We start from the raw sequence: 288358 nt of genomic DNA, 5'->3' as shown, positions 1-288358 counted from the left end.
AGACGCCCATTTACAGACCCATCGAGCCACTTATACATACCCACTCACAGACCCATACAGCCACTCAAACATCATCTCACAGACCCACACAGGTACTCACACACCCACTCACAGACCCATTCAGCCACTCACTTACTGACCCAAAAAAACACTCACACACCTTCAAAACTCAGGACATGGTCAGGACATCACCAATGACGTCACTGATGACATCATCCAGCAAAGTAAAGTTCAACATACTTCATGAAATACGATTTTGATTTTTTTTTTTAAAGTAAGAAGACGACACAGGTGAGAGACGTACAGCACAAAGGTTACTGTTGTCCCTTCAACTACGACAGTCTCTAATCAACTAATAGAAGTTTCTCAGTGGATAGTCCTATCTCTTCTGAACCACTTCTCTAAACACTAATGATCAAAGTAATACGTCTAACCGTGTAGGCTAGTCTATCGCAAACCACAACATCACCATTCGTGAACTTGGAAAGAAGTTTTACTGCAAATGTCCGATTTACACAAACCACTACAACGTACAACCAGTAGAGAAGTCTCAGCGGGCAGGCCACTGTGTCACAACCCACTAGTCAAATTTTTCTTCTTCTTCCTGGACAAAGGTGTGAGCATTGAGGCGAGTCTGTTGTAAATGCCTGCTACACTGAGCTATCACCCTATAGAAAGGTCTTAGTAAACAGATTAATGTATTGTAATCTAATGCTACAGTTATTGATCACAGAGGAGAGAGGTCTAAGGAAAGTGATCAGTATGTCATAAAAGAGAACTATAGTCGGCCATCACTGTGGAGTCAATTCTCAATGAACAGATCAGACTGTGAGAAAGTACTACCATACACATACATCTATAGGGGACCTCTGTCAGTGTAGAGGCTAATTTAATGATAAATGTATTTATTTATTTATTTTTGGTATTTGTAACGCGCGGCATTTACCCTCAGGCGTCTTGGCGCTATAAATAGTATACCCGCTTTAAAAATTGGAATATAGATCAGATGACATACGTTAGAAATAGTATCACTAATTAGCAGTACAGAAAGAATACTAACTTAACATTTGAAGTAGCCTACTATATATCTTTAAGTTTCAAAATGTTTACGAAACAGCCTCACTGGAAGATGTCATGAGTGATGTCACTGACCATGTCATGAGTGATGTAATAAGTGAGGTCATAAGCAGTGCATTGCAGGGGGGCACAAGTTATAGTTAGCTCAGATAACTATAGCTGCTTCATTTAAATGGTTTTGGGTGCATAAAATCTGAACCGACCTATAACGTTCCTGTAACCTTTGTTTTTTGTGTGAATTTCTAAGGTTTTTTAAATTCTATTTCTGAACTATGCCGTCCCTGTAACCTTTATTTGTTTCAGTATATATCAATCACAAACATATCCCCAGTTTGAGGACGCACTCGAAAAGCAGATGAATTCCAATGATTCTTAATTTAAAAGAAACCAGCATTTTCATTCAGATGCATTTCATTGCCGTACATGTTTCAGAGCAGCAGCTCCTTGGTCACAGGTTTCATGATACTGCGCAGGATAGGTGGAAAGGCTCTGTCCTCTGCATGTCCTTTATTTAATTAGCCCTCAGTGGGCCTCACATTTGAGTTCAAGTTAGTGTTGCATGCTGGGATCAGTAGTGCACTTTCATGAATTCCTTTCCCTCTAATGGGTTTCTGCACCATAGCACTAATTTCAAAGCCCTTCAGAGGGTCCAACTACTGTTCTGTAACTTGGGTTTGATTGTAGCGAAGAGGGATGTAGCCAAACACTGGGGTGACCAGGAGGTCCCCACTCTGAGTAAATGGAAGAAGGGCATGACATGTACTTGGCAGCTGAAGGAGTCACATTTCAGAGCAGGGGGTGTCCAACCTTTTTCGTAAAATATGGGGACCCAGGATGCGCTATTATGCCACAGGGCCTGCGCCTTATGAAACTGGCAGTCTGGGACCTAGAGATATGGCTTCTGAGTCCGACCTTCCAGGATAGTCTGATGCTTATGGTGAACTAGCCTGGGGTAGCTGAATTGCCTGGTTGTGGGGCTGTGTTTTGGTCATTGATGGGACCCTCGTTGAGGTAAAAAATGTTGATACTACTGTATTGGACATTGTGCGCATACTTATTTATATCATGTCTTTGTCGATTTCATGGTATTGGATGCTCCATATTGGTTGTTTATTTTGTTTTTTTCGAAAATGCTAATATAGATATTTTTTTTAAAGAAAAAGCTCTTGCGCCAGAAGTGGATAGCTCTATCTAAACTGTAACAAATGGGAAACAAATACAAGCGGATGTTGACAGATTTTATCCTAATTGCACTATTTGAGAAACTGCTAACAACAAACTCCATTTTTACCAAAAACTTGAAAAAATAATCAGAATACTTGTTTAGCTATAATGCATTTTTCAGCTGCTATGATATGAAAATATTATTTGCACCACAAGGATTGGTTCCTATTAACTGGAGCCTATTTCGACCCATTTATCGTGACTGAAGAATTTGGCTTTGGTCACAGGCCCAGACTGCAAAGACCAGTCCTTTCCCTTTCCTAACATTGAACTGCAATCTTTCAATTCCTAGAGCATGAGATGTGAGAATTACTGGTGCAGCTGAAAGAGGTTGTGGTGTAAAAGAGCTTAGTATGTTGACAGTGTGTAACCTGCAGGTCTCACCTTTGCACAGTGTGTGCAAGGAGTTTTCTAAATTAACTTTTGGCACCTCTCACTGATGGTACTGCAGTGCGTTGTCACCTTTTTCTTGACCTTAAAACGAGCCTGCTAATTTGAACGCTAGTGGGGGTGATCTCAGTTTTTAATCCTTAAGATGTCAGTAAAGAAGGGAGGCGTAGTCAGACGTTGAAGATGACTGATGCAAACTAAAATTGCTCCTCACTCAGCCAGCTCATACGACATCATCCGTGCTAGCAGCTGCAGCAACTGCCTCTGTGCCCTGACAAGAGCACCTCTGCTCGCTTAGTGGACACAGTGACGGTCTGCTGGGCTGAACCCATCTGCGGACGGCGGTGTAGAGAGTGGCGGGCCTGCAATGTGGTGGCGGAGTGACCCCTCTGAGACCTTCCTGATCGGTTGTGCACTCGGGCTGAACAGCAGTGACAGACCCCGTTGACCCTCCGGGGCCAACACAGAGAGTGCAGACACAACCTTGGGGTTGCCTTATGCCATGAGGTGACTTGGTCTTGGTGACGGACTGACTTGAACCACCACCTGAAGTGAGACCTGCACTGACTTCCATGGAAGCACCCCCCTTTTCTGGATGGGGGTGCTGATGAGCCTGGGGACCCCATTTCTCCAGCCTGAGGGTAGTACATGGATCTCATATGACCTACTGTGGGATAGCTCAACCACTCCTACATAGGCATGAGTGGTTACTTTCATGAGAATGGAGCACATGAGTTTGAATGCCCTTTACAATCCTGATATTCTGGCCTGCTGGGGCCTAGTAAGCCCCGGCCCTACAACTGTATTCGATACCAGAACTCATTGTCACGTCTACTTTATTGCTCGGCAATCCCATCCACTATTTGTTTTCACCACCAGCTGCACGTGCCAGCTCGCCTTGTTGGGGGCGTCCGGCAGGCAGAGCTTTGGAGCGACTGAAGACACCTCCCTGTACTGCTGTGTAACTCCATCAGCATCAATGTCTCCCTCATTAGACTCTGACACCCTCATCGCCCTGCACCCGTGTGCCAACTACGCTCCTTGACCGCGCTGATGGGAACCTTTGATTTGCAAAGAAAATTCTATTACAGCCCAGCCTTGCAGCTTGTGGTTAACCTAGATCAACTCCAGTCACCCCTTGCCAGTTGTCCCTGTCAAACTGGATCTGATCCTTGCAGTGTTTCAGGATACACGAGCAATGATTGAAGTAAAAATTGATGCCCTATCCATTGATATTAACCTACTGAAAGATAGTCATTGAAAAACTAAAAACAGTGTGATTACAGTGCAGGCCCGCAGGATATTCTCCCACAGAATGATATGTCTGCTCGCTTATTGGAGCACACACAATAAGTCTGAAGTCAGGAAGACCACACCGAAGATGACGAACGCCGAATGCGCCGCAATAATCTTCGGATCATTGGCATGCCAGAGACCATGGCGGGCTCCAATTCCATGCTTTATATTGAACGCTGGCTTCAAACCACTGTCAGCTCTGTGGGCCTTTCCTCAACGTACACCGGGTCCCGGACAGATCACCTTCCCCTGTACCCGATTATGGTTAAACTCCTGAATTACTGCCACTGGGATCATACCTTGCATCAGGTCAGGGATCAAGCATCCCATAGTGATGGGGACATCAAGGGTCCCGATCGTCCCAGAGTTTAAACTCGTGGTACAGCAGCACCTAGTCTCCTTCCTGGCAGTTAAGAAAACAATGAGGGATCTATCCCCTTAAAATACACATACTTGGTCCCCTCCCGTTTGAAAATCATAATTGATGACCACACTCACGGAGCCAAAAGACACCCAGACCTGAATTGCTGAAACTTGCAGCACTGACGTCCCCTCCTCTAGTCAAGACACTCGAGTGAACGGGCAGAAACAACGGGGACATCATCAGAGATCTGTACCCCAGCCAAGAATTCAGTGGATAACCTACCTCTGCAGGCCCAGATACAGGAGGATCGCCGGCCAAATATCGAAACTGCAGCTACTCTCCATGACTCACAAAGACACATCCTGGACACATATCTGGTAGACGACTCTATAGACTTGTCATCCACTCTGGGCCCAACCGTTGTCCTCAGGGTCATCCCACAGACAGTGGATGACCTGATCTGAGGGAGAGTCCCCACTCCTCAGTCAACTTGATTTCTACCCCTCCCACTGCCTGCTCACTTGAACACAGCTTTGATCGTAACTCAACAAACACATTCATCCTACCAGATTCCCAGTCTCTCTCTCCCACCCCTTGCTGATCCGTGAACGTTCCATTACTGGCCGGAAAGTTCTTGCTGAGAATAGGTCACAGCCATGCAAATAGTCGCCCCAGTCCCAAATTCATCCCTACCTACACTGGGCGCCCATATATGCTTAGACTCTAATTGTCCAACTTAACAATATGACCACCAGGGCATGGAATAAATACACGCTCCTTACATGGAACGTTTGGGGGATTGGCAGTGCCAAAACACGGTACTGCATTCGACTACACTTGGCCCAACAAGAGGCAAATCTAACCTTTCTCATAGAAACCCACTTAAACAATATTGAAGTCCTGGCACTTTGTCGCAAATGGTGAGTGCAAATCTTTATCACAAAATACTCCTGCTTTGCTTGGGTTGTGTCCGCATTGAACCCCCTTTCCAATTAGAAGACACCTGGGTTGATCCATAGGGCAGATATGTGCTGTCTCTAGAGCACCTGGACGGCCAACCTGTAATGCTGGGATTGATTTACTCTATTAACACAGAGCACAGTATTGGGGTTCACTCTCTCCATGGATGAATCTTCCCTGGATCCTAGGTGGTAACTTCAATGCTGTCCTAGATGTCACATTAGTCTGATCAAACCATTCCCTCCAGTGCACACCCTGCCGTCCCCAACTCAGCGACTCTTGCCAACTGGCTTCATCATTGGGACCTTGTCAATGTCTGGGGTGCACGACACCCTCAGGCGATAGAGTACTCCTTCGTTTCCCTTGACCATGCCCTCCCTGTTCACCTTGATCATCTGGTTTGCCTGCATCTCTCCTAACGCAGTTCCTTACAGCTGGTTACCTCAGTAAAACCCGATCAGATCACAACCCATTAAAGGGGCACCTTGCCTGGGGATGGGAGCCTACACCGGTACCTACCTGGCGGATGCAATTGCTGTGGTTGGAAGATTAAGTTTTTTTTTTAAATGCTACTCCAGGCCATTGTACAATAGTTTGAAGAAAATAATGTCTTGGCCTCGACCAGAGCAATCAATTCAGGAGTGTACAAGATGGTAATTCATGGTGTTAAACTATGCACCATGATCAGTGCCTGCGTGTTCCTGGATCCAGATTTATAACTGGATGAGGCAGCGATGCAAGATCTCAACAAAATACTAGCCACTGCCCCTGACCAGCTTGCACGCAAGCAAGAAGAGCATGTCAAACTTATGGAACGGCTGCGATGCCTGGACACAGTGGCCTTTGCAACTAGAAGCCATGCTGAGGCTGATAGACCAGGCTGATTGTTAGCATGCCTTATCTGCCCCAGTGACATATTGTCCCCTATATACTCCGTCACTTGTCCAGCACTACAAGTACTTATGCAAGGCAGGCCCTTCACTGAGCCCGCCAAATTACATCAGGTCCTAGAGGGCTTAACAATTTCTCGAATCCCCCTGATGTTATTCTAGTGCTTGAATCTTCAATTGATGTACAAGAAATAAATCGGGCGATACGGGCCCTGGCATGCAATAAGTTCCCTGGCCTAGATATCCTTCTGATCGTTTTATGCTTCATCTGAGTCCCTTCGCGCACCACATCTAGAAACTTTGCTGAAGCATGACAATTGGATTGCCTATAAGGGTGGGTGGAATGTTTTAATTCCGCTGGCGGAATTGGAGGAATTTAGTATTTCTGCACTACTCATGTAACGCGGAATTACTAATAAATTCTGCTGCTCCCCCACTGGAATTAATCAGCACTGCAATTGGTTTTTGAACAGGGCTGTAAGAGAGGGCAGTCCCTCTATGTTTAAAAGCCACTACCGATTAAACTTGAATCTGCAGTGATTTAGGCAGAAAGGGACAGCTCCCTCTTCCAGCCCTGTTTAAACCACTGCAGTGCAGTGCATACCCCTCGGTGCCCTTACATAATTATTTTAGGGTGCTGAGGGGTATGCACTGGAGTGGAGACCCCTCAGTGCTCTTACATACTTGTGTAAGTGCAACGAGGGGTATGCAGGGCACAAAAATGGGGGCTTGTCGGGTCCCGATCGTGGACCTCTGGGACGCCTGCCTACACACACAAAGTAATGATTCCTAATGACGATCTCCTGCCCTGAAAGGACACACGCATCTGCTGAGGGTTGTTGGATAATGTGCTTGCTTTCCTCCCCTCCCTTCTCCTCTCTCCTGTACAACCTGTACTTGGTCCTGGTTTCTAACTCTTTCCACTCACCCCACCTCCATTTGACCACTATAAATCCATATGATATCATATTAAAGCCCCCCTTGTACGAAAGTGGGGTTGACTTTGATGCAACGTTGACTGAATGTGCAGTGGGTTCCTGCTAACCAGGTTCCCAGTTCCTGTGTTCTTTCCCAAAATTGTACCTTTATTTCCACAATTGGCACACCTCTAGCCCACATATCATTTCCCTTGTAAAAGGTACCACTAGTACCAAGGGCCTTGTGACAAGACATGGTCTCTAAGGGCTGCAGCATGTATTGTGCCACGCTCCAAGACCCTTCACCTAACACATACACTGCCATTACAGGCTGTGTTTTGGTGCAGATAAAACTTAAGAGTGACGTGGCACACATCCCTGTGTGCAATGCCCACCAACACTGCCCGTAGCATAGGTCAGTCACTCCTCTAGCAGGCCTCACAGCCCTCAGGCAAGGTGCACTATACCACAGGTGAGGGCATAGCTGCATGAGACACTCTAAGTCCATTCTTGGGACATTGATAGTGCATTGACGCCATATGGGGAACATGGGCTTGGACTTTGTCATTACGAACTCCACAGCTCTATGAGGTGGGTCAGGTACAAAGCCTGCTTGAGGTGGAGGTGCTTCTCACCTACCCCCAAGCAGGAACAACATTCAGAGCGGTGAGCCTCAAAGGCTTCCTGCACTTTAGTATGCTAGCCAGGGCCTCTCCAGCCAGTGGAGATGTCCGCCCCCTGACCAAGCCCCACTTACGACAGAAAGGTCGGCGGGAAAATTAGTAGTAAGGAGAGGTGTGTCCCCTCTCAGCCAGGACACCCATAAGGTGCCCTGAGCTGAAGTGACCCCCCTATAAAAATCTCCATATTGGATGGAAGGATGTTAGCCAATCATGTTAGGGGATGCCCCTGCCCTAAAGGGAGGGGGCATGCGAAGGGTATAGTTAGCCTAAAAGTAAGTAACCCATTAGCTACTCCCTGCCAGTACCTGTAATGCGCCTAAATTCAGTATATAGGGGCACCCCTGAACCTTGATCCTCAGATTCCTGCAACATACAAAGAAGGACAGAGAAGATGACATGCAGCAAAGCTGCAAGACGACTTCCAGCTTGGCCCTAGCGCTACCAGCCTGTCTCCTGCTTAAAGACCCTGCAAAGAATATGACACCTATCCTGCAGCCAGTGACTTCCAGACACCTGAGGAAAACTGTCTGCTCTTCAACAAAGACCAGATCTCCCAAGGACAGTGGCCCTGTCCAGAAGAATCCACCTACAAGGACTCCGGATCTACCTGGAACCGCGACGCCTGCCCACCCTGCACCCAGCGCCCACGGTCTGAGTCTGAGTGCTCACATATCCAGTAAAGTCTCCCCAGCAGACCTGACCTCGAATCCAGCTTTGGCTGACCTCTCCTGGACTCCACGAAGACGCCTGCAGCCTCATCACGAAGGGTCCCCCTGACTGCGACCGCCTCTGGTAATAAAAATCCAACACCTAACGGCACCCCTGTATCCTCAGCCCCCTGACTTTGGGGAGCCCAGCTGATGGTGCCCAGGCTTCCATCAATATCCCAACTTACCTACCTAGCTGGTGGTCACTCAATTAAAAAAAGATAGGAGTAAAGCAGTATCAATGAATTTAGTAACAATTACTATTTTAGAGACAACAAAGCAGTTGAGTTACCACTTCTGCTGTATAAGCAGTCAACAATACAAACGACCTAATTAAGGAATAAGTGTACTTGTAAATATGCGTGTGTCAGGGGTGGCCTGACGCACACTACCCGTCCTGCTCGTGATCTTGGTTGACTCAACTCGTATTGATAATGCTCGCGACAGTATTTGTGAACTTGAGCCTCGGGGAGGGCTTGCAGCACTCCAGGAGCGGGGGGGGGGGGGCGGTGTGTGCATTATTCATCCAGACGTCTTCAATGAAGTCCCCCGGAAAGGCCGCCCCCTGGGCCTTGGGAGCCAATCACCGCGGCCCGGGCGCTGCCGGCCCCGCCCCGCTGCCTGGATCTCCTCAGCCTGACGTCAGGAGCTGTCCGCCGGCCTCAGTGCTGAGACAAAATGGCTGGCAGGCAGCAGCAGCAGCAGCGGCAGGGCTGAGCAGCATGCCAGAGAGAGCGGCGCGCAGGCAGCAGCAGGCTCCCAGCTAAGCGCCCGCAGGGCTCCGCGCCAGGGGGACCCGGGCCAGGACCATGTCCTTGCTCTGCGTCGGAGGTAAGGAACAAAAAAAATAACCCTGCCTGGGGTTGTTTTATTTGAACTCTATTTACTGATTTCAATCTGGGGTTGGGAAGTGTGTGGGGCTGTGAATAGGTTGCAATCACTGCTTCTTCAATCCAAGCATTCTACACCCTCTTCAACCCATGCACACCCGTGTGTGGGGACCGTGTGCACTCCCTGCACTCTAATGCATCATTAACCCGCCCCCACGCCCGTAAATGTCTCACACACGCCTGCCTTCCCCCAGATGTTGCTTTCCACGCATCACCCCCGCTCAGCAGGTATGCTCCGTTGAATGTACCCTCGGTGCAGTGCTCCTGTGTGGGTGAAGTCTACACACACCACAAGCGGTGTCCCCACCCTGCCCCTGCACGGAGCCCGGGTGCACGCCCCCAGCCCGAGTGCACCCGGCTTCCCTTCCGCTCCTCGTAGCCTCCTACTACGGGGAATAAACAGATTTTCCGGAGAGCTGGCCTGCTAATGCGGTATCGATCGCACATGGCGATGCACGGTGTGAGGGGTGAGCGCTGCCCCCGTGCACCCCGGGGTGCTGCTCTGGGGCTCCGGGCAGGTGTGTCGTGTAAGGAGGCTGTGTGTCGTGTAAGGAGCGTCACGGTGCCCGCGTCAGGGGCGGGGACGTGGGGGGCATGGTGAACGGAAAGTGGGGCTGCTGTGATTTTCTCAATATTTTGGGGGGTTTTACTAAGCATCAATCACCACCTTATATGGGTGGTGATTTATATAGCGCAGAGCAAACGGTCTCTTGGCGCTTACCGTATGGATGTTACTATCGACCATGTTACTGGTGGCAATTTAATCAAACGCATGAGAATAAAAGACCGAGTATGCCCGGCAGGGTTTGAACCCCGTGGCCTGCAGGCGCACAACCCGCTGAGCAACTTCTGCCCGGTTAAATGACTTACACACGCATCGGATGCATATAAGGAGCCTTTATAGAATACATGCATGTGTGATCTCCTATGCTGAGGGAGGGGTTTCTATGGAATGGGTGAGCTTGACGGGGCACAGGGGGTGGTAGCCCAGAGCATGTGTTCAGCGTGTGTGGGGGTGCGCGTGTACAGAGGGGCGTGGTGCGTGCTGTGTGGGGGTTTGCAGCCGTGCGGGGGCGTGGGGTTTCTCTGTGGAGACGAGCGAGGCAATGTCTGTGTGCGCTGGGGAGAGGTGGGGGCGCTGTCTTTCCTGGAGGGCTGGTGTGTGTGTCTGGGTGCAGGTGTGTGAAAGACGTGTAGAGGGAGGAGTGATTTATGTGTTTTTCTATAAGTTAGTCGTGCGGGAGGGCGGTTGTGCGTGTTTCTGGGGGGGTATGCGAGAAGGATAGCTGTTGGGTGGAAGCGAGGGTCAGGCTGTGTGTGTATTTTTGTGCGAGTGCCCGTGTTTGTGCGAACGACAATGACTATATGTGATATGTGTTATTGTGCACGAGTAGTGGGGGCCGTGGGGCGGGTATGTTTCTGTGGGGCTGGATAAGAGGTGTGTTGGATTGCAGATGTGGGCTGTGTGTGGGGTAAAGGAAGGTCTGTGCGCGTGTGTGTAGCACTCGCCCCCACCGTCTGCTACTCTGCTGAGTTGCTCTCAGGATTGCCTGGAGAATATATATTTTTTCTCAGAAAAGGCGCTGTGCATTTGTGGAGCGCATGGCCCCGCGATGCCACGTCTATTTTTGGAGCACGCGTTGTTTGCACCTCAGCCAAGAACGACGGGTGAATCGCTGCTTATTTCCATCTCTTCATATGCAGGGGGAAAAACAGCCAGGAAAGCGAATTTGGTGAAAAGAGGCCGCAGCTGTGCCTCTCGGAGTGCGCGAGTGTGATTTAAACACCTGCGCCCTCTCGCCTGCACGTCACACATAGTGCACAGCTTGCCTGGGGTGGGAGGGTGGCGACTCCCCTGCACAGCCCCAGATGGGGCCATGTGTATGTGTGTGCAAGGCTCGCCTGTCTGTGACCTTCAGGGAGGGTAGCTGGAGCGAACCCTCAGACCACACGTGGTCTGTGAGTGGAGGGCGCTTGGGCACACTGGGTGGGCCTGGTGGCCTCTACTCTGCGACCCAGCGCACCGAAACTGTCTTATTCCGACATGTGGCGCTTTACAAAACTCCATAGCCGAAGAGATGCACGGAAGAACACGCGTGCATGTATGTGCCAGCCCTTGAGTCTGTGAACACATTGCCCTGTGGTTTCCATGTTTTGGGTACCTAGGGGCACATCTTAAGTGGGGGACTCCCCAGGCGTCGTGCGCTGTGACCCCGGGCTGCTGCCTGCCTTCGCGGTGCTGGCGGAGTGGTCCGAAGTAACGTGGAACCCCCGGAACGCGCCCTCATACTCCTCCATTCACAAAACCCTGGGCTCGCGGCTCTGCTGCTCATTCACAGCAGCAGGTACAGGGGAGGGGAGGAGGGCCGCGCGCTGCTGGTCAGGAGATATGGGGGCGAGGCCACGGCAGATGCCTGCTCCTGGAGGGGCAGAGGGCTTCCGCTGGAGGGGCAGGGGTGGAGGCTGGCGTGCAGGGGGTGAGACTGGAGGTGCAGGGGGTGAGGCTGGAGGGGCAGGGGTGAGACTGGCGTGCAGGGGGTGAGGCTGGAGGGGCAGGGGTGAGACTGGCGTGCAGGGGGTGAGGCTGGAGGTGCAGGGGGTGAGGCTGGAGGTGCAGGGGGTGAGGCTGGAGGTGCAGGGGGTGAGGCTGGAGGTGCAGGGGGTGAGGCTGGAGGTGCAGGGGGTGAGGCTGGAGGTGCAGGGGGTGAGGCTGGAGGTGCAGGGGGTGAGGCTGGAGGTGCAGGGGTGAGACTGGCGTGCAGGGGGTGAGGCTGGAGGGGCAGGGGTGAGACTGGCGTGCAGGGGGTGAGGCTGGAGGTGCAGGGGGTGAGGCTGGAGGTGCAGGGGGTGAGGCGGGCGTGCAGGGGGCTTCGGCGGGCGTGCAGGGGGCTGAGGGTGGAGGTGCAGGGGGTGAGGGTGGAGGTGCAGGGGGTGAGGGTGGAGGTGCAGGGGGTGAGGCTGGCGTGCAGGGGGGTGAGGCTAGAGGTGCAGGGGGTGAGGCTGGAGGTGCAGGGGGTGAGGCTGGAGGTGCAGGGGGTGAGGCTGGAGGTGCAGGGGGTGAGGCTGGAGGTGCAGGGGGTGAGGCTGGAGGTGCAGGGGGTGAGGCGGGCGTGCAGGGGGCTGAGGGTGGAGGTGCAGGGGGTGAGGGTGGAGGTGCAGGGGGTGAGGGTGGAGGTGCAGGGGGTGAGGCTGGCGTGCAGGGGGGTGAGGCTAGAGGTGCAGGGGGTGAGGCTGGAGGTGCAGGGGGTGAGGCTGGCCGTGCAGGGGGGTGAGGCTGGCGGTGCAGGGGGGTGAGGCTGGCCGTGCAGGGGGGTGAGGCTGGCCATGCATGGGGGTGAGGCTGGCGGGCAGGGGGGTGAGGCTGGCGGGCAGGGGGGTGAGGCTGGCGGGCAGGGGGGTGAGGCTGGAGGTGCAGGGGGTGAGGCTGGAGGTGCAGGGGGTGAGGCTGGAGGTGCAGGGGGGTGAGGCTGGAGGTGCAGGGGGGTGAGGCTGGAGGTGCATGGGGTGAGGCTGGAGGTGCAGGGGGGGTGAGGCTGGGTGCAGGGGGTGAGGCTGGAGGTGCAGGGGGTGAGGCTGGAGGTGCAGGGGGTGAGGCTGGAGGTGCAGGGGTGAGCCTGGAGGGGCAGGGGGTGAGCCTGGAGGGGCAGGGGGTGAGGCTGGCGGGCAGGGGGTGAGGCTGGAGGTGCAGGGGGTGAGACTGGCGTGCTGGGGGTGAGGCTGGAGGTGCAGGGGGTGAGGCTGGAGGGGCAGGGGGTGAGGCTGGAGGGGCAGGGGGTGAGCCTGGAGGGGCAGGGGGTGAGCCTGGAGGGGCAGGGGGTGAGGCTGGCGGGCAGGGGGTGAGGCTGGAGGTGCAGGGGTGAGGCTGGAGGTGCAGGGGGTGAGGCTGGAGGTGCAGGGGGTGAGGCGGGCGTGCAGGGGGCTTCGGCGGGCGTGCAGGGGGCTTCGGCTGGAGGTGCAGGGGGTGAGGATGGAGGTGCAGGGGGGTGAGGATGGAGGTGCAGGGGGGTGAGGCTGGCGTGCAGGGGGTGAGGCTGGAGGTGCAGGGGGTTGAGGCTGGCGGTGCAGGGGGTTGAGGCTGGCGTGCAGGGGGTTGAGGCTGGCGTGCAGGGGGTTGAGGCTGGCGTGCAGGGGGGTGAGGCTGGAGGTGCAAGGGGTGAGGCTGGAGGTGCAAGGGGTGAGGCTGGAGGTGCAAGGGGTGAGGCTGGAGGTGCAGGGGGGTGAGGCTGGCGTGCAGGGGTGAGGCTGGAGGTGCAGGGGGGTGAGGCTGGCGTGCAGGGGGTGAGGCTGGCGTGCAGGGGGTGAGGCTGGCGTGCAGGGGGTGAGGCTGGCGTGCAGGGGGTGGGACGCGTGCAGGAGGTGAGGCTGGAGGTGCAGGGGGGTGAGGCTGGAGGTGCAGGGGGGTGAGGCTGGAGGTGCAGGGGGTGAGGCTGGAGGTGCAGGGGGTGAGGCTGGAGGTGCAGGGGGTGAGGCTGGAGGTGCAGGGGGCTTCGGCGGGGGTGCAGGGGGTGAGAGTGGAGGTGCAGGGGGTGAGGCTGGAGGTGCATGGGGTGAGGCTGGAGGTGCATGGGGTGAGGCTGGAGGTGCAGGGGGGTGAGGCTGGAGGTGCAGGGGGGTGAGACTGGAGGTGCAGGGGGTGAGACTGGCGTGCAGGGGGTGATACTGGCGTGCAGGGGGTGAGGCTGGAGGTGCAGGGGGTGAGGCTGGAGGTGCAGGGGGTGAGGCTGGAGGTGCAGGGGGTGAGGCTGGAGGTGCAGGGGGTGAGCCTGGAGGGGCAGGGGGTGAGGCTGGAGGTGCAGGGGGTGAGGCTGGAGGTGCAGGGGGTGAGGCTGGAGGTGCAGGGGGTGAGGCTGGCGTGCAGGGGGGTGAGGCTGGGAGCATGGACAGAGACTGCCCCTGAAAGGTCGGTACGGCCAGGGCGGGGTAACCCACTTGGCAGCCGCAGAAATCTTATATTTCCCGACAGGGGGCCCGGTTCTGAAGGAGCAGCGGGCTGGGTCGGAGTCGCGGGTATCTTTAACCCGCCGTGGAGTTGACTCTGTCCTTCCTCGGGCACCGCCCTGATGGGGACTGCCCTGGGGTCTCTAGGATCCAACGGGCGGGGGAGGGAGATCTGGAAAGGGTGCTGCTTCTCGTTACGTCAGCGCTGCCCCCCACTTCCGGTGTTGCACACATACCCCGATACCATGTACCAGGCTGAGGCTTGTGCTGGGAAGAAACCGTAGGGAGGGGGTGGATGGAGTGGGAAGACCGGGAGAGGGGTTCACTGGATGGAAGATAGGGAAGCTGGGGAGAGGGGTTCACTGGATGGATGATGGGGAAGCTGGGGAGAGGGGTTCACTGGATGGATGATGGGGAAGCTGGGGAGAGGGGTTCACTGGATGGAAGATGGGGAAGCTGGGTAGAGGGGTTCACTGGATGGATGATGGGGAACCTGGGGAGAGGGGTTCACTGGATGGATGATGGGGAAGCTGGGGAGAGGGGTTCACTGGATGGAAGATGGGGAACCTGGGGAGAGGGGTTCACTGGATGGAAGATGGGGATGCTGGGGAGAGGGGTTCACTGGATGGATGATGGGGATGCTGGGGAGAGGGGTTCACTGGATGGATGATGGGGATGCTGGGGAGAGGGGTTCACTGGATGGATGATGGGGATGCTGGGGAGAGGGGTTCACTGGATGGAAGATGGGGAAGCTGGGGAGAGGGGTTCACTGGATGGAAGATGGGGATGCTGGGGAGAGGGGTTCACTGGATGGATGATGGGGATGCTGGGGAGAGGGGTTCACTGGATGGATGATGGGGATGCTGGGGTTCACTGGATGGATGATGGGGATGCTGGGGAGAGGGGTTCACTGGATGGAAGATGGGGAACCTGGGGAGAGGGGTTCACTGGATGGAAGATGGGGATGCTGGGGAGAGAGGTTCACTGGATGGATGATGGGGATGCTGGGGAGAGGGGTTCACTGGATGGAAGATGGGGATGCTGGGGAGAGGGGTTCACTGGATGGATGATGGGGATGCTGGGGAGAGGGGTTCACTGGATGGATGATGGGGATGCTGGGGAGAGGGGTTCACTGGATGGATGATGGGGATGCTGGGGAGAGGGGTTCACTGGATGGATGATGGGGATGCTGGGGAGAGGGGTTCACTGGATGGAAGATGGGGAAGCTGGGGAGAGGGGTTCACTGGATGGAAGATGGGGAAGCTGGGGAGAGGGGTTCAATGGATGGATGATGGGGATGCTGGGGAGAGGGGTTCAATAGATGGATGATGGGGATGCTGGGGAGAGGGGTTCAATAGATGGATGATGGGGATGCTGGGGAGAGGGGTTCGATGGATGATGGGGAAGCTGGGGAGAGGGGTTCACTGGATGGAAGATGGGGAACCTGGGGAGAGGGGTTCACTGGATGGAAGATGGGGATGCTGGGGAGAGGGGTTCACTGGATGGATGATGGGGATGCTGGGGAGAGGGGTTCACTGGATGGATGATGGGGATGCTGGGGAGAGGGGTTCACTGGATGGATGATGGGGATGCTGGGGAGAGGGGTTCACTGGATGGAAGATGGGGAAGCTGGGGAGAGGGGTTCACTGGATGGAAGATGGGGATGCTGGGGAGAGGGGTTCACTGGATGGATGATGGGGATGCTGGGGAGAGGGGTTCACTGGATGGATGATGGGGATGCTGGGGTTCACTGGATGGATGATGGGGATGCTGGGGAGAGGGGTTCACTGGATGGAAGATGGGGAACCTGGGGAGAGGGGTTCACTGGATGGAAGATGGGGATGCTGGGGAGAGAGGTTCACTGGATGGATGATGGGGATGCTGGGGAGAGGGGTTCACTGGATGGAAGATGGGGATGCTGGGGAGAGGGGTTCACTGGATGGATGATGGGGATGCTGGGGAGAGGGGTTCACTGGATGGATGATGGGGATGCTGGGGAGAGGGGTTCACTGGATGGATGATGGGGATGCTGGGGAGAGGGGTTCACTGGATGGATGATGGGGATGCTGGGGAGAGGGGTTCACTGGATGGAAGATGGGGAAGCTGGGGAGAGGGGTTCACTGGATGGAAGATGGGGAAGCTGGGGAGAGGGGTTCAATGGATGGATGATGGGGATGCTGGGGAGAGGGGTTCAATAGATGGATGATGGGGATGCTGGGGAGAGGGGTTCAATAGATGGATGATGGGGATGCTGGGGAGAGGGGTTCGATGGATGATGGGGAAGCTGGGGAGAGGGGTTCACTGGATGGATGATGGGGAAGCTGGAGGGGTGATAAGGTGGTCACACTGGGAAGGAAATTAGGAAGGATAGAAGGTGAAAATAGACTGTTGTAGAAGGGGGCTGGACTGGCCACACTGGGAGCGGGGGAAGAATAGATGGGGTTCCCGGAATTAAAGTTTGTTTATCTTTCACTGAATAGATGACAGAGCTGGAAATTGATTTATAAAGGAGCAAGGGTCCCTCTAACACAGGCTTCTGCGAGTAGCTCGTGAGTTACTGGTAACTCTCTGGCTGCATGTAAGTAGCTCCCCTGTGTAGCCCAGACTACTAAATTAGATGCTTTTTCATGGTTGAATTATTATCTTTATATCAACATTTAGAGTGTATAGTTGAGGTGAAGATGTGTTTATTTTCCGAAGTCATAAGCTGATATATGGAAAAAAAATGGCTGAGTGGCTGAGTTTTCAAATGAGATTGAAGGCTGATGTTTGAGCTATAAACCATGCATTGGCAAAATGTTTAACACATGTTCCCTCCTTGGTGCCAGAGTCATTGCAGCTATGGCTATTATTTATTGCCCATCTAGAGATGTTCCATATAACGTTTTTATACGTTACTGCCTGCAACCATGTCTGATGGACTGAGGTGCTCGCTGGTAGTAATCTATGTGAATGGCTACTAATGTAATCTTGTCTGATGGGGTCTCTATAACCACGCTAATATTAGTTGCTCTTAATGAGCTTCATTGAACATAAGTAGCTCTTATTACAGAAAAGGTTGAACACCCCTGCTCAAACTCAATAATAAAGTCTGAATAGGCATGCAATGAAACCTGTATCTGTTGTCTAGTGGACAATTCTTAAATGTTTATTATTGTAATGTAATTGTATTTATAAAGAGCTAACCACCCCAGACGAGACGTCAAATCGCTTTTTGGTGAGTAGCATGGTACTCCAGAACCCAGAGGATTGGTTGTGAATTAGTATAAGGAGATATGGATATAATTTGAGTGGTGGACATGTGAGTTTGTTATCTGGATTGAAAAAGGATAGTGGGGGGATAGAAGAGGGAAGGGTTTGCATTTATATAGTGCTTGCTACCCGTGATGAGGTGTCGAAGTACTTTTTGACGGGTAGCACACTACTCCGGAACCCTAACAGAATTAGTGGGGAATTTCTATAAGAGAGTATGAAATTAATTTTAGCGGCGTATGTACAAGATCAATTAAAACAATAGCGTTGGAAGAAAAAAACACACAAACAGAAATAATAGTCAATTTTGACTTTCAAAACTCAGGCATATGGGTGTGACAATGTAAGACACAATGGTTATAGTCACAATAAAAGAGTACCAATGCTCAAGTGTACAACAGTATCAACATTAAGGAACAGTCTAGGTACTGTAGTCGACAACGTTTCGATCCCAAAACAACCATGGGAAAATCATCAGGACATGAATCAATGTGCCTGAGAACAAGTGCCAATATCAACAGAAGCATGGAAAGATTGGTCCTTGTATGGTTCTGGAATTGGGGGTGAAGCCTGAAGTTGATAACAGCAAGATATACTGCGTAAGCCAGATGGTAAATGAACCGCCACTTGAAGAGAAGGGTTAGATAGGAAGCCCTAATACAAGGGAAACAACCCGCAATGTGGAAACGCCCCGAAGGAGAATGCAGTGAGAAAGAGTTCTTGGAGCACCAAGCGTGACCCAGTAGAACAACCGGTCTTAGTGCAGCCGGAATACCCCCACTATAATCTCACATGGGGTTTGTGATGATGTACAAGGTGGGAGTCAGCAAAACACATACAGGAGCCAGTACAGCGATAGCAATGCCGCAGGAGAGTGCAAGGATGGAGTGGAGGGGAGCAGGGGACAGGTCACTCTGGAGGGAAGATATGGACGGACCACAACTGAGCGAAAAGGGTGTGTCCCCACTAGTCAGAAGATTGTGAAGGGCTGTACTAGGGTGCATGTAGGGTGGCTTTACTGGAGGGAAAATGGGGACAGGCCACATGGGCGATGGAGGTGGCCCCACTAGCGGGAAGATGAGGAAGGGCTGTATTGGAGTGCAGGTGGGAGGCATGTACTGGAAGGAAGATGGGGCAGTCCAAATGGGAGTAAGATGGGGACCAGGCCACACTTGATGTAAGATGGGCACAGGCCACACAGGTTGGTATGTGGCAGGGCCACACCAGAGATGAAAGAGTACTATAGCTGCCCTATTGAGTAGTTAGGGTGAGAAGGACTGCGGATTACAGCAGGGTGGCACTGGGAAGGGACTGTGCAGGAGGAAGAGTGGTGGAAATGAAGTTGGGTGAAAAGGTAGCTTGGTGGCTATATAGGGAGTGTCTGCATTGGGCAGAGGTGGGAAGGGAGGACTGAAGGGTACCGGTCCAGGTGACTGTTGGTGATAGGTTTGCACCAGGGGAAGGTGAGGTGTTAGGAAGGTGGGCAAAAGCTTCACTGGAGGAGATGCTTGGGCAGGAGTTTCCTGAAAGAGAGACGGTAAAGTACTTCACTGGAGAGGGAAGAGATGACGAGGAATCTATCCAGGGTAGGTGGTCGGGAGAGGTCTGAACCATAGCTGATGGTGAGGTAGGGTGACCAAATTATGAGAAGCAAAAACCGGGACAGGCCAGACATAAAAGTAGGACTAAAGCCTAGTCTTACTTCTATATCTGTCCTGTTTTTTGCATAGCCTTGTAAATATGTGCACAAACATACAAATAAACACACACACTAGGCTTATAAATGTTTGTATGTATATATATATATATATATATATGTATATATATATATATATATATATATATATATATATACACACACACGTTTGTATGTAAATGTGTATATGTATCTCTATGGCAGGACCCCCACCATGAGCTCCTCTGGCCCTTACGCCCTATGTCTCTGCTGGAAGCAAACAGCCACCCCCCTCCTGTGCTGCCTGACAGAAACAGATATATTACTTAAAATATTTCATTCTTCAGAGGCACCTGTGAATGGATCTTATATCGGCTTTACAGAATGACCTGGCCTTTGACTTAAAAACCGGGACATTTACTTAAAATTAAGAAAAGTGTCGGGACACACCTCTTAAAACCAGGACTGTCCAGGGAAATCCGGGACATCTGCTCACACTATGGCGAGGTGGAAAGACAGTGGTACATGGCTTAACTGGAGCACCTGCATGGAAAAAAATTTGGGGGGAGGGGATCCTGAGAGCGGGGTGTTAAGTACTGCACTGGAGAGGGAGGAGACGAAGATGGGTCTGTGCTGGAAGGGTGGCAAGTAGAAAGAAGAGGGTGTGGCATAACAGCCAGAGCTGCCAAATTTGAAGCACAGGAGCTAGGTTTGAATCTTGGCATCGGCTCAACAACCTGTAATTCTGGGCAAATCACTTCACTCCGGTGCCCCCAAAAAATGTAATTGAAAGTGTCCTTGTGTAATGTGACTGATGCTTGCGTAACGCGCTCAGTTAACTTTGGGTCAAGTTTATGCTACATAAAACTGCAAGAACAAAAAAATCCTGCTTATGCAATGATGAAGGGCTGAAGCTTTCAGCTGTGGCCATTGATTATTCTCCATGGCGTTTCATAGGCAATAAACCATGCTGTGATATGAAAGGCTGACACACATTCTTATATTATGACGAATACACCCCCCCACCTTTGCACGCACATGCACTCATTTTCATACATACACCTATGCAGGCAAATAATACACAAAGATAGCAGATACACACCATGTAATCACACACGCACTTAAGCAATATAGAGCTACGCGTGCATACTTCTACACCCACACACCATCATTGTATACATGATCATATACACTATCCAGGTGCATCCGTTCAAAACAGTTATTCACACCCATTTATACATGCACCATTACAAAAACGGACAGACCTACACGCGAACAGACATTCACAGAAACCCATACACACGTACAGCAATGCAGACACAGTATACATCCACCCCTGGTCCTGTAATCGTACATGCATGAGCAGAAGCACACACGCCATGTTCATGAACTTTAACGAGGTCACTCAATATCATAGGCACTGGAACAGGAATAAACACGAACACACCCCCTCGTGAACACACGGACACGTACTCATATAGCCACATACACACTCCCGTGACATATGTACATACACACTCAAGCACAAACAAAACTCATGCGTATATTCACTCACTCGAGGGAAGATTCACGCATCCCATGCACACAAGCACCTGTTCTTAGACGTGTCTAATCATGTAAAACCATAAACACAGAAACCTACGACCCGCTTGCATGCACACGTGTGTATGTCTGTTACACACACACACACACACACACACCCACGTTTGACCAGTGGCTGGCTCTACCCCGGCTCTCCTGGCCTGTCAAGAAGTCTCTCACATACATTTCCTGTATGCTATTGTGCTTCGGTGGCGGGAGAGGTATATAAATGGCGCCCCTCATCTGTTCTATAGGCCGCCGGCTTGTGGTCTATGTCAGCCCCAGGGATCCATCCGACAGGAGATGCTCGGGTGAGGCCGCCCGATGCGGAGCCTCGCCCCAGACAGTCGGAGTGGAGATGAGTAGAGACCTTTCTCATTCTTAACCTGAGAAATGGGTCTGAAGCAGGCAGTCCCAGCCCCGCTGCCCGGAGGTGGAGCCGCGGCCTACCCTACCGCCGCGGCCTACCCTACCACCGCCGCCGCCTCAGGCTACCGAGCCACGGCCTACCACTAACGCCTGCCGAGCCACGGCCTACCACCAACGCCTGCCGAGCCACGGCCTACCTCCAACGCCTGCCGAGCCACGGCCTACCACCAACGCCTGCCGAGCCACGGCCTACCACCAACGCCTGCCGAGCCACGGCCTACCACCAACGCCTGCCGAGCCACGGCCTACCACCAACGCCTGCCGAGCCACGGCCTGCAGCCGCCTCAGACTACCGAGCGGGGAGTCAGCCATGTGCCTTTTACCATCACTGCATGAAGCCTTCTCAAGGAGGTGGGAAAATGTCCACCGCGCATGCGTGCATGCGTCGACACGCTCACGCAGTCACGCACTCCAACGCATACGTCACCAGAAACGTAAAAACACCGATCCAGCCGCATGTTCACCGTGTGAACCCGCGTCACTACCCATCAGGCGCGGACACACCAAGGCAACAACCGAGAAGTGTTGGAGATGTAACACCTAACGAACCATGTATACTCAAACTTATACCAATACATGGTCACAAACACTGCCATTATTCACACCCCACACATAATGAATGCATTCTTTATTTGTGTGGTTAATAAAAACAAATACAACCAATATATAAATATAATAAATAATTAAAATGGATAAATATATGTACACAACATGAACATAAAACCTCCTTTGCTGTTATTAATTTTAAAACAATGTGAATAATAACAGTCTTTTAGGTGCCACAAATCCCAATGTACACTACGTATTCATAAAACCTCCTTTGCTGTTATTAACTTAAAACAATGGAAATAATAGTCTTTTAGGTGCAACAAGTCAGTCTTTCAAATGGTTGCCAAGCTGGGTAGGGCTCTCACCCGGATCATTACCACAGACAACCAATATAGACTTATCCATAAGGGCTGTGCGGGTGTGGTAAATAAATGTAGCAACATTGGCCCTGTGCTTTACAGTGTCCAATAGATATAAACATTTATAAAATAATGCCTAGTGTGTGTGTGTGTGTACCATTGTGTTTGTGGACATGCTCGCCATTCTCCTATTTGTCTAACCTGAGTGTGGTTTCCTGTCTCTCCCTGTTCCCTGTATGAGTGAGCTGGGGTATGGCGAGGGTGAAAAACTCAAACGTGATGGTTGCAATGTTTGGAAAAGTCTCTGTCACTGCCAATTCTTCCTAGCCACATTCCAGTCCGTAGTTTTATTTTTGGCCGGAGTGTCACTGCACAAAGGGACCTGCCTTCTTGAAATCAGACTTGGTCTTGCTTCAATAGTTACGCTTCAGCGCAAACTGAGAGGCCAGGATCCCCCTCAACTGGAGCACAAGCTACCGGCGCATGCCTTTATGGGCCTTAATAGTGCGGTGCAGCTTGAGTCCAAGGCGCAGAGAGCACAAACCTCCAACCCCAGACCTCAACATCCTTCGTGTACAAGTGTGCCAGCCCAAGTGTAACATTTTCACCCATGCATAGAGGTTTAAGGCGGGAACCCTTGCCCTAACCAAGGGACAGCCATGAACATAAGAATTGTTCAACCACAGCCAGCAGTTCAGAAGATTCAGCCATTGTTAGATTTTGGGACCCTAACTCTTATGGAAGCGAATCTCTGGAACCACAACAATCTGGGCCATTGGGATTCTACAACCATGCCATACAGGTACAAGATATCCAGCATGGGGAGAGGAGTTGGCCTAACTGCTAGGGTGCTCGACCTCGGACCTGGGGATCTGGGTTCAAATCTTGGTACCAACGCCAAAACCTCCTGTGATTCTGGGTAAATCACTTAATCTCCCCGTGCCTAAAATGAATGCGTGTCCTCATGTAACGTAACTGGTGCTATGTAAAGCGCTCTGATACCTGATTCAGTTCGGGTCTAGTTCGCGCTATATAAAACTCTGCAACAACAAAAAAATATGACAATCTGTGGTGACTCCCTGTCCCCAACCTCAAAGTGCCAGGGCACCAAAGCCTCCCTAGGGGATACAATATTTACTCGCCAAGCTGTATTACCTTGGAATATTGGATTTTTATTTCACATTCATATGAGTTTACTTCTCAAAATAACCAGAAAGAGGTCTAAAACCATTGGGAGGTCAAACGCTGATTGTGCTATCAGAATTTACCACCCTTTAACTTTAGATAACTAGATCCCTGGACCACCTCTGCAGACTCCCAAATTAAAAACACTTTCAGCACACTGGACAGTCCTAGAGTTACCAATGGTGCTGAGCTCTCCTAGGATAGCACTGGTTTATTACTTTCTATTAGAGGGAGGTCTCGCTTAAATGAGCCAGTAAATCAGGTCATCCCTGTTGTCTGTAAAATGCTGAGTTCAGTTAGACGGTTTCTTAGCTCTGTACAATAATTCACACCTGCTACTCTACAAAGAGCTTGTTTGTCGTGCAAGGAGGACAGATGTCTGTCAGATCATATGTATACCTTCTGTAGACTCTGATGAAAGGACTGTGCGCATTCTCACATTTTTAGAGACGTTGAAATCTAAAAGCAGCTTTTATGAGATGACAAGGGCAGCCCTGCCTTCTTTAGAGCGCTTCCTTCTGGAGTGGGGACTTCTTGCTAAAAAGACCCGGACTGCCTTTGGTTCCAAACGTGAGTGTGCTGAGGCATGCCTCCGTTGTGAAGGTTATGAGGAATGACCCCTACTTGGTCTCCTAATGGGCTTTGATCTTCGACCAGGGAGGCTGCACAGAATCCCCTTAGAGTCTTTGTGGGTACCCACCATTGATGGGCATCAAACAACAAGACTCTCTTCAAGAAGATGACATAAGAGTAATATCACTGGAGGTGATATGGAAACCTGGAGTGGATGAGGTTGTGTACAATATGTCGCCATGCTAGTGTGATGAATACATCTTCACCTGGGAAGCCCCCGCACCTATTCCATCCTAAGTTCTGTGTACTCATCATCCTTCATTGCAGTGGGTCAGGACTTCCTACTGACTCTCAAAGAAAGCAATTTATTGAGATTATTTTGGATTCGTCCACTCGTAGCTACTCATAATAATAATAATAATAATCCACATTTGTAAAGCGCACAATTACCCGTAAGGGTCTCTAGGTGCTGGGGGCCGTCGGGAAGATTAAGCGAGCTATTGCCCAGAGTCACATGGTGCTGGGCTAACCTGCCGCCGGAGCCGGGGATCGAACCCTGATCCCCAGATTCCAGCGTCAGTCGCCCTGGCCGCGGCGCCACACCTCTCCCACAAGTGTATTTTGACGCACAGTGTCCCAATTTTATTATGAAATGGGGAAAAATTCATAATATGGACCCCTCTACTCACATATTGAGTCAGGCTGGGTTGTTTTTTATTTAGCTAAATTGTAAGAGTTTGGACATTACTATACATTATTGATGATGCACCCTCAACAAAAGGATATTGGAATATTTTTATGCAGTTGCTGGAGTGCAAACGTTTGGGCAAGGAGCAGCACTTTGCTTTACAGAGCACATTTTCATTGAGCTGGAGTGTCTCATAACTGGTGCGCTACAAATGAAGTAGTGAGGAACATGGAATCTGGTTGAGGACACATTACAGAACTCAGGATGTGTGTGAAGCAAGGACAGAACATGTTAGTAGGACGTTTCGCTCGTCATCTGTTTTTACGTAAATGTACCTATAAGTTTCCAAGATGGTGGGCAGGGACATCGTGGGATTTTCCCAGAATCACACAATGTTGTATCAAAAGTCTACATCGGCACTACAATGAGGTGCTCCAGGTTAATAGCTGTGGGCACCTGGCTTCTGCTCTTCCCCATTAGTGGGGCAACCAAATGCAATATAGCTACAGTCTGGGGCACGTGCAAGAAGAAACATGCAACTTAAAAGTCCAAAAGGCTTTTTCTTGTGTGTTCACTCCAGAACTGTGACTGCCACGAACTGTGCTTCGAGAGGAGCTTTGATACTTTGCTTCTGGCAACAGAGAGCAACCAACAGTACTGTTCTGTACCCCAAGAATGATGCGAGTGCCTCAATCCAGCTAATAGCGTATCAGGGTACTCTAATAAAATGCAGGGTCAAGGCTCAGCTGAAAAACAAACACTGAAGGGCAAGTAGCAACTTATACTGCCCCTCTAGCACAATGATCCCCACCTACAGGAAGAGCAGCAACTTGCCCTTACAGCATGGGCTTCAGTGAGGACCCAACAATGGGTTATAGTGGATTTGGGTCTCGGGTGTTGGCCAAAAACCTGCATCTACTCTGAGACACACCCCGCTGAGACAACCACGTATGTAACAACTCCATGCAGGTCTCAAGGCCCACCCTCCTACAGTCTCTTCTACAGGGAATGTCCTTCTCTCATCCCACAACACCCTTACTCTTTGAACCATGGCCTCCATGGATATTCCCCATGGATAGGATGACCAGACTTCCCGGATGTGCAGGTCAGGGGGAACGGACAGACAAGACAAATAAAAAAAACACTTACTTGCCGCATCACTGCATTGCCGCTTCGCGCCCCTCTCTTCTCCAGACACAGGCTCCCAGAGTGTCCTGCGGCCAATCCAGACGCTGCTTTCATGCTGCTGAAAGCAGCGTCAGGATTGGCCTGAGCGCCAACGATTTGCTCTCCCAGTTAGACTGGGATCCTGTGCCTGCTCTCTCCAACCCGGCAATGCAGCTCGGGCTGGAGAGAGCTTCAGTGCGCACAACTGTTTGGCTGGCCTGAGACAGACGGCCCGACCATCATGCGCACTGAATAGCAGTGCAGCCACTCCTCCTCCAGCCTGTCATCGCCTTGGCCCCTCCCCTAAGCCTTGGCTCGAGAGAAAAAATAAAACGATAATAAAGAAACGTTTATTATTGTTTTATTTTTTGGGTTGCTGGCAGGTCGGGCGATGCACTGGACAAAGGTCAAGTCATCATATAAAGCAGAAGTGAAAGGTATGCTCTCCTTTTACAGGGGCCTCAGAAGTCCAAAATAATGGAAGTAATGTATCTCTTTCTATCAGGTATAAAATCTGGTCGCCCTACCAATGGAGCCTTCTCCCACAATGGAGCCTTCTCCCATGTGGGAAACAAACAGTCGCAGACAAGCTCTGAACCAATGAGGCCGAGTAAATGGCAAACACTTGCAGCACTGATTCTGTCAATTCAAAGTCTTGTGTTTACCAAGTCCCCAGATATTTAAAAATACAAACAATAGTCCTTCATTTGCATCAACATAGTCTTTCACCCCCCCCAAAAAAAGATCCATTCCCCACTACAGTATTCCTGCCTGGTTTCTCTCTATGTTCCCCTTTTCAATCCTCGCTGTTCCATCCCTTTAGCACTTTGAAGCTACATGAGGGGGCTATAAGGCTCTATACATATTAATTGACATAACAAATGGGTGGGGTCAATCAGATGTTGTTTGAAATGCATTTAGACTTTCTCTTCCTAAAACCCTCCTAGCGGGATTGCCTGGCAATCCTTTTTCACGAGCACAATCTACTCTGCACTGGGCGGGTTCAAGTGGGTTTAGGATCGTTAGATCTTTTCCAGAATATCCAGCCAAAAAAAAAGGAATTGATATTAAATCTAAGAAGGACTCATATACACAGTCAGAGGTTATCCTGAAAATGTGGCATGGATCCATCTACCCCTCCTGCAAACTCTTGAAGTATACAGCACATGCTGGAAGAATAACCTACATAATATTCTACATTTCATCACCTCAGATAGATGAAAAATTGAGTAAGTCTTACCAGCCATGAGATTGTGGCTTGCACTTTACTCACAGATCTCGACAGCAGGCATGCAACCCGCTGAACTATCTGCATGCTAAATAGGGTGTAATAAGTTGTCTTGATAACACAGGGAAGACTTCCCTACGGATGAAAACATGGGTATTGGAGCTGGGAGGGACTGAGGACATCCATCATGCATTTCTGTGCCACTCACATCTTTGCAAAGGAAATCAGGTTTTGTGTTTTGTTTGCGTCAGCAAAAAAATGCCTGTGACACCCACACTCATGTCATGCAGTAGTATTCCTGCAGGGTAGGCCTACAGGCTCCTGGAAGCCCGCATGATTTCTGTGTCATTCCCTATAAACATTAGCCTTCTTCGAGCACAGATGAGGCGGCTTACTGCCATCACATGGCTGGCAAGACACTGAGTACGAGAACCCGCTGCAACGATCCTGTGTCCTCTCAAAGTCACAGGCGTAAAATCCTGGTGAGTGACAAAGACTTTAGTCTTTCGGAAGGCACTAATAGGATCACTGCTGAGAGTAGTAGTAAATGTCATCATGTTTGGAATGAGCAGACTGGCTCAGCCAATCACAATGCTTAGAATGGTGGAGCAAACTATTCTTGTCGTGAGAGTGGGTTGAGGGACCCAGGTTAGACAATGACATTTGGGTCTGACTTTGGGGGGAGTAAAAGGAGTGAGTGCCGACAGCTTTATCCCACCATGCTCTTGGGCGTTGATGTAATCTGGTGCTCATGTAAAGCGCTCTAGTGCCCTTGGGCAAAGTTGGTGCTATATGAACCTGCAAAAACGAGAGCTGTTAATTTTTTCTTTCCTCCATTCCCACTCTCAACTTTTTAGTGGACTTCAATGTTTTTTTGTACTTCCAAGAGGACAAGTTTGCATTATGAATTTAACTGGATAAGTCAACTTTTGGAAAATTCCTACCCCTCTGATTATGTGTGTTACCCATTGGCCAAGCCTTAAAAAACACAACAGAGTCTGTGTTTCTGACTACAAATATGGTTGAAATGCTTGGTCTATAGAAACGTGTTTTTTCTGCTAACCCTGTTTGTCAAAACTAGGCTGCAACTTGCCTCACCCACCAACAGTTCATTGTTTATAATTGCAGGTATTATGAGTGAGGCGGCTAAAAGCTATGTTTGAAGATGGTTGGATCCAAAAGATTAGTTGCATATTTTTTTACTGCCATAGGATTTTTTGCTCTCTGCTGCATCAGAGGTGGCCAAATTGGTTCCACCAAACTTGGCGTTACAAGTTAGAACTTTACTCCCAAACAATCCTTTCATTGGTCTGTGGAAATCCATTCAGTAGAAAGAGCACCGCTGCAGGCCGCGTCAGAAGATATGTCCAGCAAGGGTCAAAGTCCAGATTAACAAAAACAAATCTGTGAAAAAACTTAGCGATTGGGACGTTATAGTCGCAACGTTACAAAAAATATATATAAATTCTCCTAAAAAAAGATGTTGATTAGATGCTCTAGTTTCAGTGCATTTCTTATCCATCTCATAGATGAGTAACCTGCTTGTCACCCAACAAAAAGTGGACAGTTTTAAGGCTCACAATGTGGTCTTTCTGAGCTGCGAGTGGACGTGCATGATGTTTGGTCTAATGTGTTCTTTGTGGTTGTGTTTCGAATATCTATTTAACGGTTATTACTGGTGGCGTGTCCTTGTATAGTGAAGGGATGTAGGTGGGATATTCAGACCGTGGCTCTCATTACGAGTGTCTTGATAACGTCCGATCTGTCAGTCAAACCTGCTGATATTTACCAGGGAACAAACTGGAAGTAGATTCTCCCAGATATTCCCATTTTAAGTAAACAACTTGTAATAGGCGATAATTATCACACCCGATAAATTCAAAATCCATTGGTCAGGTTTTTCCAGGTACAACAATAATCTCACCCCACACTGGGCCACTGCTAACCAGGGGTTGTGTGCTTGTGCGTTGTATTTGCTAGAGGATATGAAGTAAATCGCAACGAGATAGTCCACTTTTTTCACTTTAATTAGTCTTTATTCGATATATTTCAATCATAAAAGACATTTTCCAAATAAAAATAAAATGCGTTGTTTTTTATCCCACCCCATCCCCCCACCCCACAGAAATACAGAATCCACATAAGTTAATACAATAAATAAGCAGAAAAAAGCAAAATAATAAAAATCTTCCTATCTCATACTATTTACACTACTACTATGTATTCTACTTACATCTTTACACAATCTTACAACATCCTATTTACATTTTTACATAATCTTAAAATATCCAGCTAAGTTCATTAGAATCCAATCAAATAAGGATAGAGAACAACAACTATATATTGAAAATTACATATTTTATCACGTAAAATGTAACTTAAAAGAAACTTAAATAAATACAAACTGTACGGCATTGAATAGCAATCCTAACTTATTCCAAACAGGTTTTGCGTGCCCGAATTATCCACATCCAGTGAAGGAACTTTGCCATAGCTATAACAACAGGCTGGGAGGAATCTGTTCTTAAAATCCTGACAGCCTCATTTGACGTCTTTATACCTAACTGGATGCAAATTGGTTTGAGCCATGATTGTCTCGGTATTCTATATTCAGGGCAGGCAAATAACACATGACCAATGTTTTCATTATGGTCCGGACAGAAAGGGCACCTTGGAGTTTGTGCTTTATACCATTTCACTGTTAGGGCATTCAGCGGGAGTGTCCCCACCCTCATCTGATGGTACCTCTTCCGGTCCCCTGGGACCGTAATCCAATCCCAGTATAATTCTAGGGCCGGTGAGTGCTTGAGCTCCAAATAATCATATGTAAAAGAACGGTCAATATGATTCCTAAAGCACTTAATCTCCACCATACTCCAGTAGAGTTCACGAAGTATCTTTTTTGGTGGAAAAACACTATTTAGTGGATCATCCCACATTTGGGATAGACCCAATGCCCTATATAGAAGCTTAGCCTCTTTCAACCAGACTATCTTATTAGCAGTATCTAGGGATCTCACCTCCAGGAAGCCTTGGGCATACTGGGAGAGCTCCGGAGTTGTCCATAACCTTCTCCAGTAGGCCACAATTCTATACTTGGCTATGTCACTAAAGCTATAGATTCCCAGATCATACTTTAAAGGTATCAATGGGGTTGACATTGGTAGCCCAGTAATGTTGCGGAGAAATTTATTCTGTGCAACCGTCAACTTATTCAGATTACTGGACCCCCATAGTTCTGCTCCATAAAGAACAGCTGCTCCGACCTTAGCATTGTAGATTTTTAAGACAGGTCTAATTGGTTTAGTGTGAGATGAAAAAAGCTCCTTTGTGAGAACTCCTGCAAGTTGAGCATGCTTTGTGTCTAGTTCGTTTATATGGTGTTTCCAATCTAGATTGTAAGACAGATTGATGCCAAGATAATTAAAGACCTGGGTCTGCTCAAGCTGAACCCCATCCATAATAACTCTGCCTCTAATGTGTTTTCGTTTGTGCATAACCATAAATTTGGTTTTGCTGGTGTTAATTACAAGGCCATGATCCTTGCAGGAACCTTCAAACACCCTAATGGCCTTTTGTAGTCCCTGCTGCGTCTTTGATATCAGCAAGGTGTCGTCCGCAAACATCAACAGGGGGATCGGCCTTCCTGCCAACCTAGGGGCATCCGTGGGCTTTTGTTCAAAATAACCGATCACCCTGTTGATGTATAGCGAGAAGAGTGTTGGTGCCAACACGCACCCTTGACGTACACCCCTCGCTATGGGGAACTTCTCAGTAGTACTACCCCGCTGATTCCATCGGACTTGTGCAAAACTATTTTCATGCATCCTAATCAATAAAGACAGGATTTCTATTGGAATGCCCTGATCGTGTAGGATATTCCACAGTTTGTGGCGGGGAACTAAATCAAAAGCTGATTTTAAATCAACGAAAGCTGCAAAAAGCATCCCGCCTTCTAATAAAACTGTGCGCCAATATAATAAAACAAATCTAAAAATTTGATCAATAGTGCTGGTATGACTACGAAAACCAGCCTGCAGGGGAGATAATATATCATTGTCATCTATCCACCCATGAATTCGCTGTAATAATAGTCTTGCCACAACTTTTTGCATACATGCAATCAGGCTAATAGGCCTGTAATTGCCTGGATCCGAGCATGCCCCCTTTTTAAAGATGGGGATAATCTCGGCTCCCTTCCAGGTCTCAGGGATAGGCGAGCCCTTTGCAATAGCGTTGGCTAACAGCTGAATATAGGTGGCCCATAGATCCTTGTCATGCATAAACAAATCTGCAGGGATAAAATCTAGGCCCGGAGCTCTGGCTTTAGGTATACAGCTCAGAGTCTTTAGGATATCATCTTTTGAAAAGACTAAAGGGCTCTCGAGGATATCTACAAAAGCTAGACATTCCTCTTCGACTTCATCCTCAGCAGAAAAGTGGGTAGAAAAATGGGATACCCAGGCTTCTGGTAACACATGGTTAATGGGTTCTCCTCTACTAGACCCCCTTCCCCATTTAACGATGTTCCAGAAGGGTGTCATGGATCTTTCCCTACTGGCATCAAGTAGGTCCCTCCAGTAGCCTTCCTCCCAATCCCTTTTTGCACTAAGTTGCACTTTTTTGTACATAACTCGGGCCTCCCTTATTTTAGTTTTGTCTCGAGTTTTTACCGCATCTGACAGTAGTCTATAGGCAGTCCTGCAGGACTTGTCATACCACTGATCCTCCTTTCTAATTGGTCTACGTGGCTTTTTCTTAGCTTTCTTTACAAAAAATGATTTTAAATTGTTAAAAAATTTATCGTGGATCCTGCTAATTTCAGCTATCGGGGTATTATTTTCAAGTGTATCCTGGACTTCTTGAATGGCCAAAGTTGTTAAATCCCTTATGGCTACCATGCTTTCCTCATTAGCTGCACAAATTGCCCATCTAATGTGTCTTTGATCGTTAGAAAGGTTTATCTGGACAGTTTCCCTCTCCTCCTCATTTACCATCAGATCGAACAATTTAAAGGTTAGAATCAGTGGGTCGTGGTCGCTTTCCACCCTAGTCTCAACCCTCATATCAAGAACTTTCCCCCAATTCTCTTTATTAGTTAATATATAATCAATACGGCTTTGCGTAGTTCCATTAGAGAAAGTAGGGGCGCCCTGCTTGTCCGATGGCGTTCTTCCATTAATGGCCCTCAACCCAGACTCAACACATAATACTTTTAACTGTAATGCAGCCTCAGTCCATCTTTTGATGGGTATCAGGGAAAGCTGTGGAATTTCCCAAATGAAGTCCTCTTCAGTAGTGAGGTCAACATCCTGGTTGTCAAGTGGTTCAAAACAACAATTAAAATCACCACCAATAATAATATCAGCATTCAAACAGTGTTGATTTAATAGTATATCCAATAGCTCAACCGCCTTGGTGGATTTGCCACCCGGTAGGCCCCTTGAGTAAATGTTAAAAATAAAGATGTCCCTACTTGGCGGTCGCTGTAGTTTGACCAATAATATATCAGGACTATTGGTATCTATTTGTAACACTGTGTAGTCATTCCTCTGCTTAATCCATGTAACCAAGCCACCTTTTGCCCCTCCCCTTGAACTCGGGGTGGCTGGAATAAAATAATGTAGATATCCCTGGATTGGATCCGGTTCTAACTGCCAAGTCTCCTGCAAAAGGACTATATCCTTAGAATCCAGGAAATTTAGCAGATCCTGTGATAAAATCTTGTTTTTTAACCCTGCCACATTCCAGGACAACAAGGTACTTTGTATGTCAACATTGTCACTGATAGGTTTTGTACTATTGGTTAAACCTTTACCATGTCGCTGAGTAAAAATATATTCACATGCATTACCTTCTATAGTACCCAGTTCAGGGGAGAGAATCTCATATAACTCAAGTATATCATTATTTGTAGTGAGTTTGGGACATTCAGTACACTGTTCGACATTAATCACATTGCCAGATTCGACCTGAGTGCTACTTTCATTGCTCAGAACATCAGCTAGTCCAGTATTTAAACGGGTGCCCATTTCCCTAGCCTCATAAGTGACAACAGGAGTTAAAAAATTTTCAAGACTATTACCCAGTCAATCACAGTCATTTAGCCCTAATAAGGCATCATATCTATTACCTAGAACCATACCCCAGTCTTTTTGGGGAACACCTTGGCCTCTGTTGTTTCTCACAGTGTTCCACATAGGTCCGGGGGTCCTAGGAAAAGTCACATTCTCTTGCTCTCCATAGAAGAATTTTAACGTAAGGGGAACGACAGATCCTGCTCTTCTTTGGGGGGGATTGATATGTTTTAGGAGATTTGGCAGAACACCTGGATGGAAAAAAGTCACTAAAACACAATCTCCCTTGAATACTTTCGGTCGATTTCCAATCCACGCCACCCTCTTAGTGGATTTAATCTCAGACGCAAGTTGATGTTTACCTCCTGGTGCCATTTGCATATTGTTTGTTAACCAATGGAGGGCTTTGCTGGACAAAGATTCCGAGGTTTCGGGTTGTGCATCTGCTGGCGAGGGAACATTTGCCAGAACCAGGACCACAGGAGACGCTTCCTCAATAAATTGGAGGGGATCTGTTTCCTGACAGTTTAATGGCAAGTTTTTGGGTCCTGATACCCCGGCAATGTTTGGAGGTCGAGTAATAGGATGAGTTTCATTCCCGACTGTACTTTCTGGGAGCATAGGACTGTTCTCCTTTTCTATAGAGCTCTTTGCCTTAGATTCAATTGATTTTACCATTTGTGTCACTAAAGTATTGACCGTCTCAGCCCCTTCCACAGCTTTGACTTGAAGAATAGTCATCTTTTTTACCTCCGCATTCAATTTATCAATCTTGGCGATCAAAGGCTTAATGATAGTTTGGATTTTGGAATCAATAATGTCTGCTATTTTCTGAAGCAAATCATCTTCGTTATAGCTTTTTTCATGATTGCTTTTATCAAGGACATTAATATCACCATCATCTAAAGTTTTTGACTTGTTTTGCCCTGTTGGAGAAACATTTTTCCTCCTATTACTGGAACGTAACCCCATCCGTTTTAGATGAGTTCTCCTATTTTTTCTCGTAGGTCGAGTTTCCTGCTCAGGAGAAGGTAAGTCATCAACATTATGCACCAGAATCTCATGGTCATGTTCAATGTTTACTCCTTGGTCTAGTAGCATAGCATTAGCGGCATCATCCAGATTAAGACTAATCTGATCATCCAAATTTGGAGTAGGATGAACCGTGATGTCTATTAGGTTTGGGGTATCATCCAGTACTAGAGAACCTGAATGTTGAGGACTTTGAATTGGGCTTAGTAACTGTAAGTCAGGCGACTGACTTAATCCCAATGATTCTCTTCTGTCTTTATTTATTTTAGTTATAACTTGAAGCATGTAGTTTTCAATGGGCTTAGAGTTGACTGTAGGCTTAGAGCTAGCAGGAGGCTGTTTTTTAGAATTCTTTTTAGACATATTAAGATTATGTAGTCGATTGTCCAGGGATTATATAAGCTTTACCAATACACACCGGATACTTGGATAGAGCCTTACGTGATGACACTATATAGGAAAGTCAGTAAAAAAAGAAAATTTCTTACTTGCTTGGGTTGCAGACGTTAGAGGGGTTGCCCAGTCCAGTCCAGTCCCGGCCAGTCTAGGACTGTCTAAGACTGTCCCGCCCTTGTCCCGGGCTTCTCCCGCGCGCGACTCGCGTGTGCGAGAGGCGTTCCCTGCTGATAAGGCGCCTCCTGGCGCGTAGGCGTCGTCACCCCCGCCGCGTCCACCCCCGGGGCAGCTGGGTGATGTAGTTCCCCAGCTGCTGCTGCACCGGGTGGATAGCGGAGGATGGCGGTCTGGGCGCTGCGCTTCTGGCCGTTTCCCTCACGGCGCGGTTTGTCAAGATTTCGGGCTGTGGGCTGCAGCAACAGGTAACGAGATGGCCGTTTCCCTCACGGCAAGTACTTCGGCGTTCCGAGTGTCCCAGGAGCGCTTCGGCGCTCCCTGCTGATAAGGCGCCTCCTGGCGCGTAGGCGTCGTCACCCCCGCCGCGTCCACCCCCGGGGCAGCTGGGTGATGTAGTTCCCCAGCTGCTGCTGCACCGGGTGGATAGCGGAGGATGGCGGTCTGGGCGCTGCGCTTCTGGCCGTTTCCCTCACGGCGCGGTTTGTCAAGATTTCGGGCTGTGGGCTGCAGCAACAGGTAACGAGATGGCCGTTTCCCTCACGGCAAGTACTTCGGCGTTCCGAGATAGTCCTCTATCAATACATCTAAGCTCTCTTCTGTGTATGTATTTTCCCTGTTCTGTGTCACATGTTTGGCAGCATTTAGTGATCAAATAATATGCTTTGTTCTGTGTGGCTTACTTTGTTTGACGAGTGAGGGTCACGAAAGACGTTGACCCCATATAGGTTGAAAATGAGTTTCAGTAGAAACAGTGGTTTGATAGAGCTGTGGACTGCATATCAGAGATCACTAGGCAAGGGCGGGTGGGGGTAGGAGTGTGGTACGAGTGAACTGACAGTGATAAATTACAGTCCCTCTGCAGTGGTAATTCTGAGCACAAGGTCATGACACTAGCAAGATGCAAAGTTAGTGTGTGTCTGCAAACATCCTTCAGGCAAATGTTTCATAATTGGGGCTCTGTTGATGGTTGACGATGGGCCTCTGTTATTTCATCACGTCACCAGAATCCTTTGGTGCATCAGGCCAGTATTATATGGGATAAAGTACCCCCTGCTGTACTTTATAAGAATATTGCAAGTCACCAAGGAGCTCCACAACTATATAGAGGAATGAGGCCGAAGGCCGAATTCCTTGATAAGATTATGGAACCCCAGGGTGACCTGCAATATCCTTATTTTGTACGCCAGGGATACATTATCCTATGTAATACATGATCACACCATCACCTTACCCTCAAACCTCCTAAAACCTTGGCAGTTTCTTACAAAAGAGTGTGCATGTTATATATTTGTGGCAAAGAGATATTCGAAACAGTTCATTACAAGTCCTAAAAAAAGGTGCAGTAGTTCGGAATGTGTAGAAACATGCAGAAAGATTTTCGTTTTTCTCTATCTAAGGAGTGCTATTATTTCTGCTTGTCATTGTAAACTATCAAAGTAGAACTAAAGAAAGAAAAGCAATGTTCCGTTTTCGTTGCTTTCGACAGCTGTTCCAATTATGCCCTGCAACCTGACCTGCATTTCACCTCGCTGCTGGCAGCAGGCATCGTGACATCAGAACTCAACTGTAATAACTTCTAATAATTGAGTTCTGAGGTCTTTTCTTTATAATTGGCGATAAAGTGCGTCACAAGTAGCCGTTTATAAAGAAATCAGAGACTATAGTTTATACAGGGATTACAGAATCCCATGTATTATAAGGGTATTGTACGTCACTGAGTAGTTCCATGACCATGTATTGGAATGAGGCCGAAAGCAGGATTCCTTTATGAAGTTATAGAACTCCGAGGTGACTTGCAATATCCTTAACATGTACTGCAGAGGGTGCTTTACTCCTCAAAAAACATGGTCTCATCATTGTCTTACCCACAGCCACCTAAATCCTTGGTGCATAGCTCTTTCATAGAAAAGAGAGAGAATGTTTGCAAGGATGAAAAATAAAAATAGATTCTCTCGTGCAAAATTAAACACATCAAAAAACGGTTAGATATTTGTTGCAAAAATATACTGGAATCAGTTTAATACAAGGCGTTTTTTTTTTTTTAAAGGAGCAGTAGCTCGGAATTTGTGGAAGCACGTAGAAAGATTCTAATTTTTCTATAATTACCTAAGGAGTATAAAAAATAAACATGCTGCAATAAACATCTCCTTTCTGCTTGTCACTGTGCAGCTAGAAAAAAAACTGCAAAAGATAGCAAAGCAATGTCTCGTTTTTGTTCTTCAAACAACTGCTTTAATTGTGCTTCATGACCTGTCTTGCCTTTCCCCTTGACTGCTGGCTCTGACAGCAGTCATTGTGATGTCAGTACTCCACTGTAATAAGTTATTACAGTTGAGCGGCAACATCATTTCTTTATAACAAAAGGCAACTGGATGCATCACAAATCTATTATAAAGAAATTAGCAATGGGTTTTTATAAAGCGGTAGCAGAATCCCATCTATTATCCCCTTGTGTGTTTCTGTCGGCCAACGGCCGTCGTGCGCATTATCTTCGTAGTGCTGCGCACGTCCCTTGGCCGCCGTGGTCCCGCCCACTCCGCTGAACAAAAGCACCGCGGCGGAATTGCCGCCACGGTTAATCGGTTAAACATGGTTACCTGTTTTGTATAATTTAATATGGGGCGGATCCCTGCCTTTGGGGCAGCGCTGAGGCACTCTTCAAAATCAGGGTCTATCGTTAGCGTACACACTCAGTGGCGTATCAGGGCCTGGCATAAGTGTACACACTCAGTGGCGTATCAGGGCCTGGCATAAGTGTACACACTCAGTGGCGTATCAGGGCCTGGCATAAGCGTACACACTCAGTGGCGTATCAGGGCCTGGCATAAGCGTACACACTCAGTGGCGTATCAGGGCCTGGCATAAGTGTACACACTCAGTGGCGTATCAGGGCCTGGCATAAGCGTACACACTCAGTGGCGTATCAGGGCCTGGCATAAGCGTACACACTCAGTGGCGTATCAGGGCCTGGCATAAGTGTACACACTCAGTGGCGTATCAGGGCCTGGCATAAGCGTACACACTCAGTGGCGTATCAGGGCCTGGCATAAGTGTACACACTCAGTGGCGTATCAGGGCCTGGCATAAGCGTACACACTCAGTGGCGTATCAGGGCCTGGCATAAGCGTACACACTCAGTGGCGTATCAGGGCCTGGCATAAGCGTACACACTCAGTGGCGTATCAGGGCCTGGCATAAGCGTACACACTCAGTGGCGTATCAGGGCCTGGCATAAGTGTACACACTCAGTGGCGTATCAGGGCCTGGCATAAGTGTACACACTCAGTGGCGTATCAGGGCCTGGCATAAGCGTACACACTCAGTGGCGTATCAGGGCCTGGCATAAGTGTACACACTCAGTGGCGTATCAGGGCCTGGCATAAGTGTACACACTCAGTGGCGTATCAGGGCCTGGCATAAGCGTACACACTCAGTGGCGTATCAGGGCCTGGCATAAGCGTACACACTCAGTGGCGTATCAGGGCCTGGCATAAGCGTACACACTCAGTGGCGTATCAGGGCCTGGCATAAGTGTACACACTCAGTGGCGTATCAGGGCCTGGCATAAGTGTACACACTCAGTGGCGTATCAGGGCCTGGCATAAGCGTACACACTCAGTGGCGTATCAGGGCCTGGCATAAGCGTACACACTCAGTGGCGTATCAGGGCCTGGCATAAGCGTACACACTCAGTGGCGTATCAGGGCCTGGCATAAGTGTACACACTCAGTGGCGTATCAGGGCCTGGCATAAGTGTACACACTCAGTGGCGTAGCAAGGGTGCTATAATCCATCATGGAACATGGGCTCCTTACACAGCTGCACGCGCCAGACATTTTCCTACAACATAAGGCCAGCTATGTTTCCCATGTGCTTGTGTGTCTGGATACTCCAGCCAATTCCATTCTAGGACTTGTAGTCTTGTTTAATGAATTATGAAACCAGGGGTACAGGAACCAGAAAGCAACAAACATTGGCAAAGTCAGTAGGTCTAACCCATGCAAGCCGTTTGATTTGTCAATGTTTATAGGCATGTTGCACAGCAGCGCAGAGGGCAAGCAATAGGAAGAGATTGGAGAGGCAAGCAAGGGGTGGAGCAGGGTTGGAGAGGGCAAGGAGGGAGGGACGGGGACACAACAACACAGAGGAATGGAAGGATGCAAGAAGAAGCGTGGAGATGGGTGGTAGGGGCAAGCGACAACACTGTCAAGAGTGGGAGGAGGGAACAGGACGGAGGGGTTTGGGATGAGGGAAGTAACAACACAGTTAAGGGTGAGGGGGCGGGCAACAATATAGTTGGGGAAGAAGGGTGGGAGGAGGCAAGCAACACAACACGGAAAGGGATGGCTGGGGGCAAGCAACAACACGGAGTGGGACAAGAGGGTGGAGGGGCACGCTGTATTTTTTTCTGCAAACAGCAAGTAGCTTACTAAGTCGTGTAGTTTCACTTTTTCTTACAAAATGGGCATGCAAGTCACAGAATGCCTGCTGAAAAACAAAAGCGACCTCACAACAACAGCTTTGCTTCTGACCCTGGAGCCCGAGCAAGTGGTCAGTTACCAACGCTGTGGTATTCCAGTCCGGAGTGTTCTTTTTTCAAACTAATGCATTCTGGGAGTTGTAGTCCTGGGTCACTTTAGTCGCTCCAGACGTAAATGGTTTGGAAAGGGAAAGCCCAGAGGAGAAGCACCGAGTCGTGAATTCTTCCGAGGCCTCTGTATCCAGACCGCTTCTATGGTGACTATAATTGGAACCTGCTATGAATGAATGATTGCTTCACTAGAGCGCTCTGGGGAATCAGCCTCGAAGCGCTGGGTGGCGTGAACGCGCACCGCGTCGTGCACAGTGGAGCTCTGGTCTTCAGAGACCGAAGGCGTCAGGAACCCGAGAGCGGGGCGCCGGGAGGGGGGCGGGGAGGGCTGCAGATGGCCCTAATTATATGATTAAAGACAGGAATTCTCAAGGCGCCGAAATCAGTGCTGGGAAAATCAGGACGCCAGGCAGCTCTGGAGAGGAGGCGTGCAGCGCCTGAGAGTTACTGGAACAAGCAGCCTGAGGCTGGGCAAATGCCAAATTATGCTAATGAAGCGCCTGCAACCCCCAAATTATGCTTATGAGGCGCTTGCAAACCCCAGAACCGCCAGTGGGGCCCTTGTAAGAGGTGACCACTTCACGAGGGACACCCTTTCCCTGACTTTCTATTTCCAAAAAACGATTGCATTCTGGGAGTTGTAGTCTTGGTTTGCTTCTACTGCATCAAATGGGCTAATTAATACACCTGAACACGATGACGTGAGAGAGGACATGGAGCGATGCAGCGGGCTGGTCCTACTTCTATGTCAATGGAATGTACCTGGTTTCAGACAGGTGACAAACACCAAGGTTTCCTTGCTAAGCGGAAGTGCGGCCATGTTTTCGAGGAGCACCGGTTGCCTCGGAGCAGCCGTGGGAAGGTGGACCAGGAGAACCTTGGTTCCTGCCAGACTATCTAAGAGTTGCCATGTTTGCTACTTAGTGCCTAGAGGACTGGAGAAGCTTCAAGCAGAGCTATGACGTCTCCCAGGTCCAGGCTCCGTTGGTAGGGAATACCTTTTTGTTTACACGACTCCTTTTATTTGCGGTTCTGCCGACAAAATGCTCCTAAATCACACTGTTATCAAATAACAGAAAAGGGGGTGTGAGGCTGGGAGTGGCATGCAGTACGAAGGAAGTGGCGAGAGAGAAATAAGTAAAATAGTGGAAACTGTGAGGAATAAATAGAAAAAACAATGAGAGGGAGTGAAGGGGATGAAAGAAGAAATATGGATGAGAGGGAAAAAAGAGGGGTTTATAGAAAATGAAATGGGGAAATGTGAAAAAAGAACAGGAAGAAAGTGGAAGGGTGACCGGATGGAAAGGTGAAGCAAAAAAAGCAGAATGGATGTGTGAGAGAATGGATGGGAGAGTGAAAGGAGAGCTAGGTGTATGGTTGAAAGGCTGGATGGATGAATGAAAAGATCAACAAGTGAAGGCGTGGAAGGACAGAAGAATTGACTGGATGGGCAGGTGTAAGAATAAGTACTTGAATATACTGATAGGTCAATTTGTGAAAGGATGTGTATATATATATATATATATATATATATATATATGTATGTATATTTGGATGGAAGGAAAAATGTATGGATGCAGCAATGGGTGGGTGGATGGAAAGGTGAAGCAATGGATGGATGAATGAATAGATGGAAGGGGGATGCATAGATGGATGGGAGGTGTGTTTAAGGATCTCTACTAAGGAGGGTCCGGTTTGCTCACATCTTGCCTCTCTCACACCTCTCCTGCCCAACCTTCACGTGTACGTATAGCTCACATACCTCACCGCTCAGCCCGCCAATCTCGACACACTCCTATCCAACTTCCATGTAGATATTCTCAGCTCACCTCTCTTACCCTTCTCCTGTCACTCCCTCAGAGTATGCTGGCAGCTCCCCCCCCCTGTTCACAGACCCCAGTCATAACTCCCCCATCCCACCCCTTTACCCCTCTCCCATGCCCTCCTGCCTCTTGCCTCCCTCTCCACGTCTTCCTCCCCCTGCTCCCTTCCATGCAGCTCCCTGCACCACCACACCTTGTTCTATTTCCTGCCCTCTGGATCATTTATCTCTGTCCCATTCTTCCACTGTTTATTCCCAGAGGTCTCAGCAGCTTGGTGTAAAAATAGAACCAATTTATGCCCCAGGAATTCAAAACCACTGAGAAGCAACACAGACCCCTCAGGAGCCAGGTGTGTTTCCCTCTCTGTCACCCGTGCCAGGCCTTGCACAAAATCTCAGCTCCTCTTAACTTGATCCGGTTTAATAGAAACCTTAAACTGGTGTTAGGAGAATATTTGGCTTAGTACCATGGAAAGGTTTGATCTAGTGTCATTTGGAGCTTTTAAGTGGTTTATTATGAACCTTTAAACTGGTATTAGACGAAGTTGATCTAATATCACGGAAACATTTGGCTTAGTCTCATATAAAAGTGGTTTAATATGAGGGATTGAAGTGATTTAATTTGAACTTTTAAACGAGTGGTTAACGAAGCATTGATGTATTATCGTATATATGTTACAAGCGGGGTCATACGAAGTTTTGATGTGGTTTAATGTGAAGGTTTGAACTGGTGGTATAGTAAGATTTCAACTTGTCGAACCTGAATATGATATAAATCTGAATTAGGAATTCTCACTGTTGAAGTGAATGAAGCTAGTCAGGATAATGGTACGAAATTAAATTTTGTCACCGAGTGGAGCTTAAAAACCATTGGGCCAATGCAATTTTTTTTTTGTATGACCAGAATGTATCAACAACCATCTACGCGATGCAGAAATATGGAGTTCTTCCAACCGTTCCCCACTTTAGGTCACTGCAAATAGTTTTCCCCGACTACTATCTATGGGGTCTTCCACAATCAAGTTGATATTTCAAGTTGCAAAAGAGACTAGCCTGACCCCATGTTGAAGACCATATTATAATACCACCCTTTATTTTACAGCCCCGTATATAGTAAAAAAATAAATCCCATTGTTGGAGATGTGTTTTTCTGCAAGTCTTAGAAAATTCATTCAATAAGACGTATATAAAGTATCTGCATGTATTCTTGGGACGGCCAAATCCTTTGAAATACCAAGTCTCAATTACTCACAAAATTAAATTTGGGCGGGAGATACTTTCCTAGACATTAGAAATGCACAGCATGAGACTGGTGAACCAAATATTTCCTAAGATCCTACTTATCTTTAATTAAAAACATCATTGGATTCCAAATGTACTCCATCTTGGTTTGGAATGATTATTCCTGGCTGGAAAATGTTGATAAGATTCAGAATGAGGTTATTGATATATTGAATTTTCTTGGGGAAGCCCATCTGAATGCCAGCACTCCAAGACTTAGTGACTTTTCCTCCTTACAAAAACCCAGCACCTTGCTTTTTTGTGTCTATTTCAGAGATGCAGTAGAGAGGAGTGTTTATTGACTATTTTAAAATGTATTGGTAGCTCCTGATGTAGGCTGGCCAGAATGACTTTTTTCACTGTTGATATCCTTCTGAATGTGTTGCAGTCACTAAAATGTATTTGGTCTGCCTTTATTGTAACCTTTTCAATTAATCAGATATTTATAGACATTTGTGGCTTTGCACATAGGAAGATATTCTCTTTCTCACTCAGATTAAAAAGTGTAGTATTGCGAGTTACATTTTGGATCTTATTCTTATGTGAACTGATTAAAATTTGATGCAGTGCAAATGTTTTCCTTCTTACAGCGGCCATTTTGTATGTTGTTATAATATTTTATACCAAGTATATTTTTGTTTTTAAATGGGCTTCAGAAAATGATTTGTTTGGTCTTATTAAGAGTCTTGTACTGATCCTGATCAACAATGTAAACTGTCTGTGTATAAAAAATACCTAGTATAGTATTAGGATGCATGTAGGTTTAGGATACAAATGGGATATAACCGGTGTTAAACAAGCATCTCAACTGGTATATTAGAGATTCCTGTTGGCCTCATATTAACAAAATAGTATTTGAATCCATGTTTTCACCTGTTTCACCTAATTTGGATCAACTGATCTGATCTAAAAACTTTTTAATAAGTCAGTGAGTGAATTCATTTTTCGACGTACCCCACAAAACAAAGTAAACCTTTTGACAATGCTGTGAAAGGGCCTCCTATAAACGTTTGAACTAATCTCTTGAATTTATTTGAATTTTTTTTGTGAAGGTTTGATGCTTATCTAAATTTGTGAACTTGTGTCCCTTACAGGTTTGACCTGACCTGTAGAGAGTTGAACTTGTCTTCTTTAAAGACCCTTGTATGGAAATTTGTAGAAGTCCTTCATTAATATTTGAACTGATTTTTGTATCAAAATTGTAACTCGTCTTTCACACACATTCTGATTAGTCTGATATAAAGATTTACTCTGCTATTAATCATCTCATGTTGTAAAATGCAATACTAATTGTTAATTGGCTTCTCACCAAGTTGCAGGTCACAGAAACATTTAGGAACTTGGATATATAGAGAGAGCTTTTGACATCTGTTAAAATCATTGACAAAAGGGCTATAATGCTATTGTTTTTAAACATTTGTATAGACATAAAATCCAACTATATTGAACAGCCAGAGTAGCATGAGATCATTCATATTTACAACTATATGGCAATTTGCTTTACTACCCAGTGCATTAGGACTTGGACTGGAAGATTGACCAGAGCAGCCCACCATGAGCAGCTTCCCCCAGTTTAAAATCTCCTTTGGGTATTGAGTTACATGCTACATGCCATGGTCAGGCATCATAACACGCTCCAAAACTTTTAGCTGTACTAATGCCCAGGGTGGCCATCACTTTATGGCCTCCCAAGTCGGGTGGGGATAATGTGTATTTCAGTGCCTAGTAACCCATCCCCACATTTACCACCCTCATGTGGCGGCATTTTGTGACTTGAAGATCCTGTCATACATGTTGTAATTGAGGAACCCCGTAGTAGGGCACCATAATGAAACCTGCCATGGTAAATGTTGCATTACTCATTTAATCTCTGGGGTTGTAGCGACCCACATATAATATGACATCCTAATATTTACAGGCACTCTTTGAATTATGAGTTTATATCACCACCTGGGCAGTTCCACCATGTTCAAGACATTAGTCCTTCTCATAGCTGCGAATGGCAGTATGTCCGCCTCTCCAGTTTATTGGGAACATCTAATGTAATAACACACACGTTCTCATCTTTAGCTCCTCCATCTGTAAATTAATTCGCCGTAACCAGATATCTAGACATTGGAGTTCCACTAATATTGGCTCCTCCAATCCACCTCAGCAGAGTTACAGACGACTGGAAAACAATTTCTGACGTGTTATAATTCACCTGAAAATCCGTGTTCAGCAAGAACTGCTGAAGCCGATGTAAAATTGTAGGAAGAAGTGCGGCGGGTAGTCTCTGACTTAAAATAACACGTGTACTGTTTGTAACTTAATGACATATGTCATGCCCCTCCTCCTCGTACCCTACATTCTCAAACAACACATGACCAATAGGGGCTCAGTCCCCAGAGCAAATGGTATTGAGAAGGAACACCCCTTCCAGGTTTCACAATGTAGTGGGAAGGCGGAAGACAAATAGTTGTTAGGGGGCACAGTAGCAACAGGGACATTCTACCACAATATCGAGTTTTAAATATCAACCAATAAAAATCTGTAGTCAGATCATAGACTACCACAATATTGGCAAGATAAGTATATGTGGGTAAGAATAGATTTGCTATTATTAAGTACATGTGTAATACCTTGATATATATATGCTACTCGTGTAGTTATGAGTAGTAAATCTGTACTTAGCTACTAGTACTTAACTTTGTGACACTTGATACTGTGAAAGTCTATATTCTGGTGTCTATATTTTGGTAATATGATATTTAAGACCGAATATTCTGACATATAACCAGTACTGGGACATACTGGGTAGCTACTACGGACTGCACACACATTCATTTAGTCTAAGTACCTTGCGTAACTACTCCCAAATCAGGGAGTCCAAGGTTTCTTCTTCTCCACAGAGAGAGTCCCAACCTCATGGTCGTTCATCACAATGTAGCCATCGCAGAACAAGGATTGTAGTTGCTGTATCGCTCTGTGAACTACAATTACCACCAGACTGAGTATCGTTTTAGACATGATTTCCATGCACATCTCTACCGTAAAGGAGGTCAGAACTACGAGCTCTATCGGGTCTTTACTGGGTTTAGGTTGAACTGTGCGGAGAACCCACTTTAGGACAGAGGACACTGCTGCAGTAGAAAGTGTCAAAAGGTGTTTGAGAGAAGAGGGGATGAAATTCACTTTGACATTTGACTCCAACCCATCCTCCAAACTCCTCCTCCTCACCCAGAACCCACTTGAAGACCACCAAAAACTCAGTGTCCCCGAGTCCCCCAGCGGCTCCAAGGCACGCCACGCGTATTCAGCTAGCAGCCTTTCCGTAAGCAAGGTACCATATTCAGGCATCACCGCATGAATGTTGTGGTAGCAGCCGCAGGACACTTTATCGAACAACACTGTGTCAGAAACCACGTCACTTCGGGGGTGGGGAATTGCCACATTCCTCTTCCTCTCTCGCTACCTGTCCTCTAAGTCCTTTTTCTGTCCCTGTCCAAGTGCGTCTTATGTTTATATATCACAGGCTACAAAGCCATTAGAACAATCTACACACTGGGGGCAGACTGTCCTAAATTAACAGGTGGGACAGAAATAGAAACATAGGGATGCCTTCAAACAGACGCAATTGGCCATTATTCTCTCTCAGCAACACTATTATCTTCGATGAAGCTCACATTTCAGTATTCTAAGTATAGCCATGAACCACTATTCTAAAAATATTGCATTGGCCTACATAAATATTCTCGTTGTCATTTATAAAGTTCTTAACTGGTTTTGTTCAAAAGAAATTAGTTGTACACACCACAGTCCACGATATCATGTGAGTTTGAGTATTTAAGCGCTTAGAGATACTTGTCTGCTATCCAAAAAGGGCTTGTGTTAAACTTTCGGCCATCTCTACGGAAATTATTCAACTTTGATGAGGGCCTGTCCACTACAGTTCATTGCTCTGCAATCCTGAACGGGCTCCTTTCTTCATCTGGGTGCCGTGGAAAAGTACAGTCCAAGCAGAAATCCAGTCTAGGCTCTCTATCCAATCCCAAAATCCAAGAGTGTAGATTTCTTTGAGAAAAAGTGTTGTACAGAAATCCTAGGGCCAAATCAGCCCATGTTTGGTCTATCTGAGAAAGGATGCAATAGAAGAGTAATGCAATGGTGGAAGAAAGCGAAGTACGGAGGATGACATAGAGGAACAGTAGAGTGGAAGAAGAGTGAAGAGGTGGAAGGATGCAATGGAGGACGGGTGTAAAGGTGGAAGGGTGCAGAGGAGTAAGGATGACCTCGCGGAACAGTAGAGTGTAGGAAGAGTGAATTACAGGAAGGATGACATGAAGCCAGAATCTATCTGAGGAAGGATGCCATGGAAGAAGGGTACAGAGCAGGAAGGGTGCTGAGCAGGGCACCACACACTTATCAAGAGGCTTCACCACGTTGGAATCCAAGGAGATGCCTTCAAATGGATCGCCTCCCAGAGATTCCGCCTTCCACCTTTCACCTCGGAACCTAAGAACATCATCTGTGGCATCCCTCAAGGCTCGTCCATCAGCCCTACACTGCTCCACACCTTCATGACCACCTTGGCCGACATAATCCGAAACCAGGACAAAACATCATATTCTATGCCAACAACTCCCTGCTCTTCCTCTCATTGTCAGAAGACTCCTTCACCACAATGGCCAACTTCCACAGGTGCATGACGAGCATCTCCAACTGGATGAAAGATAAGTGCCTTAAACTCAACACAGACAAAACGGAAGTGCTTGTCTTAAGGCATAACACCTCCCTGTGGAGCGACGCCTGGTGGCCTTCCGAACTAGTACCCTCACCCACTCCAACAAGAAACACAAAAATTCCCCTGCACACGCCTGTAGTTTACAAACAAATTAATGACAATGTAAAGACACTCTTCATCCACTGTTCAATTTGTATCCAGGGTTTATTGTTCCTCTTGTGAGCACCTTCATTCAAAGTCTTAGGCTAGCCAACCCATGTTTCGTTGTGTCCAAAAAAGTAAACAGCAACTTTTTCAGGGCTAAACTCCTGTGATTCTGATTCTTGGTTTCGGTTGTAATTTCGTACCGAGGGGTTTCTAAGTGCTGTTGTCTCCACGTGTAGAGACCAATCTTATATTCCTAATGTCTTGTTAGTAACAATCTCTGTCCACGTATGGAGCTCAGTGCCAATTGCTGCCATGTAAAGGTTCTCTATCCGATGCAATTGTTATCTTAAGTGAGCGTGTATGTTTCTTCAATAACAACTGTTCCCCTTAAGTGTTGTGGCAGTAGGCCAAAAACAATACTGCAGCCGCCAGTCACCCGATCCGTTAACCTGCTTCATGAGTGCTCCCGCGTGTGAGTGGAATGGCCTCACTCACTCCAACAGACCATGTCTGCAACCTTTACATCATCCTGGACTGCAACCGTGCCATGAAAAATCAGCCCAACGCAGTCTCCACCACCTGCTTCCTGACTCTTCACATGATTCATAAGATCTTCGAATGGCTCCATGTCAATACCAGATGAACTGTCACTCAGGCCTCGTCACCAGCTGACTGGACTATGGCAACACACTCTACATAGGAATCACCTCGCACCTCCTGAAGAGACTGCAAACCATACAAAACTCAGCAGCCAGACTCATCCTCGACCTCCCAAAGAGAACCCACATCACCCCCCACCTCAAGAAGCTTCACTGGCTCCCCAGTCAGAAGAGATGTCAATTCAAGATGCTGATCTACACAACCAAGGACCAGCAAACATCAACCACTGCCTGAACTTCCACCAACCCTCCAGACACCTGCGCTCCACCTTCCTCTCCCTCGCTCACACTCCCTGCATCCGCCGAACAGCGGAGGATGCTTTTTCTCCTATCTCGCTGCAAAGTCATGGAACAGCCTCCTACTTCGCCTCCAGACTTCATCCTCTCTGTTGGATTTCAGGAAGGGACTCAAGATGTGGCTGGTCAACGGAACCCTCACCGACCAGCAGGTTCTCAGCTCCTGGGTACACTCACTGGTGATTAGCCGTGCTTTATAAGTCCTGTTTGATTGCAAAGCAGGAAGGATGCAAAGCAGGATAGGTACATCAGAAGATAAGTGCAAGAGAGTACTGGTGCATTGGAGGATGTGCGCTGGAGCGCATGGGCGAATTAGAGAAATGACCCAATCAAGTTTTGCATAAGGGATTTTCGATGTGAAGTAACAAAACACATCACCCGTGTGTCTATTTGACACAGTAAGGATCTATTTTATGTACTCTTATTTGCCTTAGCTTCACTGTCTGGGGGGTGATTAACAGTGTGTCGTGCTCTGTCTGGTGCTTTACATTCCTGTGAAGTTTGCATTACACCCAGTGATAAGGGAGCCGAACAGCATCACGATGCTCATTCCCGTCCTTGGGCGCCAGGCACATCCTTTTGCAAGGGTATTTACGTCACACCACAGGAGTATCTGAAAAGAATTTCTCTGGCCTTTTTAGTGGTCACAGTGTTGGCGTTGCTTAGCAACAGAAGACATTACTGCAGCATCCTCTCAGTAAGAACTGGTCCTTCCATCCCCCATGCTTACAAATCCTTGCTATAGAATTAATACAAATGTGCCCTGAAAAGACCAGCGAGATATCGTACGTGCCTGAGGTATGAGCGTGGGCGAGCGGTGCACCCCGAAGGGTAGCTTTGCTGTCTGGGGAGCGACACGAAAACCTCAACAGATTGATGTAAAGCTCTTTTGTCAGAGGCGAACCAAATATATCAGTAGCCTGAGGGAAAGCTGGCTGTCTTGGGATGTGACCCCTGGAACTCCACAGAAACACTAATAGCTGTACGAACCTGGCGACAGGTCTGTTGTATCAACAGAGATGTGACACTAAGAGCTTTACTGCATGAGGGATAGCTCTGCTATCTGATGTGTGACACTAAGATATTTGTAACCATAGATGAAGATCGATATATAAACTCTGTCCAATAGATATATATATATATATATATATCTGTCCAACACCTGCTACTGAGCTCTGTACGACTCTGTGAGTTTGTACGTCTTATACTGCACTAGACCCCAAGATGTACTGTTGTATTTTCCCTTAGACACAGAATGGGTAGAAAGCTTATGCCCCCTGTCCCTAGGAGGCATTTGCCTATAGTCCATGATGTAGCTGTGCAGACGGTGGTGTAAGAGGCAGATCACAGATGGTGTACATATTTCCATCTCGGCCAGGCACGTGGAGATCTCTGTGCCTTCAGCAAAACCACCCCCCACTTCCCCATAGTGGCTCGTCGGAAGGCACTGAAGCTTTGCTGCACACTTAAATTATCACATTCTCCAGAGCACCCACCCAACCGTCGTGATTTTTGATGAAGATACACATTTGGAAATAAGACCGAGAAAACTATAAATAATTTCATTTCCCTTGTACTTTTTTAATGTATTTATTTGTGCAATTTTTTATAGCGCAGACATGGCCTGAAGGCATCAGAGTGCTTTACAACAGTAGTAGGATACATGGGTTACAGCGAGTTACAGTAATGAAACTCAAATGTTTACATTGGAGGATGCATGCAGGTGTTACCACATGAGACAATTACAGTAGTTGGTCAAAGGCCGTACACAGTTAAGGCATCAATTTTAGATGGTGGGGTCACATAACGAAGGTAGTACTTCAGTATGGTCGAGAGTGAGTGTAGGAAAGTAGGATCTTCCTTCACGGTTACCTCCACTTTTTGCTGGTGTTATTCTGTTTTCTGACTAGTCTGACTGAGATCCTGCAAATCAGGGCCCCAGTCACTGTGCTTCCACCCTAAATTTCACTGTGATAACTACTTTGGTACCTTCCCAAATGGCAACTGGTGTAACCATGTAAGTCCCTAGTATATGGTACTAAGGACCCCAGGGCATAGGTACACCAGGGGTCTCCCATGGGCTGCAGCATGTATTGTGCCACCCATGAGATACCACTCAAATGATACCACTCAAATTATGACTACAGGCCTGCCATTGCAGCCTGTGTAAGCTGGTGCTAGCACCACTTACGATAGATGTACCTTTTCTTATAAGTCGCCACTAAAGCAGGCCTTTCAATCCTGAAGGAAGGGTGCTAGGTGTAAGGGTGCCTTCAATGAGCAGGGCATCCCCTACAAACCCGGAGTCGATTCTCCAGGCTTTGTAAGTGCGGTCAGCCATTTTCATACATATAGTGCCCATGTGTCATTACGCGATGGATAACTATAGATTGGCTTTGCCGAACCTGGGCATGTTGGAATCATACCCCAACACCACACCATTACCGGTGTTGGAAGTATGATTCCATGCACCGGGGGCTCCTCCCGGGAGCCCCCAGTGCGACCAGTAACAGCCTTCCAGGCTCTGCCAGCAAGCTAGTGCTGCTGCTGACCCCAGACATGATTCTTCCCTCCTGAGTTGAGCTCAGGCAGGGGAAGGTAGAACAATAGGTTTCCTGTCACAGGGAGGGAGGTGTGAACACCTCCCAGACAGGACTTAATGTATTGGGCTATGGTGGGAGCACTTGCCAGTGCCACCAGAAGGCTTTGAAGGGCACGTTTGGTGCCCTCCTTGCATACTCCAGTTTGAGCCAGTTCATGGAGCCCTTGGCTCCAGCTGTAGCATGAAAATGGACAAAGGACAGAGGAGTATTCTCCACTCTGTCCAGTCCTCCTCTGGGAGGGACCCTTGAATCGTCCCAACGCTTTCCCTAGCCTATTTAAGGGCTTACCTGTGGGTGGCTCTTCAGATTCGTCTTGGGCCAAGATTCAAACTCGAAACCACTTCAACTTTAACCGTCTGGGCACCGCGGACTTCGACGGACTTCGCGTGGAACCAAGACTGCACCAAGGAAGGCTCCTGCTGCTCTTGGTCTTGCTATTCTGCAAGTCTTGTTGTCTGTGCCTGTGCTTCATCTAGGTTTCTCTCCAGGCCTGTGGGCAACTAAGGCACCCGAAGGAATCTCCCTTGGTGTGAAGGAGTCACTCCCATACATCTGCAGGCACCGCATCTGCTGCTCCTTTTGTGCCACAGACTCCGAAAGGTACAGCCACACAGGTGGTGGTTCTGCAACTCCCTTGAGGCCTGATCCGTCCTCTCAGCAAGTTTGAGGCCTGTATCCCTTGTTGGAACTGCTGGAACAGAACCCCTGTGCACTGCGTTGACTTGCCGTTGCCAAAGCTTGTTGACTCTGTTCTCCAGAGATCTTCGGGCTACAAGAAGGTCCAGTCTCCAGCAGCTCTTTCTGCCAACATCTTCGCCCTCACAGTATCATCTGCACTGTGTGCCTGCATCTTTGGTGAGCTGCTCGAGGTCCTGACTTAACTCCTGTGCCTTCAGCCTGTGGATCCTCTTGAGGGTCTTCTTTGGCTTCAGTGGGCTCCCCTGCCTACTTGGGTCCTGCACTTGGTGAGTTCCTTGGACCTTGCTGGTCTCAACCCTGCACCTTTTTCATTTACCACATCTGTTGTTGCTGCCAAGGCTTGTTGATGCTCCCGCCGGACACCGACCCCCTAGCTCTCGACTTCCAAAGTCAGACAGCTCATGAATGGCTCCTGGTCTTCCACAGCATCGTCTGGTCCTCACAGCTGCAACGACAAGGTCACCGTCATCACTCCTGCATCTTTCGTCATCGGTGGTCATTGGTCTTCCATGCCTCCTGGTCACTTCCAAGTGGCAAAACTTTGTCCCCCTCTGCTTGTAGGTACTTCTCTTCAAGAATCCATCCTTGGATTCCACCGGACTCTTTTGGCTTCTTTGCCAGTGGCATCTTTTCTGATGTCCTCCATTGTGGTCTTAGGTGGTTTCCAACGTCACTTCGCACCTGTGCACCCGGCTTCCCTGGTGTAGGCATCCTGGTTCCTGGGGTATCCATGGGTGGGGTGACTCTTCCCATTGACATGCATTGAGTATGTGGCTGTGTTTCCACTCTGCACACAGCCTCTGGTGGTTCCTGGGTGGTTCCTTGTGTCCCCAGCTCTTCTGAGTTATCTGGTCCAAGTCCCAACTTCAGTCGCAGTTCACATTCCACTTCTTTAGTATATGATTTAGTCTCCCCCTGAAGACCACTGTGTATTTATGCTTACTTACCTGTTTTACATTTTTAATATTGTGTGCATTGTGTTGATAACTCCGGGTAGGAGATATACCAATGTCTTAGTGAGTGTGTATAATAAATATACCTATTTTTATAACTACACTGTGTGGTTATTTTTCGTTTAACCTACACTGTATGATTAGTTCTGGTAAAACAAACTGCTTAACACGCCTTCTGGACTAAGCCTGAAGGCTGCTCTCCACAGCTACCACTTAGATAGTTTTATAAGGCTGTCTAAGACCACTAACATCGCCATAAGGATTGTCTGGATTAGTGCAAGGTGCTTCACTTAAATAAGTGTGCACCATATACTAAGCTAGCCTCCTACAGGTATTAACCCCGGTGTCTGTCAAAGAGGAGGAGCCTGAGGTCCTCTTTGAAGGTGACAAGGCCAGTGATGAGGCAGAGGGAGGGAAGGAGGAAAAGAGTTCCAGATTCTTGTGGCAGTACCAGGGAATGACTGGCTTATGTATCGTTCTCGGCTGAAGGTGGTTGGGGGTTGTTCCAGGAGCGGGGATTGGGGTTTTCTGTAACCCTTATTCGCTCCAGAGGTGTTCAGTTTCTCCTTTAGATAGGAGGGTGAAGGGGAGTGCAGTAGCCAATGTGTAATGCAGGTAGTTTTGAATTGGGTCTGCACTTCAGTTGGAAGCCATTGGAGGGTTAGCAGGGGAAATGTGTTCTAGTTTCTTGAGACCTAAAATGAAGCTTGGCTGAATGTAGCGTTGCTCGCACTGGGCCTAGGTGAACTTTAGGAATGCCTGGCAGAAGGGCAATTTCATAATCTAGTCTGGAGAGAACGAGAAACTGCACCACTGTTATGAGGTCTTGTTCCGGGATCAATTTTCTGATGCCCCAAAGCTGCCCAAGTTGGTGTTGTGTGCTTTTGACCTAGGCTGTGATGTGGCTATGAAGGTTTAGATGATTGCCAAGGGTGATACCAAGTTATCTGGCACTCTGGACAATGGCAGGGCAGCCACCCCAGGCAGGAAAATTAGCCCTCTATTCCTGTGCTGGAGATTTTGCTTTCTGAGGTGAAATCAAAACAAATTCTGTTTTGCCTGAGCTGAGTTTTAAATGGTCTGGTTAGACATCCAGTTATGAATTTTTAAGAGCATGATTGAAAGCAGGGCAACTACTCTGGGAATATGATTTTCATGTATATTTGGGTGTCCCTTGTGTAGAGGTCGAAGAGAATCACAGAGTGTCTGAGAATCACACATAGTGGTTCCAGGTTAAGGTTAAAGCGGGTTGACTTTGAGGGACACCTTAATGTACGCTGACAATTGAGAATTTGGGGTAAAAAAACGATCCACCGAAGTCTTCTAAATTAATTGTGTCAATTGCCATTCACAGTCAGTCCTTTAAGGATATTGATGACTGATGGGCCATGTCAATGGATCTGGAGTTGAGTTGTAAGAATGGTTGAGGGGAAGTTACTTACTGAGCGATTATATAAAAGCATAGTATTAGCGTTGCACTTTGCTTTTAGATAACTATCCAGACAGGACAGATCTTGCTATGACCAACGGTGCTCTTGTGGTTTCTCCACCACTATACACATATCATCTTTTTACCTTATTAATACACTTTGGTAAAAGTGTAGCTGTGATGTGTTAAATATGCTACAGCTGGAATGATAGTTAAGGACACTTTTTCAGCTCATGGTTTGTGTCTGTCAATGGGCTTATGTTAAAATTGTAACCTTTTATATATTTTATTATACTTGGGGATTGTGTTTTTTTACACCTTACAGCCTAAAAATGTCCAGTTTAATGGATGCGCCATGTGTTGGCTGCGTTTTCTATGGTGGTTTCTGAACTGTACCTTTCTTAACCAAAATAACATTATCCATCCGTACCAAAGAACAACAAATTAAACCTCAATCCATGACTACTTTGACTATTGTAATCTATACTACTATATTGTATTATACTAGTCAGTTTCACTGGACCGATAATTGGTGTGCCACTAACATACGTTTATATTGGCAGGAAATATCCCTTGGTGTAGTTGATTTTGTTGCCCATTTTGGTGGCAAGGTGAATTGTTAGTGAGCACCCACATGCATTGTGCCAAGAATCACTTTGACTTAATATTTCTGTATGTGCGGACCCGATTGTACCTACTGCTACCATTGTAGTTGTCATTCTGAGTGTTAGTTTGCACATATTGACCTGGTTAGACTATTGGACATGATAATTAGAAGTAAGGTGGTCAACCTGTGTGCTGCGCATTCGCCATTTTCTATCTGCATCTCCGAAGACCATTGTTTATTATCCACCAGGTACTTGATGGTGCCCTGGAATTCCTAGCATTACCTCAGTCTATGTCCTTGGACTTTATACATTCACTGACCAGTTTTCATCATTCTGAAATCTTTCCTGGGATCACACTATACATTCCAGTATCAAATCATGATTGCCGAGGCATTGCTGGCATGCGGCTGACTCTGCCCCAGCACACCATACCTCCCAAAAGAGCAGTGCATGACATCCAATCTCTTTACCGCAGGACAGCCTTCCCTCTCATAGTCAACAGAGGTGGTCTTCGACCTTCCAAGTCCATGTGGTGGTTGGGTAGGTGGCTTAAATCCATCTGCAGCGATAACTTTTCGTGCCCAGTGCTCTGTTTATTCACATTATTTGTGGAAGGAATACAAGTGTTGGGGAGACCGGAAGAGTCTTGTGAGCAAAAACTTGAAAATGACTCTTAGAGATAGTTCTTAAATATTGGAATGTGCTCAAATCTTCTTTAAGGAAGAACATTGAGCATCTGGCTTCCTAACTAAGAAGAAAAACAAGCTCATGTTCTAAAGAGGGGTTGGATTGCAGAATGAGTGCATATCACAACTGACAACAATCTGTGAAACCAGCTGACAAACGCATCTCATAATCTTTACAACCAAACGGAGCGACTCCTAACCCAACATGTGAGATCACTAGAGACAATGCAGAGACGCATGGTATAGGAACATTAGCAAAAGTATTGTCTGGTAGAAGCATTGTGTCCTAAATCTAATTTACAGACATCTAGCCCTATTGGAGTTTGTAATGTAAATTGTATACCCATAAGTATATCTCCCACTCCAGCCTGAGGGGAATTGGGTTCCGCTCCCTTCATCTGATAATGATGGAATGTCTGAGTCGGTGAACATAGCTCCTACCTGCAGCCACATTTAAAGGCGCTTATCAATGACCTGCCCACCCACATATTTGTTATTCACTGTTTTGGTCCCAGTACAATAGACACCGTCAATCAGTGCTTAATTTGTGCCAGTGTGTGCAGGGGCATTGTTTAGTTGGGGCCCATGACTTATTCTTCACCCTCAGACTTTGCTTTAGAGTAAGTAAGGGAAAGGCAGAAATTGAGATAGAAGGTGGAAAACAAACACAGAGAGGAAGATTGAGATGAAAAAGGTTTAGAACTTAAGGAATGAGATAAAGAGACGGGCGTGTATGAGGTGGAAGAAGAGGCAGGAGGTGAAATCGAGACCATACAGCCTTGGTATTCATGAGATAAAGAGACAGGAAGTGTCGGGGTGGAAGAAAGAGGCATGAGGTGGAATCAAGACCAGGCAGCCTCGGTATTCATGAGATAAAGAGACAGGAAGTGTAGGGGATGGAAGAAAGTGGCATGAGGTGGAATCAAGACTAGGCAGCCTCGGTATTCATGAGATAAAGAGACGGAAAGTGTAGGGTGGTGGAAGAAAGTGGCATGAGGTGGAATCAAGACTCAACAGTCTTGGTATTCATGAGATAAAGAGATGGGCAGTATTAGGTGGTTGAAGAAAGCGGCATGAGGTGAAATCAAGGCTAGGTACCATGCTATTTGATGTGCTGGAGGCAGGCTCCTAAGAAAATGTTTGGGACCCTGCCCTTACTTTTTTCCTACCAAGGATGCAATGCACCATTCATCCTGGACTATGGGATGGGGCATGCTATCTCAAATGACTCGCGTGTTGACGGCTTGGAGACTGTGAGATGCTTTCTGAAGCAGAACTTTAATTCCCCAGTAAAGGTGTGGGGGGGGGGGGCTAAGCTAGGGACTCGAGCAGCAGTCTATGGATTATGATGCGAACACTTCAGCTACTGAATCCATGTACTTGGCCAATCGGAAACATTTATCAAGCCCACTGACACACAAACACACCAAGGTTGCCTCAAGCTTGCCATCCCTCTCGTTATGAGACCCGGCTGTCTGTCTGCTTGCATTCTTGGTGGGAACTTAAAAACCTAACATGGACCTGTTCCTCTTAGACCAACAAAGGCCACTTGTGGCTTAGCACTTTAAAAAAAAAAAACCTTGGTACCTAGAGTGCAGTGCAAAGACCTCACTGTGTTCAAGTAGGGTCCTCGGCACTTACCATAGATGCAAGCAGGCGGAGCAGTAATGCTGCCGGACTACACAGTCCTCTAGGTCAGTTCTTGTTTACCTACACCTGAGATCACTGCTGTGTCTGTGCTACCTTGTCCACATGCCTATCCTTTCATTATAGTGCATTATGTCATTATCTGTTAGTCGATAGTTTCTCAAAGTTTCTTTTTTTAACTCATACGACCTAACTGTCCATTAGTGCCATGACCCCATTATGTCCATCTCCCACATCAATAAGTTGATCTTACTTTACAGGCAACCACTCCACAGCCCAAGGGTCCCAAACCAGGTTGAAGAAATGTTTCCTTTGTTTATTCAACACCTACAAACATTAGTGGTGGGTAAGCCTAGCACGGCTTGAGCCAAGCATCTGGCTCGGCTCCCATCCTAGGCAGGTTCCAAAACAGAATCAAACCAAAGCCCACAAGAAACACCCCTTTTCCTCTTGACGCAGTTTTTGAAACTCATAAACTATTAGATGCAGGACACCTAAGCAGATATGCAAAATCTGGTTTTCCGCTTAACCTAAATGCAGATAATGTAACTTAATTTATTTCAAGAGCCAGTTGCACTTAGCATGTCTCTCTAACCCAGAGTGCGGGACCATTGCCCGCCCAGAGGACCTGTAGTTTTAAAGGGAAGGTATCTCCATCCTGTAATCATCACACCTGTAGGGTTTGACAGACAATAATGTTGCTTCACTTGCAACAACATTAGCCTTGTATACAGTACACATGGTAAACTGATATACAGGCTGACTCGCAACAAATTCTTCTGAGAACAGAGGTGCCCATGACTGTCTTTGAAACAATTATCTTCAATGAATGTCTCTCAGTTAACTGGCATTACCTAATGTATTAATTTGGAAAACAAATTTACATTTTTTAATTTGAAATTGTTTAAAAAAACTTCTTTTACATGGTTTTTGTTGCATGATTCGCAGGCCAATTCTTGAGATTGCTCTGTTCCTGGTTTGCGATTTAGGACCAAGCCAAATCTCTTGGTGCGCTGGGGCTCAACTCTTTCTAATTCTGTGTGTTGTCCACTTCTAGTAAACATGTCTCAAAGCAGCAAATTTCAGTCATCAAACATTGAAACATGGATGAGAGAACCGGAAGCATGTGGTGGGTGGTTGAGATGCCATTCAGCAAGGAAAAAATCCCTGCAAATTAATTTTTTTTAAAACCTACTCATACCCATGGGTGTAGGCCTTACATTACTGAAAGTGCTTTGAGCCTGAAATGCAACATTTAATAGTACTCTTAAGGCGCCTGCTAGCACGCACCAGAGCTACCGCTCTCCCCCACCCCCCCAGCATCCGCCAAGATGTGAATGGACTTCTCACGCCAAAGCTTTCATGGGTCTCCCTCGTAGACTGTAACTAGGGATAACAGGAAGTCAGTCCTGGTACAAACTTCAATCGAGATGATGCATCATTAATGATTTCTTAGAAACCGCAGCGTGGGCCTACGCTGTCAGCATCAGCAAATTGATAGATCCGCTCAGCGCCAAGTCTCTGCCGGCTTCGTAATAGCAGTGACGGAAGGGGATTCATTGTGGGAGGGCGCCGGCATCATCACAAGGGGCCGGGTGAGCTGAGGCGGGAAGATGCTTTTTAGAACAACGGATGTCAACATCAACAAAAGTAACGCTCTGAAAGGGACCTGTGGGGGCTCATGAACTCTGGTCTTCATTAGAAGCACCATCAACATATCTTAGGATCTTATGGTCATATGTTCCAATATCAGATGCCACAAACAGCAGAAGAGCAAGAAGGTGTGACCAAAGTAGGAAAAGGGGAGAGGTCACCAAGGCGTGGCAGGACTGGCAATCCCTGTTAAAAGGTCAGAGGTCAATCCGCCACTATGCAAACCTTGGTTTGGTAGTGAGCGAGTCCTGAGCACGTACACATTGCATGATTCTAGAACTGATCGGATCATGGGGATTTGTTTCTCATAAAATCTCACCCAAGAGTGATGCTTTATAAAGAGAAAACAAAAAGAGATCTCAACGTTTGCGGTGCTCAGGTCCAAGAGAGATATTCGTGGTGTACTTTTTTGTTGTAGTTTTTATATAGCGTAACTTGACCAGAGGTATCAGAGCTCTCCCATTGAGCACCAGTTTCATTACAGATGGGAATATTCATTTTTGGTAGGCACGGGAGATTAAGTGTTTTACCCAGAATCACAGAATGTTTGAGACACCTGCCAGACTCCAACATGGCTCCCCAGCTTCAAAGTTGGCCGCCCTAGCGGTTATGCCGCTTTACTTTGGAATCTGAATGGACCGATTTGCCTCAAGACTGGACTGCTTCGGCCAGATTCATGAAATGAAAATCGGCTCGCAAAGGGCCAGATTCTGAGAATCTGGCCCTTTGCGAGCGCAATTATTGAATTTGGGATTCATCATCCCAAATGCAATAATCGCTATTATAGAATTCGCTATTGTGCGAGGAATTGAATTTAAGGAATCTCTATTTGAGATTCCTTAAATGCAATTCATCTACCAATTTTAAATTGCGAATTCGCAATATTTGGCCGCTATTTACCAATAAGTCTGACTTCGTGGTAAATAGCGAAAAAATAGATGAAAGCACTTTAGTGCATTTTTTTCTTTTGCATGTTACACACACACATGTCCTTTGGACATGTGTGTGCGCAACACCTGTGTAAATATTCATTTCAGGGGTGCTACAGGGTGTCCTTTGGACACCCATGGCACCCTTGAAATCGCATCCTTATTTGCGATTAGCAAATTGCTAATTGCAAATAAGGAATAACTCCCCATTCATTTCTATGGGCCTCTAGGCCCATAGGAATGAATGGGGAGTTATTCCTTATTTGCGATTAGCAATTTGCTAATCGCAAATAAGGAATGTGTAGGAATCGCAATTTATTTAGCAATTCCTACATGAATCCCGGTTTGCAAGTCCTTAAAAGCGATTCCTTATGAATCGCTATTAAAGACTCGCAAAATGGCCCTTTCATGAATCTAGCTGCTTGTTTCTAAGGTTCTGAAGAGTATGTTACCTGAGCATCAAAATATAATGTAATTAGATTTTGTGTCCTAAACTTTGTTTACAAATATAGTGACCATTTGGAGTTAATAGAAAATCCACAGCCATTGAAACAATGATTTTGTAGATCATATTAGCACACAAAAGTTTAGCCGGACAATATTTTTGCGAATATAGACGTTTAGATGGGGCTTGAAAACTCATTGATCACACACTGAGTATTCCTCAAACCGGGGTCAGGTCTATCTCCAGGCTATCCATGTGTCTCACCTCCAAATAACCATTACTTGTCCCAGCCTTGTATATGTTTACGTCCTTCCTCCTATAGGGTTGTCCATCATCGAAGACCCTCCGTGCGTGGCGGCATTGGTGGCACATGAGTATGCCACCTTCTTATCCTGAGAGAGAGAGACCAACTGATTTATCACACTTTTCTTTTTTTTATGCTATAAGTAAAGCAGGCTTTCTAAAAACTTACCAACATGTGCAACACAAATGGCAGTGCTAGATGGCCTTGGCACATGCAAATCTATGCGATCAGGTCCTGCTGTCTAAAAATTCAATTTTGTTGTCTGATTGTTTTGCGCAAACGTTTATAAACAGTTTGCGCTGTGTTAAGACTGCACTGGAGTCAAGTGATTATCATTAGGTGTAGCTTCTGAATTAAGGGGGTTACATTTAACAAAGGAATGCTGACGTCGTTAGCTGCTTGCTCAAACAGTAAGATCTTTCAGTTTGGAGCCATATATCACAGCAGTCTGCTGCTGTGAACGTCCGCTCTGTTCTAACTGCAAGTATGAGGAAGGGCTACCATGGACCCCAGGGTCTGCTCCCCCTCCTGCTCCGGAACCCCATCTTTGCATGCTGCCTCCATTGAGACACCCGGTCTATGTAAACCCACACACTCAGTTTTTAAGTCTTTCGCTTGCTGCTTGATTCGACTCTCAAAAGTTCGATGATCGCATACTGATCCCCTCAGACAAATCTTCCTAGAAGAGGTGACCATCTCATCTCTCCCCAGATCTCCTGCCATGAAGGCCTCCCGGTCACCGAACCCCTCCAAGTTAGTTGGCATGGCTCTTGTTCTTTCAAGCCTTCAATTTCATCGCTTGGAATGGCTGCCAGAGCTGCTTTGCAATTCTCTGCCCAGCCAGCATTTGCTACACCTCGTTCCCCCGGGAGCGACAATCCGCAGAGCGTCCTTCCTTTGACCTCCTCTTAATAGGATGTGCATGCGAGTGTTTGATAGAGTCTGTCTCAGAGGGCAATCAAGCATTTAACTTCATGCCTCGGCAGAAGGTTCATCACTGCACGGCTCCGCTTTCTAGGAATATGGGCCACGCTTCCGCTCCGGCTGCTACCGTGGGACCGACAGTCAGTGGGTTAGAACTACAAAGGCGATGTGGACTGACTTTTCTCATCTGGAAGAATGAGAGGAAGATTCCATTGAAATCGACCAATGATGCGTCTCATTTCATTCAAGCCTCCAGTTGTATGGCACAATGTCGAGGTCAAGGATATCAACCTGCAATTATACTGTCTACCACTACATCGTCGTGGTGGGTTATTTGTATTTTTAGGTCACTCCTATGCTCTGTCTCTTGTGAAACCTCTTGTTATCTTACAGGGGGCTAAGAGGCTTCCATTACTTAGCAGTGGTTGGATTCATGGTCACTCTCATGTGCTAGTGCTTGCTTTTTATTCGTCAGCGTCCGTAGGCTTCCTTCCTCTTTTTGTGTATGTGTCCCTCCCCCTGGGGCTCGGACGCATTACTTGTGTCATTCCACTGCTCATGTTTTCAGGCACTACTTTTTTCTTTCTGTTTAAGCACTCTATGGGAGTGCGTGTTTTTCAGCTGTCTCTAGCGTACTTCTCCCATGTACTGTCCGTGTGGTTTCCCTGCCCCTTCCACCCACTCTCTGTTGCCCACATGGTTGCCCCAAGTCTGGCCAGCTGACCTCTCATTCTCCCTCTCCTTGCCCACTCCCCGTTGTTTGTTTGCTTGCCACCCCATGACCATTTGTTGTCTGAGTTCTCCACCATCCCCTCTCATGAATGTATGACAGAATTCCGCATGCGTTTTTCATGCATGCTTTAGGAACCTCCGTTATTTGAACGAATGCGCCCTTAGCACAGATTTGTTCTGCACGCAAGTCATTTTAACGACTTGCCTTAGGGGGCGTTGGATATTGAAATAGTTTGATTTACTATTCCAACTCCAGTCTCTGCAACACTAGGGAAGGTGTTGGACTTTAATTCCAACATCACTCCACCATTGTGCCCCCCCCCCTACAAACGCATTCATTCTGTTGCCGGCACTGTGAAGAGACTGCGTGATTCCGGCTTCGTCCTAAAGGACATTTCCCCCTCCCACCTCTCCCTCCCTCCGTGTTGCCGTGGGAAGGCACATAACTTAAAAGCGCAGCTAGCTCTTGCCACGTCACAGCGCTGTTTTTGTTAATTACCTTTAGCCAGTGCTGCACAGCAGCCGCGCCGCTGTACCTCATGGCTACGAAACATTGACAATAGCACTCGTAGGCGAGACGCATTCGTTTTCCCAATGCTTAACAATTGCATTCATCTCTTAAACATATCTTGTGATGTAGCTGCAAAACTCTGCGGTGAATGCCATATAACTGGCATGCAATAAAAGGCATATGATCCAGTGTGGGTACCCCCACCTCCTAGTAGGCAGTGACGTGCCGGGCTGCCTACACCCATCACCTAGGATCTGCCTTGAACAAGAGAAGCTGTATTCCCTTGGCTAGTTACAGCCTTTGTAGCAATGTTTATCAAACTGTGGGCCCGGAGCTGATTTTTGGTGGGTTATGAAAGTCCAAACAGTAAAGAGGCTTTTAAATTCTGTATTTAGCTGCACTTCAAAGACAGGTTGTGCCTTCTGCTGGTAATGTTTTGTAAAATGGGGATTTGTGTTTACAAGCTACTCTCACTTTGTAAAGAAAGTAAAGGGAATTATGTGACAATCTTGCTGGGGTATCAAGCGTATAGGATGGCGTTTGTATGTACACACGACAAAAAGTAAATACTTGTAAATGAATTGCACAAATTCAGAAGTTAAGAAAGCAAAAATTAACCACATTCATTTTAGTAATTCTGAAGTGTGAAAAAAGCAAATATTTTAATAGGATTAAAACAAATCAAGACACTTTACATGGTGATGCACAGAAATAATAAATATTCACTGATACCCAATTTCCACACATGCTTTTTTGTGCAATATAGTTTTACCACTACAACTGTATGTCTGTGCAAATTTAGTTTCAAATTCAATGAAAATGTGCTGTCTGTAAATAACCGTGTGCTACCACATAATGCTTTAGTTTCATTACAAAAATAACCTGCCTCAAGTTCATTAAGGTGTTGGGTATGTCATGAAAGTTTGTCATTCTAAAAAGTGGGTCGTGGTTCTAAAAGGTTTGGGAAGCACTGCCTTAATGGGGGATTGGCTCTTTTTGAGTCCCTCCATTGGACAGGGCAGGGCTGGCTATTCAGCCATTTCTCAGTGGCCTAGGACTGGGCATAATATGATCAGTTCTAAAAGCAGTTAGCCAAAAATGCTTAGAAAAATTGTAGTGTGCTTATCACCGTCTGGACCTATTTGTTGTAGCATTTTCTCTCTTGTTGGGCTCGCTTTCTACGTTCATGGTGCAACGCGAGGCTAATTTGATTTTTTTTGTGCCAGGGCTGGTTTTAGGTCCCCGTACGGATTAGCGCGCCAACGATTTGGAACTCTCTTCTTGCAGAAGCTTGAAACAAAGGAGTCTGTCCCCTATAATTTTGCTTTGAGGAAAACCCTAGAGCAAAAACATTTAGCACTATATTTCTGTATTCATATCATAATGTCATAAAGCTTTGCACCGAAGCAATAATAATGCGAGCCAGACGATTTTTCATCAATTTGTTTGCATCCATTATAAATTTTACAAATTCATAGTTTTAAAAAGTGATAGAAAAGAGAAATTTTTGAATGCAGTCTATGGTTTTTTGTTACTCATTTCGTGAGCAACAGAAGAAAAGTACAAACTCCATGTGGCCCATTTGTTTTTGGTTTTTACCTGGCCACAAACGTAATGGAACATTGCTAAGCAGGAAGATCTGCTTGTGTCGTTTATTGCGATGCAAGAATCTAAATTTGCGTAAAACCTGTGCTTTTCGATTTTGCCCCCCGCCCGTCTATCTAGCACTCCAGATCCACCACCATATTTAGGACCTACTAAAGCGTTGTGCGGAGAATTCCTGAATGGACTTCCCCTCAGCAAAGTTGAGAGATGGCCAGTGTTTTCCACCTGGATTTACAAGTTGCTAGAGTACCGGGCCACATTTTAGTGGCCAGGAAAATTGGCCTGTAAAATCGTTTTGAGAGAGTTGAGTGTCAGCCGAGAACTGTTTCCTGGCTTGTTCTGGCCATCAGCAATAGCATGTGGGTAGCTAGTAATACTGCTCAATGGCATGAAATATCTTCACTTACCAAACCCCTCCCTCACCCGGTCGACACTGTCGCACAGAGGAGCCACTGCACACATTTACCACCTCGGAGTAGGTAGTAAATGTATGTGTTAACCTCCACGGAATTGGGGATTGCATCTGGACTACCGCCAACTCATAACAGGAGCACGCACGTATGTGCAGGGCTACTTTAGGGAAACCGCATTTCTGGCCATTTGGAATCTCCACACATATTTACTCCTAACTTGCAATCTGGAGCGCGGTGGAGTTATAACTGTTAAACACCTCCAGGAAAGGTTGGCAGATTTTCACAAAAATATGAGTATTGTTCCCCTAACTGGTAAATTGTATTATATATCGGGGGAACACAATACGTCGCCCTGAACAGCTTACCCAAATTTGGGGGCGTATTTTAAGTGTCCACATCAGGTAACATCAATTCCACCATAATTTACTCACAGACTTTTTACCAAAGTTCTGCGCCTTCCCACCATAAACGTGGTGGCTCAAAGGAGGAGGCAACCTCTTTGATAAAGGAAACTCTGCAACTGAGGGATGGCCTAGGGATCGGGATCCGCCTCAGCGCAGTGTTAAAATTCCTTCAGTGAAACTTCTAAATTAGTCAATAATACCACAGAGCTGGTTGAGCCATTTATGGGCAGGTAGTGCATCCTCAAGCGGACCAGAGGTACCACCGCTGCCACACTAACCGAGTAAGGCCAGACAGATTTCAAGAAGGCCATCACGGCAAAAGGATGTCTTTCCCTGCTCCACCGCCCACCCCTCTCGTACCTGCCAATGTGGCTTCCAGGAGAAAAACGTTGTGACAGTCATTCCACCTTGTCCTCTGCCAAAAAGTGTGTGTAGGAACTTCCCCATCAGAGGGTGGTACATTGATAAAAAAACACATTACAAGGGCGCTTGATATACTGAGACCCAGCTTCGTGCTATAGTTGCATAACATTCCATGAAAGACCGTAGTGATGAACGTGGCGGGCTTTCGCAGAATAGACATTGCCAAAATTGGCCAGCCTGTCAAAACCTTTCTTTGGCTGTATCTTCAGGGCCCCTATGAGAATCCCGATGGATGAGCAGGTCAAGACGCTGCCACCTGGAAAGCTGCCTTCCACTTACCTCATTAGGGTGGTATAATGCCAAACAAGGTGCACAGGGCTCTTATTCCTGCCTGCTCAAAATCATCTCCTTATTAGATTTGCTAGCATTTTTGTTAAGTGTTTTCCTCTTTGTGTTTTGAACTGTGGGATGATATTGTTGCAGGTTGGTTTGAGACTGTCTTTGTTAAGAACAGGATGTACAAGGCCCTGAAACAAAGTTTGATAATAAAGCACCGCAGCATCAACCTTAGACAGTAGCTTCCAAGACAACATCTGAGGCCCAAGCTTCAAAGAGCCAGATACTAGGAAGGGAACTTGACGGAGAGAAAAAGCAGCCAAATGTGAAAATCATTAGCTGGGATACGGACAATGCAACCGCGGGATGAGGATTTGAAGGGTCAGCAAGTTCTCTTCAAAACCTCAGTAGGATATCAAAGAACAGGGATTTGGATTCAACTGAATGACAAAGAGCAAGACAGAGTTTTGATATCAAACGTGAGGCCGCACATATCAAACCCCCACAATGCTTTGCTACAGATAACCATCACTGTACATGATCTGAAAGTACATGGTCTGTTTCCCACTGCTCGTCACTTGGAAATTAAACCCAGTAATCTTCAAATAGTAATAACCTCAGCTTTAAGGGTTCAAAGATCATAGAGGATGTCCATACTGCAAGAAGAGAAGGAAAATGTTATTTCCGACAGCGAACGGAATTTTGGAATCTCACCCTCCTATCGTGTTGAAAATGTGAGAAACCAGGGAATGTAAAGGTGTCCATGAACAAGAGACCCCTTTTATAAATACCTCCTAATACATACTCGCAAAGGGCATCATGGAAGAAGGCTTCTTTGTGGTCCGATGGGGTTGATCAATGGAGATTATTAAAATTGAATGCCCACTGCAAAGGGCTGTTTTATGAAACACACACACAAGGTGGTGGGATGAATGCTTGCAATAAGTGTAACCACTGGCCATCGCTTGGGGTAGCATTCCCACCCTTTGCTCGTGTGTTGTCTTTGTTATAAATTGTTATAATTAATTATAAATCACTCAATCAACAACATTTTCGTTATATTAAACAGAGAATGATCCATGTTACACTAACCTAGCAAAAAAAAAAAAAATCAAGTTTAATGGCCGAAAAGCCAAATTTAAGAGCTTTGCTACACCAAAACACGGAAGTTAAGGGAGAGCCCTTTCTTTAACCCCTTGGGCGCGGCCGCGATTCTGCACCTGTGCGGCACTTCTAAAGAGTGGGCGGGATCATGACGGCCTCCAGCCGTCATCAGCACACGCCCACCGTGTTGCATGACGGACGGGGGCCGTCATCAGCATGGAAGGGGTTAATATATAGGTCGTTGATCGAGGCCTACAATATTATCACATTCCCTAGATCCACCTACAACACCATTGACAGGCAAGTATATATTTATTATTCTTCACTCCACACATAAATAACAGGGGGGATAAATGTGAATGGAATTAAAAACAGTAATATTATACTTACCTTACAATGTTGTGGTAGGTCCTCGTAGTGGATATTATTGTGATGTAAAATGTCACATGCAGTATGATAACGACCACCCACCCCCACATCTTTAATACCGCTAGACACTAGAGGAAATTGTCAATGGACAAGAAACTAGTACTCGCCTTCGGTAATTTGATTATTCCACTTTACAAAAAGGAGAATCGGTACAGATCAATTTTGTGAGAACGGAGATGCTGGCAGTCAACCAGCTTTCTACAGCGAAGTCTCTCGACACGGATATCAGCTCAGCGTTGGACAGGAAGATGCAGACATTGTTTCCAGTGGATTTTACTGAAGCCCCCTTAAAGAACATTAACTGACTTTTTTCAGTTTTTGTGAACTTCTGTCTTAATTCTTCTACACAGATTTATTTTGAGTGTAGTCGTCTTAGGGTGACTTCCAGACTTTTATCATATGTATTGCAATTATTTTTCTTTTGACAAAAAAATAACCTGATTTAAGGATATTTTCCGGATCAAAAATGTCCTGGCAGCTAAGTACTGCTGATCTAGTAAACGTTTGGCAGCTGCAAAGATGGTAAAATGGTGTGGAATGAGATCCGCTCGTAGACTGAGTTAAGTTTGTATATGTATCTGCTTTACATTCATCCTCTTTTCATGCTCTGCTTTCAGAAAAGGAGCATATCGTTTACTGAGGATTAAAAATGGAAACAACTGGATGTTCTGCTGAGATGGCATTTCACATCTTTGATCTCAATGCGAGAGCGTCTAAACCATTAGATGGAGAGTAATGCAAATGGCCGCCATTGTGTCTTAATCGCTGGCAAGAAAGTAACATTTTGTGGGATATTTTTTTTTTCAACTGTATCCACTGTTGTATCGTTCACTGAAACGACACCTTCCAGTTAGACAGCTGCTTTCTTCCTCGACGTGGAAACGTCAAAGTTGGAGATAAGTCCAGGATGAACTTGGTCAGCTTTTGACTTACCGTTGTCCTATCATCATTGAGCACACTCCTTGTCCAAGCCTATTGGGTAATGTTGCTAAAGCCTGCGCTTCGCAATAGCTGCCTTGGCATCGATCACACAGATGCATAAAGCGGGCTTACGTTGCTTATTCTTTTCAGATAGCAAAAGGCTTATTTGAATTTCAATCGTAGAGTGGGTTGCCAGCATTTAGGATGTATTTCATAAGGTCTGTGCGTTCGAGTGATTCCCTGAGCTCCCGCAGTCAGAAGACGAACCTTCATAGGGTAATTTTTTTTTTTCTCAAATCTATTTATTTTGTTTGCTTTTTTGGTGCTTTAACATCCGATTCATTTACTTTAATTAGGTTCCTTTCTCATTTTCATCCCTTGATTTTTTTTTTTACCGCATTTCATTTACATTTCTTTTGCTTTTTGCTCTTTTAAATGTGATGTTATTGGGGAGAGACTCTTTCCCCATGCCTGTTCCCAATGTATTCCCCAGTTTTCAACCCTTAACTGTGCCTGCTGTCGCCATTTGTCATTTCAGTCTTTTTAATTTGTCTTTTTTTTTTTTTGGATCGATTAGTTTTTGTACATGCCCCAGGACCAGTTCCCTTTCAAAGCATTTTTAAGCCTCTCCGCTTGAAAATGAAACCAGAAAATCCCCCTGTGATGGCGTAGTGTGAGTTACTGTTATTTTAGAGATTTTTACTGTGCACGTGCCTTTAGCGCGAACTCTATAAAAAAATGTGAAAAGTGTTTTTAATCTTCTACGGGGGTTACAATAGAAAACATAAATATTCCCGTGATGATGCTTTTTTTTTAAATAAATTCCTTAATCCCTTCATTCTTGCCAATTTAGTAATTAATAAAACATCTGCAAGAGGGTGCTTCCTTGCTTGAAGTTTACTAAATAACCCAAATGTAAAACAGACACCACTACTTCAGGAGTTTTTAGTAGTTTGATGAGAAAGGAACCAGAGGGTGTGTTTATATCTATGTGCTATGCCAAAATGAGCTGCACAGATACTTCAACGGGGATCACATTCAAAATTTAACTTTGTAGGTTTGACTTAAGATTGTCAGAATAACAATCCGATGCAGATCAATTGACTAACGGCAATTATTTTGGCCATTTTGGCCGATTATTGAATAGGTCTTGAAGGGAAGTTGTTGCTTCTTTCTCCCAATCACTAGATATTTTTTAGCAGTTCTATATTGCACCACAGAGAATAGCACACAGTGGCTCCAAGCCAAGCAAAAATGTTCCGTGAAGCACTTGAAAATTGTTGCCTCTGCAGAAATGTTCATAAATTCCATTGTGATTAGCATAGTTCTATATTTCTAAACTACCTCTTGATGTCTGGTTCAAGTCTCACATTGTGCGAGGTCAAATGTAGACTAAAAGCCCAGGACAGCTTCAGTTTCGTAGGTCAAGATGATGCTAGCCTCACGACTACAAACCACGCTTCCGCTGGTTACCGAGGGGACATTTCATAGGCTCACCAGCTACCTGTCCACCAGAGGAGACACCTCTAGCTTCTATTCTCGATCCCAGCACTCTGGCTGCCTCTTTTTCTGCTGCCTTGTTCTGTTTTACTCCGTCATCCTTTATTTTATAGTTTTTGCTGTAAATGTCATCTTGTGTTGGAGGTCGGTGCTGGTCATCCTAATGTCCTCATTATGTCACTAAAGCTGCTTCTCCTTCCTCAGCTCTGCTAGCTGTCTGACCAAAATCAGGTAGTTGATCTTCTCAAAGGTCGTCAAGAGGAAACAAAGTGACTGACTTTTCCCATTACTGTCACTAACTAAGCTTGTTTGCCAGGCCCGTGGAGTGCAGACTGTGCCGCTGCCCGGCCCAATGCCCATTTGAGAGGGTTGGAGCAAATATGTTAATTCTCCTGTAAATCCTGAAGTTGTGTAGTAACAATCTACTCTCGCAATAAAGTGTAGACGTGTAGGGGTATATAGGCTTTATTGTACTTGGTTCACAGGCTCCAAAGAAGTATATTTTTAGTAAGGGGCTCCTATCTGCATTTTTGAAAACTTCCATGACTCCGCCTGAACACAGAGGTTTGTTATAAATTTGACTGAACATGAGACAGCTGTTTCTGGAATTTGTGTTATAACTTTTCCTGAACCCGGGGATGGGAATTGTTAGGCTGTCCCCTACCCAAAACTGCTCTCTCGCTGTCAATGGCAGTAGGGGGAAATCAGTAAATCCGCATTTGTAAAGCGCAAACTACTCACCCTTACGGGTCTCAAGGCGCTGGGGGCTGTCGTGGAAATTAAGTGAGCATTTGCCCAGAGTCACATGGTGCAGAGCTGAGCTGCCGCCAGAGCCGGGGATCGAACAGTGAACCCTGTGCTCTGAAGTCAGTTGCCCGGGCTGCTGCACCACACCTCTCCTATCTTTAGACATACCAGTGTATAGATTCTTTAGGTGTGACCAGCTGAAGAATTGCCCATCTAGTCATCTCTGTCCCTTCGTATTCATGTGCAGCACTCCATTTACCCTCCTCAGACACCTATGAAAAACCCAAGGGCGAAAAGTTGAAGACCGGATGGAAGTAGACCTGCCTAGTATCAGAAACGTGGCTTAATTAGAATAAAAGTTGCATGCTCTTGTTCAGTCACAGACGGCAGTCATACAGCTCTGAAACCTCCCTTTTTTTGGGGATTCCCTGACCGCAAACCAAACCCAGGCCGTGGCGGTTAAAGTGCTGAATCCTAGCCACTAGACCACCAGGGAGGAACACCTGCATTCAAGGGCACACGACTATGCCAAGGCGCAAGTCAGCAGTGGATGTTGGGTAGTTGACTTCACACTGGAGAAATGGAGGCTGGCAAACTGGTCCTTCAGGCCTCCCATGTTCACAGCTGCCAAGTGGCTATGTCATAACTTCCACCCCCAACAAGTCGTGCCTTTTTGGCTCACTGTGCTTTGCAAGCTGGACCTTGTAGTTTCACTTTCCAATCGAGATGTTGGCTGATAACACAGAGTATGGACTAGTGTTGGCTAAAAGCCAGGACAGATGAAAATGTCACACTTGACACCGGGCCCCATGGGAGGTATACATTTGGGTCCAGCAGCTAGCAACCACCATCTAAAAATGGTAAGCAAAGGTTGGAGCGCAGGGGTAGGTCTACTGTTTAAAAGACTATCTTTGAGGCCAAACTAGGTCTTCAGTTTTGTTACAGACAGCCCCCCCCCCCCATTCCCTACTGTTAACTGCACTGCACCCTGCTTTCAAAGAGATCTAACATGCACTGGGAAATTGGCAGGCACAATAAAATTAATCAACAACTGGTATATCATTGAAAAAACAAGCCAGCAGATGATACTTTCTACCGCCCCTCCCTTATTTTTTAACCTGCGAGTTAAAAAATACATTTCCTTAATTGCAAGGAAATTAGAGAAAAATAAATCGCAGCAATATATAACAAAAGGACGTAAATATGCAAATGCTGTCCATTAGAGTCTATTAATAAAATCTATGTATCCACTGGAAGCCTCAAATATAAAGGAATGCATTCATCACTATGAACCATACTTATTTAATTACATTAATTTCAAAAAGAATAGTGGACTGTTTCCCTATTAGCTGGCAGACTGCCAGAGTTATGGCAGAAATACCACTGTCAGCGATGATCAGGTCAAACCTTCCGCTGTGGGATACAAAGAACATTTGCTTCAATACATTGACAAGGTGCGAGTATTCACGGCAATATTTCTCAAACAGAAAGGTAAGTGTCAGTGATTAACAGTGTGACACTTTATGTACCATCTTGTATAGCAAGAGAGGAAGAGAGATTTGAAAACTTCGCAAATATGGTCAATTCATTCTCAAAATCCAAACATAATTTGAATTTACAGCCTTATTTAGCGATTGGTGGTCTGCCGGCAGTCCCTTCAAGGGTGGAGGAGCTCAAGACTTAGGCAGCCCTGGCTGATGATCGGCATCCTTATTCAAAGATATCCATCTCCCCAGCGCAGACCCCCATGTCTTCAGAGGAGCTGGCCCCGCAACAGCTGCTCTGAAGGGCTGTAACCCTGCGGAGCGGCTGCCATGTTTAATGCAGCCACTCAGCAAAGTTCTTTGTTTTGCAAAAACAAACTCCCTCATATGGTGGCTCCAAACAGGATACAATTATGTCAGAACATACACCCTGATTTGGCCGATCGTCTAAGGTACTTAGACCGATGGCCCAATGTCCATGAGACCGTCCGGCAGAGGTTTCTGCTGGCAAAAGCAGAGGGGACTCCGCTGCCAGAAACAGGAGGATGGTTGAGTATTGATTGTGCGAGGTTAAGGTAGAGTCGATTCCCAATACTTGATTGCTCTAAGGATACAGTAATTGCCACCCAACAATTACTGGAGATGTAGACAATGCTACACCATTAAGCACAAAAGTGAATTTTCTTATTTCTTCTTTATTTCTTTGTTTCTTCACAACAAAGAGAATGTCCTAGCCACCAACATGTGTTTTGTCTATTTGTGGTGTAAGCCACAGACTTTCTCAGGGCCAATGTCTCGCTGTAGTCCAAGGTAAGTTTCAATATTAAAATTTAAAGAAACCCAAATGTTGTTTCTAAACAATATTAGCGTCACGGTCCACACAATAGTAGTAAGGTAAATCCAGCTTCTATATCAATTCCTCTCATAACCGTAACACGCTGATTTTCTAATACGGTTATGAGAGGAACTGATATAGAAGCTGGATTTACCCTACTACTATCGTGTGGACCGTGACGCTAATAGTGTTTAGAAACGACATTTGAGTTTCTTTAAATTTGAATATTGATATACTTACCTTGGACTACAGTGAGACATTGGCCCTGAGGAAGTCTGTGTCTTACACCACATATAGACGAAACCTGTTGGCGGCTAGGACCTTCCCTTTTATGTGAAGAAACATAAAGAAATAAAGAAGAAATAAGAGGATTAATGGTATCAACATTTATTATGAACTGTACTTTGTGGAACATGCTCAGGATACAATCCCTCTTTTATGTATCATATCACTCCAAAATACTGTTAATATATCCTTAAAGGTAGGTTAAAGGCATATGCCAGGATTCCTGTGCCATAGAAATTAAACTCCTTAACAATTGCCATTGAGCTCACATTTTAGGCCAACCTGACCCATTTATTTCACAGCCTATTAGGAGCCAGGCAATGCCTGCTAATGACTTCTGTCCGAAAGAACTGCGTTACTTAAAGAATGAGCAGGAAAGGGCTGTGTGTCTAGTGGAATCCAAGTTAGGGCTGCTCGAAGGTCAAACTATTATTGTTAATTATGCATCTACTGATAGAACACACATAGAGAACAGCCAGACTCCTTAAAAGGCTCCTGTCCCACCCTTAACATAAAAAGTGACATCAATCTCGGCTAACTACACTTACAGGCTCCTGCAAACAACTATCACCACCTGCCCTCATCAGCGCATGTGTTGAATGCACCGGACTAAGGTGTAGTGTAGTAATCAGCACTCTGCACATGCTCTGCAAAATCACTAACGAAACAGGTCATATCATTTTAACAGCAATCTACCCACCTTCTCACCCCCACAGCACTTCTTGGCACACATTATAGGTCACAGCACTTAATAAAATACATAATGCATTAAATAAAAGTAAAATTAATGTTGAGATGCAGGACCACACTTTTCTGATGTTCCCAAGAGTCGACCACAAATAATCTGTGAAAGAGCAGGGATGTACTTGCATCACCACGGCTTCCTCTAAGCCGCTATATGATCTGGATATGATTTAAGGCAATATTTGAATCAAGACACCTGATAAAATGATTATACATATCTAACTAGCTGAGTTCAGACAGGGGTTTAAATGGTTAATGTTATACTGAAGTTATCTTTGTGTTGCAGAGTTAACTACATGCAGCTTCCATTACTGTCTGTAAGTTCCATAGCATGTCCTTCTGCATATAAATCGCAAACTGAATCGATTCCTGGTGCAAGTTATTCTGCAGCTGGAGAGAGAGGAAAAAGCAAAAACATTGGGAATGGGAGATCTTCGAAGTCTTGATTAAGGAGATGAGAAACCGTTGTTATAAGATATAAGAAGGAACATAGATAAAAAGGGTGTGAGCTTGAATAAACAATGTCTGCCACCACGTTATTCTCTTTGGGGATGATGTGTAGTGGGGTACGAAATGAACATTTTATCTACAATAATGTGCATATATGTTGATAAACTTCTCACTTTTTGAAGACTGCAATGTTTGTTAACTTCACAAAACTGGGATCTAAAAAATCTTAATTCGTCCACTAAAAGTGGATTTTTGCAATGATTTTCTTCACCAAAATCCTTTGAGGATATTTTTAATAAATACAACTTCTGCAATCTATTTTCCAAACCTTGTAGAAGTTTGAAATTAACTTCACACACAATGTAGATGAACTTTGTCATAACTATGAACATCGTTTGGCAATTTGGCTGAGCTTTGGTAATAGAAAAGCCTGTGCAATGCCTTGGACTGTTTTCCCTATCAAAATTATCGTGTAACCTATTGTGTATTGCTTTTTACCCCTTTTCGCTCTAGTACTGTACTGTTCATCTGTATTAATGTATGTTTTTAAGTCTGTATTTTTTTGTATTTATTTAATACTGAAACACCCAATAAAAACCTATTTGAATTGAAAAAAATATATATCTTTAGAAATCATTCACTTTTTCTTAAATTATATTATAATCTTACTTTAATTCATGAATTAATCCAGGCTTTTAGTCATTTCACGATTAACCTTTTAGACTGCTGTGAAATTATTTAGTGTACTATTTTGCTCCCTAAAGAAAAATCTCCTATTTCAGACATTTGGATTCTGAGTCCGTGTTTGACCCACATTCTACCCACAATGTAACCATATTGTCCTTTATATTCTGGCAGTGCACTGACAAACTTAGCAAATGGATGCTTGTATGCCTGTGGTCCCCAAGGAATCATCTGTTAATTTGAAATTGGTATTTCTCACCCTCCTCTCATATTGGACTGCCAGTCAATCCCTTTCTTTTTTTAATGAGTACTTTTCCACGCCTATTCATCTACTAAGTCATTTGACACCATTGATGACGTTGATTGGTTATATTCATCACCACAGCTGCCGCTTGATCTCTATTCCTTAATTTCACAACAGATTACCATCTGTTTTGCATCTGTGCTCCCTACATCATTTTATTACCAAGGAGGTCTATTCCTTTTGTGTTATTATAATTCCCTTAAACTTTTTAAAGGTTTTGCTGTATAATGTGACCGCAGTGCATTCATGTATGTGCAGTTTTTAGACTAGGTATTCATGTTTTTGTCATGGTCACCATGGAGACTATATAGCAATAAACCCAGCTCCCTCCAAATACCCACTAATTTCTTTCTTCCTAATAGATACTAATTTCTAGCATTAAGTTACCCCGGAAATATCTACATGTTTAAAATGGTTATCAAATATATATAGATATATATCTCTCTCTATCTATAGATATTTTTTTTCCATCTGTGCACTGTATGTTCATGTTCTTTATAAATCGCTTCTATGCACCATGGTGAAGAAGTGCTCCATAAAACTGGTAAATACAAAAATAATCTATGAATTTGAATTTTCTGACCATGGACATCATTCAGGGGTGGTAGCTGTGACCCATGGCTTGTCCTTTGCTACTCCAGCACTGCCTTTGTGCCCCCCTGGCCTCAGAGGTGGTAAATTTAGTGCCAGGAACACAGGGGCAGCTGGGGCTCCATTCTCTTGATTTTCTGTCAACCCTTTATTACACTGATAGCGAATAAATAAAATATATTATTCCCTAATGGTGTAATAAAAATGGAGTACAATAAGCTGGAATATGCCCTTCCATGGCAGCTGAGGTAAGTAAAACAAATTGCTTTTAAATGAGTGTTGTGTGCATGCTTGCGGGTGAGAGTGTGTTTGTGTGAGTGTATATGTGTATCCCTTCTCCCTGCATTAATGTGACTCTGTGCCTTCTTGGTACCTGCCTAACAGTTTGTCTTTGTGTTTTTATGGAGATAAGACGAGGCATCCTGAAGAGTGCACATAGAAAGGCAGACTTTAGACTGACTTGCCAATCTGCTGAGAGAGAAATTATAATTTCCAAATAACGTTGAATGGTAATCATTCCCAGAAGTCCATTGTGGGTCGGTTTGTGTTGCACATGAAATCCAGCTGGCGAAACTGCAACTCTTGGGAAACGTATGAGAATTCTTTTGTGTTAGTCTGTTTTACTCTCCAGACATTCTTCCTAGTCAGTGGAGTCAGCGCTTCCTGCCTTTAGGCTAACGCGTTGATTGCTGATGCTCATTGCGTCGCATTTGTAGGCACTAATGTGCCGATTTTACAGGAGGTGCCTGGCTCCTGGTGCCATTTTGGGAAGGCCGCGGCATCCATTTTTAATAATTTTATGTATTGAATTGTCCCCATGTACTTTAATTGGCCTTTCTTTTACCAGTACTGTTTGTTCTTCAGGGGAGCCTGTGATTAACAGAGGGGTTGCTGGACCCCAATTTTATTTTTATTTGTCCTTCCCTTTATCGTCATGTGCTGAGTAGCTTTGTTTCCGACGTAGCTCCCGACGATGAGCTATTTAAACAGCCACTCTACGCGTCCGCAACGCGGGAGCGACTAAGGAAGGCGAATTTTTAGCGGCACGTAAGCCAGATATTACTTTTGGTACCGAAGCTTCGGCGGATTCAGCATCTGGTCCTGACTTGGTTCAGGTGATCCCGGCAGGGTGTGTGATTTTTAGATCTGATTGAGTTGGTAAGCGAGTGAGTGAGCAAGCAATTGTCTTTCCCGATCACTTGTCCATATCCTGCTTCCCAGTGGTAAGTGGTTCAGACTGAAAAAGCCTTCTTTTACAAATAGATCTTACAAAAAACTGTACCTTTAGAGGTTTACTGATTTACCACCCTCCAAACATCAGAACTTCCTTTGTCTCAAACTTTAGGCCATTGCTTTAATTCAGCATTAATTAATTAGACTTCTCGGTGTTGGGTGATTTTAATTTCTATATTGAAAAAACTGAGGATAAAGATACTGTTTTTGTGATCGACGCAATGGCTAGCCTAGGAATACATCAGATGGTTAACCTTCCGGCCCACACTGCAAGCCGCACGTTAGATGGTATTTTCTCTAGCAATCCTTTTCTTCAGGTAACACTCTCTATCATTCCTGTGGTCGGATCACAAAGCTGTTAGGTTTAAAGTCAGCCTCCCTTGCCCACAACCTAGAAGTGATTTCAACCCCTAGGGCAACAGGGGTTGTGCCTGGCATAATATTGATCAGTCAGAATTGCACTTATTGCTTTCTGACGCAAAGCCCGGCCGCACGACTGATCTTAATTTAGCTCTACAGAACTATTCCTCTTGGATCAGAGCGGCGATCGATGTACTTGCACCTGAAAAAACTTTCAGCAATCGGAGAAAGCCCGCTCAGAACCCTCGTTTTCCGAAAAGCTCCGAGCCGGGAAACTGATTTGTATAAGGTAGGAGCAGAGGGGGCAGGGGCGTAACACAGACCCCTGCAGCCCGTTCGGTGTGGGGGGGCCCTCACCCTCCAAGGGGGCCCCGTCAGCACCGCACTTCTGCTGGGGAGCTCTAGATTGGATCTGGATGGGGGCCTTTCACTTACCCTGCAGGGGGGACCCCTCAAGGTTCGTTACGCCACTGAGAGGGGGAGATTAAATTATGGGCCACAGGATAGAGAGATCTACATGCAACCCATTGCAAATTATAAAAAGCTAATTTTGACGGAAAAAAACTGTTATTTCTCTAATACAGTTTTACATTCCAAGAACTCTGTCAAATAGTTATTTACTACAGTACAAAGCCTAGCAAAGATGCCTGAGTATCAATAATAATTGGATCCAAACGTTGTGCAATACACTTTCAAATGTTTTCCAGACAAAGATGAAGAATGTTTTCAATATCTTTGTAACCAACAAACATAATACTCCAGTCTATCAGATGGAAAGTGAAGCGTCTTTAATCTCTGCAGTTCTGGATACATTTTCTCCTCTCAGTACCGAGCAGGTTTTAGGCCTAATTAAGTCTACCAAATCAGACTCTCTCATAGACCCCTGTCCACCAACCTCTTCCCACAAATTGTAAGCATCCACCTGACAGATATTTAATGAGATAATTAAATCTGGATATTTTCCTTTAGAATGGAAGAAAGCTTCAGTTTCTCCCTTATTACAAAATACCGAGTCTCAAGCCACAAGAGCCTAGTAGCTATAGGCCCATCTCTCGGCTACCATTTCCTTCCATAATCTTAGAAAAGGCTCTGTTGATGTCAATTAAAACTTAAGTTCCATATTAATTCCACTGGATTCAACACAATTCGGATTCAGAAGTGTACATAGCACGGAGGCTGCTCTAATTGTTGCATTGGAAGAGTTAAGGTCAATTCTAGATGGAGATGGTAAGGCCACATTGATATTACTGGACCTCTCTGTGGCCTTCGATAGGTCAATCATGACATTCTGATTGACAGGCTCTCCAAGCTTGGAATAAGCGGTTTCACTCTTACCTTACTGAAATCGTTCCTCTTGAAGAGGGTGCAAAACGCTGCTATGGGGGAATTTACTTCACACCAATTCTGCCTGCCGTGTGGGGTGCCGCGGGGGTCCTCATTGAGCCCTACTCTTTTCAACCTATACGTCACCCCACTGGCAAGGCTTATTAAATCTTTCGGATTCTCTGTGGTATCATATGCCAGCGATACCCAAATAGTGGTATCGGTATCCAGCAATCCAGAAGACACAGCTTCAAGATTTAGCACCTGTATAGGACAGACAGACAACTGGATGAAGGTCAATTGCTTAACGCATTAATTTCGGTAAAAGTGGGGTCCTTCTCCTGGGAAATGACATCCCATTCTGCAAGCTGGTGGCCTCACGAAATGGGTTCACTGCCCCTGCGTGTGAGAAAAGTTAGGAATTTTGGGAATTGTCTTTGACAATAAACTAAGCTATGAAGATCCGGTCAATGCAATTGTTACTTCAGTATTCTTCATTCCTAGAATCATAAGGAAGATTTGCCCTTTAATTCCATAAGATCTTCAAAAAACTGTTGTGATGCACTGGCCTTATCCAGATTGGATTATGGTAATGCCTTATTTCTGAATATCCAAAAAATATCCTCTACAAACTCTAGATGTTGCGAAATGCATCAGAACAGCTTCTCTTGGGACTTCCTAAATATCAGTCTGTGTCCTGGGCCCCTGGTTAAGCTGCACTCGCTTCAGGTAGAAAAAAAGAAGTGAATTTAAAGCATCATTGGCCAGATGGACGACTGCAACATTTTGCCAGTCTCTAATTTCGACTCTTTGTGACTCACAATTAGGAATTCGCAAAAAGCGATGTACAACAGTGTCTCGGACACGGTTGATGATTCCAATTGGGCTGCTTTTGGCCTGCCTCATTAATGTTCATGAGGTAGGTTGCAATTTGAGACCTGTTGGGAATGGCTTGTAATCACAGGGATGGTGGCCTGCTGGGGTCAGCAGACCACCATGTCTGTGATTTGCTTTTTGAATAAAGCATTTTTTTTATTGAAATGCAGCACATTTTCCTTAATGGAAAATGGGATGCATTAAAAAAAAATTGAAAAGCTACTGCACCGTCTGTGGGACCACTGCCTGCTCTTAAGAAATGTTGGCACCCACATGCACAAAGAAGAAGGGTCCCTAGTGGACCCCTTCCGGTTTGCGAATGGGTTACCACCTCCTTCACGGAGTCGGTAAATTATGAATGTTTTACAAACACATTCCGGTTAGAAAACATTCATACATGCCACTGCGACTTGTTATTAGGAAGAAATGCCCTTGGCGCGTGCCTTCCTAATACTGACCCGCAAACCCTGTTTTGCAAGTTGGTAATAGGTTACTGACTCGCAAACTAGGATTAGTACATGCTAAAAGCTATTATAGCGGCCGCAAATGGCCAGATTCTCCATTTGCGACCGCTAAAAACAGTTGTACATGTGGCCTTATGCATAGCCTTTAAAGCATTACATAATGTTGGTCCAGTCTGTTTATGGGACAGATTTACTTGGTACACCCCATCAAGGAAACTTAAATCCTCCGCCGCCAAGTTTCTGGTGTTGCCCGAGATTAAACAAGCCTCATGGGGAGGTAGAAATGTTATTCTGAGAACGGTAACGTTATGGAACTCTCTTCCCATGACTCTGAAAAACAGCTCAGACCTTTTGTCCTTCAGGATATCTCTTAAAACCTGGCTTTTTAGTTACTAGGGGAACAGCCCCTCCTCCTAAAGTCTGAAGCAGCGCCAAAACGCCTCAGGGCATTTGTGTGCTTTACAAAAAAATCAACATTCCTTTACGATATTGTGAATTGTATTATGTGCATGCAAAAATATGGCTATATGCTCCTAAACTAGAAGTAAAACAACATTGGAGGCTTCAGTGAGTTGGAATGAATCTTGCATTGCAGAATACACGGACAATAATTAAAAGCAATAGCATTTATGTAATGAAATGTTGTGTCTAATGTTTACATTCCCTCCCTCTTCCAGTAGTTCCTTTTTGAATCCTCGCGTTCTTGGTGCAAGTAATATTCCTGATTTATACCTACCTAATAAATCTGAAATCTATACCAGGAACATAAACTTGCAAATATGTAATTTGTATCAAAGAACGATTTTAAGCACTTTGAAGACTTAGGCTGGCAGAGCTAGATTTGTGGTTGAAAATATGCAATACCACACTGACAAAATCTTGATCTCTATATTGAACTTCTGCAATACATTAAGTTATAATGGTATTGTAATCCCATATACCTCTAATTAGATATGATTCAGGGGAAAAAAGTTATAGAGTAAAGGATAAAGACATCTATTCAAAATTGTATTTGTGCTTGTCGAGCTGCTTTTTTTGCAGTGCCTGGTGGGTTTGGAAACAGGTATTATGAAATCCCAGCTCACGTGTAATAAATTGTTTTCGAGTTCTGATGCCATTTTCTTTTTACATGTGAGTAATAATCTCACAAAGAAAGTGTCATTTTGCAGTTGGATACGGCTCTTTACTCGGCTAGTATCAGCTTCCATGTATTATTCCTGCTTAATATACCGTATGTATAATGGCTTTTGGAGCCCAATAGCGAAGGTGTTAGTTGCTGGTTTTGGAAGGCAGGGCCTGTCAGTTTTTCGGGATATCCATATGTATAGGATCAGTTTGCATACAATTACATTTAATGGGAACTCTCTGTCTAACATTTGACAAACACTACCCTGTGTGATTCGTAGACAATGAAACTGTCACATTGAAGGCCTGTGATTGATGAAACATTGTCTGATGATTTGTCAAATGTTGTTCATCTCCCCATACGTGCTGAATCCCATTGCCAAAGGCCTTTTTTTAAGGAAGTTTTTTGGATGTCTATTTTGAGGGGAAACCCTGGTATGGCAGGGCCTTCATTTTGCCATGGGCAGCCCTCCCTTATAAGAATTTCCTCCAATATGCCAGCACGAGTAGGTGGCCATTAGTACCTCTATAAGTCCAGAATGACCTACTATGTCTTGACCAGTGGCAGACTTGTAAGAATAACACACATGCTTAATTTCTTTCTCTCACACACTCTTTTGCCTACTAACTGTCCCACACTTACTCCTTCTACCTCACTCATATTCAGGCTCCTTCTCCATTACTCTCTTATTCAAACTCATACCCAATCTCTCCCCCTCATAGAAATATACTGACACACTCACTCTTGCTATCTCTCACAAGCACTTTCACTCATTGATACTCAGTCGCTCACACGCAGAAAGACGCTCACACACTCACTGTCACACTCCTTTTTCCCACTCCCCCTCACTCACTTATACTCGTTCACATGACCACTCTCACTTGCTCACTCACTCACTCCCTCTCGCTCACCCCCACCTCTCCCTTTACTTATTCTCATTCAGTCACTATCAATCACTCTCTCTGTTTGTATATTATACTCACCCACAAACACTCAAACACAATCACACATACACTCTCTCTCAATCATTCTCACTGGTTCTGATAAACTCACTGATTCTCACTTACTCTCATTCATGCAGTCACACTCAAAACCGCACATGCTCACTCTCATTGAGAGAGAGAGAGAGAGAGAGATTCATTCATTTTCGCCTCACACGCACAGACTGCCATTCTCATTCTCTCCTCCTCTCACTCATTCTCACTCATTCTCACTCACAATCATAAAAATACAGATTCATTCCCACTCGCTCACACTTCCTCTCTCTCACTCACTCATGCTCACTCACCATCTGCCACTCACTCCCTTACTGATTCTCACCGACACTCACTTTCATTTTTCAGTCACAGGCCAAATGCAGGTTACCACCCCCAGATGAGACTCCATTAGATCTGAGGCTCTTGAAAGCCAGTAGACACAGTCCGCCTCATCAACAAAGCCTGGCATAGGACGACCCATCTCTAGATGGTTTTTCAGAGGGACTGGCCGGATAGTTATTCTCCTTCTTTCCATAGAGGCCGGCCATCTAATGACCACCAGGACGTTACCCTTAGGGAGAAGGATTGCACGAAAGCCCTTTCTTTATGTCTGCGGTACATCATGATCAGTCCTACTCTACTGCAATATCTTCATCAGCTGTGGAGGATTGTGTTAAAAAAAAACAGAGATTGGCGAATTGGTTGGTGGCAGATTTGGAAAGGGCGTAACTCTAGACAATTTATTCTGGCATTGTAATGCAAATGAGGGTTTAGCTTCAAGGGGGTCTCGCAGGACCCCCGCTCAGGTTCTGAGAAGTCCCAGAAGGAGGGCAGCGGCATTGTGAGGGACTGTCGGGTGTGGATTCAACCTCTGGCTGAGAGGAAGCTGAAGCGTTGATATCTTCTGAGGGGCGGCTCACAAGCCATGCTGTGCGATCCAGATAACTGGCGCTATTCACCGTCTGAAAGGAGGCCTTTACCCAGCATGCATTGCTGCTCGCTTAGGGGCGAGGCCCTTGTCATTCCTGTGCTGAGAACACTGACCTGAAGTTTTAGGAATAATGTCCTGGAATCTGCCTACAAGCTGAATCCAGGCTGCCTTCCTCACTGACCACCTCCACACAGACTGCATCTGTCCAGCTCCGCCACCCTCACAGATCAGCGCCAGGCAGGTTTTATCCCACACAGACCGGCCACAGCCTTGTTGCTTGCCTCACAGACCAGCTGCGATTAGACTTCCTTCATTACAAACCAGCTACACACAGACTGCATCGCTACAGCTCTGCCACCCACACAGACCAGCTGCAGTCAGGATTCATCTCTCACAGACCAGCCCTAGGCAGGCAGGCTGCCTCCCCCCTGGCCAGCCAAAGCCAGAGTGCCTCTCTCACAGCCACAGCCATGCTGCCTCCCTCACAGACCAGCTGCAGTCAGGTTCCATCTCTCACAGGCCAGCCCTATGCAGGCAGGCTGCCTCCCCCCCGGCCAGCCAAAGCCAGAGTGCCTCTCTCACAGCCACAGCCATGCTGCCTCCCTCACAGACCAGCTGCAGTCAGGTTCCATCTCTCACAGGCCAGCCCTATGCAGGCAGGCTGCCTCCCCCAGACCATCCACACACAGCCAGAGCCTCTCACAGACCAGCCATGCTGCCTCCCACACAGACCAGCTGCAGTCAGGATTCATCTCTCACAGACCAGCCCTAGGCAGGCAGGCTGCCTCCCCCAGACCATCCACACACAGCCAGAGCCTCTCTCACAGACCAGCCATGCTGCCTCCCACACAGACCAGCTGCAGTCAGGTTCCATCTCTCACAGACCAGCCCTAGGCAGGCAGGCTGCCTCCCCCAGACCATCCACACACAGCCAGAGCCTCTCTCACAGACCAGCCATGCTGCCTCCCACACAGACCAGCTGCAGTCAGGTTCCATCTCTCACAGACCAGCCCTAGGCAGGCAGGCTGCCTCCCCCAGACCATCCACACACAGCCAGAGCCTCTCTCACAGACCAGCCATGCTGCCTCCCACACAGACCAGCTGCAGTCAGGTTCCATCTCTCACAGACCAGCCCTAGGCAGGCAGGCTGCCTCCCCCAGACCATCCACACACAGCCAGAGCCTCTCTCACAGACCAGCCATGCTGCCTCCCACACAGACCAGCTGCAGTCAGGTTCCATCTCTCACAGGCCAGCCCTAGGCAGGCAGGCTGCCTCCCCCCTGGCCAGCCAAAGCCAGAGTGCCTCTCTCACAGCCACAGCCATGCTGCCTCCCTCACAGACCAACCTCAGGCAGGCAGAGAAGCTGGAACAATATTTTCTAGAGTGGGGTGGCCCTATCAGTTTTACATTGCTGAAGTCACAGGGATTGTGAAAAATCTAAGTGCCACACAAAGAAGTGTAGCAAATTAGCCGCACTCGTGCAGCAGGAGAGTGGTCAGGGTATGGTGTGTCGCCAGCAGTGCACTTTCAAGAACATTCTTGCAAATATGTTACTAAAGCACGGTTTGGTGGCACGCGGTCATTTGCAGACAGCACTTTTTCTTGTGACGTGCCCACAAATTTTGCACTGACATGCAGTTTTCCTGATAAAAGTGTATAGCTTAAATACAATAATGGGTGAAAAATGGTTTTCTGCAAATATGTACTTTTTGAACATCACCAAGAAAAGTGTCTTGATCAAAGCTCTGTTCCCATCACACTGCAGTATTACAATCTCCAAGATCACAGCGCATCCGTAATGCACATCTGTCCTAGGTCATCTCTTAAGGCATATATCTTTCCAGCTGCCCGTCATCACCAAGGACCAGGCGGACGAGCACACCTTTTCCACATGTAAACTAATATATATTTGCCTGTCCGCGTGCCAGGTATTATATTGTAATTGCATTTATATAGCGCTTACTACCTCTGACAAGCCGTCAACGCACTTTTTTGGCGAGTAGCACGCTACTCTGGAACCCATAACGGAATAGTGATGAATTAGTATAGTGAAATATGAAAGTGATTTAAGTGGTGGATATGCTAGTCTGTTATTTGGATTGAGAAGAATAGTGGAGGGAAAAAGGTTTGCATTTATATAGCGATTGCTACCCCTGATGAGGTGTTGGAGCGCATTTTCGGCGAGTCGTTATGTATGGAGCACATGAAAAACATTGCAGCCGACACTTACCCGACTGACGTCGTGGGCAGCGCGCATGCGCACCTCTGTGCGTCCCAGCCATTCCTGCCTCTTTGGCTTAGTGTCTTCAAGCTCTGGCGGGCTTTGCCTCTGCGCGGTGGGAATGTATGTGAAGCCAGAGTGCTGGGATAACGAGCTGCACTGCGGGCTGCTGTGCGCGAGCTCCCTGTAGGTTTGCTGTACATTCACTGCACATTTTTCATGTCAGCCTCGTTTTGGGCCTTTGACGTGAAAAGGACTTCTGCGCTACTCTGCATCCGTGTGTTTCCAAGCACCAGTAAATGGCGGTAACATCACCCGGTTTGCCTTGACAATTTGCTTATTTTTGTGAGGCCTAAATGAACCCTAAAAACAATGGTGTAATAATACACATACTCACTGCAGATGCACGAGTGCCAAGGGGCTGACTAAAAGGTGGCAAGCGATATTAAAAAAAAAAAAAAAAAAAAAAGCTGTAACATAATACCTGCTTAAACAGTTCAATAAAGTTAAAATTAAACGCTTAAACATGGCAACAGAAATTAAATTCATAAATTACCCTGCCGGGAAGCGTAAATAAATTCGATCCAGGGCCGGCTGTAGGGCATTGCGATCGGTGCCACTGCACCGGGCGCTGACTTGGGGTGGGGGCGCCATGTTCATCCTTTTAAAAGCCCATGATAAAGCAATTTTCAGGCATCAATACAAATGACAATTCCGGTGATTAATGTTATTCCTGGAGAGAGTCCAGAGCTTTGTTTAGTGAACATGAGACTCATCATAGTGCGGAGGGTTAAAAGAATGTGTCCCATTCACATCACAAAGTGCATATCATATAAATAGGTCAATGGGTTACTGCTTTTGTCAGAGATCCGTTTGATCCTTTTGATCCTAGCAGTTTATAAGTTAAAATCCTGATATAAAGCAGTGCGCTATGAAGTGCCATCAAAGAGCTGCATGCAAACTGCAAGGAACATATTAGAGCTATATATTTTTTTGCACAGTCTTTCCTTGTCCTAATCTTACAAAAGGGTTAATTAGGTAGAAATCAATTCTTATTATTAAAGAAAACCCCTAACAATAGTGTTGCATTTTAAATTCTGAATGTGTGCTTTTCCAGTCCAAGGACTCTTAAACTATATTGCCTACCAGTATGGATGAAATGTGACTCCTACTCTTTGTAGGCCTCTGTCTTATGTTAAATTTCCTATATACTGATTTACACAGGTACGATTGTCTCTGTGCAATGCGTGTGTGATGAAAAGTGTTCTAACATCTTAAACTGGTATGAGTGGCGCTATGAAACTAAATTAATCTAAGAGACAGTGGTTATGGAGGCTTGAAAGGCACTGTTAAAGGGTGGTAGTGAGGGAATCGTGGCAGGGGTGGTCATTGGGGTGGGCGCCAACAAACATTGTCGCGCAGGGCGCCACCAGTGCTAAAGCCGTGGTTTTTTTCTTTGATTGACACACAATAAACTCAGTGTAATGGGCAAACTAGTCCCCGAGCCAGGCTGGTGTGACAACACATCTGTGTGTGGGGAAAAAAAAACAAAACCTTTTGGTGCTGGAAAATGTACAAAAACAGTAAACCACTGCATGCCCTATGACCTTCGTGATGTCACTGGGCGTTCTGTTTCATGTGGGTTGTAGGGTCATCCCTAATGAATCCACTACAGTCCAACCCTTGGGCCCCTCCAGGTGCTACATGGCACAGGACGGAGGTAGTCCACCAAATTCAGAAGATTAAGCATCTTTTAGCTTAAAAAACAATTTGTAAGGAATAACAACAAATATATCATCAGCTCGCTAGAAAGCGTATGACATTTGCTTTTATTGTATTATGTACATGGACCGAACAATAGCCACGAAAAACCTTGTGTTTAGAATGACAATTAGTGCCCTTGTCTCCTTCGCAAAGAAGTTGGGTAGGAAGCCACCAGGAGAGTTCCTGCAAATTTATAAGACAAAATGTACATCAGTGGCAATGTACGGGGCAGTGGTGTGGGGTTTTGCTAAGACCCTCCCTCTACAACTTGTGGAAAATGCGTTTTTGCATTACATTCTGTCTGTCCCCCAAAGTAAAACCAAAGGTGGTGATGGACGGAGCGTTGACAATACAAACACTCACCCCCAGTCAACTGATCTGGGTTTAATCCATCACCGTTCTTTAGCTCACTCCGCCACCCCAGTTCAGACATGGCCATATGCAAATCAGTCTGACCCTGTGCCTCATGGGAACAGTCCAGCCCGAACTGCCAAACCATATCTTCCCTGGCCCGGAATCAAGCTTCCCAGGACCGGTTTCTGGCATTACAGCCGTCTTCAGCCGGGCTTGCTTGACTCCAGTGGCAAAGTGAGCAAGGGACTCACGTCTGAGCATACCCTGCCAACTTAGGGCGAACAAAGAAAAACCAAAGGTGGTGATGGACGGAGCATTGACAATACAAACACTCACCCCCAGTCAACTGATCTGGGTTTAATCCATCACCGTTCTTTAGCTCACTCCGCCACCCCAGTTCAGACATGGCCATATGCAAATCAGTCTGACCCTGTGCCTCATGGGAACAGTCCAGCCCGAACTGCCAAACCATGTCTTCCCTGGACCGGAATCAAGCTTCCCAGGACCGGTTTCTGGCATTACAGCCGTCTTCAGCCGGGCTTGCTTGACTCCAGTGGCAAAGTGAGCAAGGGACTCACGTCTGAGCATACCCTGCCAACTTAGGGCGAACAAAGAAAAACCAAAGGTGGAAAGTACACCTTCCTTTGCCTGTCTTGAGGAGTTGGGTCTTCCTTACTTATCGGAACTTATTAAACTTGAACCAATACTTCTCTGGCATAGGATATGGTCAAAGATACAGACTCCGTTAAATAGAGAGATCATGTTAGACACTCTGAGACTCAAAGGGGCCCTGCAGATTCCCTGGGTCAAGTATATGCAGAGCTTTATGACTGATCTAGGTCATCCGGAATACTTTACAAACCCAAGTTTCATGTTATCGACGTCTAGAAAGGGCTTAAAATCCGAGGGTCTCTTATTATTGGGAGAGATAAGAGCAGCAGATGAAACACCTAAACGCTGCGTGACGCAACACCAGTTAACACCTACTTGTTTAGGGATGGAGCCATACCTGACTTTTGTACCCAGTCGCTTTGAAATAATGCTTTTAACTAGATTTAGATTGGGCATTGTCCACAGATTATTGTCTATCCCTAAATTGAGTGATTGGTCACAAATTTTGTTGCCCTGCCACTGTGACTCGCAGTCTGCCCAGTCCACAATTCATGTCATGTTTTTTTGTAGATTTTGTGTGTCACTAAGGAAAGCCTGGATACTGCCTATCCAAAAAATCAAGGTTTTAGAAAGTGTCGCCCAGCGTTAATCCGACTCCATTTTTTGAAGAATTAACATATTGCCTGGAGGATAGCTCTGTATCGGAAAAAAGTGCTCCGCTAAGGAAAACTATGATATTTGAGGATGGTTAACAGCTGGGTTTTTATTGAATGAGGACTGTGGTTTTAAATGTATAATGTTTGCTAGTCTATCTGAAATTTGTGAAAAATGTCTGTTTTCAATTTTTTGCTATTTGTAATGTTTATAGTTTATAATGAATTTTAACTGTGTGTTTTATGTGCTGTTACGATTGTCCTACGAACAGTCAAATAAAGCTTTCCTTGGCTTGACTTGTATTATGTAAATGTGTATTGTATTTGCTCATAAACAATAACAACACAAAGGAAATATGTGTTAGCAAACATTAGTTGCATTGGCCTTCAGCCTTTTTGCTTTGCCAGTGCTTGTTTTAACATGTTTTGACAAAACTTTGTGTAATCTGAAAATCTAAACATTGGCTTAAAGCAAAACGACGTTTTTGTTTAAAGTAATGCACATTGTCATAGTAGTCCCAAGCACTTAAGGGAGCTACTTTGTGTGTGGAAATGCTCCTTGCAAAAGGGCAACATGTCTTATAGTGAAGTAATCCAATGGCTGAAGGGGGCTGATCCATTTCCCCACGTTGTATTCTGTAGTGGGCTGAATTCAAATGTGAATGACACAATAACAGACCAATAGATGAATAGGGCTGGCTGAAAGACCCTATAAGTATATTATACATATATTTTGGTGAAATCAAAAGGTCTTGGCTATCGCCAGACCTAAAACTGGCATTGTCTCTGGAGCGCCCTAACCAGCTCCCACAAACGTTGTTTGGTATGCGATGGTGTGTTCTACTTGTCTGCATTGCCGAATACGATGCTTTTGTTGTACGGGTGGAGGTAGGGGGCATCACCGTGGGCCCGATTTTGATTTTGGCAGACGGGTTACTCTGTCACAACGGTGACAGATAACCCAACAGATGAAATATAAATCCCATTATATCCTATGGATGTATATTTCGGCGAACAGGATATATGTCACCATTGTGACGGAGTAACCCATCCGCCAAAATCTAAATCAAACCCTATATCTTTGGTCACAGACAGCGAAAAGTTATCATCGGGGCAAGTTCCAGTTTATGGTTGGCCCATTAATCATTCTACGGGTTATAAACTATTGTAGACCAATGCTGGCTGCGGGCACTTTCACTCTTGTCAACCCATGGTTGCATTAGCACCAGCCGCCTCCAGACACTGCCGCCTAACTCAGGTCATGGAACATAGATTGAATTTGCTCTGTCTTGGGCCCTAGGGTGCGAGATGATGTCTCATTTCAAATCTCTGCAGGCGTGTTCGTCGGGCACTGTTGCTTTGGAGTTCCGCGCCTAGGTCCAGAGTTACAAGGAAAGGGGCGAATCTACACATTGTACCTTCTGCCTTGTCATCTGCTTATATTATTGCATTTTGAGGATTCGCAAAAATACAGAAGAACGCACGGAGTAATGTAGGCAAATCTTATTTGTCTAAACTTACTCCTGTGGATTGGCAAATCTTATTTGTGTAAACTTACTCCTGTGGATCGTCTGCAGGGCAGACAAACTACAAAACTATTAGTAAGTTTAAGTGAAATTCCCATTTTTTTATCCACACGTAAAACATTCTTGATGAAGAGAAAGGCCGTCCCCTGTGCTTTCTGAAATTGTTGTATTTTGGGGTCAGTTTTCCACTTTTTGGGGTGTTTACCATATTTCTATCCTGCATCACTTCCCAATCCATAGAAACATCCATGTTCCTTCCCTTAATCCTAAACTGACAACTATGGGAAGTCCGCAATGCCTGACATTTTCTGCAGCAATAAAAGAATGTGGCCATAAATGTCTTCAAATATTGATGCTGTGTTCCAGAAATCAAGAATTCTGACAGCTAAAAAAGCTGACCTGAAAATCAGACCCTAACTTGCGCTTTCAGTGGGATAAAAACAACAGTTCTCAGCTGTACTCAAACAACTAAAGTGTACATAGAGGAAAATGTGTTCAGAAATGTATTACACATTTCGCGTTTAATAGTGATAACTAAGGAACATTATTGAGCATGCTATTTTTAAAGTTATTCCATACCAATCTTTACTCACGCAGTCATGCAATTCGAAGCAGATAAACAAAAGTGGAATTAATGCGTTCGGTAGATGGATAGGGCCTTTCAGTATTACATTATAGACCCTGCCAAAGGCTATACCATTGTTAGATGCCCTAAACCCGAGTTAACGGGCTTATAAAGAGGGCCTTTAGCAACAAGTATAGCCGAGGCAGAAGGGCTATAAGGCTATTAGAACATTCCACCTCTGAGGGTAGAATGTTCTAAATGGAAAAAAATGAGAAACATGAAGACGAACATTGGAATGTTGGTGATCCGATCTTATACCAGCCATTAGAAGCCCGGAGCTACTCCATTGTCTTCAATAGAGCTCTTAACATTTCCATTTTCTACTATAGCCTTAGAGCCTCCGTAGCAGGCTCTACCGACCATTAAAGGCCCCTTCCAGTGTTGGAGGCCTGTGCCGAATGCAGGCCTTTTATGGCCGGTAGAGCCTGCTATAAAGAGCTCTAAGGCTATTACAACATTCCACCCGTAGAGGGTAAAATGCTCAAATTTGTAAAACAAAGGCCTCACAGAGCCAGAGGGTGTTGAAATCCTCTTGTGCTCCGTGAGGCCTTTGTTCACAGCAACAGCTGTGAATAAGCATTGGAGTGTTGGAGCTCTGGACTTCTACTGGCCATAATAAGCCCGAGAAACACTTTTTTTTTTTAAAGCATTTTTATTTGCATTTTGTGTAAAGCTCAACAGTACAGTCATAGAATTAGCAACATTCGTCCCTCTATTCCCGGTCCCACCTCCCCACAATCGCAAACTGTTGGTATGTGTCACATCATATAGTTGAGAGAGAATTCTGGTCGATGAATAAACTTCTCTCAATTCCCCTTCCCCGTCCCTCCCGCCGCCACCCGCGTGAACTAGTAAATTAAGAATGGGCTCAACAGTCCCCCCCAACCCTCCATCGAGTCCATGATAGTGTCTCCACCTGGACCAAATCTTTCGGAACTTCCTAGGGCACCCTCTGGATTTGTAGGTCACCCTCTCAGCCGCCATGTATAGGTCCAGCCCAGTTCTCCACTCCTCCAAGTCCGGGGGAATCGGAGACCCCCAGCGCCTCGCTATATCCCTTTTTGCCACCACCAAAGCTAGAACCAGGAAGATTATGAGAGGGCGCGGCAAATCTACATCATTGGACATCCCTAATAAAGCCGGCTTGGGCTCCTGTGTAAGTGGTACCTCCAGTATCTCCTGTAGTTCCGAGAAGATGCGGGTCCAGTAGGTTTGAATTACCCTACATGACCATAGTACATGATAAAAATCCCCGTCTGCCCTGTGACATCTAAGACATCTGTCGTTCTCTATTTTCCCCATCTTATAGAGTCGTACTCTGTCATAATAGGTTCTGTGTAGCACATTGTATTGAATGAGGCGGAGTCTGGATTTAATCGCCACCTCCCGGGGATGCATTAACACCATGTCCCAATCTAAGTCATCAAGTGTTCCTACCTCACTCTCCCAGATACTTCTAAGCTTTGCTAGGTCCCCCAGCATATTGTTGGTTAATGTTTTGTAGGTGAGTGAGACTGCTTTCCCCTGGATCTGTTTTTGCAAGAGCCTCCCCTCCAATGGTATATATTCTGATAGCCCCGACAGGTGTATATTTTGTGCCTTCCAAGCATGGCGGAACTGGGTATACTTGAAAATCTGTGAGTGCTGGAGTCCAAATTCAGCTCGCAGAGCCTGGGAGGATTTCAAATCCCCCTTGGCTATCACATCGCGGACAGTGGAGATTCCGATGTCATCCGCTTGAAACACACTATTGTCTTCAAAAGAGCGCCCAACATTCCAATGTTCTAATAATATTCAACACTATTAAACTGTATGAATTTGTTTAATTAGAATCTGGTAGATGTGGAGCCGTCAAACCTCTTAACTTGCAGGACTTACAAATTTAAACCAAATTTTAGCAATTCCTATGTGGTCAGGACTCCATTGCTAGGTCAATTAGGTGGGAGATGTGCTTCTGTAATGACCAGAGGCGAAATCAATTTCAGGGATCTTTACCTCATAAAAAGAAGGCGCTCTGCTTTAAAATCAATATTTTGCTTTTCATTGCAGGGCTTGTGCAGTTACAATTATTTGAGTTCCATAAATAAAAACCGAACTGAAAATGTAATTATTTTTCATTGTTCTGCACTATCTCATTTATTTTAATGTCTATGTGAATCCTGGTGTTGATTTTAAGAAGGCAACAGTTCTTCTAGAGTTTTAACCCTTACCTTAGTAGGGGCAGCATCCGAGCTGTTTGGGGGAAGTTCTTGCAGGAGGACGTCTCATATTGAGTCTCCAGCAGAGTTCGGACTCTATACATGGGGTCTTGTCCCTTCTTGCCGGGCGTAAACCCGGAGATTTCCTCGATGGCTGTGAAGGCCTCTTTAAACAGGCTAGTTGTTCAATTCTGTTTTTGAGTTGCCAGGTTACACACATTCTTCAGTTTTAGCTAGGATTGGGCGGACCTTGTGGCGTGTCACTGTGAAATTCTGCAGTTACACAAAAACTCTGCAAGATTCTACCGAGTTCCGTCATCGGGAAGAATTTGGGACGTGATGCTAATTTTTAGCACCAAGAGCTTGTTCCGCACTGTAAAATCAGCATGAATGGCACTATGTGGCGTGTAGGAGGGCGCTGCTTCTTTGTCGCTCGAGTAGATTTTCTCCTTGGGCGGCCGCTTTCTCCATGCGAATGGTCACTACCTGCCGCAACCGCCCGTGTTGAGAAATCTTGCCCGAAGGCATTCTAGTGCCCGAAAATAGCATTAGGGGTCGCAAATTCTGGCTCATGCTCACCAACTAAATGTTGCCGAGCTACACGTGAGTAAAACTCCGCCACGAGGCAATTGACTGAGTTTTGCCACAAGGAGTGACCAACTCTAGGGGCGGAGCTGAATTTTTGCCCACTTTTAGTTTTAGCCACAGAGAATTCCACAGTTTGGCTAACAATTGTTATGTGCACTCGGGGCCGGCTTGAGAGTTGGAGGCGCCTGGTGCAACAATCTTTTTTGCACCCCCCCCATGACCTCCTTCTCCACAGATTGTCTCACTACCACCTTTCAACAGTGCCCCCTCTCTCCACAGCCCCTCGCTCACATGCATTTCTTTTTTTTTTTTTAGTGCTACTCATTGCAACTCTAGGTGTCCGAGAACTTTACATCATAAACACAGCATACAAATTCAATGATTCGTGCATGTACAATCATCTATAGGAAATGTTACACACAACAATGAAGATTACCGTTCTGTGATCTGCATGTACACGTTCTTTGCAGCCGGCACATTAACCCTCTGCGCTACTTTATGATGAGTCAAAACTGCCACTAGACAAAACTTGAATTTTCTCCAGCGGGAACATTAATCACCTGCGTTATCTTGACATTTTTATTGTTGCCCACACACTGCTGGACGCACAAGGAAACAGCAGGTGCTTTTTAAAAGCAAAAGTTATTTATGAAAACAGCACCTTTCTCGAGGTGAGAGCCAGGTGCGGCTGCACTGGCCGCACCGCCCTAAAGTCGGCCTTGTGTACACTTATTCGTGAGGAAAATTGTACATTATGCAACTTGTTTGTAAATGCCTAAAACACTCCTTTTGCTCAAGAGTCTTGCCATGATTGAAGTGTGTTGTACCGTTGTTTGTGAAAGTCAATCTAAGTGTAACTCATCAGTGCAGATTTCTGTGCACTGACTGTTCTTGTGATGTACAATCTGGAGGTTTTAATAATTACCTTTATTGTTGGAAGAATGAATGTGTACTGACCTTACACCATGACATTCACTGGGCTTTGTAATACTTGCTCAGTCAAAATATTGAACAGGGATGCTTTGCCACTTATACTGCCTTTAAAAGAGCATTGTGCAACACATTAGTTTGACATTGTTTTATGAGGGGTTCAGTTCACCTATCATTGTTATATCAGTCAAAAGTTTCACAGGAAACTAATATTTCTACAAACTTACGTTAAGCCAAATAACAAAAATGTGTCCTTGCTGTAGGTTTGGAAATGTCCTTTGACTGTTTTGATTAAATCTCCCTTGATTAAAAAAAAGTATTAGTATAAAGAATGTGAGTCGAGGAATGCCACATTGGCCTGGCACCTATAATATACTGATTACTTTGTCCACTTTGGCAATAAAGTTAGATTAAAATATTTGGTGTTTTGTGGACTATTGGCACTTTAATTTTCTATTGTACCAAACCCATTTGGTTTTTCATAAAGTAATTCTTTATATCACCATAAAAGAAAAAAACATCTGTCTGTTGCCCCTAAGTCCACATGAGGCACCCTCTAAACCCACCTGCAGTCCCGCCTCCAAGAGTATGCAGAAGTAAATGAACAATTTCTCAGCTCAAGCGCTCAATGGGTCACTCGATAATTTGTCTTGGATAGCACTTTACAATGCTTCTGTCATGCTGCGATAAGTTCGATATTTGCGTCTGTGTCATGGAAGTTTGCAGTTCACGGTCAAGTGGTTAATGTACAATAAGGATTTTGTAATTTACGTATCTAGAATGTTATTAGACCAGTTTTAGTTTTTTAACCCCCCAGATGCTCATAATTTGCTGAGAAGGTGAACATATTTAGGGAAACAAGTTATTCCAACTCTAACACTCATAACACGCACCCTAAAGAACCGGGCATCAAATACTTAGGAATTCCAGTAACTTTCTTAATGTCAACAGTGTACAGAAAGAATGCAATTGGCTCATTCAGTGGAATGTTGAGAGCAGAACAGCTGATGGAATGGCTCAGAATGTGACCCATTACTACTGTTGTAGGATTGTTCTGGAATCTTCCAAACTACAGGATATAAGTGAAGGCATCCTTTGTGGAGAGGGGAGTAAAGAGTGGGACATAGGATACACATCTGGACTCGTGGCATGTTTTGCCCTGTGCTTGTGCAGGGCAAAGGCTGGTCCTGTTGGAGAGAGGGAATCCAGGAATCTCACCCACAATCATTCCACTGTCATCAGCAAGTTTCACAAAGGAAAATCCATGAGGTGTAATGAGGGTCACCTGTGGTGTCAGATTGTCATTAAAAATATGGACCATCAGGGTAAGGTTGAACCCTGTGGACAATGCGATTGATGACTATGTCTTCCGACTTCCTCCCTATCAATCATACGAAATAGTAATCAGTCGCAGTGTCCAGTATTTCGAAGCGTACGCTGCCTCTCGTCGAAAAGCGCACACCAAGGATGGCTTCATAAAAAGATGCAAAATGTGTTTAGGTCTTGCTCGCTTGAAACATCAGTTGGTTTCCTTCCTTTTGGGTAATGGAGGTGATGAGAAATACATTACATGTAAAGCACAGCTTCAAAGAGAACCCTCATGGCCAGCACTATAAGGAGACTGCCATAGAGAGTCATTTAAGAACAAAATGTCCTAATGCTGTGTCAAAGTTGTCGTACCGTCTCTCAATGGCAGAGGTGTCTTTTGCTTGTACGGTGAGCCGTCGATTGAGGAATACAAGCATTGCTCAGTGAACGGCAACATGTTACACTGTTATATATTTTTTCTGTCTGGCTTGATGACATGACCAATTGATTTCAATTCTGTAACATATTCACTGAGTGGGATTGGACTCACCCAGAGGAGTATCCCTCTCGCACTTCATGCTATTGGCCATTTAGTGCACCCTTCCGCCTCCTATGGACTGCTTGCTGCCATGACTAAGTGACTATTTTACAGCTAAAAAGTACACTGAATCGTTACGCGCTACATTATTTAATAGAAGCATTATATACAGAAAGCAATCATATTTTGTGGTGTTTTTTTCACTGAAGCAGGCTTTTTTGAATGTTTTAGTCAGGAATCAAAATGGGGGTCATACCTATTGGCTTCGCCAGTGTTTGTTGCTATTTTGTCTCAGAGATTTTTTTTTGATTTTTTTATATCTGAACGGAACGGAGATCTTCGTGCAACTGTTGGGGTGGTTGTACTCAATCATTAAGTTCCCTAAACTTATAGAATTAGATAATAACGTTGTCTTTATGTCTGGACATTTCTATATTCTCAGAGTGCATTAAACTTTATTAGCCGCCCCCATCTGGGAATCAAGATGGCACTGATGTTGAGCATGGTTGTCTCAGGATTTTTTATGAGTAGCTAACCTGCCATTTGCAGTGCATAAAATGAGTTATTTGCTTTTTAAAGAGAGGAAAACCAGGGAGAGGATTACATTTTGAACTGCACACCCTGGATTTCAAAATAGAAACGTCATGGGTCCATGATAGGGGTTGCCCAATATAGACTCAATTAGTAGATTCAACTTCCTTATGGAGCACAGTTAGTTAATAATGAGGAGGGAAGATAAAAATCTAGCTGTCGCCACAGATTCTTTTTCTTCAATTTTTCTCCGATTGGCTATGTGTGAGAATCTTTGTGTGTGCTCTGTTGTAAAGTATGCGGGTTACATACAACAAGATGTTTATGTGAGTCTGAGTAGGAAGGTACACTAGGCAGCTAAGCATCTAACGAAAAACAAAAAATAATGAATAACTTTTTGATATAATTAAAAATGTATTTTTGAGATAAACCTTAGTGTCTACAGGTGTACTTTTTGAATTGAATTGAAAAATTATGTGAAGTAATCCTCGAATGTAAATAATATGGTCGATGAGGGAAACTTTTGATACTATTGTATGTTCTTTCTCCTCTTTTTCCCTGACCACACGGTCTTATAGAGGGGGTCCCCAAACATTGCACAAGCATCTAACCTCCGCCAACAATTGTATTGTCCATGACAAGTTGTCATGACAGCCACAGACTGAATAATTCTAATATAGCTCCAACCTATGATTATTTATTATATGTGGAGTTCCTGAAAATTTGAAATTCATGTGGCTCATGCAGAATAAGGCTGGACACCCCCAGCCGAAGCACATTCCCATATTTACACCCGATAAACAATAACTTTTCTATAAATTTGTATATTGGTAAGATATTAAAAGGCTTTTAAAGTTGGAATCTTAGCCGTGCAATGGAAGCAGGAGAATTTCCCATGTCAATGAGGGGCTGATTGACAGATTCCAACACTGCAAAGCCTGACCCGCCTGGTGTTCGATAAAGAATTGATTTTTTTTATCTGCTCTTTTCTATCGATGAAAGACAGAGGCCGTGTAGAATGGGGGCAGACTAGACGTGACCACCTCTGATAAGTCTTAAAGCAAGCCTCAGGCGGAGGAGGGGGGATTAATGTTGCTGATGTAGCAGGAAGAGGAATTGACAAAAACTGCAAGAGAAATTCTTAGAAATTAGATCTACGAACGCTTCGCCCCACTTGCAGTTCATCTGTTTTTATAGCTTCAAATTCTCTACTTAGAAACCAATAGTTTTGATGTGGCTCACTTAAAAAAAATAATTATTTATATGTTGAATGATAATTTACATCTTTTTGATCATATATGGGGTCCTTTTATAAATGTAGGATGATTCTGACTGTATAATGCATATTTACTATTCATAGGTTCTCCATTGATTTTCATATATTGTATGCATCACACTTTTTGTTGTATGAAACACTACATCATCTTCCTGTTGTATTGATTTATCATATACGCGTGTAATCGAAGTATTTGTAAGATTTCTTACATTTTATTTTATTATTATTTTTTTTTGTTATTAATTCTTTTTGTGATCAATGTCTTTGCCCACATCTAATGTTGTTTAACTGGGGTTTCTTTTGTTGATCATTGTATGTTTGATTTTGAAAAAACATTAATAAAGAATTGAGAAAAAGAAAAAAAAGAAACCAATAGCTTCAGGGCAAGTTTCATAGTCTTGATAAAAATGACGACTTTGTATCAATAAAATTAACAATCTTTCGATTTTCAGAACAGTCATAAATATCGCTTTGTCAGGATCTTGCAGTGTTAATGATGGACACCATCTACTGTCATTATGTGTGCACAAAATTAAAACTTTGCCTGCATAATAGCGCGAAGTTCATTATGTTCCACTGTGCTAAAATGGTGATTTTTTTTATTGGACCAGTGGTGAAATTCCCCATTTTAGTGAGAAATTTCTCTAGCAAGGGGTGCATTTCCTAGGTTCTACAGCAAAAAAAATTCCTCAGAAAATCTTCAAAAAAGTGAATTTGCTCACTTTCCTTCTGCATAGACTGTTTACGGGCGTCTTCTCCCACAATTTAAAAGAAACTTTGCACATTTCATGAAAATCTTTAACGTTGTCCATGAGATTTCACGAAATTTGCAATGCAGCACACTCCTGACTTTTATACCCGGCTTCAGTTTTGCTTTATGTTTATGTTGTTACTTTTAATAATGTGTTAGATATTTGTACATCATTTCCCTTTTGGTACACAATTTTTACAATGCTTAAGTAAGATGCACAAATCAGTAAAACGACAGATTGCCTGGAGAACAATACACCCTCCTTCTGAAGCAAGGAAGTGGTCGCTGCCCCAGTGGGACAGGAGGTCTTGTCTCTGGAGAAATCGAGGGATTGCCTCAGAGTCCAGTGTCTCTGAACAGGGAATTAGCTTCCATTGGTGCAGCAGGTGCAGTGGCACCGGGCCCCAGAGGGTTGAGGAGCCCCATTGGACCCTGATTATTGCTGTATTTTCTCATTAACCCGTTGGCTGCGCCGCCCGTTTTGCGGAAGTGCGGCACTTCCGCAAAACGGGTGGAGCCGAAGCCAGCATGGATAGGGTTAAGACATAAGACAGAGGCATATTTTCTTCCCTGCAGTAGGGCCCATGATACACTGCTTACTGCACTATTGCCTCTGAAAGGCGAGTATGACTAGTAAGTGAGGCACCCACCAAACCTTATGGGCCTTATAGAAAGATCTCATCTGCCATTGTTAGCCATGCAAATTCCCAATTCTGAGCCCCACTTCCCAAACTCTAGTCAGAACTAGAACCACATGGCTGAACGTATAGCCAATAACAGACATTCTAATGTCACTGCAAGAACTTCTAATGTCACTGCAAGAACTTCTGATGTCACTGTAAGAATGTCTAACGACATTTCAAGAACTTCTGATGTCACTGTAAGAGCATCTAATGTTATTTCAAGAACCTCTGATGTGACTGTGTCTAATGTCATTTCAAGAAGTTCTGATGTCACTTTAAAAAAGTCTAATGTCATTTCAAGAGCCTCTGATGTCACTGCAATTTTTTTATGAATTGAGCCGCAGCCAGTGTTTGATATCCGTTCTCTCTGTTTCTCTCTTTGCAGTCAAGAAAGCAAAGTTTGACGGGCCCCAAGGTGAGGCATTCTTTGTGTGTTGGTCTCTGTGTTTGTCATTGCGTGGGCATGCTGGTGTCATTGCTTTTGTGTACATGTTATTGCAGTGCGAAGAATTGCTCCAGACTCATCTCCTTGCAGTGAGGAGTCTGGCTGCTGCTCAAATGTCTCCGAGCTGCCACGACGCCATGGGCCAGATCCAAAATGGCGTCCACGTAGTGTTGCGCTATCGTTGTCCACCAGTTGTTAGAAGGCTATCTTTGTTTCTTTCTGGAGGGACCTCCTAACCCCAGATGTGCTGCACTGAATAGAAAGGCATCGCCTTCCATTGGATCCACCCTCTTTAATGCAGATGTTTGAAAAATATATGATGATCTTCTGTTCTTTTCTATACAGTGTGTGATGTCCATGAGATCTGTTGACATCACACACGTGTGTTCTTGAAATGTGGACAGCAAATAAAATGGTGGAGAAATCTGTTTGAATCCGCTTCAACCACTGATAATTTTCTGGGCAGTGTTGCATTCCAACGGTATGTTATCAGAGAGAGGGGCCACACATAAGCAAGTTAGATTTGACCACATCCTATCTTGAGGAGAGTAAAGAGTTGAACTATCTGAGGATCTTGGGGGGCACTTTGGGGAAATGAAGTTCCCTGAGTAGAGCAGACTCCTCTCCAGGCAAAGCTAAACCAGCCCGGCTGCTTGCTCGCCAGATGTACTGGCACGTGCTGCCCCCTGCTTCAGGCTACCCAGAGGACAGCCGTTGTAATCCCTTCCGGGTGAGAGGAGGATGGAGAAAGGAAGTGGAGGGCGGGTCCTAGTGTGACGGTGCTGGTCACTGTGGTAACCAGGTTCGAGTCTCTGCGTCGGTTCAGCATCCTGTGATTCTGAGCAACTCGCTTTAGCTCCCGTGCTTACCAAAAATGTTTGTTGTGTCCTTGTGTAACGTTACTGGATCTCATGTAAAGCGCTCTGATACCTCCGGGTCGAATTGGCGCTATATAAATCTGCAAAAAAAGGCATAATTGTTGGAATTTTAATAGCACCCCCACGGAATAGGCAGCATTTCGTGACCTGCTCGTGGTGTTTTATGCCGTGCTTCATCGACTCTACCCCCTCCCCCATCCCCCCTCCGGCCCCGCCCTCCCCCATCGGACTTCCTCCTGCTCAGCTGGTGGCCGGTCTGGGAAAAGTAATTAAAGGGCGGTCAGGAGCCCAGAGCTGATTCATACTCTTGTTAGGGAGGTGTGGCGCCGCGGCCAGGGCGACTGACGCTGGAATCTGGCGACCACGGTTCGATTCCCGGCTCCGGCGGCAGGTCAGCCCAGCACCATGTGACTCTGGGCAATAGCTCGCTTAATCTTCCCGACGGCCCCCCAGCGCCTAGAGACCCTTACGGGTGATTGTGCGCTTTACAAATGTGGACTTTACTTTTACTTTACTTAGGGAGAGATCACTGCCACCGCGCTGATTTAAACACACCGGGGTTCTGACTAAGTGTGTGTGTGTGTATGTGTGTGGAGGGGGGGGGGGGTAGGAGGGGGTTGGGATGATGGCACCAGGATCACCGGGCGGCAAGAGGTGGCGCCATAACCTACCAGCACCAAACATGGCCCACCCGAACGCCTATTTTCAAAGATATGCTGTGGGGGCGAGGGGCTACCTCCTCCCTCCCCCCCCCCCCTCCCCCTCCCCCCACCCCCACGAATTAGCACGTCAGATTATTGAAACAATATGTGGCGGCGGTAACTGGCACACCAACGGAGTGGGCTGAAGCTGGTGTCCCTGAAGCATGCCTGTACCCCCACCCTGATGGACCCCCTCTGGCTCGCTTACCAGTCCACACCATCTTCAGAACTAACTGCATCTTCTAAAAGGCTTCACCACCACCAATGCCCTTGCCTATATGGCACACAAACTCACTGCCTTCTGTAGCACTCGGCACACCAGCAGCTTGGGCAACATCAGACTGGGGACAAAGAAGTGCAAAAAAGAAATAAGGCAACAGGCCTTCTCCATTGGTGCTCCCAGGATCTTTAACAACACCCCTCCATCCATCAGGACCACCCCATCCCTGCTCCATCTTAGGGAAGAGCTGAAGACAAACTTCTGTAAAGAACACTTCATCACGGCAAACTAACAATCCACTTTCACTTACAGATCCCAGCTACCCATTCAACCACTTGTTGCCTGTATCTCTGTCTTTGACCCTCTGCAGCATTCTGCGGACTTCTGGCTAGGATCAATCTATACAGGTATCGCATACATAATACACACCTGCAGGGCCGGCTGTAGCTGAAGGCCACTGATGCACATTTTTAAGGTCATTGGTGCAAATAAAGGAACCTATCACAACGACAGCCCTGCAGCCTTGTATGGCTGTAGGATACTAACCTGTACCTTGGTGATGGAGGAGGGATCAATTCACCCCCTGGGTGCAACAAAATTCCCATTGGCTGGGCAGCGGCGCGGCACGGTGTGCTTTTGCATTCCTCATGACTTTTAAGCGGGTGGGAGGTGCAGATTTCAGAACCAGGACAGGAGCCGACATCACCTAGTTTGTATCAACACAACCATTATGCCAGGGCTCCTGGTAAAACCTAGAAGGTTCATGTTCAGCTATAAAGGGTCAAAACTAGCAGGTAAGGTGTCACCTCAGGCCAGCCATGGTGCATGCCAAAGCTGGCAAAAGACATAGCGGAGGTGCCACCAGGTATTCAAAGCTCAAGACCAACCCGCTGACCTTCCGATGCCAGGAATACTCGAATAGGGGGACTGTCCCCCAATCTTCTGTCTTCCTTCTGTTGCTTCACTAATTATATGGACCATCACACCCTTTAAAATCAAAGCTAACTCCTAGGATGTTTATTATCTCATTCTGCTCCTTTTTCTTGCTCCTGATACCAGGTGCCGATTCTGTGGATATATCATATTTTGAGTTGGGGAGGGGCTTGAAGGGGGTCACCCACACTTTACTACAGAGTGAGACATTGAGATGATGGTAAAATGCCCAAATTATTTGTCTTCATTTTTCAGAAAAGTTTAACGCCTACGTGACCTTGAAGGTTCAGAATGTCAAAAGCACAACAGTCACGGTGCGGGGCAACCTCCCATGTTGGGAGCAGGATTTCATGTTGTGAGTATATCCGCTGCCTCTCGCAGGCAGTAGGTGTGGGGCTTTAAAATCTATTTTATTTTGTTTTCTTCTCCTCAATCCGTTCTTTTGCTTTTGCTTGCCTCCCTTGTCTTTATATCAACTTTTCCGCAACCTGTGTTCAGCTTGCTCTAACTTCTCCAACCAAGTTTCTTTCACTCACCTCCTCTTCATCACTCTCACTTCTTCCCTGTACTTCTTTTCTTAACATGCAGTTGTCACACCTAAACAAACCTGTTCCTACACTTCTCGCCATCTCCAACCTGCCCCCAGTCACCTTGTCCCCATCAAACTTTGCTAGTCTCCCTCAATGTTTACTCTCACTTGTTGCCCTTCACTTCTCCCTCATCCTCCGCTTCCCCCCCAAATCTTCCCTTTCTCATCACTTCTTCGGACACCACTTCATTTCTCCCCCTCAACCTCATTTCTTAAATCTCGCTCTCTGACCTCTTCCTACCACCCTGACTTCTCAAGCTCATATTCTCCTCTTTCCTTCTTCTCTTTATAATCATATTCCCTTCTTCACTTGTACCATTCTCACGTATTGCCCAAGTTCTCTCCTCCCAGCCTGATATCTCGGCATCACCCTTACCGCTTCCCTTCTCCCTGCATCTCCATCTCAGTGTCCATTCTCAGTCTTCAACCTCACTTCTTGCCCATGTGCCCCAACTCTATTTCCTCACCCCACTTATCATCTCACTTGTTCCTCCTCGCCTTACTCCCTCCACACTTTTCTCCGATTCCCTCACCCAGACTAGCAGTTCTCCTCACTTTTATTTCTTCCACTTCATACTCCATTTTCTCAACTTCTCACACTTCTTCTCCTTCAACATCAGATCTTTCTCTAAGCCCACACTTCATCTCTTTACTCTCACTTCTGTCTTCCACCACATTTTCTTTACTGACTCTGGGCTCATGAGGAAGGCACTGTTGTTGGGATGCAGATCCCGAAGGTGCCACAGCGGGGTATTTGTCGGTGGTGGCAACGGTGAGAGAATTGGTTTATTAATTCTGTTTCAGTGAAATTAATCGCCTGGACCTGGGGTTGACCGTGGAAGTGTGGAATAAAGGGCTGATTTGGGACACCATGGTGGGCACGGTGTGGATCCCCCTGCAGAACATCAGGCAGTCTAACGAGGTAAGATGAGGTATCCTCTGGTGATGCATGACTATTTTTACTCTCCGCACAGCGTGTTATTCAGATTGGTTTGTTGATGGTTCCCTCTTCATCTCCTTCTCTTTCTCACTCCCTCTTTCTTCTGCCTTCCTTTTTCTCTTTCCTTCTCCTATCTTTATCTTTGTATCTCGGACTTTCCATCTGCCTCTTTGCCTCCCTCTGTATCAATCTCCCTTCGAGTTTTTCTGTTTGATCTGTTGGTAAAGTTTGTTTACTTCCTCTACCTTTCCCTCCTATTATCTATTACCCTCTATCTCTCGAACTCTGCCTTTCTCGCTCACTCTTCTGTTATCTTATTGGGTGTATTGGTGGTTCTCTTTTTCCTGTCACTGGTGTTCTCACATTGCATCTGGTTGTGTCTCCCCTGTCTTTTATGTTATTATTCTGTTATTTCTATTTCTCAGTGGCCCTTACATTGTATTGTTATTTTCCACAGTCCATCACAATGCTGTAGGATTTCCAGTGCAATCTTTCTCTAATATTTCATCCATCCATCCACCTCCCTCTGTACTGCTGCTTGTTGACTTTTATTACACTGACTTCCAATATAACTTTCCTTCCTCTCTCTTCTCCCACCCTCACCCTGCCTCTTCTTTCTTCCTCTGACCCTTTCACTCCTTTGGGCTCTGTCAGGAGGGTCCCGGAGAATGGTTGACGTTGGACTCCCAAGTGATTATGACAGACAATGAGATCTGTGGCACAAAGGAACCCACCTTGCACTGCATTCTGCTGGACACCCGCTTCGAGCTTCCTCTTGGTAAGTGTCTCACTTCGGTCCATTCCAGCCCCTAACTGAAGCCGTTCACTCAAGAACTCAGCCTTGGATTCCCCTTCAGCCTCTTCTCCTAGTCATTTTATTATTGATCCAGTACTCACTAGCCCTTAATTTAGGGAGCACTGAATTCACCACAAAGCGCCATCGAGGGCCAGTACGGATGGGGTGCAGTTAGTGATATGTCACTGACAGCCTGTTACGTGATTGCCTTTGCTTTAGCCATATTTGCATTTCATAGGAAGTGGCCTGGTGGTAAATCTAGCTTTTTTCTTACAGGACCTCCCTTTGCACTCCTATGTCATTTCACATATGCATTGCTCTTTGTCCTTTTCAGATTGCAATGTCCACCCAAACAGTGCGGGAACTCAGTGTTTTTCTGCCACCCATTTTCCAACTTAATATCCACTCCCCGCACTGGAGGACTCAATCCAATCACACCTTCCCTGGCCCAATGTCTAATCCGCAACCCTAAAACCACTTCATCATTACTTTGTTATGCATGGCTTCCATAAGAGGACTCTATTTTTTGCCTCAGTTTCTGAATCTCATAACCCACTGCTGTGACATAGCAACAGTTTATAACAAAACTAGATACCTACTGTTGATATGTTATAAAGGTCTTCCAGGCATAGCTGATAGGGCTCTCTCAGAACCTGTAGGCGCAGGTCTGCTTCTCTGCTTTGAATGAAAACAGAAAGCACAGCTGCAGGAGAGAGAAGGAAGGCAGGGAAGGTGCTTGGGGCAGGTAAGGTATTTAAGATACAGCTGATGGGGTTTTTAGAGTACTCAGTGGGGAAGGCGCTCTGCCTTTTGTGGACGTTCAGTATTTGATAATGGCTAATATTGGCGTGGTGCGTAAGAGCGAGCGGAAATACCCCTTAACCGCTCAACAGAAAATCTGAAACAGACCTTCACAACAATAAAAACAGCAAAGCTCTCGCACACAACAAGCACGGTATTACAATGGTAGTAGTGTAACAGTCAATGTTATAAACATATAGCCAATGAATTGACAGATGCAATATCTTATGTATAATCCAAAAGAAGGGTAGTTTTAATGAGTTCACAACCAGCCGACACGTGTTTCGTCGTGTGGGAACAACTCACGACGACTCTTCAGGGCTTGTGGCACGACCTACACTTGTTTAGGTCTAGGCGAAAAATTCACAAGGAATCAGAATCCTAAATCAAAACGACACCGGTTTGGTTGTCTGTCTTTGTAGTCTTTCGCCGTCTTCCAGTAACGGTGTCCGTTACTGGAAGACGGCGACCGGGAAACGAAGGAGGAGGGATGCCACTAAGGTGATACTTCCATGAGTCCAGCCATACCCGCAGGACCTGGAACAGGACTGTGGATCCCCTCCCGGTGATGTACTTAATATATACACATATTAAGTGTGAATAAATAGCACTTGTTGACCCTATGTGCTCATGAATACCAGGAGAGAGACATATATCATTTGAAGGAAAATAGACTACAAAGACAGACAACCAAACCGGTGTCGTTTTGATTTAGGATTCTGATTCCTTGTGAATTTTTCGCCTAGACCTAAACAAGTGTAGGTCGTGCCACAAGCCCTGAAGAGTCGTCGTGAGTTGTTCCCACACGACGAAACACGTGTCGGCTGGTTGTGGACTCATTAAAACTACCCTTCTTTTGGATTATACATAAGATATTGCATCTGTCAATTCATTGGCTATATGTTTATAACATTGACTGTTACACTACTACCATTGTAATACCGTGCTTGTTGTGTGCGAGAGCTTTGCTGTTTTTTCAGGTAAGGTATTTATTTTTCACATTTGAGTCCAGTAGGAGAGGCCATGTTACGTATTGCTCTCCTGTTACACATCTGCCCTTCCACAGCAGTTGAAAGCAGGGGCAGATGAATCTGGAAGACATACATGACATAAAATTATAGATGGGTATAAAAGTGAATCACAGGGATATTTTTCATCTCTGGGTTCTGCGTGACATCATAGACAACGCGAGCTTCACTCTGTTGTCTATTTGACGGCACTCAGAACCCGTTGCTGAAAAACATTGCTGTAATTCACTGTTATCTTTCCTCAATTCTGTATACTTTGCCCAGCCCTGAAAGAACCCACCAGGCTTCACTCCAAGAGTTCGCTCTTCACACCCATCCTAATCTCGCTTCATCAATCACATCTCCTTCATTTTGGGGTCTGTCATCTTCCCAACTTCTCACTCTACCGACCATGATCCCCAACTTTTATGTGTGCATATCAAATGTTTGTGTGCTCGGGTACATAGAAACAGCGTGTGTAAGTGGATATGAGCATAAAATATGTGTGGGGTGTAAATCTAAAATGTGTGCTTATGTCTGAAAAATGTGTGAGGTGTGTTTAAAGTGCATGTGTCAGGTGTTTGTATGAAGGGAAAGTAAGTATAAACTATATGTGTGAGACAGAGAGACCGTATGTGTGAGTACAAGAGTGTGGGATTGTAGTTGTGAAAGTATTTGTGATGTGTTTACATATGAAGTGTGTGTTTGTGTGACAGACACTCTATCAAGTGGCGTCTGCATACCTCTTCGTGTGGCCCTGCACCAGTGGCGTAACACAAGATGATGGCGGTCCCCTCCAGAATGTGTTGAAGGGCCCCTGATACTCCCCTATCTCACAGATATTCATATGCCTTGGGCTGAATGAAGGGTGGGCCAGTCATGCTCCCCAGGGGCTGCAGATGCCTCTGGACTCACATCTCTCCCAGGACCCCTGGAGATGAGCGGGCTCTGAGCCGGCACCTGTCAGAGCGGACTCTTCTATCAGGCCTGGGCACCTGACAACCGACGCTCGTCTCATCTTCTCTCACTAATGAGCCTTAATTCTGTTCAGTTGTCTAATTAATGCCAATAATTAATGAAATTGCACCACCACAGTGGCCCAACGATTAATTACTGTGCTTGTCACCGCCAGTCGCTGGGAATGAAAGCATGTGGCGTGCAGTGCGCACTGTCTTTTCGTCTCTCCGCCCTGCCTGCTCTTCCCTCAGTATTTCCACAGCCCTCCATCTGCTTCATGTTCCCATCTGCACATAACCCGAAAATACTTTCTCTCTTCCATGAACAGAGGGAGAGAGGGAAAGAGAGATGGAGATAGAGATAGAGATAGAGATAGATATAGAGAGAGTTTTTGGTGGGAGTTCAGTGCGCTTGCATTAGGGAATCATTTATGAGCTGTCCAGCATGCGTTGGGCAGAGCCTGCGCCATGCCAGATTTTCAGTATATCCATGTAAGAGAAATGTACATACAGTGAATCTAAATGGAACTCATTTACATAGAGATAATCCTAAAAATACTGAATGGCTTGGAGACTTCTGGACTTGAACCAGCCACACCTGAGACAGGGTCCTTGTGACTTGTCACTCTGTACGTGAGATAGATTCTCATGAAATTGAAGAAGTATACCCTCATTGTAGAAACTGAGCTCTCAAGTTTCTCTAGCCCTTGCATGAGTGGCTCAGCATCCTGGGACTTGCAGTCCCATTTATCTAGTTATAAAATCCAGACTTCTAGTCCCAGAGGGCAAATCGAAACACCAAAACTCGATGAGCTGCTCCTGGGCAGACCTGGGAAACTAGAGTTCTGTAGATCAAGCCAACTAGGACTTTACCAGAAGTTAGAGGTTGCTAAATTGCAACTGTATCTGAATCTTTGAATTCATGGTTGAGGCGTAAAAGCGGGGAAAACTAGAGGCTGGTCCGTTTGCCAAGCTGTACCAGCCTCTAGTACTAGAGGACTGTTGAAAAATCACTCTGGTTTTTCTGTAGGCCTGAGCTCCTGTGGTCACAGGTTAGCTGTAACAGGCAGATGCACCTATGGTCCGCTGGTTGTACTTTTAGTAGGAGGATCCTGGGAGAAGCAGGTGTGTGGCCAGAAAGAAAGTTACGCTTCTGCCAGAAGCTATTTTGTGTAGGGAGGATATGGCGAATGCCATTTAGGAGTGGCCAGGCATGGTGGTGTTATCCTGCCTTGTTCATGAAGCCATTGCCTTTGCTGTCCCTTGTCTACAATGTCATGAAGGCTGCATCGCAACCAGAAAGTAAGAGGGTTCTGTGTACCTTCGCTAATTTCACTAGACCCTCACAGACAAGTAGGAGGCTATTGATGGGCTGTTGACGGGATGAAGGGTCAAACCTTTGTATTCCGGGTCACAGGATGTGCGATGTCACTTCCACTACCAGAGTCAGTTTGGTGATTCATCGTTCATGGAGTAAATGTGGCATCTGTGTCTTTTTCCTTGCGGCATCTTGGCAAATCATTCCAAATACTTTGTTGGAAAAAGAGTCCTATGAGCTACACAGACTGGATTATTTCTAGGTTGAACTGTACAGGAAGAATGTCATAGTCTGCTCTGTAATTAGTAAGGTCGTCTGGCTAGACTCGTTATTCTTCATTGGCTCTTACTCGCACTTAAACTTGTTAAGTCAAAGAAGAAATGTACTTGAGAATGAGCAACAAATCCAGAAACTAACAATCGCAGAAGCCGGTTTCTGCTAGAAAGCTCGCCTGCTTCTTGTGAGTCCATTTAGGCCATGTGGGCTACCAGGACAAGCATGGCTGCTCCTCTAATCAACTTCTGGAGAGTGGGCTACCACACATATTCAAGCTCTCTCTACATTTCCATATTTCTGTAAGGCTTGCAAATCTCTTGCCGAGTTACATAACTTGGTTAGTCCCCTGACTGTGTTTAGTAATAGAGGAATGTAGATGTATAGCCCCTGGTGCTGTTTTTTTTTTTTTAAAAAGGGGTGTTGGTGCATCCAGCATATTTGGTTGGGTTAGACATTTACTGTCGGAAAGTGTCATGTTGTTATGTTATTTTCGCATCCCTATGGCCTTGCGGCTGTTCTGTTTGCATGTGAAAGTGGTGCTGTTGTATCAAGTGTGTTCGGATGAGTTGTGTATTTGCTGTTTGAGAGTGGCAAGCTGCCATCTCTATGGCCCTGAACTGGTTGCACGAGAAAGTGGTGTTGGTCATCCAATATGTTCTAGTGAGTTAGGTATTTGGGGTTGACGAGCAGAACTTTGTCATCTGCTGGTTGCATGAGGATTATGATCCATGTCTAGTGAATTTTATTGTTTCTGCTTTTACATATCGAGCCTCCAACTAAGTAGGATAGCCATGCACGTGGCATATCACCCTCGAACGATGCCGCAGAGATCTTCGAAAGTGTTGTTCGTAAGTTGCAGCCATGGTTTTCTTCTGTCTAAGAGGGTCCGGTCGTATACAAGAGCAGCTGTGGTGTCACAAGTTGATATTTTGGGAGCACGTAGTCAAGGGTTACCAAGGATATCCGCACACGAAATATTTTTGGATACTAATGTTGGGCACCTCAATGACTATCATGAGACAGGGGTAAGAGGAAGTTACTACAATAAGCAGAACATTAATAGTTGAACATTGTTTGTTGCAGATATCCCCGAGGAGGAAGCACGGTACTGGGCCAAGAAACTGGAGCAGTTGAATGCCATGAGAGACCAGGATGATGTAAGTAATGAAACCCATGTACCTAGGGGATTTCCTTTACAGCAGGAAGCTGCCTATTGCTTGCAGAGTTTCTATCTCTACCAGTAATAAATTATTGTCTAGAATAGTCATTTTGCACTGACCGCTGTGTTTCATCAGAACAATTCAATATATGCCCTCCTTCTTTCCGATTGTCACCGTCCATGTCAATCCCAAATCCTGCTACAGCCCGCTATCTGAAGACTCACTATTCCACATTTCCAGAGGGGTGGGCTTGAATATTCTAGTTATTTCCTGGGACCCAGAGTTCGTTTAGGAATATGAAACTTTTCACCCTGAAAGTAAACTCCAGAGGTTCCTCTGCAATCCAGACAAACTCAACGGGCCTGAATCCGATCAGTCAATCTGCTGTACATATAACTGCTTCACATGACCCTTCCACTTGTTTAGTTTGGATTCAAAAAGAGTTAAATTACATGTTCCTATCAGATATACATATGTTGACCCATATCCACATAAGCCACCTCTCTTTGTCTTGACAGTGGCCCATCCCTATGGCCTAATGAGTAATCCGAATCCTGATTTGGTTTCAATCCCTTCTGGTTGCCCTGATCCCTTATAGAATATGGCCTGTATATATGAGTGGAGGATCTGTTGCCTCTGACATTTACACTCAGAGACCTGAAAAATATGTTCCAAAGACAGTATAGTGCCCCAGATGTAGTCTAAAATGTTTCTAGAACTTCCGTCTGGCTTGTGTTTTGAAAATTGGCCCTGGTCCAGCAGATCCCAACCATTCTTACTCCAATGCTAGTAACTAGCAGTGATGTATAAACAGGCACTAGTTCTGTATGTTATTCATGTCTATCCTAGAGGGGTTTAAGTCACCCTTGCTGGCCCCATCCCTAAGGTCAACATCTTCCTTTTCTAAGCTAAAACTGCAGTGTCAAAGGAGCCATAGACTAGCACGCAAAGCACTGTCTGTGATATTTTTTAGATACTGCACATACAGCTCATCTTCTAAGCTTCCAAGTTGGCATCTCTACACTCCTTCAAAGGTGTAGTGGTGAAGAGGGTCAAACAGATTGTAAACTTGTGTTGAATGTCCGAATGTAACATTATTATCACTCGGACTCTCTTCTGGGCTGTGCTTGAATCCCCACAAGATATGCTGGGTAAGAAGGATCAATACTTGCTAACACGCCAATGAATTTCTCAGTTTATCTCAATCTAGTCATAAGGTGTACTAGTTTTGAGTTCTACCTAGTTCTCAAATCTACATACTGTAAACATATTGGAAGCATAGTGGCTTAAGGCTTTGCTGAAAGAAAGCACAGTCATATCCTGTGTGCTTTGTTTGGATGTAATGTGGCTAGCATCACAGTGAAGCAGTTTCTTACCTGTAACACTAGTTTTCAAACATCTTGTTAAAGCCGTAGATGCCGCTTTCTAATATATCAATTTTACTCAGAGGACTGACATTTAGCACAACTTTGGTCTCTAAAAAGCTACAGACTTGGAGATATTTAAAAAAATCCCCACTTGTAAGATTATATCTTCCTTGTAAATAGGAAAATGGTACCAATTGCCCGTCCTGAAATAAGTCGCCAAATGAACACATTTTAAGATTATGCCATTTCTGCATAACAGAATCCCCCAAAATTTCAGGAAGCCGAGGGTTCCCCAAAAAGGCGTATAATAATTCCATTTTATACAAAAGCAGAATTTTTTATTAAATTGTTTTCAAATTTCCCAAGCCGTGATCAAAACTATAAACTTCGTTTTTTTATAGTAACTCGGTTCAATGAACCTGAGCAAGCATAGCCGAGCTTCAGCTCCGAGTAACATTTCATAGATTGAAGGTGCCATGGCTTCGTCCAGCTTAAAATCTGGGAATATTAAAATACCCATAGTTTTTAGAAAAGTTGCCCAATTGTATAAGCGAAAATTGGGGAACCCTAGCCCTCCTTTTTCCTTAGGCATTACACACCATTTGAGAGATCTTCTAGCTCTCCTAAAACCCCATAAGAACCTGGATACAGTTCTATCTATTTTATTAAAGAGAAGGGAACAAAAGCGGTTTAGTGCGAAATAAATACAAACATTTTGGAAATATAATCATTTTGACAGCGTTTGTACGGCCATATAAAGATAAGTGTAGATTGCCCCAGTATTGGAACTTTCATAGATTCCCATGCTTTGTATCATTCCCCGTCGTCGGAATGGGAGCCTCGGTAGTATAAAAACCATAGAAACAAAAGAGAAACCTAGGCCTAGGCCTCATCTCATTTTGTATTCTATCCACCTCCTTTTGTAAAAAGAGACCAAACTTTTGCCAGGACCAATCAGAGCAGCCTCACCCTCTAGAACCTTCCTGAGAGAGCTCAGAGCCTCAGATTTTTCTACCGCACGTTGTGCTAGGGAGTCTCCACTGAGCTCTGCTCAGTTTTCACTGTTTTTCTACTTATTTCTTCAAGTTTCTGCTTCAATTCGTCATGTCTGACAAGGAGAAGAAGGCCTTATTCAGGTCCTGTGCCTCTTGTGGCAAAAAACGTCTTTTTGTGGAGGACAAGCATGATAATTGCATTTATTGCTTATATCCTGACCACAAGGCCACAGACTGCAAGATCTGCAGGACTTTCTCGAACAAGACTCTTCGGGACAGAGAAGGCCGGCTACTTACCTGGCTTCAGAAGATGAAGACACGCAAGGAGGTGCTCTCTTCGGATGAGGAGGATTCCGTGTCTGCTGCTTCCTCGCAAAGATCAAAGAAGAGGGGTAGGTCTCCCCCTGGTTCTTCGACATCTGAGCCCCCTCTTAAAGCCCCTCACAAGATCTCTGACAGGTCTGAGAGGGCTGGTCCCCTTCAATCTCCTCACGAAAGTGTAAAGGAGAGGCAGGGACAGGCTACAGCAGTGGTGCCAGCCTTAAAGGACAAAAAGGAGGTGGTGGTCCTTTCTCCTCCGTCCAAAAAGATCAAGCCCAGTGATAAACACTCTACTGGCACTTCAGGATCTGGGCCGGAGAAAAAACAGCGTCCGTCGACGACGAGAACACCAGGTACGTCGACGACTGTGACTTTGGCTAAAGTTCCCGCTGTTTCTGTGGCTCCGTCGACGGGCTCGTCGACGGTAGCGGTGTCCACGACGGCGACTTCGTCGACGTTCAAGGTTCCGAGCTCGTCGACGATGATGACTTCCACGTCGACGACGACTAGCAGGCCGCTGTCGACGGCCGCAACGACGACGAAGACTACGTCGACGACGTCGACGACGACGGCTTCCACGTCGACGACGATGATAATGACGACGAGTTCGTCGACGAGACCGTCGACGGTGGTCCCATCGACGACGAAGATTGTGTCGACGAAGGCTGTGGAGCCGTCGACGGTTACATTAACTGATGCTCCGACGACGACGGCGTCGTCGACGAGACCGTCGACGGTACAAAAAGTGCATTTTCCAGTTCGGAGAATGAAAATCACGCCGGAGATGACGTCTCCGCGACGAGTCTCTTCCCATCTACCGACAATGCTGTTAGATGATGAGTCTGACGAGGATGAGTTTCAGGACAATTATGGACCTGCCTATAGTCCCTCGGACTTGAACGTAAAGTTGCAGGAGACGGACACGGAGGAGTATTTCGACCAGGCAGGTGGCCAACAACTACATCCTTATGTTGTGGAAGACCGACATCCGCCGAGTTTGGGACAAGGCATGGTAGCCATGCCCTCCTCTCTCATTTCGGATCTTCAGGACATGCTTCAGGATTATCGAAAAAGGTTTCCGTCAGACCCTTCTGGACAGACTACGTTTTTTCCACTTCCACCACAGCCGCAAGTGCAGCCGGCTACTAGTGTTCCGGTGGTACCCTCCACACCACCACCAGTGACACCTTTGGCCCGGGTTCCCACACCAGATCCCGTACCACTGCCCGATGCCCATCAGGATACCTCTTCGGATGAGGAGGTTGTTCCAGTGGATCCCTTGATGGATCCTTTACAGGACCCTGACCCGGATCAGGGGGACAATGACCCGCAAGACCCAAATGCTGCTGGTCGTGACACTTCCATCTCCCCTCCGGTGGATATAGGGGGTTTTCATCATCTGATGGAACGGGCTGCTAAGAGGTTTGGCCTACCTATTTCAAGAGAGGAATCGGAATGTTTCCTTTATGACTTTAAGGAACAACACCAACGCTCTGTCAAATCTATTCCCATTATAGAGCATGTATGGGAGGAGGGCATGAAGATCATGCAGAGTCCTGCCACGGTGATTCCAGTCCTCCCCAGGCTGGAGAAGAAATATAAAGCTCCTGAAGGCAGTCCAGCTTGCCTTATTGGTCAGCCAAAGCCTGACTCGGTGATTTCTCAGGCGGCACAAAGCAAGTCAAAGAATCCGTCCACACCATTGACCACTCCTCCGGACAAAGACGGCAGACGTCTGGATAATGTTGGAAAGCGGTTTTCCTCTATGGCCAGCTTACTGGTTCGAGCGGCGAATGCCCTTGCCATCTTAGGCCGTTACGACCGCCAGATGTGGTGCGACATGGAACCCTTCGTGGACCTATTACCTGAGCCCACTAAGGAGGACGCCAAGAAGGTGCTGGCGGAAGGAGAGAAATCGTCAGCAGAAGTGATTGACTGCGCAATGGACATTGCTTCCACGGCCTTCCGGGCCTTGGCCGGCTCCGCCGTCTTACGGCGTCAGGGTTGGCTGAAGGCCACCTGGTTTCGTCAGGAGGTCCAGAACAGAGTCCTAGACCTCCCTTTTGATGGGGAGATGCTGTTCGGGAAGCATGTGGATGATACCCTACAGAACATCAAGAAGGACACAGACACAGCAAAGTCCTTGGGCTCTCTCACATATCGCAAGGTCCCCTTTAGGGGCGCACGAGGGAGAGGATTTACATCTTACAGAGGAAACCAACAACGTTTTTCCTCGCAGTCTTCCCAGTCATATAAACCCCATTACTCGAATCAGCGACAAGGGCAATCAGCATCTTTCTCTCGCAACCCTCCGCGAGGCCGTCAACAGCGACAAGGCCGTGACAACACCAAACGACAATAGCGGCCTCCCGGCTCTACCTGCTGTTCCTCCCCTCCCGATCACATCAGGGGGGGGCAGGATATCCCTTTGTCTGGACAGTTGGATGTCAATAACATCGGACCAATGGGTCCTCAACATCGTGAAGAGTGGCCATACGTTGGAGTTTCACAACTTTCCTCCAACACGAGCTCCGGGCGCCATCCGCTCAGGACATCTAGGATTACTACATCTAGAAGCCCACCAGTTGTTCCTCAAAGGAGCAATAGAACCGGTCCCGCTCTCTCAGAGGGGCCGGGGGTTCTATTCAAGATTCTTCCTAGTGCGGAAGACGAAAGACACTTGGCGTCCCATCCTCGATCTTCGGGAGCTCAACACCTATCTCGTAAAGCTCTCCTTCAGGATGGTCACTCTCCAGGAAATTCTTCCTCTCTTAAATCCAGGCGACTACTTGGCGTCGCTGGATTTAGAAGACGCATATTTCCATATTCCAATACACCCAGCTCACAGACAATACCTTCGCTTTACAGTGGGAAAGAGCCATTTCCAGTTCAAAGTGCTTCCATTCGGCCTTCGATCGGCACCGAGAGTGTTCACCAAAGTATTGGCACCGGTGGCAGCTTTCCTTCGACGACAATCTCTCGAAGTTTTCCCTTACTTGGACGACTGGCTCGTCAAGGCACCATCTTTCCAGGACGCTTCGCAAGCCGTGTCTACTTGCCTCCATTTGTTCCGCTGCCTGGGCCTTCAGTTGAACGAACACAAGTCAGTCCTCCTGCCTTCCAAAACTGCCAGATTCCTGGGGTCCGTGCTGGACACCACGCATTTTACGGCTCGTCCCTCGGAAGAGCGACAACAAAAATTGATGGTTTCGGCTCAACTACTCTGCCGCAGCAAGGTCCTATCGGTCCGCCAATACAAATCCCTTCTCGGATCGATGTCCTCCTGCATACCATTAGTACCGCATTGCAGGCTAAGGATGCGTCCTCTACAGGAGGAGCTGGACAAGCAATGGCGCCAAGCAGAGGGGTCGTTCAACGACAGGGTTGTCGTAACATCAGCAATGAGAGCAGCGAGCGAATGGTGGCTTCAGAAAAGCAATCTCGCCCAAGGCCTCACGTTCAGGATTTCTCCTTCACCCATGGTGATGACCACGGACGCCTCGTTGGAAGGCTGGGGTGCAGTGCTCCGAGAGCTTCAAGTCAGTGGCCATTGGAGTCCAGGACAGCGGCAGTTCCATATCAATTTCCTGGAGCTGACAGCCATTCGGTTGGCCTTGCAAGCTTTTCTGCCCAGAGTGGGCAATCGCTCAGTGCTGGTCCGGACGGACAATACGACGGCCATGCACTATGTAAACAAACAAGGAGGCACCAAATCGCAGACTCTGTCCGCAGAAGCTCAACGGATTTGGGATTTCGCAATTCACAACAACATCACTCTGAGAGCCGAGCACTTGGCGGGAACTCTCAATGTCAAGGCGGACGCCTTGAGTCGCCAGACGGAAGTGACTCACGAGTGGGAGTTGAATCAATCCATTCTCGACGGAGTGTTCTCAGTTTGGGGGACGCCGACCATCGACCTCTTTGCTTCGCCGGAGAACGCCAAATGCCGGTTCTACGCAAGCAAGGTTCACCATCGGGGGTCCCTAGGGAACGCTCTTTCGATGGCCTGGTACAGCGCGTTCTTTTACGCTTTTCCTCCCATTCCCCTCATTCCTCGAGTTCTCAAGAAAATGAAGGCGGAACCCTGCAGGATGATTCTAATTGCTCCAGCGTGGCCCAGACAATTCTGGTACACAGAACTGCTGCGGCTCTCCCAAGCTCCTCCAATTCACTTGAGGCCCATTCCGTCCCTCTTGTCCAGGAGTCAGGGACAGGTTTTCCACCCGGATCCGAGATCCCTCCACTTGACGGCGTGGCTCCTGAACACAGAGAATTCAGTCATCTAGCTTTGTCTCAAGAATGCAGAGAGGTCTTGGCTCATGCCAGAGCACCAAGTACCAACAAGACGTACACGGCAAAATGGAAGAGATTCTGCTTGTGGTGTCAACGGGAAGGTCTCCATCCTTACACTTCCCAACCTCATCAGTTGCTGCCGTATTTGCTATCTCTGGCTAAGTCTGGTTTGGCACATTCATCAGTAAAGGTGCATCTAGCGGCCATATCAAGGTTTCGACGCAGTTCGGCAGGTCCTTCCTTATGGTCCTCTAGGGTGGTTAAACAATTCTTGAAGGGCCTATTCCGGATGTATCCGCCAGTTCGTCCTCCTCCACCAGTGTGGCAGCTCAACCTTGTCTTGGCTCAACTCATGAAAACTCCGTTCGAGCCGGTTCACAAGGCAGACTTAAAGTTCCTCTCCTGGAAACTAGCCCTCCTCTTAGCTCTAACATCGGCTAGACGAGTGAGTGAGCTTCAGGCACTCTCCATAGTGCATCCATTCCTGCAATTTACAAAACAAGGTCTGGTTCTTCGGACTAATCCCAAATTCATCCCGAAAGTGCCATCTGAGTTCCACTTGAATGAACCGGTGATTCTGAAAACCTTCTTTCCACATCCTTCTACACCTGCGGAGCGTACGCTCCATTCTTTGGACATTCAACGGTGCTTAAAGTTTTTCTTGCAGCGCACACGTCCCTTTCGGAAGTCTACTCAGTTGTTTGTGTCCTACAGTGCACCTCGTAAGGGGTTGCCTTTGGCAAAGACTGGCATTTCCCGCTGGATCTCCAGTGCGATTCAATTCTGTCATCAGGAAGCGGGCAAGCCGCTGGACGGCAGAGTCCGTGCACATTCCACGAGGTCGGTGGCTTCATCTGTGGCTCTCTTTTCGGGAGTTGCCATTAAGGACATCTGCAGGGCAGCAACGTGGAGCAGTACTCAGACCTTCACGAAACACTACTGCCTGGAATCTGCAGGACGAGATGATGCGGCTGTTGGTCAGGCAGTCCTGCGTAATCTGTTTCATTGAGAGGTGAGCTTTCCCTACGATCCCTCCATCCTGGTGAGCACATTTTGTTTGTTTTTACTGTACTTTATGTATTTTTCTATGGTTATGTGATGCCATGTATTTACAAAATGTGTTCATGGTGCTGTACTGCTAGCTATTCTGATACAAAGCATGGGAATCTATGAAAGTTCCAATACTGGGGCAAGAAAACAAGTTACTTACCTGTAACTTTGGTTCCCCAGTATTGGTAACTTTCATAGATTCCCATGCGCCCGCCCGCCTCCCCTGGGAAAGCTCAGTCTTTTTACAGAGTTTGTGGCGGTTTGCACAACGGCTACGAAAATCTGAGGCTCTGAGCTCTCTCAGGAAGGTTCTAGAGGGTGAGGCTGCTCTGATTGGTCCTGGCAAAAGTTTGGTCTCTTTTTACAAAAGGAGGTGGATAGAATACAAAATGAGATGAGGCCTAGGCCTAGGTTTCTCTTTTGTTTCTATGGTTTTTATACTACCGAGGCTCCCATTCCGACGACGGGGAATGATACAAAGCATGGGAATCTATGAAAGTTACCAATACTGGGGAACCAAAGTTACAGGTAAGTAACTTGTTTTCTTATTCAACCTCTCGAGAGTTTGATTGACAGAATACAATAGCGGATCTGTATTCAGCCTAACAATGTCTTCCACTTTAGCTGAAATTGTCACACCAAGATAGGAAGCAAATACTATACCATCAGGTCTGCCTACATCCGAATGAATTACCTGAGTTTTTGCGATGTTTAATTTATATCCGGATTGTTCTCCAAATTCTTGAGCAAGTTCTTTAATTTTTGGTAGGGCAGAAGCGATATCCTTAGTAATAATCGCAACATCATCCGCATAGGAGAATACCTTGTAGGCTATTTGATGTAATACTACCGGAGGAATCCCATTTTCTTTTATTAATTTATTTAGATAAGGTTCGATATATAGTGCGAACAACAAGGGGGAGCAAGGACATCCTTGCCTCGTCCCCCTTGTAATCTGAAAAGAGTCAGATATGGCATTAGCTATTCGAATAACTGCTTGTGGATTAGTGTACAATGCCTGCACAGCACAGATAAATTCTCTTGGGAGACCTTTCCAGGCCAAGACAGACCATAAGAATTTGTAAGAGAAAAAGTAGAATTGGTACGATTTATCAACTAATGCTTAACCGAATCGAGGATGATTTAGAGGCTCATTCTGCTAAATGGTCCAAACTCCTCGAAATAGAGCAAGTGGACATTTCAAGATCATTGAAAATGGCTAGTAACGTTTTGTTCAATGGATCATTCAAATGCCAACATTTCATGTCTGTTTTCGATTTATATTACACACCATCTAAATTAGCGAAATGGCAGGTATCAAAAGGCATTAATTGCAGTCGCTGTGGACACACGGCTGCCGATCTAGTCCATATGCTATTTCTATGCCCGAAGTTAGCTCAGTTTATATTAGAAGTGCAAAACTTTTTAAATAATATAATGGAGTCGTCACCAATACTATCACCTGAATTAGTGATATTAGGAGTTCAAGCTGAACAAATGGATACTATAACGATTGAAGAGGAAGGTTTCTTATTTATAGCTATGCCCGTTTATAGATATTGCATAACATCTCAATGGCTAGAAACTGATCCTCCAGCTTTTTTACATTGGCAATCCAAAATATTAAACATATATCAGCTAGAAACTGCGCTATACCGATTTAAGGACCGGAAAAAGAAGATGTTTGGACAAAAATTATGGGCACCCATCAGTAACTGGATATAACTACTTAGTCTGGAATTAATTTTATGTATCACAAATATTGTATATTTATATTGCTTCTTTTGCTGTATTATTTCGCTTGTATTTTCATTGTAATAATTATATAAAAAATGCTTTTTTTCTTTCTGTGATGAACTAGTCAATGTTGATATAATCCTAATTTTGTACCAGATAATCTTCCACTGCCATAATATTCAATAAAAATATTTTTAAAAAAAAAAAGCCGTAGATGCCGGCAGATTTCCTGAAGTCCCAGCAATGGCCCTACCAGGTGTTTGTCTTTAAATCAAGGGATATTCACAGCCCATGAATTGTTTTATAGAATTGTAGTTGCGAGTTCTTGCGTTACAGGTTATTAGCTTTTTTTCTTCTTGTTTGTGCCATAGATTAACATACTTTGAATAGCCTCAGGTATAAAGTTGGTATCTCCATTCAGGGATCAATATGGGGTTTTAAGTCGTCTACATTTTGGATAGTTACCAACTCTCAAGAACTAATGTTACAAGCAATCAACCAATCTTTGTCCAGCTTCTAATATTTCATAGATTCTTTTTTTTGTATAAATCTTTTTATTGAACAAACTCGACATCAGGTACAGTTCCACTATGGTGAAATAATAGGGTACAGTGGATTCAAAAAATGCACATGATTACAATAGGATAGTTCATTAGAAATCACGGAGAAGGGGGATCATCGCTGTCCAGGTCACGGGAAGGAGCACAGATGTCACCACGGTGGGCATTCCAGGGGGCCCATATCTTAAACCATTTCCGGGGGCAACCCCGGGCCATATACACAGTCTTTTCTCTCATCATACACCAGTCAAGGTCTTTTTCCAAATCTGCAATCGTAGGAGCAATTTCATAGATTCCTATTCTTTGAATATTACCCAACATTGAGACAAAGACCTTGTCAGGAAAGAATATTTAAAGCATGCCACCACTGGAAAACTTGTGTTGCAGATGAATTACTTTTTTTTGGAGACAGACGTGGCAAGTTTGTTAACTTGTCATACAGCGTTTATGAGCTATGGACAACGAGCCATCATTACATATTTCGAAAAGATATCTCTGTTCAATGGCATAATCAACTTTCTCTACTTAACTCCCCACAGTTCTCGTACCAGGAAGAACAGGAGAAACCATTAACTGTGCCCGGCTCTCAGTGTTGTAAGTACCACTCCTTGTTACCTTTACACACATTCTAGCAGTGTCAATACAACCAACATGAGTACGCTTTCTGATCCTACTCAGTTTAGAGTTGAAGGAGAGCTCAAAGCCTCAAAGACAGAAAACCTCTCAAACCGTTAATGGAATCACTGCATCTGCTCTTAATTCCATACGTACGCCATGTTAGGATCAGGCACCAAAGCTCACTTCCCGTTAAAGACTGTGGGGGCCAGGGAGGATGGGGTGGTATGGTGGTTCCGAAGCTCGAAGCAGACTATAAACGCCTGGAGGTACAGGATTGACTTGGGCGTATGTGATGCCACCTACGAAGTCATACCACATGCTGAAGAATTTTCTGAACATGTCCTAAATGTGAAGACCGTAAATGAATTGGCAAACTTTAATACCAGGAGCACATGGGTGCAAAATATTGGCTAAAAGACTGGCTGAAGGTGTCCGGTTTGGCATTTTGTCTCTTGGTGGCATAGAAGTTTCTCTTTGACAGTGGTTCCTATAAACCTACATGAGCTAATCACATCATTTATTAATGTAAAACAATGTCTCGAATTCAGAATGTTTGTTTTGCACTTGTAAATGCGTTTTGCACATGTACATTAATTTATGCAAACAAAAATGTCATGCAAGTCTATGAGTATGAGTGGGGAAGCGGGTTTGAACAGTAGGATTGCCCTGTGAGTTTGTGAACACCCACAAATGTCCCCTCTATGGAAATTTGTATGGGTTATATCCTTTTCCAGAGTGCCAATGAGATGGGAGCATGGCGAAAACATTGTTGGTGTAAATGGAAGGAAATTCAATGGGGGCAAACAGTTTCCATGTGGAGAAAAAAGTTAAGAAGTGCATAACCATGTTGATATTTTCTCATGCGCACATTAAATCAGGAATATTTCCCAGGAGTACGCATGGAAATTTGCAACTGTCTCAGGTCTTCACACCTGACTTGGAAAACTTGGTCAATTCCAAAAATCTACCCCGTGCAGTGTTAAATATCTGCAAGTGCAGGTTTCCAACTTTTTCTGGATGAGGTCCTTTGTATGTAAAGTTATCTTTTGTGGAGATCCTGAAAACCTGAAATTTTGTATGGACTCTTCATATAGCACAAACCAGCAAAGGGCAGCAGAGGGCAGTACATGGTCAAAGACCTAACATGTTATGGATCTGGTGTTCAAGGACCTAAGTGGAGACCCCCCACTGTTCATAAAGACACGTCAGGTAGAGAGATGATCCCTAATCTTACTTACTGATCCTTGTCACTACTTAACGTCTCTGACCCTTTTCTTTGTAGGTAACTGGAATACCTTTGGCTGGGGAGACCAACAAAGTAAGTACCTCAAGCCAATCCTTTCATTACCGTGGGCGCTCAATTTTCAGGGGAGTGTGGGTGGTGATTTACGGCTGTCAATCTGGCAGATGGACACTCCTCTCTTTCCGTCTAGAGGTGGGAATGAGGCATTCTGAGTGGTCAAATTTCCTGGAGGCTCAGCATGTCCTCTTTGTCTCAGAGGAAGCTCCCACCACACCATGTCATGTTGGAGTCTGTACTGGTCACTGTGTTGGTCACACTGTATGGAGCTGGAGATGACACTGACCACATTGCACCAGAGCACCCCATTTCCCCTTTAAATAAATGGTCAGGCAAAGTCTACTAAATGAACCAAGCAGTACATGCAACATGGAGAACAGCATTGAAAAAACTACAGTTCTGCATGTGGGAGGGCACGTTTCTCTATCTTTTTCCCCATTTATCAACATAATGCATTCTGGGAAGTGTGGTCTGAGTTCACTTCAATTTTACTAAATTGGCAAAAGTGTTGGATTGACAATATTTTGTTAAAATAAAGCTGAGGAATGGAACGCCTTCTGACTTGGTAGCGCAAGTACAACCTAAGTGTTGAGATGTCCTGGGAAGGGAACCTCAGTAATGGTGATCTCCTACAGATCATGGAGTCTACTGAGTGCATGTTCATTGTACTAAAGGGTAACATTGTTGGAGCTCAAGGATATATACTTCTGGTAGCAGAGCGCACATTCATTCAAGTAATAAAGCGGTCTTGGTTGGGTCGACGACAGACCACTTGGGCAGTGCAGGGCACAATGACGGGTTTTGGGCCCCCCTTGCAGAAGCAGAGAATGCATTCTTTGCAGGAATAATATTGCATTGTTTTAGCTCTGCACCAGGCCCCCAAGGTAGCAAAAGACATGTTTTGTTCCAGAAAGAAATCACATTCCAGTGCTAGGCAGACACAGACAGACGGACATATAGGAAGGGAGGTGCATTGGGTGAACCCAGTTTCATGCCCGAAGGGTAGCAGAGCGTAAATAGATTCCAGCAACAAGCGGGTATTGCCACAGCTTTCCGGGTCCGCAGAGGACAGGCTTGTGCTTGAATCTGTGGACTTTGTGGGTTGGGAGAGAGAGAAATGGGCAGCAGGGGATGCCTTTCTTCTAGATTTTAGGAGGGATTGTAGGAATTCTGCTGCAGGTCATGATGCTTGCAGAAAGAAAACACATTATCTGAATGAGGTACTGCTGGTTCAACCCATCTTACAACTACCATAGAAAGGAGCCTAGTTTAATTTGAGTACAGTCTCCCCTTTCCCCTGGGTAAAGAGATTGGTGGTAGAGCAGTAAATCTACAGAAGTATTCCCAGCACCTGCATTCTGTGGAGGTTCTGTCAGTAATATCTTGGCACTTTTGTTTTTTATAACAATTTCATGAGTGGGATCATATCTCCGCTTCTTGTCACTCACTCCTTGAGCAGATAACGATGACCCCGATAGTGCAGTGGATGACCGGGACAGCGACTACCGCAGCGAAAACAGTAACAGTAACCCACGGCCGTTCATCTCTACCTCCCAGCCCAACGCCTCTGTCCACCAGTATCCCATGAGGAGTCAGCAGGCAAGCTCTCGGGACTCCTACACGGATTCCATGCAGAGCTACGACATGGACTACTCCGACCAGCGGCCCATCAGGTACAGAAGCCTCCTGGGAGTGGGTGAACACACAACTACAACGCTCTATAGATCCACCCTCTGAAAGCTATCAAGTGTCATAGGCCAAGTTTGACCATCTGAGTACCAAGCACTGGGATATTGGATCTACTTTTGTGCCTTATATTGAGATAAATAGGTCCCCAGTAACCAGAATGCGTTTGGGTGAGGGTGAAAAAAACAGGAGTGCACTATAATGTCACTCTTAAGGCTGAGTCACTTGACAACTTGGTTTTTGGGAGGGTCAATGCAAGAAATCATGATTCAGCTAAATTTAATAACTTGAATCTTTTGACAAAAAGGCCTGTTAGTTATCATACTTCATACTGATATCAGTAGATTATTTGAAGAAAATCAGCCTCGGTACGTATTCACCTAACCACAAAGGATCATGTTCAGAAGGCATGCATTTACACACAGCTCATATACATGATTGTGCTCAGCAAACATATTGTTAGCCTGCATATTTGCACCTTCAGTCGTGGATCTGAGCCATAAAAGGTTGTGCTCAGCAGACATATTGTGGTTCACAACTGTGTCGGCTCACCGAACCTGTTGGCGGCCATAAGTGATTGCGTTCAGTACACATAGAGTGGGCTACGCATGGTTGTACTCCGCACACATACTGTTGGTCACTATGGACGTGTCGGCAGTGATACTGATAGCCACACTTAGAAGTTCTCTGCATACATACTGTTGGGTAGAATGGCTTGCACTTAGTGGACATACTGCTTGGCACCACTTACTACACTTTCTCAGTTCTAATGAGCTTGATCAAGGCAGAGAGACGCATTATAACAAACACCACCAGACTTGAGGTATTTGCCACGGATATTGCCGGCCTGGGCAGACTCACTGGCATGAATAGATATTTGAAAGATGGACAGCTTCCTTCTGTCTCTAAAGGCAGCTTTCAGTAGATGATCGATTTGAGACACATTTGCTCAACAGTGTTGACTACAGTGTACAGCTGCTCTGTTGTTTCATGTCTATTTTGCATGGAAAATTGCAGACATTGCCATTTAAGAAAAGAATATGTGAAACTGTTAAAACAGCCCCAAACTTGATGGATCTGAAGGGGCAACTTGACAAATCTGATTGAGGGCAATGACGTGTGGCACAGTACAGTGTGAAGTAGGAGATAGGATTTCTTAGGTGGCAGACACAGATATCCTAGGAAAGAGACTCTGGCTTCCTTTATTGGAGCAGATAGAGGAGGGAGACCTGGGCTTTAAAAGAGGAAAGATGAAGATCTGGACTCTTAGAGAGGGAACAAGGGGGGTAGGAGCTGCCTCTTAGGAGGGTGGATGGAGAGGAGACCATCGCATCCTAGAATAGGAACCTGAGAGGCAAGCAGCAGATCAGCATTCTCTGGGATGTAAACAGTAAATGAGGACTTTGTCTTTCTGGAGCAAGCAGAGTAAAGTGGTAGATGAGCAATCTCTCTGAGGCATGCAGTAAATGAAAGCCTCCTCTTAGACAGTGAGTGAAGGAGCACTCTCAGAGATGGGCAATAAATGAACATTCTGCATCTAAGCAGGCTGTGGATAAACATCTGAAACATGTTCCGTAGGTGAGCACACTTCCTTAAAGGCAGACATTTGTTAAACAGTCCAAGGGAGCAGGCAGTGCAGAGCAATACATTTTATGGCACCTTGAAAAAAGTGGAGGCCGGATAGTTCAGGTAGTGTGTAAAGGTTAAATACCGTTTGTGTTAATGTACCTATTTGCCAATGACAGTGCTTATTGAGTTGAATTGTGCTTAGAGAGGTGAGCTGTGTGTGAGTACTTCTAAGGAAGCAGTTTGTAGGTGAATGTTGGGAGGAGGCAATGTGGATGGGAGAATGACCCATCTATATTGGCAACCCTCCACGTCACTATGGATTTTTAAATGGATTGATGCTTAACATGTTAATTTTGACAGCCTCTGCTTACATGGACACTGTTTTTCTTTATTTCCATTGCACGTCTTCTTCTGCTGGTGTCCCACCCACATCTGCCCTTGGCAGACGCATCAATAGCATAGACTCTACCACGCATGGCCGCAGCGATCTGGAGTCTGCCTCAGGGTCGAGCAGGCTGACCAGTCGCCAGCATTCGCTCGAGAGCAGACCGTCTCTAGACCTATCTGATAGGTGGGTCTCTACCTTGTGGCTAGACATTGTGAGTGACGCCCAGTGCTGTGGTTGCCCTTACAGCCCGGGTTAGACCGATACCGGGGGAGGGGGGGGGACCAACCCAGAGTAGCAGGGCACACAACCATCATTGCATTGGGCCACATTGAGAGGGTGGTCACTGTAACCTGTTGATGCTGACATCATCGGACCATTCTGCAGTGAAGATTCTCCATTTACCCCGAAATACAGCCCCTCACATCTATCATCGTACCTTTGTCCCAATTCTTTCCTTCCCTTCTGGTTTTAGACTAGTCTAACCTGCTTCAGGCGTTCTGTTGGAAACTGGCTGTAGGTAAAAGGATGAGCCAGTAGATGGGTGGTATTTTGGGTAACCAAAACTTACTTTTGAATCTGTAATCGCGTATGAAGAAAGAAATTTAGAAAAATGATGGTTAAATGTTTTACGATTTCTGAAAGAAAACCTACCTTCATATGGCCTGTCATGATATGTCTAAACCTAATCTGGTGGATTTTCTCCTATTAGAAAATAGGCCAATTTATTGTGGGAATTAAGGTGTAAATTCACCTTAATTGTTTTTCTCTGTTGCAACAATATTTATGTAAGCAGAGCGATTCCTACCTCTGTTGTATTTAGGTGTGCAACAATTTTCTGATTCCATTAAGATCTTTCGGTGCATTGTTAAATTTATGAACAGTGATCAGTTCCCAATGCATACAATGTTCATTTTCCTTCTCAGTTCATGAAATGGTCTATTCTTCAAATGGTGCAATTGAGCATGTGCAGTTTTTTGTTATCCTAGCCTGAATTTTTCTCATGGATTAATTTAGCTTTCCTTCTAGACAATATTAAAGAGTCAATTTCTTGGTGTTCCCTTCCAAATTCCTAGCTCTGTACCCAGTATCTTGGGACTTACTTGGCACCTTCGAACTTCTTCCATCAAGCCCAGCAGATTGTTTTCCATTGGCGAAGTAGCCAAGGGACCCCATTGTATTCTACCCAACTTTGTACTTTATAATATTGCACTGTCTGCCAGAGTGGAGCTTGGGAGCCTACCTGCGAAAGTCACTCTTTTATATCTCTTTGATGACAATATTTCTGCCTCCCAGTGGGGTGGATGGATTATTCTCCTGAGATTTTCAGTATAGGTGTCCAGGAAAACCACTCCTTGTAGTTTTGAGGAGTGAATCCTTGCAGGTAACTGCCTTTGAGATGGCCTGTCTTCGTTCAATCTGAACCCTCCAGATTGTGGCAATCTAATCCCATTAGATTATAACTTGATCCTAAATTTTACAAGGTGATGATGCCAGAGAGCACATTCTCTGTGCACACAGAACACTCTGGTAAATCCTAGAGTGGTCATCTGGGCTCCCACCTGATTCTTCATATGGTAGCTTACAGTTGTTATACGCCGTAAACGAAGAGAGAGTGTATTAAGAGACTTCTTGGAGGACTACACAAGGCATACAAATCATATTTTAAGTAGTTTTTATTTTAAACAATACAAATGAAAAAGGGGACTACTAGAAGCTGGGAACACAAACTCACAGGATTTTAATAGGAATACTGAAAGATATTCCACGCAATAGTTTCAATGGTAAGGGACCTTTCGGAGAGGGTAGAGACAGGAAAGTAGAGCCTTCTCTTGTTGTTTGAGACCAGTGGTTGATGACCTCTTGCAAGATGTTTATGAGAGTATTGACTGCTGTTTTCTGGAACTTTTCCTCTGTTGGTCTGCTTCTCTTTGGAGACTCCCCAGTCTCCTGGCAAACCTCGCTAGCTCTTGGCACAATCGTCCATTGCACCGTAATTGACTTAGATTGTCATCTGTGTAAACCTTTGGTCAATGTGATAGACCTCTCAACCTTGGTTTCCGGGGCAAGCATCACGTACACACATATTATGTGGAGATACCCCTCTGTTTTGAAGTGTTCAGCTTCTTTCTTGGATGATCCCCATCCTCATTGATAAAATGAAAGCCTACCAGCAGGGACCTCCTTCGGTCTACTCCTTCTCACATGGGGGTTTCCCATCTTACCTGAAGTCTCCCCATCGCACCCACATGTTGTCAATCTGTGTGGTGTCAATAGAGGGTCCACCCAAAGGCGTAACACCAGAATAACTGCAAAAATATGAAACATTAAGAGATGAAAGAGAAAGGAAAGTGGCACTACAGGTCAGCAGGTGCATGCGATCAGACACGGGTAACTTTACATACCACCAAATACCAAAAGTAGCCCTACCCTACTGTTCTGTGGTTGCCCGGTTGTTTAATGCAAGGCAGAGATGTGCAGATGCTGAGTTGCCACATAGCTAATTTAGTTATTGCATTTGAATATTTGAGAGAAGGCCTGTTCAATGTTTTTGATTAAGTGGATCTGCCAGCGGTTATTTAGGGGTGCCAGGAATGTCTTCAAACTTTCCATGGTTGTGCTGGCACCAGTCTGAACACCTGTGTGCCCACATCTTAGATTATAACCTAGATTGATTCTGCTGAAATAATTGGTGTACATGCACAGATGCACACACAAACATGCATACAAACCTATACGCAGGCGCACATACCCACAGACATGTATGTGCACACACATCCAGACACAATGATTTACAACCACAGGGACACACACAAACACACATTGACATCCACATGCTCTCTCGCGTACTCACGCTTCTTCACAGAGAAAGTGGCATCAGCGGACATTCACATTTCTCCCAGTCACCCTCCCTCGGATACAAACCCTGACATGTCTTCAAATGTCTCTCTCTCTCACACACAGACGCACTCTCAGCCTGTGAGTGTAAAAAGCTGTATCTCATTTACTTACCTTCCTCGTTAAAGACATCTAATTTTCAATCTGCAGATCATTAAAGCATAGGCATATCAAAACCAAAGTTATATGCTGCTTACCTTCAGAGAGATATTCTGTGCAGCATCAGAAAGTCGGTGCTGGTGGTTTGACATTTGGGATTCGGGTATGGTATCGGTCTTTCCCAGGGCTGGACGCTGTTCTTGTATGTATGCATGTTTCCCTGCGTCTGTGTCTCCTGCCGGGACACATAAATGTTTCTGTCCCCAAACCAGAACCTTGTGCCTGGTGCCCCGGTGTGGTGGGGCCGTTTTGGAACGACGACCAGCAAAGAAAGAACAACTCACCTTGAATCTTTCATTTCTCTTGGCTGCATGGCAATGCTCTATCAGTGTGGGCTTTGGTGTTTAAAGTACTCCGGTGAAGGTGTTTGTTGGTGTTGCAGTTGATGTTAGTCACTCCAGGTATGGGCATCTTAACATACTTGGCCACAGTGAATCAGGGTCAACATAAGTTTCTCTGTAGTTCTTCTAATCGTAGCCAATCATCTTTAGTCATTGGCAAATAGTTGCCATGCCCAATAACTTATGCCATGTAAGTTTGAGATTAGTTCAAGCAATCTGGAGTGAAATTACACAGATTCAGCAGACTTATCCCCTTTCCACTGGCAGTCAGAGTGGGTGGGAAAAGAACTTGTCGGTAAGGATTCTTTGAGTGAATCCTGCATGCTGCCGTACCCTTTGGAAATGACCCAATGCACTACAGAATGATGCACTAATATGCAAGTGTGTTGCAACCACTTGATTTATAGGTAAAGCATAGAAAGCCATTGTATCTATTTAAGCAGTTCCCTAATGTCAGAAAAAAGCAGAGGGTGGAAGAGGATACCAGAAAAGGGAAAGACTGAAGTTCTCACTGACCATTATTGCAGGATACGGAACAACTAATGTCTTGGGGAGATTAGAGAAGGACAGACAATTGAGACAAAGAAAATGATGGCTAGGTGTCTAAGAGACATACAGGAAAGGACATCTTTATGAGTTTCCACCAAACGTCTTGCAAAAAAACTATAAAAGAACGGGGAGTTTCTGAAGCCTCTATGAAGTTGTGTGCTGCCTTAATGTTGTTTTCCTTGAGTACTCAGTGCCTATCAGTCCTTCTTTCACCTCTATTCCCTGCATTACTGCTATATAGTACCCCATCTCAATGTCTCCTTTACTATCATTGTTCAACTGATCCACTCCCTCCTATGGTGCAAGTCTTTGCACACTCAAGTGTTCTTGTTTAGTGGCTGAGATTTCAGCAAGTCATTGGTTCAATTTGGTCTTCTAAATGTTCATACATATTATATGGCCTGAGCACTAACAGAACAAATGTAATTTGGAATGTTTTGGGTTAAAAAATCTTATCTGAAAGAAATATTGTGAAGTGTCTGTTCAGAACTTCTTTCAATTCTGGTGGCCAGTCAAGACTGCCCTCTCCAATGCGTCACACCTACACCCATTGTACAAGATAATAGTTCCTGGATCCCAGCCTCTCTTACATTCTTTAACCTAGTCTACGTTTCCCCCCATTTCTCCTGTCTTCTCCTCAGAATCCCTCTTGTCTTAGATTTTTCTCAGTTCTTCTCCTATTCCACACTTCTGGTCTTTTCTTCATATCCAGATTCTGGCATTTCTCCCTCTGCCATTCACAACAACCACTTCCTAATATGGGGACCTCAAATCTACCCTCTCTGAAACTCCCTAGCTTGTTAGGATCAGATTTTTGTTTCAACCCTTCTGATATCTTTTAACCTTCCCTATTTCTTCTTTAGCTCTTTACTCTTGTGCTTCACTCTCGTCCTTCCCCTGATTCCACCTTTATAGCCTTTCTACCCCTTCTCTCCTCAGTCTCTAGTTTATCCATTGTTTTTGTCTTTTGATAGAATGGTGTATTACATTCATCAGGGGACTCTTAGTCCATCTTATCAGATGTTTACAGCTACTACGCTTGTGTTAAGTAAGACACATGCGAGGAACCCTACATTCACAATGGGGCTAGTTTCCTCTTCCAGATCAGCCAAGTACATTGGGACCTTCCTCCTCTGACTATGCTTCTCCTTTCCATTACCACTATTGGGGAAAAATCCATTCAAAATGGTCCTGAGTCAAGCAGAGGTGAAGTTGCATACTTACCTGACTTGGAGGTTCATGAGTGCAACATAACAGTTGGCCGGTTCTGAGACAGATGCAGGAAAACCAGCTGATGATCTGGAAGCACAGTAGAGAGGGATTAAGCAGTTCAGTTTCAGATGTGCAGCGTAATGTTAAGTGGGTTGAAACCGTGCATAAGAGGAGATGTACAGGGCTTGAAGAAAATCAAGCAGACATGGCGGGCAGAGTGGAAGGAAGGTTTTTGGGAGTTTATGGAAATGCATTTAGAAGAGTGGGAAGAATTCGATGTAACTTTACTGACAGTGTAAGCATAATTGTAATTGATTAAAGGAAAATGCAGATGATTGAAGATGGAGTCAATGCCGTTATGGGTCTCAAGAGTCTTGCCAGACATAGTTGACAGCATTTATTGTGGGTTGGGACACAAGTGTACAAATTAATGTGGATTTGCAGGAATTATGTGCCGGTTTGGATATGATGTTATCAGGTGCTGAATATGTATATGCCTGAGAACTGATGAGAAATTGTAAAGAAATGACTTTGGCTGAACTTGAAAGTGTGGGAAAAGGTGACAGTGCTTATGTCAAGTGGAAACTGCAGAGAGGGCCGAACATGAGATGAGGAAAGTTGCTGGGAAGTATTGGTGGGGAGTTAGGAAAATGTGATGGTTTAGATTGGAACCCACAAGATGAACTGAGAAATGGTGTGACATATGAGTTGTTGAGATATGGCAGAGGTTGATGGAAGATGATGGGTGGTACTGCATATATGATGATGACAGATGCACCGTAGAACAAGAGGTGGCAAGCTGAACTACGGCGCAGCAGCACTTAAACGATGCTTGGATAAGTGCTAACTTGGGTGATAGTGTTTCTGAAAGCATTTCGGTCAAGATTGCTGGTTTAGGGCATATGGGATGATGTTTTGCAGGTGTAGGAATTAAGACAGGCTTTCAGGAAAAGAGGTCTAGATTTTAAGTGAGCGGAAAAATGATGACTCGTAGGATCAGAGATTCAGACAAGCTTGTGAACATGTTGTGGGATATGTCATACCAGGTTTGAGAAACAGAAGAGGTAGCAGAGAGCTTGGGGTCAGAAGTATGGTAAATGAAGTTGACAATTAGTGGCATGTGGTTTAATCAATCAATCAATCAATCAAGTGGGTTGTAAAGCACAACTTCTCACCCATAAGGGTCTCTGTGGGGGGAGAGACTGCTGATCTGTGGCATGCACAGTAGTTCACTCGAATAGCCAGGTCTTGAGGTCCTTCCTGAATTGGGGCAGTGACTGTGATTGCCTTAGTTGGAGAGGCAGGGTGTTCCAGATCTTTGTTGTGAGGAAGGAGAAGGATCTTCCCCCGGCGGTGGTCTTGTGGATACGTGGCATGGCAGTCAGGGCCAGTTGGGTGGAGCAGAGGTCTCTGGTGGGTGCTTGGAATGCGAGGCGGTGGTTGAGGTACGCAGGTCCCGCGTCATGTAGGGCTTTGTAGGCGTGTGTGAGGAGCTTGAAGGTGATTCTTTTGTTGACTGAGAGCCAGTGGAGGTCTCTCAGTGGCTGCTCATGTGGCTGCGGCGGGGGATGTTGAGGATGAGCGGGCGGAGGCGTTCTGGATGCTTGAGGAGTTTCTGGGTGATGCTGGCGTAGGGTGCATTGCTGTAGTCGAGTCTGCTGCTGATGAGTGCATAGGTGATCATCTTTCTGGACTCTGGGGATCCACTTAAAAATCTTTCAGAACAAACATAGCATGTGGAAGCAGGATGATGAGACTGCATTGATCTGGTGTTTCATGGTGAGCGAGGCGTCCAGATGATGCGGAGATTTCGTGGGTGGTCTGTGGGGGGATCCAAGATCTGGGGCCCACCTGGAGTCATCCCAGGCAGGGGGGGTGAAGCCCCGGGATGAGGACTTTGGTCTTCTCTGAGTTTAGCTTAAGGCAGCTGTCCTTCATCCCAGTGGTGACAGCCTTCATCCCATCGTGAAAGTTGTTCTTGGCGACTGTGGGTTTGTTTGTGAGGGAGAGGATCAGCTGGGTGTCCGTGTAGGCGACAATGTAGAGTCCGTGGTTCCAGATGATGGCTGCAAACAGGGCCATTTCTTTGTTGAAGAGAGTGGGGCTCACGGAGGACCCCTGACTCTCTGTGTTGTCTTCCGGTGCGGAAGGAGCGGATCCATTCCAGGGCTTTTCTGTGGATTCCGGCGTCATGTAGTCTGATGCATAGGGTGCAGTGGGATGTGGTGTTGAAGGAATCCAAGGGGTCGAGGAGGATGAGGGCTGCAGTTTTGCCTGGGTCGAGAAGGGTGCAGCCGTCGGCTGTGGTGGCGAAGAGGGTGGTCTCTGTACTGTGATTGCTTTGGAAGCCGGATTGGGTAAGGTCCAGAATGTGTATCGCTTCAATGAACTCGTAAAGTTGGGTGTTGATGGCCTTCTCGATGACCTTGGCTGGAAAAGGGGAGCAGAGAGATGGGTCTGAAGTTCTTGAGGTCCTTCGGGTCGGCAGAGGGTTTCTTTAGCAAGGGGTTGATCTCTGCATGTTTCCAGTCTCCGGGAATGTGGCAGAGTTGATGGTGGGGTCCGGTGTCGTTTGGTGCGAGTGGGGTGAGAGGGTCTTGGGTATCGAGGCTGTTGAAGCTGTCATAGATCTCCTTAATCTTGTGGTGGAAGAAGGCGCTGAGGTTGTTGCAGAGGTCTTGGGAGGGTGGGATGTCTGCTATCCTGTGCTGAATTTGACGAATTCTTTGACCACAGCGAAGAGATATTTGCTATTGTATGCATTGGTGTTGATCCTTTCTTGTAGGGCCACTTTCTTTGTTGTTCCAATGAGGTGGTGATGTGTGGTGACAGTGGTTTTGAAGGCGAGCTGTCTTCCGGGGTCTTGCTGCTCCTCCATCCCTTTTTAAGCTGTCTACAGGTGCTTCTGGACTCATGAAGGGCGGGAGAGAACCAGCGGGCTTTTTTTGAGTGTGGTTTGCCTGGCGCTTTCTTGAGGGGAGCCAGTGTGTCGGCGCAGTTGGATATCCATTGGTGGAGGTTAGCAGCGGTGATCAGTCCAAGACAGCCCAGAGGTGTGGCTGAAGGAGACGTTATCACTGGCGGAGAAGACTGGGGCAAGCATATGTCCTGCTGAATGGGTTGGAAAGTTGACCTGTTGTCTGAATCCGACAATGGCGAGGGTTTCCAGCAGGGACAATGTGTTCTTGTCGTTGGCATTGTTTAGTTGAAAGTTGAGGTCACAGAGGAGGATGTAGTCTGAGGAGGCGAAAGCGTTGGGTGCGATGAAGTCGATGAAGGAGTCTCTAAAGGGTGGATGGGGTCCAGGGGGGTCTGTGGATGAGGGTGATGCTCGGGTTCATCTGAACATGGAAAAGGAGGTGCTCCAGGTTGTTTGTGTGGTCATCTGATAAGGTGGCTAGGCGTAGGGTGCTTTTGTGTACGATGACGATGCCTCCACTTGGTTTGTTGAAGCGGTTCTTGTGAAGGATCTTGTAGCTGTCCAGGATGGCAGTAGTGATGTCTGGGCCAGAAGCAGAGTTTCTGTAAGAAAGGCGATGTCAGAGTGGACAGAGTCGAGTAGGGCCCAGATCTCCATTGCACGTTTGTGGAGGGAGTATGTGCTGAGCAGGATACAGCTGAGGTAGTCTGGTCCGATATTTGTCGGTCGTGAGGTGGGTGGGGCTGGTGTGTGGTGGCAGGCGATGGTGCAGCTGCAGTTTCGGCATGATAAAGGGCCCTGGGTATCATTCAGCGATCCCAGGCGGCAGACGGTGTGGTGTCTGGTGTTGAAGTTGTGGAGGGTGCTGGCTTCGTAGCGGTGGATGGTCCGAGGACCAGGGTCTGTGGTGCTGGGAGCGGCCCAGGCACCTTCAGTACACCTGCGGCACCCCTGCTGTGTGCCCCCGCTGCAGTGGCCATTGAGTAGCGTAAAGGGGAGGGCTGGACAGCAAGGAGGTGGAAAAAGCGGGAGAGCTGCGCTGGAGGGAGGAGGGGCAGGGCTGCGCGAGACGAGCAGTGATGGGGACACAGTGAGAAAAAGACATAAAAGTGATGGGAGGTAAAAGTGGAAAGAAGCAGAGTGAAAGAAAGATACAAAATATCTGAAAATGCAGAAGGTGATAGAAAGGCAGAAAATACAAAAGGAGGTAAAAAAAAAGAGATCGGGAGAGGAGGCAGAAAGCAGAGAGACAGAACAGTTAATGGCGGCAGTCTCAGCCAGTGCGCCCCAGCCGCTTGTGTCAGCAGCCACTCGCCGGCAGTCTCTGTCATTCAGCCCTGCAATGGATAGCAGCAGGGGGCCACAACAGCCTAGCAGGGACCCCAAGGAGACAGTCTCTGGGTACAAATTGGACCCTGCAGAGGGCAGCAGGAGGGGGCCACATCATCCTACCAGGCCCCAAGATGACAGTCAAGGGAGGCATGAGTGCACTTAAGGGGCGCCAAGGCCCCGTGGCGAGAAGCGATGGCTGGCTGTGGTGACCCCGCCCCCAAGAAGGCACTGCGACCGAGGCTGGCTCCATGCGCCGAGTCCCGGCTCGTAGTGCTGCAAGGGTGGGGCACGGCTGTTACACCACACCCCTGGGCACCCCTGGGGGAGGCACCCCTAGCAGGCGGTAGTCACTGGGACTGGTGCCTGCAATGGCAGCACCCTCGTAGCCCCCAGAGAACTTGGCGGGAGCAGCGGTCAGGCATGAGCCCCACCATGCAGTCATTCAGCTATGCTGCCCGGCTCAATCAAGGCCGTGCGGCAGCAGGAGTAGTGCAGAAGAGAGGTAAGAAAAGAAGGGGGTTAGGAAGCCCCGGGAGGTCCGGGAGGTCCGGATGAATGATGGAGTAGGTCCTTCGGCCAGCGGAGCCTCAATAGAGTGAGGCCATCTTGCGGCCATTCGTGCTCATGCGCAGTGAAAACATCTGCATTGTGCAGAAGACTGTTGTCATGGTGGTTGACTTGGAGGACTAGCAGGTTACTTGGCTGGCAGGCCAAGTTGAGATAAGTCAGGTGTAGGTGACTGTACGGCAGGAAGGGTTTCAGCTGATCTGGGCAGAGATTGCAAGGAACTGGGCTGATTGTGCTTAGATGGTGAATTGTTGAGAGATGGTGTGTATATGTGGCTGATCTGTAGCAGACTGTCAGAAAAACTGGCCTGTCTGGTTCAGGTGGGCTTAGGAGAGATGGGTGGTGTTGAGATAGTTTCATTTGATATGTGGGACTGTGGAAAAAGGTGTATAGATACTTTTACATATTGATGACTCACCTTAGATAAACCATATCACATAATGGCCTTTATAGGTGATTGGAGAAAGTGACTGGTTGGGTGGCTGAAGCTTAGGTGGAGTGGAACTTCGAAGGAGCATTCCAAGGTCCACCATTGGCCTGGATGATAAAACCATAAAATGTAGTTGCTCCCTTGTGCTGGCAAGTGAAGTGTCCGCATCTGGGGTTGTCTTGAGGGAGTCATGTCTGCTTTCTCAGTCCAGAACAGCAATGGCTGTGTTTGATAAATTCCCCTATTGGACCTTGGGTGAAGAGCGGTCAGATGGGTTGACAGGGAACCGCAGATGGATGCAGTAATCTGTAAACATCTGGAAAGGTAGGTCATCTTTTAGCAAACTTTGGTCTCATGGCTTCTTGTGACATCAACTCCATGTATCCTCAAGTGTATGCACTGACGGTGATAAATCATTAGTAAATAAACACCCTCTTTTCCTGCTATGTGGTTAACAATGTTGTGTTTTGTTGTGAAATGATGTGATGCAATGTGACACTCCCTATGCACTTCTAGTCCCCAAACTGCAGGGTCTCTCCTCAATAAGGCTTGCTTTAATGTGTTCTCTTTTTTTTGTTTGTTTTTTGTTTCATTGTTCAATCTGCTGAAGCCCAACGGGAAGCAGCCGCTACGCCTCATCAGCTGAACTGAGTCAAGGCAGTTCTCAATTAAGTGACGAGTTTGACCCGGATGGAGAAAGCCTGCAGGGTTCTGATTTTGATGAGCGCGACCGGGACTCTTATCATTCCTGCCACAGTTCGGTCAGTTATCGAAAGGATTCTCCAGAATGGGACCCAGATGACGATGCGTACAGTGAGGAATATGACGAGGACTACCCCAAGGTTGAAGCAGACCTTGTGGAAGACCAGATCTACGAACCAGAGCAGGTGGAGCAGGATAAAGTCTGCGTGCCAGAGGACCTAGGCTACCTCCCAGTTGAAAGCACGGAGCAACATGTAATGGAGGATTTCCCGGTCAAGGAAAAGACTCCAGAATCCCTGATCCCACCCCAACCAATAATCCCCATTCCACCCCTGATCCAAACGCCGCCCCTGATCCAAACGCCGCCCCTGATCCAAACGCAGCCCCTGATCCAAACGCAGCCCCTGATCCAAACGCAGCCCCTGATCCAAACGCAGCCCCTCATAACAACCCACCCTGTGATACCAATCCAACCTCAAATCCAGACCCAACCAGCTGCACCGCTTCTGAAAACCAGTGAAAGGTAAGTTGTGTTACACCCTTTGTCAGAGCTGTCCAACATTAGTCCACGGCCTGCCGGATTTTCAGGTTATCCAACTGAGATCAATTTGCATACAGTGACTCTAAATGGGAGTGGGTCAGTCCTGGTGGAAGGATTTTTTTCAACCAGTGGGCAAAATTTCAGTTTGCTATTTGAGTGCATCCCAGATCTCTGCCAAAAATGCTAATTCTCTGTCTGTTGTAACTTGGTGCCCAGTTGTATCTCTCTTGGAAGCTCCATAAGGCTGTCGCCTACAGTAGTCTTAATCTATTGCTAGCAATGTCAGTGGGTATTCTGAAAATGTGGCATGGCTCTGGCCCTAGTGGACTAACAGGGTACAACCCTGTCATGTGGAAATATCATTAATTGTGTTGATGATGGAACAAGGTGGGAATGTGTTGACATCTATTGTGACTGCTGGTGGAGAGGAGAGCAGGCAGTGACTTACACTTGATGCAGAACAATGGATTCAACTAAAATTCCAGCCTGCATGACAGTCACAGGGGTAAGAATGAATGCCATGTGTCTATTGTTATTATTATGTGATCATTTTGGGGAAATCTGCTATGTCTTCCTGCCTCACCAAACACGAGATAAAATGGATGCCTTAATAGCCAGGAAGTTGAAAAGAGGATGGTGTGTAGCTGGGTGATTCCCCAGTGGTCAAAATTTTTTCTAAACCATTTATTTGGAAAATTTGCAATAAACTACAGTTAACAAAGAATACCAAATAAAATAAAACAAGGAAAGAGCAAAAACAAATGAGCAAAGTGAAGATTAAAATAAATGAACTGCCAGTAAACAAATGCAAAAAGTAATGAAAGTGATGTTTTGCATAAAGTTACTGGGCAAAGAAGCCACACTAGGCCTTTAGTTAGAGCCTGATGCTGCTACTGCTCAGTCATGACAGCCTTTGAGTAACCTCCTGACCATGGTTGAATCTGGTCTGCAGGATCCGTGAGCAAGTCCAGGAAGTAATTCCAGAGTGTCTCTACGGTGTCGCTATCTGAGATCTCTTGCCTGTGTGCATGGGCGCAATATACTTCCATGTGATGTTCACCACTGCAAGTGTTTAGTCTATTCTGGTCAGTACAGGGGCAAAACAAGCTTGCACTAATCCAAGGGCAGTGCTTAATTTGAGCTGGTGGTTGCAGGTGGACTAAAAGATACAAACAAATGATGGATGGAATGCTTGAGTTAATCTCAGCCACTGGTAATTATTCGGGCCCACATCCCAGTCCATTGTTATTTTAGACACCATGCCACCTCCGTCTTGCCCCTGCTCCGATAGGAACAGTCCAGCCCGAACTGTCAGACCAGGTCCTACCTGACCCAGATGTCGTCAGAGTGAGTAATGTGCGTATACACAGCCGCTCTCTTTATCCGAAGAGGGATATATCTGCCTAGCTCATTGTCCCCACAGTGAAAAATGCACTCACCCTATATATATATATATATATATATTCTAGAGTTCTAAGAAGGTGCATGTGTTTTTATCTGCTTTCCAGCAAGCAAGAGGTTCCCCCATGGTGGGGATCTGAGCAGGCACATGTGCTGCTAGTAAGATTTAAATGGTCCATCCAATGAATGATGTCACAGTAGGTCTCAGAACCCCCAGCTGACGTCATCAAAGGCACAAACATTCTGGAATGTTGACTGGGTTGATTGCCGGACATGCGCAACTGGATAAAGGAGCTGTTTTTTCCCCCCTACATGTCTCTTCTAGAGTTCAGAGCCGCATTTCAACACAGTCGATTCTAGTGCTCATTCGCACATTCATGAAAGAGCTAGTAAGTACATATCTGCCCAGCTTTAAGCAGCATTTCTGGATTATAGCTTACAGGCGCACATCTTCTCTACACATGTAATCAAGCACATGGGTGCTTAACTCTATTTCTGCTCTAAGGACCTGGCACATGCATAATCTGTGCTACCCCATTTGATGTCTTCCGGCTGCTCTTCACTGTGCCTAATTTGATCCATCAGTTGCAGGAGGAAGCCACCGGCAATCATTTCTGGGGAGCGGCATATATTTTCCCTCATCAGACTTTGGACCCAGAAAAAGACAGCGAGAAAAACACAAAAAGGAGGAAGAGAAATACAGAAAAAATGACAAGGGAGAATGCAGGAATGACAAGTAACCTGCAAGAGAGAGATAAAAGAGAAGGTACTTTCTGGTGATGAATTAAAGTGGCTTGAATGGATTAGGCTACTCAGACCTTCGTGTTTGGCACCTCGACCTTCAATGGCGTGGCCCTGGGCTTCTGAGGGAAACATTGGGCCCTGGAACGTATTCCTTTAGAACTTAAGCATTGCCCCCGGGCCATACATTTTAGTGGTTAATATACTCTTCTTCGTAGCAGGTATAGAAAACTATTCCATAGATTAGCAATCAAAATGTGCGTTCTTTTGTGGTGATGACTGGATTTAATAAAAAGGGGGTTACGTGTTCATCTGCGAGGGGCATATCCATTTGCAAATACTTTGCATGCTTTACACTTTCAGGATGAGCTGGTGGAGAAGAAATTTGGAAGCCTGCTAAGAGTCTTATTCATTCCCAGTCCCAAGAGCTTTCCCACCAGAGTGCCTGCCTCTCTTGGAGTTCCTCAAATGATGACCTTATAATTGATTAGTTGAAATGTGAGCAGGTTAAACATGCTGCCCACCTAATGTAGATTCCCAGAACATTGTAGACCTATACACTGAGCAGTGACCAACGTTCATCAAACCACTAGAGCTTCAAGTCATTTCACGGTCAAGAGATCGATTAAAAAATCCCAAAAGCAGGAAATCCCATGTGTGGCCATTTGTAGGGGTGGATGAGCGCCTCCACTAAGAGATGTGACTTCTCTCCATAAAACAAATCAAATGCATGTTTGTATCAAACATCAGCAACAATGCTAATGTAACGCTCACCACAAAGTGAATTGTCACTTACCCTCTTATGGTAACCGATAAAACTCGTGGATACTCATTTTATTGAACGTGAAAGGGATCAGTCCAACTGGAGGGCTTCAGATATTAAAGTTGTGCAAAGACCTCCAGCCATTCTACTGGTTATCCTTGTTTCCTGCAGGTAACATCTACTTATTTGGTACTCTGAGTACCAATGCAATGTAGACCCGCTGAAGTGACCTCCCACCTCCTTAGATAGAACACCATGATATCCTATAAGGAACTGGCATTCCAAGACATTTACTGCAGTTACAGGCCATTATATGTTTTGTTAACAAACTTTATTGCAAGTTCAAAGCTGCAGCAGGTCAATAAACAGTGATTAGCAACAGAGGCGAGCAACCAGCTTCTAAAGTGGGAAAAGGCAGACCTCGTACAGGTAAGAGCCATTGGGTGGGGGGGGGGACTCGACAAACGACAAGGGAAAATTATTTATTTCCCTCGTCTTCTGTCGAATCCCGCCCACCGCCCTACCCCTCTTACCTGCAAACCAATGCTTTTGGCTAGGCAATAACACTCAGTTAGCCATTGGTAACACCAGTAATGTTCCTGAATCACCTATAACGTGATCTAGTCACCTGGAGTGTTAATTATGTGCAACAGTGTGCTGATTTTAAATTTGGGTTACCCAATAAGATGCAGGAAGTACATTTTTATGTCCACACTTGCTGAATATTTTAATATTCAATCTGTCAAACAGTTTCACAGTAAGTAATGATCACACAAAAGTCTCATCAAAATGTTAATAAAAGGTTGCATAAAAAAAGATACTTTTCAGATATTTAAATATAAATCTTGATTACTTTGTACACAGCCTTTCCCAGAGTGTACTTTGAAATCTGTTTACTAAAATGTACACACTCAAACACTTTTTCTCTCAAATTTCATATAATGATAATACATTATCTAAACAATAACATGGGTGTATCAAGGGCATTATGTACTAGGGGAACTGATAAACCCCCCAACTTGTGAAAATTATTTCGAAAACAGAAATACATTTCGGCCATTAGGGGAGGGGAGGTGGTGCAAGAACTAAATTAGAGGAGACACATGGAAGGTCAGGAAGTTGTTTGCCATCTGTATTCCCAAAACAATGTATGTAATTCACCTGCCATGAGATCTAAAATCGACTTCTCCAGCGTGGGTAATTTTGCAATTTAGGCCCTAATTACAAGTGTCCTTTTAAGTTAGGCAATGTACAGCAACTCATGTAAATCCGAGTTTTGCAGCAAATCCTGCTAGCTTCTAATTTTCCAATGTAAATTACAGCAGGTCAAACCTGCCAGAATTTCCCAGGGAAAAAAGGTCTGGTAAAAACTGGGACATGTGGATTTTGGTGTAGTAAGCATCAGAATCTGCTTAGTATGCCCCATTTGTTTTAGTCAAAACTCGTGAAAGGTAATCATTATTGCACCCAATGAATTCCAAACACTTCAATGTCAGATTGTATCTTGTGCGATAATTATTGTATCCAATAGGCCACACTTGTAATAAGGGCGAAAATGTTACTATTTAACTTCCTGAAAAGGAAGTAGTCTTTTGGAAATTTGACATTTAAAGAAGGAATTCTGTTTCCCCAAGTGTGCTGAAGTCTGCTTTGAGAAGGAGTATCTAACTTAGATCCCTAAGGGCCAGGTTCGGTGCAGATTTTCTGCATACGTTTTGGGCGTGTAAATGAATTCCATGTAGATTAATGACATGCAAATGTATCTTGTGTGAATATCCTGGAAATCTGTTACGAACCCAGACATCCCGGGCAGACAGTGAAGATGCCGGGGTTGCATTATTTTGAGGTAAAAATGTATTACGAAATAGTATTTACCATGTATTAGGATTACCAACCTACAGCTGATCATGTTATTCGCATATATCACATCTTTTGAAGATTCCAAAATCTCCTGACTGTTATTTTCGTACTGAAAGCTACTGGTCTGCATAATGCTTGCGTAGACTGGATACTGTGCCACTGGTGTCCATATAAAAATAGGCCCCTACAAATACTAAGCATGGAGCAATAGAATTAAGAGTAATTTGGTCTCTATTTTAAAAGTGAAACAGATAACTTAAGATGTTGATTTGTGGTAGCGCATAATGGTAATCGATTATATGTGATTTGACTTAGAACAGGCACACTACCGCTACTATGGTTTCTAGTCTGAACTCTCAGATATATTTTATAACTATTACGAAGAATTTGTTTTAAAAAAGTTACACAGAACTGAAATATTAAATAGATTTATCTCTAGGTGGACTTAACGTTAGGGATGGAGTGCAAAACATGTACAGTAGTTTACAGTTGTCATTTGCACATAACACAATGCTAGAGGAAAGGTAATTTCCGAAGACTTAAAAAGTCAAGAAAGCATCCTGATTAAAAACCAATACAGTCACATAGACCTCTGCCCATCACCACAATCTTGAATTTAATTCAGTGCAAAGAGGAAGGTGCGGTGGGTCTGACAAACAGTTGATACTTGCATCTATTTATACTGCCCGTCCCTCAAGGGTGCGAGAGTCCTAATGTTGATGTCAACCACCGAACACCCCAAGTGATCCTTGAAAAGAGTTTATAAGCGATAGGATGAAAAGCGGTGATGAAAGATATGAGAGACTCACATTAAAACTTTTAATGTTGTACACTTGCAGTAGTAATTTCATATAAGATCAATGAGCTTTTTAATGAAGGGGGACTTTTTGATGAAAAGATTGAACTTGAAATAAAATACTATTAGGATGATGTCTTTAGAGAGCAAAGGGATTCTCAAAATATTGACTTTAAGTCCACAGAATCTCAGAGTAAATAGTTTTCACCCAGGTAAATACTATAAATACCGCTTACTGAGAAATTATAGCCTTCTGCCGAGGGTTATGCCGGTTGTTAAAGGGCCTGAACCCAAGTTATAGGCCGGAGCTGCAGGCCAGGGCCTAAAAAGAGGGTGAGGGCCTTCAACAACCATTATAGCCCGAGAATGAAGGGCTAAAAGACTATTAGAATATTCCACCCACTGAGGGTAAATGTTTTAATTGGAGAAAGGAGGGTCATGAAGACAGACATTGGAATGTTGGTGCAGAAGACTTATACCAGTCATTATAAGCCTGGAGCTACTCCATTCTCTTCAATGGAGCTCTCAACATTCCAATGTTCTAATACACTGCGTTAGGAGAAAATGCTTCCAAATAAACACGAATAGCCCATAAAATACCAAAGAGTTAAACGTTTCCAGATAAATATGGCAGTCAAGATATTCTGCATTCAACAATATCCCAGAGAGGATTAACAAAGGTGACTTGGAAAGCCACTGTAAATGAGATTTCCTTGCTGTGGAAAAAGTAAGGAAACAGCTTAAGGTAATTAACGTGCATGAGGCCTCGCGGCCAGCTGGAAGCTGTCCAAGAGTTCTTAAAGAGATAAGTGCAGTTTTGGCCAGACTACTGTAATTCATTTTGAAAAATCTATTGAATCTGGTACATTTACTCGTGATTTATGTTAAGCGAGTACAGTGCCAATAGAGCAGAATGTTGCAATGTCAGCAATCTACGGCAGCCGGGCCAGAAGTCTTACAGGATGTAGGAACAATGCTTGAGTTTCTTTTTAAGTGAAAGTTGGAGATATCTGGGCTCCACAACATGGTGCTGCATCTCAACTGAGCAATAGTTCCATCACTGAATTCTCAGTGCTCTAATGAAGTCTTATGTCCAACGGGCTTGAGGAAGAATCCTACAATTGGTTGTTCCTCCATTTGTAATCACTGTTCTATGCCGTGTTTTGTTGGTTAAAAGATTTCATTACTTCTGTCAATGAGAATAAATTGATTAGAAAGTTCTTTTGCTGTAGGTATGGGTTCTCAGGTGATACTTTTTAAGGGTTAATGATTTAGGGGATTGGACGTCTGCGGTTAGAGATGTGGGGGTGAGGTTGGTGACCCAGAGTTGTGTGAGGGTGTTAATGTGAGAATTGTTTGGGGTCAGGGTAGTGGGATAGGGTAGTTGGGTAAGGAGTTAGGGAAGTAATGAATCGGAGGTGAAGCATTAGGGTAGGTGGATGGTGTTGCTTTGGTGTGGTAGCAGGCGTAGGGATTTGAGAGCCTGTGGCGAGGTTCCAGAAGTGTGTTGTGGTTATGAGAGTGGGTAAAAAGGATAAGAGGTAAGTTTGACAACAGCTAAGGGGTCTGGTTTGGGATGGACAGATGTGCAGTGGTTGTGTCTGACATTAAAGAAAACTGACACACTCTGCTTTTTGAACATTACAAAGATGAGTTTGATGTACAAACAAATGTATGAGCAGCGATTTAGGGAAGATATAGATATATATATATATATATATATATATATATATATATATCAACCAATGCATCTTCAACCGAATATGTACCTGCAAAGGCAGCACTCAGCAGTTGCTGATCCTTGACTGCCAATCAATAGTTCATTTCCAAAATCCTCAGTACGGAATAGGACCACACTACTAAAGAAAGATATTAATGGGATTTAATGAAAAACACAATTACATTCTCCGCAGTCCCAACGCCTTTCAACACTGTTATTCATAACATACCAGAACAGAGGGGAATTTAACTGCATCTTTAATTAAAGCTCATATTTAACCTCCTTACAAGGGCAGACGTATTCCTTATTGAGAATTTTAGAACTGCCATGTTTTTATTAAGTTTTTGATTATTAGTTCATTTAGATAGCACTTTTATTCAGTTTGTGGGTCATACCTTATGTTTACAGATATAAAACCATATGACTTCTGAAGTAGCTACCCACCACCAGCTAGCAAAATTATATTTCTTACAAAGGAGTTTAATTGTATTTTAAATAAGGATATAATCGGAGAGAGGCTGCCAGAAGGCGGAATTGGATTCTGCAGTTTTGAAACAAATAAAAAAAAAGGTGTGCAAATCCAGAGGTAGCAGCTGGTTTGGACTCAAGTGATTGATCCGGTTAAGAATTGATGTAGAATGTATGAAGAAAATCAATGATTCAAACAAACATGAAATATTTCCCCATTGTTGTAGATGTATCAACACCAGACGTAAGCAAGGGCACAGTGTATTAGACATCTTGAAAGACTTAGAAATCTCACTGCGCAGTATTCCACCATCCCTACCCTCTCTCTGCATTTCAACACAGCTTGTGCTACAGGAACAAGTTCTGTGCGCCCTGAGTCCCCAGCTCTGAGCACCTTTAATAATTCACCAGCTCAAGCCTCTGAATTATTGACAAGTGCCACGCTTTACTCAGTGTTTCCCTTACGGCGGCCTCGGACACAGGGAGGTGGGAAGGAAAGCCGGCTGTATCGCTGGGTGGGTTAGTGCCCCGACAAGACTTCTGGAAGGTGGCTCCAATGAAATATGCATGAGCGGAGTCTGTATAAACTCCCGAAACATGAGAATGTCTTCCTGACCACTGTCCCTAGAGATGGACGGCGGAAGTAGTTAAGTTAACAACTATGGTATTTTTAAGAGAGCGGATTGGCCATGATTTTGAAGTTTACCTCAGCCAGGCTGTCGAAGTATACATACTCCTTCAAGGAAACCAAAGGGTCAATTTGTTTAAATCCCTAATGAAGAAAAAATAATTGTTCAGAGTCTGATAGACATGATACTTACAAAAGCTGTCGTGGCAGACTCATGTGGACTCGGAGCTCATTGGAAAAGGTTCTTATTAAAAGCTCCCATTTTGGAAGCATCCATTTTTACAGAGGTTTTGGTTCCAACCAGCCAATGGTCAGAGACACTTGTTTCTTTCTCGGGTAGGAAATGGCAGCTCATGATCACTCAGTCTACTGTAGAAATGGAAGATAATGTTTCTGTTGACTGGTACAACGAATGAATACCAGCTTACATGAGTAGTAGAATGACACCCTAGGATAAAGCATCTGCTTGCCGAAATCTGTAACCTAAAGAACAGTTACAAATGCCGGCATACATTGCAGCCTAACTTCAATACAGTTGTGACCAATAGTTTGTCAATGATCACACCCATTGCTTTTGCTAGTAGATAACTTATATTATTGTGTATGCTATGCAACTTGTAAATATTGTGATTAGAAACCACTTCAAACTGAGCTTGTGACTGAACCCTAAGCATTTTGTCCTATGTAAAAATGGTTACAAACCTCTGGTGAGCAACATAACAAACAAAATTCAGTTGCTTGTGCCAAGCAGGGTTGTCTGAGCCTTGTAGAAATGATGTTGTATTTCTCCATGTTTAAGGAGTAAGCCGCACAATATCTTCTAATCCAGGTTAGAACATGACGCCTGCCCATCTGCCTGCCAGGGCCACAGTGGGAAGCATTGTGATGACCTAGAAAGAATTGAGTGTTAGCTGTCAGTACTGTATGTGGGGCACCACAGTTGTTCTAACCAGTTATAACGATAGCATGTGTTCGTGAGAAATCGAAGTATTGAATTGTTCTGGCTGACTGTTTTTTATGTTTACTGGTTGTACTCAAGGTAGGCTAATTTACCTGTTTGTGTGCGCAGCTACAGGGAGGAAGAAGATGGCATGTCGCGAGCTAAGGCCAACTGGCTGCGGGCGTTCAACAAGGTTCGAATGCAGCTTCAAGAGGTAAGTGCTGTTCTGTGAGATCCTCCTGGCCCAGGACAGTTCAATCACCTATAAGTCATTGATTGAAGTGATATGCATCAGACGTCGGCCTAATGGGAATACAGGTGTGTCGGGTCCAAGAAATGGTTGAGCAAGTGTCCCATTGCAACACATCCACTACAAAATACTTTCCGAATACAAAAGCACAGTCAATATACACCTTATTTAGTTGCTGAAGCAAAGCATGATCTTTGCAAAAAAGAATAGGTATCATGCTCTCTTGTTCCAGCAAGTAAGATCAAGAAGCAGATTTAACTAGGCAGGGACTTCACAGCGCCGAAGAGCCTATGGGAATGATTACCATTTGTCAATGGAGCTGGCATGCCGTTAGCTCAGAGAACCTCCACAGCATGATTTGGACTGCCAAGTGGATATGTTGTTGGAGAATACTTGTTTTGTTTTTGGAGGTGTAGTGGTGGGGTGGAACACAAGCACAATGTTAGGTCCATGGCGGTGATACTGTGTTTAAGGGGTGCAAATTGGAATACACAGTTTAAAGAATAAAGGGTTTCGGAACTCATAACTTCTGCAGTGCCTATGATAGTGGGCTCAGATTTTAGAGATTCTAAGGCGGGGAAAGCCTGAGACACTAGAGATGGATGTGACACTTGCTGTAATGTTTGCAGTAGTTGGTTCTGGAGGTGAATGACCTTGAGTGGGCACCAGGTGGTTCAGCAATGAAGTCTTGCATATGATGCTTGATTTCCTATGCCCACCTGCTCAGCTCCTCTTCATGCTTCCAAGGAAACCAGGATGTGTGTGGGCCTGTGTGTCGCTGCCAAAACAATGCAATAGAATAGAATAGAGCATGACATGTGCTCTCCTCATTCCCTAACATCACTCTGCATTGTTAAATTGTGCAATGCTTTTCGTGCAGTGCTCATGAACTTACAATACGTTGCAAGTCCACATCACTGCACAGAACTGCCTAACAGAAACAGATGCAAGGATGTGAATAGCTCCCCCTTGCCCTTAGCACAGGTCCCTGCTCGCAAAACACCATCATGTTTTTTTTTTATTTCATCCATTTTTGGCTTTTATCATTCATGCTGTTCAGTTTTATTTCCTCCTTCTTATCATTTGGCTGCATTATGGTTTGCTCCCATCGCTTTAATTTGTCACCCAATGGCTTTTCTTTTCAGTTGCTCACAGTTCTCGTTTTGCATTTCCGTGACCTCCTTTTCCTGCCTGCGACGGGTGGCAACAATGTGGCCAGGTATGTGGGTGTGCAGAGAAACATTACCAGGGGGTGGGAGGTATAAGAGTGGATCAGCAAAACGCTTAGGAGACAAATGAAACTAGGAGTCAATTGTGCTCCCTCCAAGTAAACAAAGCTTGCCAGATCCATTATATATCAAATGGAGATGTTGCAGTACAAATCCTAAACTCCATTTAAATGTATTTGGCAAGCTATTAATGTGAAAGACATGAGTTGCTCTGTGTTTCATATTGCCCACAATTTGGGTTTGTCCCTGAAAAATGTATGGTGGAATTTGCTAACGAAAACATTGCTTTCAATGAAATTATCTCTAACCCTGCTTCAATATGGCAGTCACCTTGGAATGGATTCTGTTTACATTTACTGCCATAGAAACTAAACTGGAACACCTGCAAATCAGTTATTTCACTGGCACAGAAATTCAGGTAACATTCCACTTTACACATGTTGTTCAAAATTCAGTCCGTCTAATTGAGATTACGAAGGATGCACATCATTACATTTTAAAGTATTTTCCTATCTAATTGGCAATTATTGAGACCTTTATGACCAGGATATTTATGAGGAACATCATGGAGAGATCCCTTTCTTCCCCACTGCACAAATTGACAAGTTGTGTTTTTATCAGGACAAAGTGTCAAAGTTATAAACCCTGACTAAAACGTGTTAGATGAATGTCCACAAAAAAGGGATCAGTGCCAATTACCTGTCTGACAGTCATATTAAATTATTAAATGACTCTGAAAATGCATACATCTAAACTCACCCATATATGGAGAGGCTCACCTGCCGTGAAATCGCCCCCCGAAAAGTCATTTGCTCTCGCTAGACTTCATTGGTATCACCAGCCCTGTAACCTTTCTCATCCCAAACACTGCATCACCTCCATTTTCCTCAACACATGCCACAGACAAAAGAATTAAACCTTACATGGAAACTCAATAGGTTGCTAGTTAACTAAGATGTGCAATAAACGTCTATTTGTGTGTAAAATAATTAGAGACATTTGATAGAAGCCTAAAGGTCATTTCGCCACACGAATTATCATATCAAACATTTGTATGTTATATGTTGACCAAATTTATAGGTTCCTAAAACTGTTGAACCTAAAGGTTCTGTCAAAGTGTGACACAAGGCTACTGTGTGCCTATAGAAAAAGAAGCCTGTGACATATAGAATTCCAAAATAGCCACCATGCCCATTTATTGCTAGGATGGGCTTTATTTTTCAACATTCACAATCCTGACAATTATATAACTGGAAGACTGCCACCACGCCTACATTTTTTAGGGAGAAGCTCAGTTATCGAACAATAAGCCATTCTGCTGCTGATAGAATTCCAAGATTACCATTGTATACACATGTTTTTAAATGGGCTAGTTATAGAAAAAGAACTAAGGCAGTCACCTGTATAATTCACAGATGGCTACTGTCTGCACATCATTCTGGAATGGGTCATGTTATGGAAAAACAAACAATACTCTCAAAAAAGACTTCTGCGATTGCCACCACTTTTCCTTGGCCAAGAAGAGATGCCAAAAGAGTTGAAACACAAGTGTCAAAGACAATATCCCAATATGGCAGCTGTGCTTTGTGTGGCTGGTATGGTTTCAGCATAATCCTGGCTCACACTTTATAGAACTTCTTGGCCAATCCTGTAAAAATGATTTAATTGATGAGTGTTTAGAAATAAACCATAACTGGAGGGATCAGATAGCCTAGTAAAGCTATGGCACCCATGCCTTCCTTGTTGTTTTGTTGACATATGTTTAGAAAAGACCAAACAATTCGGTATATCTATTGAGCATTTGCTACTTACAATCCATTCCAGAGACCCTTAATCTATATTTAATCAATGGAAGCAGATTTAAGTGTATCAAATAAACTTGGAACTGAACTTTCAACTTGTTCTTCCTCATAGTCTAGTTATACATCTAAACCTGCTACCCTTCTCAGTGTGGACTTTACTAATCGAGGTTGATGTCTTACTGCGCAAGAAAAAGTACTCCTCTTACAGAAGCCAGCTGAGTAATGGAATCCATGCAGAATGCAGCTATGTTCAACATGGCACTCGTGGAGTCCAGTTAGAGGGCTCCAAAACAGTCCGGGAGCATTTTGAATTTGCATGGTCCCAGAGTGTAGTATCTTGTAGCTTTTCTTAGCGTAGTCCTTTTACAAGGCATTGGGGCCCCCAGCAAGATTAAGAAGTAGGGTTAATATGTTAGGAAAAGCAAAGCTTCAAGTAATCTTAGAAGCCCCTGTGTGCTTGTTGCCCCAAAATAAACGGGTATAATGATCTAGCACAACATATCAGGGATCCCATTATTACTGTCCTAGGACCATCTCCCTACTTATTCATTTAATATCTGTCTGCTGACCTTTGGGGTCTTGGGCATACACCTGCATCTTCTGGATTACACCACTGCAAAGAGAATATTTACCACACCCGCAAACACATGGACACGATTGACATCCTGCACACCTCCAAACCAATGTAGACATCCACAATTACCATGCCATTGCCAATCAGCCACCATTGCTAACCTCCTACAATGCAAGATGTTTTCAAGGTACAATATGCGAGTGAGACCAAACCTGCATTGCACGCCAGGCTACACCTACCTGTTAGACCTGTGCATGTATGCAGGAGTGGGCAGCACCTTTGAAGCATCCTCATTTTTGTTTTGAGATTGAACTTTTTTAAAGAGACACAACTACATTTAATGGGGATTTAAGAATTTTGAAATGGCTCAACTTAAAATAAAAGATCAAATCAAATGGAAGTTAGGGTACTGTGCATTCTAAATATCTGTAACCATGACGACCACGGCTAATCCAGTTCTTGGATGTTTGCAATTATTAAACTCTGAAAGAATGCAGCTGAATTGTGGGTTAGGCTTTTGGTTATGGCATCTGTGTATTCTGTATCAATGTAATCAGGTGCACATTCACCCACAAGTTAGCTAACATGTGAATATTAAAAGGTGTCAGACTGGGAAAATTGGCTATATTGAGATGTAGGTTAATGACATTGGATTTGGGGACTTGTTCTGTAATCACACAAATTCCCTTCTGCTTGAAAACACAGACGTGTTGCAGCACATTGCATGGTTTCTCTAGTATCCACTACACATAGCTAACAACCCTGCACCATAAATCATTTTCTGCATATGAAATCTGAACATGAAGCATCTATGTGCCCTACACCTTAGAAAATGGCCAGAACAATGTAGAACACATTTCTAGTGACAAGGATCAATACTGATCTTACTGGGACTGCAAATTTCTACTAGAAGCTGTTACATCGGAAGAAGTGACCTTTGGGTTTTATTTCATATCTGTACCCATGTTGTCAAGTGGACAACATATATTGTCATGTGAAACGTTCAAATCTATTGAAGAACATTTATCATAACATTAAGAGTCTCTTTTTCAAGGCATGGCCCAAGTGTCCAAACCATACAGAGTACACTACACATTAAATCCCAAAAACCAGGGTCTTCTCAGATGTCTGAGCAGATATGCTGGTGGGCTTTCTGCAACTTTGAAGGAACGCAAGGCCTCTGCGCATGGATATGTGGGTTATTTTAGTGATGTTATGAACAGTAGTCTTGCATGTATTTTGTGTTGGTGGTTGCAGGTGGCGGTCACCAGCATTATTAAGTTACAGAAATCGGAGAACAAAGGAGGAAGAGAAAGACAGGAAAAATGTAACAAAGAGACAAAGAAAGGAAGAAAAAGTATGACAAGAGTGAAATAAAGAGATAGATGGGGAGGGGTGGAAGAAAGATGCATGAGGTGGAATCAACACTATGCAGCCTCGATATTCATGAGCTAAAGAGACCGGAAGTGTGGGGTGTTGGACGATAGAGGCGTGAGGTGGAATCAAGACCAGGCAGCCTGGGTATTCATGAGATAAAGAGACAGGAAGTGTAGGGGCGGAAGAAAGAGGCGTGAGGTGGAATCAAGACCAGGCAGCCTGGGTATTCATGAGATAAAGAGACAGGAAGTGTAGGGGGTGGAAGAAAGAGGCGTGAGGTGGAATCAAGACCAGGCAGCCTCGGTATTCATGAGATAAAGAGACAGGAAGTGTAGGGTGGAGGAAGAAAGAGGCGTGAGGTGGTATCAAGAGGAGTCAGCCTCTGTGTTCATGAGATAGAGATAGGAAGTGTAGGGCAATGGAAGAAAGAGGCATGAAATGGCATTAAGTCTAGGCAACCTAGGTATTCGTGAGATAAAGAGACAGGAAGTGTGGAAAGGTGGAAGTAAGAAGCCTGAGATGGACCCAAGACTAGGCAGTCTTGGTATTCGAGCAGTTAAGGCATTCCGCAGCACAGGCACCATCCTCTCACGGCCATCTCTGAATGGATGGCTGATAATTGTTTACAACTGATTTTCTCCAAATCTGAGGTTCTCCTAGTGGGCAAAGACACTCATATGTGGGGCAGTCAATGGTGGCCCTTGGCATACCCCCTCAACCTAAATCGGTGGTCAAGAACCTGAGAATTCTGGTGGATGGAGCCCTCTCATTTGAGGGGCACGCCAAGGCAGTGGCGGGTACCTGCTTTGACTTGCTACGTGGCATAAAGCAGATTTTTGGACTGTTTGATGCACATACTCGACATCTGATTGTTCAGTCCATCATCCTGTCAAGGTTAGACTACTGTAACGGGTTGCTCCTCAGCGTCAACAAGTCAGCGCCAACAAGTCAGTGACCAAAAGGCTTCAACGGGCACAAAATGCTTCCGCCTGCGCTCTCTTTGCAGTTCCAAAAATTGCCATGTCTCAGACATTCTTTGCCGACTCCACTGATTACCTATAGAGCAGAGAGTTTACTTTAAAGCTCTCTGCCCTACCTATGAGATCCTCTATGGCCTTTGTCCTCACATCTTAAGTGATATGTGCTTCCGGTACATTCCTGCACAGGCCTTGCGCTTTGCACCTGGTCCGAATACCTCGGGTGCGCAGGGCAAGAACAGGTGGCCGTTCATTTAGGGCAATGACACCGGCCCTGTGGAACGCCATGCCCCTCACCGCAAGCAGCACGTCTGACCACTGGATCTTTAGGAAAATGGTCAAGACATGGTTATTCTCCAATCAGTAGCCTCCTGGATACCCGCTCTGCTAGACATAGCACTGGGATGCCCTGTTGCTAGGGTAGCCTTGCGTTCTATAAATTCATTAACATAACATATATGTATTTAATCTCCTTTGATGTGACAATCGGTGAGCTATACAGTGTGAAGCAGTAGGCAGACGAAGATCAGGGTAAAACCAGAATCCAAGTATAGTCTCTGGGCTAATATAGGGAGAACACTTCTAGACTGGTTGGCCCTCTATTTTCTTTTCTTCTCTCAGTTTCTGTTAGCAGCAGTGCTCTTTGGTCTTCTTGTTACTCAGGTCTTCCTTAATCCGCCACATCCCAGGCGATACCAGTTCTCTGCACCAGTGTCTGATATCTGAGGTTCACAATTAATTGGCAGGCACTTATGACACAACTCAACAATTCAAATATAAGTTGTCATTAGGACATGTTGTTAGAGGAGGTAGGGAAAGCGTTATCTTTAAATCCAGAATCATGTACGAGTGACTAAAAGTGCCAGAATTTCATAGGGTACTACGATACACGTTGAGAACAGTATGCACATCAATATATACTAACACTAAACTGTCTGTTCTTCCAGGCCCGTGGAGAAGGCGAGTCCAAATCCATGTGGTTTAAAGGCGGGTAAGTACATGTTTACTGAGGACTGTTAAGATGGTACGAAATGAGCAACAGACTTGAGGTCAGTGGCACCGTGCACATCTGTGGACCCCTGTGCCATGAAGGGATAAGTCACTCTGACCGTTTGTAACCTCTGCACCTGTGTGTTGTCACACTTTAGTATTTTCAGATCTAAGAATTAAGTCTAAATATCCCAAATGAAATGTGAAGATAGTTAAACACTGTTTTGTCCAGCTGCAATGCTTTGGGCATGCATGCAAGCGGCCTACAAGTTGGTGAAATGTTCTGTGGTCCTGTTCAGAAGGTAGGGTACTGTTTTGTCAAATTCACTGTGACTTTACATAGATGTGCAAGCAATGTCTCACGTGTTTATAGTCGAACTTGAAAGATCGTGTTGCACTGCATTAAATGCATGGCACCATCTGGAAATATCCTGAATGGCCGCGTACATTGTGGAGGAACCCTCTAGAGAACAGGCAGTCCAGTTAGTCTTCATGTATCGTCAACGGTTGGCGAAATGAGGGTGCTGTTCCATTAAATAAATTATAGTCCACTGTGATGCCATTGTCAGTGTACTGCAACCCCTCTTAGGGGCATAATTGCTGAATTAAATGCAAAGCAGTTCAATAGGGAAATCTGAATATTATCTCATTAAATGTGTGGAAGTCCTAATGAAAAGAACCATTACTGTCCCATGAAGTCCATTATTCTTTACTTTAAACATGTCAGTGCTTTACTTTTACATTTACTGTAGTTCTCAGCGGGTCCACCATGCATTGCATGGAGACCACGGGTAGGAAAAATCTGCGAATAAGGGCCCGCCCTAAATAGGGCAGGCCATTCACCAGTGAGATGTGGCAGCCCTGTTTCAGATAGTCTGCTGGGTGAAAAGTTTCCGAAGGTGCAGCCGATGAGACTCAGTCATCCGAAACCTGGTGATTCCACCATCTTTAAATGGTGCAGGAGCTCTGCTCCCACAAACCCTAAATGCCCCCTCCAGGGTGGAAGAACTAATCGGTCACTCAGTAACATGCTTTGTACTCTGACAGTAACATCTGTGTTCTTTCTTTCTTTCTTTCTTTTTTTCTTTTTTCATCGTTCTTCATCATTTTCTCTTTCTTTCCCGCTCTTTCTCTCTCGTTCCCTCCTGCATCCCTTCCAGGACGGCTGGTGGTCTCATCATCATTGACAGCATGCCTGACATCCGGAAGAGAAAGCCGATCCCTCTCGTGAGCGACCTGGTGAGGACCCATTCACGCACTTGTGCCCTTGTCTTTAACCTCATCCTTGGTTCACATGGTAAAAGGGGTGGGGGGGGGGGGAAATCTATGTGAATTTTCTATTTGTGTTCTCAAGGGACAGCAAAATTGTGGGTAGGGAGGGGTCGCCAAAGTACAAATAAAAGCAGTCGGGAGGAAGACCAAAATCATCAGGGGATTTGTGCTTTAGACCTAAAAGTCAATTAAAATGTGACAGACCTCTGTCCAATGGATTGGGGTGGCATAGAGATCACCTCCATCACCTAAGTTGCATCCAAACTACCGGTCTTCGAATGTGAGACCTAAAAGCACCAGTCTCTTTGGTAGCATAGCAAAAATGTCAACATTTCTGCAGGTTTTTCTTCAGAAATGACATAACTAATGTCCATCATGTGCTGGGTCTTTTCTCCTGGAAAATGGTAGGTTATTTAAGGACATTTCCTATCTGCAAGCACCATGGTGTACCTAACAGTCCTACAAAAGAAAAAACGCCATTGTACATAGCATCGGAGGGTCTTCTTGGGGTTCACATCTGCATAGGTACTGTGGAAGGACTGAAGCACCGAGCCTCTGCTTTACCCAATAAAAGAAAAGTTATATATAACTAAAGCGTCAGCGTGGGCATTTCTCCCAAGCTCGGCAAATCTTTTTGTTACTTCCGCACCTTCCCTATAACAGATCAGCACATTTGAAATCTGCTAGATTTCCCACAGGCACCTAGAAATATGCAAATGTGGATGCAACGTTCTGTTCTACTTGCTCCCCTATGCAGTTTGAAGGAACTAAAAAAAAAATAGAAGCCTGGGAGGCGGTAAGAGAAGGGTCGTGCAGTGGATATTTTCAGTCCATCTTTGCAACCTTCTCCGTCATGCATATTCAATTGCAAAACAAATTAGAGTGTAGCTGATCAGAACATCTACCAAAATATGGTAGATGTTCGGATCATCGTATTCGACTGCTAGTGACATCAATGCACTCTTAGAGTAGACTACCTACTAATCTGTGGTGATTTCCCTCCATCTATTCAACACCAGATAAGGCCCTCTGTCTTTAAAAATAAAACATTGCATTACTCCTGCTTATTTTGTAAAAACCTATTCTTAGGCTAACAAATAGTGTCCTGTACCAGATCCTATTTTGGCAAGTTGGGTTCTTGAAAGAATGACATTTTTTAAAGGGATAAAATTATCATGTGTCGTAGTTTTCTGCTTCGCTGAATAATTTCAAAGTCATTTCAAAGATCCTTCACAATTGTGTATTTGCTAGTGGTGGTTTTGACATATGGCGATTGCTGCTCAAAGTTTAACAATGTTTTCTATTATTCCCTGCATTCCATTACAAAAAAAGGCCATGGTAAGTTTTCTCTCTCTTCATAGTATTATGTGGGTTTAGCAATGTGTGCCATGAAGGTGTTTATGCTAAAGTACAACACACTTGCCATGAAAGAAGTTAACAAGAAGACACAGATAGGGGCAATTAATTGTATAGGACCTTGGGTATCACATGAAAAGAAGTGAACCAGCATTTCAGTGAATGTTTTTTTGAACAGAAGAAATGTACTTTAAGAGGGCCCTGGGTAGACCCACAGGCGTAATTGTGCCAGGATCACAAGGGGAAAAACTGGATATCTACAAAAGTTGTGTGTCAAAAGTCGACAAAAATAATGGCAGGCTGGTCCTCAAGACATACAATTCACAGGCTGCTGAAGCTGCCATTTCCCAGTGGAGAGGGATTGCATACTCTTTGCAGACAGTCCTGTTCTGTCTGGCAGCTAACGAGTATCAATAAGGAATGCTCAAACAGGTACTAATACGACTGGAGCAAGCCGCAAAGGTCACGCATAGAACTGGACATGCTCTAGCACTAACTAATACCAGTCAAGCATACTCTGGTAGTCAGCCATGCCACTGGAGCATGCGCCAGCCCCCACTGATGCCACACAATTGCACTGTTGCAGTCCCACTTAAACCTGGTGCACCTGCACCATCAACAGAAGCATGCTGCAGCAGGAACACACACCTCGGTATCATGCACGAGTAGACATCCAGGCCACAGTTGCATGTTCCTGCAGGCACCAGTCCAGTGGAGAATGCTTTAGCAGGCAGCACAATACATTTAGCATGATGCCTCAGACACCAGTACCATTCAAAGACGTTGGTGTAACACAAATCTGCCCTCAAAGACAGAAACTGGCCATAAGGGAATGGATTTTACCAGAGTTTAAGTGCAACTGTTATGAGAAAAAGAGCACAGGTCAGCATAGCCTTCAGTACAGGGATTTTGTGCATAAAGTGCAGCAGAACATAGAGCCTTTCTAATATTTTTGGAGTGAGACTTCTGGAAGCTTTTGCAGCATTCCATCCCACGGGTGTCCAATGCTGTTGGTGGGGCCAGATTTACAGAGTAGATACTGGGTATGTAAATGGTTTTAATTTTGATTCATTGGTCCTGATTCACGAAGGGCCTCTGCACTCGTGGTGGAAGCCCTGCAGTCGTGGGGGCGTTTCCTGACTCAGATGGAATCTCCTCAATGAATCTCATTGTGGAGATTCTGTCCTGAGTGCGGAAAGACCCCCCCTCCCCACATCTGTGGGGCGTCCTCCACGAGTGTGAAGGCCCTTTGTGAGTCAGGTTCACTGTCTGTAATTATATCCTATGTGTTTCTGGAAATGTGGCACAAAACCAACATCAGACCCTCTGCCCTAAACTATTTCTAACTGAGAGAAGCGCATCAGTCCACTCATCAAGAGAGGTGGATAGATGAATGAACACCATTATCTTACTACACCCTCAATGGCTGGTCCTCTTGGCCAAAGTATGGAAGCCGTCTCAGTGACTCACCAAACATGGGATCCGCCAAGTATACCACTGTGTGGGTCGCTTCTCTTTCCGTGTCAGCTCTGCCAGACCCACAATGAAGTGAGTGTAGTGTGCCACGAATATTCTGTACAAGTGATTTACCGTCAAACCAAACTCGGTAAAGAATTCAGTGGCCTTGGCTGCAGCAAAATACCAGGTCCTAATTGGATGTATATAAACTTCAAAGGGGATGTGGTTTGTTTCAACGAGGTGGAACATTATAAATGTGTTTTAAACCTTAGCTGGAGAAAAGTGCTCTTTGAGGTAGTGTCTTTGCAAAAGCATTTCTTTTATTTTTGAATGCAATGCATTGTGGCGTGACCACTGACCCTTATTATAGTAAACGTGAGAATTAATTGGGTCTCGGGAGCAGGGGAGGCAAAGCCTTCTTGCTAATGAAAGAAATCTACTAATCACAGGCTTGCCCTGGGTTAATTTGTAACCAGAGACGAGGTTCAGTCCATTGAAGGTCCGAACGCTCAGCACGATTAATATGCACCAGGTGAGCTACTAAGCCAATAGGGACCCAAACATAAAGATCAGCATTTTATTTATGTTTTGGAGACAGAGGGGCCTTGGCTAATGAGGTTGATGATTTTCGGACAATCAGAGGCCAAAGAACCCAGATTTTCCAACATAAAGTGGTGCTTGTGTGGAATAAAACTGAACGTTAGATCTCAAAATTAGGGATTAGTATTTCACATTTGGTGTATCCGTCAGGTGGTATCAACTTTCTGGGAATTTTGATCCAAAGTAAAGAATCCTTTGGGGGTATAAAGTTACTGGTGAAAATGTAATTTCTGGATTTCACACGCTTGACATTCGCTCTTCAGAACATGCATATCATGCACATTTTAATGTTCAACGTGATCCTCTGGTTGCAGGAGGGACTTCAAGGGTATCAGGATAAAGGAAGGACTTCACGGGTAGATTCATAGCCTAGAAAATTATTTACTATTCATTACTGACCATTCATTTTGGTTATATTGATGAATTTGGATTTGCCTTTTTGTTCCAATTATCCTGTTCCTCTTCCTTAACCTACCCTGTATTTTTTTAGGTAACATTTATAATACAAAACATTGTCAATTGTCGAACTGTTGTATTCCCCCCCAAATGCCTTTGAGATTTATCAGACAGATGTTTTGAAATATTTAGAATGTTGTTAGTATCAGGCAATCTGTCAGCCTTGCTAGCAGCTCTTTTTCACCAATTAACTTAGACCCACATTATCTATAGTCCAGCTCATCCTGAAGCTACTAATACTGTGTAAAAATATAATTGTTTATTGCAGTCATTGGTCCAATCGAGGAAAGCCGGGATCACCTCAGCACTAGCATCCAGTACCTTAAACAACGAAGAGCTGGTAAGTCACCCTGTCTTCCCCTTCGCTTCTCCCTGCTCCAGTCTGCATGGCGCCCTGCGGCAGAGGGAAGACCATTACAGGCAAGGCCAGAGAGACACTTGATGGCTCCACCACTCCAGTCCCCATTGTACCCGTACCCAGTGGCCAGGAGCAAGAAAGGAGGAATTCATGCCAGTCAGACCCTTTAGCATTTTCTCAATGCACCATCATGCAGCAGATTGTGGGTGGGTGGATTGCGAGAGGCAAAGTCTGGTAGAACCTCTAGGGCTCTATCCTGCCTACGGCTGGTATTTGGAAGAGTAAGGGGCTGGGACAGGAATACCCTCTGGTGATCTACCACTCTAGTCTCCAGCTTGCTCCCAGCCAGCAGCATGGAGGGAGTATGGGGCAGGCCAGGGAGAATCCACCTAAGCATGGATAGCGTGTTCTTCATGCTCACTGCTTGGCATATCCTGTGCACAGGACCAGAGCTGATTCCTTGTTCAACTATCTTCAGCGTGCAAGAGGTCGGACACGTACCTCGTAAGTTGCACTCTGCAGCAATATGTGCCTGTTTTCTTCATTTGAAACTCTCATCCTGTGTCCTTGCTCTTCCTGCAATTTAATGATGGGGGAATGTGTACTTGTAGGAGGCAGACATTTTAGGGGGAAAAGAAAAATGGTGGGACAAGTGCAGTGTTTAGATAAATGTACATTGTAACAGCTAATGACCTCTCTGCCTCTCTCATGCACATTTTATGCCCCTTAGAAAAACCATGTTTACAAGAAGACCCTTCAAGCCTTAATATACCCAATTTCCTGCACAACCCCGCACAACTTTGAGGTGTGGACAGCCACAACGCCCACCTACTGCTACGAGTGTGAAGGGCTGCTCTGGGGGATTGCCCGGCAGGGTATGCGTTGCACAGAGTGTGGGGTGAAGTGCCACGAAAAGTGCCAGGATCTCCTTAATGCCGACTGCCTACAGAGTGAGTAGGTTGGGCTGTGTCAGCCTCTTCTGGGCAACTGTTCAGCAGCATACCTGACATTCTTTCTTTCTAGCTTCCATTCGGTTTCTCATATAATTGATTTCAATGTTTACTTCTTTTTCATTCCTTTTCGCTTTAATTTGTTTCTTTGTTGCTTTATTTTTCTTTCTGGCTTTGTTTCCCTCTCTGAATCAATTTCTTTTTTTCTTTCTCTCATTCTTGTTCCTTCATTCTTTCTTTCATTCCCTGACTCATTGTTTACTCTTTCTTTTTCATTCATTCATTCTTTCTTGTCTCTGTTCATCTCTGTCTCCCACTTGTGATTTCTTTCCTTTTCTGTTGTTGTGCATTTCTATTTGCTTCTTTCCCCATCAACCTACGGAATTATTGGCCTGCAATCCGACTCCTAGTCCATGGCACTCTGATACCGTACACATTTCCATAATGTTGAATTCTTGACTTCTAAGGATACTACTGCGGGTGGAATGAAAAGTAAAGTTAAGAGCACCTTTCTGGTTTCAAGGCACAAAGAATGCCTAGAAATTAGCCCAAGTACCAGGAACTATCCTGCTGATATATTTGCAAACACTGTAAAGGCTAATTCCTTTCTATGAGTTTGCCTGGTAGAGGGTTATTGGAAGGGTACATGCGCCAGAAACATTTTCACACCCTGCATATAGGGGATTCTCCAGAGCTGGGATACTTTATTGCTTTAAGATGTGTTCCTTACTTACTTTCAACCATTCAACTGCTGGTCCTGCTAATGCTCATCTCCTATTGGTTCTCTGTGAAGGAGCGGCAGAGAAGAGCTCCAAGCATGGGGCCGAAGATCGTACCCAGAACATCATTATGGTGCTGAAGGACCGCATGAAGATCCGAGAACGCAACAAGCCAGAGATCTTCGAGCTGATCCAAGAGGTGTTCGGAGTCTTAAAAGCCACCCACGCTCAGCAGATCAAGGCTGTGAAGCAGAGTGTCCTTGATGGCACCTCCAAATGGTCGGCCAAGATCAGCATAACAGGTAGGCATTGACAGGCTCTTCGTCGCATGTTGACACTGCGCAACCCCTTAGTATGCAAGCTCTTTATCTCCAGCATATGTGAAGCATCCAACACGGTGTTTCAGGCACAGGTGTCATGAGGCCAATTCACTACGCTATGCCTCCTGCATTTTTCAGTATCCATGGCTTACTGGGAAATCTACGCCTTTCGTTATTGGACCAGTCCAGTCCTAGAATGGGACCCTCCCATTTTGACTACCTTTGCGTATAAATTGATTGCTTTATTTTATTGAAAAAATTAAGCGGATCTGTTGGCTTTGGTAAGCATTTGACCATGAATCATTTCCGTTGATGTGAACATGTGAATGTGTGTTAGCAAGTGAAAGGCGTATTCATCTCAGAATACAGTGAGTGACTACTAATACCTAGGTTGTTAATGCCCAGCAGCAGCCATCTTGCACATGATGTTTTAGTGTGTAATGTCAGCAGTGGAAAGGTCACCACATATTGTAAGGTCCTATCTGGGTTGAGTGTCCACTCTGTGGACCAACCGCCTCTTTGTGCAAGTTTTTGGCACTTTATATTTTCAGATGTGTACGTCAGTGTAAAGCTGTGTGTTGTATGTAATCCCATTTGTATATTGCAGTTGTATGTGCCCAGGGCCTCCAAGCCAAGGATAAAACTGGCTCCAGCGATCCCTATGTTACTGTCCAGGTGGGAAAGACGAAAAAAAGGACGAAAACCATCTACGGAAACCTGAATCCGGTGTGGGAGGAGAACTTCCATTTGTAAGTGACATGCCAGAATTGTCTATTTCGCTTCCACAAAGCTCACCCATCTGAATCTATAAAGACACCTTCATGAGTGAAAGGCTCCTGTGATGAACAGTACTTTCTGCATGAAGTGAACTCTAAGATGCTGTGCCTATAATGTTCATCATGAAGGCATTGTGAGCCCAAGGTGTACCTGTGAGTCGGCTGGTTTGCTGTTACCAGCGTTTCTAGACTGGAACTGGGGGTGTCTGCACATTATATGTTGACTGATGACCTGATTGATTAAAATGTCTCTAAATACCCAACTTATGAAAAGGCCACTTTCAAAAACATGTATTGGGTTTCTTGTCCAGTTTATTTTTAAGGTCCATTAAGCTTTTTATCCTGTCTCATGGCTTGAGTCACACTTCTAACAGTGATCATTATTTTGGCTAATAAATTGGCTGAACGATGACCCATAAGTAATGGTCAGCTAGGGTAGATGTATTTGGCCATGTAACAAATAGGACAGTCCTCCAATGGTTCTGCCCTTCATAGAGTTCCAGCTGGTAGTTCAGGTTTCCTCGTATCTTGGAGTAATATAAAGGTGGGTAGTAACCGGACATCAGGCAAAATCGTTCTAGAGGTCAGCCATGGTGTTTCACCAGCAAGGCTGCATGTAATCATTTGGACTGTCTATTTTGGGCACAGGCACCACTGTCCACCTGGTTTTCTCATCTGTGCTTCTCAAATATGCACAAATGACCAAAATGTGCTGGGTGCAAACTCCCTGGTGTCAGGCATTTTTTATTTTCCAAAGGGAAACTTGCATAGTGCCAATTGATCCTCCAAGCAGCCATGGCATGGCAGACCTGAAGGTGCTGGGATTACTTTAGGCCAAGGCAGCACCAACAATTTGAAATGAGAGCCACTTTTAAGGAAAAAGAATAGCTTACTCTGTGGTGAACTTAAGCTATTGAGTGCCAGCTGGAACCCGGCTGGCAGAATTGTTGCCTGAACCATAGCCGCCTTGTAGCCTTGTCAGCCAGTTAAACTCTCAAATGGCGGCTTTCACCTGTTCAGGATCCATCCTTCCACAAATCATTGATAAAACAGTCACCTCTGTTTAATATCAACATTGCAACTGCTCTAGATATAGTGGGTTTAAGTGACCATCACCAAAGGCAGAGTGGGCCCCAAGATATCCGCAACTGAAGATACTGAGCATGCCGTAGCCTTAAGATGATCTCTGCTCAAGGCACAATGAGCCTAGGATGGTCATCACTTAATGCACAATTAGTGTAAGATAGTGATTCTCAAGACAAGAGGAGCCTGAATTGTTCATTCCTCACTGCATGTGGAGCCTACAGTGTTCATCCCTATGGCATGGCACGCCTAAGGTGGTCACCCTTTTCGGCATGATGAGCTAATAGGTTAATTATCAATGCACAGTTAACCTAATGTTGTCACTCCATAAGACATGGTGTTATGTTATGTTGATTTGTATAGCGCACTAATCACATGAGAGGGTATCCAGGCGCTTGGGTAAGGTGTTTCGGGTGTGGTTCCAAGGTGTTTATATATGGAGAGCCAGGTCTTCAGCTTCTTGCAGAACTTGAAAGTAAGGAGGAGGCTCTGATTTGCTGAGGGAAGTCTTTCCAAGTTTTGGGTGCAATCTAGGAGAATGAAGGACCTCCAGTTTTGCTTCTGTGGATGCGGGAGTGTGTGTGAGTAAGAGTGAGACAGCACATAGTGTCTAGTGGGTTGGTGAATGTGTAAGCGGCTGTTCAGGTATTCTGGTTCTGTGTTATGTAGGGCTTTGTATGTGTGTGAGAGAAGTTTGAATCGGCTGCACTTGGGAATGGGAAGCCAACGAAGCTTCCTGAGGTGCAGTGTAATATGGTGGTGGCGCAGGAGGTCGAGTATGAGTCTTACTGCAGTGTTCTGGATGGTTTGGAGTCTTTGTAGGAGTTGTTTGGAGTATCCGGTGTAGAGAGTGTTGCTGTAGTTCAGCCTGCTTATGATTAATGTTTGTGTGACAGTCCGTCTGGTGTTCTAAGGCAACCATTTGAAGATCTTTCGCAGCATGCATTGGATGTGCAGGGCTCGACAAATCCACTCGACCGCTCACATTTGCGAGGTAAATTTTATGAGGTCGAGCTATTTTTAGGTCCTACTCGCCCTTTCTGGCGAGTAGGAAAACATACTAACTTTTGTCCTCCGTCTTTGAAAACGAAGCAAATGTGACAAGATAACAAGATTTAAAGGCCTTTTTATGGCTCACAAAGCAAATGAGCAATAAAGATGCCTTTAAATCTTGTTATCTTGTCACATTTGCTCCGCTTTCAGAGACGGAGGTCAAGTAGGTTACTGTTAGGTCGAGGAGATTTTTCAAGGTACAAGGCCACCACTACATGCAAAAAAATTGTGGATGCGAAGACCATGGGCTGTCCAAGATGGCCTCCCCGTTTCACCACCAGAGGCCTCGGAGTCCACTGTGCGTTGGTTAACAGTGCAAAAACCCCAAATGAGATAAATAAATAGATTGCACTATACGCCTAATGCAGACACTGCTTAGAATATGGCCAGTCTAAGACAATATAAATTATATAATGACAGGGGGATCCTAAGATGGTCGCTGTCCACACACAGCACGATGGATGAAGTCTTATCTGAAAGTTATGCATTGTAACCCTCTGCTGAGGGCTGTTCCGGTTGTTATTGGTCCTGAACCAGAGTTATAGGGGGCAAGGGGCAATAATGAGGGAGAGGGTCTTTAACAACCGATATAGCCTGAGGCGGAAGAACTGTAAGTCTATTATAACAATCCTCCTGCTAAGGGTAGAATGTTGTAAATTAAAAAGGGAGAAACATGAAGACAATCATTGGAATGTTGAAGCTCCAATCTTATACCAGCCATTCTAAGCCCGGAGCTATTCCGTTGTCTTCATTGGAGCTCTCAACATTCCAGTGTTCTAATTGTGCTTAACCCCTTCCACGCTCATGACGAGCTGGGCTCGTCATGAAGTAGCCTCCTCGCACGCTCATGACGAGCCCAGCTCGTCATGTTGTGTGGGATTTCCGATTTCTCAGCACAGCAGGGGAATATGCTGAGCAGCCAAGTGGTTAAATGACTCGTACGTAAAGGATCAGAAATAGGAAGTGAAAATGACAAATCTTTTTTTAATTTCCTCAGTGAGTGCCATAACTCCTCCGATCGGATCAAGGTTCGGGTGTGGGATGAAGACGATGACATCAAGTCCCGTGTCAAGCAGAGGTTCAAGCGCGAATCTGATGACTTCTTGGGTCAAACCATCATTGAGGTTCGAACACTGAGCGGAGAGATGGATGTCTGGTACAATTTGGGTAATTATCAAAATATGGACATTGCAAATATTATTCACCCCTCCAGCCAGAGCATAGCATAAAATGGTCTACATGGATTCCTAAATAGAAACACACCCCAAGTGGGAATATTTTAACACCCCAAGGTAGATATATGTTCAGCTAGCACTAACTCCTGTTTACCATCTCCATTGGCGATGCAAGTAATAATACCCGAAGCTCTACAGCAACACAGAGTCCTTCCCCTACTGCACTATCCCTTTAAAAGGCATAACCTGCCATGAATAGATAAGCCCCTCTCAGTAGCATGGGTCGGTTAGTACTCAAAGCTCCCCAGACTCATCCATCAGAAGTATTGCCAAAACTGTACTCAAATAGTATCATCTCTCCAGCGTCATGCCTTAAATAGTGCTTTTGTACCCAAAGCCACGTTGTAGTGGTAATACTAGGCATGAACTATCCTGACATGGTGCTGCCAATGTAGTCCTTCCTTTAGGGCAGCAGTGCTTCAACTCTATTCACAGGCCCCTTAAGCATGGTTGGAGCACTACGCTAGAGCTGCCGAAGTAGTATTCTACTTGCTGTTCTGAAGATTGCTGATGAAATGTCAATAATAGCTCAGGGAGAGCATCAAGACCAGAATTCACAAACACAGCTTGAGTTGTTTAAAGAATATTCAAATGCCCACAGTGGACTGATAGGAACATATCAGTAGCAAGAGTGTTTACAACACTATGGAAATCTCTGCTGCAAGAGGGCTGAACATTTCATGAAAAGGTATCTCTGCTGCAAGGGTCATCCTAGTCTCTCTCCGGGGCTACTTGGAAGGTACAATCCGACCTCCACAAGACATACTCCCAATCTCAAGTAAATGTGGTGGAAGTTACCTTTATTTGCTTGTAACAGCAGCTCAAAGGATGCAACTGCATGTGAAGACATGGAATGGAAAGATACTTTTAGTCCATCAGCAGAGGGGTAGGGCACGCCACCTGCCCCCAGAGACGGCCATACGTTTGACACTGCAGGTGCTCCAGGAGAGCTTATGAATTGATCTGGACAGCCATGTAGGAGAGCTTATAGCACATGGTACCTGCATCCTGATGGGACTTGTAGTATGTTTACTACAGCTCTAAGTGGATCTTATGGAAGCGATCTGCTGGAAGGATGCGGACAGTTTCCTGTTGGAGCAGTGATATTTATACTGCATGTCGGAAGTAAATCTGATGTAAGTATACAAACAATGAATGGAAGAGCTACAGGAAGGGTAGAAGGATCCTGAAAGCTGTTCAGAATCTGTCACATAATAGGTTTACCATTCCTTTAGAGAGTTCATTGAGCAATGTCCACAGAAGAACAGCGTGAGTGTTACTACAAGTCCACTGAAGAGCGTATGACATGATACTACCATTTCCCTGGGAGAGTTCCTTGAACAAGAAGTTGCTTCAAGTCCACGGTGCTGCTCTTAGTTAAATACAACTAGATTGCTAACTGTTTAACGAGTGGGATCTCACGCTATTTTCATACTTGAACTTATTCACGTTTTTTGGTTATATATAGAAAAGGGGTTTGAATGCACACACACCAAACTCTGTGCAATCTATTGTAAAGCGCTCTGAAATCCTTCGGGATCTTGTTCGTGCTATATAAAACTTTATAAATTAGTAAATAAGAATACAAGTTCTCTATAATAGCTCATCTCACATACTACCAGCCACTGGAGAGCTGCAGGTGAAAAAGAGCGAGCCTTGGAGGAGAACTGAGAACTGAGAAAAACACCACACCAACCCTTGGGCAAAACGTCTGTAGGAAAATACAAGTCACTGGAAGTTCTACTGAATGGATACTGTTCACTCCAAATGACTAAAAGGATATAACTCCTCTCCTAGAACAGCTGATAAAAACGTACGTTCTGTCTCCAGAGGCAAATGATGAAAGGATACAACCACCTATTTTGGATAGCTGATAAGTTATATAACAATTCCCTGGAAGGCATCAACAAGATATTTCTAGCCCCCTGGAAGAGCTTATGAACAGATCCCACCAGTCCCTTGGCAGAGATGATGATACAACCATCTCACAGAAAAAAACAAGAAATGTGTGGTCCCCTGGGATCACGATGAAAGGATACAACCAGTCCTGTGAGTGAGCTGATAAATATAACTCCTGGGAAGTCTTCTCAAAAAGATACTACCAGGCCTATTGAAGAGCTTACGAAAGAATACTGCCAGTCCCATGAAAGAGATGATTCAATGTTACAACCATCTACCTGTAAAAACCTCCCACCTTTTCAACCGACGCCAGTTTGTTCACATGGTTACCTCCCTCTCCTGTCATCTTCTACGTGGAGCTGATTGGCGCTATACTCACTCATAACAGCATCAATATTCACCAATATGCCATTGGCACACAATCCTACTTGAATGTCTCCTCTGCTTCATACATCCAGTGCCTCACAAGCTGCCGGCGCATCCTCCAGACCTGGATGTCTAGCTCTTATCTGAAGCTCAGCCAAGACATTATTTGTGATGAACAACAATCCAGAAACAATACAAACCTGGATCAATGAAATGAACCTTCACGGCGTTGAACCCCAGCTTTCACCAAATGCCAGTCACTTTGATTGACCCTGGACACCAGCCTCTAACTCAAGGAACACTTTGCCAAAGAAAAAAACAAAAATTGCCTGGTAAAAGTTCTCTCTGCTGAAAAAGTGAAAGTGTTTCTATCAGAAATCAGCTTCAGAGCTGCTGTTTAAGCCTATGTTGCTCCCATACTCTTGTATCTGGATGGTGTTAATACCCTGCTCCGTGGCCTCCCAAAGTTGACACTGGCACCAGTTAAGGGCATCCTACCCGCAGCAGCACATTTTATCCAGGGCCCGAAGAATTGTGATCACATCACCCCCATCCTAATGGAACTCCATTGACTCCCATTGCTGTCTTGCCCCATCTTCAAAATCAGCGGCATCATTTAAGAAGCCATCACAACCAGCACCCCTGCTTATCTTGCAGACGAACTCACTATTTCCGGGGATCCTTGGCACACTTGCAGCCAGGTCACCATCAGTCTGTAAAGAAGGGTAAAAATGAAAAAACGAGACAGCAGGCGTTTTCCATCTATGCACCCAGGAAACAACATCCCGTTTCCATCAGGAACGCCCCAATGCTGCTTCAATTTGGGAAAGAGCTACATGACAATAGATTATCCATCCACAACCCAGCAACCTCTTATCACTTGCTGACTTTAGGCTGATCTTTGAGCTTGTACAGCGTTTCGCTACCTCTAAGATAGATTTGCGCAGCAGAAATTCTACATACTTGCATTTCTATGTATATACATGAAAGAATGCTACCAGTCCCCTTGTAGAGTTGATTCAAAGACACTAACGCAGCCAAGAGTGAAGCCATAAAAGAAAACATACTATCTGCCCGTTGAGAGAAGATTGAAGGATGCTACAGTGCCATGCATGACTACGTTAGATTATATACAAGTCCCTCTGGAAAATACAATGAAATTATGCTACCAGTCACTGGGAGTAAGGATGGAAGGACTCTACTAGTCCCATGAGCAAATTCGTGAAAGATGACTTCCATTCCCCTTCAAAAAGGGGATGAAAGGATAATACCAGTCCTACAGGAAAGATTATGCAAATACACTACCTGCGCTCTGGCAGACGGGATTAAAGAGCACTATCTGTCCCATGAGAGCGCTCCTGGCATTAAGGCCAAAGCCCTCTGGGGAGGCTGAGGAACAGATACTACCGGTCCCTTGATGGTGAATGGTGGACCATGCATTGTGAGTCCTGCTGATAAAGTGTTGTCATCAAACTCACAGAGCTGCTCGAATCCTCTCTGCATTCCACCTCCCTCCTACAAGCATCAACACTCACATCCTTGAATCCCTCGCAACCCCGATCTGCTGTGCCCCCCAGCGAGCTCTCTTGTTCGGTAATTCTGGGATGATATCATACCAGCAGTTGTTCCCACCAATGCCACGCTTTTCAGAAAACCTTACATCTGTTTAATGTAAATAATCATTGCCCTTTGTTCTCCTTCACTACAATTATCCAGAATGCCTGACATTAATTGCATGTATTGTGTATTTAGTAAATTAAAGTTTACAGTTTTTCTTTTTTTGCCAGCCATACGCTCAGATCCCTATAGCCCCTGCTCTCAGGCTTCTTCTACGCCTGCACCTGTAATGATTAATTTATTTATTTAAAGGTTTTATATAGCGCTGGCTAGACCCGGGTGTATCAGAGCGCTTTACATGAGTATGAATATAGTACAGGAATGACACAATAGTTCATAACTTAGAATTCAAACAGGTTAGATTAAAAAGAACAAATAGAATAATACAATGTACATATGTCAGAGAGGCAAAGAGCTATCTACATAAATAACATGGATACAGGTAATCACAATTTGTCCAGTTACACAAGATGGAGGTAAGCTCAATGATAGGAGGGTAGTGGGTGGTTAGGCGAGAATAGGGGAGTGAAAAATAGACAGAGGAAGGGGAGGTAGGAACTAAGGAGAGGGAGTGTGGAGGGGGTGGGTAAGAAGAGGAGAGGGCGGGGAGGGGAAAGGAGGGTGAAGGGAGAGAGTAGAACAAGTGAGAAATGAAAAGGATTATGGACCCCAATATTTGTTGAGCACGTGCAGGTTTAGGTCTTTTTTAAAGCTGATGTAGATGGGGTTACAACGCAGGTCTTTAGGGAGGGCATTCCAGATGTTCGGGGCGTTTCCGGAGAAAGAGCGAGATTGTGTGGTTTTCTTTCTCAACAGAGGTGGAACAAGTAGGTGCTTCTCAGTGGTCGGTTGCAGCCCGCTTTGTTGAGTTTATTAGTGAGATATAGCGGGGCATTTTGATGAAGGGCTTGCAATCTTGTAGGAGGATCTGCCTTCGATGGGAAGCCATTTAAGGGCTGGGGAGATGTGGTCAAAACGTTTTCAGTCTGAGATTAGCCTGACCGCTAGGTTGAGCACAGATTTGAGTGGGGCTAGGTGAGCTTTAGGGGTTTCGGAGAGGATAGCATTACCATAGTCAATTCTCGAGAGGACTAAAGATTAGACAACCGATGTAAAGTCGTCAGCTGGAATGAAGGGTTTAATTTTCTTGAGATGGCGGAGAGTGAAGAGTGCTCCTTTAGCCGAGTTTTTTATGTGGATATTAAGAGTTAGGCAATTGTCATTGGTGATACCAAGAGTTTTACAGAGTTGGATTAGGAGAGCGGACAGTTGAGGGCATTAAGGTCAGAGATCCATGTTTGGCTAGGTAGAGGATTGTTTTGTGGAGAGAAGAGAATGATTTCAGTTTTTTTAGGGTTGAGTTTGAGATAATTGGAGTTGAACCAGGCTTGGATCTTTGACAGGGTGTTGTTAAGGTGCAGAACATCAGAGTTGGATTTAATCTTATAGTAAAGTTGGATGTCATTGGCATAGAGGTGGTAGTTGATTCCAGCTTGTTTTAGAATGAGGGTAAGGGGTGCCATAAAGAGGTTGAAGAGAGAGGGAGAGAGAATAGATCCCTGGGGGACACCTAGGGAGACAGGTGTAGGGTTAGAGAGGCAGTTGTAGATTTTGATTGGTTGTGTTCTGTGTTGAAGGTAGGACAACCATTTGAGAACAGGACCATTGAGGCCAAAGCGAACTTGAGTGCGTTATGTAAGGCAGGATGGTTAACTGTATCAAACGCGGCTGAGAGATCGAGGAGAATAAGTAGGCAGGACTCACCATTATCAAGGGAGTGGTGGAGGTCATCAACTATATTTAGCATGGCAGTTTCTGTACTGCAGCCTTTCCGGAAGCCGGATTGTAAGGAGTCCAGTAGGTTAAAAGTGTTAATGTGTTTGTCCAGTTGGAGCAAGGCCCATTTTTCAAGGGCTTTGGAAAGAAGGGAGAGGTTGGATATAGGGCGGAGATTGTTAAGGTCGTTAGGGTCGTAATTGGGATTTTTAAAAATGGGAGTGGTTTGTCCGAGTTGGAGGGAGACAGGAACACATCCATTGTAAACAGGTAGTAGATTTTAAATGGGTAGTTGACATATAATGACTACTGCTATTTTCAACGTTCTTCCTGCTCCATCAGATATGCTTTGCCCCTACTGAAGGACAGAAATGCCTATTCATTTCCTTTGTTATAGAAAAACTGAACTGAGCTCCTATAATCCTTCCTTTCATGTTGGGAAGTAAAAGAGTGAGCAAGTCACAAAACGGAGAGAACGAAACTGATGGATGAAAAGGTGACGACAAACATGGAGAGTCCTCACAGATGTCGAGCTTTTTCACTGCTTCACCCAGTAATACTGTAATGTTAATGCACTGGCAGGCCCAGCCCTTTCGTTGAAGTCCATTACTTCTTAGCTTATCAAAGACTTTTAGAACTCGATCAACAAAACCCCTTTGCTGAGAGATGAAGGAGCCACTGCAGTTAGTGCATCTGGCCAAGACCTTGTCCTTTGACTATGCTTTAGGGGATGTCTTATTGACACGAAGAGTGCAAATACACGAAGGTGAATGGGACTGAATACACTCTGATTTAAGAAACCTAGATAAGTCGGAAAAAGAGTTTCCTAAGACTTATATGATTTCGTCATTTGATTATAGGGTTCTTCTAACTGCTACCTTTGGCCTCTTCCAGTCCTTACTTTGACTTTCACAACTCCTGGAATTTCTCCTCCACACCTCTTAAAAACCTTTGTGCAGTCTTGAGAGTATGCTCGAAGACCTGGATCTTTGACAAAGCTTGGGTTCCCTTGTCTTTGTTCAGTCTCTTCTTTGGCCTGGTTTTGCCCCTGGAACCATTTTCTGTCCTAATTAGGCAGGTCCATCAGTAGTTTAGTAGTACAGTCCATCTTACTTGATTACACCATCTGCCAGACCTTTTTTCTCTCATCTCTACAGTAGTTCCTTCAGCAAACTAGAAGAACAGTCAACACAGGAGTCTTATCTGACATAGATCTTTTAAAATATATTTTGGGTATCCATCTTCCTTCCTAGTTGCCATCAGATGTTTCTTTGATCAGTTATTTAATCAAATTCATTTTTGCTGCCTCCCCTTTGCAAGAAGTCTATTTAGGATTCCAACATCTCCAGTTTCAAAAGTATTCTGAATCTGCCATTTGTGTGAAAATTATCCGAGAGGACAGGCACCAAAAAGGATCTGTTTTGTAGTGAGTCAGATCATCTTTCATCATGGCTCCTGTATGTCCTATTGAGAGACATTTCCAGTTTTACTTACAGATGGTGCTCCTAATGTGGACAGTGACGGTAGAAACTGTACCCTCATCTTATTTCAGTATCTCAGATCTGTAGTAATTCTGTGAGCAAGCATTGTTTCCTGGTTGATCTGAGGTTTCAATGGGTAAAAATTGTGTCTTTGGCCCCATTATTTTATGAGAAAAGGCTTTACAGATAATCCTCAGGTAATCCTAAAGCTGGCAACAACAGTGGCCAACTTCACATCATGCCTACCCTCGAGACCAGGGGAAATACGCCCATTGCCTGATCCCAAGCCTCATTATAACCACTGGGATAGTTTTTGATTACGATCACATGTTTAGAACAAGATTAAGAAATTCAGTATCTCCTCTGGACATCATGATTTCAGTGGTTCCCAAGTCGACACATTGACCAGCGGTTAGCTTTTACACCTAGAGGCACACGGCCCCATTCTTTGTGTCCTGCCTCTTTTGTGTAGAGTCAAGATAGTGAATTGAACTCTGGCTATGCTACTATGGCAATAGGTATAGGTTTGACCTAGGCATGCCATTGCTGCAACACTGCCATCCTCACAGGGTGCAGATTGTTCCTAACGGGCAAGCATCCATTCAGAATCTTTTGCTTACTTCATAGGACTTTCCATTGCAAGAGACCTAAATATTTGAAGCAAAATTGGACATAGCTGTACAAATCGTCGAACAACCAAACCATCTAAAAGGCTAGATTATGAGTAGCATGGCAATACTGTTAGAGCCCAAAATGTCACTTTTCAGCCAAAACGAAATTCCAAGAGGTGTGGTTTTATTGAACACAGGATTGCCGGTGACCTGTTCTCACCTGCTAAAAACAGATAGATGGAATATGAACCCAGTAAAAGAGGCGGGTCAGGGTAAACATGTAAAGAGTGGTGCGATAGTTCCACTTTCTGTGTGTTAGTCCCTGTCCCAGGACGTCGGTATCATAATTTAGTCAATATCATGAGTAACAGAAATAAAATCACATTCCCTTTGACCCCGCCATCCAGCGAGGATTGCATGAAAAATATGTTGTTTTTTTCCAAACAGGAAATGTTTTTGAAATCAGTTAAATGCTGGACTGTACTGCTGTCTGCAATAAAAATAAAATGTTTTACTTGTAATATATCGTTTCATCCTTTTTTTCTAACTCGCTAATTTGCTCTTCATCTCGTCAGATAAACGGACAGATAAATCAGCAGTGTCCGGTGCCATTAGACTGCATATCAGTGTCGAAATCAAGGGGGAGGAGAAAGTGGCACCTTACCACGTCCAGTACACCTGTCTTCATGAGGTGAGTGCATGGAAGTTAGCACCTTATCATGTCCAGGATACCTGTTTCCATAAGGTGTGTAAATGGAAAGGTAGCACATTACCACGTTCAATACACTTTTCTCCATGAGGTGAGTGCATGGAAACGTATCCCGTCCCATACGCCTCTTTCCTTGGGATGTGTGCATAGAAAGATGGCACCCTGTCACGCACAGGACACCTGCCTCCATTCGGTGAGTGCATGAAAAGGTAACACCTTATCACAGTGGTTCCCAAACTTTTTCAACCTGCGGCTCCCTTGACTCATTGGGCATTGCCCATGGCTCCTTACTGTTACTTTTTTGGGAGGATGGGGGGGAATGTAAGCCCGGCCTCGGGAGTACTTGCATTTTTCTCCCTGAAAATAATTGGGATGAAGCTGATGAAGGTATTATAATCATATACGCAGGGTGTTTCGTATTACTAAGACTGCGCCTCTAATAAAATATTCCTAGTTACACTTCTTTGCCCATGCTATTTTAGAGTACCCTCTCAAACTTTTGTATCCTACTTACAGTGCTAGATAGCATTCCTATGCATGTAGGACCCATTGGCAAAGTGTTTCTGCACTTGAAGAAGATTTGCATGTATTTCCATTTCTACGTTTGTCATACGTGCCAACACACCTGTCTCAGCAGGGTGACACACCATTTTTTAAACCTCATACAGCTTTATTTTTGCTGTCTCCTCCCTAGAAATTGCCTCCAAATCAATGCAAGCCAAATAAATCCCTCTGTTTTTATTTAAACGTCCCGTTTTCTTGCTTCTAAATGATGGCATTAGGCTGTATATGCTGTTTTACTTCCCTGTGCTCAAGAAGAGAGCAGACCTCTCTGGAAATGTGTGTGTACTGAAAGACATATGTACCGGAATTACCTATGGTTTAAGTGCAAGTGTCAGTACTTAATAATAATTAATGTGTTTAATATACAGGACAACTGTACTTTCCTGCTAACTTGCATTGGTGTAAAATGCATTTGGAAAAAGTCTAACAAAATAAATCAGGCATCTTCCGCTTACTTTGGGAGTGTTGGAACGTGGGGATCCAGTGAAATATGGAGGTCATCTCCCTCTAAGTGTCATCAATTAAGCACTATGTTTACCTCTTTAGGCATGTCACTCACAAATCATCAACATCATGCATTTAAGTCTAATTAGTTTAACTGAAGCCAACAGATCCTTCAGCATTAAATGCATTAAAGTGCTTGGTGCGCGGCTCCCCTGGCTAGGTTTGATGGCTCCCCAGGGAGCTACGGCGCACAATTTGGGAACCACTGCCATATCACATCCGGTACGCCTGTTTCCACGAGGCGAGTGCATAAAAAAGTTGTTCCTTACTATACCAAGTGCTCTCCATGAAGTGAATGCATAGAAATGTGTCACTACACGGGGTGCTATACACCTGTTTCATCAATGTAAATGTGCAGAAAGAGTAGCACCTTTCCATGATCAGTGCACCTGTTTCCATGCCGCAAGTGTGGCAAAGATGGCACCTGAAACACATCCAATAAACTTGTCTATATATGGCAAAGACTGGGTGGAGGTGCCAGGCCCCTGTCAGCACAGATGCCTTGACGAGACGCATGTGCAGGCGGCTGACACCTCAATACATCCTCTACATCTGTCTACATTGAAGGTGTCAGAAGGGTGGACCCATACCCGGGCCAGTACATCAGCCTCCTTGATGTGAGTGTGAAGAAAATGAATGCTAGTCGCATACTGAACATCTGTCTTAAGAGGTGTGCACAAATGTGGCATATACCACAAGCAGGAGATGTTGGTTTCCTATCGCACCCTTAAGACCTGCCAAATACTTGTCATGGCCCTGGAAGGTGGAAAGAGGAAACAGGGTTTCCTTTTTTGTCCCAGTGAAGGGGGCTCATCAAGCTTGCTGTGTAGTGTAGAGGAAGAAGATGGGGGTATGAGAGGACACCAAGGGGCAGTGTAAGACAAGAGTTGTGGAGAAGGCAAGGGGGGTTATTGAGGGAAGGGGATGACGGAAGTAGAGGTTGGATGCAAGTGAGGTTTGAAAAAAGGGTATACTTGAAACAAGAATGATAGTACTGTTGGTCTGTGCAAGAGATGCCACCTAGAATAATGTCTCCTTAAAATATATTTTACAGACTAATAACAACAGGCTTGCTGTCTGGACATGCCAGGTCTGATTTCACTGATTCTCCCCAAGCCAGAATCCTGCGTCCAAGAGAGCAACCTTAGTGCTCTATATTCAATTCCCTGGAATAATTGTTGGATTCCATTAATTAATTAGAGGTCTCGAGTAGTGCAACATATCCCCTCAACATCTTCTGTGTGTTTGACAAATCATCAAAGGATTGTGTGGTGAATGATGCAAAACATTTTACTCTTTTTCCCATTGCAAGTGAGATTATACCTTGGGCCTCTGAGAAGAAGTGGAGTAGCTAGAGTAAAATTGTCTAAAAGACTTAGCACTCTTAAAGGTAAGTAGAGCTGGAAAAGATAGGAAATTTGTCATACTTTCCGGATGCATAGCTAATGATATCGAATAAGTAATGGAACCAAAGTAAGTCTTGACATTGTATATCTGTCTCCACTCTATTTCAGAACTTGTTCCACTTCCTGACAGATGTACAGAACAACGGTGTAGTGAAGATCCCAGATGCCAAAGGCGACGACGCCTGGAAAGTGTACTTTGATGAGACTGCCCAGGAGATTGTGGATGAGTTTGCAATGAGATATGGTGTGGAGTCCATCTACCAAGCAATGACGTAAGAAATCTGTAATCTTGATTTCAAATCTGAGGAGTTTTGACAGCAGTTGGGGGCTCCCAACATTAAAAAGTTTTGGGGCCTGGTCGAGTGGAAATCAGGATATATTTGTTGCCTTGAAGAACCATCACCGAAAGGCAGGTCTCGATCTTCATTTCACCAATAGGATCATTTCAACCATTTACCATGATGAGTAGTCAAAGATCTTTGAGTCACTCTGTTTTTCTAAATCTAATAACTGTAATAGGGACATGGGCTAGAGATTCCATCCATTGGTCTACAAACATCCCTATGATGTACTCGCTAATGCTGACAGTGCCAACTTCTCTAGTGGCGCCATCTCTATGGATTCATGTTCTTGGTTGAACTTCTTTTTCTGTAATGCTCACCAACAGCAGCCGGTGAACCAAGCATGTGAATCTATGGACCTATCAATAGTGGCTAACCATTGTTTTAGGTAAGTCATTTTGGGGTCATTTATTGTTTGGTGGATGTCCCATCAGCAGCTGGCTCAGCAGGGGTCTGACCTCTAACATGCTTGTGGATAGCCCCCTGTCCTATCTAAAGATCCTTGACTGCTTTGTGGGGGTCATTGCAACAACAGTGTGTCCACCGCACCGATGGATACACTTTTGGCCTACAGAATGCCAACCAGGCCGCCATGTTGATATGGGCACTTGGCCTTCACTTTTGCTTTTTAGAAACAAACACTGAAATTGAGGGTTTACTTATGAGAAGGAAAAAAGGCAATGTCGCTGAGACAGAGATTTTTCTCCCTGAGAATTGGACCCATAATTATTTGTTCTGGGCATGTGTGGCTGTAGATAGACATGTTTTGCATACTCCTGCCATCTAGTATTGGGTCTGGATGTATGCGAGTTGTTTTTCATTGAAGAAAGTCTTTTGAGTCACGAGGTAAGGTGACTCCTCCTCTTAGTATTAGTCCACATGGGCATCGACTCCATTATTATTGTTAGATTGTTTTCTTTCCACCGCCGGGTTCAAACATTTATTACAGCGCTCCGGTTCAAGACCATTTTCAGGAACCTTTTGGTGCGTAATCTGTGCTTATCCCCTGAGTACAGAGAAGAAGACTATAAGTTATGATTAAAAAAACCTGCGGGGCTGTCTGGCACGGCGCGTAGAAATGCAGAGATGTGAAATCTAACACATGCCTGATATCTTCGGACAGGAAGATGTCGAACAACAAAAGTAAGATCTTGAGTCCTCTGCGGCCGACGAAGAGGGAACCTTTTTGGTTGGAGATTTGGACTCCCACTTGGATATCGATTTTGAGTCGCACGATCTGCCCCCGGGTGGAGGTGCCGTGAGTGTTCAAACCCTTCCCCTGCCCACATTAAAACTCTCGATTTCCACAAAGCAAAAGGCTTCCACGCCGCCACTGCCATCTGGCCACGGTCTGCACCAAGATTCAGTTTCAGCTGCCCCTTCCTTGGGCTTGGCACCGAAAGCACAGATAAAGTCTTCCGGTTCCGCACAGAGCCAAGATTCCACCTCTTTGGCTCCAAATGCTCCAGTTCCGAAAAGCAAAACCAGTTGGTTACAAAACCTTCGGCACCGTAACCAAAACCGGCTCTTGCTACACTCCCAGAGTCTATTTTGGAAACCATGCAGGAGAGACTCTATTTCAAGCAAAAACGGATCCATTTCCATCAAGAGACTGGCCGCATTGTTACAAAGTGCCTTCTATCAAGTGGCAAACCTCTTTTCATGAAGCCATTGATTTGCCACTGCCCATGAAGAAGAAGAAAAGGGACAAGGCTCCCAGTCCTCTGCACCCTATTCCTCCTACTTATCCATCTACCACCACCACCTGTACCTCATTCACCACAGATCCCTTAAATATTGCACCTCCGGTATCTCCACATACCGACCCAGATGCAGATGTTTGGGGGGGGGGGGGGGATGAGGAAACTTATGGTGCACCATCAGACCCCTGGCAAAATTATGACATTGACCCCCCCCCCCAGGGGACACAGATCCAGACCTATAGCTGCCAAACCATCACCTCTTGATGATACTACATCATATCAAGAGCCTATTGCTAGGGCAACAGCATACCATGGGTTACATTGCATAAAGAATCCATGGAAGAAGATTTTTTGTTTGATACATTGTGCATCACACACACAGGGCTTCTCAATCTCTTCTAATGCTTAAAGGCATAATGTGCCACGCAGATGATATTTTTAAGGATTCTGCACGGGCTCGCCTTCTCACCCCTAGGGTAGATAAGAAATATAAGGCTGCACCATCTAACCCAATTTTCATTCGATCCCAGCTTCTATCAGACTCCCTAGTTACCTCAAATGCCCGTAAACTAACTAACTCACAAACTACAGCCTACACACTGCCTCCTGATGAGGAATCCAAATGTATTGATGCGTCAGGCAAACGGGTTGCTGCTTAATCCTCCAAACATTCGTGAATTGCAAACACACAGGGATTATTAGCAAGATATGACGGAGTTCACTGAGATGAAATGGAGGAACTCCTTCAATATCTCCCGGAAGAACATAAAAAGAAAGGGCAAGAACTGGTTCAGGAAAGGAAGTTAATTTTCAACTCCTCCATTAGATGCGCACTGGGCTCTGCATATACTGCCGCCAGAGCCATCAATACAAGTGTCCTTCTACGCAGGCATGCCTGGCTGCGCATTTCATAAGTCGAGCAAACGTTGCTCAATGTCCCATTGGATAAGGAGCATCTCTTCGGTCCACAAGTAGATGAGGCCTTAGAAAAGATGGAAAAGGACACTGAAGTTACCAAATCCATGGGGCACTTCAAACACCCGTTCCTGGGGGCTCTTTTCATCTCTCTTCTTACAGACCAGGTTCCACAGTGACATCTACAGATCCCTCTGCATCTTCTTACAGATCGCAAACCCACATCTCTCCATCCATAAGGTATTTCAGAGGCAACTATAGAGGTAACTACTTCAAAGGTCGGGGCAGAGGTACACCAAGTTGTAGTGCCCCATCCGGTAACAAACTGTCTCTTACTTATCCTTTCCCTTGATCATTTTACACCTGTCGGGGGTCAATTGCAGCTGCAGTCTATAACATTGGACCGGTGGGTGTTGGACATTATCCAACATGGTTATTGCCTGGAGCTCATCAGTAATCCTCCCAATATTCCACCTCGTAAAGACAGACTCTCTTTAGAACATCAATCGCTCAAACAGGAAGTGCAAGCTCTCTTACTCAAAGGAGCTATAGAGCCAGTTCCTCTACAACATCAAGGGTCATGGGTTTATTTCCTGTACTTTTTTATTCCCCAAAAAGTCTGCTCCCTACAACCCATTTTAGATCAATGGCCTCTGAATGACTACATATTATCAGAGCACTTCCATATGGTCACACTTCAACAGGTGCTTCCACTTCTACAGCAAGGCGACTTCTTGTCAGCACTAGACTTAAAGGATGCATACTTTCATATCCCCATTCACCCAGCACATCGCAAATGCCTCCGGCTTGCGATAGCAGCAAAACATTACCAATTCAAGGTTCTTGCATTCTGAGTCACTACTGCACCCAGAGTGTTCACCAAATGCTCAGCAGTGATAGCAGCACATTTACACAGACAGATTATACATTTCATCCCGTATCTAGACGACTGGCTTATCAAAGCCCATACACACCTTCTGTGTCGTCAACATACTCACATTACCGTAAACCTCTTGCATCAACTGGGGTTCGCCATCAATGTTCAAAAGTCCCAGCTTCAACCTTCACAGCTGCAACCATATCAAGGAGCTGTGCTCAACACTCAATTAGGTTTAGCCTATCCAAATGCAGCCAGAGTTCAACATTTTCAAACACTGCTACCACAATTTCAGGCCAATCAATACTTGACAGTCAAAACTTTCATGCGTCTTATGGGAATGATCGCATCACGTATTGCCATAGTGACTCAGGCGAGACTGAACAGTGGACTGAGTCACAGGTTAGACTGAACGATCTAGTGTTAGTAGACAGCCGCACTCATCACTCTTTGCAATGGTGGAACACACAAAACCTGTTAATAGGGTGGCCTTTCATCGACTCTGTACCACCGATGGTGCTAACAGTAGATGCATCCCTCACAGGGTGGGGTGCTCACCTACTCAATTTAACAGTTCAGGGTATCTGAGACACCACACACCAGAATCTCCACATCAACTGCCTAGAGCTTCAAACTGTTCACAAGCGTTAAAAGCATTTCTCACCTCAGCTTATAGGCAAGTATGTACAATATGACCACTATGTACTATATACTAAAACAGGGGGACACACACTCTCTATAGTTGTCACGCCTCTGTCAGACCATTTGGCAGTGGGCAATACATCCCAAATTCCATCCGTTAGCGGAACATCTTCCGGGTACAGACAACACATTTGATGACCTCCTCAGCAGGATGCAGCAACAAGTCCACAAGTGGGAACTCCAACCCTAAGTCCTCCTCCCCTACTTCCACAAGTCGGGGTTTCCAACAATGGATCTCTTTACACCCGCAGAGAACGCAAAAGGCCCAAACTACGCCTCCAGGTTCCCACACCCTCTATCCTAAGGCAATGCACAAGGGATGAGTTAGTCAGGGATATTTGCCTATTCTTTTCCACCTCTCCATATTCTTCTGTTTCTGGTTTGGAGGCCCAGGCAAACATCTCTCACCCTCATTCTGGTGGATCCCACATTGGCTTATCAGCCTTGGTACACCACGCTGCGCGAACTCTCAGTAGTTCCACAGCAGAAGCTTCACCTCAACCCAGATCTTCTCACTCAGAACTATGGCAAAATAAGACATCTAGTCCCAAAGGAGCTAAACCCTTGTGATTTGGCTCCTAAAGGCAGGTACCTAAATTTGCCACCAGAATGTATGCCCATTCTTTAAGAAGCATGTAAGCCTACCACTAGAGCTTGTTATGCAGCCAAATGGAAACTATTTATTTTTTACTGTCATAACAAAAATATTGATACACTCACTACATCTGTACAAAACATTATTTGTTACCTTTTGCATTTACAGCGCTCTGGCCTTGCTTATACCTCCATACGCTTACATCTTGCGGCAGTGGCTGCCTGTCCACAAAACAGGCACCAGATATCATTGTTCAAAGTAGCCGTTATTAAGGCTTTCACGCAAGGCCTTAAGAGTGATACCACTATGGGTCCTACCTTCAACCGCGTGGAATCTCAATATTTTTCTCACAAGACTTATGGGTCCACCCTTTGAACCATTACACAATTGCCCCCTCCAATTTCTGTCTTGGAAGGTTGCTTTCTTAATTGGCATCAATTCACTAAGGCGTGTCAATGAGCTCCAGGCAGTAACTTTGGAAGAATCTTTTCTCCAACGACATAGGGATAGGGTAGTTCTTCATACCAACCCAGAATTCCTTCCAAAGGTGATGCCTCTTTCCACATTAACCAATCGGTTGAACTACCTGTTTTCTTCCCTAAAGCAGATTCTGTGGCAGAAGGAGCTCTGCAGACACTAGATGTCAAAAGAGCATTAATGTATTATCTGGATATAGCAAAAGACTTTGGCAAAACAAAACAACTCTTTGTTACTTTTGCACCCCCTCATAAAGGAAAGTCCATTTCTAAATCAGGCATTTCTAGATGGATCGTTAAATGTATTCAGACATGCTATATCAAAGCTAAACACACTTTAGCTATATCCCCTAGGGTGCACTCAAAAAAGGGCATCTATGGTTTTCTTGGGCAACATCCCAATAGCTGGCATTAGTAAAGCAGCTACATGGTCTACAGCACTCACTTTTACTAAGCACTATTATTGTAAATTAATGATGCAGAGACGAGAAATTAGTAAAGCATGGAGCGTCTTTATTATCAGTTATCCACTCTCCACAAACTGTCAACTGCCTACCCGAACATTCTAAGGTGAGCTCCCATAGAACGTTCCAAGGGAAAAAGGGGAGTAAGGAACCTACCATTGTAATGGTAAAAAGGTAGAGGGAGAAAGGGGAAGGAAAAGACAGATTACAACACATGTCCCAATGGCTTACGAAAAATTCAGTTAATTTTGGTTCACATCAACTTTAACAAGGTTATCACCATTCCATATTTGTCCATTATCAATTTGAACAACATTTTTGTTAACTATTGTCAACTGATGTGTCGGGTAAAACGTGCTGCAACCTATTATCTCTTTAGTCGGTATTTTGACTAATACAGAGTCACCAACTTTCCAACTACGTTCCTTGACACCATGTTTTGTGTCATAAAAGTCTTTGTATTTTGAGCTGATGTTTTTATACTTTTCTACCAGTATCATGTGTATTAGTTGAAACTGGCTTCCCCCGCCCAACCAGGATTTATTTTTGTGCTGGACTCCCTCCCCCTGATCCAAACAAAAGGAGATATTCCAGTCACTAAGTTAGGTGAAGTGTGATACGAAACAAATGCAGTGAGGTAATGATTTGTCCACGTCATGTCCATTTACCATATCTAGTTGAATGTGTTCTTTAATCATGCGATTTGTCCTCTCAACTACATAGCTCTTGAAGGAATTCTTTCATTTCCAATGAAGTGAACTGGCCACTATTGTCCATAACCAATGTTTTAAGAATCTCTTCTTTGCTGAATAACTCTCTCTCTTTGGATTGTGCTATGCTAATCGCCTCCCTTAATGTAGGATTTTCTGCCAATAGTTTCTCTTGGATGCAACTATTATTTGTGCATTTAACTAACTGATCCCCATCCAAGGAGTCAATAAGGTCACCAAAATCACATAATTTGTGTAGACCCCTTAGAGCTGCCACATAGTTTGTGACAGACTCCTACTTTCCTTGAATATGACTAAAAAACGTATGTCGTTCTAAAACGACATTTACTTTGTCACCAAAATGCATTTCCAATTTTCAAAGTGTAACGTTAAAAACATCCTGTTTTTCTTCTTCTAACTCTGGTTCTGGTAATGTCTCATACATTTTCCTACCTCGAACACCTAGATTATGTGGTAATATATGTTGTTTACGAACAGCAGAAAATCTTACACCACCCATGGCAGTTAGATACGACTCAAACAATTGTATCCAGTCCTTCCAATGGATTTCTGGTTTCCTAATCTCATTAAGAAACGAAGGTGGTTGACTCATAGCAGGCACAGCCATTGCCAAGACTAATTAGGTGAGGATTATAAGACTATGAAGGAAAAAAATTACTGTATGGAACAATAACACCTTCCTAAAAAAGCAAATTATTTCACAGGGCTGAGTAAATATTTGCAACATGGAACACTGTACTGATACATAGCAAAATCCCACATTTATTGAAGGTGTGCGTGTCACCGTGACTAAAATAGCGACACACAGCGAAAGTGAGTGTGTCAACGTGAAATGTCTATAATGTAGAAATATGACAAAGCATCGGTACACACAAAAGGGGTTTGTGTGTCACCTTTGTGTGTCACTGTTAAATATCTTTCCATGGAAAACTGTTAATTATTCTCAATTAAAAGGTGTGCGTGTCACTGTGTCAAAAGCGTGTGCACACACAGTATAAGAAAGGCACTCGATGCTGAAGGTGTGTACATCACCGTGAAAACAATTTTAGAATTTGCCGAATCATACCTGGAATGTTGCCACATGTAATTTACACCCTCCTGCAAAACACGCAGAAGAAAATAATCAACAAGTGTTGAAGGAGAAGGTGTGCGCAGCACCATACAGCTGAACGCGCCGGTACCATCCATTACATTAAAACGGCTATCCTATGTCAGCAAGACTCGTAAGGAGTATGGAGTTGGTTTCCTGAAGTTCCACCCACTGGAGTGAAGATGTGCTCCGCCGAGAAAAGACACACAGGGCGTGACCAGCAACTGTGCTCTGCCTCAAGGTGTTCTTTCTGAAAGAGGCATTCCTCATTAAAGCGAACTCACAGACCCGCGATCTTCCGTAGTGGATATCTTGGGCGGGACCAGCAATAGGGCTCCGCCTCTGTTCGTACTTCCTGTGGAAGGCGTTCCTTCCACCACAGGGAAGACGATATATGAAGGAGAGAGCACAGAGGGGGGAGATGACTGGGTAGTCCTCTACACCAAATTGTCGCCAGTATTGTAAATGAATGATGCCTATACGAGAAATGAGTAAAGCATGGAGCGTCTTTATTACCAGTCATCCGCTCTCCACAAACTGTCTGCTGCCTAACCGAACACTCTAAGGTGATCTTCCATAGAACGTACTAAGGAAAAGAGGTGAGTAATGAACCTACCATCATAATGGTAAAAAGGTAGAGGGAGAAAGGGGAAGGAAAAGACAGATTACAAAAACTATGTTGTGGATGTTCGAGCATGCCAACAAGCTAATGTAGGACAGGCGGTGCTACGTACACTTTTTCAAACCACTGCAACGTCCACTGGTTAGCCACCGCTTTTGGAGGACACTGCTATACAGTCTATGCAAAGCATGTGTATCTACAGCCACACATGCCTCAAACGAATTATGTTACCATGTAAGCATCTGTTCTTGGCAAGTTGTGCTGTAGATTTACATGTGCCCACCCTCCTCCCTTGATTCCTACTTATTCTCCATTTTCACCCTCCTGTGTGAAAACAATCTAACTATGGAGTTGATGTCCATGCGCACTATTACCAAGAAGAGGAGTCACCATACCTGGTGACTCGAAAGACGTTCTTTGAAGAAAAATAACTTGCATACATCCGGACCCAACTCTAGATGGCAGGAGTAGGCAAAGCATGTGAAACTGCAGCATTGCATGCGAAGAACAGATGCTTACAGGGTAAGTAACATAATCCTTCCAGCCTGGGTCCACCATGCCACACAGTACTAAAAAGGGCAGAACTGGGGGGAGGAGCCAAGCTCGCGAGCGTAATGGTCGCCTTTTAGCTCAGCTCCCGCAGCCCTCCGGCCTGATCGTATATCCTGTATCATATCCTGTCCGGAGACGACACATAATCGCAGAATCGGAGACAGTGCACCTCGCTTGTACTCACCGTTTGGCCCGGAGGTTTCGACGTGCAGCGGTTCCGAAGTTGTGCCCTCCGCAAGACCGGGGCCTCTGTGGAACCTGGACCGGGACCTAGCCTGTGGGATCCGACGACTGTCGGCCCCGGTCGAGAGAGTGAACCAATGATGAGAGCCGTTGTGCGAACATCCCGGCGATCCTGATCCGGGCCTGCCTTTGTGGCCGTGAGGCTGAGATGGGTGAGATGCGCCGGGGACTCATTCTGTGAAGGGGTTCCCCCCCGCCGCTGCTGTGTCCGGCGGCCCTGGACCTCTGTGCCCGGACTCTGCTTGTTGGGGGCGCCGGTGCTGGCGTAGGCGGAGACCCGCATTGGGCGGACATCCTTTCTGCACCAAGGCTGCCATTGCTGGGAACCCCCCGGAGCTCTGTAAAGTCCTACATTTTTTAACTGTTTTTTGAGAGTCGCGGAAGGTGGCGACTGGGCCGACTTCGCGAAATGGCGGACGACCCTCTGAAACTTGTATCGCCTCGTGGCGGCGGGCTTGGGTTGCCTGATTGGGCGGGGGTCCGGTCTGGTGAGCGTGAGCTTACAGTCGGAGATATCCTGGAAGCTCTGAGATCCCTGCACGCATCCCTGGCCCCCGATGTCCCTGTGAGCCCGCCGCGATCTGCCGCCATTTTGAGCAACCGTTTCTTCTTGCCCCCCTCTTGTTTCAGAGACTCCATTGCCTCGCTCCCCTCGACTGCTGCAAGTGTTGCTGCCACTGCTCGACGATCATTTTGTGTGCCAGTGACTTTGGAGCTCCCCGCTTTTCGAGGTTCGAACCCCGGAGACTTGGACATTGTGCCGCGGCCCTGTTCGGCTCGGATGCCTAGAAATATTGATGGACTGCCGCCTGCACCTGCATCGCTGGCTACGCATTTGTCTATTACAGAGAACCCCTCGCTCTCCCAAACGGCGAAACTGAACTCCTGTTCTTCATCACCCGTGCTGCGATTGCTGATGCATTTAAACTCTCTACTCGGACTTTTGCTCACTTGCGGACCGATTGACCCCCCTTGTCTACATGGTAGTCATAATTTTTTTCGATGGTGTGCTGGTCTTGTATTGAGTAGCTCATTTCACATTGTCATGTGGTGGGTGGGATTGGTGGTTCGGAAGGGATGGGGGTGATATGTACGACTCCTGGTGGATTATTGGTGTTCGACTTCGTGGCGCAGTTGTTTGTACCCATAGCACGGTGGGAGGTCCCCTTCTCTGTAAGCTTTATGGTGCTTGAAATGGGGTCGTCCTGGTCTGTTTTTTTCTGCGATTGTATGGTTGGGCGGAGGGCTGCGGCCGACTGTATTGATTTCTGTTCTCATGCTCCTCCCTCCTGTTTTCTTTATTTCTGTTTCTTTTTGTCTCGTTCTTCTTTCTTTCTTTTCTTGCTATATTTCGGGTTCTGGTTTAGGGCGACAGGCACGCTGTCTGAAGGGTAGGCCATAGCCTTCTACAGGGGTGCAGGGTGGGATGGGTGGGTCGGGTTCTATTTGTTGTTTGTTTTATAGTTCTATGGCCCTTTTGTATCTCTTTATAGTAATGCCGCGTCTGTCCTTGCCTCCCGTGGTATGTTCGGGGTGGGGTGTGTGGCGTCGTTGATCCTCCTCTTATGGGTTGGTTGCTTTTAATCTCGATTGCTGTACCCTCCTTGTTGCTGATACTCATGTTTTCTCCTGTACTCTCGCCACGGGACGCCTGTTTCGGCGTGGTCTTCTTTCTTTCGTTTTTGTATATCATTTCCTTTTATCATTTTTCCGCCTTGTCCTTCTCCCCTTCCCCTCTTTCCTCCCTTTCCCCCCTTTTCCTCGCCCCCCCCCCTTTTTCCTAGAGGTCACTATGACGGGTTAGTTTTCGATGTAATGTATATCCGATCCCTCTGTTCTGGCTCAGCTGTGATGTTGGGTGGTGGGCATGTAAAGATTATAATGATCATGTGTCGATTGTGTTTGAATTATCCCTATCTCCCTGTGTGTATTGTGTTGCCTCTCCTGTATTACGGCCCCGTACCCCCTTATTGTCGCCGAGGATGGTTTTGGGACTTCGGACTCCTCTACATCGAAAGTGAGCCTCTCGTACCCCTTATCCCCATATTATAAAATTAACCTTCTCTGCTCCTGTTTCTTGGCCGTCTGGTTCCTATGTGTTTTCTCCCTTTTTACGATGGTATTGCCTCTGATTCTTGCCGATTGTATCTGTAATGTTTGCCTTAGAATCTCTGACCGCTTTACATACTGAGGCCGGCCGATTTGGTTGTAGGCCTGGACTTGTATATCCTTTTGACGCTAATAAAGGTTTTAAAAAAAAAAAAAAAAGGGCAGAACTTCCACTTCATGAAAAACAGCCATCTTTCGCTAGACATCTATCTACCTGTGATCAATCGGCGCAGAATTCACAGCAGTAGCTCCAACAGCAAACAGAAAGGGGTTTCCTCAACTATATATCAGCTGTGTGAACTTTGAGGTTGATGCAGTTGCATGGAACATTGATTTACTGCAGTTCTCCCATCACTCCAAACTGTAAATGACCCACACCATCTTTTGTACGAAGTGACCTTCCTTAGAGGCAAAAGGCCTGTTTAGATCGCTAGTGACAGTTACTTACAGATGCAAAAGGGATGTTAAACCAATTACATCAGTGTGTGGAAGATAATAAGAGCGGCAGAACCATTCTTACATATCATCATTTTTCCTACTCTCTCCTTTTCTTTAGCCACTTTGCCTGCCTTTCTTCTAAGTACATGTGTCCTGGGGTGCCAGCTGTGATGAGCACCTTACTTGCCAACATCAATGCCTACTATGCCCATACAACTGCCTCCACCAACGTGTCTGCCTCAGACCGATTTGCGGCTTCCAATTTCGGGGTAAGTCCAGCAGTAAACCTGATCTGACATATAGGAAACTCAGGAGAATTCCTGATAAACCACTACCTCTGAAAAGCAGGAGAGACTGTGACAGCATCCAATGCAGGTCAAGACAGGCTTTTGACCGGCTCTGTCCCAATCTTACCCACTTTTCTAGTGCAATGGTTTTTTAGACTTTGTCTCCGAATGACACTATACACTCTCTAGATTGGTGAGAGAGAAGAACGTGCAGGAGGAGTAAAAATAAGGAAGTCGGTAAGGCTTGACACAGCCCGTTGGTACAAACCAGGCCGATTGCTGCACTTGCATCTGGTAGGAATCATGAACACAGATATGCCTGTGGAAACGCACACCTCCCCTTTCTTGCTGCACCAAGTTGGCCTTGACTTAAAGCACTGTCTAGTTTACTCTCCCAGAATATTGAGAAAGGAACCCTTTTTTATGTCAATAGTCGAATGACTTCTACTAAGTCTACTGGGTTTCCTGAGATGTCTCTCTGTCATTTAAAAGATCTGTTATGATATAAGTGAAGGGAATAGCCAGGACAGAGTCATACAGATGAACCTTACAATTAAAGAAGTAGAGCAGCTATATTGCATAAAGGAGATTTATTGAAAAGTCGACTCTGACCCTGTAGGTCACCTTTCAGGAGTCGTTTGTGTGGTATGACATGTACCCCGTCATCTGCTTGCATTTAGACACGTTGGCCCCAATACCCAGCGGGGTGCATATTCTGAGTCCAGCATGAATTCCTGCTTGCCCTTAGTCGATATTAGAGCATTGTGGGAAAACTTCAAGGGGGTTCACCGGGTCAAACCTGGTGCAAAGCACTCATCCTATAGCAGGCATGTACTATTTGTGCACTTCGAAAAGCTGTTTTGCAGATGCTGTTTGTGCAATATCCCCCAGTTAAAAGTCTACTAAGAGGTATTGAGAATAAACTGTGCACCCTATAAGTCTTGTACCTTACAAAATTCCCATTTGCCAGTTGTGCAGTGTTTGTTTGTTAAGCCATTTGATCTGAGTCTCTGTGTTTTATACATAGGCCTGTTGTTTTACTGTGTAGACACTCTAAGCGCATGTTGGAGATAGTTATTAGATTTCAATGAAGTACCTTCGCTTTTGTATATGTCTTAGTGAAAAACATTTAGGCTGGCAGGTCTACCTTGCTGCCTTCTCAATGGCATGTTAGAGCTGCAGTCATCTTACCGTCAGGCACCCTCTCCCCCACTCACAGAAGCTGTTCTCACAGTGGGCATAGGAAACACTTTAGAGGGTAAATGTCTGCCATTCAGGGAGGAGACTTTAAATTTGGCAAAGCAGCTGGAATTACAGAAGCCATGCCAATTTTAACCAAACATGCAGTAGCTGGCATAGTTCGAAGGTGTATGAGATAGTGTATCCACAAAAGTAGGATTTCAGCAATGTAACAATACTATTGTATGATGTGCATTAGATTTAGATAAGATTCTCATAAGCTGAGCAGAGGCATTGACTCGAAAATCATGAAGAACCAGAAGATGTCAGGCTAAGATCAAATGGATAGGGTATCCCATTCGGTGCATCACTCATGAACTGATCTGGTGTTTCTCCTTGTATCCCACAGAAAGAGAGATTTGTGAAGCTCCTGGACCAACTACACAACTCCCTCCGCATCGACTTGTCAATGTACCGGGTAAGAAAGAGGGCAACTAGGGAACATCTGTCAAGACCTACTGTTCTCATTTTAGGGTGCAACAGGAATAGAGATGGCATTTTAACCATACAAACAATATATGTATCCACTCCATTTCAGGACCCTAACCCTCACCAGGTTACTGTGACTTTAATAGTGGGGACAATGTTTACAGCCTTACTACTGGGAGAGTTCACGATCTTAGCAGGTTAAAAACATTGCACTCTTTTCAAGGAGCTAATTTTATCAAGCATAAAGTTTTCTTGCTCTATTACCATGGGGAGAGGTCACCATAACGAGTGAAACAGTTCACTTTGTGAAATTCCAGTATATTACCTGGGGATGGCAAAAATACTACTAGAGTCACAAGAGTAGGTGTGCTTTACTTTTAAATTCAGGTACAAATAAGGAGTATATTATACCTACACATATGAATGGGCGCATTGTCTCTACATAAAGTGGCATGGATCAGCCTGAGGTGGAGTTACATAAAACGAAGGGTGGCTTGTGAACAGGCCCTCAAGCCACGTAAACGGGGAAATATCAAAGCCGGTTCCTCAAGGAATTTATGTTGGAAACATTGGAACAACACCAAAGTTCTCGCTCCTGCCAGTTACACTTTGCTTATCTTGTTTCATTTTCTCTTTTCCAGAATAACTTCCCTGCCAGCAGCCCGGAAAGGCTCCAGGATCTTAAGTCGACAGTGGACCTGCTCACAAGCATCACTTTCTTCAGGATGAAGGTACTATGAGCCACTGGCTAGAAAGCATAGGGTTTGGGTTCATCGTAAGATTAGGCCTTTATTCAAATTATGGCAGGCTTTATTCTATTCCCCTGGTTTTGCGGAGAGATGTACTCTGCTTCCCTTGTGGAGTAAAGCCTGCCATATTTGGGAGTTATCCTCCTGGCTTATGAAGATGTTTGTGCCTTTAGAGGAGCCCTTGATTTACAAGGAGTGGCTCGTTTTGGTCTAACGCAAGTGGCATTCAAGACTATCCTTAATATGTCCATGTTTTCACATGCTCCCCTCTTGCCCATTCCCGTGCACAGGTCCAAGAGCTGCAGAGCCCACCCCGTGCCAGCCAAGTGGTGAAGGACTGCGTGAAAGCCTGCCTCAACTCGACGTACGAGTACATCTTCAACAACTGCCATGAGCTGTACAGCCGGGAGTACCAAACTGACCCTGTGAGTAGGAGCGGCTTGCCTCTACCTAGAAAGGTCTGCACTGCACTGATAACAGTGGTGGCAATCCCTGAGTGACAATGTGGCAGACTGTAGTTTTACTAGTATTTCTGTACACTCACCAGTATGGCTAGGTTAGCGCCTTTTAAAGGGAGATATTAAATTACACTGACTTCCAATACAGATCCTCAAGGATCACAAACTTACATGTTCAAAGATTTGGACAATGAATGAACTTAAACTGCATCTGATAAATCGGTAAATAGATGGATGGGATTCAGTGGCGGCTCCTCAGCTAAGGTGGAGGAGGGTCGCCTCACCGCTTTTCAGCAGTGAAAAAAAAGAAAACATAAAATGATAACTTGAGGTTATCATCATTTTATTTGTTCCTGCTGCTGCAGTTTTGCGGGCGAAGTGGAGCTGCTCTGCTCTCAGATCAGGGGGAAGGAGGTTTAGGCACTCTGTTAGTGCTCATGAATGTTTGGCCGGCCGTCTCAGGCTGGCCAAACAATCATGCGCACTTGCATTGCTCTCCACCCAGGCTGCATTACAGCCTGGGTGGAGAACACGCCCAGGCCCCGTCTGAGCGCTGAACCACATCACTCAGACCATTCACAATGCTGCATTGCAGTGTTGTGATTGGCTTTGGGTAGCTTGAGTGCTGTCCAGCTTCTACTCCGGCCGCGGAGAGGCGACGAGGAGAGGCGCCATGGTCAGGTATGTTTATTTTTATGCTCGCCTAACTGATCCTTCCATTCAGCCCCCCCACCCGCCCGCCACCCCTGATCTGTGCCGGCTGCCACTGACAGGATTGGCTCATGGATAAGTGCCTATTGTGAGTCTACCCTTACATTCCCCTTTCACAGGCAAAGAAAGGAGAAGTACCTCCCGAGGAGCAGGGGCCCAGCATCAAAAACCTGGATTTCTGGTCGAAACTCATCACACTCATTGTGTCCATCATAGAAGAAGATAAGAATTCATACACACCCTGCCTGAACCAGTAAGTAGGAGGCGACATGGCTAATAGGATGCCAGTTTAATTTTATGGTTGTGTATTATTGTAGAGTACAGTGAAAACGAAATAACCTTTATGCACTTGCCTCATGCCAGCACTGCCAAAGCGCAATAGCACTTAGGACGTGTACAACTTTTTATGCAGGACATAGTATTTTGTGGCATCAATAACAGACTTGAAATAACTGAGTCCTGAAAAGTGCTCAGCTTTATCAGGGGTGGTTGAAGCACATATTGATTAATAATCATGCACCGTTATGGAACCTCCCCGTCTCTGTCTTGAGGCCCTCATCCCATAGTCTTCCCACTTCTTTACTGGTGGAGATTACAACACACTAAGCAGAGACTACAGAGTGGAATAGCTAAGATTGTATGCAAAGCTGAAAAGTTGGACTGAGTTATGTAGCTTTCTAATTTTCCATTGAATTGTAGTAGTATTCTTTGTGGAAATGTGCAATTGCACTGTACTCCTTTTATTTCCTATTTTCGCCGCTACTGATTTTTCATGGTTGTGAAATCTCCTCCCATAGTTTTTCCAACTAACATGCATACTTGTTTGGCATTGTTTTGATAGTGGGGCATAAGTGGGTGTGAAATATCATTGGGAAGGATCCGGTGGTAGCACAAAGTTACAAGCCTGTAGTTCACAACCCTCTTCTGGGTACATCCGGTTCGCGCCCCGTACTCCATGATTAGTAAAGCTTTCGTACTGGCAGGTTTATATACCGCCATTCCTCCTGTGGACATAGATATTTGCCGTTCATATTCCTATGAATCACAAAGTTGGGTTACAAGCACTCATTTGTTGAATGTAGGTTCTTGAAAAAAGTTGTGCGTCGTATTACTGGATACTGTGAAGTGCACACTGTGGACCTGATATCCAGTTAGGTTGAGGGGGATACCTGGGTTGGATGCCGCTCCACCTGAATACAAATGGCCAGGTGCCTTGGTTTTCGCCAGTGCAGAAACACCAAGCCTGATTTTACCTTCTTGTATATCCAGACAGTAAAATTGCACGAGGCTTTGGTGCAACAGCTGGGAAGCCTTGTTCCTGGACCCAGCCATGCTTCTTCTTTGACAGCTCTCCCCTAAGAAAACTATTGTTCCGTTTGCCCCTTCTCTAAGCCGCCCTCTGTCTAACCCGCCACGAAGTGAACCTACTGTTGTGCCCCTCTGAGTGGGACCTACCATACATAATTCTGCATAGTAATTCCATGCCAGCACAGTTATTCTGCATTTCGAGGGGGTCTAACATGTAATTGGCAGAATTCCATTCGTAAATACAGGCCAGTAACAGTAATTCCAGTCGCTTGGAATTCCTCCTAACCCAAAACTGGGGCCTATGGAATAAATAGCCTTTAGGCAGTGTGTCTGACCAGTCTGGGCAGTTATGATGAACTCTTATTCTCCCTGTCCTTCCCTTGAACACCAGTGTGACCGAGAGCATGGCGGCAGCCAAGACCCCTTCCCTGACCCTATACACAAGGAAGAAACTGCAAGAGCCTTGTGCTGGGCAATTTCCTAGATCTTTAGTAGAAACTATTTGAGTCATGTTTCATGACTTGCAAATATGAAGAAAATCTGTGGTTTAATTTGCAAACATTCTTCGTCTGTTTCATAGGAATTCCGTGGCTCATATTAGGGAAATCATATGGCCCCTGTGGACATTGCGTTGCTTGTGCTGTAATACATCGCTGGGCTGTAATTAGGAAATTCAACGGACAGTATTATAGTGAACTCATACATGGTAATGAGTAAATTGCCATTTTTTTAAGCTTATCAGGAAATTTCAAGGATGGCCTCCTTGAAAGTTTATGGAATGCATGGCATTTTTAACGGGAAATGTTACTTGTATAGTAGACAATTAAAGTTTTTGTTGTGTGTTTTGCATTTGTACTGCACAGTGTTGCTTAGTAGTCATGTAGGCAAATTCTCCTCATGCTTAAGATCTGCCACCCTCCCGCTTATATATTTAATCATTTATATGTGCCACTTTTCAGCTCGGGTTCCTTTTCCTAATAATCTTCTCTTTGTTTTCTAAACTCCCCTGTTCTGCTTTACTTAGTCCTTACAGAGACATCAGGCGAGGTGAGATCTCTAGTTTACAGAAGGGTGGAAAATACCTATAAGGAAAATAACAGGTCTAGTGGGCAACCAGTTGAAGTTATAGTTGCTTCTGCCATCAGGAGGTGCCAACCTTATGCATTTTTCCCGTGCCTGTATTATAGCAGCAGGAGGCCTGAGCATCAGTTGCGGGTTGAGGGCTATTGAACATGATTTTCCAAAAACACCATTAGAATGCAAAATGATAATGCTTCGTGTAAAGTTATGTCCTCGTCTCCCTCCCAGGTTCCCGCAGGAGTTGAACGTGGGGAAGATCAGCGCCGAGGTCATGTGGAGCCTCTTTGCTCAGGATATGAAATACGCAATGGAAGGTGCGTGCTTAACCCTCTCTGCTCCCATCACAGGTGTTCAATGTAGAGCCTTCTTCAGGTACCACACAGAATTACACTCTTGAAACCCCTTATGTGAAGGAAGGGACAATGTTTAACCTATATTTAATCATTACAATAAAAAGTGCAATAAGCAGGCGTGAGAATGCACCTAGATCAGGGATATGCTAAAAGCTCGCTCAATGTATCCCCTTCTTCGACTATCCAGTAAACCAGTCGCACACCACAAAATCACAGTCTTCTAACATCTTTCGAAGGTGGACATGATAAACATCTGACATTCAATCATAGTCCTAGAAATGACAAAAACAGTTTGGAAAATGCAGACTTATGAGGGATACTCTAAACACGTGTCTAGGTGATCGATAAAGGGTTCTTTAGTCAGGCCCAAAAGATTAAGTGTTTCTCTGCATTACATCTTGTATGGAATCACATGCTATATGGATATTTTCCACCCTCCAGCTGTAAATCCTTCTGCAAGGAAAGATCATGAAAAATATATATATTTTTTTAAACCTTTATTATGAAGAAACAAGGCAGACACTGTACATCGTGCAATATCGCAGTACAATATACAAAAAAGGGAAAGCAGGTCAAGCGCTCCATTACACATAGGCATCAACTGTCAGCTTAGTCAATCATGAGAAGAGTGTCACAGCTCAATTACATCAAGGTCCCCCCCTCGTAGGAAAACATAGACAGGGCATTGTAGGCAATGAAGGGCTAAGGGATAAGGGGAAGGAGCGCCAACTGCAGGGGGGAGAGGCAGTCACTGACCAGCACCAGCAGGCCGCGGACCCAAGGCCGGCGGGGAGCGCGGGAGAGGCAGAAACACCGGGGTGAGAACAGGAAAGACGGTAGGTAATCAAAGGGCCCCAGATGTCAACAGGTCGAGACCTAGCAGGCATTAAATCCTAGAACTCCGAAAGGAGAGTCTGGCATCGGGAGGCATCCTCAAGCCAACTCTCAACCTTGGAAGCCGGCCTGCGACCCCAACACATGGCCACCCTGCGCCTAGCAAGGACCAGCAGCATCGCAATCAGGCGGCGGGAGACGTCAGGGCAGAACTTGACAAAACCAAGAAGGCACATAGGTGGAGCGGGGCGCACGGTGGCACCGGTAATGTCAGAAATGGCCGAACACACCTCCTGCCAGAACTCCGAGACCCTAGAGCAGAGCCAAAAGATCATGGAATATGTAATTCCCTTAAGTCAGGGACCCATGAAAAGGTTCTTTTATGCATTCGGTCGAGTTCTTTTCTCCCATGCTTGTGTGCCATAATAATGAGGCTCTACTCGTCCCTTGCTCTAGTTATATTCTGACTTCATTTGTAGGGGAATCTCCAGAGAGCCATGCTTAATGCAGCCGTGTTCCTGAACTAAGCTGCCATCTTGGCCGCAGGTCTGTGACCGGAATTTCTCAGACCAACAGAATATATTGGTTTTGCCATGTATATTGAGCCAAAGAAAAATAGAATTTTTTTAAAGAAATTGAGCACAGTGGTTGGAAGTAAAATCCTGAAATTGATCCACACTTGCATTCTGCCACTATCCTTATCACGTCTCTGAGAGTGAAATATGCCAAAGCATTTCCTCCACAACGGCGAATGGGAGACCAATATGTTCCTCCGGGAAATCAGTCCCCACGTGACCCCTTTTCACTGATTTCGTATTCCTTACATATACAGATGTTTTGGATTTTTTTTTATAATATCAGATAATCAGAAGTCCACATCCTTGAAGGGATATAATGTAGACATCTCAACTGAGTAGTCCATTATTATAAGTCAAGGCACTGTGCTTTGCACAGCTCTAAGGCTTCAGATTTATGACATACTGAATAGGTGGGTAGTATGAATGCTCAGATGTGATATTGAGATTATAAAGTTTTCTGTGGCTACTGAACTGACCGACAAAGAATGGAGCCAGAATTTCAGTTGAGTTGCCCTGAGAGGAATGATTGCATGGTCACTGCTATGGAGACAGTCAAGTGTCCCGCACCCCTGATGGTCCTTGGCTTGGTAGTCAACAGTCTGCTGTTATCCGGTTATTCAGAGAGATATGTAATACCTTGGTTGTCAGAAGCATAAATTTCACATTAGTGCCCATGCTCGACACATTATTCAACATCCAACACACATTCTGAACCAATGGCATTTTAGCTTGATCTACAAGATTTATGAGTCAAAATTCCTAATTTTTCAACAAACTCAGAAACCAAATACCTGAGACTACAGAGTATACTCTCCATTTGACCAAGACTGGTAATCTAACGTAGGTCGATAATGATTTTCTGATGCAAATAAAAAAAACACGGCAAGGGAAATGGAGGCCCCTCCTCTCTGGCCACCAGATCCCTAAACTGGCTCTTAGCCCATTTGCTACATCTAATCTGTCGGGGAGAAAAACCCCATTTGAAAACTCAGGCCGCTTGGATTATATGGATTGTTGCATTTCAGACGCACATTCATCGATGACCTGGCGTTACTCTGTGGAATGGGTCTGGGGCTTGTGGTCACAAGGGCTGATGTGGTTATGGAGTTCTGCTTCATCAGCTGATAATGAAAGTGTCCGCATTTGAAGGATTGATAGGAGAGGTCATCATGGATCATACTTGCTGCGGACACTCTCGCTTCTCTCCAATGAAGGAGAGACTAATTTTCTCTCTAGGCAATAATAGTGTGGGTGTGTGGCGGGTTCTTATAAAGTTTAGGGATGAAGGGGGAGTTCCCATGATTTAGTGTATGTAATTTCCCTAAGGAAAAGGGATTCAAATAATGTTTTTCCTGAATATAATAGAGAAGTCTGCATGAGTCTCTCTTTGGTCCATGGCTCCAGAAAGGAGGTCTTCGATTTCTGATATCTTACTATATCTCTTTGTCTTTCTTTCCAGAGCATGACAAGCACCGTTTGTGCAAGAGTGCTGATTACATGAACCTACACTTCAAGGTGAAGTGGTTATACAACGAGTACGTGAAGGAGCTGCCATCTTTCAAGAGTCGCGTCCCCGAGTACCCAGCGTAAGTGTGTGCTTCACCACTGCAGGTAGACGTCATGAGATCGTACCAGGAGATTTAGGAACACCAGAGCAGAAACGCTCATCAGCATCACTAGGACCCTCATAATCACCAGAATAGGACCCAGAACCACCACCGTTGGTCAGCCTTCATCACTAGAATACCTAAGGAAACCAGAGTAGAAGCACTTCATCATCATCATCACTAGGCGGCCTAGAATATAAAAAATATCATCATCACAGGTAGCCTAGGCACATGAGTATAAACTCACTTGTCACAATCGAGTGCAGACTTTGAGGTGCAGATTAGGAGACCCAGAAGCACCACATTACTATGAGGTACACAATTGGGATACCTTTGAGAGTACTGTGGAAGATCTAGGCACACCAAAAGACCAGTGAGATTCGAAAGCTTATCACGGGCAAAATGCTGTTCAGATACACACTCGGTGCGAGCTTTACTTTAGATAAGTGACCTATTTCTGCTCCCCCCCTCTCACGCTGCAGTACACGGGCAGGTGGGGTCAGGAGGAGCAGCTTTCTTCAGCGCCTCTGCCTGAAAGCCCATCTCTGATGTCCTAGGACCCGAGCCTGTGGAACCGATTATTCTGGGCCTGGGGATATCATGACATATGTGTGAGCAGTGGATTAGGTGACCTGGGAGACTGAAGTCAGTAGACAATGAAGCACAAGAGCAGACAATGAGGACATCTTGGGGCTCCACATTGGAAGCCCAGCAGTTCGTAAATTCTTGCTACCAATATAATTCGATTTTCACACCTAATCTTTATTTTTTCAACTCCCTATGATCCTTCCTTAGTCATCCATCTGTTTCCCGATTGTCTCATAACACTGCAATAAAAATAAAATATCAGTTAATCTCTTTTACTTTATTTTAGTCTTGCTGGCGTCACCGTTTCACAATTTGTGCTGCTTTTCTCTGGCAGACTCTTAAAAGGAGTGCCCCTGTAAAGCTCCAAGTCCACTGCAGCCATGTTCGGTCATGGTCTGACACTGAGCGGGAGGGGATCAATAGTTATTTATTGTTAATTAAAAGGCTGGATGCTGCAGGCACATTGATTCTTAAAGCCACAGGTGATTCCTATCTGGAAACCTGCCTGAATTACAGCCCAGCTCAGCACTCAGCCGGATGCAATCACAAAATTGTGAGACTGCGGTCTTCTTCTGCTCCAAGTTTGCAACAGGCTGCACTGTGGGAGATGTAGTCTTATTTTTGCAATTAATAAGCATACATGTAAGTCGTGCATACCAGACCAATCAAGCTAGCATTAGACAAGATCTTGTTTGTAGTAAAGGTCTGTTTTAGATAAAAGGTAGCCTAAGAAAGGAACCAAAGCTCAGGTGTCCGTCGGTCAAAATCACTTTATTCTGTTAATTAAAACCATAAAAGTATGCAACAAATATACAATAAAATATCAAAAATGTTCTATAAAATACAATCTAGTTCATCAATATGCATGGTACACCAAAGCTCAGGTGGTTCCCTGTCTGGTGATGGATGTTCAGTCTATCCATGGTATTTTAGATCCCAACACTTTGCTTGTGCTGTGCATTTGGTAGCATGGCTGTGCATCGTTGCCAGATGGCCCTATGTCATGTGTGCACTTTCAGCCTGTGGTGGCTTTGTACACAGCACGTTGGCTAAAAGGCTGCAGCAGGCTTAATTATGTTTACTGAAAAATAAAAGCGTTTCCCAATGCCACCTTCATGACATGAGCATAGTTGAAAACTGAAAACACTGCCTCCCAGAGAAGGCAATTTGGTCTGACTTTAATACCTTAGATAAATATCTCCATCATAAGTTTATATGGGTTATTAAGGGCTGTGTGGTGAAAGCAGGCAGCATCGCGATTACCAAAGGTTTCCATGGGACACCATCTGCCATTCAAGGTCTCTCTCATTCCACAATCTATTGTGTTTTAGCTTTCACTCATTTCAGTTGTACAGATCTGATTTAATAGTATGTACCCTACAGAGCCCAGATTGAAACAGAAAAGAGGTCCTTAGAATCTGGCCCCGTAATAGCTGATAATTCAGGTGGGAAGCAAGTGTACTCGTTTTTAGGAACTAGGACCTATTTTTCATTCAGACTGACTCAAAACAAGATTGAGAATTGCAGAAAAGGGAGAGAGAAAGAGAAAAGTAGAATAATTGTGATAAAGGAGGGATGAAAAAGGCAATGGAAGAGAAGCATGAGATGAAATCTAAGTGGTTAGGCAGCCATGTCATTTGGCAACCTCTGCATTCGGCAGTGATAGTTGCGGCCCCTAATGAAAAACTTTGGCCCCATGCACTTTTACAAATTGAATTCCGGGAAAAGGGGTTCTAGAGTTTTGACCGGGGGTGCTGCCTATCACCAGGCCAAACTGTGTGGCATTTGTGCAAACACTGTTGCATTATTGCAGGGCTTCTGAAGTTCAAAGCTGTTCTGTTATTTTTTGCAGATTTGTAGAGCACACTATCTCCTGGGAGGGTATTCTGGTGCTGAGTAGGTGTGAGTCTAGGCACACCTCGGACCTAGTAGGACTACTCAAAAAGCCTGGTCTTCAGCTTCTTGTGGAATTCAAGAAGTGAGAAGGAAACTCTTATTTGTAGCAGCAGGTCACTCCTCGCTATAGGAGCAATGCAGTAGAAGGCTCGACCACTGGCTCTGGTTTTCAGTATGCGTGGGATTTGTGCAAGTAGGAGTCCAGATGAACGGAGGCAGGGCCGGTTCTAGGATTTGCGAGGCCCTGGGCTAAAATGGAATGTGCGAGGCCCCTCAAATGTAGATAAGTGGCCCCTTTAGGAGACCATTCACAGACACTGTGGGAGGCCCATTGTCCTGCATTTTGGTCCCCCCCCAGTTTTAACTTTCAGACCACAAGCATTTCTCACACCTTCAGTCCGACAGGTGTGAGAATTGCTTGTGGGCTAAAAGTTAAAACTATAGGGGTGCCAAAATGCTGGACAATGGGACTCCCACGGTGTCTTTGAATGGGTCTCCTTGCAATTGAAGGGATCGTCTCCCTCCCCTATGCCTCAAGACACCATCCCTGAGAGGCCTGGGGAGGGGGGCCCTTCTGAAGGACCTTAATTGCAAGGCGACACCTTTCTCTGAAATGGATCGCCAGGGAAACAACAGGACACACCACCAGTGCGTGGACCCATGCTGGTGGGCTGAGTGCGAGGCCCTGGGCAGCTGCCCACGCTGCCCATGCCTAGCGCCGGCCCTGAACGGAGGTGCCCGGAAAGTTTGTGAAAGCAGTTGCGATTGTTGATGTATGCTGGGCCATTATGTAGAGCTTTGAAGTGATGGGGTGCCATTGGAGCTACCTCAAGTACGGTATGATGTAGGTGGCCAATAGGAGGTCGAGAGTGAGTCTGGCCGCTTAGTTATGAATTTTCTGCAGCCCTCCGGTGAGATCTGTGTTGATCCCAGCATGGAGGGTGTCCCCGTAGTCCAGTTTGCTTGTCACCAAGGCGTGCATGACTGTTTTGCAGGTGCTGATTCGGAGCCATTTGAAAATCTTCCTCAACATATTCGGGGTATGGAAGCATGAGGCGGTGAGGGCATTGTCTTGGGCATTCACGTTGAGTTTGCAGTCGATGCTGATCCTGGAAATCTTGGCGTGTGTGGTGGGTGTCGGTCCTATCTCTTGTGGTCACAAGGTCGAGTCCCACTGTTGTGTGCTGTTCCCAAAGATCGCAATTCTGGTTTTGCGGGTGTTCATCTTTATACAGTTGATCTTCATCAGTGAGCAATTTCAGTGATGCAGGCATTGAACTTGATCCAGGTACTGGGCGTCTTGTCCGTGAAGGGCAGAATGAGTTGCTTGTCATCTGTGTAGGGGAGAACTTTGATATTGTGAGAACGGATGATGCTAGCGGGAGGGATCATGTATGCGTTGAAAAGGGTCTGGCTCAGGGAGGATCCTTGCAGAACTCTGCAGATGTGAATGTCCACAGTGTACACTGCCTGGCAAGAAGCAGATCCATCAGAGTGCATCTCCTTGGATTCCTATGTCATGTTGGTGTTGGGTGAGGATGCCATGGGAGACTGTCAAGTGCTGCTGAGAGGTCAAGGAGGATGAGGGCCACCGTGTCTCCTCTGCCCAGAGTCATGCGGATGTCGTCCGTGGCAGTGATGAGGGCAGTTTCCATGCTGTGGTTGGGTCTGAAACCAGACTGAGTGGTGTTGAGTAGTTGGTGGGTGTTGTGGTATTTGGTGAGGCTTCGGTTGATGATTTTCTCTGAGACCTAGGCTGGGAATGGTTGCACAGAGATCATTCTGTAGTTGGCGAGTGTGGAAGTAGCAGATGGATTGTTCAGCAATGGGAGGACCGTTGCATGTTTCCAAGCATCTGGGTTGGTCGTGTAAGAGGTGGTGGCATTCAGAATGGGTGCGAGCATGGCGCTGACTGATAGCAGTTCTCTGGAGTTGGCGTGGTGGTAGCAGGGGTCCAATGGGTCCCCTGAGTGGATGGACTTCATGGTGACGGAGGTTTCTTCTGGGTTGTTGATAGGCCGTATAGTAAGCATTAGACCTGATTAGATTAACTAGGACATGGAGGGAAGAGCAGAGAAAAAGCTTTCACCACAGTAGAGCATTTTCTATGACTAGCAAGGGGGAAGAAGTCAAACATGAGGAGCTCCATTAAGTTACATCGTGGTAGTAATATTCATAACCGAGATGGCTCAAAATGGCTGTTTTCCCAGTGTGTTCTCTTTTTCCTGCTGCGAAGTGTTTCTATCAGTTATGGTGACTGGGTAATAGCTTCAGTTATCTTATTGTATCAGAGCTGACTTGAGTGTCACCAACTTTCAAAAAGAACTTTGAGGGGCACCGTGAGCGAGGTATAGATTTTAGTGTCCGGTCTGAAATCTGAATGGAACCATATGTTTTGTTCACTATCAGGGCTGCAAAAAAAAAAGCAGTCTGTATAATTTAGATTTAGAGACGGTGAAAAATGGTGGAAAGCGGTAAGGGTCCTCGGCTAAAAAAAAGACCAGTCATTGCTCCCTAGTATTCTACCACTACATCATGACGGCAGATGCCGCATCAGTTGAGTTTCCTATCACTTCTCCTCTTGGTCCCTCACCAGGTGTTGATGACACTCCAGAAATTCTGGAGTCCATTTCTGGCGACACAAACACTGTGAAAGGCCACCTTACAAAGTATGGTGGACTTGCACTAAACTGGACTCCAAGTGTCCAGGAAATGCTTGAAAGCATACCTGTATATAAAGGACACTTGAAATGGAGCTACCAACAAGTACCTCCACACTTTGGGGCAATACGTATGCCTGTGGAAATAGCACTGTGCCACACAAGCAAGGTAGCATCCTGATTTTCCCCCATAGTGTCTGCCTCTGAAACCACAATGAACAAATCTTGGTGGAGCGGATTTTCCTCCACATGTGTTGTAAAGCTGGTGCCTCAGCCACACTGTTGGATGTGAAATTCTCTGCATCACCTCAGACTTGGGCCTTGTGTTTCCCCCAAGCACTAAAGTAATTGTGGAAATAATTGTCATACCCCTTGAGAATATTCCATAAAGACTTTATGAAACATAACATAACTTCAAGAACAGTGGTAAATAATATACGAATCCTACTGTCACTTTAAAATGCACTGTGCGTGTTAAATATTTTATAATGTTATTTTTTTGTACGAAGACAAAAAAACATTTCCCCTAAATTTTAAAGTAAAGTACAATGTGACCCTGCAATGGCCTCTTTGCTGGTGAATAGATGGCCTCTAGAGACCTGTAGGCTTGGGAAATCAGTCATGTTACATGAGCCAGATATGTTGGCTGATGTTTCCAACACTGCCAGCCTTTGAGATGTACTAGTGTATTTGGGAACCTACCAATTTCTTGAATGTCTAGCCAGCCTAGTTTATGGTGGGCGTCAGTCTTTGTCTTACTGCATGCAATCTGTTTGTTGCACCCCATTTAATTTATATACATTCTTTCTTTCTTCCATTTTTACCTCCAGGTGGTTTGAGCCTTTTGTAATCCAGTGGCTGGACGAGAATGAGGAGGTCTCCAGAGATTTCCTACATGGAGCGCTGGAACGGGACAAAAAAGATGGGGTAGGGCTTTGTGCATGTTCATTTATAGGCTCAAGGGGGCCTTATGGCTGCCTCACTACCTATTCCAGCTGTTTTCATGACTTCAAGGCTAATCATAGCCCTCCTACGATGTTCACACCATTCTGCATTTTCGAAGTGACATTTAGAATCCTAGACTCCTTGTTGTAATCTGTGTATTTTGTCCTCACTTCTGCTATGTACATTCCATTGCCCCCAAATATTATCCCCTCGCATATATTCCATCTCCCTAAAACATGACCACCTTGCCTTAGCTTTAATCTCCCTAAAACATGACCTCAGTCCCTTATGTTCCATTTCCTTTAGACATGACCTCCTCTCTTAATATTCCATCTCACTTTGACATTCTCTTGTCTCCTCATATTAAATCTCTCTAAAAAGTGTACCTCTCCTTATATTCCATCTCTGTTAGGGATGGCATTCTGTCTGTACCCGTCATCACCCTTAGGCATGTCATCTATCTGCATATTCCATCTTCCTGAAGCATGGCCTTCTCTCTGTGCCTTTTATCACCCTTAAGCATGAATTTCTCTTTCTATTCCATCACACTTTGGCATGTCCTTCTAGCTGCACATTCCATCTTTCTTAAGATTGACCTGCTCTCCTTACATTCCATTTCCATTAAACGTGACTTTCTCGCCTTACATTCCATTCCCATTAAACATGACCATCTCTCGGTACATTCCATCTTCTCAGACATGACCACCTCACCCTACATTCCACTCCTGTAGACATGGCTATGCCTTCTTACATCCCATCTTAAGGCATGGCCATCTCTCCATTCAATCTCCATTTACATTAAGCATAACCTCATCCCCATAAATTCCCTTTCCCTTGAGCATGGCCTCACCTTCTTACATCATAGCATCCTTGAGCATGTACCTTCTTTCATTAAATTCATTCTCCCATAGGCATGACCTCTTTTCCCTTACATTGCTCCTCCTTTAGACATCTATTCCAAACACTGTATGTACATGTATGGCATTTCTCTTGACCTTGACATGGCAACTTTCCATTCAACAAAGAACAGAAATCCTTATTAACAGTCTTACCATCACACAAACGCTGTGTAAGGAGCTTTGGATGTGTCTGTCCACCATGAACTTCGACCTAGTGCTCACTATTTCCTTTCCTGGTTACAGTTCCAGCAAACATCTGAGCATGCTCTCTTCTCCTGCTCTGTGGTTGATGTCTTCTCGCAGTTGAACCAGAGCTTTGAGATTGTGAAGAAGCTGGAGTGTCCTGACCCCCAAATTGTCGGACATTACATGCGAAGATTTGCCAAGGTAGGTGGATTATTTATCTGGATTCTGCTAATCCTGCATCCCATATCCCGCTGGGATGTGTACTTGCGCCCAGAAGTTGGGAGGTGTATAAGGAATTCAGGAAAGTCATGGTCGGGAAAGAGTCAGTCAGAAATGGCGTAAAGGCGCAAGATAGACCCTACATCAGTGACATCGACCATTTGAAGCCAAACCTGTATTTAGGGCCCCTAAAGTTCCTAGAGAAGGGTGTAGGCTGACCATTGAGAGGGTGAGAGACGAAGGGGAGCCCTGGGGGACAAACAAAAGGGCAAATTTGGAAACCAGATAAGAAGATAAAGAAGGGAATAGGAAGGCAGTAATTGTTGATGGACAGTAAAGCCAGTGAGAAGACAGTGGGACAAATACATGGATAGTGTGGAAGACAGCAGAAGCGGTGAAGAGAAAATGAAAACAATAGAAAGGCAAGAACAAGGGTGCAAAAGCAATGGAAAGACTAAATGGGCAAGCGATGGATGGGATTATGATGGTGAGTGTAAAAAGACAGTTCAGTGTCGGGAAGACAATGGAGGCACAGATCCATCTGTTGGAGGAGGCAGCGGTAGAGGGAGGTGGGAGCTACTGAGGTTTGGAAGGCCATGGAGGAGAATTAAAGCAACAGAGTTGGATTTTTAGATAATACAGGAGAGAAACAACATAAGCATGGCAAGACCATTGGGCAGGTAGTGGCAATGGAGCGGGTGAGTAATGGAAGAGGCGGGAAGAATACGGTTGAGTGAGACAATAGAAGGGTGGCGAAGCCTTGAAGCTGATGAAGAGGCAATGAGAAGGGATGCAATGTATGTGCTGGGATATAATGGAGAGGGGTAAGATAATGGAGGAGGGAGATAGTGGAAAAAGTAGACGACTAAAGGTGACCAAGAAGAGTAGGGGGAGCAGACTATGTAGGTGTAGGACAATGAAGAAGCTTAAAAACCACAAGAAATCTGAGCCACTATTATTATTACTGAATTGCCATTCTTCCAGAACAATTGAGTCTCAACTTGATTCTTTTCACTATACCGCTTGGTAATTGACATACTGTTGGAATAAATAATTTTAGGATCACCTGCAATCCACAGTGCCACTGCAAATAGGGCAATGCTTGCAAAATCACCTTCTTAGGTATCTTAGTAGGCTCAGTGCAAACTTTGAGACTTGCAAGTCACATGATTGAATCCCAGATGATGTATTCAGCCTCTAGAGGTCACAAATGTGCATTACCGAGTTGGGTAAAAAAGATATCACTTGAAATTCCACCATTTTAGATTTACGAATTGTTGTGATATAATTCAAACTTCTCTTATTTTTGTAATTATATTGTATCTCTTGGAATTCTATCATCTCTAGTTCACATATACTCTCATCACTGATTTTACATATTATCACTTGAAATTCCACTTTCTTGTATTTCATGTATTATTGTGATATAACTCAAGCTTCTTCCATCCTCAGGCAATTTTATAATACACTTGAAGTAAAAATGTGTTAGATTTCAGGTCTCATTTTGAAGTAAAGCTTCTGTCATTGCTGATTACAGTTAGTATCGTAATATCGCTTGAAATTCACCCGCTTGGATTTCAGGTGCTATTGCACTATAACTCGAGCTTCTTCCATCACTGATTTTAAGGTGTTCCTTATTGATTCATCTTCCAACATCAAAGAGTTCAGGCAACATTATCCTAGTCATCCATTTCATATATCAAGGTTACTCGCCCACTTTCGTAACTTGGCGGTTGCATTTTGATCTTTTGCTTTTCTTTTTGTGCATTTTCTATATCGAAATGTTTCTCTTCTCCTCGTCCAAATATATTTGGTATTGGATGCTGTTGCATATTACACTGTAAATCTGTTATCTTTCAATGACTTTGTATCTGTGAACAATACTTTGCGTTCATATTTTCTTCCTTGTTCTTCTCTCTCCTGCCGTCCTTTCTTCCTAACCCTTTCATTCTTCTTATGCTTTATTCTGACACTCCTACTTTCCTTCATTGCCCCATTCCTCCCTTCTGCTATTCTTTTTTCTTTTTTCTTTCTACCCCACCTTTTTCATCCTTTCTCCTTAACATTTCTTAATCCCTTTCTTCTCACCTTAATCCCTACCTTCGTTCTCTACCTCCTTACATTTTGTCCTGCATTACATTGTGCATTCCTTCCTTCATCATCCACCCTTTATACCTACCATTCTCTCTCCATGTCATCCTGCTTTCTTCACAATGTCCTTATTTCCTTCCTCCCTTTCTTCCATATCCCTTTTCTTCTGCCTTTAGACTATAAGCACCATACTGTTGCAGTACGCAGAAATCATCTCCAGGTGTTTTGCCTCGTATTGTTCCAAGGAGAAACTGGTGATGTACCCTTTCTGTTTCACTTTCCGTCATTCTTTTAAGTCTACTTGATTCTACCTTGTCTGTGATTTCTCCACCAACGCGCTGCTGGGTGGCGCATATCTATGTCTCCTACAATAGAATTAGTCAACAAAACTGTGCCATTTGATAGAAGAAAGGATAGCTTGCTTTCCCATGGAAGGGGTGGATAAGGATAGAAATGGGAACAGCAAAAGAAGGGACATGTCTTTCATACCAGGAAATTGTATTTTTAATCCTAATGCAGTGTTCTCAAACCTGCACTACTGAAAGACCCAAAACAACAGACAAAACTATGTTAAATCTGAGACACCGGTGATGAGAAAAAGAGTTAAGTGAGCTGTGTGGATTACTGAGGATAGTGAATGGAGGCTGATACAAGTGCCAATGACATTTTCTGGGTAAAACATAAGCTTGTTTGCTGGGTGGGCTGCTTTACATTTTAAAATGGCCACCGGTTAATAGTGGAATGTAGCTTCCTGATGGGTGTTCAAAAAAGTGTGTTTGTTTGGTAGTATTTGGGAGTGGTCTGGTTGCCTTTCTCTGCCATATTAGCATTCACCAAATAAAACCAACAAGTCCTGGGCTATTTATGTGGGTTCTGGACCCTAACGACGAGGACGTTGGCACGTTTAGCTGTGATGCGTATAAGTATAAAATTCTGGGCAGCTTGTCCTAGTGTTGAGCGTATGAAATTGTATTCAAGCAAGGATTGTAGACTAGTTAAAACCTTTGCAGAGGTGGGTCTGGAATATCTGTGTAGTAGAGATTTTGTCTAGAACCTTTTACCCAACCTAATCCTGTTATTGCCGTCTGCCTGCGTAGTCTCATATCTCTTTCTACAGCAATAACGGAATTTATCAAATCCCTAGCTTTATCACATTAGGCTAACCATATATGTATGGGGTAGGGCAGATTAAGATCATACCTTGCATCTATAGTTCACCAGTTAAACCTTTTGAGTTCAGTCACAAACTCCTTAACCAGGGTTTAAATTGATTTAACTGCATTTTTATATTCCCCGTCTCCTAGTTCCATTATTTTATATGTTTTAGGTTAGTGTATCCAATGTAAGCAGAGATATTGAATTACACTGAGAGGGTCATTTACCAGCTATAGGCTTTCCATTGTGGATATGTAAGGAGCACAGACTCGTTTGAAAGCTCTTGCTTTGCTGACGCGACTGCAAATTACTTGTCTGTAAATAAAAACCTGTAGTTTAACATGTTCCAATAAAAAAGCAGTGAAACAATTAAAGTGTCAAATTTTGCAAGGAAGGACTTTGTCACTGGTTTAACATTTTTTAAATCACACGAGGAATGTTTCCAGTTTTTATTTTTGGTCCTCAGTTTTGAAAATTTCCAAATATAGGTAATAAGATTCGGCTGCAGAGAATTGATGACTGAATGTACATTATCATTATACTAACACTAGAGGAAATTATAATTGATTAACAACTATAATCATAATTTTAAAAAACCCCAATCACTAATTTTCGTTACACATCCCAGCATCATAGCCAGAACCCTTAGTTTCTGCTCAAAATATTTGTGCTCACAACTCTTTCTTCAAATTCTGCCTCCGGCTTTCTGGCATATGCGGTCTGTGGAATAACCTTTCCAACGGACTGTAATCTTCCAAAACAAGTACCAGAATCAAATCTCTGCTCAAAGTCCACCCACTGTGGCATCTTTACTTGAACACCGTACCTAGAGATGGCTTGCTGTTTAGATACACTATGCAAGTGTTATAATTTTCAGTGTCTTTAATTTTAACTGTGCCATCTACATTTAAACACATTATCTGTTGAGACAATAACATTCTAAAGATGTAATATTTCGATATTCGAAATTGCACTAAAAAACAGGAATCTGTCGACCTAAATTCATATATTCTACTGTACTAAATTGTTCCAAAACTTTAATGGTGTTGGATATTATAGGACGCTCTGGTAAAAAAAAAAAAAATCTTTTTACTTTGCTTGTCATTTATACAATGAAAAATCACTCTGATATACTAACTTTGAACAGCAAACGTTGCAGTGTTCTGTCATTTTATTATCATGATGGCATATGTTCAACACAGTCGGAAAGCCTTCCCGACCGACATGGTAGGTTTAAAGACCGACTGCCATAATATGATGACGGCGGTCGGAGTTTAAATCAGTGACGGAATCCGGGGTTCCGACGGGCTCAAGGAACCTGTCAACCAGTCTGAAAGCGCTCATAATCCATTAATCCCGTCCATGCTCATGACGAGCTCAGCTCGTCATGCAGTACACTGCTTGTGTGCTCATGACGAGCTGAGCTCGTCATGAACAATGGAATTCAAGGATCTGCAGCACAGAGGATGAATTGCAGTAGCATTTTAAGGACGGCGTTTCTGCCGTCCGGATTATGATGTCGGTTTCCGGCAGCCAATCCATGTTGGTTTTTCCGACATGAATTGGCTGTCAGAAACTGACTTTGGTGGCCCCTAGCAGGGCTCCCTGGCCCTCTGCAGTTGGGCCATGTGCGGTCGTATCTTAATGGGGTTGTTGGAACCATTGACCTATGGTATGGCAGTTCCGAACAACATCGTAATTAGGCCAATAGTATAGACACATCGATTCCAAGTATGTCAGTATTTTTTAATTACTAAACAATATTTTCGTGCATCATTCACAATCGCTTCACATGTTAAACATTTACTTAATGGGAATAATGAATCAAAGGTAATTTTATGCACTTGTACCCTAAATAGATTATTTCTAACCAGTTTGATGACACGTATGCTTAAAGTTATGTTCTTAGCTTATCTGCCACCAGTCCTTTATTTTCAGAACGTAAAACTGCTCACAAAACTGCAAGCATTGTTCTAAATACAGCTGCAAACGCTAAGAGCATCTTTGTCAGGGAAAACAAAATTATCATTAAATGTGACTTCTTGAATCTAACTAAAAAATAGTGAGAAGGCGGGGGCCCCGCTGACCTGGAAGGCTTGATGGCTCAGCATAGGCAAAACGATGCTCTGTAGTTTTTGGCAATAAATATATGTATTCTGTTGAGGGGTATGTCTCATGCACCAAAAACTATATCTATTAGAGGGGGACAAGAAAAAAAAGGATAGTAGATATATCTTATTGTATCTAGCAATTACATTAGCAGTGCAAGAAGCAGTTGCTCAGTGGTTTGCTAATAGAAGGCTCCTTGGCTTAAGAGTACACTAGTTCACCTTCTCAGGTGTAATACATATTTAGATTTACACTGACCTTAATAATACACGGTCAGATTAATTCCGAACCTGCATTTCCCTCCTGGAATAAACATGGAACATGCCCATAATCTGACAAACAATTATTCAGTTATCAACACAGCAAAAAAATGGCACTTGAGAATACCATGTGGTTTTCTGACCAAAAAATGGGTCATCATAGTCATTTCACATACCATGGTATTTAACTTGTAATTGGATGGTACTGGGGTGGATTTAGTGCAAGGTAAATGTAAATTGGCGTGCAAATTCACCGTTACCACAGCACCGTCCAACTCATAAACAGGACCACTGTCTTTTAGGGGCTGCAGTTTTCATCCGCTACCTCCTAGTAGGATCTCTGTGAAACACTTTTGTTCAATTAATTGTTTATGCTTTGGTAATTTCAAAACCAGTTTCTCTGTCCTGAAATAAAATCAAGTGAGCTATCAATCAAATGTAGAGCTTGTGTGACAATAGCATGTATTTTAAAATGGGGTCATATATTTTTATTTTTTTACACAAGCAGTACAATTATTTTTCATTTTAAATCGCATTAGTACTAATTCATAAGAAATTTCATTTGTTACCAGGCAATATAAATCTAAATTATGAGCACCTCCAAGTAGTGATAGTGTGTTGCAAGATTTCTAGTTTATGTGGTTACGGCTTAAGAAGAGAGGAAGTGGGTAGCGTGGGCCAGAAGAATGTTATTAAAGGCTGTGAGCCAGGAATCAAAATAATATTAATCTTCACGTCTGGGAACCTACCAGTATTGATACTCCATTCCCTATTCAGGGTGTGTTGTAAGTACGCGGAAAAGGCTGTGTTCACGCTATTAAGGGTGCAACTGGAATATTGGGGAATGGCCAGCGGGATACATTCTGGAAGTTAAAGAATGGTGTTCAGTAGTCAGTTCACTCCTTTTAAACATTTCTGAAAATGTTTTGAAAGTTTACGTGGAAAAATGTTTGGCCGCCTAATTAAATTTTTTATGCCGCGCCCCATTACTGAGGAAGTAAACATTACTCCCAATATTGGCAGACTTAATTTGTAATAGTAGCAGGTGACTAACTAGCTATTCTGTCCTTCCACAGCCCTGTATCCTGATGAACAACATTCAGCAGCTGCGGGTCCAGCTGGAGAAGATGTTCGAAGCCATGGGCGGAAAGGATGTGGGTCCCAAATTCTTACTTCTTACTTTTATAGATCATGCACCAACCTCTCCACCGCCTCATCCATCCCACCTGTAGACCTAGAAGCCCTGGGGTTTGCATACACAACAGGGTGGGCTGAGAAGGATTCAGTATTACAAGGGGAACAGGCACTCTGCCATTGACCTTAGCACTTCATAAACCCTTGATTACACCACATACTTGACAATCTGGGCTAGACATGGTCATTCCGAGTTCTTACACTTTCTTGCAATGCATACCAGAGCATACTACACTGCAAGGAAGGTTAAACACAGTCGAGTGAGGACCTGAGCATGAACACCCACAGCTCAATCATCAGTCCTGACACGACCTGCACACACGGTATGCAGCTAAGTAGGGCACATGCAGCCACAGTGTGCACCGAAAACAACTTGTCCGTTCCACATTCTACTTCCAGGACATTACATCACCAATTTGTCAAGCCTCTGCAGACTTACTGGCTATGGGCCATTCACTTATATAACGCACCAATAAATTCTAAACGAATTAGCCAAGAGTTCTACAGTCAATTGACGGCTCTTTCTCCACCAATGAGGTGACTATCTTAGAATGACATTAAGCGTCACCCTTCAGGCACTGTACTCTCACACAAGTCGAATTCAAACATAAGCCAAGCCGAATACTCTTTCAACAAGCAATGCTCAGTGAACAAATTCACCACTGCCAACCTATAGACACACAACCCAGCACTGCACTGAAACCACTACCATAACAGAAGAGTCTGGTTTCTATACACTGAATCACACAATTGTTCCTGATTCAAAATAATGCTTTCACTTTTCAAATTGTGGCTGCTGTGGGTCAATGTCCCTGCTTTATTTCAATTTATTGCACTTCTGTTTAAATCGCTTGTGACTGGTATGGATCTAAATACTTTGTTTCTGAGACAAAGGTGTCTCACAATTACAATGGTCACAAACTGTTCTCTTGCACCTGCCACAAGCCGAAGCATTGTACCCTGTGTACCAAGTGAGCTCTGTAAAGTGGTACTTTACACGTAGGAGGGGAGAGGGCCAAAAGTAACAACTCTACCACCCCGGACCCCCAAAGAAAATCACATGAAAACACAAAAGGGGTTGTAGAGTACACACTATTACACAGACAGACAAATTCATCCGTTGTGAAAAAACTGCCCTCACTCACATAACGAAGTATGTGACATGCTTCATCATAGGGCCTGCTTACAATACGCCCTGGTGTAGCCACACACAGGACAGAGCATAAGGGAGGGGAAAAAATAAATAAATTTCACACAACAAAACGTACGACCATATAATTCAACACCAACTACATGTAACATGATGAAAGACTGTGCACATCACCAAGTGACTGAAACTGATAGTGCGACAAAAAAGGGGTGCAGTCAATTAGAAGTGGTTAAAACTGATTAAGGGTGCCAACTAAAGAGAAATAATTTATTCAACGTTCCTTGGTACCCCTATCAGGATTAAAACTTAAGAACTCAGGATGGGTAATATCTAATGAGGAAAACAACGTTTCTCTAGACTTCCCTCCTCATACTGCGATAGTCAACATGTTTCGACCGATTAGTTATGCCTCAAAAGGTCACTCCGGTCTTCATCAGGACTGTCGCAAACAGTGTCACTTACGGCCCTACCGTATTTCGATTGTTGGGCCCCAAGAACCGAGCCGGTCTACCTAGATCCGTGCCCCTCTTGTTACGTATCGAGGTTGATTCCAGCAATCCAGCAAAACATTAACGAGTTTATGTAATTTATGAACTCGAACTGGTGTCCGACAGGAGGGTCTCCCAAGAACACAACTGTTCCGAGGGTTCGCCCTTGCGTGTCCGCCTGCTTTCCGTCACACCGCGTAGAAAAGTAAAAGTGGTGACCTTTCAGGATTTCTGAATAAATATTCAGGACATTCATTTCCATACATATAGAATAATTGCATGTCATTTAAAGGAAATCAGAACTGCCCATAATGGATCTTCTGAAACCTGATATTTTCGTAGCCCTCGTGGACTGGAGTGGGTGTGGTTGACCTGCACTTGCCCTTATGATGTGAATAGGTCATTGAAAACCGCACCAACATGCGTCTCTTTCTCCTCAGCTGGACTCCGAAGCCAGCGATATCTTAAAGGAACTGCAGGTGAAGCTCAACAACGTGCTGGATGAGCTCAGCAGAGTCTTTGCCACAAGGTAAGACGGACAGGTATCCAGGTATGGCCTGTGAACATGGAGTCAAGGCCAGCGCAGGGGAGGTTGGGCATAGGCATGGTAAACTTCTGAGGGGTTTCGGCACAGGCCTCTGTGGTCAAGATTTCAGGGCTCCCTTTAAGAGAGTTGGACGATCTCTGTGTCTGTGTCCGAGCGAGCCACGTGTAGACAGTGGGTGTCTCAAAATATGGTCTATGCACTAGTCATAAGACCTACCTAATTTAATAAACATAAATCTGCACTGGACTTAAAGGATGTGGTTTATTAAAATGAAATATTATAATATGGTTTTGAATATGAAAAGTTGTACTTTCACCTATTTACTGATTTGAAAGTTTGTACCTGTTTGAACAGTACAACATAGGAAATCATTACGGAATTTACATAGCATATGTATTTGTTTGCACCAGCTTTTGAATGTCGTCTATGTACGTATTTTGCAGACTTTGCATACCCCTTTTTAAATTTAATGAAAATAATAAAAAATACTGTATATCAGGGTTTAGCATATTATTTATATGTATAGTATGCGGTTAAGTGATCCTGTGACATTGTGGAAGTGCTCTTGCAACATCTGGCCCTGCTGCATGGCTTGAGGTTTAAGCCTGGGAATAGGCTAAAGGCATCTGTAAACGAGTGTGCGTGTAAGTGGGGGAATGCGAGAGGTGGATTGATGCAATGGAAAGACATGGGATAACAACCATTTTAGGGCTTAGCCATACCCAGATGATGTGTGCAATGTTTTTCTAACTCTGCCCCATACACGATCTTAGTTTCCAGCCTCATATTGAGGAGTGCGTGAAGCAGATGGGGGACATTCTGAGCCAAGTGAAGGGAACGGGCAGCGTTCCCGCCAGCACATGCAGTAGCGTGGCCCAAGACGCAGACAACGTGCTTCAGCCCATTATGGATCTCCTCGACAGCAAGTAAGTGGGAAGAGTTTTAAACGGTCTCTACAATTGTTTTAAAACCAGACAGGGCATGCTATCCTCAGACTGCTTCCTCTGTACTTTGGATCTGGCTACATGCTGTTAAAACTGTTCTTGGATTGTACGACACGTTGTCAACATTTCTGTTCTCTTCATGTGGAACGCATTTAATATTGCTGACATTGCATTTTATACCGCCAGTGTTATAAATGTTTATGGCAAATAAAATCGTTTTTTTGATGGAATTTTTTACTACAAGTCATGACTATAAATTGAATTGTTCTGTGCTCCAGCCTTGTATCAAATGTTATATTTAGCATCGCCTATGGCAATGTTCACGATTGCACTTCCTTGCGGAAGCAGTGCTGCCTGTTGTAGCACATAAGTAATCTGTTTACTGACCACAATGTGTGGGGGGTTCAGTGCTGGTTTTTCTATTCCCCTGTTATAGGTAATGCTTCCTCTGTACTACTCACACAGCTTCATCTGTACTACCTCCCTTCTGTGCGGTTTCAATTGAATCTGGACTGGTGGAGAATATCTTAAAAAGTTTTGGCATGTTGCCTGGAGAGGCCCAAGAGCTAGTCTTAATGTCTGTCCTTATTCCCAATTTCTGCCCAGCCTGACACTCTTTGCCAAGATCTGCGAGAAGACGGTGTTGAAGCGGGTGCTGAAGGAGCTGTGGAAGCTTGTGATGAACACGATGGAGAAGACCATAGTCCTTCCTCCTCTCACCGATCAAACGGTTAGTGCGACAGCAGACACCTCGAGCATGCACGCCTTTAATGTACATTACTTGCTGCTAACACCAACATCTTTCCTGATGAGCACAGTTGCAGTAGAGCAGGAAATATTTGCAGTCTGGGAGGAAATTCGAGGAAGCCCATTTGTGCAAACAGTAACAGCCAGGGAAGACAAGTATGCCTCCACAGTTGTGTCTCCCCTTGTAGAATGCTTTCTACAAAGTGACTTTCAGGGGAAAAACATGTGTACTACTCACACAAAGATCAGTTTCCACACAACACTCCACCTACAATAGAATCCATGCCTTATGGTGTGTATTCCAACCCCAACCAAAAGCCACATTAAGTTAAACTCAACCTCTGAAGAGATCAAATCGCAGGTTAAAGACCGCCAACAAGGATCCCAGCTGACTGTACCCAAGGTATTATTTACATAAAAGGTCACTTGCAATGATGCACCTAAGAGACTCGGCTGATTAGAGTGCTGCACCTTCAACTGCATTGTGGGTCAAAGGCAGAAACAGGAAACTGATAAAACGTGAGGTTAGCGGAGGCGCGCGCAGTGATCAATTTATATGCTACATATCCTGCTTTAATTAGGAAAAGAATATTTTTTTCTCCTAATGTTCTTCATTAGGCTTAACAAGTATTTTATCAGATATAAATAGTGCCTTAGAGTCCTTGTTACAATGCAAAAAGAACTCTGAGAGGGCCTGGTTCACTAGTGACTGATGTTTCACAGAGCAAATGAGCAGATCTGCATTTTAACTCCAGTTACCGTTGTCCCCTGCCCGGTAACTGCACTGCAAGTGTGGTAGTGAGCGTAGCCTTATGGAGATTTTCACTGTTACTTCAAGGAGGTTGGAACGTCACCTGTTAAGGTACATTTTGCAAACCTACTCCTTGTAGCTAAGGGTCTGATCTCTGCTTGCTCTTTATCGTCACCTGCTCTGTGCCTTCATAATGGCATTGTTTTGGTGAACAACCTTGTTGTTTTTTTTACCTCCAGTCCATCTTTCAGAATGATTCTGAGTCCTCCTTAAGTTTTCCGTTGTAGATTTGAGTTTGTTATGCCGAGGTGGATTTTTTTGTTTCTTGCAATACTCTATGGCACAATGATTCCCTTGGAAATCATCGATAGAGAGGCAGCTACTATTTCCTTCATCGAAGGAACAGTCATAAACAAGTTACCAGGTCAACAAGTAGTTTAGCTGTAAAGAGGATGGCTTGATGAGCTATGGATGTCCTGTTCTCCTGCTGGCTTACTACACATTTTACGCTGGGGACTTGTTAAAATGTTGGCATTACTAACTTGCAGAGGGCCGTAGGCACCGCAGATGTCTGCATGGAGGTCATACAAGTTCTTGTCACCCACGCATCACATTATCTAGTTATGGGACTATATGCATGCGAAATCTGGTTCTCATGGTATTAACATTTGTCTCCGTGATAAAGTGTTTACTAATAAAGAATCCATGGGTTTATGATGTGGAAAAACAGATCTATCAACTCCAGTGTTCTTGGATACAAATGCTTTTTCTAGTAGCAGACAGTTACTGGGTGGCTACTGTTAAATATTTGGTGATATCAATCTAGGTCAGAAAGGTGAATTTGGCTTCCAAAAGAGCTTTAATATAAGAGACTAGCTGAAAGGGTGTGTCCCAGGGCAAACCCAAAATAGGTCATAAATTGCTTCCCACTCTTTACAAGAACTATATTGTCGCATTGCTCGCTCAGGAAGCTGTAGTGAAGGCGCATCCTTCTGATTAATGAGGAAGACTTACTCAGCATCCGTTCTGCTCTTCAGAGTGCTCACACTACATTGCTCAGCAAGAAGAGCATAGTAGGAACTGTGTCCACCAAAATGTGTACATGCCACTTTACTCACTCCAAACTGTGACCTACTCTACATTCTGCCCCACAATAATCCCCTGTCCCTACTGGCTTGTAAATAAATAAATAGATCAAGATGCCCATGTAGTCAACCTCTCTATTCTCCTCCACTTTATAGTCCTACGAACATTACTGGATTGATCAGACGCACAATAATTGTGAAAGTCTGCTACCAAGTACACACTCCGTTATCTGTGCCAGTGGCAAGACTAATCATTAATCCACTGTTGAAACCCTTAGCAGCCATATTCTCTGATGTAATTTACCCATAATCTGTGCAAAGTCAATATCTGTAAGCAACTGTGTAAAACCATTGCAGTGTCCATGCTTGCCTGTGTCCTACATGCCAAAGTTTGCATTATGACCACAACTGTCCGGTAACCCTCTGTTGCAAATAGATTGCAACGTTGGTAGAAAGAATCAATATAAGACCTTGGTCAGCTTTTCATCCTTAGGAACCCGCGCTTCTCAGCTGGACTTGTGACACGCATGTGAATTGTATTCAAGGTTGTTTTCTCCGCAGTGCAGTAATACTACTTGGCATCTAATCATATTTAATTGCAGTGAGGTCCAAGGGCATCAGATACTCATGGATCAATATTAGGTAACATAACACTATCAGCATTTATTATTCAACTTAGAAAATTCCTTTTGAATACAAATGTTGCAAAATCCTTCCTGGGTAACTCCATGAAAACCTTTGGTACTATACCAAAAGCTGATTACCTCACTGTCTCCCCATCACACTAAAGCTCTAATTTGACTGCAGAAAGGCCATGCTTAGGTTACTGTGTACCACGACAAGACCTCTCTTGTGAGACATACACCACAGCCAACCAATACCAATCCAGAAGTTTTCTTTGCGAGAGCCAGAACGTCGAGCGCCATCCGAGACCCTTCAAATAAATGGAGAGGTTTACTTATGTAAAGCAACAGTTAAAAGTTGTTGTGAAGACTAAAGTTGCAGATTGAAGTTAATAACCTGTAAGAAGGGAATTGGATGAGTGTACAGACTCTTTTGAGAAACAAAGAAGCATAAGCTGAAAGAAGCCGGGGTAAGAGGGGGTGCAAAAGAGATGGATCAGGTTTCGACAACCTTGTTCATGGGGCAAAGAGGATGAAATAAGCTGAGAAGATGTATGCATAGGAGAGCCACATCACTGTGTTTGGTGAGAGTTGATCCTGCCCTGTGGAACCAGTGGTTTGCTGCTTCAATCACGAGTGGCAAGGTGATTATGCCAGTATTAATTAGTACATTATGCCTAGTTAGTACAGACTGATTAAATGATGCAAAGCTGTTTCATTCTATACAAACGGCTTTTCATAAGGTCATTTCAGTGTTTGAAACAGTAAGCCTTGGTAAGGTTTCGATTTTGTAGCTTTTCGGCTCAGGATCTGAATGGCAGGAGAGTCAATTTTAGGTTGCATTGAAGACCAAATGGATTCTGACTAGGATGTGTTGTATTGAGGTAGCGTATGGGTAAATAGGGTTTTGGGCAGTTGCTTCTGGTACGTCTGCAGGATGCGTTGATGGAAAAGATAGATTACAAGCCGGATGAGAGTTAGGCAAAGGATGGTGAATTTTGGGGGCAGTGAGTGGGAGTTAATGCTCCACACTAACACCAATTAAGTTATTTTGAGATGCGGGAAGACCCATTTAAGGGTCATTGACAGAGGGCAAATATAGAATTAGACTTAATAACATTTACATAATGTATTATTGGATCAATATAGAGCAATATAGACAAGGCATAGGGTTAGACAGTACATATAGATGAGATAGAATTAGACAGTACTAAAATGGACGTCATATATTATAGGACCATAATAAAAAATGTTGAGCTAGGGCACTTGGGTAGGTGAACCGATAGAGGGTTGTGTCCAAACTGTAGGACATGGTCTTTAGTGTAGATGAAACGTGACCGGCAATTCGAGTAAAGTTTGGAGAACATTCCTTTGAGGATGTAGAGAGAAAGTGTTGTAGTGGATGTTAAGGCCTGAGAGTAAGACATCTGCAGTTACCTATAAATATGTTTTTTTTTAAGTATAGTAAGAGAAAGTAAATGTTGTAAATATGGGGATTTGAGGTAGTTGTTGAAGATTAGAGTACAGTGTCTTCAGAACACAAGACGGGGTAGGAGGTGTAGAGGTTAAATAGATGAAGGGTTTGCCGAATAGGTGTTTTTGAGCACAGGTGGGGTAACAAGTCAAAAAACGATGGACAGAGTCGAAATGAAGTTGAGCGATAAAGAATGGATTTAGAGGTAAGGCGTGTAGAGATGGCTTTGAAGGGTACCCTAAGGATGGAGATTGAAGGAAAGGATGTAGAGAAATCTTGCAAATAACTTGTATGTAATGGCAGAAGAAAATTAAGGCTGGTGCTTTTGTGGGTGCTGATAAGAGAGTGATCATGAAACTAGCTAAAATAAATATATTGAGGTAGAGGAAGGCTGAGGGAAAGCATTGTGGGGAGGAGGCATACTGTCCTCCCCAAACAGAAACAGACTGAGAGGCCGTGGTTAGTTCAAAATGTATAATACTGACTATTACACTGACAAAAAGGTGAGTAATCCAACCAGAATGCATTAATCCAGTTACAAACAATGAGTCATAGAATAAGCATAATAACCCTAAGTTGGTGATGTCAACAAGGTCAAAGGTATGAAATCGCTTGGAAAGGATAATTTAGTGTAGGCGAAAAGGTGCATGTAGGGCACCACCAACTAAGTTTGCCTTGTGAGTGTGGTTCACGCTTATCATGGCTCTGTGTTCGAAAGAAGTCTCTCCAGTGTAGGACAGTCCAAATGCACAGCGACTAACTCGCATGCATGTATTCCGGATTGCTACCCAAGAGCTGTACATACACAGGCACACGCACCACGTACCATGCTGACATGGCAAATCTACACCTGTGTTTTCGATATACAAAAAAACGACACTGGCGGAGGGCGAATCCTCAGCCCTCTGTCCCTCAACTAAGTCAGTTGATTTACATATCTTAAAGTTTCTCATCCTATGCCTACTTCTGACCAATCTGAAGTTGTGAGGGAGAAATAAAAGGACGAGAGGTCCTATCCGCTTTAGAGCCATCAGCATCACAAGCATCTGTGTGTAAAGGTTGCAAGTGAAACATAGAGTTCAAAGTGAGTTAGGAAAAATAGCGTATACGCTGCATGTGTTTCAAAGGTAGGCTGACGAGACAGAGTGAAAATGGAGATGGGGGAATCCTCTAAAACAGAGCATTGAGAACTGGGTTGTCAGTGACGGAAGAAATAGAGTGGCCGTGGAAGGTAACTATGCAAATTAAGTTGAGGAGAATAGATATTTTGGAAGAAATGAGAAGGAGTGGCTAAATGGGCAGCACTGAGAGGAAGGGAGATTTATGGAGAAGCAGATAGTTGTGCAAACATTGGCAAGACTTTTTGTCAGGACATGGATAGGAGATGGCCTGGTGATTGAGGAGAAGGTAAGGGCCTCAAGGTGAAAGAAAGAAGCATGAGAAGGCTGACATAGAAGAGAAATGTGAAGAAAGAAGGTAAGAGAGTAGAGAGATAGAAGGTATATGAAATTGGAGAGTCTGAAGGTGACAGGAGATAGAGTAGGATGAAGGCAAGTGAGGATGAGGAGTATGAAGGTAAGTTATGCTAAGAGGAGAGAAGTAATTGAGAGTAGAGGGCATGAAAGTTAAGGGAGAGTAGGAGAGATGAGTCTTGGTATGAAATGGAGGAGACGGAATGGGGGATATGGATGGTAGGAGGTGGTGTTTTTGGGTACTGTGTGACCTCTGCAGTGCACGAACACTCGCGCTTTGACCACTCTGGTGACATAGGTTTATGCTGAGATATACATTAATGCTCTGCAGTAATGACACTCACATGACCCTTGTTTTTTCCAATTGCTCTGCTCTCCTTCAACGGCAGATGATAGTAAGTACGGCAGCTCCCTGTCTGTCTGTCTCTGTCTGTCTGCTATGTCCTGACTCCAATCATCCGGTCCATGTTTTGTGTAGCTATACTCCAAACCCTTTTGCCCCTCCGGCTCCCTCCTCGCCACCTCCATCCTCGCTCTATCCTGCTCTGAAACTGAGAAGCTTGGTGCCAGCTAATCAAGGTTTTTGCTAAATAAACACCCCTCTCACCCCAGATCCCTTTCGTTTAGCTACTTGGTACAACATTTCAAATGTTGGTTTACGCCTGTTATTTTCAATATATTTTCCGGCTGCTGTGCCCCTTTCTCGGTGACCTTTGCACGATTTCCGCTTACTTTGAGACTTGTGAGTGGAAGGATGGCACTGTAATACCTCAAGAGCCTGCTCCCTCCCCTGCTTTGCCTCACCCCATCCTACCACTGCTTCCTGGAGTTGACTCTTCCTCCCTCCCAGTTCAAGCATAAGTCCCCCGGCTCTGCTACAAGTTTGTTCAAGTCATGTTCACTGTCCTATGTCGCGATTTTTGCCCCTCGTTTGTAACGCTTGGTTTCTCTTTGATCCTCGCCATCCTTGTGTTTCATGGGTACTCTACATGTTCTTTGTGCATTCTAGCCCGTTAATGCCTTTGGCCTTGGCAGTTGAAACCGTGAAACCAATGGACTCATAATTTCTGTTGACACATGTTAGTCAGCAGTCTTGTTTTGCGCTAAAAGGCAGAGAGTAGCGACACCAGAGTTTTGTTCTTGGAAGGGAGATTTGTCTGTCATTATCCTACACTTCGATATCATGGCATGCCCTCACCACATATACTGCAAACACACTGCCATGCAAGCAGAACACTCACCTTTGACATTTCTCTTCACACCCATAGAGTAGCAGTTATTGCAAGCAGGCAACCAACATCTGGCTTGGGTACCCATTTATGCATTCATGTATGTGCAAAAATTAAAACGTATGTGCCTGTGGTGGCATCTAACTTGACTTACCAAAACCTGGTGTCGGGGTAAAGGCACACATGCATGTGCACCTCATGTTGCTCGCGCGCACAGTAGGGCCTAAATCCCATAATGCATCTGTTTTGGACCATTGATCAACTTTGCTGTGTTTCTACAGGGGACGCTCCTGAGAAAGCACGGCAAGGGATTAGAGAAGGTAATTGGTCTCCTGAGAGTTTGTGCTTTTTTTTTTTAAAATCATGTTTCCTGGAGCAGTGGAGCTGGGCTGGGAGGAAGAGGTAGAAAGCCAGCATAGTCAACCTGGTGGGAGGAGAGCAGCCTGGACTGAGGGATTTATGTAGGAGAGCAGCAGTGTAGGGATACGTGCCCTAGGGAAGGCAGTGCCATATGTGCGGGGCAGCAGATGTGTTTGAAAATAGTATGAGGGTAAATGTTTACTTTTTGTTACGCATTGCCAAACTACTCCAATATGGCAACCTCAAAGCGATTACAGAACGCAGCGCTGTAAAAAAAAAAGGGCATCTGGATATCTACATTGTTAGAGAGGAGTGTGGGGAAATGTCAGGATTGGGATGTGCAATGCACGGAAACAGTACTTGGGTGAGTAGCATAAAGTAGCACCAGGGGAAGAGTCAATAACAAGGACAGCACCACTGTCAGAGGAGCGAGGGATGAGAACGTGTTACTCCGGGTAGGTGCGACGATGGCGTTATCAAGAATTTTGACCGATGTTTGATGAGGGAAAGCAGTACTGTGAGAGGGGTCTGTGAATTGAGGGGTAGCATGGTTAAAGAGAAGTATAAAGTTAAATCAGAACTTGGTTGCAGACTTGTGAGTGAAGAAAACCCTTTGGTGATGGGTGAGAATGAAACTAAGCGCTACAGGACTGGGCTGTGAAGAGAGGAGCAGCACTGAGTGGGAACAGTATTGCAGACGTCCTGTGGAAGAACAGGAGACTGTTCTGGGAGACATTACTCTGATAATGCTTGTGGAGGAGACAACAGTAGGAGATGTGCGTAAGTGGATAGCAGCACCGCTGGGGGCCACGTGAGGGTGAGGAAGTAGTAGACCAAAAAAATGGTTGATCTAGTCATGCATTTGCCTCGCACTAATTAAATATTGCAAATAGATCAACTATTATATCACAAAGATATCTACACAGTTGCCCAAACTTTCTAGCGTGCATCTGTGTCTGGCTGCCTGATAAAGATATCAAAGTGCAGACCAGCATTCGGCACAAAGGACGAAGGCTCTAAACGGAGACGAGCAAGCCATACAAGAGTACAAAGTGCTCTTAGAAGCAACTCCAGTGATGTACCTTCTAAGTAATTAACGGGGCGTAGGCGGGGAGAACTGCAGCTGAGTCTGCAGGGTAGAAATAAGCGGCGGGTAAAGTTTTACACCAAAATGAGCAATTGTCACAAAGAGAAATTTTGCTCACTAAATCAATTTCAGTCTGACTATTCCCATGAGGCACAGGGTCAAGACTGATTTGCATATGGCTGGGTCCAAACTGGGTTGGCTTAGTGGGCAAAAGAACGATGGATTCAACCCAGATCTCTTGACTGGGAGAGAATGTTTGACTCATTCAGCATTCCGTCCATCATTTGTTGCAGTTACACTAAATCAATTTAGCATTTTTTAACAAATATGTTCAGAGTTCATGAATTATGCACAAATTCGTAATGTTTGCGGAATGATTTTGTCCAATGCCAGCCTGGAGCACCCTGAGGACCAGACCAACATGCTCCTCAAGCCAGGTACATTTGGGAAAGCTTTCAAGGACCTTGTATCCTGTTTTGCCTTGAACCAGGAGTTGTAATGGAGAAATGACTGGCTGTATGTATGTGGTCACAGAGGATATGTGTGATGCGAGAATGATGAGTGGAAACAGAAAAATATGGAAAGTGAGTTTCTCTCTGAGGGGACTGGAAGGCAGTTGGAAGCCATCCCTGCACCCTGAATAAAAAGTTGAACTTCATGTTTTCTTAACTCACTACTGCATCACAACATCTAGCAACGATAAATGATAAAACACCCTTACGTTCATTAGCCCATGGCAACCATAGACTGGTTAACAGGATCCTGGTGAAGAGGGCTGGCACTAGAACCAAAACACAGGGGAGCAGCATGAAAAAAGTGAACAGGAAGGGCCAATGCACCAACGGCAACACTTGCATTCTGCAGTCAAGTACTAGCTACCTGGGTGCTGAAAAGTGCAGGATTGTTAGGCACGGCCCATGCACTTTTGTGCAGTGAGAGGGGGCACACAAAAAACACTGGTGCCCACCACCTATAAGGATAATAGGGCTAGATGTTTGTAACAAGTTTGATTCAACCACCAACCTACTGCTTATTGGATAAATGTTGGAAAAGAGGCGTATTGAGTCCGCCATTCGGTCCGGCTTCTGAGTGGTTCAAGGTGTGACCTGCTCTAGTCCTCATTGGTTTCCTTATCTTCGGGTCCTTGGCATGCCTAAAGGCTGTATGTGTCAGGGCGTTTAACTGTAGCTCACTCGTTCAGCGTCCTTTGATATTATATGTCCTGCATGATGTTGCACTTGTCGCGCATGTCGGGTATCTGCATTAGATCCCCTAATTCCAAGAGGTGGACCCTGCAAGTGGCCATGAGATGCCATGTGTTATGGAAGACAAATGCACATTGTGGTCTCCAGGTGCCCGTGGCACCTCTTTCTTATGAAGCATGCATGAGGTAATTGAGTCCGAGACTCTCAGTGTCATTTTGACACCCCATTACAGTGCCTACGATTTTTTACTTTAAATCTCCCACCTCCCAGTCCTAAAATGTTGGCATGTATGGTTTGAGTTGACATGGAACTGGTGGATGTAGGCTGTGTGGGTGTCACTTGAGCTCGGAACAGAGGGGGCTTAACCTCCGTGCTCCCTTTAGGCCGAGGGTGTGCCCTCTGGTGACGGACGTGCAGCGGCTACTGATGTTTAGTGTGTGTCTTATGGCCAGGGACTGCCGGAGGACCCCCACCCTTCCGTTAACCAACATTATTAACAGGACGTGAGAGGGATTTCTTTGGAAGGCGGGGGATCTTTCGACCCCCCGGCCCTATTTATTAAAACATACAAAATAAATCATAAATTCAAATAAACAATATTTACACAATTACGCAGAAAATGTTACAATTGATATATACAGGTATTCAAATGGTTAACCTTAACATATGTCTAGTACAAGGTATTTCCTATCCGAAACTAACATATCAATCACATTATACAATATTTAATTTTTCTGCGTACCTACTTGGGCCTACGGCAAGGTCAATAACTGGTGTCAGATCCTTATCACGAAATCACGCCCTCCTGAAGGAGTGCGCATGTGCAGAGGGACCGTTTACCGTGGGTGCACACCCCCTCCCCGGTTACCCTCGTATGCCCTATTAACCACGCCCTTCCGTCGAAGTGCGCATTCGCAGAGGGCCCACTTACCATGAGGGTACTTTGGCCCCTCGGTTACCCCCGTATGCTCTATTAACTCCATTAAAGGGGGCCCTTGCATCTCTGCACCGTTTACTGGTGTCATTGTGCACGTGCGGGGTGGCCAACCAGCCTAGAGAAAGCGTGACTCTCCCCTCTCCCGCACCCATGTAGCCAACTGGCTGTAACTGCCCCTGGAGTTCTAGGAGAGACCACTTGTTCCCTCCCTTTGGGCGACCTCATTCGAGAATGGCGCCGCCCCCTAAGGACCTTAAATTAACTGCTCACCAATCATGACCTTACCGCCTGACCAAGGAATATCAATAAATACGACGATTGATTACCTGAAAACGGGAGAAAGGTCGAAGGAACAAAACGTATTGTCAGACACTCTTGTCATCCATAAACATTTGTAACAAAATTGTGAAAACCTTCATAATACACAATAACAATCATCTGCTTCAGGGGATGGTGGGTGGGAAAAATAGTTACAGCCTCCTAGAGGCTGGAAGGGCAGGCCGTGGCGCGCAGGAGTCAGAGGCAGACTCTTGCGCTCCACGGCCTATTAACCCTTCTTCGGGTAGGCCGGATCTAATCGGCCTGGGCTTTGTTCCCTTCGTGACCCGGAATTGTCTCAATCACTTCCGGGTCACCAGGGGACCCGGGGCAAGTGGGGGCCGATGTCGGCCCGCCTTTCCTTTCGGTCAACAAGACTTAAATCTGTGAATTTAGTGGATGTAAAGTTGATGAGGAAGACATCCCTGTCCACGGGAGCTATCTGCAGCACACTTATTTGCTGCTAAGTAGACGGGTCTCCCTCCCGCGTAAGACACGCTGCTCTTGTCTCGCGAGAGTGCGCTGGTCACCTGCAGCCTTCCGTTTCTGGTTCAGGTCGGCTGTCATGGGCGCCAGGTTTGCATAGCTTTACAAGGTGCAGGGCTATGCAACGGGAAATTTCCAATTTGTGAAACCAAACGTGGCTTAATTTAAGTGTCTCCCGCCTGAAAATGTCCCTGATTTAATAGAAGTCCGTGCGGAAATAATATTTCCCCATTTTTCTGTGTGCAAAATATCCACTTGCCTGTTATAAAAAGTTGAAGGGTCGCTGCCTGCCAGGCCTAGGCCAATACCCACCGCCTGAAGGGCCGGTGGTGCTAGAAATTGCCTCTGGATCGTTCCTAAGTTCTTAGGTGCAAAAAACCCAGCCTTTTGACTTGAGACAACTAAAGTCGAGTTCTTTACTTTTCGCAGTTTTGCAATCCTCCGGTTGTGTTGTATGCGTAGCATCTATATTGGAATCTTTACAGGGCAGCAGTTTTCATTTTGAAATGTAAATCGGAGTAAAAAAAAATGCTGGCCATGCCCTGAAGGCCTGGAGAGATTTTATTTCCTGGCGCTTGTGAAAGAGGGCTTGTGGGAGGGCGGCCAGGCACGCTGGCAGCTCTATTCAAACAGGCAAAACTGGCAGGAGAAGCAGATTGTTCATAACGCCGCTTTCCTTCAGTGCCACCCCAGATTAGAAAACTGCGTGGGCATTCCGGATTCAGGTGCCCTGGCAGACCGGCTGCGGGGGCTGAAATAGAACCGCAGTTTTGCAGGGGAGGAAGGGGGTGGAACTGAGAAGCCACAGCAGTGTAATAGAAGCGGTGCTGCAGGGTTGCAAAGGGGTGGGCGTGTACAAGTGCCTGTATGCACTGTATTGTTGCTGCATGGAAGGGTGTGCATCTGAAGATCTGTGTTTGGGGGCAGTGTTATAAGAAAGAGCAAGGGTTGCTGCAGGCAAGACGTAGTACTGGGCCAACACAGTATTGTAATATGAAGGGATCTGCAGGTAGGAATTAAATGTATCTGTAAAATTAAGTTCTGCGACAGTATTGTGGCAGCAAGGGAAGGTTCTGCCGACCAGAGATGGGGCAGGTGAGAGATGACACTGCAGGCCAGGAATAAGAACATTATTAGAGCCTACTTGTATTCACAGCTGATTTTCACTACAAGGTTATAAAACATTATTAGAGCAGAGTGTGAACCCAGTAGTATAAAAGGGGTCATTGCTGCTAGCAGGCCACTAAGGTCAGAAGTGAATGGCTTTACCAGAGCTGTATTTGGGCAGAGTTGAGCGTTTCCACATATTGATTATGGTGCGGAATGGGGCTGCAGGTCAGGACTGGGGCATTAGCACAGGTATCGGGGTGGGCTGCAGGTTAGGATGATGCACCTTAATAAAATTGGTTGTGTTACATGAAAGCTTTGTGCCTCAGGCGCTAAATTGGACAAATGCAAATGTGCATTTTTGGCCTTTATTTCTGTCATTTAAATAAAAATCCTACTGGTTAGAAAATCAGCTTATAGATGATTGTATGAATCAATAGACTGACTTTTGCAATCCCGGTGGCACTTGACTGAAGCAGTGGTCAGTGATTTGTGGTGCAAATTCCTTCTGCTCAGTGTCGAAATGTTGCTTATCTCAAGCCCTGCTGCCTCCTTACCTCCGAATCTCTTGGGAAGAACATTGAAGCGGTACTCGTAGTCCTTAGTCCCAGTGCTAAACCCACTGAGTTCTGCATTTTAACACTTCAGCTAGCACAAGTTTGCCCAACTATGAACTCTACCCTCAGGGAGTGGGCTAATTATCGCAGTCTCATACCCCACATGAGACACACACAGAAACACGATTCAGATAACTAATATATGTATTCGATCAGACATAAATGAGGTTGCAACAGAAGAACACCATATGAGAAGAGACCCTGTCTCACTTCACCCCAAGCGCAACGTGAGAAGAGAGAACTTACTCAAAGCTGCAGTAGTGGAATATCTCCCAGAAAATCAGATCTCTAAGCGCTTGCTTGCCAACTACCCAGCCTTGGTCCATCCATTTTGCCAAGCCTCTGTTAGCCAGAAGCTCTTGCACTTCTCAACCTATGAATTTCTGTTCTGTCTGGTAGTTTTCATTTCCCCAACTAAAGGTTAGAATCTGCTGTCATAGGCCATCACATTCTTGATCTCTCGTGAAGGGACCCCATGTTATTTGCCCTGAAGTTGCTATCCTGCAATCCATGTTTGCTTGGTTCCTGAGATGGGACCTTCAAAGTTTGTCTCGTAGATTGGTGTTCCCTCTAGTCCTTAACTGTATTGAATGCACACAGTTTGTAATCCAGACCCAACAAAAATCTCCCTCATGACCAGAATAATTATGCAACGGAATCAATCCATATACATATTCCCTGAGCTTTACAGGAGGGCAGACAACTCCCCACGGTCCATCCTGAGACATGTCTGTTTCTGAGTCGAGAATAGTCCCTTTAGACACCATAAGTGATCTGTTCCGACGATAGGAATTCTTCTCACCCCTTGATTGTCCTTATTAGCATGCTAGCATACATGCAAGGATACTTTATGTAGCCCGAGAGCAGGATCTTCCCACACGAGTCTAGGGCCTACCCTCAAACTAAATCACTTGGCTTGTCTCTTTTCCATATATGAAGTTTCTTTGTTCCCAACTTGACCATGTCTTCTATTGTTACATGATTTGGAGGTTCGGAAAGGACTGCACACCCTGCTTCAGATTTTGTTCACACCTGCAGTAAATTCTCACCACAAAGCAATACCTAGTAGACTGATTGATATAAAATTTCTGGTTTTAAACATTTTTAATTGCTTCATTCAAGCTGCTAAGAAAGCAACCTAACTGATTCAGAGAAAAAAAATCTGTTAAAGCTACTAAAGGCATCAGACTGTTTCTACTTCAAGTAGATATAACATATTTCCTGTGGATCCAGGGTACAATCTCCTACACTTTCTCCTTCACTAGAGAGCAGTGTTTAGATCATAGCATTCCATGGGATGGGGAGGTGGAATGGGTTGAGGCTCTCAGTGAAAGGTCAGGGTGAAAGGGAAAGGGGTTCAGGAAAGCATATGGAGGGACAGGGTATGGTAGGTGAAAATGATTTGTTAGAGCAGCAGAGATAGTTGAGGGTATCTTTCAGTGGTCTTCCGACACTATCCAAACTGTAAACCTGTGTTCTTTCTCCAGAGCAGGGTGAAGCTCGCCTGCCACGCGGATGTAAGAACCCCATCCTTTTTTTTCTTCTAGCTCTTGTTTTTGTCTCCCATGGGGCTGCCTCTGCTTCTGTTCTTTGCCTGTGTGCTTTCTCTGCAGTCTGGTGACCGTCGTCCTGTGCTTTCTGGAGGGGCGTCCACTAACCTGTGGCTAATCCTGTCTGTTGGTCTTTGTTCAAAACGAATTGTGTCTTTCCTCACTGTGTCTTACCCAGCGTCCCTACCTGCATGCGCAGAACCATCATACGAAGGAAAGTGCTGAACCCCATGCGGTCTGTCTTGTAGCAGGTTCTAGAGAAATGAAACACAGGCGTCTGCCGATTAATGGTGGTTGTGATCAACAAAGGCAACAGATTTAATTTACAAGCAGCATATTTGGCCCTCTCGCAATGTCAAGGGGGGCTGAACGCTCCATCACCAGTATTGAGCAAAATTCTTACACTCATCCTGTGCTGTAAAATACTTCTCTCATGGTCCTCTGAGCTGAGGGCCTGTTTAGGGCATGATGGGCCCTGGCACTCTTTTACCAATAGGTGTTATCGTCTTGTCCCTGACATTTTTGATTTTGAGCACGCAAGAAATAGCCATGAAGTTATACGTGACACTTGAGAGTAGATTTCTCATAAAATAAAAAAAGTAATGCATTAAGATTTGCACTAAGGCACACATGGAGCAAACTGGTTTTGAACTGTTTTTGGAATATGGGACTGAACAAACTAATGTTGCTTTATTCAACTGTGAAATAAATGAGTAGATTTTTGTAAGAAGCTAAATATGGAGCAAAAACTCTGATGGTGGAAATCCTTATGGAATTTAACCCAAACTATGTTGCGGGTAAATCCCTCATTATTCCATTCTTCCCATAACAAAAATGTATTTGCTGCATTTTTTGCTTAACCTTAATATATTATGTTACCTGGGCCCAAATGACACGCAACCAAACTGAAGGCTGGGGGGCATTAGAGCTTCTGTGGTAACCATGTAGATTCAAGACAGGTTGAACATAACTCGTGTAGCACTTTTGGACTTTCCAGGGACCATGAAAGAGCAAGAGACCGAACAGGATCTGTGGCTGAAATACATATGACTACGTTAAGGAAGATAGAGTATTTGTTCTCTTGACTTCTCCTATTCCTTCCTGGGTTCTGAGGAGACATTAGGAGAAAGGCAGGTTACTAAAGGTGTTGACAGGCATCTTGGGTAATGTCTGAGGTGTAAGGCCGCTGCAAAATATGCAGAGTGCTCAGTAGAGGCCTTTGAACTCAAATCCGTCTGATACTATCAGGGAAGGACTGCTTCAGCTTGGAGCATTATATCACAGAAAGTCCTTTGCCGAACTAGCCTTGGAAGTGACCGATTCTCCCCCAGTTTCATTAGCCTTTTAAAGTCTGTGGCTTGCCTCTAAATATTACTGCTTAACTGTGGGTCCGCTTAAACGCATTACTAAAAATTGATGAAGAGTTGCACTTAGAACAACTCTAAAGCATGAGTGTATTTTCTTTCTGTCCACTAAACATCCCTCGTGTGTGGTGTTACGCATTTGTTATTGCAACCTTTGAAATGTATTCACGTGCATATGGGGAATGTTAGCAGAAAAGGATGCATTCTCCGCGTTTGACAGAGAAACAAATTAAACTATTACCCACACGGCTTTTCCACCATGTGCCTGGTAACTCGAGCCATAGAAAAGATGGAGATGGAGTGACTTGTTATCTCATTTTAGAAACAAGACTTTGCAGATGTTAAATGCTGTGTTTTTAGTCTTCCTTACATTAGTATTTTAGATATAATTCTGGGGGTTGCCTCAATCATAATTTCTCTCGACTGAACATTGCAGCGTTTTACATTCCCTGACATGCCAGTTTCTCTTCTGGTGATGGGCACTGAAGAATTATTGCCTGCAACCCTAAGGGAAGCCAACTTTAGCATTCACATTGGGGAATTCTCCATCTCAGGAGACAATCTTGATTATGTTCCCTCACTCTGATTATAGATTTTGAGGGCCGGCGTTGGGTCTTACTACTCGCAGGTTGGATATCCTTGGGAATGAGGACCTTATGGAGGTCTCCGTCAGAACGCTTTGTCTCTTTTGTGTGGTTTGTTACCTGACAGCTTTCTAACCCACCCTGTGTTTATTACCTCTGTGGCTCTCTTCTCTCATGCTCTTGTTGTTCTTATCCAATTTTAATCTCCCTTGTGGCTGTACGTTGTTTTGTCGACAGTACTGTTTTTGCTGTTGGAAGTGGTTTGGTCTTGTGCAGCATGTTTAGCAATACGAAAAGTAGCTGCACAACCTTAAGCAATTTAGCATCCCTTTTGTGGGTGGGATTGTAAAATGGGAAAAGGGCACCCATAATTCTGTTTACCTTTTCACCACATTGTGATCAAGATTATTGATTGATATTTTGACCCCCAAAGAAACATGATTCTTTTCACAATTTCAAATTGTTAATCAGTATCACTTCCCACTACAACAGCACCAAAGATGACCACTGCATGTAGCATCACTCCAAGCAGCAGTAGAAATAATACCCCTTCTTTTTTTATTATATTCAGTGTGTGTGGGTAACCACTTTATCATTCCCTAAGTAGTGGAAGCCTCCATTCTTGTTACCTTCCTCAGATGGTGGCAGCTTCCTTCCCATTGACGCCAAGCGGTGTCAACTTCGTTCTATAGCACATGGTGGAGCTCAGTGTTTCTGTTCCGTCTCTAGCAAATGGCGGCAATTACACTTCCTGTCCTATCCAAGTGATGTCAGACTCACCTATTGTGATATCTAGGTTGGGCCACTTCATTTACCGTCATCCCTATGTGTTGGGAACTTCATGGTTTGTTCTACTAAAGGGTTTGGATCCCTCAGTCCTTCTCATAGTCCAGTGTTGTCAACTTTGCTTCATGTCATATGCAAGTGATGGCAAATTCCCACTACTTTTAAGTAATGGAAATCACACCTGTCTCATCCAAGTGATGTTGGTGACCTCAAACTCTCATTTTTGTGAGGTGGCTGCTCCACTTCCCATCACGTGTGTGTTCTGGTTACTGTACTTACTATAACATTCTGTTGGTGGGAACCTGAATTGTTTTATATTCCATCATGTCAAGCCCACTTCCTGGTGCCAACAATTTGAATGGCAGATTCAAGTAATGGTAACCTCACTGCATGGGACATTCAGGGGGTGGCGGCCTCTCATCCTGTCAGTCCTTTAGATTCTCCTAATGTTGACAGTGGTTTCTTCTTACAGTGTGGCAACATTTAGACAGAATTTATTGGGAGCAAGGTTTGATGATCAGTCAAAGGAGGATTGAATAGTATTGTGTCATTCACAAGATGTTCCTTAGTCCATTACTGGGCTTATGGTAAAATATTATACTCCCAGAAATGAATATGTGTTGAAACACTCCATAGAACACTCGTACGGTAGGAGTAAAGGAAGAAAAGGCAGACATTTCCACTGCAAGAATGAACTCTGCAACTCAGAGTTCCCTGTATACCAAGGTGCAGCTGGGAACTACTACAACTCTCAGGAGCTTAGTGGTCACATTTCTGAAGGAAGAACAAAGAACTCCAAACTAGCTTGGGACAGTACTTCCATTGAGTTAGCCATTTGAGGTTTCCTACAGACCTTTCTAAATCCGGGACAAGACTCGCAGCCTTATTTTGAGTTTACCGAACAGGGTGCTTCATCACAAATATGAAGGATGTCCCCTCAGCCATATTACAATTGTATTATAGCCAGTGGTGCCTATAATGTTGCAGCTTGGGCATGCACCACATATTTCATGGGGTTCCTGCCCGCCAAGCTCTAAATAAGCACCTGAACCTTTAAGAGCCAATGTTAAAGCCAAGATGGAGCGCTTGCAGGAAGGGCTTTATCTTTCACCATGTGGAGGGAAATATTAGGACAAGCACATACATCTCAAAATCTAAATCTCTTGGACCCGGCTCTAAATTGCAAAGTAATGAACCCTATAATAAATATTAAGAGATTTTCTGACCTTCCGTCCCTCTTGTGATGGCTGAGAACAGCAACATGTAATAGCCATACAGAGACGGGACGATGAACGGTCAAAGGGGCACAAGAATGGTCACTTCTACTAAAGAAGGTGTGTATCTTTTGTGTTTTCCTTTTCTGCACCACAGGGCACACAGCTGATATTCAACGCAGCCAAGGAACTGGGACAGCTTTCCAAGCTTAAGGTAAGATAGGGGCAGAAGAGCTTCAGGTGTGTTTTTGAAGCAAAATGAATAAAATTCCTATCTACATTTTCGCAAGTCATTCCACCTTTTTTCACAGTCTAAATACTTTTCTTGCTAATGTGCTGAAAGTGAATTAGCTCCATGAAAGAAAATATGGAATTGAATAGTGAGATGGGGAGCCAGGTGCAATACTAGTGATTTCTCTTATTTGAGGGAGGAGTTCAAGGATAACTTAAAGGGAAACAAACGGGACATCTGGTAATTTAAAAATACTTTTAAGTTCCAAATCTGGAGACTCTGAGCAAACTCTGTCATATCTGTAGAAGTCTTTGACTTCTGGCTCGTATAATGGAAATGTTTCTTATCTTAAAATACCAGCATCACTCAACAAAAAAGGCTGAATGATAATGATGGGGTTCAAAGTCTATGGACTGCACGAGGCGGGGGGGAGGGTTCCTTTCATTCGAAAAAGACGTGGACATTTTTGGGTTAGTTATGGGTTTTTATGATTGTCTTGGGCTTTCAAATGGTGCACCATAGGTTTCTATGAGTGTCTAATTGCTCTGATTAGTCAATGTAACTATCAAATTTACCTTCAAAGAGAGTAACACTTTTTACTGCCCAGTGACGTTGGTGTGTTACTCTTAATGGGTTGATTGCATATATTGAAATGAGGAATTCCCTGATTAAATTGCAGAAACTTCCCAGCAACTGAAAGAACAATTGAAAACATTTGGAAATGTATTACGGATAGTGACTTCTCCAGTAGAGACAGGAGTCCTGGGAACAATGGGTGAAACTTCATGGTATCCGCTAAATACTGGACTGAGGTCTTGCGCTACTTTGAGTGAGCAGATTCTGTTGTGCCTGGTGCTCTGGAGCAGTGGAGGGGGCTCCTAGAGTTATTTTTTAAGAGCTGGGTCACTGCATGAAACTCCCCTAGTGATTAAACGTTTGACGTTGATGGTCCTCTCCAGGACAGTGAAAAGAGTTTTTGACCCAAGGAGACATTAAGGTGGTCAGCCCACTTTGGAAACCTCTGTAATGAAGCAGAGTACTGCAAACTGATAGAGACTTCTAGCCGCAGATTCCTTACCTTGAATTTTCTAGCCACCAGACTGGATCTGGAAGATTTTCCAAGCAGTGCCCCTGCATGTCGGTAGGTGGCATTGGTCGGCTGCGCGTCAGTTGTCTGCACCGGAGTGATGTCGTAGTACCTATAAAGGTGCCACCCACACGTGCTGACGTCGGTACTTTTCTCTTTGCTCCAGCCAGCGCTGATCTGGAGAAGAGATACCCCTCTGTAGGTTTTTGACGGGAATTTTGTGACTTTTGTCGTCTGATTTTTGAGATTTCCTCCTGCTGTGTAGAGGATGTCATCAATGAGGACAGGACCTGCGGAGCCTATCACCAGGCGATGTCGGCAACAGATCCACTCCTTATCTGTCTGTGGTGCCTGGAGCTTAGTACAAAATCAAGTTATGCGCTAATTCCCGGGCCATGGTGCCGAAGGCTTTGAGGACGCGGTCCCTGAAGCTGCTAACGGCTCGGCACGTGACTCTGTGGAAGTCAAGGTCCCGGTCAAGAGGAAGGTCCTGGGATCATTAACTGAATCCGAAGTACTCTTCGTCCCATTTGAGATCGTCGGACATTCAGTTAAGAGGCACAAGAAGAAGAGTAAGAAGTCAAAGTGATCTTCTTCTGCTCCTTGTGACAAAGGAGCATCCGAGGCCTGATTCTTCGGAGCCTGGGTCTGCTCCACGCCTCCCGGAATATATGGGAGCCGAAGCGACCAGCGACCAACTTAAAATAATTGTACGAGGCCCTGTGTCTCATATTTGGGCGGCCCGACTCAATCTAGGACTCTTTGGGCCCCGCAGGGTCAGTGTGGCCTATCTGATTCCACGCCTGTGGGTCCGGCACCAGTGGGCCACCATAGATTCAATAATGGATTGGATCGGGGCCGGTAACACCACTTCGACCTTCCCCAATGCCAGTCTTGATACGGATGCTCCCAGCGCCGCTGGCACGCACCGGGGGCGCCAGCCCCATTATCATTCTGAGTCTGACACGGAGCCTGAGGGGCATAGCCGACGCCAACTCCAGCGCAAGGATGACCCTCGGATCCTAAGCCCTATTCCTCTGGGCTTGGCCTCTGGAAGGATTGGGAGGGGTCGCGAAGACCTCTAGAATACCAGCCACACAAGTCTCAAATGGCCTGTTGTGAGGAACAGGGTAATGCTAGCAGACTGGCTACCTCTACAAATCTGAGCATGCTTTCTCCCTCTACCGTGGCTATTGAGGAGGGAGCTTCTTATGCTATGATGGTGCGGAGAGCAGCAGAGGTTCTTGACCTTCAGCTGCTCTCGGTGGCTGTCGAAACTAATCTCTTGCCTGAAGTGCTGCAACCGTGAGTCTCCTCCTCAGAACCCCTACTCCTATTCAATGAGACCCTCACAGACATCCTCCTGAGAATCCTGTTCACAACCACCACAGGGGCTCCTGTGAAAAGGATGACTGCCCATTGCCACCCACCGCTCCTGGGGACCCAAACTTCCTCACCCAACACTCTACCCCGGAGAGCTTGGTGGTCCAAGCTTCCACATCCTAGGGCACATTACCTACCACACCCCCAGACAGGGAATCCAAGAAGCTGGACTCCTTGGGTAAGAAAATGTCTTCTTCCGCCAGCCTGGTGTTGCAGTCCGTCAACACCACATCAGGCATATTGTGCAGGTATTCCCAAACGCTGTGGGATATGGTTGCACAAGTGCTGCCGCAGGTCCTGGAGGAGGCACGGGCGATCTTCTCCCAAACTGTTACAGACGGGAGAGATGCAGCAAAGTTCATGACACGTTGTGGTCTGTACCCGACCGAATTGCAGGTGAGCGGTTTCCTCAACAGTGGCCTTGAGGCACCACGCCAGGCTGAAAAGAACTGGCTTCTCGGGGTGGGGGGGGGGGGGGATGTTCAAGCTTCCCTTATAGACTTGCCCTTCGGTGGCACTCGTCTCTTCGGAGACCAGGCAGACTTGGCGCTGGAGTGATTTAAGGATGTACAGGCTACAGCTAAATCCTTGGGCCTCTTGGCTGCCCCACATCCTCCCTGGTCAGCCTTTCGCTGCTTCGGGAAGGAGTTTTCAAAAACGCCAACCCTATCCCAGCCCCGAGCCGTGCAAGATTCCCAGCCTCTGCATGGACGATTGCGCTGGTCCTACCGGCCTTGTGGTTCAGGTAGCACCTCTACCACTGGCAGTCCATAACATCAGGCAAATGTGTTTTGCAGATTGTCCAAAGGGGCTACTCCCTCTCCTTCAAGCCCACCCTTCCCTCCATGACTCCATCTTACAACAGACTGATAAAGGATCATTTGTCCTTGCTCCGTGAGGAACTCATGGCTCTGTTGGCCATAGAAGCCATAGAGAGGGTTCCGGGGCCAGTAGTAGGCTGTGTTTGTTATTCCCGATACTTTCTGGTCCCCAGAAAGGACAATGACATTTGTCCTGTCCTAGACCTCCTAGCCCTCAACCTAAAAAAGGAGAAATTCAAAATGCTCACACCAGTTCAGGTTTTGTGTGCCCTCGATCCAGAAGACTGGATGGTAGCGTTGGACTTGCAGGACGCTTATTTTCATATCCCCGTCCTGCCGGGTCCCGCCGTCGTCATCTGCGGTTCACAGTAGGCCACAGCAAATTCCGTTCACTGTGCTGCTTTTTGGCCTTACCCGCGCTCCTCTGGTGTTCAGAAAAGTGATGGCGGATGTTGCAGCTCATCTGTGGAGATCAGGGATGTCAGTCTTCACCTATCTCAATGACTGGCTGTCACCGGGGGGGGGGGGGGTCACCCCAGACTGTCGTCTCCTACCTCCAGGCTACAGCAGGTCTCCTGCATTTGCTGGGGTTCACTATCAGCGTGTCAAAGTCACACCTGACTCCCTCTCAGATGTTCCCTTTAATCGGAACTGTTCTAGATACAGTGCAGTTTTGGGCTTATCCTCCTGAGCAGCGAGTCCAGGATATTCAGGCTATTATACTGATGTTACTGCCTCCATCCTGGACTTCACATGCTGGTCACACACGCCAGATGGCATATGCAGGCTTTGCAGTGGGACCTGAAGTTCCAGTGGGCACAGCATCATGGGAATCTCTCCGACCTGGCCCAGATCTCGGAGAGGACTGCGAAGGATTTGCAATGGTGGCTAGCAAACCGCGATTGAGTCAGAGACAGACCCCTCTCCCTTCCCCAACGAGGATCTCACAGTAGTGACGGGTGCGTCACTCCTGGGATGAGGCACACATCTGGGTGAAGTGGAGATCAGACGACTCTGGTCTGCAGCAGACTCTGAGTTCCACGTCAAGCTGTTGGAACTGCGAGCGATCCAATTGGCATTGTAGGCTTTTCTACCGCCCATCATGGAAAGGCTGTTACAGGTGTTCATAGACCACACCACCACCATGTGGTACTGCAGCAGACAGGTTGGGGTGGGGTCATGGACCCTTAGTCAAGAGGCCTTGCTTCTCTGGGCATGGCTGGAACAACAGTGCATTTCCCTGGTGGTTCAACAGCTGGCAGGTTCCCTGAATGCCAGGGCGACAAACTCAGCCGTCAATGCCTAGCGGATCGCGAATGGGGTTTCCAATCAGAGGTGGTGCATGGTCTTTCAGCAGTGAGGAGCACTTTGGTTAGATCTGTTCTCTTCGACCGAGAATGCGCAATCTTAGCAGTTTTGTGCCCTGGAGTTTCCATGGTTGCACTCGCATGGAGACGCTTTTTGTCTCGAGTGGAGCTCAGGTCTCCTGTATGCCTTTCGGCCCATACCACTACTGCCCAGAGTTCTCAAGAAGATCAGGAACGAGTGGGGCTAAGTCATCCTTCTGGCTCTGGACTGGGCTCAGAGTTTGGCATCCCCGGCTACTGAGCATGGCCACCGATCTTCCAATCAGGTTGCCCCTTCTGGAGGATCTTCTGTTGTAGCAGCATGGGCGGGTCCTCCACACGAACCTGTCAACTCTACGCCTTCTTGCGTGGAGATTGAGCGGCGGCAGTTGACAGCTTTCGATTTTCCTCCCAAAGTCTGCGAGGTTATTCTGGCAACCAGGTATTCCTTTACCAAGACAGTATACTCTTGCCGTTGGAAGCTATTTGTATCCTATTGTACAGAAAAGTCCATTGATCTGCTTTCTCCCTCCCTTTCTGATGTTTTGCTTCTTATTCCTACCCTTGCCCAGCAGGGCTCTGCTTTGGGTACTCTGAAGGGTTATCTTTCTGCTCTGTCTGCCTTCTTGCGGCTGCCAGACCAACCCTTTTTATTTAAGTCCCATACTGTAAATAGATTTTTGCAGGGCCTTGTTCATGTTTCCCCCTTCGCCTTTTATTATTCCCAGTGGCATAATAAAAGGACCTTAATTTTATTCTCCCATTCTTGATGTGTGCTTCTTTCTAGCCTCGGCACAATTGTCCCCTCTGGCTGCTCACAATTAAAGCAGCCATTTTCATGGCAATTACATCTGCCCGGAGCTGAGCAGGCTGCAGGCTTTTGTCATCCACGTATCCATTTTTCTTGGTTTACCCATACAAACTGATGCTTCGCAATAGGGCCTCTTTGTTGCCACAAGTGGTCACACCATTTCATGTGGGCTAATCTGTCACCTTGCCCACCTTCTACGCTCCTCCACATCCTTCCAAAGAAGAGGAGCGACTCCACTGTCTGGCCCAAAAACAGCATTGTCGTTCTACATTGACTGCACACAAGAGTTCCAGGTGGACGACCAACACTTTGTGGGGTATGTTGGTGCAAAGAAGGGTCGGGATGTGGAAGCACAAAGAAGAATCCTCTTGAAGGGTTATGAGCTGATTCCACCAAAGCTAAAGGTGCGACCACTGCATTACACACGGTGTTCCGGTCCTGGATATCTGTCAGGCAGCAAGTTGGGCATCTCTGCACATGTTTACTAAACATTATTGCCTGAACAGTCATGTCGTAGGGATGAGCACGTCACCCATTCGGTCCTGTAGGACTTCCTAGTTCAAGTTTGTCTGCAGACCCTCCTTTGGGGATAGTATTGCTTGGGTATCTGTTCAAAAGTAAGGAATCTGCGGCTAGAAGTCCCTATCAGATGAACAAGTTACTTACCTGCAGTAACTCCTTATCTGGTACAGACTATATCTAGCCGCAGATTCCATACCGACCCACCCACTCTCCCCAATCTGCGGACATATTTCTAGGGTCCGGGCTGATCACTTTCAGGGCCCTAGTTTGAACACACCAGTGTCAGTGCACTTAATGGCTCTGCAGTTCTGGAGTGGACATTTTTTTTTTAAGTAACTGACGTCAGTGTGCCAGGGAGGTGTCTATGTAGATACCCCAATGTCACTCCTGTGCAGAGGACACCAACAACTGACATGCTGCAGATCAATGCCACCTACCGATGCGCGGAGTTACTGTTCGAAAAATCTTCCAGATCCTGTCGGACGCCTGTGAAATTCAAAGGTAAGGAATCTGTGGCTAGCTATAGTCTCTATCACATTGCAGTACTCCGCTTCATTACAGAGGTTTCCAAAGTGAGCTGACCTCCTTAATGTCTCCTTGGGCCAAAGACTCTCTTTGCTGTCCTGGAACTTGTCCTTCTTGTACATTCTCCAGTGGTCTGTGGAACGTGCGGGTCTTAGGGTTCACAGAAGGTGGTTAAAGGAAGGTAGTGTACATAGATATATCCGTAATGGGGATAGAAGTTTTCAGCGAGGAGGCCACCAAGTTATGAGAAACTCTTCTAAGCTGCAGAGAATTTAGATCACAAAAGCAAATTTGAAATACTATTGCTAACATCACTACTGCTAAGTAAGATGAAAATAGGAGCAACTGAGTCTCGTCTGATTGAACTGTTTTGCATTGATAGGTTAGTATATTGTAGGATTGCAGATAAACCGTCCATATGTGTTTGCTATGTGTATCTTTCACTACTCCAAAATAGTTGATTACTGAGGTATGCTGACTTTCTGAAGTCATGGACTCAAGATTCTCTGCTCAGACTGAGATCAGCCATAGGTGTTAGAGGTTAACAATGATTTTTGTTTTTAGCTCTGACCTCTCTTGTCCATTTTCGAAATCATCGCGAGATAGGTGAGTAAAACCTATCTGCGGAGGGATTGGCCAAGACGCAGAGAGAGACTTTGTATACAATTTCCATAAATGAGTATAGAAGTACTTGTTTAGTGTGACTGTGTCGTTTGCATGACCAGAGTTAAACAAATTAAATACGGTGTTCTAGGATCATATGGTGCGGGAGGAGGCGAAGAGCCTGACGCCGAAGCAGTGTGCAGTGGTGGAGCTGGCCTTGGACACAATAAAGGTGAGGAAGAGCTTCTTGTCCACGTGCATCATTCCAACTCCCAGTCAACCACCTACCCCTAACTCCAGATTTCCATAAAACCTCAGACCTCACCCTAGATATCTGTAACCTAAATCTTGACCTTCGTATTGACACCTGGTTTTCCTTTAAGGCCTGGCAGGCCAGAATCTTTAAGTTCCACCGGAGATTCTGAATTTCACGTAGATCTCCAGATCACATATCGTGTTGCTTGAATCCCATAGGGAACCATTCACTGTTTAAAGCATTCTGCACTGAATTTGCTTCTAGGCTTTCCTTGCAATTATGATGATCGTGCATCCCACCTCATTTATTTCTCAACCTACAGTCCTATCTCTCCATAGGAATTAGGTAAATTGCAAAATCCAGTCACTCCCCTCAAACATCCTAGTTTTTCATCACCTTGTTGCCTAGTTGCCATGAACCTGGTCTTCCGTGGTGCCCATTTGCCATATGCCCGATTGCGCCAAGCGTGTACAACTTCCTGCTTCCATCTAATTCTTACCATCCTTTATTCTCCAGCAATACTTCCATGCCGGAGGAGTCGGTCTGAAGAAGACATTCCTGGAGAAAAGTCCTGACCTGCAGTCTCTGCGCTACGCGTTGTCATTGTACACCCAAGCAACCGACACTCTCATCAAAACCTTTGTCCAGACACAGTCTTCTCAGGGTAAGACGTTTTCCTGGATAACTGCAGCAGTAAAGCATATTTAGACTTAATTCCACTCCTGAAAGCCCTGTATCAAGTCTGTATGCGGCTTCCAAACAGTTACATCTATTTTGCTTGTACAGTCCACCTGAATCTCCCGGCTGCCTTTGGCAAAAGAAATGCTCCTTCGAGTACAGTGCTGGCAGACACTACCATGGCATCGGGGTTGCTTCTCCAGCATGACACTGATCAATCTAATACAGCCCCTAGCATGGGAGCTGCTCTTACAATTCTTGTGGTAGGCAATATTTGACCTGGAAATTTCAAACACATTGCACATGCACAGCTCTTTCATTGGTCATAGAGATGCAGGATTATCTGCCAGTTCTCTGATAGCGTGATGTATGAGGTAAGCACAGCGAAATAACACTGTATGTAGTGTGTTAGAACTTTATGGAATCTACAGACGTTGCCTTTGGTGCTAAATAGAGAAAAGAGAACATGTCCTATGTCCATTTTGAGGGAGAGTGGGGACCTCTGCCATTAGCATGGTGTCTGCTGGTCACGACAGAGGTAAACTCTAACAAGCCTGTCTGGTCTCAGTATAACAGCTGCTCAGTGCCAAAGTCGATTGCGCTGCAGCGAGGTCACCCATGGCTTATAACGCACCATCAGAATTGAGTTGCACGTAGTTAAGAGCATCGTACCTTGTATGAGACTCAAAAAGGCAAATCATGACTGCCACATTCTGCCCAGCTGTAGCCAGAGGAGGCTCTGCCCAATGAGATCTCAGCATTCATGTAAGGTCTGCTCATTATTGATCAGGCAGAGCATGGACATGACAAACCAGAAACGCTAGCCACCTAGAACCCCTGCGCTCAAGCAATCCACCACCCTCAGACATCCAAGTGTCTGGGACAATAGGCAAACTCTACCATAGTCATTAACCACCCCTTATGGTTTCCAACCAACACTTTGCTCTTGAGTGGAGAATACGTTGATTATTGGGGGCTCCAAAAATCAAAGTGTTGCCACATTACTTCCAGTGGGCTTTCAACCTTTAAGCCATTGTAATCCGTGACTCTATTACAACTAGTTCAGTTAAAATGAAATAAGGTTGCAACTCCCGAATGCAGTACTTTGTTAAATGAAAGTTCACGGCAGGAGACCCTGTGTCACACTGGAATGAAGCCACCAGGTCCCTTTCCTCACACAGGTAACTAGAGCAGGAAACTAAGGCACAACAAATCGGCATGAGTGTCATTGGCATTAGTCAGAGAGGACAATAGTTAACAATGAACAATGTCAAATCCACTACACAGAAGACCCATTTTGACCTCTCTGTAGGCTATGTGCAAAACATCAGGCAGAAACCATTAGGTTCAGGAGACAGCAGAATTTCTGGGCCCAGATTAATCAAAGTAATGTGTTACCCTTGCGTCGCACAGGGTGATGCAGGGGCAACGCCATTCTTAAGTCCGAGTTACCAAGCCACCTCGCGTGGCCCTGCGTGGCTTGGTAAATCTGGAGTACTACCGCGGGGCGCTAGTCGCTGTCTTGCGTTACTCTGCACCGGGAAGATGTTATATGGGTGGCGAGTGGGTGTTCCCACACATCCGCCCAAGTATTTTGGCTCATCCCAGATTTATCAAGAAGAGTAAATTTAGACATGCATCAAAATTGTATCTGCACATAGTGCACCAGCGCAGTGAGCGAGCAGGAATGTACCTATCTTGGTAAATATGACGCCTTCCTGCCCTCTCTTTTTGACGCAGCGCAGCGCGTTTTTTTGCTGCATTGCGCTGCGTTAGATTTTGATCAATTTTGGGCCTAGGCCTTTAGGGAGACTCCACGGAGTTGCTGAATACCTGGGACGCAACTATGTTGTTGCTTGGTGTATTCAAGCAGAAATATGCATGATCTGTAGTAGATTGTGTATAATTAATTTACACATTTTCAAAGACAGTGCACCGAAGGTATGCATACAAACATTTCTACAGTATTTCATTGATAAAACCAAAGTTTTTCACACTGATAAGCACTTACAAAAGCTCATGCCTGCAGAATTGTTAATCCTCTCTCACATGGGTTTTATAGGTTTTCTACACTAACCCAAGTAATAAGTGGGCCAAGGTCTTGATCATCCCCGGGAGTCGAACTATACTTTGTCTACAGTGTACACATCCCAAAGCTCGAAACCGAAAGCAGAAAAGTGGACATCTGAGATTAAGGGGGAGGATCACTAAGATTGTATTTATTGTGGTTCAGAGCAGATGAAATGGTCACCAGATGCCATTTTAATTTGAACACAATGAATGTCCATTACACATCAGTTGCAATGATCTAATCCATGTCAACGCTACAAGGAGGTGTCAATATAAAGCCACATTCTGATAGATACATCTGCCGTGTGGATTCCTCACCTTGTGAATATCCCCTTGCGTCAGCAACATTCGGAAATTCTTTTTGTAGCCTCACGCCGACATGGACTCGGACGTCATAGAGACACGACATCGCTCGCGACTCCGCTGACGTCACCGACGCCTATAACAGGCCCACGCCGGCGTGATGAAATCAGTTCCCTTTTTTCCGCGTCGTCGACGCTAACGGTTTCGGGATACTCTGTAGCTTTACTGGTGACTTTGTTACTATTTTTCTTAGATTCTCCATTCTCTGCCCTTTCTCTTCGATTGTCATGTCGACAAAGAAAACAGGTTTTAAGCCTTGTAGAGAATGTGAAAAGATGATGTCCGTTACGGACCCACACCAAGACTGCATTTGGTGTCTGAGCTCTGACCACGACGTGGATGGGTGTTCGTCGTGTCAGAAAATGAATCCGAAGGCTCTGCGAGAAAGGGAGTCAAAACTTCTTGTGGCTAAGCTGAAGGCGGGTAAAGTTAGAAGATCTTCAAAACACTCGAAGAGATCGAAGTCGAGGTCCAGGTCGAGATCTCATGAGGCGTCGGTCTCGAACTCTTCATCTGATCATGCTTCCGGCTCTCGTAGAAAACATAAGAGGAGACATGAGTCCCGACGTCATTCGGATGATAGGTCTGACTCAAGATCGAAATCTCCAAAGAAAATGAAGTCGAAGGTAATTCCTCCACAAGTGTCGGATCAGGAAGGTGAGGCCTCACCTTCGGAGTCGATAGTCCATTCTCCGACTCCGGTTCCGGATCCGACTCCGGCTCCATCTTCGAATCCGGAGGACGCCGATGGAGTTCCTGTTGAAGAGGAGTCTTCGAATCCTGTTAATTTAACAGATTCTAATCTGCCTCGAGGTCAACCTGAGCATCCACCATTTCCAGCTCCAGGTCAGGACCCTTCTGCGTTTCTAAACGCGATGTATGGTGTTTTCTCAAGATCATGGCACCCCTCTGGAGCACCTTCGGGTCCCATGGGTCCAATGGCTTTTAATTTGGGTGTACCTCACTCATATGCTCGGGCACCTTTCATGCCATATATACCAGCCCCGGCCCCGCTGTGGCAGTACGAGGCTCCACCGAGGTCGACGCCGATATCGACGCCGGCTCCACCAAAGTCGACGACTCCGGCTCCGGCGTCGCCGGCTCCAAGCAAGTCTATGGAACATCCTTCCAAGCCTTCGGATTCGATTCCGACGTCGGCTCCAGCGCCGTCGGATTCGACATTGGATCCGGCTGCACTTCGAGTTAAACTGAGGTCTAGGAGAGAGGCTCAACGTCTCCTAGATGAACAGAGATTTTGTGAGTCTCATTCAGACTTGGAAGAAGGTGAGCTGGATGGGAATGATTTTGAGGACCTGGCAGAGGCGAGTGGTCTTGAATTTTCTCCAGAATGGGCTTTACCTTCGGGGTCTGATACACCCTCTAGAGATGTTCAGCCATACCACGTTGTTATGAAGAAGGCAGCAGGACTTTTAGGTTTGACTTTACCTACTGTTGAATTTAAGTCAAATTTATTGACTGAGGTTCTTCATTCTCCTAAGTCAGCGGTAGAACCTTTACTACCATTTAATGATGCTTTAACAGAGCCCATTATGGAAGTATGGAAGAAACCTTTTTCTGCTCCTGCAGTTTCAAAAAGCGTGGCTAGGAGGTATAGAGTGGCTCCTGAAGATCCTGCCTTCTTGTCATCTCACCCTTCTCCTGAGAGCTTGGTGATTCAGGCTGCTTGTTCTAAGAAGTCGGTTGGTGCTTTTTCGCAGGTGCCTGGCGACAAAGAGGCCAGAAAACAGGACCAAGTCGCCAAAAAGACTTTTTCTTCTGCTAGTATGGCAGTAAAATCATCTAATGCCACTTTCCTTATGGGTAGATATGTACATGCACTTATGGACTCTATGCATTCATTGATCCCTAAGGTTCCGGAGGATAGCAGAAAAGACTTTGAGGAAGTTTTATCTGACTCTCAAGCGGCAGCCCGTCAGGTCATACAAAGCGGCCTCGATACTGCTGATTCGGTGGCAAGAATCATGGGCACAGCGGTTGCCACAAGGCGTTCGGCTTGGTTGAAGTCATCTGATTTTTCAGCTGATGTGCAGTCTGCTTTATTGGATTTGCCTTTCGATGGTGAAGGACTTTTTGGAAAGAAAGCTGACACGGCCTTGGAGAGATTGAAGGATAGCAGAGCAACTGCTAGATCTCTTGGCCTTCAGATCAGAGGTTCTACAACCAGGAAATTCAGAGGGTTTGGTCGCTCTTCCTTTCGTTCATATAGACAAGGTCAGCAGCAGCAGCAGCAAAATACCTTGTATAGGTCATACAGGGGAAAGCAGAGAGCACGTCCTCGAGGACGTCAAGCCTCTTCCTCCTCCACCCCCCCAGCCACGGAAAAGCAGCCCTAGATCCGCCATTCAGGATCATGTGGGTCCGGTGGGGGGTCGGCTTACCCACTTTCTACGGGATTGGGAATTGGTTACATCAGATCTTTGGGTTCTCAACCTCGTAGAAAATGGGTATGCCCTTCCCTTTCGGGAATTCCCTCCAAATTACCCTCCTTGTCAGGGATATTGCTCAGAGGAACACCTGTTACTCCTTCAGGAGGAAGTTCAAACTTTATTGAGAAAAGGTGCGATAGAGGTGGTTCCGGAGCAGGAAAGGGGTCAGGGATGCTACTCCTGGTATTTCCGGATACCCAAGAAGGATGGCAGGCTTCGTCCAATCCTGGATCTCAGGATCTTGAATTTTTATCTAAAGCAGGAGAAATTCAAGATGCTCACCCTTGCTCAGGTTCTTCAGGCTCTGCTGGAAGAAGACTGGATGGTGTCGCTCGACTTGCAGGATGCGTATTTTCATATCCCAATCCTGAAGTCGCACAAGAAGTATCTCCGTTTTACGGTGGGATCGCAGCACTATCAGTTTGCGGTCCTTCCGTTTGGTCTTACTACAGCACCTCGAGTCTTCACCAAGGTGATGGCAGTGGTGACGGCGCATCTCAGAAGATCAGGGATTCCTGTATTCCCTTATTTGGACGACTGGCTGATCAAGGCAGAGTCATCAGAGTGCTCCATCATCTGCAGGAGACAACCCAGTTGTTGTACAGGTTGGGTTTTTCGATAAATGTACCCAAGTCTCACCTGGTGCCCTCCCAGCGCAACCTGTTCATAGGTGCTGTACTGGACACAACTGTATGTCGCGCATTCCCTCCCCTTCAAAGGATTCACAACATACAGGAAATGATTCCTTTATTTTACAATGGAGCGGTTGTTCCAGTCCTGAAGGTCCTTCGCCTGCTCGGTCTGATGGCTTCATGCATTCTGTTGGTCAACCATGCACGCTGGCACATGAGGGCACTCCAGTGGTGCCTCCGCAGGCAGTGGTATCAGCACAATGGAGATCTCAGGGAGTCAGTGAGGATCTCCAGAGAAGCTGCGGCGGATCTGTCTTGGTGGGGCGTGGAAGGCAACCTGTCTCAGGGGAAGCCTTTTCAGCTGCCTCCTCCGGTGGCCACAGTGATAACGGATGCATCCACTCTAGGGTGGGGTGCTCATCTGGGAGATCTGGAGGTCAAGGGTCTTTGGTCTCCAGAGGAAAGGTTGCTTCACATCAACCTTCTAGAATTGCGGGCGATACGTTTGGCGCTCAAGGCCTTCCTCCCTTCCCTTCACGGTCGTTCGGTTCAAGTCCTGACGGACAACGCGACCGCGATGTGGTATATCAACAAACAGGGAGGAGTGGGGTCGCAGTGTCTCTGCAGAGAGGCTCTGCGTCTCTGGTCCTGGGTTCAGGACCATCAGATTTGTCTGATGGCAAATCATCTGGCCGGGGTTCTGAACGTTCGTGCAGACAGTCTGTCGGCAGTTCTCTGCCGACCACGAGTGGAGGCTTCACCCAGAGGTAGTTCACGACATCTTTCGGATGTGGGGGACTCCTCGGGTGGATCTGTTCGCCACTCGCGAGAATGCTCACTGCCTGTCGTTCTGCAGTCTCCAGTTTCCGATGCAAGGAGCCTTGGGGGATGCGTTTCAGTTGAGTTGGAGAAATCAACTCCTTTACGCGTTTCCTCCCATACCTTTGATTCCTCGGGTTCTGAGGAAGATTCGCCAAGACCGGGCCCAAGTCATATTGGTCGCCCCGGACTGGCCAAGAAGGGTGTGGTATACAGATCTTCTCCACCTCTCCTCTCACCCGCCGCTCCGTCTCCCTCTCAGGGCAGACCTCCTCTCTCAGATGGAGGGGCAGGTTCTACACCCCCACCTCCAGACATTACACCTTCATGCCTGGAGATTGAACGGGGCAACCTGAATTCCTTTTCCCTCCCGCCTGACGTTGTGGATGTCATCTTGTCAGCCAGGCGTGACTCCACTAAGTCCATTTATTCTTATAGATGGTCGAAATTTGTCACGTGGTGTGGGGAAAAGTCTATTGACCCTTTGAGAGCCCATTTGTCTGATGTTCTCCAGTTTGCCCTTTCTCTGGCACAACAGGGGCTTGCTGTTGCCACAGTGAAGGGCTATCTTTCTGCGCTGTCGGCATTTCTCTGCTTGCCTGACCAGCCATCTCTTTTTAAGTCTCCTGTGGTTTTAAGATTTTTGAAGGGCCTCACAAATAAGTTCCCTCCTTCTCCTTTCATTGTGCCTCAGTGTGACTTAAATCTTGTCTTGACTTTTCTGATGGGTGCTCCCTTTGAGCCTCTTCACAAATGTCCTATGAGGCTTTTGACTCTTAAAACAGTCTTCCTTGTTGCAATAACCTCGGCAAGGAGGGTAAGTGAGCTTCAAGCTCTTAGTTTCAAGCCCCCTTTCTTGACCATTCATGCTGATCGAATGGTTCTTAGGACCAGGGCTGATTTTCTGCCTAAGGTGGTAACTCCTTTCCATTTAGGACAGTCCATTACCCTACCTACCTTCTATCCTCCCCCTCACCCTTCTAAGGAGGAAGAGAGACTACACCGTCTGGACCCCAAAAGGGCGGTGTCTTTTTACTTGGACAGATCTAAAGACTTGTGTTTGGATGACCAGCTTTTCATTGGGTTTGCTGGCTGCAAGAAAGGAAGAGCGGTCCATAAAAGAACCTTGTCGAGATGGATCGTCCTCTGCATTAAGATCTGCTACTCTTTGGCCGGTTAGGAACCTCCAGAGGGTATAAGGGCTCATTCAACTAGAGCTAAATCTTCGACCTCAGCATTGGCCAGAGGTGTGCCTGTTGAGGATATATGTAGAGCGGCAACTTGGTCTTCCCTCCACACTTTCGCGAAGCATTACTGCTTGGATACCGAAGTGAGGAGGGACGGCCACTTTGCGCGTTCTGTCCTTCAGGATTTCCTGGTTTAGAAGAGTGGACACCCTCCTCCGGGAGTGGGGACTGATGTGGGACTCTATTCACAAGGTGAGGAATCCACACGGCAGATGTATCTATCAGAAGAACAAGTTACTTACCTTCGGTAACGCTTTTTCTGGTGGATACAATATCTGCCTGTGGATTCCTCACTGACCCACCCGCCTCCCCGTTGTCCACTCTTCTATACCAGTGTTACTGTAATGTAATGTATATATATTTTGCTGTCATGGAAATGTTTCTATTGCTTTCCTGCATTTGCTTTACACTGTGTGTTTTGCCCTTACTATTGTGTACTGTGTATACTGTATACCTTTCTACTGTCATTGGTCCGTCCGTGTGCCTCGATGGCACGGAAAAAAGGGCGGAACTGATGTCATCACGCCGGCGTGGGCCTGTTATAGGCGTCGGTGACGTCAGCGGAGTCGCGAGCGATGTCGTGTCTCTATGACGTCCGAGTCCACGTCGGCGCGAGGCTACAAAAAGAATTTCCGAATGTTGCTGACGCAAGGGAATATTCACAAGGTGAGGAATCCACAGGCAGATATTGTATCTACCAGAAAAAGCGTTACCGAAGGTAAGTAACTTGTTCTTTAGAGTTAAAAATATTGTTATGCAATGCTAGAGGGATCACGTCCTCATCTGCAGGTTTTAGGTTCCTTAATATGTAATTTCTGAAAGCAACAAGTCCTACGGGATTTCCAGTTTGACCTGTTATGAGATGGTGACTTGATCAGTTCTGGTGTGAGATAATGGTTTTAGGAAGATCTATTTGTCCTACTAGTCTTTTCTAGTCGATATCAACATAGTGAATTTGACCGGTTTATGGTAAATAGAAACAAAAATGACTAGGCATAATTTGCTATTTGTATGCTATATCAATTGCATAAAAAATTATTTCCAAGATGCAACTGGAATAATCTGAAATTTCTAGCAACTTTGCTTAGAACTGGCATATGGTGGAATAATTATTGTCTGCATGTGTCTCTGCACATATGTTTGTGTTCTTGTATGTGTATAAATGTGTGTATTGTTACATTTGGAAGTTCTTGTCTTTTAAACTTTTGTTTCAACTCCTTCAGCAGAACCTGATGTGGACTGTCCTTGTTGTAAAACCTGTAAAACCTTTGATTTTGTGTCTCCCCCGCATCCCCCCTCCCCCTCTGTCTGTCTCCTCTTTATCTTTCATAGTCCATGGTGGAAAGGGTGTTAGGTTTACCCTTAGTGAAGAAATTTATCCTGAAAAGGGTACGTCGAATGCAAATGAAATGACAAGTTCCTCCCCTTGCACTGCTGATGCGCCTGTTATAAAACCATTTCCAAGCCCATGGAATGGGTATCCTAGGGCCCACAGCAGAAGAAACACCCAGATTAGAAAACAACTCCTGAGAGTGATAAAGAAGAGTAGAGTAAATGTAGAAAGAGAGGGTGTAATTGAAAGAAGGTCAAAGCTTAGGAAAGAGGAATAAAGGAGAAATGTCTTTCTGGCAGGGTTCAGGAGAATATGAGGAAGGAGTCCGTGGTAGGAAAGGCAGCAGGGCAGAGTTTGGTGGAAGCAGAAAGAATGACTAAAGGTTGAATAATCCATTGGCGGAAGTGGTGGGAAAGAACAAAAGTGACATGAGATAAGAGGAAGTTTGGAGGTACTTGGAAGCGGTGAGCAGACGGAAGACCGAAAAGAATTGTCTGTGATTACCACAAAGACACCAGGAAGTCTGGAAAGGGTACAACAGAGCAGGTGTGAGGAGTGTGTCAGTGGATGAGGAGAGCAAAGATTGGAGGACATTGAGCCTCACCTGTTAGATGAGAGGGGGAGGAGTGAAGAGCAAGAGAATCAAACAGCCAACACCTGGTGCAGGAAGGTCGAGTCATGAAGTAAAGATAAGCAGCCTGTATCGAGTATGGGTGATCTGAACTGGGAAGAAGGAATATTTTGTGTTGAACCTTCCTTGAAAGCAGGATTTCAGGAGCTGCCTATTTAGCAAGGAGCCTGACTTGCCTATCTGCTGGGTCGTCGTTCTGGGATGGACTGTATTTTGTAGCATCACCCACAGTGGCTCAGGTGGGGCCTGGAGGAGCACACTAAAACCAGTAAAGGAAATATGTCCCTGTTTTTTTTTGGTTTTGTGCCTCAAGGTGAAACTTAGTCCCCCCACCCGCACATAATCATCTTTCCTTGGGTCACTGTTAGCCAGAAGGATCAAGTCAGTGAGTCGTTTAGCAAAGTTTTCAATCTGATTGTTTCTTCAGGTCTTGGCTCAGGGGTCAACCTTCCCCACTCCCCGGCAAGAGATTCTCCAGGGATTGATTCAGTTTTCTAAGAGGAAACCAGTACGAAGGTCGTGAAAAGCTGGGAATTTCTAGGTACAACACTAGGGGTTTGAGCTCAAAGATAAAGCTTTAATGTGCCAGAGAAAAAAAATGCACATCTCATTACATTGTATGAATTGTAGTCTTCAGTGCCGCTATTCAGCCTAGTAATTACGAAAGGTAGTTGGCAGCGATTGGAAAACCAAGGTATCTCAATCAAGCAGCTATGCATGGGCTACGATCTTGTACTTTTAACAGGAATATTTAAGATCTGGAAAAGTGTGCAGCCCAAACCATGGCCAAACCGTTGATAACTCCTGGATTACTATAGTTTGCTCATGAACATATAATGTGGGTCTTTCGTGCGCTACCATATTCATGCCTGGTGGTGCTGTTGTTGATTCGGAGAGGTCTCTAGAGGTATTATTTTCAAGAGGGGCATTTAGTTGAGAATGCAAAGGGGATTGAAGAACAGCAACTCATTAATTTATGAGAAGGGTCTGGATTAAGACAGAGTAATGAGATCTATCCACAAGATTGATAGATAATATTTGGAGATGGCCCAGAAGTCTAAATGGTTGGATGATCGGGTTCTAATTGTGAAGACATAGGCATGCAAAATATGGATCATCTTCAGAAAATGGGGTTATTTAAATCTAGAAAAATAGACACCAAGCTATGCTATGAAGTTCTGCATTCTTAGTCTAAAGCATTATTTACTTCATATTTATTCTGCCTACTGACACTCTCAGAAGCACGCTACCACCCCATCTCAAATCTTACACTGGTTCTATACACTTTCTTACACCTGTTGCTCCTAGCAAACTGAATCAACTCCTCGGAATGAAAGGTCGGAGAGGGTCTCAGTCGCTGCCCTTGCCTTGGCAGTGCCCACTGCATTCAGAGATAGCATTTTCCCTTCCATTTACAGTGTGGAATGCTTGCACTGAGCGTTTGTTTTCATTTGGATTGTACATGGGGTGGGGATTGGGGTGGGGGGTGGGGGGGGGGGGGGGGGGTGAAATAGCATGTGATTCACCCAAGAGTCCCAATCAAAAGCCAGCATCTCACTCCGCACACAGTGAGGTAGCAGGCCCTAACAAGACTATGGATCGCAAAGTACTCCCTTCTCTATTTTTGTGTGTGCCAGGGAGAAAACAGGACTGTTACATGTATCATAACACAAAACATTTGGCCATAATTTGAATAAAGTCACAGCCAGTATCTCATTGGCTACAAACATGGTTTCCCCTAATTGGCTAGCGCTTCGGGAGCACTTTTTTCACGTTCGATCCAAAGTCTTTAAAGTTGACTAATCCAAAGACCTCAAGAAGTATAGAGTAACAAAACGTTTTCAAGTTTTGTTCTCATTTTTTCTGTTTCCATGGATTGTTTGAAACACTGCAGATATGCACCAAAGCATTGACAGTGATTTTATTGCATGCTGTCCTGGTAAGCCCGAATGCAGGGTGATACATTTTGCAAATGATAATCTCTCGTTGTCCCCTCAGCATATTTAACATCAGCACAAGTCCAGGAATGGTTTGAAAGGCAAGCTTGGTTCTTGCAATTTATCAACCCATACCATGGTTTAAAACTATTTTGAGGGCTCTAAAAGTATGCTATGGATATTCTAGTACCAAATACCATCCGTAAGGCACCAGCCACATTAGTCAACAGATGGACTAGTGTTACTGGTCTGTTGGAGACTTTAATGTGTTTTATAAAGGGTCTGTTGGTGTGGAACTGTGCCAGGGGTTCAAGATATTCATGACCTGGCCACGCCAGTAGTTCCAAGGGTGTTATCACTGCCAGATGGACTGGGATTGCTTTTTACGATTCTCTTTCTTTTGCCAAGCAGGATCTGGTGTGGATGACCCTGTTGGGGAAGTATCAATTCATGTGGAACTGTTCACACACCCCGGCACAGGAGAACACAAAGTCAGTGTGAAAGGTAGGTAAACTAGACCCTTGTAAACCCAATTTTACTGCTGCACAAAACTCTCTTCCCAAGCACTTAATCCAAGCATTGATATCCCTCTTGTCCCAATCCCGGTTTAAATTGGCCACGGTGGGGGGGGACGTGCTTTCTCCAACACACTCCCAGCTCTGTGGAACAAACTGGCCCCAGAACTAAGGAAGGAATGCAATTTGTTATCCTTCAGAAAAAAGTTAAAAACCGTACTGTTCAAGCAAGCATGGAGTAGCCTCTAGGCGTTGGGTTAAGATCAAGTAAATACCGAGCCCCACTACGTAATCTGGACAAACAGCACTTAGAGACCCCGGTGGTTATAATGCGCTATACAAATTAAATAAATAAAATAAATAAATAAGATCCAATGAGTCTTGGACACAAACCTGTAAAGGAAACTCACAAATATAATTAGAATTTTCCTTGGACCTATCAACAAGGCTGAACAAACAAAATTAGTCAGAGGTCGAGAGTTCTGACTGCCAAATTGTACAAAAAATAGACTTTTGTTTTAGCAAAACTGTAAAGGTCCTTGGGAAGGGTTGGTTCCTCCTGCTCCTTAGTCAGCCAAGGAAGGGTTAAAATGAAAATGAGATGCAATTATGCACTTTCTCATCCTGGCCTGAACAGGTGGGTATCATTGATATGCTCCTATCATGGGGTAATGATTAGTGAAAAAACTCATGTGCTAACCTCACAAAGCCATTTTCGGCTCCCCAGTGTTACCCAGAGCCAGGATGTGCCCACCGCACACACCTCATCAGCGCCCCTGTCTTTCTCAAAAGCTAAGGAGAAAACCTGTTTGTACCCTCATCAGCCTTAGTGGGTCCTTTGGGTCCATGGGCTCAAACCTTGTGTCACGGGTCCCGGACAAACTGTGCAACTTCATGGCCTTACCCATTGACAGGGACAAACATTGTCCAGATTACTGAGAATGGGTGTGTCATTTGCTCCATATGTCACCAGGAGGCTCTGGATACCTTGGCCTTCATCAAAATGATTCTTTCCGGGACAACAGTGGAACCGGCTTTTCATCAATTATTCTACTCAAGTAGATCAGTGTTATGTTATGTTATGTTAAAATGGCTTTTGTAGAGCGCACGGCTACTCAAAAAGAGTGTCCCGGCGCTTTTAATTAACGAAGGCTGCAGTAAAACTAACATAACACATTAAAAAGAGAGAATTACAGATACAGAGAAAAAAACAACACACACAGGGGGCCTACTGGGAGAATAACCACGTTTTAAGGTCCTTTCTGAAGGCTAATAAACTAGTGGCTCCCCGAAGTGACAGGGGCAGAGAGTTCCACAGTTGGGGCGCCAGCAATCCAAAGGAGCGACCTCCCAGGCGTGCTCGCTTCACTCGTGGAACGGTCGCCAGAAGTAAGGATTCTGACCTCAGAGAGCGCGCCGGTTGGTAGAAGGCGAGTCTCCTCTGGAGATACTTAGCCCCCGTCGCATGAAGAGCTTTGTAAGTCAGAGTTAAGGTCTTAAAGGCGATCCGCTTACGGATTGGAAGCCAGTGCAAGGTCTGGAGCAGAGCCGTGGCACTGGCACGTCTGTTCAATCCGTAGATTGCTCGCGCCGCAGCGTTCTGCACAACTTGCAGCCGCTGTAACAGGTACTCTGGCAGGCCCAGGTATAGAACGTTAGAATAATCCAACCTGGAGCCTATCAGGGCCTGCACAGTCAGCCTCCTGTGCTCCTCCGATAGTAGGGGAAGAAACCTCCGTAGCATCCTCAGGAGGCCGAAACACATACCCGACACTCCGAGAATCTGGGCCTTCATTGTTAACCCCGTGTCCATCTTCACACCCAAGTTCTTAGCCAGTTGGGATGAACACAAAGGGGGGGACATATTAATGGGCCACCAGGCCTGCCACTCTGGTTCCATATCGCACCCGAAGAAGAGTACCTCAGACTTATCGGGATTGCACTTGAGGCTGTGTAGATGGAACCATTGAAACACAGCCCCAAGGCAATCCCGGATACTCTCCCCCTCAAAGTCCTCTCCTCTCTTACAAGAGAAGAGGAGCTGGGTATCGTCGGCATAAGATACGATCCGGGCCCCAAACGACTCCGCCAATGCCGCCAAAGGGCGATGCTGGGATTGATATCTGCTACATTATCAACTGCACTTTTCACTCTCACTTACATAGAGCCAGTTGGGAAACCTGGCAGCTGTGTCCCAGGCTTTATTGGACAAAAAGTATTCTGCGGCAGCCACTTTTTTTTCTTCCTGGACCATTTGGCCTCCACATGGGAAAATAAGAAAAACTGTGCAAAGGGTCTATGCCACGCTTTGAGGAAAAATCTTTCCAAGTGTCTGTGGTGTTGTATTATCATCACAAAAATATTAGATCCATCTAACAGCCTTGAACACAGTAGGTTAATAATGTTAAAATCTGTGTTTATCCTTCAATCTTCTCGACAAAACACACATCTAGTCTGCCCAGCCGCTATTAGAATCTCTCCATTTGCAGCCCGTACCGGCAGCATAGCTATACATTATTGAGGGCATTATTTGGCAGTAGAACCTCCGGGTTGAGCATCCAAGTTGATTAAATATACTTTGTAGATTGTTCAGGTGTATGATAAAAAAAATTAAAGATTCGGCAATAAAATGTTCTTTAAGAAAATATGTGTTCCTTTTCTAAGATCAGCAGTTATTCCAAATTATTCTTGACAGCTGGAAAATGTATTTAAAATAAACTTGGTTGAAGGGATGTTAAAGTTACATTATGGAACATAAAGCCTCAGCAGTTTGCCAGTGGTTGTGTGCTACATAACTAACTCGCACAATGCATTTCTCAGGAACTCAAAGATGACCTCACTAAATACTTCTAGCCCTAGCAGTTGTAATCGTTATTCTGTTTTTTTCTAGTGGTTGCTGCCAATGACCTGAAATGGCAAACATCCGGAATCTTCCGTCCTTTCATTGAAGTCAACATGATTGGCCCCCACCTCAGTGACAAGAAAAGGAAGTATGCCACAAAATCCAAGAACAACAGCTGGGCTCCCAAATACAACGAGAACTTCCAGTTGTGAGTGAAAGATATGCTTAATGATTTACTTTTGATCTTTACATAGTAGAGCCGTCCCGGACCAGTCTATATAGTCCTCTTGTGTGTCACAAAGTGTACCCACCCGGAACCCATACAAGTGTTGGTTCCGTAATGTTCACTGCATCTTTGTTTTCTGTTCTTTAACGCCAAATTCCTTGATACAACCAGACTAATGTTACAGTGATGTTGCATTAGCACACAGGTTAAAACCTATCCTTGTGGTTGATAAGTCTAAAAAAAGAAAAAGCGTCCGATGATGAAGTTATAACCATCAGATACAAATATTTTACTTATTTGACATAGGGATAGCAGACAAGGGGAGGGTTCTGACTGGAAGGATGCTGCATGGGGCACATACATCTGTCAGCCAGAACCGTGGGTTTGCCGCAGTGAGAAATGGAATGGAATGCAGGGAGCATTTGTCTAATCATTGTGTCCTCAATAGATGCCAGGAGGTTTAGATTTGGAATCTGACCAACTGTTCTAGGGAGGCACAACTGGATCCTGAGATTCAGGGGAAGGAGGACTGGGGTGAGAGAATGGGCGATAGGGCAGAAGGAGAGAAAGGTGGGTGATCCAGAGGGGTGTGATCTGGACTTTGGAGCTCTAGAACTAGCCAGAGTCCCATGCCAAAGCTGTACGCTGGTAACCCACTAGGCAGTGTTGTGCTTATGCTACATTCTCTGACTCCCAACAGTATTTTTTAATTGCGGCATATTAGACCCTTGTCGTGGGGGCGTGGTGAGTTCTGATGATCATGGTCCAGTCTATTGAGTGCCAGTAAGGTTTTCCTGGCTAATGCGTTCCACGCAACATCAGTTGTGACAGAGGAGGATGGGCACTGGCTCCTCACCTTGCAAGAGCATAGGGAAAGCCCTACCCTACTTGAATGTAACGAGAAATCAGTGAAAGTCATATGGCATTTTTCCCGTGTCTTAAAGTTGAGAAGACCTCCTTACAGTATCAAAGTTGAGGCAGATCAGATCCCCTCTTGACAAGGATTCTGAGGGACTTTTAGAGACAGAAACTTTGGTCTCCGAAGCTATCCTGCTCTGTAGGCTAGCTTGAATGAGTAGTGAAGGCCTAGCACACAGTTGCTGTGTGAAGGTCGAGTCAGAGACCACATAACAAATTATTACTTATACTAGAAGTATGAATGCAGTCTCGAGTTATTACAAATGAATAACGCAGGGAATTTGAGTACTGTAAACATACAGAAGAAAGGAGGTAGTTGCAAGTCGATAGCCTTCACCAGTAAAGAAGAATAGACAAATGGTTTTGGGCCCTGTTGCAAAGTTTATGGTCAGGTCCATCTCATAGTAAATAAATGTGTCAGTGACAGGCTCTGGTAGTTGAACACCAGGGATACCTCCAAAGCTGTCAGTTATGAAAAAGTCTATAGGGTGCTTTTATGATGCTGTGGATAGAAGGAACTGGTACTGAAATGTAAGAGTGCCCTAGCAGGATTACAACTGAGGGCCTGATTTAGATCTTGGCGGATGGGTTACTCCATCACAACGGTGACAGATATCCCCTATTCCAAAATATAAATCACATTATGTCCTATGTGATTGTGTTTCGGTGGACGGGAAATCTGTCACTGTTGTGACGGAGTATCCCATCCGACAAGATCTAAATTGGGGCCTGAGTTTCTCCCAAAATGAAAAACTGCATATAACTTATTTCGATTATTAAAATCAAAGTGATACCAAATTTGTGTAAAGGTACCACTTATCGAGTTTCAGTTGGACGTGGTCAAACTATATTATTTCCCTTGGACTACTAGGCTATGCTCAGTGGTCCACTTAGTCTGTATGACAGCGATCTCCTGATCTACCACTTTAGATTGGAAAAAATATGTTCGAGGCATGTGTGCTGTAGATACATATGCCTTGCATACTCCTGTCATCTAGTGTTGGGTACAGATGTTTGCAAGTTGTTTTTCTTCGAGGTACGAGTTACGAGGTAAGGTGACTCCTCCTTTCGATGATAGTGCACATGGGCATTGACTCCATTGTTAGATTGTTTTTTTCCACCATTTGATTCGGACGTGTATTGCTGCGCTCCGGTTCGAAACCGTTTCTCGGGTTCCCCTCAACACACAATCGTCTCTACCCTCGACGGAATTGTTTTCGTACGCGTTCCCACTTCTCCACGTATCGTTTCGACATCAGAACCGACAATCCATCGTAAAAGCTTCATAGATGGCCTTCAAGGCCTAACCGCGCCCGGTCAGCTCTCCGTCGATGGATCAGACTCTGTTTAAATTCTGTCCTTGGTGTCACGCAAAGTTTCTACGCACCGACACACACAAAGTGTGCAACTCTCCCGAGCTCAAAGAAGAAAATTGTGATGCTTGCAAATCGTTACGATCAATAAAGACTCTTTGCGATCGTCTGGCTCGAAGTCGAGAGATGCCGCATCGAAGCATTGAAGACACGCCGGACATCTTCGGCGAAGACTGTGGCCAAGAAGACATTTAGGCATCAGAGGCAGAAGAGGAGGAAGCCTTCTCCGAACAAGACTCAAACTCGAGATAGACCTCAACGCCGAAGAACTGCCGCAGAGACAAGGTGACGTGAGTACCAAAGTCCCCTTGCCCCTACAAACACCAAAAAACACAAGTGTTTGGTACCACCTCTGCCTTCTGGCCAAGGTCAGCACTGAGACGACGTTTCCGACACCGCGCCTTCTGGCCCGGCTACAAAATAGCCAGTCATGCCTTCCGGCTCGGTACCGGGTCGCCAAAAGTCCTCCTCGGAGCCGAAACCCTCTGGTTCCAAGCATAAGTCTGTCTCGGAGCCTAAATCCTCCGTGACGAAACCCAAGCAACCTTCGGAGCCAAAATGTTCCACGCCAAAAGTCCAGCCTCCGTCAGTACCGAAAACACCGGCACCGAAACACAGAGACCCCTTCGGATCCAAAAGTGGACACTATTCCGTTAACACCATATCCAAAACAGAAGAGGCTAGATATTAACCATGATACTGGTTATATTTACACAAAACCACCTAAAAAATGCAAGCTTCATGAGGAGGACTTTTCTACAAGATCCCCTTGAATAAAAAAATCTGTAGATACAAGTCCTTTCCATCTACCATCTCCTCCTGCAGCACCTCCGACTCCACCTCAGAATCCTTTGCACATTACACCTCAGGATTCCCCGCAATCCCACCATGACGATGACTATGCAGATGATAGGGTATGAATCTCCCAATAGATCCATGGACAGATTACACAATTGATCCCAGAGGTGATACTGATCCAGACCGGTACTCAGCCAAACCATCTCATCCAGACGATAATGCATCACACCAAGAACTCATTGCCAGGGCTGGACATTACCATGGGGTTGAACTGCACAAAGGATCACTAGAAGAAGATTTTTAGTTTGAGACTTTAACTTCTACACACAGGTCATCACAGACACTTCCCATACTTAAAGGCACGATGAAACATGCTGATGAGATTTTCTAAGACCTAGTCAGAGCACGCATTTTGACTCCTAGGATGGACGAAAAATATAAGGCCTCTCCTACAGATCCTATATTTATCAAGGGACAATTGCCTATAGATTCCCTAGTAGTATCTAATGCTCATATGTGGGCAAATTCTCAAACATCAGGAGATGCTCCTCCACCAGATAAAGAGTCTAAATTAATTGATGCTTCTGGCAAGCACATAGCTGGTCAAGCTGCAAATCAATGGCGTATTGCAAATACGCAGAGCCTTTTAGCCAGGTATAACAGGACACACTGGGACCAAATGGAGCAATTGCTCTAATATCTCCCAGATGAGCATACGGCTAAGGCACAGGACTTAGTGAATGAGGGTAAGCTCATTTCTAATTCCTCTATACGCTGTGCTCTAGATGCTGCAGACACCGCAGTTAGAGAAGTTAACACCAGCATTCTGATCAGGAGATATGCTTGGTTAAGGATTTCAGTGTTTAAACCTGAAGTCCAACCATTAATCCTTAACACACCCTTTGATAAGGAACACCTATTTGATCACAACGTAGACCAGGAGTTTGAGAAAATGAAAGACACGAAGTAGCTAAATCTATGGGAGCACTCCACACTACCTCCAGCAGAGGCTCCTTTCGTAGATCCTTTTACTTTTACAGAGGGTCAAAAACACCATCCCCAGATCAAAATACCTCGACTTACAAAGGTAACAACCAGTCCTCTCCCTCCAGGGTTTTTTTTTTTTTTTTAGGAGGTTATAGAGGCAACAACTTCAAAGGTAGGGGTAAGTGCAAGACACCTGTAACTCCCCTTCCCCCTACAAACAGTGACTGGCCCATGCTTCCCTCTGATTACACCACACCTTTCGGGGAAGACTTCAACTATTTCTTCCCGTTTGGCAGTCTATAACATAAGACAAATGGGTGCTTGGAATTATCCAACATGGTTATTGCCTGGAGCTTACCAGCAACCCCCCAAACAATCCACCTTGATCTAATAAGGTGTCTCCAGAACACATACACATGCTGAAACAAGAGGGGCAATAGAGTTACCAGGGCTCAGGGGTTTACTCTCCGTACTTTCTGATCCCAAAAAGGATATTTTCTGGATCTCAGAGAGGTAAACTGTTATATACTGTCAGAGCACTTTCACATGGTGACACTTCAACAGGTACTCCCACTTTTGTAAAGAGCAGACTTTTTGTCTACCCTAGATTTAAAAGACACATTTTCACATTCCAATTCATCCGGCTAATCGCCAATACCGCAGATTTGTGATAGCAGGCAAGCATTACCAATTCAAGGTGCTTCCCTTCGGAGTGACTACAGTGCCCAGAGTTTTTACCAAATGTCTGGTGGGAGTGCTGCTCACATCAGAAGACCACAAATTACTGTCTTCCCCTATCTAGACAACTGGCTTATCAAAGCCAGCTCTCATCACAACTGTCTACAGCACACACAGATCACAATAGATCTACTTCATCAACTGGGGTACACCATCAGTGCTCAAAAATCTCACCTGCATCCATAACAGATGCAGTCTTACCTAGGGGCCAGTCTAGACAGAGTCAAAGCCCTAGCTTCTCCCAATGTAGCTAGAATACACAGCATTCAGGCTATGATTCTACAGTTTCAACCCAAACAAGCTTTACCAGTCAGAGTGTTCATGCAACTGCTGGGAATTATGGCGTCTTGCATCGCAATTGTACCCCATGCAAGGCTTCACATGCAGCAGGCCGGCCTTTCATTGACCCTATTCCACAGATCGTGCTCACAGCAGACGCATTTCTAACAGGTTGGGAGGCTCATCTCAAAGGTTACACAATACAAGGCCTGTGTAGCAACAAGCACAAGACTCTCCACATCAACTATCTGAAAGAAACAGGTTAGTATTAGATTCCTTACCTTAGAATATCCCCAGGCGTCAGTCTGGATCCCGAAATTTTTGCGTAGCAGTACCCGTGCGCGTCGTCTGCGGATCCGCGTCTGTCGTTGGCGCCGAAATGACGTCGCCGGAGTACTTAGACGCCACCCTCGCGCGCTGATGTCAGTTCTTCTTTTTTCCGCGCCAGCAAGCGCAGGTCCGGAGAAAGTGGTACCCTTTAGTCATTTTTTGACTAAACTTTTTTGATCCCATTTGATCTGTTTTTCGAGTCGAGCGACTCCATCAGTGCCGGTAGGGATGCCCGGGTTCAAGCCCTGTGCCGACTGCAGCCGACTGATGTCAGTTACCAACCCCCATTGCCGGTGCCTGTATTGTTTAGGGGTTGACCACGATGACAAGTCGTGCCCCGACTGCCGGGCCTTGACGTCGAAAGCTAAGCGGTAGTGGTCCCGTAAGCGCCTAGAGATCAGGCAGTCGGCCCGCGCCGCTCGAGGTCCCGGTCCGGGAGGAGGTCGAGGGACCGGTCGCGGGGCCGGAGTCATCACAGCTTGGCAAGTCTACACCACTCGTCGGGCTCCAAGTCCTCACGTAGGAGGCACAAGAAGTCGAAGAGGCGACATCGCTCTTCTGGCTCCCCCCGATGCTTTTGCGACGCGGCCGGGGGTTCGGGCGACACCGCACACGCGGCTCTGTCGGAGCCGCAGACGCCTCGGCCTGCTCCATACCCGTCGGTCCCTAGGCAGGACGCGACGCCGGAGGAGATCGATGCCTTCCTCATGGCCATGAGGTCGCTGGCTCCTCCGTCGGGTGCCGCGGTCCTGACTGGGAGCCCAAGCGGGCCGGGTGCTTCAGCCCCAGCGCCGTTGGCGACTTCGGTCCCGGCGCTGCAGGGCCCCACTGGATCTGGGTTGCCGCTGGTCGACCTTACGACCCCGCCGGCGTCGACCCCTAGGGTGTCGCAGTCCCCGCACGACGCCGTCCCTGGTCCCTCCCTCAGTCCGGCTCCGGCGTCGATCGACACCGCATTCGACGCCGGCTGAAGAGAAATTCTTCTATGATCCGGCTCCATCCTTTAACCCTGTATTCCAGGAGATGGAGGACGAGGGAGAGTGGGAGGGGTCTGAGGACCCTCTGGCACAAGAGTGTCAGTCATTTCAGGACTGGACAGAGGAGCTAGGGGAAGCCAGTGGCCTGGACACCTTCCCAGACACTGGTTTTGTCTCCCCTCCTACCGTGGCTACGGAGGAGGGGGCTGCTTATAAAGTGGTGCTGACGAGGGCGGCCGAGGCCTTGGCTCTTGAGCTCCCCGTCGCAGCGGTGAGGTCTAACATCCTCACAGAGGTCCTTAAGCCGCAGGTAAGCTCTCCGGAGCCTCTACTGCCGTTTAATGAGGTTTCTCACGGACGTCCTGTTGGGCACCTGGTCAAGGCCCGCTACAGGTCCCCCTGTAGATAGGAACGTCGCCAGGCGCCACCGCCCTGCTCCGGGCGACCCTAGTTTCCTGTCCACCCACCCCACCCCGAGAGCCTGGTTATCCAGGCCTCTACTTCCCAGTCCGCATTCCCGACTGCACCGCCAGATCGGCAATCCAAAAGGTATGAACAATTCGGCAAGAAAATGTTCTCCTCCCTCAGTTTGGGGTTGCGGTCGGTCAACACCGCGTGCCTTTTGGGCAGTTACACCCACTCCCTGTGGGATACGGTTGCGGCCGTGCTGCCGGAGTGCCCGGGTAAAGCCCGCTCAAGCCCTCGCGGAGGGAAGAGATGCAGCGTGCTATTCCATATGATGTGGGCTGGATACCACGGACTCGCTAGGAAGAGCGGTTTTCACGTCTGTGGCGGTTCACCGCCACGCCTGGCTGAGGTCCGCTAACTTCTCGGCCGATGTCCAGAACACCCTCATGGACATGCCGCTTGATGGCAGCCACCTTTTCAGTGGCAAGGCAGATAGTGCACTTGAGTGCTTCAAGGATTCCCGGGCTACGGCCAAGTCCTTGGGCCTGTCGACCCCGCGTCAGCAGACTTCTGCCTTGTGCTCCTTTCGTGGCCAAGGAAGGGGTGCCCCCACACGTCCTGCCAGCCACGGGCCGCAGACTAACATCCAGCGCGGTGGCGGACGTGGTAACCGCCATGGCGGTAACAGGGGACAACGGCGAGGCTAGTCCACATCCATCCCCGCAGCATCCGACTCTAAGCCTTCCTAGTCCGGGCTTTCAGGCCCATTTGACGCCAGTGGGGGGCAGGGTTCGCCATCACCTCCTCCACTGGCACACCATCACATCGGACAGGTGGGTGCTGCAAATCGCCCTAAGGGGCTACTCCCTACCCTTCGAGGCGACCCCTCCAGCCATGCCACCGCAGTGCCACCGCGTGTCAGGAGATCACTTGCAACTTCTGCAAGAGGAAGTTACGGCCCTCTTGGCCAAGGGGGCCATTGAGCGCCTTCCTGAGCCAGAAGTAGGGTGTGGTTGTTACTCCCACTACTGTTTCCCAAGAAGGGCAAAGGGGGCCTACGCCCGATCTTGGACCTGCGGAACGTCAACGGCTTCCTCCGGAAGGAGAAGTTCAAGATGCTGACTTTGACTCAGGTCTTAGCTGCCCTAGACCCTGGAGACTGGATGGTAGCGTTGGACTTGCAGGACGCCTATTTTCACATCGCCGTCCTGCCGGCCCACTGGCATTACCTGCGGTTCACAGTAGGCCACTAGCACTTTCAGTTTACCGTGCTCCCCTTCGGCCTTACCAGCGCCCCTCGGGTGTTCACGAAAGTGATGACGGTGGTCGCAGCTTATCTGCGCAGATTAGGGGTGTCAGTCTTCCCCTATCTCGACGACTGGTTGTTGAAGGCGGGCTCGCTCCAGACAGTCGTCAGCCACCTCCAGGCTATGGCCGACCTCCTGCACCTGCTGGGGTTCTCCATCAATGTGCCGAAGTCACACCTGTGTCCCTCTCAGAAGCGCCTCTTCATCGGAGAGGTTTTAAACTCGGCGCAGTTTTGGGTTTATCCTCCCGAACAGCGGGTACGGGATATTCAGTCTCTGATTCCGATCTTTCAGCCTTTATCCCGAGTCTCGGTCAGGTTGACACTGCGGCTTCTGGGGCTGATGGCCTCCTGCATCCTTCTGGTGCATCACGCTAGGTGGCGGATGCGGGCTCTGCAGTGGGACCTGAAGTTTCAGTGGGCCCAGCATCAGGGCAACTTGTCCGACCATGTCTTGATCTCAGAGGGCACTGTAAGACAGTTGCAGTGGTGCTCACGGACCGCGATTGGGTCATCGGCAGATCCCTCTCCCTACCCCAACTGAAGCACGTAGTTGTGACGGACGCGTCCCTCCTGGGCTGGGGGGCCACATGGGAGAGGCGAAGATCCCGGCTCCACATCAACCTTCTGGAGCTGCGGGCGATCCGAACAGGCCGGGGTGGGGTCGTGGACGCTGTGCCAGGAGGCTCTGCGCCTATGGTAGTGGCTGGAACATCAGGGAATGACCCTGGGGGTTCAACACCTGGCAGGTTCCCTGAACACCAGGGCGGACGAACTCAGCCGTCGGTGCATGATGGATCACGAATGGCGTCTGAAATCGGACGTGGCGCAAGGTGTCTTTCTGCAGTGGGAGAGCCTTGGTTAGATCTATTCGCCACCGAAGAGAATGTGCAATGTCATCAGTTCTGTGCGTTGGAATTTCCAAGGCGGCACTCGCTCGGAGACGCTTTTTATCGCAAGTGGAGTTGCTGTCTGTTGTGCGCCTTTCTGCCTAAACCACTTCTGCCCAGAGTGCTGAAGAAGATCAGGCGTGACCGGGCCCAAGTCATCCTTGTGACTCCGGACTTTGCACAAAGATACTGGTATCCCGAGCTACTCAGCATGTCAGTCGATCCCGCGATTCGTCTGCCTCTTCAGGAGGACCTTCTCTCGCAGCAGCAGGGGACGGTCCTCCACCCGAACCTGTCCAGCCTCCACCTCCATGCGTGGAGATTAAGCAGCGACAGTTGAGGCCATTTGACTTGCCTCCTGAAGTCTGTGAAATTTTGCTCCGTTTCTCATGTGCTTCGCAAACTCCATTGGTTGCCTGTCGAGAAGCGCATCCTATTCAAGTCGCTTTGTGTGGCGCATAGGATCCTGACGCTTCAGGCACCCTTGGGGCTGGCTGGTCTGTTAGAGTTCTGTGTGCCGCGGCGTTCTTTGAGATCTGCCGATTCAGGGCTGGTCTGTACCCCGCGCGTTTCGAGAGCCAGAGCAGGCGGCCGCTCCTTTCGTAGTTTGGCTGCGCAACTTTGGAATTCGCTCCTTGTGTCCATCAGAATCATCCAAAACCATCTCGTTGTCCGGAAAGCCATAAAGACCTGGCTTTTCCCTGTGTAACCTGTCCTTCTTTTGGTGCTTGTCTTGGAGTCTGTGGTTGCGCTGGGACGCCCCGTCGCTGGGGAAGCTATGCGCATTACAAATCTGACTAATAATTATTCTGGCAGCCAGGCGTCCCTCCACAAAATCGGTATATGCCTGCAGTTGGAACAAATTTGTGGCTTGGTGCACAGCAAAGGCTTTGGATCCACTCTCTGCCCCCCTTTCTGAGGTTCTCCTCTTTCTTCTTCATCTTGCACAGCAGGGCTCTGCTCTGGGCACTATCAAGGGCTACCTCTCTGCCATTTCCGCCTTCTTAAGGCTACCTAATCAGCCCTCTCTTTTCAAGTCCCCGGTTGTAAATAGGTTCTTGAAGGGCATCACTCATATGTTCCCCCCCTGTTTCTTTCGTGATGCCTCAGTGGGACTTGAACCTTGTTCTGACTCATCTGATGTGCGCTCCCTTCGAGCCACTTCAAAACTATCCTCTTCGTCTTCTCACTCTTAAGACTGCATTCCTGGTTGCCATCACCTCTGCCAGGAGAGTGAGTGAGCTCCAGGCCCTTTCTTCACAACCTCCTTTCCTTTCTGTCCATCCGGACAAAGTTGTGTTCCGGACGCGACACTCTTTCCTGCCCAAGGTAGTCACAGCCTTCCACATCGGGCAGTCCATCACCTTGCCCACCTTCTTTCCGCCTCCGCATCCCTCGAAAGAGGAAGAGAGGCTCCACCGTCTGGACCCAAAACGTGCGCTCTCATACTATCTGGAGCGCACACGCCAGTTCCGGGTGCACAAATGAACCATTTCTCGATGGGTCGTCTTGTGCATCAAGGCTTGTTATTTCCTGGCTAAGAAGGAGCCTCCTGTGGGGCTGCGTGCCCATTCCACTCGGGCCACAGCGGCTACTACTGCCCTGGGATGGGGAGTCCCTTTGTAGGACATCTGTCAGGCAGCTACGTGGGCCTCGCTGCACACGTTCGCAAGACACTACTGCCTGGACAGCCAAGTCCGTAGAGATGGCTTTTTCGGCTGTTCCGTTCTCCAGGACTTTCTGGTGTGATTATTGGTATTGCTGGGATATCTATTCTAAGGTAAGGAATCTAATACTAACCTGTTTCTTTCAGATGCACAAGTTACTTACCTTCGGTAACGATATATCTGTAAGAAACAGTAGTTAGTATTAGATTCCTTACTGCCCCACCCATCCTCCCCATTCTGCGAACCGATATATAGGGTTAAGGTCATCCCTTTGAGGGCCCTAGTTTCATGGCACCAGTGTTGGTTTTTATCATGGCTCTGCGTTTCTGGCGCGGAAAAGCTTGGTATAAGAACTGACGTCAGCCTGCGAGGGTGGCGTCTTAGTACTCCGGCGACGTCATCCCGGCGCCGACGACAGACGCGGAGCCGCAGACGACGCCTACCGACGCACAGGGGTACTGCTACGCAAAACTGTCCAGATCCAGACTGACGCCTGGGGTTATTCTAAGGTAAGGAATCTAATACGAACTACTGTTTCTTACAGCTATATCGTTACCGAAAGTAAGTAACTTGTGCATCTAGAGCTTTTAGCAGTTTTTCTGGCACTAAACTCAACTCATGACCAACACTGTCCTAGTCCGAAAGGACAATAGGACAGCAATGTATTATGTGCAGAAGCAAGGAGGGACCCACTCTCTTCAACTGTCAACACTCGCTCAAGCCATTTGTAAGTGGGCAATCCATTACAAGATGTATCTTCTGGTAGAACATCTCCCGGAGTAAACAATCAATTTACCGACCTCCTCAGCAGAAAGAGACCGCAAATTCACAAGTGGGAACTTAATCCCCAGGTTCTCCTTCCCTATTTTCAACAATGGAGTATTCCACTGATAGACTTGTTCGCCACAGTTGAAAGTGTTAAATGCCCTCGCTTCAGCTCCAGGTTCCCACACCTTCTCTCAAAGGGCAATGCCCTATGGATGAACTGATCATGGATATTTGTCTATGCTTTTCCGCCTCTCCCGTTCATTCTATTGTGGTTCAGAAACTCAGGCAAACATCCCTCACACTAATTCTAGTAGCTCCCACATGGGCCCATCAACCATGGTACACCACCTTGTTGGAGCTGTCAATAGTTCCACATCAAAACCTTCACTTCACCTCCAGTCTCCTCACACAGAACCATGGAGAAATAAGACATAGAAATCCCAATGAACTGAATTTAGCGATTTGGCTCCTGAAGTGATAGAGTTTGGTTACTTAAACTTACCACCAGACTGAATGAATATTCTAAAGGAAGCAAGAAGGCCTGACACCAGAGCTTGCTATTCAGCAAAATGGAAAAGATTTATTTTATACCGCAATAACAACAAAATCAATCCTTTAGATGCTTCTATACAAAACATTATCTGTTACCTGTTACATTTCCAGTGAACAGGACTGGCGTATACGACTATGCATATGCACCTTGCAACAGTAGCTGCCTACTTACAGAATAGGCAACATCTGTCACTGTTCAGAGTTCCAGTAATTAAAGGTTTCATGGAAGGCTTAAAAAGAGTAATACCACCACAGATTTCTCCTGCCCCAGTGTGGAATCTCAACGTTGTTCTCACAAGGCTAATGGAGCCACCTTTTGAACCACTGCACAAGTGCCCTTTGCAATTCCCCTCATGGAAAGTTGCTTTACTTGATGCCATTACATCCCTGAGGAGAGTTGGTGAGCTACAGGCATTAACTTTAGAAGAACCCTTCTTTTAGCTTCACAAAGGCAGAATAGGTCTGCGCACCAACCCTAAATTTCTTCCCAAAGTTATTTCTGCCTTTCACATAAACCTATCAGTTGAGTTACTAGTTTTCTTTCCTCGATTCTGTAGAAGAACATGCTCTCCACACGCTTGAGCTTTACTGTACTACATAGGTGGTACGAAAGACCTTCGCAAAACAACTTTTTGTTGCATTTGCTCCACCTCACAAAGGCAATCCGATCTCTAAATCTGGTATTCAAACATTCCATGCTAAAGCTAAAAGAACTTTGGTTATACCCACTAGCACACATTCCATTTGCAAAATAGGGGCTTCTGTGCCCTTTTTAGGTAACATTCCGCTAGCTGACATATGTAAGGCAGCTAAATGGTCTACACCACACACATTTACCAAAAACTATTGCGTAGATGTGTTAGCACGTCAACAAGCTAAGGTAGGCCAAGCAGTACTTAAAACTCTGTTCCAAACAACTGCAACACCTACTGGTTAGCAACTGCTTTGGGAGTATACTGCTTTATAGTCTATGCAAAGCATGTGTATCTACAGCACACATGCCTCGAACAGATAATGTTACTTACCCAGGAAACATCTGTTCTTGGCATGTAGAGCTGTAAATTCACAAGTGCCCACCTGCCTTCCCGGGTACCTGTAGTTTTGCATTTCTTCATTATACATTTATACGCATGGACATCTCTATTCTTTACTTACTAACTCTATTCTCACCCTCTTGCGGGAAAACAATCTAACAATGGTGTCGACGCCCATGCGCACTATGACCGAAAGGAGGAGTCACATTACCTCATGACTAGGAAAGACTTCTTAAAAAAAAAAACTTGCAAACATTTGGACCCAACACTCGATGGCAGGAGTATTCAAAGCATGTGAATATAGAGCTCTACATGCCAAGAACGGATGCTTACTGGGTAAGTAACATTATCCTTTTATATGTGGCATTTGAGATGGGCTACTGTTAGATGTAAATGACCCCAAAAGTTAAAACAACAATATCTTTGTCTCTCAGAGACCACTGGTTGTAGTCAAGGAATTTTAATGAATTTGTGGATTATTGAGCTGTAGCTATTTTGCTGTATATGTTTGCGACTCCCTGGAGTTTAGGCTCATTAAATCACAAGTTCAGAGGTGCAAGCAGCAAGAGGTCAATGGCTGCGAGTTCAGGGAAAGTTGAAGGAGTGAGGATAGGCTCGAACTCCAAACAGGACATTTTGTAACCCGTGCTTGGGTAGAAAATCACAACCTGGACCTTCTGTTGTGACCCGATTAATCTGGATACACACGGGAGGGTGAAACGTGTGCAAGTTACATGGCACCACTGACTTTTAATAAAAGGAAGAGCAAAAACAACGTATTACTATTGCTAGGCAGTAGCCTCTTCCAAAAGAGTTTAGGTGGGTGCTCCCTTCGGAATGAGTTGCCGGGGGATCCATGAAGCATTTCCCCATCTTCCTTCAACCACCTGGACGTTTGGCAGGGAGCACTGCAGTCTCCGTGTGGTGGCCAGTCAAACCCACCACAAATAGGGCAACGTAGATGAAAAATGGGACAGAGTTGTCCATGTTTGTTCTTTATGTGGTGTAATATTTTTAAATTAGTATCAGGCAGACTGAACACCCCTTTAAATTTGCCCTAGAATTGAATCGAGTTCATTTTTCCATTCTCTATGAAAACAGTATAGCTTGGGATCCTCTGCTGAGGTTGTTGATGTCCGATGGGAATAGACAGTGTGGCTATAGTCTGTGCAGTTGTTGGGGGGTATTCTCTACTGAGTACCTAAAGAACAGTTATTGTTGTTTGGTCTTGTAAAGTGATAGTTCAGCATATGTTGCTTCAGGGTGACAGAAGAGGCTCTATGAGGGATTAAATGTGACCCCGCTATGTACCCAGGTGGGGTGTGACTCTTGTATTCCAAAGATTTAGTCCTTTTCATTTTTCCTCTTCACAGCACCCTCAGCAGCGAGACGGGTCCCGAGTGCTACGAGCTCCAGATCTGTGTGAAGGACTACTGCTTCGCTAGGGAGGACCGGACTGTGGGCATTGCCGTCATGCAGATGCGAGACATCATGCAGAGAGGCAGCTGCGCCTGTTGGCTCCCATTGGGCCGGCGGATCCACATGGACGAGACAGGGCTCACCATCCTGCGCATCCTCTCCCAGCGCAACAATGATGACGTGGCCAAGGAGTTTGTGAAGCTCAAGTCAGACACACGCTCAGCCGAGGAAGGCAGTTAAACCCAGCAACATTCCTTCATTTACATCCCACGTTGTTCTACCTTTCCTGGTCATGCCCCAGTTGAGTTTGATCATAGCTTTCTGCAATGGGAGTACCCCTATCAGCCACAGCCAAGATTACTTCAATAATCCGTGGAAAAAATATCATCAAATGGCCCGTTTCAAGAAGGCAGAAAGGTGGAAGATTGTGGGGTGGTGGTAGAGTAAACACAATCACTTTGCAAATCCAAGACCAATATGTTCTCTGATTTAAACGATACCATTTGTCAAGGCTCCAACCTGGAGGGAACACAAAAAGCCTGCATGCTGTGCCAGTGGCCACAAAGTTTAAAATGGTTGCATAAGTGCTGCACTGTGGTGTGACCGAAGATGCAAGCTACAAAGGATGGAAGTATGTCTGTAAAAATAATTACATCAACAGGATGAAAGGGAGCAGTCCAAGATGAGTCACACAGCCTGCATTTCCCAAGTTAAAGGGTGTTCTGGTTTCCTGGGAAGCTAGGAACCTTAGTCTACTGTATTTTAAGTTGGAAGGAATCATTTCTGGCGCCTCACTCTCAGCCTAAATAAGTTTGTCAGTCCGGTAACATTCATGCACCCCGTGGGTGTCTGACTTACTCCTCTGAGCTGCGGGCACACGGGAGGCCATGCAGTAGTCTGAGCAAGTTGTGTGCACCATGGACCAGAGATGCAACTCCCCCATCTGTACAATCCATTTAGGATTGCACCATACCTCAGGCACTTTGTTTCCAGTTCTGGGCTTTCGTGTAATAAATTACTGTTGTACTCTGATTTGTTTTTGTTCTCTGGATATTACAGTTTGGGTCTTAGTCTTGTCCTAAGTATCTTTCTAAGGAACAAGTACCTTTCCTTTGGGCATAGGATTCCATCCAAAGAGCTTCAGGGTTCATTGGTAGAAACCATGTTTGCCTCACTTGCAGACAGACATTTGTAAAGAGATTTTGTTTTGAATCTCCGTCTGTGCTGTTTCCTTAGCTCAATGCCCATATAAAAGGCAACCTAAGTAGGAAAAGGAAAACTGTCTTGGTTGTACCAATGGCTGATCCACCACTTAAATGAGATAAATCTTGTTCAACATATGCATCTCTTTCGAGTGTGGAACAGTCCCCAGAAAATTCTAGGAAGTAATATGGCCACAAAGAAAAACATATTATTGCACCAGTTTTGGACTGTGTGGGTATTCCAATTCAGATTTCGGAAATAATATCTATAACCCAATAGCTAGGCTGAGATTGCATTCGGTATTGGCAGCCGAAGTTACCACATTGGTGAAAAAATTAGCACATCTTTTAAACACAGCCATATAAGCAAAGCAAAGGCCAGCAACTTGACTGTAGAATTGTCATAGTAGGCTATGACACATTTTTGAGGCAAGGACAGTGGATGCTTCTAACATTGCTCTAGCAGTATGTATGCTGGGGTGGGAGAACTTCAGCCCAGTCCACAGATTACTTGTGCAACTGATTCTTACTAAAAAAAACACTAGTCGAGAAAATAAGATCTCTACGGGAAATTGATTTCTTGTCTTCCCATGGAAGAACATTTCTCAAGCCTCCAACATCTCAAACATTTTCAACTCGGACATTCTAATATAGCTTTCATGTAGGTTTCCAGATCTTAGCAAAGTGATAACTGATTGTGAAAATGATTTGTATTTGAGCGGTGCGGATTGATTTAGCACAAGTGTTATGGTAGCCTGGCCGTAGTACTATACTGAAGGCCAACCTATTCTGAGGAGCTGGCTTTAAAGTGATGGACAGATTAAACCTCTGATGTCCAGAGCCACTGAAATTCTTTAAAATGGATATCATTGTTACCTACTAACAAAAATCATCTTGGCACATTTTCCTACACGCAAGTCTGCCAAAAATAGCAACAGAGACAACATGAGGCAAATATAGGCCTGCCATAACCCCTTAGCCCTCCTGCTTCTGTCTCCTGCTCCTCAACACCACCCCAGGCTTGCAAGAGTTCATGGAAACTAAAGGTAAACCTGCTGTATTAATGCCTGTAAGGGAGCGGGTCTCCGGTCAGGGTCAAATGTTGAGTCACTATTCATGAAAGATGCCTCTAAAATGAACAAGAGTAAAAAAAAAAAAAGCGTGGAAAATTCCTTCAGTCTAGGATCAGCACACTGCCTCACTCTCCCGGCCTTGGACCCCTATGTTCACCACTAGATTAATAAACTGATTGCTCCTAGAAGGGCTACAAGTTGAATCATAATTTCCGTCCAGAATGTCTCCTCTGCTGTTATATTTCCTTCATTTTCTCAAAGATTTTTATGCTCTTCACCTCTCCTCTTATATGTTGTTGTGTATTTTGGAAGCTAGTGAGGACTCTGACTACACTGGCTGCAAAAGTAAAAAGGCTACTGGAGTGATATAGGAAACTGCAATGCAAATGCCCTCTCTGATCGCCCTCCTGGATGCAAGACTAAGCTTGGCATACCACGACCTATAAAACTTTGAGAAGCATCTAACAGTACAAAGAGTAGCACTCAATCCTCTCAATATTAGACCAATAATTCCTTTCCTCTCTCTTTGGAAAAATTCCCAAGGATGTAGCCTGCTTTAAAGGTTGTTGCCTACAGGGGACACTGAATGGACCATGTTAAAATGTTCTCTTCAACAGTGGACTACATTTGCTTCTGACCAATTGTAATTCTCCTTTGTGGTTCTCTCATCTCCTCTCTAAATTCATATCCCAGGGCCAGGAAAACGGTGAGCCAGAATCTAGCTGTGCATTTGTACTGTAATCACCGCACGCCTTGACAAGTGCAGATGTCCTAGTGAGAATGCTGCTTGTGCGGTGTGTGTTTAGCTATGTATGATCGGAGCATTTGCAGCCTTCCTCGATCTATTCTGTTGGCTTGAGGTTGCCACCTGTTGTCAGACGTGAACCCCAGCAGTCACACCCAAGCCAAATTGATTCGCTGTGTGGGGGGTATTTAGAAGCAGCCCGTTTCTTGCTACTCTCGATGTTTTAACTGTAGGTACTTGGAAATAAGACTGCATGACTTGCCTCTGTTTCCTTCCCTTATCCCTAACTTTGCAATGTTCCCTTGCGTGAAGCCTTGATGCAAACCCAACAGGGTAAGCACATCTAGAATTGACCCAATGAAAGTTCTTTAGCCATGTCCTAAGGAATGTGTACCATAAAATGCATTGTAGACATTAAGCAAGACCATTATTTTGTACTTTATCATGAATTTATAGATCCTATTTTTGTTACAAAAGTTGAGCATCTGTGTAAGAGTACTGCAGCCATTGGGCAGTGGCATGATGAAAGAACTGGAGATCTGCTCTGTGGTTGGCCAGCAGTTGCCACTATCGAGAAATGTTACTGTGTCACTAGAAGCAACCCTTCTGCTCCCAGATCTGTTTTGCACGTGTGTGTATGTATGTGCGTGTACATAACAATATGTATATAATGTTTATAGATACTGTGTTCTTATAGCCCCTGAAGGTTGCCCAAATAAGCGTGTGCATGCTTCAGCAGCATCGGTTACGCAGGTAGTTTCTGTCCCTACTTCCCACCCCCATACCACTTCACCCTACAGAAACTTAATAGGAAAGTAAATCCATCTGCCATGATGCTTAGCCCTCGGAGCAGACCTGTCAGTCTTTAACTTGAAGTTTGCCAGTATCGACCCACTTTCATGCCTCTGCCCTGACCCTTCACTCCATGGGCTATGTAGCCATGGGACTTGCCTAGAAGTCCTCTTCAAGTGGACCTCCCTCAGCACTCTTATGAGGCTGAAACAAAGCTCCTGCTCAACATCAGTGATTCTTGAGCAAATGTAGCTTTCAGCTGTGGAACAGTAAAGCCTCATGCGGTTCTCCCCAATAATACCATCAGAGGAATACAAATCCAGGAGCATTTGTAACTGTGTGACTTAATTTGTTTCATGCATTCCCTACCCACAGATATGCTCAAGACTGTTAAGACAATCTTTAGTCTATATGTGATATACGTGGCCACCCTTGGAGTTCAGCATATCTGTGTGTAGTAAATTGTGCGTTAACTTCCAGTCTCTTCCTTTGGCCTTTATTAGCTTTTTTCTCTTAACTGAACAGACTGCACATGTCAAATTCCAGTGTCCGTGTCTGCTAGAGATAGTCATTCTCTTCCATAGGTACCCTTTGAGAACTACCAGGATACTGGGCTGGAGTCACAAACTTCATGGGGAAGAGACTTCTAAGGATTATGACCACAGGGTGAACATAAGGAGAATGTTATTCAGGTGGGAATGCAGTAGCTCTGTTTGGGCCCTCAACACACTGCTCACTGGCCCTTCCTACCTTGGTAGGCTGTGATGGAGGCCTTGTAGCTCTTCTGTGATGGGTGAGTTTGGACACCACCTACCAAATTATTTTGTTTGAGAATCCTTTCTGCAGTGGTTGCATGTGCACCAAATAATGCAGTGGAGCTTGTAACCACCCCCATATTCGTGATGTTCTGATCTGTGGGAACCTCATGGGCGAGTGCATTGTCCAATCACTTTTTCTACTTTGGGCAAGGCCATACCGCATCCACTGGTGGAGTTCATGGCTCTTCTTTTGATGATGCGAACATAGTCTTGCTCTGCTTTGGTGACCACATCCATTAGAGATGCACTAATTTATAGATAACCATCTGCTGCTTTTAGGAGACATTTGCAAAATCTGTTTGCTACAATTCAGAAAATTCAACAATAGTTTTTTTTGACATGGCTATCCCCTTCACCCTCTTGGGCAGAGGTTTGTTTGTGCATTTACAACCTCATATTGCGACATTTGGGCCGATGAACTCCCCTGTTACAGTGCAGTATTTTATATGTGTATATTTTATATGTAGGAAGATTTCATAAAGCGCTTCCCAAATTGCTGTGGGTTAAGCCCCTAAAAGACTTCCCTTTGGTTTTAGCCATTTCTCCGTCCACACCCCTCTCCATCTCAGCCTCTTCTCTAAATGTACATAGGTGAGCTTGTGATACCCTGTCGTCAACCGTGGCTTGAATGCTGTGAACGTCAAACAATGCTTCTCTTTCTTTAATAGGGGACTTTTTGTGGTCATCCCACTCCCATCCCTAAGCAACAAAAAAAGGGCTACACCCCACCTCTATCCCCGTCATAACTTGATTCCCAAATGAAAGAACTCCCTTGCGCTCTCTTCTCAAAGCACAGTCTTGCCGCATAGCAAAGGGGGGGAAATGGCGCTGCTTACCTATGTCCACTGAGTTTGCGCATTCCCTTTCTGTGAAATACATCAACCTTCTCTGTGGGACCAAAGCTTTTTATACACAAACTCTGAACATCATTTCTTTCTGCTGTCACCCGCCATTTTGAAGCACTGCGGTAGTCTTCAAGATGGCTATCCTCTTATCCACACACCATCCGTTCCTAATTGTGATTTCAGAGTTTACATTGGTTGACCACAGCAGGAGCATAATTCCTCACCAATAGGACTCCTCCCTACCCTCCCCATCTCAAATCTATGTCCCCCCCCTGTTTTCATCCACAGTTCCCTTCGGAAGAAATTTTGTTTGGCATGTGATCAAAATGACTCCTCAATAGAGCACACTAACAGGCACTCAGTGTTTCCCGTGTAAGTTAATGGAAAATGAGAAAAAATTATGAAACTGAACATGAATGCATGATGTTGAGATGTTTTGCACTATTTTGACTTTTTTGGTCTCTGTAAAAATATTTTATTATAACTGACATTAAAAAAAAAAGCACAGTCTGCTCTGGGTATTTGCTTTTATTTTCTAACCATACTTCTTAGAACTAGGTAAAGCTTGTTTGTATGTTTTGGAGGCCAATGGAGACAAGTCTGGGCACAGTTTTGTGAAATGCACCCATTAAAGGGACATGATATGAGCACACATCTAGTTGTCTTTCCATAATCTTGTGTCACAAGCAATCAGCATTTCTGAGCGTCCCTTAATTTTAGGCTTCACATTGTTTACCTACTCTCACATTACCAACAACCAGGATTCCAGAATGTCCCATTTTTAGGTCTCACACCTGGCGACACAGCGCGAAAGTGCTGTCGCCAGCGAGACCTATAGCTGTCGACTCTGCTTTCAAGGACCTTGAAAGGGAGACAGGAGATGGGCACGCGCAGGCTGCAGCCCGGACTGGGGCACGCGCGCGTTAACCACGTACAGTTACGCGCTGTGCCCATCTCCTGTCTCTCTTGCAAGCCTCATGCACTTCTCGCATGCAGTAACGGCCAACACACACACACAGCCACACCCCCCTGCATTCGCTTCGCGTTACACACACGCACGCACGCACACACACGCACGCACACACACACACACGAGTGCACACACGCGCGCACACACACAGAGACGCACGCACACACACAAACACACACACACACACACACACACACACACAGAGACACACGCGCGCACACACCCCTCCACCCCCGCTGCCACCCCCAGTGCAACTAAGCCCCACTCACCGCATTGGCGCCACTCCGGACTTCTGCAGCCTCCGCGGGGCTCTCCCTAAGGCATGGGAGCCCCGTGTCACCACTGCTCCTCTGGGCCAGCCACTCCGTGGGCGCGGGCTTCCCTCAGAATAGGTATACGTCTATAGGGAAGATACTTAATATACTTATACTACATATGTATATATATATATATACTTATACTACTTATACTTATTATAAGTATAGACGGAAGTCCCGCCCCACGACAGGCGTGACGATCCCGAACTTCCGGTTTTGGGATGTGCACACTCACGGCTTGTTTAATTCTGCAGTCAGGCTAAGCGATAGCTGGGAGTAATCGGTGTGCTCTTAACATTTTATTTATGGCACAATGCACTTTGTTATGCCTTGTTCTGAAGAAGTTGAAAGCAGAAGCTCATTAAGACGAACATTGAAATGTGGCAATGTCCTGAATTTACTTCAACCCTTCCCATGTTTATTGCAGTAGATCTGTTAAATATTAACGCCAGGTACTAGTATGTTCAGCCGCCACGGATCATTATATTAGTATTTTTGTGAAGCGCTCCTTTTGATGCCGAAGCAGCCTCTGCGCTACGATGGAAGTAAAGGTCTGTCATGTTGGTGGGCCCTGAACATAGTACATCATCTTGGTAGTTTATATCTGGCAACTGCTGCTGCTCTTGCTTGTACAGTGGCAGTGTGAAGGCTGCACTCGCTAGAAGTTAAGCTCTCAAAATAAAATAAAGTGTTCCTCACAAGCTGGTTATTGTGCTACCAGGTCTAAAACAAATCTGCATGGAGTCATCTACAAATAGCACAAATGAAACGTAGCAATGCATTCATGTGCACATCTCCTTTCAAAGGTGTACCTGTGGGTCATTTGTGGGGGTTAGAGTATGTTAATTTTAAAAGGCCAGGGCACACAATCAGTCAGAAATTGCCTGATTTGGAAACTTTTGCATAGCATAGTTCATGTTGCAGCTGCCGTCAGACCTCCTAGGATCTATCTAAAAATGTGTGTTCACAAGTATAGTCCCAGTCCCTTGCTATACGTGTATTAAAAAAAAATGTTGTTTATAGACTTTTGTAGTAATGATTCAAGAGATGTTCTTGAAGTATTTGAAATGAAGTATTTATTAGCTTAGAAGAAGCACAGCGACAGGGAGCAGTGGCAGTCATCAACTGTCAAACATAAGCGTTCTCAGACAAAGCATGGAACCATGAAACAGGCAAGGTTCCAACTACAGGTGCCTGGGAGGCACAACACAGAGAATACTACATTATCCTCTTTTCTATAAATTGAAAGAAAACCAATGATAGATAGATAGTAGAAGGTAAGAGGAGAAAAAGAAACATAAGCGAGAAGGAAATTAGAAAAAGGAGAAGGTAAAAGAGCAGAGTAAAAAGACACATCAGAAAGCGGAAAAGAATACAATAACGTTACAATAAATCATCTGAACCTGGCAGGAATCCTACAGACTCTGAGACTCCTGCGAGGCTCTGACACAAAAGTTGCATCAACATCAGCATCAACATTATCATTTCCGTTATTACTAACAGGACTGGATAACACATAATCTCTACCAACTTTTACAACTTTACAAATGTTCCACCAATCCTTGTTATTCACACGCACATCATTCCCACATACCTTGTCGACCACTAGTGGTTCAGAAAACTTGCTCCTTCCCTTGGTGACATGAACAGAATTTTTGATGCGAATGACATCACCAGCAGAAATATTGTGAGGCACAGATCTTTTCCTCTCATCAAAATATTTTTTTTGTTTCCTCTGAGCTGCCGAAATATTGTCCCTCACAAAACCATCAATGCCATCCATCACATTCATCTTCACCCACTTGGACATCCAACCAGGACAAATTTTGGTAGAAGGCTTTCTTCCCCTTAAAAGTTCGAAAGGAGAAACTCCAGTAGAGGAATGCGCAGTAGTGCGATAAAACCATAACATGGAACGTACAGCATTCTCCACAACACACTTGCTGGCGATGGCCCACTGCACACAACTATTGAGCACACGATTCATCCTTTCCACAAGGCCATTGGCCTGAGGATGATACAAAGAACTCTTCTTATGACCAACACCACCCTGTTTAAGAAAACACTCAAATTCAGAGCTAACAAACTGTACACCATTGTCCGTCATGACTACTGAAGGGAAACCCTCTCGCAAGAAAATATCCTTCAAAAAAAGAATGACATTAGCAGAGGAAGGTTCATTGACAAATCGAATCTCTGGCCACTTGGAGTAATAATCAATGGCCACAATGGCAAAACGAGAAGAAGAGGGTAGAAGATAAAAAGGGCCAACTAAATCAACTCCAATCTTTTCCCACGCCCTCTCCGGAAGTTGAATAGGCTCCAAAGGGGGAGTCTTTACCTTATGACTCTTGTCAGAAGATTTACAAATGACACAATTGTCAACCAAAGTATCAACACAAACATCCATTTGTGGCCACCAAAACACGTCCCTCAACCTACGCTTTGTAAAAGTTTTCCCTAAATGACCTTCATGTGCACCATCTAAAAGACGTTTCCTCAAACTCTCAGGAGGAATGAGTCTGCCACACCGCAAAAGAATGCCATCCTCAACAGTGAGCTCATCAGCAACCTTAACATAGGTCTGGAAATCTCCAGAAACATTCTTCTCCTTAGGCCAACCAGACTTCAAGTAATTAGCAACTTGAACCAGAATCTCATCTTTTAACAACTCCTCTTTCCACTCAACCTCATTGACGGCACACATTCCTTCAAGATCTGTCGCAGCAACAAAACAGTCTTCTAGGTCATCCTCCTTTTCAAGTTCAGAATCATTCTCAGTTATGGGAAAACGTGAAAAATAATCTGCCCTGACATTCTTCGAACCAGGGAGATACACAATGTCAAAGTCATACTGTAGAAGTTTAGTGGACAACCTAGCAATTCTTGGAGTATGTTCTTTGATTTTCTCCCCAGACAAAATAGAAACTAAAGGGCTATGATCCGTACGAATCATGAAATGACTACCCCAAAGAAAAGGGTTAACTTCCTGACTGCCCACCAGCAAGCCAAAAGCTCTTTCTCGATGACAGAGAAATTAACCTCAGACCCACGCAACACTCTCGAGGCATAGGCGATGGTATTGTCAGCTTGGCCATTTTTTTGAGTAAGCACAGCCCCGAGGCCAAAACCACTTGCATCCACAGTGACAACACATTCCTTATTGGGATCAAAAGGTTTGAGCACATTTTCACCCACTAGCTGTGATTTAATCCAATTGAAAATTTCTTGACAGTTCTTATCCCAAATAAAAGGCACATTTTTTTTTAGCATGTTTGTGAGAGGTTGAACTTTAGATGCATAATCTTTGATAAATCTGGAGTAAAATTCACTGAGCCCTATAAAGGACTTTAAACCAGATTTATCAATAGGTGGAACAGCATCTACAATAGCTTTAACAAGACCAGGACGTGGTTCCACCCCATTATGTGAGACCACGTGTCCCAGAAATTCCATTTTATCCTTTAAGAAAACACACTTCTCAGATTTGAGTACAATTCCTTTGTCCTGCATGATTTCTAAAACTTGATTCAAAGAAAAGTCATGACCCCCCTTGTCTTCGCCAAAAATCAAAACATCATCCTGGAAAACAATTACTCCAGGAACATCCTTAAACATCTGACTCATTAATCTTTGGAAGACTGCCGCGGCCGAAGCAAGGCCGAACGGCGTCCGACAGTATTGAAAACTCCCGAAAGGAGAGACAAAAGCAGTCAAATGTTTAGAGGATTGACTCAACACCACCTGGTGGTAAGCGGAAGCTAAATCCAGCTTAGTGAACCACCTAGCACCTCTGGTGAGGGACAACAAGTCCGTAATTTTTGGCAAAGGGTGTGAATCAATCCAGATGTTTTTATTGACACTGCGCAAGTCTACACAGACGGGCAAATCACCATTCCTCTTCCTGGCGACAACAAGAGGAGACAACCACAAGGACGACTCTATAGGTTCTATGACCCCTTTCTTGCACAACCCATTCAACTCCTTTTCTAAAGCATCTCTTACGCTGAAAGGGACACTCCTGACCTTGTGCTTAACAGGAATAGCCCCATCTTTAACTTTTATCTCATGGTTGAAATCTTTGATCAAACCAAGACTGTTTCCAAAAACAGTAGGAAACTTGAGAATTAGTTTTTCAATGTATTCATTCGAATCTACAACTGCAAGATTTTCAAAATAGTCATAGGATTGATCAATACTAATTTGTTCTTTAGTCCCAGGTCTTAGAACCATCTTAAACAACCCTTGGTGAAACCACCCCAAAATATTCAAACCTTTAATGGAAACATATATTTTTCCAAAAAATGTCCTACCCCTGAACTGAATAATATCCTCAAAAAAACCAAAGAGAGCTATCCTGTGTCCTTCATAAGAAACAGGGGCTCTATCTGGTGGCAGGAGTTCCCTTTCAGGCCAAGTTTCGTTAAACAATTCTTGGGTGATCATTGTTACTTTTGCGCCTGAATCTACCAACAAGGAAATAACTTTATCACCAACACCAAAATCTTCATAAGGGTCAACACACTCTGAAGGGTCACCAATGATGACACCATCATCTCGTACCACTACGACCATGTCCCTAAGGTCGTCTTGAATACAATTGATAGGATCTGAGTCCCTCCCAGTACCTCCATAAAATTCTGTGACATTCCCAACCACATTAACATTGCCCTGCCCTTGACTTTTATTAGAAAAAGACGAATTCCCTTGTTTGGAAACTTGACAAATTTTTGCAAAATGACCAAACTTTCCACAATTCCGACAGGTAGAATTCCTGGCAGGGCAAAATTTGTTGTTCTTGTTATGTGAAGGATTTCCGCATCTATAACAAATGTCACTCCTAGAGAAAGCATTTCTCTCAAAACAATGCGAACCGGGAAAGTTATTCTTTTCAAAACGTTGTTGACCAAAAACCGCTTTGTTGTCTTTGTTCTCCTTAGTTCTAACAATGGAAATTGTCTCTTCACATTTCTTCTCTAGTTCTTTCACTTCTTTTTTAGACAATTCTATACTCTTGGCCATACGGATAGTCTCCTCAAGAGTTGGATTGCCCAACGTCAGTAGTTTTTGTTGAATTGACTTGTCTGTACATTTACAAACATACTGATCTCTAATTAATTGCTCTCTAAAACCTTCAAACTCACATTCTGCACTCCGCTGTCTTAAACTAGAGACATATGTCTCCACATCCTCCCCAGGTAGCTGTTCCCTTTTGAAGAATTTGTGTCTGATTACCACAAGACTAGGTTTAACATCAAATCTCAGTTCTAGTCTCATTCTAGTCTCGGTATATTCGTCTATATCTTCTTCTGCGTTGTTTCTAACCAAAGGAGGCAAATGTTTGTAGATTTCTCTCCCCTCAAAACCTAAAGAATGTAGTAAAAGACATTTCTTCCTCTCTGTGCGATATCTTGACGCGCCTATTGCACCCAAATACGTCTCGAAAGCATCGAACCATTTTTTCCAACTTATAGGTGGATTTCCTGGGGTTTCCAAAAAAGGAGGTGGAGGAGAAACTGACTGCATCTTGAGTGAAATTTAGTTTTCTTTAAAATTTCCACAGAAATATTTAGATCCAAAATTATATTGACTTGCCCTGTCGCTGACCATAAAAGATTGTACATATGATGAGATAAAATTATTTCAATTGACTTACACTGGGAAGGAGACAGTGTCAATGTTTTCTTTTTTTTTTTAACACTGGAGTAAAGAAAATTGTGGTGCTAGACTTTTCTTTTCATAGTGCAGATGCTCTTAATTGTAATGTGGAAATTAAAGAGCATTTATTGACTTAGTCTTTAACCATTCAGTGAAATCAGCGTGTCTGTCTCTGACTGTAACGAACAAACTCCGCTCGTTGCTAAGGTCGCGTTGTTAACGAAGCGCGTCTTTTCTGAGACGCGAGCAGCTTTGCCGTATGTTGCTAAGGTAACGTGGACACGTTGTCAAGGGGACGCGCCTCTTATTTGACGTGAGCAGCTTGGGCGTATGTTACTAAGGTGATACAGAGTCACAGAGTGCTGCCAACCACACGTTAGACAAAGTCTACGCAGATGCATTGCCAATCAGGGCACGCTATTGATGACAGGCTGGTGACATCACACGCCGAGAGCGTATGCTGGAAGTTACACTTAAGCTTTCTTTTTTTTTTTAAATTCGCCGATTACGCGCTGAAAGTAAAGCGAGATTACTTATCTCGCTTCAAGTGATAAATCCGCCGGTTTGTCTTCTTTAGTAGAGCGGCTGCTTTTCTTTCTCTATTGAGTTAATTCCTTCCCTGTTGGTACACGAGGAGATACGAGGTAAGGCAGGTCCTTTATCTTCTTCTAAGCATCGTCGCCAATATTTTTGTAGTAATGATTCAAGAGATGTTCTTGAAGTATTTGAAATGAAGTATTTATTAGCTTAGAAGAAGCACAGCGACAGGGAGCAGTGGCAGTCATCAACTGTCAAACATAAGCGTTCTCAGACAAAGCATGGAACCATGAAACAGGCAAGGTTCCAACTACAGGTGCCTGGGAGGCACAACACAGAGAATACTACAACTTTCATTTTTGATTTCTGTTTTTGAATCATTAGAGAAGTAATTGAGCTTTAGTAGACATTGCAAATCTGGGCTGAATAGTGTTAGTACCTTTCTTCCACAGTGTACGATTACACAGGCGTGTGCGAGTTCAGATCCAGCGTTTGTATGTTTTAGATGTAGATTTACTGCCTCCCATCCAACAGTTGTGCACTAGTCCTACCAGCGCACAATTGCCGTTTTATTTTTTCTTTCTTTTCAGTGTGATTCCACTGACAGCACATCTACCATTCTGCGCTTCCTGGCAATGGGTCAATGTGCTAGTTATATAGTACTTGTGTGTTCGTACCCCCCACCCACCCACACCCCACCCACCCACAACCCGCCCCCACACAACCCACCCACCCACACACACCCCCCACACACACCCCACACACACAACCCCCACACACAACCCCCACACACAACCCCCACACACAACCATCCACACACACCCCCACAACCCCCCACACACACACAACCCCACACACACACAACCCCACACACACACACACACACACACACACACACAACCCCACACACACACACAACCCCACACACAACCCCATACACACACCACCCCCACACACACAACCACCCACACACATCCCCACAACCCCCCCCACACACCCCACACACACACCCCACACACACCCCACACATACACACACATCACCTCCACCCCCCCACACACACCCCCACACGCACACACAACCCCCCCACACACACAACCCCCCCCACACACACAACCCCCCCACACACAACCATCTATCTATCTATGGCCCTCACTCTATCTATCGCCCTCACTCTATCTATCTATTGCCCTCACTCTATCTATCGCCCTGAGTCAAACTATCTATCGCCCTCACTCTATCTATCTATCGCCTTCACTCTATCTATCGCCCTCAATCTATTGCCCTCACTCTATCTATCGCCCTCACTCTATCTTTCTATCTATCGCCCTCACTCTATCTTTCTATCTATCGCCCTCACTCTATCGCCCTCACTCTATCTATCGCCCACAGCATCACTCAGCACCAACACAGAATCACTCAGGGGCACCACAACATCACTCCGGGCCACCACAACATCACTCAGGGCCACCACAACATCACTATGCGCTACCACAGCATCACTGAAAGCCACAGCATCACTCGTCGCTACCACAACACCACTCAGCGCCACCACAACATCAATCTGTGCAACCATTCAACAAAAACTGGTTCAAATATGTTCTCTCAACGTTTCAAGCCTTATTACAAATGCCACAAAAAGATGTTAATATTTCACTTCTGTTCTTTGATTTTCGTCACAATAAAATACACTGACCATAAACTTCACCAAAGTTATTTACAAAAGTTAAAGCTATTGCCATTATAAATTACAATAACTTTTATTTAAGTATTATTTATTTAAAAAAAATAAAAATCCATTGTTATTTATAATATTAAGTCACGTAAATACAACACATATTGCATTACAAATGCTATAGGTGTCACATTTGCGAAAGTTAAAACTATTGGCATTGTAAATGACAAAGCTATTAATTTTGCTATTTTCAAAACCAAAACATAAATAAAATATTTGTCATTTACAATACCAATAGCTCAAACTTTCCTAATGTGAGACCTGTTGCATTGCAAATGCTTGTTGTTTAAAGGGTCTAGCCAGAGAAAAGAATAGAAGTTTGTCCTCTTACCGAATCTTACATCATTAACAATAAGATTGCAATGACTTTTATGTGATGGCATCTGGCTGGGTTGTAAAACCTATTGTGATATTGTTAATCCGGTTACCAGCATAACCATATCCTCTAGCATTGGATCTCACATAGATTTACATGCTTCTTTCCTTACCCGTCGTCCGACTCTGAGCTCCCGGCAACATCACAAACAGCAGCACACACATTGACACTCATTGAAACTTCTCTTAACCCATCCAGTCATTATATGTGATCAGAACCCACCTCACCCAGCTGTTCCCTTCATGGATCCTTCCGACTGTCAGATTTTCTACTGCACGTTTCATATGAAGAGCCCTCTTTGACAGTTCTGTGAAGAGGAGAGAAAAACAGAAGGACTGCAAACATTTCATGTTATGGCTGAAACAGGTCCTAAAAAGTCTCTGGTTAACCCCTTTGCTGCTTCTGTTGGCCAACGGCTGTCACGAGCACTACCTCCGTAGTGCTGCGTACATCCGTTGGCCCACTCAATGGAACGCACCGCATCGCGGTGGAATGTCCGCCACGGTTAAAGCCTCTAAATCATGTAGAAAGAAGATTATTTACGTGGGAGTTCCTAATAAATAATGCTTAAGCTGCTTACACCCTGAGCACAAGTCAGCAGATTGTAGTATTTCTACATAGACTTTAAAAGATTGTGAGAGGCATTTGGCTCTTGCCGTTTTGGAAAAGG

General features: G+C 45.3%; 1 protein-coding gene across 1 annotated transcript; it reads left to right on the top strand.

Moving 5' to 3' along the window:
- Positions 1-99794: 99794 nt before the first annotated feature.
- Positions 99795-273041, top strand: UNC13A (unc-13 homolog A). Its single transcript, XM_078671634.1, has 40 exons — positions 99795-99810; positions 102828-102927; positions 103966-104083; positions 104756-104879; positions 110339-110412; positions 121278-121332; positions 122639-122674; positions 124116-124329; positions 137315-137929; positions 147394-147478; positions 154421-154464; positions 155624-155702; positions 159874-159945; positions 160694-160913; positions 161707-161934; positions 162560-162701; positions 165862-166031; positions 174425-174540; positions 177141-177304; positions 189009-189159; positions 190766-190834; positions 191487-191576; positions 191885-192019; positions 192883-193016; positions 195380-195465; positions 198376-198502; positions 204498-204594; positions 205755-205898; positions 208184-208261; positions 212608-212685; positions 214804-214892; positions 215684-215836; positions 216461-216584; positions 235008-235064; positions 242332-242412; positions 242953-243100; positions 252025-252081; positions 255005-255097; positions 257999-258158; positions 272575-273041. Exons 2-40 carry the CDS (start codon positions 102923-102925, stop codon positions 272858-272860), a joined length of 4998 nt encoding a protein of 1665 aa, XP_078527760.1. The 5' UTR covers positions 99795-99810; positions 102828-102922; the 3' UTR covers positions 272861-273041.
- The last annotated feature ends 15317 nt before the right edge of the window (positions 273042-288358 follow it).

Source organism: Lissotriton helveticus, chromosome 12, assembly GCF_964261635.1.
Source record: "Lissotriton helveticus chromosome 12, aLisHel1.1, whole genome shotgun sequence".
In the NCBI taxonomy this organism is placed as follows: Eukaryota; Metazoa; Chordata; class Amphibia; order Caudata; family Salamandridae; genus Lissotriton; species Lissotriton helveticus.
The sequence above is the reverse complement of the archived record's forward strand: the minus strand, read 5'-3'. Positions and strand labels throughout refer to the sequence as shown.

Bases quoted from the DNA above. Each gene is read 5' to 3' on its own strand.
- UNC13A (XM_078671634.1), top strand. The intron at 243,101-252,024 runs GTAAGACGTTTT...TATCTTTCATAG, and splicing joins CCAGACACAGTCTTCTCAGG to TCCATGGTGGAAAGGGTGTT. The intron at 258,159-272,574 runs GTGAGTGAAAGA...TCCTCTTCACAG, and splicing joins TACAACGAGAACTTCCAGTT to CACCCTCAGCAGCGAGACGG.